This window comes from Anabrus simplex, chromosome 1 (assembly GCF_040414725.1).
Source record: "Anabrus simplex isolate iqAnaSimp1 chromosome 1, ASM4041472v1, whole genome shotgun sequence".
Taxonomy (NCBI): domain Eukaryota; kingdom Metazoa; phylum Arthropoda; class Insecta; order Orthoptera; family Tettigoniidae; genus Anabrus; species Anabrus simplex.
Window position 1 is genome coordinate 22,825,483 of NC_090265.1, and position 269,131 is coordinate 23,094,613.

Here is a 269,131-nt window from a genome sequence, read left to right on the forward strand (position 1 = left end):
TACAGTAGACGGAACTGTCTACTCATACACGGGGTGAAAGCAGAACCGGTTGAGAATGTCTATGCCAAAGTGATAGAGACAGTAAAATCTTACCTACAAGTGGAATTATCGATGGATGACATCGATCGCTGTCATAGATTGGGACCTCTACGCAGATCAGATGCGGAAGTTGTGACCTCGGGAAACAGGCCGATTATAGTCAAATTCGTCCGGTTTCATGTTCGCGATCTGTCTGGCGCGCTAAGAAGCTCTTCAAAGGCACCAAACTATTGGTTATGGAGTCATTGACTGCTTCTAGAAAAGATCTGTTAAATCGAGCCCGAGACCAGCTCGTAGTGCGTAACGTTTGGACCCAGGAAGGAAGAATCGTAGTCCTAGGCAAAAACAAAAACAAATTCACTGTGACCACTAAAGCGGAACTAAATGCTGTTATTTCAGGGCTAGGTGATTAGTAGAGTACATGACTCATGGATTTACGTTTTAATTATAAGTGGTTTTATTATAAGTTTAGTGTAAGTGAATGTTTAAATGATTCAAGTGGCTTACGTAGGCAAGAGGAAACCATGGTAAGTTGCCCTCTGTTTATTTTTGATTATGACTAACACAGGTAATAACGTAGCTTTCTCCCTGGGCAGGGTAAACAACCTTCACCTTGATACTGAACCCTCCCACCCTTTTCTTTCCCTGACCCCCTCTCACCCCGCCCGCAGTCACCTAGAGAGAGAATTCTCGTCCTTTCCCCGCTCATTACTGTGTGCCCATGTCAATGCTCAGTCTATAATTGCCCATCACACTGAGCTGAAAGCTATTTTTGAAGGAAGCATGGTAAATGTTGTAGCAATTAGTGAGAGTTGGATGAAGGACTCGGTCCCTCTCAACTCGGTAAATATAGAAGGATTTAATGCAGTTTTTCACAATAGACCGAACCGCCGTGGAGGAAGAGTAGCTCTATACTACAAAAACAATTTAACGGGGAAGATTATGCAAACTTCGACATTATCTACTGACACCTTAACTGAATATATGTTTGTAGAACTATCTGTTGATAAGACTAAAGTACTGATTGGAGTTGTTTACAAACCACCAAAAGCAGGAAACTTCACCGACTTCGAAGAAAAGTTACTAAGACTCGTACCTACTTACGAACATGTACTCATATTTGGCGACTTTAACACAAACCTGTTAATAGATTCCGTTGAAGCAAATCGTTTACAGAACATATTTACCTCTTGTAACATGTCAGTGTTGCCACTTAACCCCACTCACCACGTGCACACGGCTAACGGATCCTCACACACTCTAATTGATTTACTTATCACAAACAATCCTCAGAAAATACTGAAACACGGACAAACTTCTGTACCTGGTATATCATGCCACGATCTCATATATTTAGCTTATTCTTTGAAAGTTCTCAAAACAAAGCCGAAGTGGATAACCTATAGAGACATGAAAAAGTTAAATCCTCAACAATTGATACAAGATGCTAATCTCTGCCCGTGGGACGAAATACTGCACTTGACTGACAATGACGAAAAAGTAAAGAGGTTTAACACATTATTGTTGGGATTGTATAACAAACACGTACCTAAACGTACTGCTAGGGTGACTCGCAAAGCTGCTCCATGGTTATCTAATGACATTAAGTCCGCAATGGCTGAACGAGATGCACTACACAGATGTTACAAGCAGACATTATCAACTGAAGATTTTGAAAAGTACCGTGTGCTTAGTACAAATAATCAGAAACAAAAAATATGCGTACTTCCAACAATTAGCCAGTAACTTGAACACAAAATGTACCTAGAAACAACTCAGATCCGTAGGTACTGGGAGGCAAACTACAAACTCCAATACGCATGACATAAATCCAGACGAATTAAATGCCCACTTTACTAGAGAAATAGTTAATACCCACCCTCATATTATACAAACAACAATAAATTCTCTCCAGTCTACTCCGTTGCCACAACGGCCTTTGTTCGAATTTCGTAAAGTAAATGAAAACGATGTAAGAAGAAAACCAACATCAATCAAATCGCGAGCAATCGGAGTGGACGGCATCCCGATATCCTTCGTCGTTACCTTGATAGATGTAGTACTGCCAGTTTTAACCCACATATGTAACTCATGTCTTTCGGAAGGCTACTTCCCAACTGTTTGGAAGGATGCCTTAATTTTCCCAGTACCAAAAAAATCTCTAGCAAATTGTCCATCTGACTATCGACCTGTCTGTATACCTTCTTCACTTTCGAAAGTCTTAGAAAAACTCATGCATGAACAACTGCTCCAATATTTGATGCACGATTCGTTACTTGATCACCTGCAATCTGGATTTAAAAAAGGACATAGTACATCTACTGCTCTTCTAAAAATTACGGATGACGTAAGAAAAGCAATGGACGAACGTAAAGTGACCGTGCTCATTCTCCTAGACTTCAGCAGTGCTTTTGACACTATCAGTACGGACATATTAATAGCTAAATTGCATTCCCTCCATCTTAGCCACGCTGCTCTCAAATTGTTCGCTTCCTACCTCCATAACCGACGACAGTGTGTTGTCATGAATGATAAGAGAACGGAGTGGAAGTACAAAGTTAATGGTGTGCCACAAGGTTCTACACTCGGCCCCCTGTTATTTATTTTATATTTGAATGACATCTCTTCTAAGTTGAAAAACTGCAACTACCATCTCTATGCCGACGACCTTCAAATTTACTGCCACACAAAAGTGAATGACATAAATGCAGCTATTGAAAATATGAACCGAAACTTAGAGCAGATCAGCTGTTATGCAGCTGAGAATTCTCTCTCCATCAACCCAACGAAAACACAAGCTATCATACTAGGGCAGAGAAAACTGCTTGCCCATCTACACAGTCTACAAATTCCAGTCATTCAACTAAATGGCGTTGCTATCCCACTCTGTAAATCAGTAAAAAGCCTTGGAGTCACTATAAATGAAACTTTAAACTGGGATGAGCATGTCACTAACGTATGCAGGAAAGTTCACTCATCACTTCATCCCCTTAAGATTCACCAGACCGTATTACCTCTCAACTTAAAAATAAAACTGGTTCAAACATTGATACTTCCAATTTTTAACTATTGTGATGTTGTGTTGCTGGATGCTACCAGTGAACAAAATAGGAAATTGCAGAGAGCTTTAAACTCCTGCATTAGATTTATCTTTTCATTGAATTTTGCCTCGCATGTATTCCCTTTTTATGCACGACTTTCTTGGTTAAAAGTAGAGCAGCAGAGGAATCACCATGTATCAACCCTTATCTATCGACTCTTGACTGAAAATATACCTGAATATCTCTCCAGTAATTTCCGTTTTCTATCCTCCTTTCATGACCGTGACACGCGATCTGGGTCAACAATTGCAATACCTCCACATCATACATCTCCCTTCAGTAATTCTTTCCTTGTGTCGGGCGCTAGAATATGGAATGCTTTACCCCACGAAATTAGAAATTGTTCCTCATGAATTACCTTCAAAAGACAGTCTAAAGATTTCCTCTTGAATACGTAGGCTATATCATGTAGTTATGTGTGAATGTGTGAGTGAATGTCTGGAGTAAATAGTTCCCAAAAGTTTACAAAAATTACTGTTATTTTTTATGAATTCCACCTAGAGTAGTTAATATTGAATTTATTTATGATTTTTCTAATTTTAGACTTAGGATGTAATCTTTTAGTATTAGACTATATTAAGTTATATTATATTATATACACTGTGTTAAGTTAGAATATTAAGTTTGGATTCAGTATTAAGCCGCATAATGTGGTTAAGTGTAAGAGAGGGCCAAGAGCCCTAACTTCGCCACAAATAAAGACAACAATAAATAAATAAATAAATAAAATAAACTGTAGGGGGCGGGGCTGTGTCATTCATGAAAGGTCTCGAATCTTCCACAACGGTATAAAACTGCTGATTTTCATGGCTCGTCGCCACTTCATCGACAACTTGCTTAGTATGTGAATATGTAGCAGGGGGCGGGAAGCGCCTCTTTCTTCGGGCAGCAGTTCGTCAACAAGGTAATGGCCGTTTAACATCTTTATTTGCTTGCTAGCTCAGCAGTTTTAACCCGCGGGGAAGGTTCGAATCCTTTTCAATGTAACCCTTACCATCTTCATGTAATATTTTCATGTAAATTAACCGCAAATTGGGATAGAGAGTGCTTAACCCTCTCGAGCTTCCAGTCATATTGTTTTGAGGTGACTACGTTTTCATTACCGATTTTCTTCTCTTCTTAATGTAATAAAGTTTTCTTCTGCGAGTCACCTCCCGAGTATGGGATTAGCCCCTGTGTAACCGGCCGAGTGCCACCTAGGTTTTAAGAAGTTTCATTCGGGAGTGCAAGTATTCGCCCCCATTCAATGGTATTTTGGGCCATTTAACTTAACTTATAATTGTTCTATTCAGGCCCCAGTAGGTTGGGTACAAGATACCCCTGTTTCTTTGGAAATGTGCCTCGAAAGGCAGTTCATGTGAAAGTATGTGGTAGCCTTTTGATAGGCTGGAAAAATCGAGAGCGGGTCAGCTCTTTCTTGTAATTTTGGTGTGCGCCTCTAGGAGGCCTGACTAGGTAGTTGTGAGCAAGTGCTCCTTGTATGAAGGGGATTTCTGCCCCAGAAATTAAGTGTATGTGGGTAAAGTGGAGCTTGGAGCTCAGGATGTATGCCTGAGAGTTTTTTTTGTAAAATGTAGGGCTGATAGCCCAGGAGGGTAAAAACCCCTAAAATTGGGATCCCACTAGTCTTGCTGTTAACTTGTCATTGTACCTGATTTTTGGCTTTAATCATTTCTTGTTGCACTTGTTAATATTCCAAATTCTATGTAAATCTAGTTATGTTTAGAAAATATAACCTTTGTTAAAGTGTTAAAGTAACTTTAATTTTGTAGTTAGACCCATTCAAGCCCGCACCTTCTTTTCACCTCTGCAAATCTACAAATACCTCGGAACAGTGACAAACATGAAATTCTAGGTGTAAGGTTCATTTCTAAAGATAACAGGCAACTTGATGTCTTTGGAGGGTACAGACCGGGAAAGGGTAGCACTGACGGTGATTCAGAATTATTTGATAAGATAATCAGCTATGTGGGAAACGACATGGAAAGGAATGTGATTGTAGCGGGAGATCTGAATTTATCAAATATCAACTGGGAAGGTAATGCGAACGACAGGAAGCATGACCAACAAATGGCAAATAAGTTAATATGGGAAGGACAGCTGATTCAGAAAGTGATGGACCAACTTTTTTTTTTTTTTTTTCTATTTGAACGGGCTGCGGTCTGGGGTCGGTCGATCTAAGAACAATATGAAGAAGTGGGGTCTATCTGAAGAGTCAACCCTCTGTGCAACTCCTGCCCTCTCGTTTGCACCATGCAAGATTTAGTGAAGGCCACACCAAATGGTCGAGATCTTGCCAAATTCTGGTCCGATATGGTATAATTGTTATTTTGAATGTACCTCTAGCATGTTTTTTTTACCAGTTAGGCCTATTTAATTTTTTCTCTTTTAACTAACAATTTATATGATGTATTGCTTCTGATACGAATAAACAAATAAAGGCAGTAACACGTTCAAAGAAGGACATTCCAGGAATCATTAATGAACAAAGGGAGTGTGTATGTGAGGACCTTCTAAAGACAGAAGTATTCAGTGAGCAGTGTGTAAAGATTGTTGGTTACAAAGATAATATCCAGATAGAGGAGGTGACTAATGCTAAAGAAGTATTAAAATGTATATATGATAACAATGACATTTACAATAAAAAATTTGAAAGCTAGAAAAATGACTGGAATTGATAAGATTTCTGAGGGTATACTAAAGGCAATGGGTTGGAATATAGAACCATATCTGAAAGTTATTTGATTATTGTTTGGTTGAAGGAACTATACCACATGAATGGAGAGTTGCTATAGTAGCCACTATACAGGGTGAAGCGTAATTCGCGCACTCGGGCGTCGCAGCGCGACTCCTCACATGCCAGCAATAAAAAAATGTCTCTCACAAAAGTTCGTCCTGCGAGTATATCCGGCAGAAAAGGGGCGTTGAAGAGTGGCAGTCTGGCAACACTGTAACCACATGTAGGGTAACTACCTCTGTCAGCACATGTCAGTCGTGCTGTACAGTTGGTGCAGTGGCTGGAGTTTTCGGTTAGCATGCAGGAGGTCGAGGGGTCGATCTTTGGTTGAAGCGTATGTTTTTTATTTCGTAAATTTAGTCCAGATGGTATGGTATCTGGCATCTTAATCTTCAACAACGATCGCAGAGGGTCCTCTAGAAACGATTTGCACTTACATACTACGATCCTAGAAATGGACGAACAATCGTTTTCATTGGTCAACTTCGAAAGACACCTTTTCCACGTCGTGGGCGTGAATTTCTTCGCACCACTTCATCTACTAGATGCGAAAACTGGTTTTTTTGTACCCTCCTCCAGTGGTCCCATAGATTCGTACCAACTATTATTCTGCATCCGGGAGATAGGGGGTTCGAATCCCACTGTCGGCAGCCCTGAAGATGGTTTTCCGTGGTTTCCCATTTTCACACCAGGCAAATGCTGGGGCTGTAACTTAGTTAAGGCCACGGCCGCTTCCTTCCAACTCCTAAGCCTATCCTATTCCATCGTCGCCATAAGACCTATCTGTGTCGGTGCGACGTAAAGCCCCTAGCAAAAATAACTATTATTCTTGCCTCCTTCAGGTCCACTACATTTCTTTAGGGCCTTACGTTACCAGTAGGCCTAGCAATGTGCTTTGCGAATAATGTTCAAACTCGGTTACAATTTGTATGTGTTATCACTATGGTCCCACTAATTATGCCTTTCAACATTGCGTCTGGTAACCGCATGCTATTTAGTACGTATCTCAATGCATTATTATTATTATTATTATTATTATTATTATTATTATTATTATTATTATTATTATTATTGAAGAGCCTCCGTGGCTCAGACGGCAGCGCGCCGCGTGCCGGCCTTTCTCCGCTGGGTTCCGTGATTCAAATCCCGGTCACTCCATGTGAGATTAGTGCTGGACAAAGCGGAGGGGGAACAGGTTTTTCTCCGGGTTACAAAATGTTGTAAATGTAGGATACATGTGACCTAAGAAACGGTGTCTTACTGTATTACAGTATGTAACGTCCGATGGAAATTAGCAAATTAAAAAATGCGCCTCAACCCAGGATCGAAACCTCGATCTCCTGCATGTTAAACCAAAACTCTATCCACTGCACCAACTGCACAACACGGCTGACTTGTAATGACAGAGCTAGTTACCCAACATGTGGTTACACTGTTGCCAGATTGCCTCTCTTCAACGTCCTTTTTCTGTCGGATATACTCGCAGGACGAAATTTTGTGAGAGACATTTTTTTATTGCTGGCATTTGAGGAGTCGCGCTGGGACGCCCGAGTGCGCGAATTACGCTTCACTCTGTATATAAAGGAAAGGGTAATAGACATAAAGCTGAAAATTACAAGTCAGTAAATTTGACATGCATTGCATGTAAGCTTTGGGAAGGCATTCCTTCTGTTTATAATAGACATGTTTGCGAATGAATAACTGGTTCGATAGATGGCAGTTCGGGTTTAGGAAAGATTATTCCACTGAAGCTCAACTTGTAGGATTCCAGCAAGATATAGCAGATATCTTGGATTCAGCAGGTCAAATGGACTGTATCGTGATTGACCTGTCTAAAGCATTTGAGGGTGGATCATGGGAGAATATTGGAAAAAATGAATGCAATTGGACTAGACAAAACAGTGACTGAATGGGTTGCTATATTTCTAGAAAATAGATCTCAGAGAATTAGAGTAGGCGAAGCTTTATCTGAGAGAATACCTCAGGGCAGTATTATTGGACCTTTAATTTTTCTTATATACAAATGATATGAGTAAAGAAGTGGAATCAGAGATAAGGCTTTTTGCAGATGATGTTATTCTGTATAGAGTAATAAATAAGTTACAAGATTGCGAGCAACTGCAAAATGACCTCCATAATGTTGTGAGGTGGACAGCAGGCAATGGTATGATGGTAAACGGGGTTAAAAGTCAGGTTGAGTTTCACAAATAGGCAAAGTCCTCGAAGTTTTAGTTACTGCGTTGATGGGGTGAAAGTTCCTTGTGGGGATCACTGTAAGTACCTAGGTGTTAATATAAGGAAGTATCTTGATTGGGGTAATCACATAAATGGGATTGTAAATAAAGGGTACAGATCTCTGCACGGTTATGAGGGTGTTTAGGTGTTGTAGTAAGGATGTAAAGGAGAGGGCATATAAGTCTCTGGTAAGACCCCAACTAGAGTATGGTTCCAGTGTATGGGACCCTCACCAGGATTGCTTGATTCAAGAACTGGAAAAAATCCAAAGAAAAGCAGCTCGATTTGTTCTGGGTGATTTCCGACAAAAGAGTAGCGTTGCAAAAATGTTGCAAATTTTGGGCTGAGAAGATTTGGGCTGAAGTGGACGAGCTGCTCAACTAAGTGGTTCCGAGCTGTGAGTGGAGAGATAGCGTGGAACGACATTAGTAGACAAATAAGTTTGAGTGGTGTCTTTAAAAGTATAAAAGATCACCTCTATATATATAAAATAAGAGTTTTATCTGTACATTGCTCAGAATTTAAAAAGGATGGTATTTCTGTATCAGTCGTGCCCACAGTAACAAGGAAATGCACTTTTTACTTTTCCGTAATTTCTGTCTGTCTGTCTGTCTATATGTATGTATGTACACGCATCACGGGAAAACGGCTGAAGAGAATTTAATGGAAATTGGTATACGAAGTCGGGTAATAAGTCACTACAATCTAGGCCATGAATAAATTTATTCACGCAGACTGAAATGGTAGTTTAGGGGAAGGCCTTAAATTTAATTCTCAGATATTTATGTTATTAGTGGTCATATCTTAATGAAAATCGGTATACAAAGTTGGGGAATAAGTTGCTATAATCTAGGCCATAACTTACTAATGCTGAGTGAAATGGTAGTTTAGTGGAAGGCCTAAACTTTAATTCTCAAATATTTTTATTAATGGTCGTATCTTAACGAAAATCAGTACGGGAAGTCGAGGAATAAGTCGCTACAATCTAGGCCATAATTAATTGTATTCACGCTGAGAAAATGGTAGTTTAGGGGAAGGCCTACAATGGAATTCTCAAATATTTATGTTATTAGTGGTCCTATGTCCGACTCGTTGGCAGAATGGTCAGCATACTGGCCATCAGTTCAGGGGGTCCTGGGTTCGATTCCCGGCCGGGACGGGGATTTTAACCTTCATTGGTTAATTCCAATGTCCCGGGGGCTGGGTATTTGTGCTGTCCCCAACATCCCTGCAACTCACACACCACACATAACACTGTCCTCCACCACAATAACACGCAGTTACCTACACATGGCAGATGGCACCCACCCTCATCGGAGGGTCTGCCTTACAAGGGCTGCATCCGGCTAGAAATAGCCACACGAAATTATTATTAGTGGTCCTATCTTAATGAAAATCGGTATGTAAAGTCGGGGAATAAGTCGATATAATCTAGGTCGTAAATAATTTTATTCACGCTGAACGAAATGGTAGTTTACGGCTAGGCCTAAAATTTACTTCCCAAATAATTATGTTATTAGAGGTCGTATCGATAAATACTATATAACTTCAGTTATACAGTGTTATAGTTCCGATCATTTATGTCTTATACATTGTTACCATACCGGATGTGGTGCTGGTAAAACCAGATGAGCTCTATAGGGAAACTGAAGTAAGAGATGGTATTAGTGATCATGAAGCTGTTTTTGTGGTAGTTAAAAATAAATGCGATAGAAAGGAAGGTCTTAAAAGTAGGACTGTTAGGCAGTACCATATGGCTCATAAAGCAGGTATGAGGCAGTTTCTAAAAAGTAACTATGATCGGTAGAAAACGGTAAATAAAAATGTAAACAGACTCTGGGATGGGTTTAAAGAAATTGTTGAAGAATGCGAAAACAGGTTTGTACCTTTAAGGGTGGTAAGGAACCCACCTTATTATAATATAGAAATAAAGAGACTAAGAAGGAGGTGCAGACTGGAAAGAAATAGAGTTAGAAATGGCTGTGGAAGTAAGGAGAAATTGAAGGAACTTACTAGAAAATTGAATCTAGCAAAGAAGGCAGCTAAGGATAACATGATGGTAAGCATAATTGGCAGTCATACAAATTTTAGTGAAAAATGGAAGGGTATGTATAGGTATTTTAAGGCAGAAACAGGTTCCAAGAAGGACATTCCAGGAATAATAATGAACAAGGGGAGTGTGTATGTGAGGATCTTCAAAAGGCAGAAGTATTCAGTCAGCAGTATGTAAAGATTGTTGTTTACAAGGATAATGTCGAGATAGAGGAAGAGACTAAGGCCAAAGAAGTAATAAAATTTACATATGATAACAATGACATTTACAATAAGATACAAAAGTTGAAAACTAGAAAAGCGGCTGGAATTGATCAGATTTCTGGGGATATACTAAAGACAATGGGTTAGGATATAGTACCATATCTGAAGTACTTATTTGATTATTGTTTGGCCGAAGGAGCTATACCAGATGAATGGAGAGTTGCTATAGTAGCCCCTGTGTATAAAGGAAAGGGTGATAGACATCAAGCTGAAAACTACAGGCCAGTAAGTTTGACATGCATTGTATGTAAGCTTTGGGAAGGCATTCTTTCTGATTATATTAGACATGTTTGTGAAATTAATAACTGGTTCGATAGAAGGCAATTCGGTTTTAGGAAAGGTTATTCCACTGAAGCTCAACTTGTAAGATTCCAGCAAGATATAGCAGATATCTTGGATTATGGAGGTCAAATGGACTGTATCGCGATTGACATGTCTAAAGCATTTGATAGGGTGGATCATGGGAGACTACTGGCAAAAATGAGTGCAATTGGACTAGACAAAAGAGCGACTGAATGGGTTGCTATATTTCTAGAAAATAGATCTCAGAGAGTTAGAGTAGGTGAAGCTTTGTCTGACCCTGTAATAGTTGAGAGGGGAGTTCCTCAGGGCAGTGTTATCGGACCTTTATGTTTTATTATATATATAAATGATATGAGTAAAGGAGTGGAATCGGAGGTAAGGCTTTTTGTGGACGATGTTATTCTCTATAGAGTGATAAATAAGTTACAAGATTGTGAGCAACTGCAACGTGACCTCGAAAATATTGTGAGATGGACAGCAGGCAATGGTATGTTGATAAACGGGGCTAAAAGTCAGGTTGTGAGTTTCACAAATAGGAAAAGTCCTCTAAGTTTTAATTACTGCGTTGATAGGGTGAAAGTTCCTTTTGGGGATCATTGTAAGTACACTGACTGACAGTGACAATGCAACACCAAGGAGGAGTGGTTCGAAAGGGATGAAAGTTGGGGAAAAAACAGAGACGGCACGGATGAATAATTGATGTTTATTTCAAACCGATATGCAGGTTACACAATGCGCACGGTATCGACTCAGTAGGATGTAGGACCACCGCGAGCGGCGATGCACGCAGAAACACGTCGAGGTACAGGGTCAATAAGAGTGCGGATGGTGTCCTGAGGGATGGTTCTCCATTCTCTGTCAACCATTTGCCACAGTTGGTCGTCCGTACGAGGCTGGAGCAGAGTTTGCAAACGGCGTCCAATGAGATCCCACACGTGTTCGATTGGTGAGAGATCCGGAGAGTACGCTGGCCACGGAAGCATCCGTACACCTCGTAGAGCCTGTTGGGAGATGCGAGCAGTGTGTGGGCGGGCATTATCCTGCTGAAACAGAGCATTGGGCAGCCCCTGAAGGTACGGGAGTGCCACCGGCCGCATCACATGCTGCACGTAGCGGTGGGCATTTAACGTGCCTTGAATACGCACTAGAGGTGACGTGGAATCATACGCAATAGCGCCCCAAACCATGATGCCGCGTTGTCTAGCGGTAGGGCGCTCCACAGTTACTGCCGGATTTGACCTTCCTCCACGCCGACGCCACACTCGTCTGCGGTGACTATCACTGACAGAACAGAAGCGTGACTCATCGGAGAACACGACGTTCCGCCATTCCCTCATCCAAGTCGCTCTAGCCCGGCACCATGCCAGGCGTGCACGTCTATGCTGTGGAGTCAATGGTAGTCTTCTGAGCGGACGCCGGGAGTGCAGGCCTCCTTCAACCAATCGACGGGAAATTGTTCTGGTCGATATTGGAACAGCCAGGGTGTCTTGCACATGCTGAGGAATGGCGGTTGACGTGGCGTGCGGGGCTGCCACCGCTTGGCGGCGGATGCGCCGATCCTCGCGTGCTGACGTCACTCGGGCTGCGCCTGGACCCCTCGCACGTGCCACATGTCCCTGCGCCAACCATCTTCGCCACAGGCGCTACACCGTGGACACATCCCTATGGGTATCGGCTGCGATTTGACGAAGCGACCAGCCTGCCCTTCTCAGCCCGATCACCATACCCCTCGTAAAGTCGCCTGTCTGCTGGAAATGCCTCCGTTGACGGCGGCCTGGCATTCTTAGCTATACACGTGTCCTGTGGCACACGACAACACGTTCTACAATGACTGTCGGCTGAGAAATCACGGTACGAAGTGGGCCATTCGCCAACGCCGTGTCCCATTTATCGTTCGCTACGTGCGCAGCACAGCGGCGCATTTCACATCATGAGCATACCTCAGTGACGTCAGTCTACCCTGCAATTGGCATAAAGTTCTGACCACTCCTTCTTGGTGTTGCATTTGCTCTGTCAGTCAGTATATCTAGGTGTTAATATCAGGAAAGATCTTCACTGGGGTAATCACATAAATGGGATTGTAAATAAAGGGTACCGATCTCTGCACATGGTTATGAGGGTGTTTAGGGGTTGTAGTAAGGTTGTAAAGGAGAGTGCATATAAGTCTCTGGTAAGACCCCAACTAGAGTATGGTTCCAGTGTATGGGACCCTCTCCAGGATTACCTGATTCAAGAACTGGAAAAAATCCAAAGAAAAGCAGCTCGATTTGTTCTGGGTGATTTCCGACAAAAGAGTATCGTTACAAAAATGTTGCAATGTTTGGGTTGGGAAGAATTGATAGAAAGAAGAAGAGCTGCTCGACTAAGTGGTATGTTCCGAGCTATCAGTGGAGAGATGGCGTGGAATGACATTAGTAGACGAATAGGTTTGAATGGCGTCTATAAAAGTAGGAAAGATCACAATATGAAGATAAAGTTGGAATTCAAGAGGACAAACTGGGGCAAATATTCATTTATAGGAAGGGGAGATAGGGATTGGAATAACTTACCAAGGGAGATGTTCAATAAATTTCCAATTTCTTTGAAATCATTTCGGAAAAGGCTAGGAAAGCAACAGATAGGGAATCTGCCATCTGGGCGACTGCCCTAAATGCAGATCAGTATTGATTGAGAAATTGAGGCTATGATCAGAGATATTCATGAATTTGAATTTTTGTTACTAAGTCCTTATCAGTGCCGAGTCACGAGAAAATGGGTAGACAGGATTGAATGAAAATCGGTACCAAAGTCGGAGAATAAGGAACTACAATCCACGCTATAAATAATTTTATAAGACGCCCTAAGATCACAGAGTTTAAAGAAAACTAAATGTGAAGGCCTACAATATAGAAAGCTCATAAAATTGATCAACAATAACATTACATTGACCATTGTTTGTTGTGATGTGCTTTGTCTTCTGTTGCCACTCATCTCCGATAGATAGGATTACTGCTGCGTACCGAGTATTTTTTAAAATTTACCTTACTTCGCACCGACACAGTTAGGTCTTACGGCGACGATGGGATAGGAAAGGGCTCTGAGTGTGAAGGAAGCGGCCTTGGCCTTAATTAAGGTATAGCTCCAGCTTTGCCTGGTGTGAAAATGGGAATCCACGGAGTAACATCTTCTAGGCTGCCGACAGTGGGGTTCGAATCCTCTATCTCTCGGATGCAAGCTCACAGCTGCGCGCCCCTAACCACACGGCCAACTCACCCAGTCGTACGAGTGTAACAGTCTGCCTAAATATTGACGGGAAGTAGCTGGGGAGTTAGGTAACTTTCTTCTTTAGCGTGCCATTTCTCTGTTTCATAAATTTTCCGATACTACTGGTACGTAACACACTGGTTCGTCATGGCATTCGAACTATTCAATCCCTACTCTGAGGCACTGATTGGAATGAGAAGTGTGCATATTTAACGGAATAATCGCAGAGAAGTGTTCATGGCTGTCTGCGGTGTGGTCATTCCAGCTCTGGAACTTTGGACTGTTAGATCGGCTCCGTAGTACTGTTCGTTAAAAGTGAGAAAATGTGCAGTTTTTCATTTGATCGAGTATTTTATATGATAACATTACTTTTAATTGCTATGTTCCTACTGACGTTTTTGTAATGACCTATGTTGACTTCAGTTAGGAAAACCACAAAGTCAGTCTTTCTGAGAATCCCGTAGCGAAGCACGGGTACATCAGCTAGTTATGAAGATAAAGTTGGAATTCAAGAAGACAAAATGGGGCAAATATTCGCTTATAGGAAGGGGAGTTAGGGATTGGAATAACATACCAAGGGAGATGGTCAATAAATATCCAATTTCTTAGAAATCATTTAAAAGAAGGCTATGAAAACAACAGATAGGGAATCTGCCACCTGGGCGACTGTCCTAAGTGCACATCTTTAGTGACTGATTGATTGGACAGAACAAGTTAATTAGCAAAACTAACACACTTAGGCGCAATAGTAAGAGAACTGAGGCTTATTCTCCCTCATCTACGGATTATAATAATCCGGCCCATTCAACCATCCCCGTATTTCAGAAGCCTGTTATCAATATTTCAAAGACCCATTTTGATAAGTTGGAAATAAGAGTTATGGAGAAAGGTCCCAAATTCAATTGGCCCATTCAATTCAAACTCAAGGATGCAATCACGATCACGGCGGTAGCTGAAAATGCAGTACAGAAGTTACCGATCAAGAACCAAACAGAGACTAGATTTTATATTACGAAAAAACTTTCTAATTTAATAAGTAACAACAAAGTTGGAGTTCCTTTACATCATAACCAAATAATAGGTTCATTGAAACAGAAAATTAAGGATAATTATTTGATTTTGACTAAGACGCACAAGGGGAATGCTATGTCATTATAAGTTAGGAATCATACATACAGAAAACCAAAACATTTTTTTTACAGAGAAATCATTCAAAATTTAAAAAAAATTACCCAACCTGTATTGTTCAGAGAAACTTAAAGCAACTTCTTAAATGGCCTTCTTTCATCCTTAATGAAAGGGAGTCTCAAAAACTTATTAATATGAATCCGTGTATCCCAACAGCTGGGGCACTACCGAATGTGCATAAAGAGAATGTACCTATAAGACTTATCATCAATTTCAAAAATAGCCCTATGTACAAGACGTCTAGATCTATACACATTTTTAAAATTTAAAACGTTATAGTATTGAGGGTAATAAGTCTACTGAGAATTCCAAAGAATTTAAAGGTTTAAACATGCAATCGGACCAGAAGATGTATTCATTTGATGTCAAAAACATGTTACCAAATATTCTGGTATCAAAAACGATAAATCTTGTAAAGAGTAATCTACACAAATTCATTTAAAGTTAAAAATTTCATGAATGTTCCGTATTGAATAGAGAAATATACAATATTAAAAAGAAGGAAGGATCTACCTTTCAATACTCCGTTGTTAAGTTGAACCAAATAAAAGTTACAACCTGTTCATTTGGGACCGGTTTCAACACATTTGAAGTGTCCTCATCAGTCAATTAGCAAAGCAGTGTAAAAATTAAATCATAAAGATCTAAAAACAACTAGCACAATGATCACAGGCAAAAAAAATTAACACTATTTTGTGCCGAAACAAATCCAGTTGAAGTTCGTAAGCAGGTCTAGTACAATCCTGTTATGCTGCATTCACATATGAAGACGTAAGAAGATGTTGTATTTGAGATTGATAACGAGTTAAAGGACTTGTACTAATATGCAAACTTGAAGGATAACTCGTTATGAAATTAAACTTGTGATATGCAGTTATGTATAGTTGTTGCTAGGCAGGTCTTGTAGGCATTTGTTTCTCCGGCCGATGAGTAAAAGGTGACGTAATTGAAATCGTAGGAAAACAGTGTAGGACTTAATTTCGACAATTTGAAGCGGATATATAAATTTAAAAATAATTTAAATCATTGAAAAGAATAAAACCAAATGAAAATATATTTAAAAAATAGGAAGAATTTTTAAAATAAATTACAATATTTCGAGTTGAGCCTCACAGGTTTTTCTCCGGGTGCTCCGGTTTCCCCTGTCATATTTTCATTCCAGCAACACTCTCGAATATCATTTCATTTCATCTACCATTCATTAATCATCGCCCCAGAGGAGTGCGACAGGCTTCGACAGCTGGCACAATTCCTATCCTCTCCGCTAGATGGGGGTTCCATTCATTGCATTCCTGACCCGGTCGAATGACTGGAAACAGGCTGTGGATTATCATATACACTATTAATAACGTCAATAACAAATTTCAGAAATCAGGAGTTTACAAATTAAAGAGCCAGCAACATTCTGCCAGTTACATCAGACAGACAGGAACATGTTAATGCGTCGAAATACGGCAGATTCTCGGCAGTGGGTCCTCATGTGGTTGATACTAATCATACATTCACAGACATAAAACAAGATCTTCAAATTCTCCAATTAAGAAAGGGAATCTATTGAATACTTTTGAAAATATTTTTATAAATATTGATCAAAAATGCAACCCGATTTATAATCTGAATGAAATATCGGAAGAAAACAATATACTTTTCGAGGAGATAATCACGAAGATGCATAAGTAATGCATTATCTCACACCTCTCCCCTCCAAGTCGGTCCTCTATAGCCTTCGAGGACTGCAGTCGGTTAGCTTCAACACGGGACGGGCAAGGAGGTGAGTGACCAGATGGGCACACGGTTTACATTTCACATTGAATATTTCATTAGTTCATTAATACTGTTTTCCTTTTTAGGCCGATATGGTCAACAACACAACCAAGTTTAACTTGCATCATTCAACATAAGTCCACCTTTGTTCAACTCATCACAAGAGGCTGTTTTAACATGGCATCATACATACATACATACATACATACATACATACATACATACATACATACATACATACATACATACATACATACGTACATACATTATCATTATAGACTGTTATGCCTTTCAGCGTTCAGTCTGCAAGCCTCTGTGAATTTACTAAACGTCGCCACAATCCTCTACTTGCAGCTAGTGCTGTGGCCTCATTTATTTCCATACCTCTTATCTTTAAATCGTTAGAAACCGAGTCTAACCATCGTCGTCTTGGTCTACCTCTACTTCACTTACCCTCCATAACAGAGTCCATTATTCTCCTAGGTAACCTATCCTCCTCCATTCGCCTCACATGACCCCACCACCAAAGCCGGTTTATGCGTACAGCTTCATCCATCGAGTTCATTCCTAAATTAGCCTTTATCTCCTCATTCCGAGTACCCTCCTGTCATTGTTCCCACCCGTTTGTACCAGCAACCATTCTCGCTACTTTCATGTCTGTTACTTCTAACTTATGAATTAAGATATCCTGAGTCCACCCAGCTTTCGCTCCCGTAAAGCAAAGTTGGCCTGGAAACAGACCGATGTAAAGATAGTTTCGTCTGGGAGCTGACTTCCTTCTTACAGAATACTGTTGACCGCAACTGCGAGCTCACTGCATTAGCTTTACTACATCTTGATTCAATCTCACTTGCTATATTACCATCTTGGGAGAACACACACCCTAAATACTTGAAATTATCCACCTGTTCCAGCTTTGTATCTCCAATTTGACATTCAATTCTGTTCAGTTTCTTACCTACTGACATCAATTTAGTCTTCGACAGGCTAATTTTCATACCATACTCATTGCACCTATTATCCAGTTCCAAGATATTAGACTGCAGGCTTTGGGCACAATCTGCCATTAAGACCAAGTCATCAGCATAGGCCAGACTGTTTACTAAATTTCCACCTAACTGAATCCCTCCCTGCCATTTTATACCTTTCAGCAGATGACCCATGTATACTACGAACAGCAAAGGTGAAAGATTACAGCCTTGTCTAACCCCTGTAAGTACCCTGAACCAAGAACTCATTCTACCATCAATTCTCACTGAAGCCCAATTGTCAACATAAATGCCTTTGATTGATTCTAATAATCTACCTTTAATTCCGTAGTCCCCCAGTATGGCGAACATCTTTTCCTTCGGTACCCTGTCATATGCTTTCTCTAGATCTACGAAACATAAACACAACTGCCTATTCCTCTCGTAGCATTTTTCAATTACCTGGTGCATACTGAAAATCTGATCCTGACAGCCCCTCTGTGGTCTGAAACCACACTGGTTTTCATCCAACTTCCTCTCAACAACTGATCGCACCCTCCCTTCCAAGATGCCAGAGAATACTTTGCCTGCTATACTAATCAATGAGATACCTCGATAGTTGTTGCAATCCTTCCTGTTCCCTTGCTTATAGATAGGTACAATTACTGCTTTTGTCCAATCTGAAGGTACTTTACCAACACTCCATGCTAATCTTACTACTCTATGAAGCCATTTCATCCCTGCCTTCCCACTATACTTCACCATTTCAGGTCTAATTTCATCTATTCCTGCTGCTTTATAACAATGGAGTTTATTTACCATCCTTTCCACTTCCTCAAGCGTAATTTCACCAAAATCATTTTCCTCCTCCCCATGAGCTTGGCTGTTCGCAACACCACAAGGAAGATTTCCTTTTACGTTGAGAAGATGTTCAAAATATTCCCTCCACTTCTCCAGTGATTCCCTGGGATCTATTATGAGTTCACCTGAATTACTCAAAACACTGTTCATTTCCTTTTTCCCTCCTTTCCTAAGATTCTTTATTACTGTCCAAAAAGGTTTCCCTGCTGCTTGACCTAGCCTTTCCAGGTTAGTACCAAAATCTTCCCAAGACTTCTTTTCGGATTCAACAACTATTTGTTTCGCTCTGTTTCTTTCATCTGCGTACAAATCCCTGTTTGGCTCGGCCCTTGTTTGGAGCCATTTCTGATAAGCCTTCTTTTTACGTTTACAAGCTGCTCTCACTTCATCATTCCACCAAGATGTTCGCCTTTTCCCATCTTTACACACAGTTGTTCCCAGGCATTCTCTTGCTGTTTCTACTACAGCATCCCTGTATGCCACCCATTCTCTTTCTATATCTTCAACCTGCTTGCTGTCTACTGTTCGAAACTTTTCACTGATCATATCCATGTACTTATGTCTAATTTCGAGATACTTAATTCACTACAGATCAGATAGTGGTCTGTACCATCGAAAAATCCCCGGAAAACTCGTACATTCCTAACAGATTTCCTGAATTCGAAGTCGGTTAAGATGTAGTCTATTAGGTATCTAGTACCCCTAGCCTCCCATGTGTAGCGGTGAATAACCTTATGCTTGAAGAATGTATTCGTAAGTGCTAAACCCATACTAGCACAGAAGTCCAGCAAACGCTTCCCATTCCTATTAGCCTCCATACCTTCCCCACATTTACCAATCACCCTTTCGTATCCTTCAGTTCTATTTCCAACTCTCGCATTGAAATCGCCCATTAGCACTATTCTATCCTTGCTGTTGACCCTGACCACGATGTCACTCAATGCTTCATAAAACTTGTCAACTTCATCCTCATCTTCACCCTCACATGGTGAATACACTGAGACAATTCTCGTCCTAAATCCTCCAACTGCCAAATCTACCCACATCATTCGCTCATTTACGTGCCTAACAGAAACTATGTTGCGTGCAATGGTATTCCTGATAAACAGCCCTACCCCATTTTCTGCCCTTCCCTTTCTAACACCCGTCAAGTACACTTTATAATCTCCTACCTCTTCCTCATTATCTCCCCTTACCCGAATATCACTTACTCCTAGCACATCCCGATGCATCCTCTTTGCTGACTCAGCCAGTTCTACTTTCTTTCTTCCATATGCCCCATTAATATTAATAGCTCCTCATCGAATTCCATTTCGTTCGCCAAGTTGTTTCCATGGAGTCCCTCGCCTGTCAAATGGGAGTGGGACTCCGTTACTTCCATAGGTCCGAGGCTTGCTTAAAAAGTTCTGAGCTCGGTAAATTCATGAAGCAAGATGCTACCCTACTTACACATAGTCCAAGTGAGGATCTCTCCTCTAACGGGTTATGGACCACCGGTGGATTGTATAGTCCTAGCCGCCTGAGCACAAGGAGGGCCATGACTTAGAATATGTCCGAGATGCCCACTCCCATTCCATATCAACTGGTATCCCGACTCTCAGGACCACTTACTAGGGCACTCAGCCGTTGCCCATGGTTCACGAACTAGGACGTGACTACAGTAACCCACGATCAATATTATAACAATATAAATATTACACTATTTTATGTACACATTCAAGAATATGCACATTATGTTCACAATGTCAGGATAATTTTATGGTTAATTTAATTCGCACAGGCACTCATGTTTTATATTATATTTGTGTAATTCCGCGCATGTAAGGACATTTTAACGAATGCAATAACTGGACTTCATGGTTTACATCATGTTCATGTTGTGCTATTTTAAGATTCCAGACACTAATACGCCATGCCACAAGATTCACAGACTTGTTATTCACTAATTTTAATGTGTCCTTACCATATTTTCAATGATTTTATGTGCAACCTCACCAAGACATAAATGAATAGAACACAAAACCGAAACACAAACAACAAACACAATACTTACCGTGAGGGCAGTAGCATCAATTACCAAGCGTGGAGGGCAAAAAGAAGGAGAAAAGGCCAGGATCTTATAATTAACGGTTGACAGGTTGTCAGGTCAATATTACTAACGAGCAAATAAGAATCCTGATTAAATTTAAATGAAGAAATTTTACTAATAAATATGAAAATGATGGCAAAAGGCAAATGATAGCGTCCCCACAGCAAAGATATTCAAAGTCATGAAACAGAAAGGATTTGGAAAATGAATAATCGAAAAAGTGCAAGCAACGTACAATTGTTGCAGCAATGTACAGACCTATATTGGTAGGCAGAATAGTTTTTATATGTAATTGAACTAAGACAGGGAAGTGTGCTGTCGCCATTGTTGTTCATAATGGTAATGGATGAAACTGTGGAGGAGACAAGGAAACATATGGGGACAGAGAACTGAAGGCGGTAATGTTTGTGGTAATGATGGGCAGTCTAAGACGTGTCTTGAGATTTCTGCAGACTACAGCAAGCACTGTTTCTCGCGAGAAATTTCAAGAGATCTCTCGAGAGCGTTGTCCTCGCATTGTGTGACGAGAAGCATGTCATAGGCTTATAGGTAGACGGAGCTCAATGTTGTTTGTGCCAAATATACGAATATCCAATCATGCGCGTTCTTCATTCCGCAAATCCGTGTCAGGAAGAGACTAGGGCATTAATTTCTACCGAGGTCTATTTTGACGCAGTACCGGTATAACATAATTGTAAAGGATACGCATTGTATGCAGCGGTAAGTACACGAATGAGTAGGCCAAGTACAGAAAATGACGGCTACTGTAGATGTACATCAACATCCACTTGACCAGTGCTTATGTTTATGGACATTATGGTGACAGAGTAAATAATTCCTTACAATGGTATAGAGTCTTCGCGTCATAATCAGGTTCTTCAGTATATGATGGTGCAATCTGTGATTATGTCTAAATGTACGCAACAACTTTAAGACGATGTCCAAAATGCAATGCTGTGTTTTTTATTCAAAATAAGTAAAACATGTCAGTAGAAATATTTCTGAGATTATCCGGCACTTAAAAATACATAATATCAACGAAGAGGAATCGTCACAGAGAACACCTCCGGCCTGGTCTGCATCACAAGAAGCTGTTCTGTCGACAACAAACGCCAGGTATCCAGGTAGGAGTACATCCTATGTCTATCTACAGTTATTCACAAATTATCAGACGTCCACTACAAATAACTCGTGAACCGTTTAAAGATACTAAAATTACTTTCTCACTTTTGACAAAAAAAATTGGCGCATACGTTTCTATATAACTGCTAATGATATAATATCAAGCTTACGCTCGTAGTTACTGGGACATCGCACAGATCGTACCACATGATAATCGGTCTCGAGATTGTTGAGGTCTGTGATGTCAGTCTGGCCCTTTTCTAGTTTGTGGTGTCTGATTAGCACAAGGACAAGAGGACATGTTGAGTGAGTATGTTGTAATTGAGGAATGAAAATAAGTAAGACAGTGGAGTTGACTAGTGGAGAAAGAGAAGGGAAAGATCGCAAGACCTAGGATCTGTGGAAAGTGAACTGACGCATCACTGGACATGGAGTTGAGTTTTGTTTATTTAGCACACAATACAATAAGAAATTATACAATTTACAGCATTAGGACCATACTGAAAGGTTTGTAATCCCTGAGATACTGAGTGGAGTTCAACCGACGCATTGGGGTACGAGTGTAGAAGGCAGTCCTTCACAATGTGTTTGATAAGTCACTTCAAGGAGAGTCTATCCAGCTCCACCAGTTAGAACAGTGTTACACCAGACTGTCCGAGACAAATTGAAATCAGCTAGTCTATTGATAGATTCACAGATTTGATTAAGGCGACAAGGTGTTTGTATCCCATTTTCTTACTCTGATTTTGTCATTTGGTGGTCGTCAGTCAGTAATAGTGAGGGACCTTCTACAGACTGGCTTTTACGTAGTGATTTCTTCAAATGGTGGTAATTTGGTAACACTCTGGTCAGGAAGTACAGTTGAAGAGCCTGCGGCTGAAATAAGAACACACATCTCTAAGTTCACTTTCATAGAACAAAACTTATACATGTTTCTTAATATACAATACGTTTACACAGAGGACACACAGACAGCACCATCGTGGTCATAGTTACCATAAACCATTGTCAAGTATTACATGTTCTGTTTATCCTATTTGTGCATTTTGAACACCGTCAGAGCACATAACAATTGTCTATTAGATCAAGATAGTAATGGTAGTTGTAACAGCGGTCCACAGTGTGTGGGGATGTTTGTTTATTTAGCACACAATACAATAAGAAATTATACAATTTACAGCATTAGGACCATACTGGAAGGTTTGTAATCCCTGAGATACTGAGTGGAGTTCAACCGACGCACTGGGGTACTATATTTCTGGGTTGCTATATTTCTAGAAAATAGATCTCAGAGAATTAGAGTAGGTGAAGCTTTATCTGACCCTGTAATAATTAAGAGGGGAATGCCTCAAGGCAGTATTATCGGACCTTTATGTTTTCTTATATATATAAATGATATGAGTAAAGGAGTGGAATCAGAGGTAAGGCTTTTTGCGGATGATGTTATTCTCTATAGAGTAATAAATAAGTTACAAGATTGTGAGCAACTGCAACATGTCCTCGAAGATATTGTGAGATGGACAGCAGGCAATGGTATGTTGATAAACGGGGTTAAAAGTCAGGTTGTGAGTTTCACAAATAGGAAATGTCCTCTCAGTTTTAATTACTGCGTTGATGGGGTGAAAGTTCCTTTTGGGGATCATTGTAAGTATCTAGGTGTTAATATAAGGAAAGATTTTCATTGGGGTAGTCACATAAATGGGATTGTAAATAAAGGGTACAGATCTCTGCACATGGTTATGAGAGTGTTTAGGGGTTGTAGTAAGGATGTAAAGGAGAGGGCATATAAGTCTCTGGTAAGACCCCAACTAGAGTATGGTTCCAGTGTATGGGATCCTTACCAGGATTACCTGATTCAAGAACTGGAAAAAATCCAAAGAAAAGCAGCTCGATTTGTTCTGAGTGATTTCCGACAAAAGAGTAGCGTTACAAAAATGTTGCAAGGTTTGGGCTGGGAAGAACTGAGAGAAAGAAGAAGAGCTGCTGGACTAAGTGGTATGTTCCGAGCTGTCAGAGGAGAGGTGGCGTGGAATGACATTAGTAGACGAATAAGTTTGATTGGCGTTTATAAAAGTAGGAAAGATCACAATATGAAGATAAAGTTGGAATTCAAGAGGACCAAGTGGGGCAAATATTCATTTATAGGAAGGGGAGTTAGGGATTGGAATAACTCACCAAGGGAGATGTTCAATAAATTTCCAATTTCTTTGAAATCATTTAGGAAAAAGCTAGGGAAACAACAGATAGAGAATTTGCCACCTGGGCGACTGCCCTAAATGCAGATCAGTACTGACTGATTGATTGATTGACCACATAAATGGTAAACACTAATTTATTTCCTATCTCACTCTTATCTCTTTAACAAGAAACCACAAGAAGTTAGTTAACAATGGTGATCAATCACACTTAACAACAGTCTGGTAATCATTTAAGTAACTTTATTTATAACAAGGTGACAGCTCTCAAGCTTCATAAATAATACGAGAGAACTGAGCTCCCCAAGGGAAACCATGAAAATGCACATAAGGACTGATCAGGAGCTAAAACTCATGCTACCAATATTTGCCAAGAATACGTTTAATTTAAAAAAAAGTCCAAAAAGGGATATTTGGAAAATGAGAAAGGGCATGCTGAAAACAACTGAGCGATCCCACAGAACTGCATAACAATAAAAGCTAATTGGGCACAAGGCCCAGAGAAACAAAGAAACTACATTGTAACTAGGAGGAAGGAAAAATAATGGCCAAAAAGGGAAGGATACAATTAAAGTTCAAAAATCCTAGTCACAAGAAATAAAAGTTGAGGAAAGGGAAACGAGGGTCCACACATGTACTTTCTTTTAACCTTTCCCAAGCGGAACATGGATATATCCAGGTATAGCTCTTATTCAAAACCGACGCCGATTTTCACTGTAATAGTTAATGCTAGGCTCAGAAGATGGCAGCACCAAGCAGACACAGGTTCGATAGTTAACATATCACCGCTTGAGACCTCTGTGACTTCACAAATATCTGCAGCCAGCTGTTGATTCAGATGCGCGCACATGATAATTCGTCGTGTGTTAGTTTTTCTGGTAGTCGTTTGTTGCTTTTCACTACGGACTGGTGAGGAAATAGTATCTGCTTTGGATGTGAGTGATGATCGTATTCCATATATTAGTTTTTCTGACAGTGATAGTGAAATACGAGAAACTGACTAGTGTGAGAGTAAGAACAGCACAAGTGACAGTGTGGCGTCTGAAGGCGGCAGTGACTCAGAGTGAAGAGATGTGTCCGATGGGGATCTGGGGCCTAGTCATAGGGTTCCTTTGTTAGGTATAAACCCTTGTCCAGTTCTTCCGTCTGGTTTTGATAGGAATACAGAGCCTGTAGAGTATTTTGAACAATTATTCGACGATGACCTTGTTAAATATAATTCGTGAAGAAACCTGTCTCTACGGTGACATAAAAACACAAAATAACACCCCCCTCAAACAGAAGGCTAAATGAACGTAAACATCCCTTAAACTCAGCACTCTTAGGAGTTGTGATAAACATGGCGCTTCACCCCCTCACTGATATTACTGAGTATTTGTGTAAGGCATGAGCTAGTAAGGTACCATTCTTTACGAATGTATTTACCCACGATGAATTCTTACTCCTGTTTTGGAATCTACATTTCGCACTGTTAGTTCATCAGCCCCGAGGCTGGTTGGATCCTCAAATAGCACCACCCAAGGCTATGTAGTTATAGGGAAACTGCAAAAACCAATGGCAGAGCGCAAATGAGGCGTACTAGGCAAGACGAAGAGTGAGGTAGTTTGCCATTGCTTTCTTCACTGGACCAGAAGGTGCTACTGCTGCACGACTAATCCTATGAGCAACACCTTTCATAACACTCAGACACTGGATGTGCTCCAAATATCATTACTCAGCACCACTCATACCCCAGCAACTTCCATACTGTCACAGCCATGGATGAGACTGGGACTTCGGTAGAAGCTACATTATACTCTGGCCTGTGCCAAGTGACGGATATAAAAATACTGCATCCATCAAGAAACAGCAACAGGCGGACATTTCGCACACCCTCCCCAAAATCAAGATCGTCTCAGAAAAATTCAGTACCGGGCGAGTTGGCAATGCGGTCAGGGACACGCGGCTGTGAGCTTGCATCCGGGAGATAGTGGGTTCGAATCCCACTGTCGGCAGCCCTGAAGATAGTTTTCCTTGGTTTCCCATTTTAACACCAGGCAAATGCTGGGGCTGTACCTTAATTAAGGCCACGGCCGCTTCCTTCCAACTCCTAGGTCTTTCCTATCCCATGGTCGCCATAAGACCTATCTGTGTCGGTGCGACGTAAAGCAACAAGCAAGGAATATTCGTATGTAGAGCCTGTCATTAATTAAAGCAGAGAAAAGTGTATGCCTCATTACACCCCTGGTGAAAAGATTTCTGTTGACGAGAGTACGACCCAATGAAGCAGACAAAGTGTTTGTTCTGACTGACCAGTAGTAACGGGTATGTGTACTATTTCAAACCTTACACTGGTATAGGGGAACTAGTTCAGAGCTTCTAAAAACCACTCAAATTGTTACTGCTGCTGGTGGTGGTGGTGATTATTGTTTTAAGAGGAAGTACAACTAGGCAACCATCCTCTATATGTCACTAATCAGAAAGAAAAAAATGGAAGGGGTTCGACACTTCGAAAAATGAAGCTATCGGCCAAAAGGAAGACAAGGGCCACGAAGGGCGTGAAACTGAAAGACTCCCTAGGCCTGCATACGTAATACCGTCGGGGTCGGAAAAGAACAAGAGTTGACCAACGGAGTTCGGATAGGATAGATGAAAGTGAAGAGCCTGGCACAAGTAAGTGGGAGCAATTCAGGACTCAATTGAGGGCCCCGTGGTCGCCAATCCATGATCCAAAGTTTAGAGCCCCTGAGGCCCCTTTTAGTCGCCTCGTACGACAGGCAGGGAATACCGTGGGTGGTATTCTACCGCCCCCACCCACAGGGGGAATAGTTGTTACTGCTCTCGCTGCTTCTCTCACCAAAGGTCCCCAAAACCCTCCTTTTGACTATCACGTATACACTGAGAGGTACACAATTAGCTGATCAACTCCTATCCATGAATATACTATTTTGTTGCTAGTAGCTTTACGTTGCACTGACACAGATAGGTCTTATGGCGACGATGGGATAGGAAAGGCCCAGGAGTTGGAAAGAAGCGGCCGTGATCTTAATTAAGGTACAGTTCCAGCATTTGCCTGGTATGAAAATGGGAAACCACGGAAAACCATCTTCAGGGCTGCCGACAGTGGGATTCGAACCCACTATCTCCCGGATGCAAGCTCAGAGACGCGCGCCCAACTCACCCGGTCATGAATATACTAACAACATGCACAATCATGCCATCCCGTAAGGACATGCCACATCAGCTCGAAAAGAAAAATCTAAATAAAATGAAACAAGCGGACATAACTTGCTCTGGCATGGAAAGATAAAATGTCACTTTTCATGTTGACAAAGGGTCAAAGAAAGATGTTGCATCAGTCCGCTCCAAATACCCAAAGAAGCCCCCGATAGAGAAAACCACTATGACGGTAGACTACACGAGACACATGGGTGGTGTGGATCGTAGTGATCACTTACCACTTCATGCGTAGGACAATAAAGTGGTATAGAAAAATGTTCTTCTGGCTCCTTGAGATAAGCATTGTCATCTCCTGTATGTCATGGTCCAGAGAAACTGTAACTCCAAACCATTTACACATAGAAAGTTCAGGCAACGACTTATTGAGTCACTGGTCCTCGAACGGGTGACCTCCAAGCAAAACGAGAGGTGTTTCAAAAGGGGAAGGCCCTCTCTTGATCCCCCAGAAGAACGCCTGAATGAACTACGTCACTTTATGGCTAGGAGGGAGAAAGGTTCCATAACTTGCGACGAGTGTAAAAAAAAGGGGGGGGGAGGAGGGAATAAGCAATGAAACAATTTATAATTTATTACTGCAAAACCTGCAGCTAGAAGCTTTTCCTGCATCCCGATAGATGCTTTGAGGTGTACCACACTTCAGGACATTTCTAAAAAGCCGTGAAAGTGTTGTGTGTTTTGTAGAATAATTGTATAGTGTATATATGTAAATTGCAGTGACTTGTGCCGTTAATGCACTAAATGTAAGGATATAAAATAAGAAAAGTCAACATTACAACCAACAAATGTTGTTCAACCTTCCAGTACCAAGAGGTAAGCGTAATACAGCTTTCGTAAAATTAAATTTAGTGCATAAAAGTATATTCTACATATTTTATAATTCGGAAAAATATATTCTGCTCAGAGCTAAAAAAAAACATCTGCTTGGGAAGTGTTAAGACATTTCACCCCTTAGGACGGTTACATTCACTGCTTGAAAAACTTACAGAAACCTATGTGATGCAAAACTAAACTAAGTTAATATAACCCCAACATTAAAACTCTTGCAGGTATGACACAACATTACCTTCGAAAGCAACACTGTTATCTTCCCGATAACACTAGAATCTTCTAGAGTCACGTCGTTTAGCCTCGTTGTTCCAGCACACCAGCTGCCTTGCGTGAGCCGGTGATGCCACTGGGCTTGGATATGACCAGCAAACCTTAACTACTACATTTCTCACTAAATGAAAGTTCTAAAGTAGGTTCCGAGGTGGCAACCCCTAACAGGAAACTGCTATCTATATTAAGGCAGAGTTCAGTGTATCTCCACTACAGGTAGTTGTTTAAAATGCTGCCTAACTCAAGGGAGAGGCCCTCTTCATGTCAGAACAGTAATAATTGATAATAATCATACTGTTAAAAGAAGAATATATTTGTAATGTAGAAAAAGTTAAACATTTGATATTATGAAATTCTAGGTGTAATACTTTTTTTCTGAAGATAATAGGCAACTTCATGTTTTGGGGTGTATAGACCTGGCAAGGGTGGTGCTGGCACTGATGTGGAATTATTTCCTAAGACAATCGGCTACAGTATGTAGAGCAGGGGCGGCTTTTCAGGTGAAGTAGGTGAAGTGCCACTTCACCATTTTTTTTACCAGAATGAATTTAAAAAATAATATTTTTCTTATGACATTTGTTCGTTTTACGGAAAAATTTTTTTTTTTGTACAGCGTTGGAAGCACTAAGAGCTCGCATCACTTGATGAGAACCAGGGGAACTCACGAAAGCGCCGGCTGTCGGCCGCCCACAGTACGGCGCGTGAGTTTGAGTGAAGACGAGAGATTCAGCAGCTGGCTCTACCGCCCAAGTACCGCTTGGCCTTGGCGGTTGCCATGACAACCATGACGTCACCCGCGCACTTTCCTCACAGCGGAATGAGCAAGTGAAGTTGCCGAGAGATCAGAATGTTTCGTCTTCCCTGCGTCATCCTGTGTGAAGTACGAGTACTTACGCATAGTGGTTCATTCGTAGTGTTGTGCTGTTTTATTCAAACATGTATCCTATTTATGACTTAGTGTGTATTTTATTAGAAACACCATTTTCACGTTGGAGAAATGATCAGAATTAAGTTCTACGTTTTGGTCGCCCTACTGAATCACTGCAAATTTGTGCTACAAAAGAAGTGAAAAATTTAGCTAAATCGTACAGTCTTAGTTTCAAACGATCGTGGTTGAAGGAATTCCCATGGTTGTGCTCCTCTCCACCTCTACACAAGCTGTTTTGTTGGCCCTGCTTGCTTTTTAGCAATAAAAATAACGTTTGGAATTAAGAAGGATTTTCCGCCCTTTTGAACATAACACGTTCTTTACATAAGCACTCAGACTCTGCAGAACATATAAAATGCCAGCTAGATTTGAAGACTTTGGAAAGAAACCGAAACACGATATTTTTCAGTATTATTAATTGATCAAATTAAATTACCACACACTTTAATTCCGAATTAAAAACGACATCCCGTCATTAAATGATTCCCGATAAACTCAACACCTTATCACTTAAATTTTATTATTACGCACTGCTCACGTAAAATTACAATATCTCTTGAATTATTATTATTATTAGTATCGCTTCTCACAAATTTAACAACTTCACTTTGAAAATATGAACACACTGATCAACAACAAAACACAGCTGGCATGACAAGGCTGAACTTTCCTTCAACGCCATTATATAACTCGTCAAACGACTGAGAGAAAAGCACACATCGGGTCTATTAGACTATTATAACCAATTCAAATGTAAAAATATTCTTGACTACAAAGAAATATGAATGCATGCATGACTTAACGTACTACCCTATATCTACAAAATTTACATCTACAACAAGATGAATACACAAGAAAACCCGATTATTTACTTTATTATTACTTAATCCTGTCCGTGCTACAAATTTAGGATGGGATCGTTAAGCGACCCATCTTGTTTCAGAAGGTAACCAAGTCTAATCAAATTATTCCCATTTTCCCAATCACGCTAACATTTCCCAAATATTATTTACATGTAGGCACTCATCTTAGTTATGGGTTATCCATTGCAGCTTGGCAGATGAGGTACCATCACTGCCCCATTCTGCCGTTCTACTCGCCCATTCTTGCTGGCGTTATTCCATATCTGATTTCCTGGCACATCACCATTTTTATACTAATACTTTAAATAGCACACTACTTCACCATTGACGATGTTAACACTGAAAAGTTGACTTATACAAAACAAATTAACATCCTAGACCCAAGAGTTATTATATTACACTGTTTTAAGCTTCGTCCATTTACCGCACAAAGGACATGGACACGATTTACGTTGTCCGACGCGATACGCCCGATTCACGTTGCACTCTTGAAGTGTTCATGATAGCGGTTCGGTTTTCCTAAGCACAGGCTATTATTTCCCCAAGGTACTGTTCGTCACACAGTATTCTATTCTTGCACTTAGTGCTGTGCAGTTGAATTTTATATTACTCACTCTTACAATGCAATTAATTAACTTTACTACGATATTTGTAACTGGCACACACTGTCCTAAGTTAACTACTTTCAGTTCACGGTTTTCAAGCGCGGTCACATTTTATAAGTACCGGCGGATGCTCGCACCAATACCTGTTGAATTACTGTAAGCACGACGGGTTTGAAATCAGCTGCGGACGGTCGTTCAGCTTCGAAGTACAATTTCAAGTCGAGCGCGGACGGTAGTTCCGCTCCGAAGTTTAGTTTCAAGACAAATAAGACTAGTAAGACTGGTCGTGAGTGTCCCATGCGCTCATATATATTGATGAAGCCTTCCCTAGCGCATTAACTGACGTCATATCCATGATGGAGGGGGTGGATTTTTAATATCGGCACTTGCATTCCGAATTGAACATTATAATTTATACCAAATTAATCCACTCCTCTGGCATATTCGCTGGATTAAATATGAACTCCCGACGTTCATAGATTTCGGAGATACGGGTTGATTTAGCTCCTCACATTTCGCGCCCTTGGAAGCGTCCATTACAACGTGGTTTTCGTCCAGCCAATGACATTCAAGCTGTCTGGTTTCCACGAAATCCAGCCTTCAATTTATTTAATTTGCCAATCATTATCGATTATTTTTCCATGCGTGACATCTAATAAGTTCATTACATTGATCCGTGTACTCACAATCATTTATTACTGATTACTTTCGAAGTTACATTAGTGTCTCATCCACCATCTCTCAAGATGGTATCCCTGAGTCTCCCAACAACTTTTTGTGACTGGCCTACAAGTGGTCACGTGATTTAAGTTTCCACCTGCAAGAACCTAGGCTAGCGAATGTCATTGAAACCACTGTACTTTTCCATTCAACCTTTCCTGGAATTTGTGACGTCGTGGAAGTTTCCGTCCGCCCAAAATATCCCAGCGCACTGCTCGTGTTGCAAGCTTCCATTGTGTCAAACTACCCCCTTCTCTTTCTGACCAAGACTTATTTGTGGACTTGTATTTTCCTGGTCGCCAAACTAATGGGCTCCCCTGCTGTGAAGCAGCTAAATTCTGTTGTGACAGACTAAGCTCCACGGCTCCAGTCTGTCGTGTAACCAACTTATATTTCAACACAGCTCGTATGGAATAAACTTTCTGTACTTCAATAAATGTGCCACATATTATTTCATAAATCAAATCATGACTGACCTTGGAACTAAGTCACTCGGGTTCAATACGAAGCTGCATCTGTGAGCAGTACAAGCACTTTACAACAATTATTCTCATTTTCAGATGGCCACAATAGTCGCAGAGAATCATTTACAAAATTTGCTATTGTGCTATGGTTGGTTTTCTTTAGTAGCCTACTTTACAAGCAAGAAGATGCGGCTTACCGGGTTCGTCTGGATGTAATTTACCAACCAGGAAATTTGCTATGTAACGGCCACATGAATCCGTTGTCTCATCCACCGATATCCAGACACAGTTCCTTCCGATATCAGAACGGATCAATTCCAGAGTAGATTCATATAGAGGAGGTAGGTAATTTTCTTAAGAGTTGATTCATCTGGTATTTTTTTATTTACACAATATTTCTCGAGAAATGATCGCAGAACTGGATTGTTTAATTTATTCCATGGAATGTTGCTGCATGCGAAAGCCCTACAAAGATCATTTAAAAATGTATTAAGAATACAGGACTTGGGCTTTACCTGCGTAAGAAGTAGTTGTTGCGGTGTGCTGTTCTTCTCATCCTCTGCTTTAATATGTGCACTTGTTTTTGAATGCTATTCAAGCTGAATTTTTTTTCACATTTCACTTCCTTTGAGCAAACTTGACAATACACGATGACACCATCTGTTAAATAGTCCCTATTACCCGACACCCACTGATTTAGTAAATCTCTTCTGCTGCTCTTTTCCTTAGGCATTTTTAGAAACTAACACTTTTAAAAATGAGATGCAGGGCATTAAAATGGAACGTACCTACTGAACTGAAGATACTTCTGTCCTGACTAAATGCCCAGCCCCCTGAGATTATTATCTGCTGTGGTAGAGAAAGGAATTCAGGGAAGTCCAGACTGCCTACCCACACCTAAGCTATCTGTTGCCATTTTCAGTTGTGAAACTAAAGTGCCGTTGCACAGAGAGTCGAAAATACAAACTAGTGAGGGATGCATATAAAATAGGCAACTAGCTAGGGATGTACAAAACAGATTTATTTTAGTAGTTCTTGTAATTGTCCTTAAATTCAGACATTATGTACCGGAATATGATGTTACGTCTAGAATATGCACTAACCCTCAAAATATGTCAAAATATGCAATTGTATATGCGCATATGCATTTTTTTAAATCCGGGCCCTAGTAATCACTCATCAGACGATTAATACCATCTCAGCATTTACGAGAAAACCACTATATGCGCTGAGTATTTCCACATGAAGTAGACTGAACATTGTACTTACAGGGGGACGATCTGTCTACTGCCTCTACGTACACTGATGACCACACACGACCGAGTTTGGGGAAATCAACTCTGGGCACGTCATCACGCAGCTTGGGCCTACAATACAATTGTGGGTCAGCTCCACTTCACGTCCAACAAAGCCTGTAACAGAAAACAAATGTTAGGAGCTGTTTACGTTGAAGAGCTATACTAAATGATATTCTGATCTGAAAATTGGTGGGGAAAACATTGATAAATGAGGGATTCTGAGGATCCAAGAATTTTTTGATAGACTGCATGCAAAGAGTAAAAGTGGGAAGGAAACACCCTGACCTAGTTTCTATAATGACGGAAGTAGTGTTATTGGGCCATTTGTTATGGCATTTATCAATGACCTGCAGTAAAACTGCCAGGTTCTTCAATCTGTCAAAACAAATTTGTGATTAAATAAAATTTAAAAAATACCTGAGAAAGAAAGCATACAACAACAGATTATAACTGAAAAAGGAACAATTTAATTAAAAATACAATTATATGTTTCGTTCTATCAAACTGCACTTTTATTTTTATGAATTGATTAATATTGTTAGGAAATGTAAATAATTCTAATATGAAATGTTATAACAGTTTATATTAACAATTAACAAGCAGCTAATTGTTCGTTACCTCCCGTGACTACATTTGGACTGAAGCCAGTTCCCTTGGTCCGGACGAGGTTCCTATGTAGCGGGGTGAGAGAATTTAATGTATCCACAAAGACACGCACAAAATGCTGTCAGTTGCGTACACTAATTTATTTACAAACTGTTATACATTTGTCACACGTCAATAAACCACCATATTGAACAACTGCCTATCACGAAGTATAAGAAGAAGACTGCACCAGAGGTATGTCAACTACCAACTCAACAAAACCAATTCACATACTTCAAGCAGTCGCTAGCACGACTTCTACACAAGTCACACCAATAAAACTCCTGTTATATTCATTTATAGGAAGGGGAGTTAGGGATTGGAATAACTTACCAAGGGAGATGTTCAATAAATTTCCAGTTTCTTTGAAATCATTTAGGAAAAGGCTAGGAAAGCAACAGATAGGGAATCTGCCACCTGGGCGACTGCCCTAAATGCAGATCAGTATTGATTGATTGATTGATTGATTGATTGATTGATTGTATTGATTGATTGATTGATTGAAACAATAACTCAACTTCATCATCGAGACTGTCTCTTTATATATGTTGCCTGGCCAGGCTTCTAGAAGGATATCACATAACACTTTTTCTCGTAAATTCTAGAGTGCTTAATAGCCCAGGTATAATGTAAAGGACTTTCTACAAATATCAAGTGTCAAAGATACGTTATTCTGGATGTTACAGTGTGTTGCACAATATTGTACTGGATTATACATCATATATATAGGTAATATTAAATTATATACTATTAATTACGTGTTCTTACATTAGCTAAACTCATATATATACAGCACATGTTTCATGACATAACCTCACAAATAATACGATCGTCCGTAAATAATAATAATAATAATAATAATAATAATAATAATGAATGGATGTAAACACTTCAAATCCATACCTTACAAGTAAGAATAATAATAATAATAATAATAATAATAATAATAATAATAATAATTTGAGCTCGATACTTGTATTATTTGCCCATGGGTTAAATAATATTGTTTTCAAGTTACTGTATATCAGTTTATTACACTTGCGTCAAATTCTGTAGGCAATAACTCTGTTCGGTGGAGAGGGGAGGGGAAGTGCTTCACACTCATATTTTAAAGTATTTTTGCATATTAGGGAGTAAATGCAAGCTAATGATTTTGATGGAATTAAATTAAATTAAAGAGTATGTTATGAGACATATCCTACAATAATGTCTCAAGTGGCGAGAGCACTGCCTGTACAAAAAGTATTCATTAATCCAAGTGAATCACTTACTTTTAGGACCCAAGATGTTGTTGTTCCCAATCTTCAGAGCCTCTGAATGACTGTCCACATTAAAAATATTGTTATTTCCAATGATAACTCGTGCGGAGGAAGGCGTCCCTCCACGAGGCATCCTGCAACAAAAACGATCAAAGCAAGTTGAATAATAATTTAAAGGTTTGAATTTTTTTTAAATCATCCTCATTAGGTAAACAATTCTTACTATTAACCAGTGGCGGCTGATGGTATCCGAAGCTGGGTGTTGCACCAACATTTTCAGTATCACATTTTTATAGCTTACAGTACAGAAATAACAAGAAACTCTATTATCGTTAAGTTATGAACTACATTCCTACTAAAATTGTAATATACCTGGCAATTACAACCCAGGAAATAAGAGGCTATTATACACTGTAACTACTGTTACTCTTAATAATAACGTTATTGGCTTTATGTCCCACTAACGACTTTTTAAGGTTTTCGGAGAAGCCGAGATGCCGGAGTTCTTTTACGTGCCAGTAAATCTACCGACACGTGGCTGACGTATTTGAGCACCTTTAAATACTACCGGACTGAGCCAGGATCGAACCAGCCACATTGGGGTCAGAAGGCCAACGCCTCAACCGTCTGAGCCACTCAGCCTGGTACAGTTACTTTTGCCTCACTTGAATTGAAAATTTGCCGTCCTTTTCTCACTGAAGCAAGATGTTGGTAATATTGTGGGTGGTCTGGTATGGCGTGGAAAAGAAATTACCCAGCAAGTTGGCCGCGCGGTTAGGGTCGCGTAGCTGTGAGCTTGCATTCGGGGTCTAGTGGGTTCGAACACTCTGAAGATGGTTTTCCGCGGTGTCCAATTTTCATACCAGGCAAATGCTGTGACTGTGCCTTAATTAAAGCCACGGTCGCGTCCTTCAAACTCCTAGCCCTTTCCCATCCCGTCGTTGCCGTAAGACCTATACTGTATCTACCGCTGACCGTTGTAGGTCCTCATGGAGGCCATCAATCCACCTCTTCCTTCGTCTATCCACAGGTCTCCTTCCAGTAGGAGATTCTGTAACCATCTGTGGTCTTCCATCCTAGCCTCATGTTGGCATCTTGATACAGTTTTTCCAGATCATGATTGAGTCTGATCCTCCATTCAGCCATGTTTGCATACAATACTGGACCGAAGATCGTTTGCAAAGTCCTGCTTTCGGATACCCCACGTCTCACAGACATATAGTGCAACGGGCTGGATCAGGGTATTGTACAACCGAATCTTAATCAATTAGTTGATCTAAAATGGTAAAACAATTCTTGTGAAATATGATATCAGCTAACTATCATGTGTATTTGCATGTAAATGCCATAAGGATTAGAATAATTACAATCTGTTCTCCCTGTTTTCACTGACCAGCACCACGATACTTTTAGATGAATAATAATAATAATAATAATAATAATAATAATAATAATAATAATAATAATAATAATAATAATAAAACTAATAGAAAGCAGCAGAATAGTGTCTGTATTAGCAGAATTATTGATGATAATGGCAGATGTTTACATCGGCAGGTTGGCAACAATGCCTGACGGTTACAATGCTAAATAGGAAAGCTAACAGTGCTAACAGCTCCAGGATATTCAAGAATTACTAGAGCAATCCCTGGGGGAATCTTACCCAACAAATATTGTAAATATTTGTACATATATGTACCTGTAGTTTCATAATCAAGAGGGTGACTCCTTGCTTTGGCCGAGTCAGCCCATTATGTTACCGGCACAAGCCGAGTCTTCCTAAATTGATACAAATAATAATAATAATAATAATAATAATAATAATAATAATAATAATAATAATAATAATAATAATAATAATAATAATAATAATAATAATAATATACCTCTGTTCCGCTATGTACACCAGAATTCTACTGCAGTACATGAAAGATTTGCAGTCATTCCTCCATTAATAATAATATTATATTTTCTACTCGTGTAGTATAAGGATCAAAAATATTGAAAGTAAAATCAAACTGAAATTGAATCTGAACAAACTGTGCACAAACTTTTGAACAACCTTTAACACTTGATACATTTAATGCACTCACGGGATCAAGAGACACACTGTAGAAAATATTTTGCTTGCTTTTAAGTTACCCGACAGGAACATGAATCAAGGGCTAGGGATCAAGAGAACACACATTACATTGTCTGGAAGCAAGTACGGTGTAGGGTGTATCTCCACCAAGCTGAGCGAGGGAATCCCAGAATAAAAAGAGGGATGGGGTTATCCCGACCACAAGTCGTCTGTGAAAGGGAGAGATAAAACTCTTCACAATCGTAATCTCGAACTCACCTGGCCAACTTTAGGTGTAAAAGTTGATGCTTCTCCAGGCCGACTAAACCAGACAAGTTTTTGATATACCGACCCGCCCTATTTTATGGTCAATATTCAGAAATCTGTGGGGCCAGCCATAGATTTATACCCATTGTAATTGAAAGAAATAATATCAACTCATTTATTAAATGAATTAATGATATTATATTAATTCTCCCAGGATTTGGGATGGTTTCACATATTATTAGTCAAGAAAGAGGAAATTAATGATTTTAATAATATTGCATTGTTCGAATTTATTAGGGTTTAAATTTTGTGAAATTCGATTATGTATTCGCCAAATATAAATTTGCATCATTTTTCGTCACCATCAGGAATCTAAGAAACCTTTTTCATTTATAAATTTTAAATAATGTTCTCATTCGTTTTTAGTTAGATGACACCCGTATTCTCCTACCCTTTAAGCCGTTAAGTTATATGCCCAATAGATTAAAACCCAGTTTACAATCCTGTAGATATATCGCCGGTGACCCATATGGGTAGGGGACGGGTGCATTGTATAGGATGAGAGGAAATAATCATCTGTTACTTGCTGTCAATCTGTTGTGTGTTAATCAGTACTTGGAATACTCTTCCTCTCTTATAAGCACAGTGGGTACAGTACAGATCCTTTCCCTTAACCCTGCCTCACTAACCATTCACCTGATGGTCTACACGCAGAGAGATGAATGCGCTTTCCTCACCTTTCCAAGAACAATTTAGCTTTTCCTTTTCAATACTTTCCCAATATACATCCTAACCTGGAAAAGCGAGGAACTTCTGCTGTTCCTTGTATCATTGTGGTGCTACGGAGCTGCTGTCGTCTACGGAATGAATGGTTAGTAATAACGTGACAGCACGGAATGTGGAAGAAAGAACCCACATTGGCTTCTATGTACAATTTTTCTCCACATAATCAACATGTTCTTTGTCAATGATTGCATATTACATTGCCAAAATATTCTGGGGAAGAGAGAACAACCAGTCTCATGAAGGGGCGATGCACAGCAGCTGAGTGACCTGATTACACTTGACCTTTGGCATGTAACATTTTGCTGAAATTGAAAATACGAAATGCATAAATGGTAACTAGAATAAATTATAAATAACAAAATTCGGCGCCACCTGCAAAAGATTTACAGGAATAATTGACTCTGTAGAGCATGAAAGAACTCCTAAGGTGACGGTCATCGGGTTGACGAGGCTCCAAACTTGCTTCATTACCTTACTTCTTACTATTTAACCCTGAAAAAATTTGGGTAGCATGCCAGGTTCTTCCTTACTCCACCAATAAAATATTTACCAAAGTTTCATTATACGAATTTACCCCGAAACAAAATTTAAACAAAACAAACAAACAAACACCAAAAATAATCATCACATGATGAGTCCAATGTAAACACCCACAAGCAACATCTACAAGCTATGCACCACACATAGTTCTGAAGGCCACGCTTCTTATACATGGTATCCTACGGATAAGACGACTGTCCATCATTAACCTTATACACATAAACAGAATAGCATCATCACCGTGGAATCTATTTATCTCGGGTTATAACTGTACATAAAACAAACCCACTCACCTCACTATGCACTGTTAATCAAACAACTTCTCCCTGTTAAACAAACTTCTGTGAACTAGGTGCAAGACAAATGCCACGTCCGATCAATAAAAAACAACCGAGCGCTGAACACTTCTAGCAATAGTCTGTTCTGTGCTCAACAACACATTATGTCAGATTACCAACAAAACACTACCTACAGTGTGCATTTCCTCGGAGAGGAATAATATAGTCTTTCTTACAAAAGAACACTACATAGCGTCTTCCACAGACTGCTCACCGGAACCTGTAATTACCGAGTTATGCACTCATCATGACTCCGTAATGGTACAATAATGTACCCGTAAAGAACTCGTACAGAACAGACTTTGTTCTGGTAATCGTCATGAATAGCAACAGTAAACATCTCATTGCACAAGCGCACAATATGCTTCCTCCACTATACGACTTTACTCCCGAAACAAAATTAAAACAAAACAAACAAACACCAAAAATAATAATCACATGATGAGACCAATATAAACATCCACGAACAAATTCTATGAGACCTCCGTCGCATGCGCACACATGTATATATAAGCTCACTCCGTGTGGTGTAGCGTCTGCCAAAGTCTACTGGAAGCAACGCTCCAACTGGCACATCTTCAAGCATTTCTAGGTCAACAAAATCTCATTCAAAACTGGAGCTTTCACATTGGTTACTGGGCTGCCAATCCGCCAATAGTGATCTTGCACGTTCATTCACACTGATGAATTGCCATCTTAAGCATACACTTCCCGGTCATACCCCAGGTTTGTAAACCATTTGTTGCAACACTTTCAACCGACTGCAATCATCTTTCCCGATAAAGTCACTGATTCCCAGGTTGCACAATCTTCACTGCTAGGCCATGGACAGTAATAACCTGTTGTAATTAGGCTACTTCTGAACGTAGTTTAAAATTATTATAGTGTATTGTAGTATATTATCAGAAATGAGCGTGCTTATTCTGTTTGTCCAACCCTTGTCCCGTTTCCCTACGGGATCGGGTATGAGGTGAAATGAATCTGCCGTAGCGAGTTTTTATGACCGGATGCCCTTCCTGACGTCAAACTCATCAGAGGAGTTAATGAGATGAAATGAATGACGTGATATATATGATAGTAGGAGAGGGTGGAACCCAGTGCCGGCACATAGCCTGCTCCTGCCGAAGAGCACCAAGGGGGTCTGCTCAAGGCTTAACGTAACCGTCCGACGCACGAATCAGCATCAAACCGCGTCGTATGCCCTCACTCCATATGAGCACTGCGGAGAGGTTTGGAATTTAATCCAGGCTTTTGGCACGCAATCTAGTGATTAGAAATTCTATACCACCATCTCCCCTACCCTGCCGGCCAACATTCTGATGGTGCAATTTTTTCGACCTACGGGACTCGAACCGGCTAACCTCGGTGTCAGACCATTTAGACTTCAGCGCCGTAACGATCACGGCCACCAGGCGGGCTAGCGTGCTTATTCTATTATTGTAAAATATTTGTGTAGTATAGTAGAAATATCTTTAGAAACTCTTTTACAAAAATTCTGCTGTTTTAATTAGGATAGGCTTAACTACAGTTTAGAATTGTGTAATTCTTGTGTATTCCTTTCGATATTCAGTATTTAACAGCAGTTGCTATACTGTTAGGGTGTTGTAGGATCAAAACATGGTACGACTAAGTAGTATTGCAGTGTAGTAGTATATTTATTACCTTACTGTCGTGTGATCTTTGCGTACTATTTATTCTAGACAATATTTATTTCCTTTGATTTTTTGCACAGGATAAGTTTTTTTTATTTTTCCTTTTCTTTCAATTTTCCATAAAGAATGGCTAAGGAGTGCAAGTGTAGGAACTGTGAATGTACCCAGGCATTAAAGAGTATGAGGGAGGAGTTGGGGAGTTTGACGGAGATAATAAGGATTCCCTCAGAAGAGAGGAAGGAAGGTAGGCCTCTCTCAAACAATGTACAGGATACAGCTGGTATAAAAGAGTGATGGGAAGGAAATAGGGGATTGTAGAAGACAGATGGTCTAATACATAAGAGGAAGGAGGTTGCAGGCTAAGGGCTCTGTTCAGGATCAGAATTCAGAACATGTGTCTGTGAGAAATCGGTACGAGTCACTGCAGGTAGAACAACAGAGGGAAGATGAGGAACAGGGAACTGTTGTTGAGAAGTGTGGAAGTAGGAGGAAGGGAAAAAGTAGGAAAAGGAAATATAGAGTAGAGGATAGGAAAAGACAGGTGGAATAGGGGCATGGGAGGGAGAAAAGGGAGGAGGAAGTAGCTTCTCCCGCCGTCAGGGAAGATAGGCCTGACCTGAAGGGGAGAGGATCAAATGGGGTGGGTAGGGTTGAGGCTCTGGTCATGGGGGATTCCATTGTTAGACATGTGGGGAAACTATGTGGAGGAAAGGGAACCAGGGTAGAGTTGTTATACAGGAATTAGATTGAGGCAGATGTCACGGAAAGTGGAAGAGAAGGAAGACGGAAAGGAGAAGATGGTAGTGTTTCATGTTGGTACCAACAACGTAAGGCAAGCTGCTATAAGTACCAGCATAGGTGGGGATGTATGGTATCTGGTAAATGCGGCACGGGTGAAGTTTAAGGAAGCGGAGATTGGTATCAGTGGAATATTGTGTAGGAGGGATACTGACTGGAAGGTGATTGGGGATTTAAATGAGACTACAGAGTGGGTATATGGGAAACTGAGAGTGAGATTTCTAGATCCTAATGGGTCGGTGGAAGATAGGGATCCGTGCTCAGACGGCCTTCGCTTAAACCGCAATGGTACGAATAAGTTAGGAAATTTGTTTAGAAGGGTTATAGGGAAGTACATTCAAGGGAAAGGGGATGGCCTAGGGAGCGGTGATAAGGGTACAGGGATCTGGAAGTCAAGTAGGGATGACATAAAAATGTTAGTGTTGTTAAGTACGAGTACTGTAAATATAGGAATAATATTAAGTAATTTAATAGATATATACTTACCAGATATTGTAATAGGAGTTGAATCATGGCTAAGAAAGATATGATGGATGCAGAAATTTTCTCACGGAACTGGAGTGTGTATCATAGAGATAGGGTAGGAATGGTAGGAGGGGGAGTATTCATTCTGGTGAAAGAAGATTTTGTAAGCTACGAAAATGTTAAAGATGACAAACATGAAATTCTAGGTGTAAGGCTCATTTCTAAAGATAATATTCAACTTGATGTCTTTGGAGTGTACAGACTGGGCAAGGGTAGCACTGATGGTGATTCATAATTATTTGATAGAAACGATAAGGAAAGGAACATGATTGTAGCAGGAGATCTCAATATACCAAATGTCAATTGGGAAGGTAATGCAAACGACAGGAAGCATGAACAACAAATGGCAAATAACATTAATATGCGAAGGAGAGCTGATTCAGAAAGTGATGGAACCAACTAGAAGCAAGAATATTCTGGACGTGGTGCTGGTAAAACCAGATGAGCTCTATAGAGAAACCGAAGTAATACACGGTATTAGCGATTACGAAGCTGTTTTTGTTGTAGTTAAAAATAAATGTGAAGGAAAGGAAGAGATTAAAATTAGGATTATTAGGCAGTACCATATGGCTGATTAAACAGGCTTGAGGGAGTTTTTAAAAAGTAACGGAAAACGATCAATAAAAATGTATACAATCTCTGGGATGGGTTTAAAGCAATTGTTGAGGAATACGAAAATAGGATTGTACCTTTAAAGCTTGTAAGGAATGTAAAGGACCCACTTTCTTATAACAGAGAAATGAAGAGACTAAGAAGGAGGTGCAGACTGGAAAGAAATAGTGTGAGAAATGGCTGTGGAAGTAAAGAGAAATTGAAGGAACTTACTAGGGAATTGAATCTATCAAAGAAGTCAGCTATGGATAACATGATGGCAAGCATAACTGGCAGTCATACCAATTTTAGTGAAAAATGGAAGGGTATTCATAGGTACTTAGAGGCAGAAACTGGTTCCAAGGAGAATATTCCAGGAATCATGAATAATTATTTAATCTATGACTTGAAAGGACGATTTCCAGACACATTCAAGATTGCTATTATAGTCCCAATCCACAAAACAGGCGATAAGAGAGAGTTAAACAATGTTCGCCCCTTTTCTCTCACAACCCACCTGTCAAATTTACTAGAGAGATGCGTTAAAACCAGATTACTTAATTACCTGAACAAGTGTAACATATTGTCGCCAAGTCAGTTTGGTTTTAGACCAAAAATTAGCGCTCAAGACGCAATATTCTGCTTAACTGATCATTTGTATAAAACCATTGAAAGCTCCAAAGGGACTATTTCTATATTTTTGAATTTAACTAAAGGCATTTGATACCGTACAGCACAATATACTCCTTAGAAAACTGGAAAAGGTAGGCATTCGTGGAATTCCTCAAAATTTAATTAAAAGCTTTCTTTCTAACAGAATACAAAAGGTAAGTGTTACGGAAATATCCGTGGTAGGTAGAGGTGTAAGAAGGTGCGGGCTGGAATAGGTCTCAACTACAAAATTAAAGTTAATTTAAAACTTTAACAAAGGTTATATTTTCTTTTCAAAATCAACAAATAACAGAAGCAGAAGTAGCAGATCAACAACTAGCAAATTACAGCTCGTTACAAAATTTGGGCTTCGAGCCCCAAATTTACTTTCTGAGCTCACAGCTCACAATCACAATGCCGAAGGGCAGAAAACCCCTAAGTACAAGGAGCACTTGCTCCTAATTACAATGTAAGGAAAAGAAAGTACCCGCTCTCAATTTGACACGCCTCTCAAAGGCCACAACAACTTTCGATTCAGGCTGCCCTCAAGGCACACAAAGAAACAGGGGTATTAGATACCCAACCTACAGGGCATTTACATGAGGAAAACAAACATCAGGTTATGTTATTGGCCCATAATGCAAAATAGAATGGAGGCGATAACTTGCACTCCTACACAACGTTTTGTTTAAAACCCTATGTGGCGCTAGGCTGATAATACAGGGGCTAATCCCAATCTATGGAGGTGACTAGTCGGCACAATATATTTAAGACATTAAGAAGGAAGAGAAAAACGGTTACGAAAACATAGGCACCTCAAATTCAAAATGAAGGGGAGTTCGAGAGTGTGAAGCACTCTCTATCCCCGCTTTATAGTAAAAGAGATATGAAGTTTTTACATACACAGACAGGAAATTTACATTTTAAAGGAATAGGTTACATGTTAAAGGCTTCGAACCCTCCCCGAGAGTTAAACTGCTGAGCTAGCGAGAAATAAAGATGTTAATAGGCCATTACCTTATTGAACAACTTCTGCTTGAAGAAAGAGGCGCTTCTCGCCCCCTGCTACATATTCACGCACTAAGAGAGATGTTACTGAAGTGGCGCCGAGACAAGAAAATCAGCAGTTTTTATACCCTCGTGGAGAATTCGAGGCCTTTCAGAAATAATTAGACACATCCACACGATTTTATTGGGTAGCTAATAGCAGCATATCCATATCGAAAAAGACATACATGATTGGCTGAAAATTAATTAAAGAATTTCGGGATTGGCTGAGTTCAAAACTGGCGGACAGAAGGATTAATATTGCCAACCCAAACAATAAAAGAAAGAAATTTAACAAAGAACAAACTTATGAATATAAAGTTTCCTCAAGAACAGTCACTTCACTTCGCACCAGAGTGCGCCATAGTACTCTTTTCTCTGTAGAGACATCTAGAAGAGAATGTCCACACTTCTTGATCCGGAGCAAACAAACACAAATCGAAATAGACACAGTTCAGAACACATCAAAATTACCAAATTTACAATAGTGACATCTTCCGAGAAACCGTTGAGTTAATACAGTTTGTTAAAGTTCAGGCTTTCTCCTGAATAGGAGTTTTCAACCGGCGCAGTATTTAAATTTGCGGGGTCGGGGTGTACCAACCGGTACAGACCTCCCTCCCCAAAAGTCCTTCCCAGGGGTGACACCGAAGAAAACAAAATTTTGTTTTAAAACAAAGTCCACGTTTTTTGCAGATAGGATGGAGAAAATTTTAGTTGAGAAAATACCAATTTTTCAGTAGTCAGAGATCTCTTAAGGGGTTTGATAAAATGCAGTTTTACAATTTTAGTAGTAGCTTTTGATGAAAGGTCTCTATGCTTGTAGTAGTTGAATTCAAAAAACACTTTAATTCTTGAACAAAAAACTTTTCTAAGTCTACCAAAGGTTGATTTGAAGAAAAAATTATTAATCGTAGAAATAAAGTCTCCATGTAGCTGAAGAAGAACCTCAGCTGTTGATTAAGTTTGACGGCCAGACCAGCCGCCGCTGCTAGTGTCCAGAGGAGGTCGCTCGGACCCCTCAAGTACTCTGAGATACACCCCTCTCGCTACTATGAGAGGGGTAGTGGTGGTGAAGCACGCCGCACACGCGACGATTGTTTACCGTCCGCGGGCAGTATGAAGGTGGTGCGCCGCACATCAGCCTTGCCCGGAAGGAGGACTCCAGCTCGCCGTACACAGGTTGACCTCACTGGAGTGGAGTGGGCCCGTACCCCACCTCAGTGGCGGTACGGCGACGCACGGCTGCGGGGGCACTGAAACATTAAGATCTCGGCGGCAGAATTTTGTTGGACCATACTGGTTTTAGGGTACAGTCTTTGTGGTGAGGTTGAGGGGCCAGCGCCGTGGAAGATTTATTTCATTTTAATTAGCCACTGGTGTGGTTTAGCAGGAGACGGGAGCGTGGTAATGGCCAACCGAAGAGGACAGCAGAGTAACCTCAAAGAAGGTTTCACAATATTTATACCAGGCAGATTCAACCACATGTAAAAATATAAGGGGCAGAAGGCCTTAAAATGTAATTAAAAATATAACCCTCAGGATTCTTACAAAATTATAAAGACCAACTTAGCACGGAAATTACACAGGTTTCACCTGCGACAGGTGAACCCTAAATATCCTCTCGGTGGCTGGATTGCTTAGTAACAACGTCACCGGGGTAAGGAAATCTAAAATGATGCACGGCCCATGAAATCTGGGGGCAAGCTTGCCCGCGGGAACAAAATTCTTGACCATAACCTGGTCGCCTACCTTCAAACGGGTGGGTCTCCGTCCACGATCATATCTTTCCCTAACCTTTTCATGAGAAACTTTAAGATTGGCCTTAGCCTTCTTCCAAAGGTCTCTAATATTATCTGGATCTATTGTCTCCGGCAGAATGTCACTACGAGGCCAAAGGTTAGAGAGCGGCGTGTTGGGTACAAACTTAAACATCAAAGAAGCTGGAGTAAACTTATGAGATTCATGAACCGCCGAATTCAAGGCGAAAGCTAACCAATGCAGGGACGTGTCCCACCTAGAATGATCGTCGTGATGATAGGCAATAAGAGCCGACCTCAGGTTACGATTGACCCGTTCAGCCAACGATGGTTGAGGATAGTATGCAGAAATTGTTACATGTGAGATGGCTAGATCAAAACAGAATTTATGGAAAAGATTGGAAGTGAAAGCTTTAGCATTGTCGGACACAATATATTGACAAGGACCAAAAGAAGCAAATATGGAATTTAAACAAGAAATGGTGGACTGAGCGGTAGCCAGCTTAGTCGGAAATAACCATGAAAATCTAGTGAAACCATGCACACACACAAGGATGAATTTATTGGCATTCCCCTTTGACTGGGGGAAGGGTCCAACGTAGTCAATATAGAGGCGTTCCATTGGGCGCGACGCTTGATGAGAAGACAATAAGCCTACTTTAGTGGACATGGTGGGTTTACTAAGCAAGCAAGATTTACAAGCCTTAACTAGTTCCCGAATTTCACCGTCCATACCTTACCAGATGAACATTTCACGGATCTTTTCACGAGTTTTGAAGATGCCTAAATGCCCCCCGAATGGGGTCTCATGATTGTACATGAAGATCATGGGCACAAGAATGGCTGGAACCACCACTTTCATTCTATTATCATGCCTCGACGGGCAACATAAAACACCATTCCTCAGTGCATAAGGGACGACATGTTCCTCAGAAGAAAGGGTTTCCATAATAGGAGCCAGCGTCGGATCTTCACGTTGATATTTTTCCAGATCCCTAAACAACATGGGAGCATCAATTAGAATGGCATTAACCTCAGGTAGTATGGACTCGGGGGGTGAAGAATTATCAACCAGTTCATGGGTCTCTACATCCTTGGAAAACATACGGCTTAGTCCGTCTACCACAACATTTTCAGTACCTCTGATATGCCTAACGTCAAATTGGAGGGCAGAAATTCTAATGGCCCAGCGGGCTATAGGACCATTACGACGCGCCCTAGCTAAGACCCAGCTTAAGGCTTGGTTATCGGTCTCCAAGTCGAATTTGACGTGTTCCAGATAGTGACGGAACTTTTCTAAAGCAAATAAGACTGCCAAACCTTCAAGTTCATAGATGGAATACTTGGCTTCTTGAGCCGATAGAGTCCTAGATGCATAGGCAATGGGTCGCCTCGCTAGTTCAGTCTCTTGAAGAAGGACTGCGGCCAGAGCCGACGACGACGCGTCGGTTTGGACGATGAATTTCTTAGAGAAATCAGGCATAGCAAGAACGGGGGCATTACAGAGAGCTAATTTGAGGTCTTCAAAAGCGGCTTGTTGAGAAGGCCCCCACTCAAATTTGACGCCTTTCCTACGAAGAAGGTTCAAGGGCGCCGCTCTGTTAGCGAAGTTAGGAATAAATTTCCTGAAGAAATTCACCATGCCAATGAATCTGGCAATACCTTTGATGTCCTTAGGAGGTTTGAAATCACGGATGGCCTGTGTTCTAGAATGATCCACAGTGACAACATCGGGCGATACAATGTGCCCTAGAAATGACATGGAAGGCTTAGCAAAGGCGACCTTGGACAACTTCACAGTTAACCCAGCTTTACGAAGGCGATTGAGAACTTCTTTCAGATGATCTAGGTGTTCCTCGAAGGTCTCCGAAAATACGACGACATCATCGAGATAGTGGTACAAGTACTCAAACTTGATGTCGGAGAAGACCCTATCTAGCAGTCTCGTGAGCACGCCTGCCCCCATGGGGAGCCCGAAAGGCACACGGTTGTACTCATACAAGTTCCAATCCGTGGCAAAAGCTGTCAGGTGTTTGCATTCTTCAGCTAGAGGGATCTGATTATACGCCTGATTGAGGTCCAAGATGGTGAAGAACGTAGCTTTACGAAACCAGGAAAAACTAGAATGAAGGTCGGGAAGGGGCACAGATTGCAACACCACCTTCCCATTGAGAGCCCTACAATCAATCACAGGCCTGAAGCCACCTTGGGGTTTCGGGACTAGAAAAATAGGCGAAGAATACGCCGACTTAGAGGGCCGAATAATACCATCCTTCAACATCTGATCTATGATTTCCTTCAAAGCTTTCATTTCGGGTGGAGATAGCCTATAAGGTGGAAAACGGACTGGAATCGAATCCGTAACCTCAATCTTGTATTCGATAAGGTCAGTAACACAAAGAGTCTCAGAGAAAACCTCTGGGAACGACTGACACAACTTACGAATCCTCTCTGCCTGCTCCTCAGGGAGATGTCTAAGGTCTAACATCATCTCATCCTGGGTAGGCGAAACAGATGAACACGACACAGAATTACATTTTAATAAGGGAATTTTACAACTTGAAGCAAATTTGAACGTGCACGACTTGCTCTGAAGATCGAGCACTAGACCAGTATGGGACATGAAGTCTGCTCCCAATATAATGGGGCAAGACAAGTGCTTTGCCACAAACAGTTTAACCTTCCAAGTAAATTTAGAAATACGAATTTTGGCATTTAAGGAACCTAAAATTTATAATGAAGAAGAATTAGCCGAAACATATTGAACCGAAGACGAGTAATAGTCAGGAAGTTTACAAACAGATTTCAATTTCGAATACCATTCATCCGAAATAATGGAACACATACTACCAGAGTCTAATAGGGCGTTACTGGTTCGTTATTCAATTCAATCTTAAGAAATGGAACAGGTGCGGGGGTATCCGCCGCAATCCTAAGACATTCTTTGGGGCCTTCAAAAGATGAATTCCAAAACTGAGTTTTCCTTGGGAATTCGGCAGTTCTACTTGGGGCTGAGCCTCGGAAGGAAGAGTTAGTCGACTCAGCCGAAGCCATTAGTCACTTGTTATTATTGGCATTGGTGGAAGTTGCACCAGAAGTTGAGCAGGAGGGGGTGCTTTACGAATTTGGGCAATTCTTGGCGATATGGGACACCGCGCCGCATTTAAAACAGCCTTGAGATGACCCTGCTCCATTCCTTGTCTCACTAGATTTGATCAATGGACATTTATTGCGAAGATGGTCAGGCGAGCCGCAGGCATAACATTTACGGGGAGTGATTGGTCGGCGAGGTTGAGGCCGAAAACTACTAGAGGATGGAGGGGGTTCTTTCGCGACACGCAAGGTATCGGCGTATCTAACTCCTTCCGCTGATACAGCCATAACCTCTACCTCGGCAAAAGTTTGCGGACGTGACGCAAAACACAAGTATGACCTATAGGATGGTGAAATCCCTTCCACAATAGCCTGAACAATCTGATCTTCAGGGAAGTGAAGAGCAAACACCCTGGTATAGAATTTGGTGTCTTGGATGAAATCGGCAAGATTTTCATCCAGACGCTGTACCCGGTAATAGTACTTTTGAATGAGCGATGACCTAGCCAACAGATGGGCATGGAAGTCTTCTATAGATGATTGTTCGGCAATGGCTCTTACTATTTTGTCCGAGAGGACACCAATGGAATAAGGGTAAATTATCTGAAAGATTTGACACGGAGAAAGAGAAAAAACGAGAGCATGGTCTTGGAATTCAACTAGAAACCTTAAGAATGAAATAACGTCACTGGTAGTGTTAACAGAAAACTTATAAATACCCCTGAGCAGCATTGCTAATGGATGAGGCAAACTGCTGAACCCAGGTGACATAGTAGGTAGAGGCCTAAGTGGCGAAGAAGCTAATTCAGAACGAGCATTATTCAAAGAGGTACGGCGTTCAGACACATTGTCTAATGGGGAAGAGGTTTGTTGAACTCCTACTGATTTCCTATTTTCTTCTTCTTTAGAAGAGTCTTACTTGCTGACTAAGTTTATCGTAGCGGGTTGGTCGGTTTTGGGAGGGACTTCCCCAGTTAACAATAGGGTAACCTTACTGGACAATTCTGGAAGATTTTCGAGAACAACACTAGCTTCCTTCCTTTGAATGTCATTCAACTTCAGAGACAGCAGACCGTTAACTCTATTAGAAAAATGAAATAACCTGGCTTGCACACGTTTAATTTGATTAGGAGAAGGGTCATTAACTTCAAAAAAAGTAACTACGGATTCCAGCTCAGTAGTATTGTCAGTGATCGTGGAGAGGGAGTCGTCAATCTCTTTCTCACACAAAGTGGGGATGGAAATGGGCAAATCAAGGGACTCTTTAAGCTTGTTTGTGTCTACCGCAACCGTGCCTCCAGATTGCACATTTCTAATTGTTAATTCATAGATTAATTCCTCCTTGCGCAAATAGCCGGGATGGAGGACGTCGCGAGGGCCGGACATGATGACAGAACTTTTACAAATTTAGAAAAAAATCAAAAAAACCAGCGACTGAGAAAATCGTTAGAGTTTGATACCAAAGCAATGTCTAGCCGTCAAAAGGGGCTAATTTGAGACCCATTCAACCACGCTCTGCTACCACTTGTTACGGAAATATCCGTGGTAGGTAGAGGTGGAAGAAGGTGCGGGCTGGAATAGGTCTCAACTACAAAATTAAAGTTAATTTAAAACTTTAACTAAGGTTATATTTTCTTTTCAAAATCAACAAATAACAGAAGCAGAAGTAGCAGATCAACAACTAGCAAATTACAGCTCGTTACAAAATTTGGGCTTCGAGCCCCAAATTTACTTTCTGAGCTCACAGCTCACAATCACAATGCCGAAGGGCAGAAAACCCCTAAGTACAAGGAGCACTTGCTCCTAATTACAATGTAAGGAAAAGAAAGTACCCGCTCTCAATTTGACACGCCTCTCAAAGGCCACAACAACTTTCGATTCAGACTGCCCTCAAGGCACACAAAGAAACAGGGGTATTAGATACCCAACGTACAGGGCCTTTACATGAGGAAAACAAACATCAGGTTAAGTTACTGGCCCATAATGCAAAATAGAATGGAGGCGATAACTTGCACTCCTACACAACGTTTTGTTTAAAATCCTATGTGGCGCTAGGCTGATAATACAGGGGCTAATCCCAATCTATGGAGGTGACTAGTCGGCACAATAAATTTAAGACATTAAGAAGGAAGAGAAAAACGGTTACGAAAACATAGGCACCTCAAATTCAAAATGAAGGAGAGTTCGAGAGGGTGAAGCACTCTCTATCCCCGCTTTATAGTAAAAGAGATATGAAGTTTTTACATACACAGAAAGGAAATTTACATTTTAAAGGAATAGGTTACATATTAAAGGCTTCGAACCGTCCTCGAGAGTTAAACTGCTGAGCTAGCGAGAAATAAAGATGTTAATAGGCCATTACCTTATTGAACAACTTCTGCTTGAAGAAAGAGGCGCTTCCCGCCCCCTGATACATATTCACACACTAAGAGAGGTGTTACTGAAGTGGCGCTGAGACAAGAAAATCAGCAGTTTTTATACCCTCGTGGAGAATTCGAGGCCTTTCAGAAATAATTAGACACATCCACACGATTTTATTGGGTAGCTAATAGCAGCATATCCATATCGAAGAAGACATACATGATTGGCTGAAAATTAATTAAAGAATTTCGGGATTGGCTGAGTTCAAAACTGGCGGACAGAAGGATTAATATTGCCAACCCAAACAATAAAAGAAAGAAATTTAACAAAGAACAAACTTATGAATATAAAGTTTCCTCAAGAACAGTCCCTTCACTTCGCACCAGAATGCGCCATAGTACTCTTTTCTCTGTAGAGACATCTAGAAGAGAATGTCCACACTTCTTGTTCCGGAGCAAACAAACACAAATCGAAATAGACACAGTTCAGAACACATCAAAATTACCAAATTTACAATAGTGACATCTTCCGAGAAACCGTTGAGTTAATACAGTTTGTTAAAGTTCAGGCTTTCTCCTGAATAGGAGTTTTCAACCGCCGCAGTATTTAAATTTGTGGGGTCGGGGTATACCAACCGGTACAGTAAGAATCAAGGATACCCTAACTAAAAGTGCCGAAGTACAATTCGGAGCACCGCAAGAAACAGTGTTAGGACCAATTCTTTTTCTGTCATATATCAATGATATGTGAGAGCTAAACTTTAATGCAAAAATTAACTCATATGCTGATGACACGGTAGTCACAGTCACGGGTGAAACTTGGGAAGACACCTTCAACAGAGCTCAAGAAACCCTAGTCATTATTCAGAAATGGCTAAACAACCACTACTTACTTTAAATGAAAATAAAACAAAATTCATCTGCTTCTCGCATAATAAAACAATGCCACCCTCAAACAACCTAACACTAAGATTCAACACACCAGCTTGCAAAAATACTGAATGCTGCAACTGTTATACTTTACAGAAATCCGTACCTAGTGATAATTATAGATAGTTATCTGAAATGGAATATTCATGTATCAAATTTGATCATTAAACTTCAGAAAGTTATTTATATATTTTACAGAATTAGAAATGTTATATCAACCAAAGCCTTGAAGTCTATATACTTTGCCTTAGTTCAATCGCAACTGCAATATGGAATTAACAGTTGGGGTGGAATACTTGATTCACACTTGGCTCAACTACATACTGACAGTAATGTACAAAAAGCCACTGATGTTTCCAACATATGAACTGTTCCAGCAAAGCAGGGTACTTAACATACGGTAGCTATTTGTGCAGTCAGTGACCCTATACATGCAAAAAAATTTAAAGCTCTTCTGCAAAGGACACAAGTCAAAAATTTGCACTGGGCTTCAAGACAGAACTGGAATAAGTATACCACGCCGGAACACTTTACTTGGACAAAAAATGTAAGTTGTCTACGGCCACGGGTATGCAATGTATTACCTGTGGACGTGTTCAGTGGCAACCAGAATACCTTGAAGAAAAGGCTCTCCACATGGCCCATTAACAATTATTACAAAGTAAATCAACTTATAAATGTCCATTATAATATTTAAATCAACTGGCACACTATTCCTCTCTACAAAGAAACCAACCTTCTCCTTAACCAATGTCCCTCCTTTCCAGCTTCCTGTTAATTACACCAAATGCAGAAAAACAGTTCATAAAATTACTGTAGTACAATATCACCAAAATTCTAATGGAGTGTATGCTATACACTAGATGCCATAATTTAGCTATTATATTCTTGAAGCCCACAAAAAAGTTTACATTATGTGGGATTCACACACTGTATATTTACTACCTCCGTATGTATATGTATGATATTGATCGTAAATAAAAATGTTTAAAATGTAATGTAATAAGGGGAGTGTGTATGCAAGGATCTTCAAAAGGCAGAAAAGTATGCAGTCAGCAGTATGTAAAGATTGTTGGTTACAAGGATAATGTCCAGTTAGAGGAGGTGACTAATATTAAAGAAGTATTAAAATGTATCTATGATAACGACATTTACAATAAGATACAAAAGTTGAAAACTAGAAAAGCGGCTAGAATTGATAAGATTCCTGGGGATATACTAAAGGCAATGGGTTGGGATATAGTACCATATCTGAAGTACTTACAGTATTTGATTTTGTTTGCATGAAGGAGCTATACCAAATGAATGGAGAGTTGCTATAGTAGCCCCTGTGTATAAAGGAAAAGGTGATAGACATAAAGCTGAAAATTCCAGGCCAGACAGCTTAACATGCATTGCATGTAAGCTTTGAGAAAACATTCTATCTGATTATATCAGACATGTTTGCGAAATTAATAACTGGTTCGATAGAAGGCAGTTTGGGTTTAGGAAAGGTTATTCCACTGAAGCTCACCTTGTAGGATTCCTTCAAGATATTGCAGATATCTTGGATTCAGGAGGTCGTGATTGTCCTGTCTAAGGCATTTGATAGGGTGAATCATGGAAGACTACTGGCAAAAATTAGTGCAACTTGACTAGACAAAAGAGTGAATGAATGGGTTGTTATACTTCTAGAAAATATAGAATTAGAGTTGGCGAAGCTTTACCTGACCCTGTAATAATCAAGAAGGCAATTCCTCAAGGCAGTATTATTGGACCTTTATATTTTCTTGTATACCGGTATACGGAGTCTCTTTAGCTCGTTGTGTGTGTCAGGGGAACAGGCACGGAAGGCGATAGCGCGGGTGACTCATTTGCCGAGAGATATATTGCCTCATGACCGGCTAAGATGATATAATGCAGTACGCTAGCGATAATCATCGGTTCACAGCAATAGTTTATTTTAACTTCTGTGGTACTGGTAGCGTGCTCAATGTGTTCGCTTTAAAATAGCGTCATTTCTGTAGGAATATTAAAGTAATCGTTTGTTTAACGAATGATGTATACAGCAGGACAGCGTGTATTCATTGTGTTGTGCTATGCGAAACATTCTCCTTATACAGAGTGCCGCTTTCGATTCATTCGCAAATTTCCATTTCCTAGCATTCTCCCTCGCCATAGGAGTACGGTACGTAAATTAGTAAAGAAGTTCCGCATCACCGGGTCCATTCTTTACAAGAAATCAGACAGGAGACGAACCGCTTTAACAGAGGAAAAGCTTGACGAAATATGAGCTCTCTTGGAAAGAACTCCAACAATCCCTGTCGCGTCTCGCCGTACAAGCTAATGTGTCATTATCGTCTGCCCACAAAACAACAAAACTGTTAAAAGCAAAACCGTACAAACCCACCCCTGCCCAATATTTAAGAAGACCTGACAGTTTCGCTAGGGCTCGGTATTTTACCTGGTTGCTTCAGTCAGTTCACGATGGGTTTGTTGACCCAGAACTTTTATTTTATAGTGATGAAGCATGACTACACTTAAGTGGCTATGTAAACAGTCAAAACTATCGCTACTGGTGTGCAGAAAATCCCCACCAGCTGCATGTCCGTCCACTTCATGATTTAAAGATAGGAGTTTGGTGCGCAATAAGTGCTCGCAGAATTTTAGGGCCTATATTTTTCCGTGAAACATTAAATGCTGATCGATATATAAACCTCATTCTCAGATCATTCTTTCAAGAGCTGACGGAAGAAGAAAGGACTAATGGTTACTTTATGCAAGATAATGCGACGGCACACACTGCTATTCGATCTCTGGAGGTAATACAGGAAGTTTTCGAAGATCGTGTGGTTAATTATCCACCTAGATCTCCTCATTTAAATCCTAGTGATTATTACCTGAGGAGATTTCTGAAGGAAAAAGTGTATGTGAACAACCCTCACACAAGAGAAGAACTACAAGAGAACATTACAGAAGTTATTTCGAACATCACACGGGTTGAGGTTCGCTGAGTGCCTGCAAACCTATTTACGAGGTATCACGCGTCTTAGACAACTGAGGGACAACATTTTGAACATGAAATGTAATGGCAGGTGGGTTTTAGACTAATAGTTTCACTAGAAATGGATTTCTATAAGTGTGAATTGCCGTGAGTGGTGGAGAGGAACACCGGCTAGCGACGGGGTGCTCTGAGTAAAGAAGTGGAATCTGAGATAAGACGTTTTGCGGATGATGTTATTCTGTACAGAGTAATAAATAAGTTACAAGATTGTGAGCAACTGCAAAATGACCTCGATAATGTTGTAAGATGAACAGTAGGCAATGATATGATGATAAACTGTTGTGAGTTTCACAAATAGGAAAAGTCCTCTCAGTTTTAATTACTGCATTAATGAGTTGAAAGTTCCTGGTGGGGATCACTGTAGGTACCTAGGTGTGAATAAAAGGAAGTTCTTCATTGGAGTAATCATATAAATGGGATGGCAAATAAGGGGTACATTTCTCTGCACATGGTTATGAGGGAGTTTAAGGGTTGCAGTAAGGATGTGAAGGCGAGGGCATATAACTCTCTGGTAAGAACCCAACTAGAGTATGGTTCCAGTGTATGGGATACTCACCAGGATTACTTGATTCCAGAACCGGAAAAAATCCAAAGAAAAGCAGCTCGATTTGTTCTGGGTGATTTCCGACAAAAGAGTAGCGTTAAATAATGTTGCAAAGTTTGGGCTGGGAAGACTTGGGAAAAAGAAGAAGAGCTGCTCAACTAAGTGGTATGTTCCAAACTGTCATAGTTCGTGGCGTGGAATAGACGAATACATTTGTGTGGTGTCTTTAAAAGTAAGAAATATCGCAAAATGAAGATAAAGTTGGAATTCAAGAGGAAAAACTTGGGCGGCAAATATTCATTTATAGGAAGGGGAGTTAGCGATTGGAATAACTTACCAAGGGAGATGTTGAATAAATTTCCAGTTTCCTTGATATCATTTAAGAAAAGGCTAGGAAAACAACAGATAGGGAATCTGCCATCTGGACGACTGCCCTAAATGCAGATCAGTATTGATTGATGATAGACTCTTACCCAAACAGAAATTCATGCAAAATATAATGATGCACATATGCAATATTCCCTAACTACAAATTCTTCTTACAACATTATGATCTTACATCGTAATTTAACAAGCTCGCATAATATTCACTTCCTTCAGAACTAATCCAGAAACTGAAGGAAAAATAGAGGACGAGAAGTAAATACAGGCCAAGAGTGCGACTATGTGCTATATACAGGGACTATGTGCTATATACATGGACTATGTGCTATATACAGGGACTATGTTCGGTCGGTAGAAGATGACGTCATTTCACGCCCTAAACCCTTTTAGAATTTCATTATTAATAATAAAAGAAAATTTTCTCATCTGTCTCCCCTTAGGCTAATAAACGGAATATAAATCCAAGAAAAAGATAAAATTATTAACACATTTGCGTAAACTTTCGCGAAGTACCATTCTCTTTCTGAACCCTGCAATGCAACTTTTTTCTCCCCCAGTTTCAATAAATCTAGTGTCTGTTCAAACTTCTGAGGCAGAAGTGATAGGGATCCTGTCATCGGTAGATATCAACAATTCATATGGGCCTGAAGAGATACCTGGCATCGTCCTCCGTGAATGTGCTTTCCCTATTGGCAATTCCGCTATGTGAAATTATAAATAAATCATTTAAATGTGGGTAATTTCCAGCTGAGTGGAAAAGGGGTTACATAATCCCTATTTTTAAGAAAGATGATAATGTGCTATTCGATAATTATAGACCAATAGCGCTGCTTTCACTTTTATTAAAGGTGTAAGTAAGTAAGTAATTCGTCTTTATTCGTGGCGAATTCAGGGCTGAGAAAGTCATGTATGACTCTTTTAGGCAGTACATCGACCCATCACAGCATGGATTCATTAAAAGCAGGTCAGCTGTTACCAATCTGGAAGTTTATCTATCTTCAGTTTCAGATGGACTGGACAAAGGTGAACAGGTTGACGTGATATTTATACCGATTTCTCCAAAGCCTTCGACTCGTTAACAACACCAGGCCTTGTTGAAGAAGCTGTCAGCGTTTGGAGTGTCCGGGAGTATTTTCGAGTGGCTGAAGAGTTACTTGACAAAACGAACATGTTTTGTCAATTCTGAGGGTTTGATCTCCAACCCCTATCAGCCTTCATCTGGCGCCCCACAGGGATCACTGTTAGGGCCTCTTCTATTTGTTTTGAACTTATTACAGCTGTTCATAGCAGTAAGTGTCTCTTGTGTGCTGACGACTTGAAACTATACAGAGTCACAGAAGAAGACAGTGATGGCGATTATCTGCAAGACGATTTGAAGCAAATATACGGGTGGTGCGATAAGGGGTCCCTCAGAGTGTGGTGTTTGTCATGCCATTTACTCGAAAATTAAGACCTGTTTTTGCAGATATAAAATCAGTGGAGAATGTTTAAATTGCGTGGAGGAGTTCAGTAACCTATGAGTAATTCTTAGTAGGTAACAGGAAACACATCGATAATATTATAAAGAAATCTTTCAGTCTACTCGGGTTTGTCAAAAGAAATTGTAAAGATTTCAGTAATATCGCATGTGCCAAAACACTGTTTTGTTCCCTGGTGAGACCTCTCCTCGAGTATGGTTGCGAGGTGTGGCTCCCGTATCAAAAAGGCACATGTACCAACTCAAGAGAGTTCAGATAAAGGCTCATAAGTGGATTAGTTTTGGATTCCTGGGCATGCCGCTCTCTTCAAGTAGGTATGGAGAACTTGTAAAAACTCTTTCAATGTATACGCTGGCAACGCGCCGAAAATGTTCGATCGCAAAGTTAGCAACTAAATGCTTGAGAAATAAAGTGGATTGTCTGGCTATACTGGGGTTGATTCCACTTCATGTTCCAAGCAGGCGAACAAGGTAGAAATGTACATTCCACCTGCCCAAATGTAGGACGGTTGCACAAGAAAATTCTTGGTTCATAAATCAGCTGGAAGGGTCACTTGACATTTTTCACCGCCCTTCCATTGCAATTCGGAAAGCTCTTCTCAGGGGCGGAACGTAATAATTTTCTATGTTATATTAATTATTATGTCAATAGTCTGTAGAAAACATGTGAAGATGTTTATTTGTATGTTTGTACATATATGTATATTTGATTATATATATGTTATTATATTTTCTATTACATCATCTGTAATTGGCACACCTGTAGATGATAAATAAATATATTTTATACAAATTATTTTACGAAAATTTCCTGAACTAAAATCGGAAGATGGTCGTATACAAGCATTTCTTAACCTAAAATTAGCGATCGTACCCCTGAGATAATTTCAATGCTGACAATAGAGAAAATCACAAATATAACAGGAATGACTGACAAAATGAAAATACAATAGAACCCCTTTTTAACGAATCTCAGGGGGATTTGAAATATCTTCCTTAAAATGGGGTTTTCCGTAAGAGGGGTTTCAAAGAAAATCAAAAGAAATAATAATACATTTCTGTCTTTAACTAATATAATGTGAAGAAATAATAAATGAACATATTAATACTAAAAACTCAAATTAACGCAAAAATAACAGAAAATATTTACAAAACAGCAGACGGACTACATCACTTAGTGGATCATTGGGAGCACAACCTGCAGCAAGGAAAAGAGGAATAGGTATTGCTGACTTGCAATGTTAAATGATTTTAAAGAGATCTGTGAAAAATAGACCATAAAAACTGTGAGAATAAGTGCGAAAGCAGATCAGAAAATAAGTTGCACTTCCCAGTTATGGCCATTTAATACACCACCTACACGACTATAACGACATATACTGTAACGTCACTTTTCCACATAGTTTCCAAGAGACTCCAAACATTTCTGCGAGCGCACAACCAACTTCTCGATGCCGGATGCATAGAAATTTCCTCCAGCGTTCTGCAACCACTCGGAGACAGCGGCCTTCACCTCCTCATCGGTCTGGAAACTTCGAACACCGAGCTCCGCTTTGAGCTTACCGAACAGATGAAAGTCACATGGCGCTAGGTCGGGACTGTAGGGTGGATGTTGCCAGACCTCCCACTTGAAACGCTGCAGTAGTTTTCTCGTTTGGCGGGCCTTGTGAGGTGTTGCATTATCGTGCAACAAAATCACACCGGCGCTCAATTTCCCCCGGCGCTTCTCTTTAATCGCTTTACGCAACCGGTGCAACGTTTGACAATACGACGCCGCGTTGATCGTCGTTCCATTCGGCATGAATTCTACGTGCAGAAAACCCTCCATGTCAAAGAACATTGTCGCCATAACCTTACCGGCTGAAGGTTGAACCTTGGCCTTCTTTTGTTGTGGTGATGAGGGGTGCACCCATTCCATTGATGTTCGCTTCGTTTCGGGGGTGAAATGGTGGACCCACGTTTCGTCGCCTGTGACGATTCGCGCAGAAACCCGTTGCCATCTGCGGCATAGCGTTACAAAAATGCCAGGGAAGATTGGAAACGTTGTCCCTTGTGCTCATCGGTGAGAAGACGTGGGACCCATCTTTGACGCAGCTTACGATATCTAAGGTCCTCGTGACAATGGCGAACACACTGCCATACGACATGTTCAGCTGCGTCGCGATTTCTCTCAGTTTAATGCGCCGGTTCTGTCTAATGATCGCATTCACACTGTTGACCTTTGCACGGGTGCTGGACGTTGCGGGCCTGCCTTCGCGATGGTTGTCCGTGATATCCGTGCATCCGGCTTCGAATAGCTGACACCACTTTACGATACCTTGCCGGGAAATGGCCCGCTCCCCATACACAGCACTCATTTCACAATGAATGCCCGTGCAATTCTTCCTTTTGGCCCATAGGAAGCGGACTGTCGCACGCACCTCATATTTGGAGCGAACGTCCTGTTGACGCGCCATAGCATTTGGCTGCTATTCACACAATACTAGACGAGACACCACAGCGACCTGCCTAACAGACGTGTGGGCAGTGCCTGTCCCTTTCTCCACGTTTGCGACACACAGCGCGCTGCTGCGGCGCGTTAGTGTAACTAACATTTTGATCCACCTACCTTCACTTTCAGAAATAGTCCAATACAGTAGTTTGCTTCCTCTTGCCCAGATACCTCACGGAAAGAAGTTTTCTCTCAATTTGGTTGAGACTGTTGATGATATCTTCATCAACTTTGAAGGAGGAGAAGTACCGGCGGACAATATCCAATCCCTCCACTGCTGCCCCAAAAGTTGGTTCTGCTGGATCCTCTCCTTCCTCTTCAATACTTTGCCTTTTTGCATCGTCACAAAGGTCCCCAACATCCATCTGTGGTCCTGAGGTTAGGATGTCATAATCACAACTAACAAATTCTTCAAATATTGTGGCACTCGAGTACTTTGATACAAGCCCCCAATCTTCCCTAATGTCATCAGTAGTGTCGTCTTCGTTAAAAACTTCTGAAAAGGCACCCAAACCTCCATGGCCAAAGCAGTTTTGAATAGCGTCTGTTGTGACTAGTTGGCATGCTGCTACAAGCATATGCTTGGCTTGGAGTATATTTAATTTCCACACTTCTTTCAAGGAAGGAAATAGCTCTTTGAACCAGGGCCTTCCTGTACTTCACTTTCTCAAAATGAATAACGCCTAGGTCCAAAGACTGCAGGTGACTGGTATAGTTAGGAGGAAAGACGACAACTATGATATTCCGCAGGAAAGATGTATCTGAAGAATGAGCTGGACATCTGTACATCACCAGCACTATCTCCCTTCCTGCCGATCCCATCTTAGCATCCAAGCTTCGTAAAATTTTAGAAATATCTCCGATGTCATCCACGCAGTTTTGTTAAAATCATATTTACATGGGAGTGTGCGGGTGTTCTTAGATTTTTAAATTTTCCAATTATTAGTGGGGGTAATTTTTCACTCCCTTGCTGTTAACACATAACAACGCTGTCAGCCTTTCTTTACTTTTTCTGCCTCCGTGGCATTATTCTCTGCGAACAGCATATGTCTTGGACGGGAGCAAATTTTAAAACACTCACGTTTCATCGGTGTTAAAAATATCGTTAGCACCAGATCCTTCAAGAAGTCGAGGTAACGTATCCTTTTCCCAGTACACAACCGCATCGTCGTAAATTCCACACTCTCGCCGCATGTGTTTTGGAACGAATGATTGTGCCGTCTTTCAAAATGATCAAACCAGCCATTAGAAGCATGTAAATAGACCAAACCCAGTTTGAATGCTATTTCTAGAGCTGTTTGTTTAAGTAATAAATATAAATATAAATATGATAAACATAAATATGATTGTAAATAAAGGGTACAGATCTCTGCACATGGTTATGAGAGTATTTAGGGGTTGTAGTAAGGATGTAAAGGAGAGTGCATATAAGTCTCTGGTAAAACCCCAACTAGAGTATGGTTCTAGTGTATGGGACCCTTACCAGGATTACTTGATACAGGAACTGGAAAAAATCCAAAGAAAAGCAGCTCGATTTGTTCTGGGCGATTTACGACAAAAGAGTAGCGTTACAAAAATGTTGCAATGTTTGGGTTGGGAAGAATTGAGAGAAAGAAGAAGAGCTGCTCGACTAAGTGGTATGTTCCGAACTGTCAGCGGAGAGATGGCGTGGAATGACATTAGTAGACGAATAAGTTTGAATGGCGTTTATAAAAGTAGGAAAGATCACAATATGAAGATTAAGTTGGAATTCAAGAGGACAAATTGGGGTAAATATTCGTTTATAGGAAGGGGAGTTAGGGATTGGAATAACTTACCAAGGGAGATGTTCAATAAATTTCCAATTTCTTTGCAATCATTTAAGAAAAGGCTAGGGAAACAACAGATAGGGAATCTGCCACCTGGGCGACTGCCCTAAATGCAGATCAGTAGTGATTGATTGATTGATGTTACCGTCAATTGGAGTATTCTCACTCCTTTTTTCTCTTGAAGCAATTCATTAAAATGTTTTTAAGTTCCTCGTACGGCGAAGAACAAACATTCTTCCGTATTTTTGCCCCAGAACCACACTCCACTTCCGCGGTCAAAATTGCTTCCTCTGGTGAACTAAATGCAATGGCCTTCGCTGATGATGTGTATGATCTAGGGAGAAACCGAGGAACAAGTACAGTCGAGACTCAATGATTGGAAGCTTAAGTTCCAGGAGATTACTCTGAAGATAAGTGAACTCAAAATGGTAGTGATGTCAATAAACAGATGGGGATGACAAGCGAACATCATGCTAGGGAACCATTCACTAGAAATTGTGGAAAGCTTTACATACCGGTACATCGGCAGTGTAACATCTTGAGATACACTAGCCACAAAGGCGGTGGCAAATGGAGTGCAGGCGAGCTCTCAGTTTATAATATCAATGTACACTGACTGAAAAATGTTATGGGATAGCGGAGCACTGATGCGCAGGTGTGTTGTCTGCGCACCACACGCCCCCTGTGCCAGCGGCAGTTGTATAGGATACCTTGTGAGCAGTGGCTGCGCATGTGACAGATGTAACATGGAACGTCATCGTGAGCTGACACCGTTCGAACGGGTATGGTGGTCGGTGCCCGACGGATGGGAAGTGCGAATTCGGAAGTGGTGCGAGAATTCGGCTTCACACGATCAACCGTGTCCGGGGTGTATCGTGAATGGTTGAATGCGGGTGTCACCGTCCACAACAGACGAACGACCGGCCGACCATCCACCCTCAATGACCGTGACCGGCGACATCTGAGACGGGTTGTCATTAGTGACAGACGGGCAACCGTGCAACAAATCACGGCTCAATTCAACACAGGCCAAGCTAAACACGTCTCCCAGTGGACAATCCGTAGGAACATGGGTTCTATGGGATATAGGAGCCGGCACCACACACGGTTGCCACTGTTAACCCTACGTCATCGGGCACACCGACACGCATTTGTCGCCAGTCACCAGGGATGGACACTAGATCAACGGCGTAACATGATATGGTCGGACGAATCATGATTTCAACTGCACCATGCCGATGGGAGGCACCGTGTATGGCGCAGACCACATGAAGCGGTGGATCCCGCCTGCCTCAAAGGTGTGGTCCAGGGCGCTGGTGTCTCTGTTATGGTCTGGGGTGCCTTTTCCTGGTATGGAATGGGCCCCCAAGTTGTTCTGGAAGAGACTTTGAATGGTACGCGGTATGTTGAGCTGCTCGGAGACCATCTCCACCCATTTTTGGCCTTCCAGCGCCCAGACGGTTCTGCGGTGTTTGAAGATGATAACGCGCCGCCACATCGCTCCCACGTCGTCCGGGAATGGTTCCAGGAACATGCAGTGGATGTCCAACGACTTCCATGGCCACCCAGGAGCCCCGATCTGGACCCTATCGATCATATCTGGAAAGTCCTGGAACGCAGGCTCCGTGCCATGGATCCTGCACCCACGAACAGACCAGCATTGGCGGCCGCTCTGCAAACGATTTGGTGTCAGCTGCGTCCAGAGGACTACCAGGGACTTGTCGACTCACTTCCATGACGTCTCACTGCAGTTCGCAGGGCCAGAGGAGGCCCCACACGCTATTAGGTGACTATCCCATGACATTTGCTAAGTCAGTGTAGTTGGTCCGTTATCGTTCCATATGGGAATCAACATCTATGTCATCAGCTCTCAGTTTTACCAGCAAGTACGAACACTCCTTTGGGATCCCAAAGTACCAACAAAATCAAAGCTGGTGATGTTCAATCAGTACTTCATACCAATCTTAACCTATGGTATTGAAACCTGCAACCTCATTAAGAAATACTCATCAAGGTTGCAAGCCTCCGAGATGAAGTTCCTTAGGTCCGCAATTCAAAAAACCAAACTGGACAAGTTAAGGTATGATGTGGTTAAGAAGGAAGCTGGGATTGTTACATCATTGTTAGATCGGGTCAGCATGTCCACACTGAGGTAGTTTGGGCATGTAATGAGGATGGAGCCAACAAGGACAGCATATCGTCGTTGCCGGGACAAAACCTCCTATGTGATAATATTTTTGGAGATATACTGACCCGCAGCACATACATTATGAAGAGCGAGAATGCCTTGACCATAATCACACAATATTGCACCTTAGATGACAGAACCTTACCGGCAAAAGTTCTAAGCTAAAATATTTCACAAGGAGGTTTTGTCACGGCAGCAATGATATGTTAACTTGGAGAGACATGTGGCAAGGAAACGGATCGTGGAAAGACCAAGAACCCACTGGATGGACATCATAACGATGGACATTGCAGGTCGGGGAAGGACACTGGAGGCCCTGGGACATCTTCCCGACTGTAGCTCGGCTTCATCGGCCATCATGGCTTCCCTTCCGTCCAGCTGCTTCGAGGAAGATGTCAGCTCGACGATTCCAGCTATGAGTTTATCGGCTATGGCAGCCGCCCTGGCCGTCAGAACTGCCCCTTAGGACAGCTATATTGCTCCACCGAGTACAACACCCCGCCCGGTACCTAAGTTATCTACAGACGATTCCCCTAAGATAAGGCTGAGTCTCACCAGATCGCAGCGTGGTAACTGCTCTACCGAGTACAACACCCCGCCCGGTACCTAAGTCATCTACATACGATTCCCCCAAGATAAGGCTGAGTCTCACCAGATGGCAGCGTGGTAACTGCTCTACCGAGTACAACACCCCGCCCGGTACCTAAGTCATCTCAGACGATTCCCCTAAGATAAGGCTGAGTCTCACCAGATCGCAGCGTGATAACTGCTCTACCGAGTACAACACCCCCCCCCCGGTACCTAAGTCTTCTCAGACGATTCCCCTAAGATAAGGCTGAGTCTCACCAGATCGCAGCGTGGTAACTGATCTACCGAGTACAACACCCCGCCCGGTACCTAAGTCATCTACATACGATTCCCCCAAGGTAAGGCTGAGTCTCACCAGATGGCAGCGTGGTAACTGCTCTACCGAGTACAACGCCCAGCCCGGTACCTAAATAATCTACAGACGATTCTCCCAAGCCAGGGCTGAGTCTCACCAGATCGCAGAACGCTAACTGCTCTACCGAGTACAACACCCCACCCGGTACCTAAGTCATCTACATACGATTCCCCTAAGATAAGGCTGAGTCTCACCAGATCGCAGCGTGATAACTGATCTACCGAGTACAACACCCCACCCGGTACCTAAGTCATCTACAGACGATTCTCCCAAGCCAGGGCTGAGTCTCACCAGATGGCAGCGTGCTAACTGCTCTACCGAGTACGACACCCCGGCCGGTACCTAAGTCATCTACAGACGATTCCGAGTCCCGACATCCAACAGTTGTATACCCATGATCAAACGCTAGGAGCAGGCGGGCGGAAGAGATAAAACCCGACATGACCACCCAAGCTGCTCCATTCATCAAAGTCACAGGGTCTGTATGGTGTGCCCCACTGACGAGACACGCCTAGTAATGTCACACTGCTTGAGCGTTTTGACCCACGGGACTCCTGAGAAATATCGTTGCCATTGCCCAGAAGGGATTCGGCCTTAGAGGCGTTCAGGCTTAATCCCACGGATGGTTGCTTTGCACCACCGCCGTTCGACCCAGTGCGTGAACCAAATGTCCGAACCTGCGGTTCCTCCCGTATTTAGCAGGATTATAATCGCAATGACCAGTCATCAGTAGGCCGCCACAAGCCAGTTATCCCTGGGGTAAGTCTTCTAACACCTCTTGCTGGAAACTCAAGAACACCGCGACGCCAGGGCTGAAAGAGGTGACGTACATGCTCCGCCCAACCGAGTAAGTAAAGAAACGATGAAAGTAGTGGTATTTCATCGGCGATGTTGCCATTTCCCACTTATGCTACACCTCTCATGTCTCCTTACAATGCCAGACTAGAGTCAAGCTCAACAGAGTCTTCTTTCCCCGCTAATTCTTCCAAGCCCGTTCCCCTGGCAGTGGTTTCGCTCGATAGTAGAAAGGGACAGTGGAAATCTCGTTAATCCATTCATGCGCGTCACTAATTAGATGATGAGACATTCAGCTATGCTCTACCACCAGGGGTATGCAACAGATTTTCGGCTTATCCCAGTTTCGCCAGCAAGTCTTCAGCATAAGTGCAGATAAACGGGACCCCCGAACCTGAGCGGCCGACCTTCACATACCAAGGAGGGATGAGTACCGCAATCTTGGGAGAATTAGGAAGCGATATCCTTGGGGACAGTGGGCATTAGCGTCGCCCAGGGGAAACCTCGCGGGGGTACCCACCTGACCGCTCCCAAGGGTCACTCGCCGCCCGCAAGGTGTATAAATCCCTGCGGACTCGCACGACACTCCCTGTCCGCGTAAGTCATAAGTAGGTGAGAACCATTTTCTAGAGATTGCCGGCTGGGCTGACTTGCGGGAAGAAGTGAGAAGCTTGGGAAACATGGGGGAGGAATGTATGGAAAACCATGATCCCAAAATATCGCTTTCATCAAAGCCGTAAGCCCTGGAAAGCTGTCAGATACCCTCCGGGGCGACTTGACCCAACGGAATGGTCCTCTTCCCCATCCGGAGTCAAGCACGGCACAGCCTCACACTAGTACTCCCCCACATGGGGAGCTCCCCGCTCAGCAGCAGACTATTTATTTTAGTCAATATCCATACCAGAAGGAAAGGAAGGACCCTCCATCGCCACGGCGGAGTGGGTGAGCACAGAAACTGTGACCTCGACCGCAGGGACCACTTTCCAGTTTGCCAGACCAGGTTGAGTTGGGAGCCACCCAATCCCCCGGGATAGGCGCGGACTAGTCACCTGCTTGAATCAAACCCTCCTATTTAGTTCATCACAAGCATAAAATGGGATTTTATCCGCGCCCGGGAGGGCTATTTAAGGGCTGGACCAACAGGTAGGTACATGGGGCTGATACGCGTAGGGCTTGGGCGGATGACAGGGTCCATTCTACCCGCACGGTATCCTGCTCCTTTGGGCAAAGGTAGGGACGTAACCACCTGGGGAGGGAGCAAACGGGAAAGACGGTCCCGATGGCCCAAAAGCTCCGTTTCGAATACCAAGACTTACATACCTGACACCTCCAGCGATGAGCAATTGGAGGATGCTTCTTCTCCGATACTAGGACTTACACGTTTGACATCTCCAACGACGAACTTAACGAAGCACTACAACCTAAGGAAGAGAGGCATAGTTACTCCCGACTTTCACCCCCGCTTGCTTTAACTTCTTCACGTTGACATTCAGAGCACATTGCGTCAACACCCGTTTGGGCCATCGCAATGCTTTGTTTTAATTAGACAGTCGGATTCCCCTGGTCCGTGCCAGTTCTGAGCCCACCATTGAATGGTGTCCGAAGAGAACCACGTGCGTGCGGCTGCAACCTCCGGAAGGGCAGCCCCTTCACGAGGCACACCGCAGCCACTCAGAAAGGAAGATCCCCGGGAGGCTAAGGCATCGTACCGAGCTCCGATCCAGCGTCGAGGTTACGACGGACGCCCACCCCAGCGCTCTCACCTCACCCAGGCCCGGCACGTTAGCGCAAAACCACTTCCCAACCAAGCCCGACACGCCCCTGTCCTCAGAGCCAATCCTTATCCCGGAGTTACGGATTCAATTTGCCGACTTGCCTTACCTACATTAGGCTATCGACTAGAGGCTCTTCACGTTGGAGACCTGCTGCGGATATGGGTACGGGCCAGCGTGGCACCTCCACGTCGACCTCTCCCGGGTTTTCAATGTCCGAGGGGAAGATCAGGACACCGCCGCAACTGCGGTGTTCTTCGCGTTCCAAACCCTATCTCCTGGCTAGAGGATTCCAGGGAACTCGAACTCTCATGAAGAAAAGAAAACTTTTCCCCGATCTCAAGATGGCGTCTCCGAGTCCTTTTGGGTTATCTCGACGAGCTGCTCATTAGAGGGGACCGACTTGTTACGGTTCCGCTCCCAACGGATTCCCTTTCGCCGCATGGGGTCCTAACACTGTAGTCATGGACTCCGTCGATATCGTATTTCTCCTAGGGCTTAGGATCGACTGACTGGTGTGCAACGGCTGATCACATGAAACCGTTCTCCGCATCTGACCTACAGGCCCTCGCTGGAGTACATGCTACTACCACCAAGATCTGCACCGATGGTGGCTCCAGGCAGACCCTCGCCCAGACCCTTCTGCATTCACCACCTCGACCCTCCTACTCGCCAGGGCTTCACGGGGCGGGCCGCCGAAGAGATACCGCGCACCCGTCATTGCCGAGCTGATGGCAGAATATAGGCAAGACGCTTCAGAGCCATCCATTTTCAGAGCTAGTTGCTTCGGCAGGTGAGTTGTTACACACTCCTTTGCGGATTCCGACTTCCATGGCCACCGTTCTGCCACTCCTTTGCGGATTCCGACTTCCATGGCCACCGTTCTGCTGTCTGCAACGAACTCCTTTCATTGTTTCCCATGAGCGGGCGCTTTAACTCTGCGTTTGTTCATCCCACAGTGCCAGTTCTGCCTATCAAAAGTGGCCTACTTGACACTCCGAACCAAGAAATAAATCTCACGCCTTAAAAATGTTTCCCGCGCGGTTAGAGTCGTGTAGCTGTGAGCTTGCATCCAGGAGATAGTGGGTTCGAATCCCACTGTCGGCAGCCCTGAAGATGGTTTTGCGTGGTATCCGATTTTCACACCAAGCAAATGCTGGTGCTGCCACGGCCGCTTCCTTACCACTTGTAGGCCTTTCCTATCCCATTATCTCTTTAAGACCTATCTTTGTCAGTGCGACGTAAAGCAAAAACTAAAAAAATGTTTAAGTAAGCTGAAGATCTCGCTCATTTAAAGTTGGAGAATAGGTTGAGGTCGTTTCGGCACCTAGGCATCTAATCAATCGCTTGATCAGATGAGACTCATGTTCGAGCACCAGTTATCCTGAGGGAAACTTGCGCCCTGGGTGCGCCTCAACTCGCAAATAAAACGAGACACCCCTGGAATGCGGAGCCGCACAACAGCGTAGCCCATCTTCCCTCGGTCCGCACAATGCGGGACTTTCACTTTCATTGCGCCATTAGGTTTATTGTTCAAACAAATGACTTGCGTATATGTTAGACTCCTTCTTTTCAGCAGCCGCGGCAGCGGCCATAGCCGCACGGACCGTGATGCTTCCATCGATCGAACGCAACATTTCAATCTTTTAGCAACCAACCCTCAGTCAGACGTGGTCCAGAAACGGAAACCATGGACCTCAATGTGTGTTCGAACTGTCAATGTTCAGTTGCCCTACACTTCACATATCGTCGCGCAATTTCCTGCGTTCTTCATTCATCCATGAGCCAAGTGATCCACTAATCTAGGTTGTATTCTGTCTTTTTTCAATCGTTCTCTCCACGGCGAGCGGAGAAAAACAATCATTTTTATGGGTTTCTCATCACAGAGCTAAGAGGTGTTTCGAGCATGGGCGACAGAAGTTCATTTAAAACCTGCCCGCCGGGCCGACGTCACTACAGGTCCACTCGTGTTTTCTCCGCTCCACTGAGCGCTTACGGAGTTTGGGACTCGCCTGAGCTTGCAACGGCTCACTTCACTTCGCCTGTTCTGAGATCGTGCATGATTTATTTCATCACACAAACATTGAACTTCCACGGAAAGGGCGGTGTACGGGCGCTTACAAATCAATGTCGCTGCTCGGGACCACCTTTCCGTCTTCTCCAACTCTAAGTGGTGATTGTTGACAGTTTAGTCAGTTTCCAGTTCCACCAGGGTGGAAACCTTTTCAGGAGATGCTGCAGCGGACAAAGCTGCACGATCCGCGATGCTCCCGCCCTTTAAACGCAATGTCACGTTCGGTTTCAGCAACGGTTCCCCAGGAAGACGTGGTCCGGGACCTAAAATCATTGTACCGTAGTGCGTTCAACAGCGACTCATAGCTCGCAAGAGTGGATGCGACAGGAATCTCGTTTCGAACAAGGGGTGGTATTACTAGTCATTTAACACCTGCCCGCCGGGCCGAAGCCGCAACGTGTCCACTTTCCCCGCTCCACTGAGCGAGGGAGGTAGGTTCCCAATCCCGAACTTTTGCATCGAACAGATGCGGCCACGAACACCGCGACACTCCTGGTGTCGGCGGCGGACAGACCCTCGCCGCGCGGGGCGGTGGCTGACTCCTCTTCCTCGAAATGCCTTCTAATAAAACAATTTCGATAATCCTTCCGCAGGTTCACCTACGGAAATCTTGTTACGACTTTTACTTCCTCTAAATAATCAAATTTGAGATCTTTCCAGACACATCGGAAACTGCGCGAAGCAGATCCCGTGCACCGGTCAGAAGACCTCACTAAGTCATTCAATCGGTATTAGCGACGGGTGATGTGTACAAAGGGCAGGGACGTAATCAACGCGAACTTATAACCCGCGCTTACTGGTAATTACTCGTTCATGGGGAACAATTGCAAGCCCCGATCCCTAGCACAAAGGGGGTTCAACGTGTTGCCCAATCCTTTCGGACGAGGACAAGCTGATTCCTTCAATGTAGCGCGCGTGTGGCCCAGAACATCTGAGGTCATCACAGTCCTGTCATTGCTCAATATCGTGCAGCTAGAAGCTGCCTGTCCATCTAGGCAGCTGTGTTGTTGCTGGTAGCACAGACGGATACCGGATGCGACTTGTTAGCAGGCTAGAGTCTCGTTCGTTATCGGAATTAACCAGACAACTTGCTCCACCAACTAAGAACGGCCATGCACTACCACCCTCCGAATCAAGAATGAACACTCAGTCTGTTGAGGTTTCCCGTGAGCTGCCCGCCGAGTCATTGGATAAACATCGGCGGATTGCTAGTTGGCATCCTTTATGGGTAGAACTAGCGTGGCATCTGATCACCTTCCAATCTCTAACATTTGTTCTTGATTAATGAAAACATAATTGTCAAATGCTTTCTCTTCAGTACGTCTTGAGACGATCCAAGAATTTCGCCTCCAGCGTCGCAATACGAATTACTCCGGCTGTCCCTATTAATCATTACCTCGGGTTCCGAACACCAACAAAATAGAACCGAGGTCCTGTTCCATTATTTCATGCACACAGTATTCAGGCACAGCCAGCTTGCTTTAAATTAATTTTTTTCAAAGGAAATGCACCGGCCCACCTCGACATTCGATGAAGAGCACCGCGGTAGGATTTCATTAGGGTCCGCCCACGGCGCGCAGGAACCGCACGCGGGTTAACCGCGGCGGCTGCGCGCTTTCGACTCGCCACCACCGGCAGGACGTCCCGCGTACCATGCTAGTTAGACACCGACAAGCGATGAAACGACAGCATGGGACACAAATCGAACTACAAACTTTTAAACTGAATTACCACGCAATTACCACGGCTGTTTGCACCACAATTGCCCTCCAGAGGATACCCGTTAAAGAATTTAAAGTGTAATCATTCCGATTACGGGACCTCAGATGAGTCCCGTATCGTTATTTTTCATCGCTACCTCCCCTTGCCGGGAGTGGGTAATTTGCGCGCATGCTGCCTTCCTTGGATGTGACAGCCGTTTCTCAGGTTCCCTCTCCGGACTCGAACCCTGATTCCCCGTTACCGCAGAACCTACCATCGACAGTTGATAAGGCAGACATTTGAAGGATCGCCGCCGGTACGAGGACCGTGCGATCAGCCCAAAGTTATTCAGAGTCACCAAGGCAAACGGACCGGACGAGCCGACCGATTGATTTTGATCTAATAAAAGCGTCCCATCCACTTCTGGTCGGGACTCTGTTTGCATGTATTAGCTTTAGAATTATCACAGTTATCCAAGTAAATTAGTACGATCTAAGCAATCATAACTGATTTATTGAGCCATTCGCAATTTCATGTTAATTTGGGTTGCACTGAGGCATGCATGGCTTAATCTTTGAGACAAGCATATGACTACTGGCAGGATTAACCAGGGAGCTGGCTGACTCGAGAGCCGCCGCCAATGCGTGTGGCCTATGGGACACAGACTAGCATTTTCTCGGCAGGTCGAGTGGGGCTTCCAACTGAAGTTTCTTAGGCCGCCGAACAGGGGTTCTCACCCAGCTCGTGGGCCTTCCATAGGGAACGCGTCCCATCACCACTCATCGTCACATCTCCACTGTGTCCGCTGCCGAGGCCGACAGGACCGTACGAGAGGCGTACGGCATAATATTCTCACGCCTGACTAAGGGCGAGCATTTACAAACATTACTGGTCGCCGCCATGAGCGTGCACAAACCTGGCCCGGGCGCGCCGCAAGAACGGAGAGCACAGAGGCTCGCAGCATTGCAGTCGTGGGCACGGAACCTGCCTCGTTCACTGTACCTGTAGGGGGCGGGGGGGGGGGTACCGGTACTGTTGTTATTGCTATTTTGCTTTACGTCGCACTGGCACACATATGTCTTATGGCGACGATGGGATGGGGAAGGCCTAGGAATGGGAAGGAAGTGGCCGTGGCCTTAATTAAGGTACAGCCCCAACATTTGCCTGGTGTGAAAATGGGAAACCACGGAATACCATCTTCAGGGCTGCCGACAGTGGGATTCGAACCCACAATCTCCGGGATGCTGCGCGCTCCTAACCCGCACGGCCAACTCGCCCGGTCCTCAAGGTACTAGGTGGGTTCGGCTGTTCGCAAAATGACCTCCATACCTCCAGCGCCGGCCGCCGTTTCGACCAACCTCCGCAGCCCATGTGTTGGTGCGACCTAGGTGGCGATTGTAAGCAGTATCATAAATTAAGATAAGCACCCCAGGGTGACGTAACCCACACGGGTGCATTATGTGATGACGGTTTTAACACCAAAGAGAAAGTAAGTAAGAAGAGATTACGGAAACAAGTTGTGACCGAGCGCTTTCTTCGCTTACGCTCCCTGAACCGTCAACAACAGGCCCAAAGTGTAAGTGTACGAATTGTAAAGCATAAAAAGCATATATTTGTCTCCAACCCTTTGCCCTCTAAAAGCTATTTTTTGCGGGAAATATTAACACCTTAAAATTAAAAGATATTTTGAGATTGTTCACGATTTTTTCCAAACAAAATAAATTAATCAGCTTCCTTTACAATTTTATAAGGATGAAAACTACCTTTAAAGTAGCGATGTGACGAGTCGGATACTTCATCAACTCGAGTCACTCGTTTTCGACCGGGTAGGACAGGGAGAGCGAGACAATCGCAATGATTCGTGAAAGAAGCGAATGAGGGATCTCGAGTTGACGAGTCGGGCAGGGAGGACGAGACGAGACGCCGGGGATATCGCTATGTCTCGTAAAGGAGGACAGTGATGGAACTCGAGCGCTGACTGAACATGCAGGTTGCACATTTCGGGTATAAAAACGAAGACGATTGTATTCGAAGTAGTACAGTAATGCATTTTCCACCAGAAATAACATACTTATTGAATTAACACTGTCTGGCAGCTGAAGAAAACAATGTTTAATAAATAAGGAAACAGAAATACTGAGTTCTTCTCAACCATTTGTGAAGAAAACTAATTTTATAACATGTTATACCAAAGCTAAAGGAAAAAGGCTTAATAATTTGTAAAAATTAAGGTTAATACTGTAACTGGTTTCTTGCTTAGGAATCGATCAAAGAACAGAAAGCACTCGGCCGAACTCGGCGCTCTTCGGGACATGTCGTATTTTTGACCTCATGTTGCAAATGACCAGTTGAATACTCCATAAAATCAAGTAACTCCTATTCGGAAACACTGCCGGCGACAGTGGCTATGTCTTGTGGTTCATTACGATTTGTTGGTATTTTTCACAATTTTCGGTACCTCTCCTACTTGTTTGAATTTATGTTATATGGTGTTCTTACCTTAATTGTTTTCGGTTTGGTAGCCTTCGTTGGTTTAATATAAGTTCCCTTCGACGTGCAATCATGTCATACCTTAGATGAATACTGCTTGCCTATTTTATTTCTATTCTCCGTTGACTTACGTCATTTTTTCTTGCTTGTTGATTGGTTGCATCACCTTGTCATGACTGTTTGCGTCTCCAGAAACTTAATTTCTAATTGGTAGCGAGAATGTATTCTTCCGCGCATTTCTACTTTTTTATTGGCCATTTCTCGTTTTTGCCTTTGCCTTTGTTATATTATTAATTAATTGGAAATTATTAATATTCTGTCCGGACTACCTTTCTCCCGCTATTTTGTATTTTTTCTTAAGATTTTATGTACTTTTGAGTAATTACTGCCGTTAGTCTTACAGCATTACTTTATGTCTTCTCAGCGGCAGTTTTTATGCTGCACTGTCGTCCAGGCAGATACTTCGCCGCACGCACTAGAGAAGGCGGCTTTTCGCTGACATGTATCTTTCTACACCTTGCTGGAGGCCGCTGACCTCGGCTTCGCTCGCTAGTTAGAACTGCAGTATGACACGCCAAGCGCAATTTCGACACTATTGCAGCTGTCTGGGTCAGCATTTCTATTTTATTTCGGATTTGTACTATTGGTAGCCTGAACTTTGTATTCTGCACCAAGTTGTGCACCTAGCCTATGAATAATTCATGCAACTTTAGCCAGAACTTCTTTATTCGGCTGGTTTACCTTCGAAAATTCTTCAATCGCACTGCAGTGCTGGACTATTTAGTGCTGGACTTTTCAGTTGCTGGTCTAACATTTGGCAACCTCCTTTTTCAATTTATTATCTCCCTGGTGGAGAATTTCGTGCTGTTTCGATTCAAGCCTTGTAATCAAATTTATAATCTTGTGAATCTATTGGTCATGGAGGAACTCTTTAATATCAACTTTGTAAATTTTGATAGCTTTTATGTTCATTTATCTAGTAATGTTATTCAATTTTAATATCGGTCTGGCTTGGGCCAGCCGTTCAAAGTTAATGTAACTATTTCAGATATTCTGAACTTTTTCAGGCTTCATAAGACAACAGTCTTATTTATACGTAGTTGGATCAAAATGTTAGTTGCACAAAGGCGCCGCAGCAGCGCGCTGTGTGTTGCAAACGTGGAGAAAGGGACAGACACTGCCCTAGAGCTGGGAACGGTAGGAGCGGAGCGGAGCAGTTGTTTTCGCTCGTCCTCCGGAGACCTCCGGTAGTCCTCCGATTGAATTCACGGGCGGAAAATTCAAATGCTTTAATGTGGGCAATGTTGTAACGGTGATCTTAGGAGGAATTACAATTTAAATTTCATTACTAATTCTACAGATGCATATGTTCCCTCACGTTTGTCATTCAAATGCTGTAGTCGTTTCAAGATCGCCGCATTATTTGTTACGCTATGAACAACAGATTTTGATCTGCTGACATTCAGTTTACAATAGGTGCAGGTGGATAGAATACTGTAGATTGAATATTGGCACATATAATACCAATGCAAATGCATTTACAATATTATTAATAGTAAAACAGTTTAAGCAATAAGTATATTCCAGTGCATGTAAACATGTATTATATACGATGTTCTTACATTGTGTTATACGTGTAGCTCATTTATGACGGAAGAGTACGTCCGGCTCCATGACGAAATGGTTACCGCGCTGGCCTTTGGTCACAGGGTCCCAGGTTCGATTCCCGGCAGGATCAGGAATTTTAATTTTAATTGGTTAATTTCGCTGGTACTGCAGCTGGCTGTATGTGTCGTCTTTATAATCATTTCATCCTCATCATGACGCTAGGTCGCCCAAGGGTGTCAAATCGAAAGACCTGCATCTGGTGAGCCGAGCTTGTCCTCGGACACTCCCGGCACTAAAAGCCATACGCCATTTCATTTTTTAATAAAGAGTACGAACTGATTGGTATTGGTTATATGCTGTACCCGGCTGAGTAGTTCAGACGGTAGAGCTCTGGCGTTCTGAGCTCAAGTCTGCGCTTTCAACTCCGACTTTGCTCGGCGGTACTTGAAGATGCTGACATACGAAAGTCGCATGTCGGCAGGTGTACCGGCACATGAAAGAACTCCTGTGGGACAAAATACCGGCACCTTAACGTCACAGAAAACCGCAGAAGTGGTTATGGGAGTACAATAATAATAATAATAATAATAATAATAATAATAATAATAATAATAATAATAATAATAATAATAATAATAATAATTGTACCGGGTGGTACACCTCCACGCCGCTAATTTAAATGCGCGCCAGTTAAAACTCCTCTGCTGGAGGAAGTCTGAACTTTATTGACGGTATTAATTTTCTACCTTCTCAGAAGATGTCACTACCTGTAAATTTGGGAGTTTTAGAACTGTGTCACTTTTGATGTGTTTTTGTTTCGCTTGAAGTAAGAAGTGTGAACTTTCTCTTCTAGAGGACACTACTGAAGATCTACAATAGTGCAACCTAGTGCGGAGTCAAAGAACTATTTTTTTTTGGAGAAAATTTAATTTCAAGAGTTTGTTCTTTGTTAAATTTCTTTCTGTCATTGTTTAAGTTGGCAATATTTACCCCTTTCTTCCCCTTGTTATGAATGTATCCAATCCCGAATTTCTTCTATTAATTTCTGACCAATCTGGTGTATCTTCCCCCAACTTGAATCTGTTGCGGGGTCCTACCCAATAAAGAGTTTGTGGGAGGGTGTTTTCTTTCCCCTAACGCCTAGAACCTTCCGCGAGAGGATATAAACTGCTGATTTTCGGGTCTCCGGGCCACTTGTGTTCCATCTTTCAGTGTGTTAAGTACATAGCAGGGGGCGGGAAGCGCCTCTTTCTTCGGCAGCGGTCAACAACAAGGTAATGGCCGATTAATAACTTCTTTCTTTGCTAGCTCAGCAGTTTAACTTTCGGGGCGGGTTCTAAGCGTTCAACCATGTAACCTTTTCCTAAAATGTAACTACTCTTTTCATATATTCTCTTTTAAAACGACATATCGGGATAGAGAGTGCTTAACCCTCTCGAGCTCCCACTCACATCGTCCTGAGGTGAACTTATTTTTCTCAACCAATTCTTCCGTAATCTAATGTAAATTGCTATTAAGTCACCTCTGTAGTATGGGATTAGCCCTTGTATTAACGGCCTAGTGCCAAGTAGGTCTTAAGCAAAGTGTATTAGGAGTGCAAGTTCGCCTCCTCTCAAATTGTATTTTAGAGGTCATGTATTAACCTTCTTGTCATTTAACAGACCTCAGTAGGTTGGGTATTTTGCCCCTGTGTATATGTCCTTTGAGGACGGCTTAAAGGTGGAGTTCGGAGTGGCCTATGATAGGCTTGTATTTTAGGGGGAAGTTGCCCTTTTTGAAAATTGTGTTTCTGCCTCAAGGAGGCTTTTGGATGTAATTGGAAGCAGATGTTTCTGGCATGTTTGGGGGTTTTCGGCCCCTTTGTTGTATGGTGTTCATTGTAAGGTTGGGCTCATTGCTCAAGAATTATGTTTCTGACTTTTCAAGCCCCAAATGGGGTACCTATGTAAATGTATTTGTCAATCGTGTTTCGGCTACTAAGTACCTGTTCTATTTGTTGTTACCTAATTTTGAAAAGAAAATATAACCTTGTTAAATTTTAAAATTAATTTCACTTTAGTAGCTTGAGACCCATTCACCACCCAGCACCTTCTTTCATGCATAACTACCACCAAAACACGGTAACAAGTGGTAGCAGAGCGTGGTTGAATGGGTCTCAATTTAGCCCCTTTTGACGGCTAAATATTGTTTGTTCCGAACTCTAACCATTTTCTCAGTTGCTGGAATTTTTTGACCTTTTCAAAATTGGTCTGTCATCATGACCGGCCCTCGCGATGTTCTCCTTCTTAACTATTTGCGCAAGGAGGAGTTGATCTATGAATTAACTATCAGAAATGTGCAATCTGGAGGCACGGTTGCAATAGACACTAACAAGCTTAGAGAGTCCCTGGATTTGCCCATTTCCATCCCCAATTTGGGAGAGAAAGAAATTGACGATTCTCTTTCCACGATCACGGAGAATGTTACTGGGCTAGCTTCTGTAGTTAGTTTTTTTGATGAAAATGATCCGTCTCCGAATCAAATTAAGCGTGTGCAAGGCAGGCTATATCATTTTTCGAATAGGGTTAACGATCTGTTGTCTCTAAAACTGAATGACGTTCAGAGGAAGGAAGCTAGTAAGCTCCTGGAAAATATTTCCGAATTATCTAGTAAGGTCACTCAATTGTTAACTGGGGAAGTTCCTCCCAAATCTGATCAGCCCACCATAGTGAATGTAGGTAGGGAGGAAGAACCTGTTAAGGGAGAAGTAAATAGGAAAACCATCGCTGCTCAAACTATCTCTGCCCCATTGGACAACGAGTCTGAACGCCGTGCATCGCTGAGTAACATCCGTTCTGAATTAACTTCCTTGCCATTGAAACCTTTACCTACTATGTCACCCGGGTTTAGTAGCTTGCCTCATCCATTGGCAATGTTGCTCAGAGGTATATCTAAGTTTTCCGTTAATACCACCAGTGACGTAATTTCATTTTTAAGATTTCTAGTGGAATTCCAGGATCATGCCCTTGTTTTTTCTCTTTCTCCATGTCAAATCTTGCAAATTATCTATCCGTATGCTATTGGTATTCTCTCTGATAAAATCGTAAGAGCCATTGCCGAGCAATCATCTATTGAGGATTTCCATGCCCATTTGCTAGCTAACTTCATCCCTGCTAGGGCCAGGTCCTCCCTTATTCAGAAGTACTATTATCGTGTACAGCGCTTGGATGAAAACTTGGCTGATTTCATACAGGACATTAAGTTTTATACTAGGGTGTTTGCCCTTCACTTTCCTGAAGATCAGATTGTACAGGCTATTGTAGAGGGAATTTCACCTCCCTATAGGTCATATTTGTGTTTCGCGGCGTGCCCGCAAACTTTCTCGGAACTTGAAGCATTGGCCGTCACAGCGGAAGGAGTTAGATACGCCGATTCTTTGCGTGTCGCGAAAGAACCCCCGCCTTCCTTTAGTAATACTCGGCCTCCACCTCGCCGATCAGTCACCCCCCGTAAATGTTATGCTTGCGGGTCGCCTGACCATCTGCGCAATAAGTGTCCTCTGATCAAAACTAGTAGGGCAAATAATGGAGCTGGTTCATCACAAGGCTGTTTTAAATGTGGGGCTTTCTCACATATCGCCAAGAATTGTCCCAACTCAAATAGCACCCCCTCCTGCTCAACTTCTGGTGCAAATTCCACCTATGCCAATAATAAAAAGTGACTAGTGGCTCCGGCTGAGTCGACTAATCCATCTTCCCGAGACTCAGCCCCTAGTAAACAGGTTGTAAATGCAGAGAACGATCAGCCTTCAAATTCATCTTTTGAATGCCCTAAAGAATGTCTTAGGATTGCGGCGGATACCCCCGCACCTGTTCCTTTTCTTAAGATTGAGTTAAATAACGAGCCTATAACAGCTCTCTTAGATTCAGGGAGTGTTTGTTCGATTATTTCGGCTGAATGGTATTCTAAATTGAAATCGGTTTGTAAACTTCCTGACTATGTCTCTTCTCCTGTTCAATACATTTCGGCTAATTCATCTTCATTAGAAATTCTAGGTTCCTTACTGGTCAAGATTCGTATTTTTAAGTTTACATGGAAAATTAAATTGTTTGTGGCCAAGCAATTGTCTTGCCCCATTATATTGGGAGCTGACTTTATTTCTCACACTGGTCTTGTGCTCGATCTCCAGTCTAGGTCGTGCACATTCAAATTTGCTTCTAGTTGTAAAATACCACTATTAAAGTGTAATTCTGTGTCATGTTCATCTATTTCGCCTACCCAGGATGAGATGTTGTTAGACCTTAGACATCTACCTGAGGAGCAGGCTGATAGTATTCGTAAATTATGTCAGTCATTTCCAGAGGTGTTCTCTGATACTCTTGGTGTTACTGACCTTATTGAATACAAAATTGAGGTCACGGATTCGATTCCTGTCCGTTTTCCACCTTATAGGCTATCTCCACCTAAAATGAAGGCTCTGAAAGAAATTATCGATCAGATGTTGAAGGATGGTATTATTAGGCCCTCTAAGTCGGCGTATTCATCGCCTATTTTTCTAGTCCCGAAACCCCAAGGAGGCTTCAGGCCTGTCATTGATTACAGGGCTCTCAATTGGAAGGTGGTGTTGCAATCTGTGCCCCTTCCTGACCTTCATTCTTGTTTTTCATGGTTTCGTAAGGCCAAGTTCTTCACCATCTTGGACTTAAATCAGGCCTATAATCAAATTCCCCTTGCCGAAGAGTCTAAACACCTTACAGCGTTTGCCACGGACTGGAATTTATATGAATACAACCGCGTGCCTTTCGGGCTCCCTACGGGAGCAGCTGTGCTCACTAGGCTACTAGATAGGGTTTTCTCCGACATCAAATTCGAGTACTTATATCACTACTTAGATGATGTCGTCGTATTTTCAGAGACTTTTGAAGAACATCTTGATCATCTGCGAGAAGTTCTCGATCGCCTTCGTAAGGCTGGGTTAACCGTTAAGTTGTCCAAGGTCGCCTTTGCTAAGCCCTCTATGTCATTCCTAGGGCATATTGTGTCACCCGATGGTGTAGCAGTCGATCATTCTAGAACACAGGCCATCCGTGATTTTAAACCTCCCAAGGACATTAAAGGTATCGCCAGGTTCATTGGTATGGTGAATTTCTTCAGAAAGTTCATTCCTAACCTTGCTAATAGAGCGGCGCCCTTAAACCTTCTTCGTAGGAAAGGCATCAAATTCGAGTGGGGACCTTCTCAACAAGCCGCTTTTGAAGATCTGAAATTAGCTCTCTGTAATGCCCCTGTCCTTGCTATGCCTGATTACTCAAAGAAATTCATCGTCCAAACGGACGCGTCAGCGTCAGCTGTAGCTGCAGTCCTTCTTCAAGAGACTGAACTAGGGAGGCGACCCATCGCCTATGCGTCTAGGACATTGTCGGCTCAAGAAGCCAAGTATTCCATCTATGAGCTCGAAGGGTTGGCAGTATTATTTGCCTTAGAAAAGTTCCGTCTCTATCTGGAACATGTCAAATTCGACCTGGAAACAGATAATCAAGCCCTAAGCTGGGTCTTAGGTAGGCCGCGTCGTACTGTTCGTATAGCCCGCTGGGCTATTCGTATTTCCGCCTTCCAGTTTGATGTTAGACATATCAGAGGTACCGAAAATGTTGTTGCTGATGGACTCAGCCGTATGTTTCATAACGACGTCGAGACCCACGAACCGGTCGATAGTTCATCACCTTCCGAGTCCATACTATCTGGTGTTAATGCCATCTTAACAGATGCTCCCATGCTTTTTAGGGATATTGAGAAATACCAACGTGAAGATCCGACGCTGGCTCCGATAATGGAAACCCTTTCTTCTGGGGAACATGCTGTCCCTTACGTTCTGAGGAATGGTGTTCTATGTTGCCCTTCGAGGCATGATAAGTTGATGAAAGTTGTTGTTCCAGCGGTTCTTGTACCTATGATCTTCAAGTATTATCATGAGACCCCATTAGGAGGGCATCTTGGAATCTTTAAAACCCGTGAAAAGATTCGTGAAATGTTCATCTGGAAAGGTATGGACGGCGAAATTCGTGAACTTGTAAAAGCTTGTAAATCTTGTTTGCTCAGTAAACCAACCATGTCCACCAAGGTAGGCCTCTTGTCTTCGCATCAAGCATCGCGCCTCATGGAACGCCTGTATATTGATTATGTAGGACCCTTCCCCCAGTCAAAGGGAAATGCCAACAAATTCATCTTTGTATGTGTAGATGGTTTTACAAGATTTTCGTGGTTATTTCCGACTAAGCTGGCTACCGCTCAGTCTACAATTACTTGCTTAAATTCTATTTTTGCTTCTTTTGGTCCGTGCCAATATATTGTATCTGATAATGCGAAGGCTTTTACATCTAATTTATTTCGTAAATTCTGTTTTGACTTATCCATCTCTCATGTAACTACTTCTGCTTATTACCCTCAACCATCTCTGGCTGAACGGGTTAATCGTAATCTCAGGTCCGCACTGATTGCCTATCATCATGAAGATCATTCCAGGTGGGACACGTCCCTGCATTGGATAGCTTTTGCTTTGAATTCGGCGGTTCATGAATCTCACAAGTTTACTCCAGCTTCTTTGATGTTCAAGTTTGTTCCCAACTCGCCGCTCTCTAACCTCTGGTCTCTGAATGACATTCTACCCGAGACAATAGATCCGGATAACATTAAAGATCTTTGGAAGAAGGCTAAAGCAAATCTTAAAGTGTCTCATGAAAAGGTTAGGGAAAAGTATGATCGTGGACGGAGACCCACCACTTTGAAGGTAGGTGACCAGGTGATGGTCAAGAATTTTGTTCCCGCGGGCAAGCTTGCCCCCAGATTTCATGGGCCTTGTATAATTCTCGATTTTCTTATACCGGTTACATTGTTAGTAAGCAATCCAGCCACCGAGAGGATATTTAGGGTTCACCTGTCACAGGTGAAACCAGTGTAAATTTTGTGTCAACTTGCTTCATATAATTTGAAAGGAATATGAAGGTTATATTTTTTTTTTTTGAGTTCAACTTTTAAGGCATTCTGCTCCTTCTATTTTATTTTATATGTAAGCATTTCTTGTAAACCTCCCCGATTGTTAAACTGCCATCCTGTCCTTACCTCGGCCATTACCACGCTCCCGTCTCCTGCTTCAACACACACAGTGGCTTAACTTATGCCATGGATATTTGCACGCCGCTGGCCCCTCAACCTCTCCACAAGCCTGTACCCTCAAAGAAGATGATAGTCCAACACAATTCTGCCGCCAAGCTTTAATGTTTCAGTGCCCCCGCAGCCGCGCGACGCCGTGCAGCTACTGGAGCGGCCCCAGCGAGGACGACGTGTGCACGGCGAGCCGGAGCTCTCCTCCCGGCCAAGGCTGATGTGCGGCGCACGACCTGCTACTTGCCCGCGGCCTGTATATGTTCACCGCGGGCGCGGCGTGCTTCAACACCTCTGCTCCCCGCATAGTGCGGGCGAGCGGTATCTCAGGGTACTTGAGGGGTCCGAGCGGCCTCCTTTGGACGCAAGCTGCAACGGCCGGTCTGGCCATCCAACTTAGCCTACATCAACTACATGGACAGTCACTATAAGAGATGACTACACTTGGGAATTCAACAACAAATTTGGTGGACATTGCAAAATTTTTCATCACCTTTTAAAAGATTATCTTCAGAAATTCGCCTTCTACAAACATAAAAACCTTACGTTACCAATTACAACAAAAATTTTGGAACTGAATTAAGAAATTTCTCAAATACTTCTGCAATTTATTTTAATATCAACATCAAAACTTGGACCTTACAAAAGTTTATGTTCTTCTGTGTTACCCCTTGGAGGAACTTTTGGGGGGGGAGGTCTGTACCGGGTGGTACACCTCCACGCCGCTAATTTAAATGCGCGCCAGTTAAAACTCCTTCGCTGGAGGAAGTCTGAACTTTATTGACGGTATTAATTTTCTACCTTCTCAGAAGATGTCACTACCTGTAAATTTGGGAGTTTTAGAACTGTGTCACTTTTGATGTGTTTTTGTTTCGCTTGAAGTAAGAAGTGTGAACTTTCTCTTCTAGAGGACACTACTGAAGATCTACAATAGTGCAACCTAGTGCGGAGTCAAAGAACTATTTTTTTTGGAGAAAATTTAATTTCAAGAGTTTGTTCTTTGTTAAATTTCTTTCTGTCATTGTTTAAGTTGGCAATATTTACTCCTTTCTTCCCCTTGTTATGAATGTATCCAATCCCGAATTTCTTCTATTAATTTCTGACCAATCTGGTGTATCTTCCCCCAACTTGAATCTGTTGCGGGGTCCTACCCAATAAAGAGTTTGTGGGAGGGTGTTTTCTTTCCCCTAACGCCTAGAACCTTCCGCGAGAGGATATAAACTGCTGATTTTCGGGTCTCCGGGCCACTTGTGTTCCATCTTTCAGTGTGTTAAGTACATAGCAGGGGGCGGGAAGCGCCTCTTTCTTCGGCAGCGGTCAACAACAAGGTAATGGCCGATTAATAACTTCTTTCTTTGCTAGCTCAGCAGTTTAACTTTCGGGGCGGGTTCTAAGCGTTCAACCATGTAACCTTTTCCTAAAATGTAACTACTCTTTTCATATATTCTCTTTTAAAACGACATATCGGGATAGAGAGTGCTTAACCCTCTCGAGCTCCCACTCACATCGTCCTGAGGTGAACTTATTTTTCTCAACCAATTCTTCCGTAATCTAATGTAAATTTCTATTAAGTCACCTCTGTAGTATGGGATTAGCCCTTGTATTAACGGCCTAGTGCCAAGTAGGTCTTAAGCAAAGTGTATTAGGAGTGCAAGTTCGCCTCCTCTCAAATTGTATTTTAGAGGTCATGTATTAACCTTCTTGTCATTTAACAGACCTCAGTAGGTTGGGTATTTTGCCCCTGTGTATATGTCCTTTGAGGACGGCTTAAAGGTGGAGTTCGGAGTGGCCTATGATAGGCTTGTATTTTAGGGGGAAGTTGCCCTTTTTGAAAATTGTGTTTCTGCCTCAAGGAGGCTTTTGGATGTAATTGGAAGCAGATGTTTCTGGCATGTTTGGGGGTTTTCGGCCCCTTTGTTGTATGGTGTTCATTGTAAGGTTGGGCTCATTGCTCAAGAATTATGTTTCTGACTTTTCAAGCCCCAAATGGGGTACCTATGTAAATGTATTTGTCAATCGTGTTTCGGCTACTAAGTACCTGTTCTATTTGTTGTTACCTAATTTTGAAAAGAAAATATAACCTTGTTAAATTTTAAAATTAATTTCACTTTAGTAGCTTGAGACCCATTCACCACCCAGCACCTTCTTTCATGCATAACTACCACCAAAACACGGTAACAATAATAATAATAATAATCTTTCTATCAATTTACCCTCCACGGTTGGGTGTTCCCTCGTTCGCAGAGAGGATCCCACCTATACCGCCTCAAGGACAGTGTCCTGGAGCGTGAGACTTTCGGTCGGTGATACTTTTTTGTTTTATTTTACGACGCACCGACACACATAGGTCTTATGGCGACGATGGGATAGGGAAGGTCTGGGAATGGGAAGGAAGCGCCCGTGGCCTTAACTAAGGTACATCCCCAGCATATGCCTGGTGTGAAATTGGGAAAGCACGGAAAACCAACTTCAGGGCTGCCGACAGTGGGATTCGAACCCACTATCTCCCGGTTGAAAGTGGATTCGGACCCCACTGTCGGCAGCCCTGAAGATGGTTTTACGTCGTTTTCCATTTTCACGTCTAGAAATTGCTCTCCTCAGCCGTTCCTAACACATCGTCGCCATAAGACGGCATGACGTAAAGCAAATTGTTACAAAAGTAATCGACAAATGAAACACGAACGATAAATGAGAATGTATATATTTCATATATTCGCCTTCGTCATACGTATAAAGCAGTATTTACCATGTCGCTACCACATCCGTTGCGCACCACGGATGGAACGGCAAGGAAGCACGCATTCAATACTGTTCCTCCGTCCTCCGCTCGCCGACCGAACCAGCGATTGGTTTCCAAGCAACAGTTTACTACCAAAGAATACCGGAGGGAGCGCTGCACTCGCACTACCGATTGCAATCATAGGAGTAACTGCTCCGTTCCCAGCTCTACGTCCAATGACGAACCGATGCAATCTCAGATGAAACTGTGGAACATGACGCTAAGACGAAGACAGACTGCCTAGAGCTGAGAACGGTAGGAGCGGAGCGGAGCAATAGTTTTCGCTCTTCCTCTGGAGACCTCCGATAGTCCTCCGATTGAATTCACTGGCGGAAAATTCAAATACTTTAATGTGGGCAATGTAGTAATGGTGATCTTGGGTGGAATTACAATTTAGGCTTCAGTATCAATTCCACAGATGCATGTGTCTTTCTACGTTTGTCATTCAAATGCTGCAGTCGTTTCAAGATTGCCTCATTATTTTGTTACGCTGTGAATAACAGATTTTGATCTGTTGAAATTCAGTTTGCGTCCGCCTCTGTGGTGTAGTGCTTAGTGTGATTAGCTGCCACCCCCGGAGGCCCGGGTTCGATTCCCGGGTCTGCCACGAAATGTGAAAAGTGGTACGAGGGCTGGAACGGGGTCCGCTCAGCCTCGGGAGGTCAACTGAGTAGAGATGGGTTCGATTCCCACCTCGGCCATCCTGGACGTGGTTTTCTGTGGTTTCCCAGTTCGCCTCCAGGCAAATGCCAGGATGACACCTAAGTTAAGGCCACGGCCGCTTCCTTCCCTCTTCCTTGTCTATCCCTTCCGATCTTCCCATCCCCCCGTAAGGCCCCTGTTCAGCATAGCAGGTGAGGCCGCCTGGCGAGGTACTGGTCATCCTCCCCAGTTGTATCCCACGACCCAGAGTCTGAAGCTCCAGGACACTGCCCTTGAGGCGGTAGAGGTGGGATCCCTCGATGAGTCCGAGGGTAAAACCAACCCTGGAGGATAAGCAGATTAAGAAAGAAAGAAAGATCATTTATTACTGAAGAGAATGAAGTGATTGGAATTGTTTATATGCTGTACCGGGCTGAGTAGTTCAGACGGTAGAGCGCTGGCTAGTGGCTGGGACGGAGCGGTGCAGTTGTTGTGACGTCATCATCCGGTTATACCGAGTAAACTACCGAGTGAATGTACTGTAGCGGCATGACAACGTAAAGGTATTTCACCCGTATATTCAATGCACTTTTCTCACAACATAACTGTTTCGCTTAATACAGCAATGTTGTTTTCTTCTGCTGAAGCAGACTACCACCCGTCGCGTAAATGCGGCCGCAAAATGTGCATTTTGCTGATGTTTATCATCGGTAATTTCAAAGAAATGCCATGCATCAGACGGCCTTCGTGGTACAAATTTCTGTACAAATGTATTAAATGCCTTTAAATATTCTAAAACACGAATACCATCTAAAAACGGGATGAAATATCAAACCAATACCACAATTATTTTCTAATATACTTTGCATTACCTACACAACACAACAAGCAGAGGAAATATAGACGCAAATTTAATAAGCACAGACTGAATACAGGTACAATACACTTACAAGGGGAGGCCATGACGTTCGGATCACGGACTACCTTCCAACTTTGTACACATTAAGTAGTCCATTAGGACAACATAATGTGCAAGTAGTACGGCGTACTACTAAGGCGTTCTCGAGAAAATCGCAAGATAACCTTTCGCGTGGAATATGTACCGGCGCTTTGGGTTCACGAGCACGAAACGGCGGCGGTCGAGTGGTTAGCTCGAAAGCGCTGGTTCACTGGATCGAGTCCCGCTTCTCGCGTTGTTTTTCAACACTGGTTATTTTCTTCAAAATGCTATTTGTTCGGGGCGTCGACCCATGTGGATCTTTTGCCCCTACAGGCACCATATTGTATGAACTCCTGCGTGTAATTGGAATGGCGGTAGTGTGGAATGTTGTATGTGAGGAAAGGAAGATTAAGGACGTCACAAACACCCAGTCCCCAGGACTGGGATAGTATTCATTACAATTAAAAAAACACCGACCCGGCTGGGAATCGAACCCGGGGCCGCCGGGCGACAAGCGGGGGCGTTGGCCCCAACACCGCGTGGACGCACGAGAGAACTTACAGTCTATCACATATATGAAACTTCAAAGGTAATATAATGAAAAAAGTCTATTCTATTTGCATGGACTTTTATCGGAAATATATATATTATTAAACGTTAACGATAAATGCGAATGTATATATTTCATATATTCGCCTTCTTCATACTTATAAAGCAGTATTTACTACGTCGCTACCACACCCGTTGCGCTCCACTACTGGAAGTGCAAGCGAGCACACATTCAGTACTGTTGCTCCGTCCTCCGCTCGCCCTCCGCTCGCCCTCCGAAACCTCCGATTGGTTTCCAAGCAACAGTTGACTACCGGAGAATACCGGAGGGAGCGCTGCACTCGCACTACCGATTGCAATCATAGGAGCAACAGCTCCGTTCCCAGCTCTACACTGCCCACACGTCTGTTAGGCAGGTCGCTGTGGTGTCTCGTCTAGTACTGTGTGAATAGCGGCCAAAGGCAATGGCGTGTCAACTGGACGTTCACTCCAAATATGAGGTGCGTGCGACTATCCTATTCCTATGGGCCAAAAGGAAGAATTGCCGGACATTCATCGTGAAATTAGTGCTGTGTATGGGGAGCGGGCCGTTTCCCGGCAAGGTATCGTAAAGTGGTGTCAGCTATTGGAAGCCGGACGCATGGATATCACGGACAACCATCGCGAAGGCAGGCCCGCAACGTCCAGGACCCGTGCAAAGGTCAACAGTGTGAATGCGATCATTAGACAAAACCGGCGCATTAAACTGAGAGAAATCGCGACGCAGCTGAACATGTCGTATGGCAGTGTGTTCGCCATTGTTCACGAGGACCTTGGATATCGTAAGCTGTGTCAAAGATGGGTCCCACGTCTTCTCACCGATGAGCACAAGGGACAACGTTTCCAATCCTCCCTGGCATTTTTGCAACGCTATGCCGGAGACGGCAACGGGTTACTGCGGCGAATCGTCACAGGCGACGAAACGTGGGTCCATCACTTCATCCCCGAAACGAAGCGAACATCAATGGAATGGGTGCACCCCTCATCACCACAACGAAAGAAGGCCAAGGTTCAACCTTCAGCCGGTAAGGTTATGGCAACAGTGTTCTTTGACATGGAGGGTTTTCTGCACGTGGAATTCAGGGGCGTATTCTCCTTGAATGCAAGGCATTCACTGCATGCGTTATGATAACACAAAGAACTGTCTGATGTACGATTTTAGGTTGTTTTAAGTCAAATATTAACGATTTCATCTCTCAGAAGTTCAAAAGGTCCGCGCAACTGTACTAGTTCCGTTGTTTGACTACGTGTGATGCTGGTGTAGTCTCGCCGTCTACTCCTCTCTAGGAAGAAAGAGACAGCATGGCGGAGTTAAGGATGCAAGGCATTCAATCTTAAAATTGCATTCGGTGGCAGACGTAGTTCTGAAACCCTCCGAATGATGTCGCTGCAATCGAAACTTGGTCAGAATTTGTCACCCCATACCCGTGCTACCCTCTGCCATCTGTTAGCAACTTGGAGAAAGTCGACATGTTTACAGCGAACGGGACCCACAGATTATCCCCCAGCGAGAACCCAACGTGACGAAACTGACCAATGCCACTGAGGTGACTTTTCTCCAGTGCTTCAGTTGTGGTTAACTAGTGAGTTAATTCATTGTGTGTTTTGCTGATTAATGAGTTCATTCTGTGTGTGCTGTTCCTGTGCTATTCGTCGTTTTCGGTCTTTTATTATATTTTGCGCTTATTGTGGTATTAACGATGGATGAGTCTAAAACGGATATAATTGTAAATCAGTTTACTGGCCGTTCGTTTGATGAAAAGATTCAAATAGTTCAAGCCGGGAGACCTCTACCTTCCCTCGTATATTTCTTCTTTACCGGGCGAGTTGGCCGTGCGTGTAGAGGCGCGCGGCTGTGAGCTTGCATCCGGGAGATAGTAGGTTCGAATCCCACTATCGGCAGCCCTGAAGATGGTTTTCCGTGCTTTCCCATTTTCACACCAGGCAAATGCTGGGGCTGTACCTTAATTAAGGCCACGGCCGCTTCCTTCCAACTCCTAGGCCTTTCCTATCCCATCGTCGCCATAAGACCTATCTGTGTCGGTGCGACGTAAAGCCCGTAGCAAAAAAAATTATTCTCCTTCTTAATCTGCTTACCCTCCAGGGTTGGCTTTTCCTTCGGCTTTTCGGACTCAGCGAGGGATCCCACCTGTATCGCCTCAAGGGCAGTGTCCTGGAGCTTCAGACTCTGCGTCGGGGACAAACCTGGGGAGGATGACCAGTATCTCGCCCAGGCGGCCTCACCTGCTATACTGAACAGGGGCCTTGCGGGGGATGGGAATATTGGAAGGGATAGACAAGGAAGAGGGAAGGAAGCGGCCGTGGCCTGAAGTTAGGTACCATCCCGGCATTTGCCTGGAGAAGTGGGAAACCACGGAAAACCACTTCCAGAATGGCTGAGGTGGGAATCGAACCCACCTCTACTCAGTTGACCTCCCGAGGCTGAGTGAACCCCGTTCCAGCCCTCGTACCACTTTTCAAATTTCGTGGCAGAGCCGGGAATCGAACCCGGACCTCCGGGGGTGGCAGCTAATCACACTAACCACTACACCACAGAGGACCGGGCGAGTTGGCCGTGCGCGTAGAGGCGCGCGGCTGTGAGCTTGCATCCGGGAGATAGTAGGTTCGAATCCCACTATCGGCAGCCCTGAAGATGGTTTTCCGTGGTTTCCCATTTTCACACCAGGCAAATGCTGGGGCTGTACCTTAATTAAGGCCACGGCAGGTTCGAATCCCACTATCGGCAGCCCTGAAGATGGTTTTCCGTGGTTTCCGATTTTCACACCAGGCAAATGCTGGGGCTGTACCTTAATTAAGGCCACGGCCGCTTCCTTCCAACTCCTAGGCCTTTCCTATCCCATCGTCGCCATAAGACCTATCTGTGTCGGTGTGACGTAAAGCCCCTAGCAAAAAAAAAAAAAAAAAAACACCACAGAGGCGGACTCTCGTAAATTTAAAAATAGAAAACAAGAATTGTGTACGCACGTTCAATCCAGGAACTTACAGTAAAACTGTTTGGCTCGAGTTCACTTACATGTAATTAGGGTGAGTAGAATTGAAATTTACTTAATACATTGTGTTAACTGCATGGTTACTAGTTGCATGCCTCAGTGGAGATTCCATGCCGAAAGGAACGACGATCAACGCGGCATCGTATTGTCAAACGTTGCACCGGTTGCGTAAAGCGATTAAAGAGAAGCGCCGGGGGAAATTGAGCGCCGGTGTGATTTTGTTGCACGATAACGCAACACCTCACAAGGCCCGCCAAACGAGAGAACTGCTGCAGCGTTTCAAGTGGGAGGTCTGGCAACATCCACCCTACAGACCCGACCTAGCGCCATGTGACTTTCATCTGTTCGGTAAGCTCAAAACGGAGCTCGGTGGTCGAAGTTTCCAGACCGATGAGGAGGTGAAGGCCAATGTCTCCGAGTGGTTGCAGAACGCTGGAGAAAATTTCTATATATCCGGCATCGACAAGTTGGTTGTGCGTTCGCAGAAATGTTTGGAGTCTCTTGTAAACTATGTGGAAAAGTGACGTTACAGTGTTTGTCGTTATAGTCGTGTTGCTGTTGTATAGGTGGTGTAATAAATGGCCTTAACTGGGAAGTGCAACTTATTTTCTGATCTGCCCTCGTATATTATATATACCATCAGGGCCGGATTTAGGGGGGCTAAAGGGGCTGTAGCCCCGGGCCCCGCGTGAAAGGGGCCCCGGCCCTTGGCCGAAAATAAAATTGTATAAAAAGGCCTGCTGCTCCCCCTCCGTGCATGTATATGAATATTTACGCTCGCAAAATACAGAACACGCACTCTCCTTCCTTCTTATCAGCTATCCGCGTTAGTATTTCATCACTGCTAGAATCAATTACCGTCCGGAGACACGAATCCTCGCTACTTACGCACTGTTATTATTGTAAAGGTTATTGTTGACGAAAATTTAAATATGGCAGCTTGTGAGTACGGGCAGAGGGCGAAGGGGGAAGAGGTCTAGGAAGTGAGCGGGAGGGGACAGGGGAAGCACGGTGGAATGCGCATGCTCTACTATATCTTTGCATCAGGAAGAGGATTTTCAGTTCACCTCTGATTATTGAACCATTCGTAAGTTCCAAATGTAATGTTCTTGTAAAATGGATAGAAAATATCCTACTGGTGCCAGAAAACGTAAGTTCTGTTTTGTATGTCGATTTGATAGTGATGATGAGACAAATGTAAAATATGTTTTGGCATTATGAAATATTAACATGAAAAATAGAGAAAAATTGTAGTCTATTTCAACACTTCCCTACTTGTCAATTTATGTGGAAGTAGTTCTATAACGACTTCGTCCGACTTGTTGGCTGAATGGTCAGCGTACTGGCCTTCGGTTCAGAGGGCCCGGGTTCGATTCCCGGCCGGGTCGGGGATTTTAATCGCTTCTGATTAATTCTCCTGGCTCGGGGACTGGGTGTTTGTGTCCGTCCCAACACTCTCCTCTTCATATTCACACAACACACTACACTACCAACCACCACAGAAACACGCAATAGTGATTCCATCCCTCCATATAGGGTTGGCGGCAGGAAGGGTATCCGGACGTAAAACAGGGCCAAATACACATGTGCTACGCAGTTCGCACCCGCGACTCCAAACGTGTGAGAAAAGCTGTAGTAAAAGAAGAGAAGAAGAAGAGTTCTATAATGACTTCGGTTTGCTAGTCTTACGTGATGTAAAGAAGAAGGGGCCCCACATTTTTAAATAGCCAAGGGTCCCCAAACACCTTAATTCGGCACTGTATACCATGCGCATGGCTCAAGGGTACGTGCACAGTATTTGATCTTAAAACCTAGTGATTGTTCACTTTCAAAACTATTTCAACTATTTATTGTTATTTCTACAAATATTATAATAAATGTTGTGACTGCTGATTTCTCATTCCCCGTAAAACTCAGAAATCCTATTCTGGCCTTTCCTAGTTTTCTCCATCTTGTGAATGAGACGGGATGCGCTATAGGCACGGAGTGTAAGAAGACACGAGTACATGTTATGACTGTGGATGCTCAATTGAGGTACGAAAAATTAAAGTAGTCATACTCGTAGTAACTTATTCAAATAGCGGGCGAGTTGGCCGTGCGCTTGCATCCGAGAGATAGTGGGTTCGAACCCCATAGCCCTGCAGATGGTTTTCCATGGTTTCCCATTTTCACACCAGGCAAATGCTGGGTCTGTACCTTAATTAAGGCCACGGACGCTTACTTCCCACTCTTAGGCCTTTCCTATCCCATCGTCACCATAATAACGTATTTTATACCAGAGGTTCACATACATGTTAGACTAACGCTGTTTAGTAGTGGGCCGATGACGTTAGATGTTAGGCCCCTTAAACAACAAGCATCATCATCAGGTTAGTAGTTGAAGAAAAATCATTTGATAATCAAGGAGAAAAGCTATGAATTCTTCTTAAATGTAGACAAAATATAGTCTCAACCCTTTGATTTAAAAACTAACTGAGTGGATAGCATATATATTGAACCCATGACCTTTATACCCTAAGAATTGTAAGTATGAAAGTTACTACATGAGGCCCATGTCAGTTGTGATGAGGAGCTTGACACGTGGCAAGGAGGCGGCTACGCTATGGTACGTGACGTCATCCGCACGTGTCGAACGTGGAAGGATACAGAAGAAAGTTTAGGTTGAATAAATATATTTAAATGAAAGAATTTGTGGTGAACGCAGTATAATGAGGGTCCAGTATTGATCTATAAGACAATTGGTCTTCAGTAAGACGGATTTGAGACTGCTAAGCCATTTCTGTGGATTTTTTCAGAAGGACGCGCGTGTCTAGTTTACCCACGCTAAGTCGACAGAAAATAGTGCCTATCAAATGAGGTCATCTAACCGGTTAATTTAATAAGAACAAATTTTAAATGTTCATGAACACTACCGCTAACGAGGTAACAAGTATGTGGTTACATCAAAAACTCTTTTAAATACAGTTCATTTAAGTCGGAAAAGTTACGCAAATTTTCTTGGCGGAAAAGGGAAAATGCCTGGAGAGAGGGGGTAACGTCTATAAATAAGGAGGGACGCCATGTTGAAACCACTGCATTTGTATCATTGAGGCTTGAGAGAGAGGGTTGAACTGTTCTGTAAATCGATCGACAAGAAGTAGACTAAGTCCAACAAACAGATTTTTAGCCGATGTGGCTGGGGTCTTGAATCCATGTGGAGATAGTTTTTTGAGCATAAATAATTTTATGAAAAGGACGGTCAAGATACCGAAGAAGTATTTATAAAGTTGTAAAAATTTTGTGTGGTAAAGAAAGTAATTCGTGTGCGGGTAATAAATACAGTCAGTCGAGTGCGATCAACGGAAACGCCGAGTAAAGGGGACTTCTTCTTTATGCTTTATTTCCAGGAAACATGAAGGAAATTTTATGTACGGCCAGAAATGTAAAAAATGGCTAAATAAATTACAGAGGGTCAGAGGTGAGCCCAAAGGTGGAATCTGAGGTAACATAAGGTAGGTGACATACCATCTTACTGCCTATTACGGTATATCTTGTTTTATGATGTCAAACTTATGTGTATTTGAAATGGGTATTTATGACGCAGTTGGTCACCCATATGTTTTTTGTGAATGTCAGAAATATGACGAAAGGTCATTTGTTTTATTTTCTGCTTGGATACATTTTTAAAGTATTGCGAGTGCCGTGTAAAAATGTTGTAAAAAGTTATTAGTGAGTGTTTCGAAGTGATATCACGTCTAAAGTAGATCGTTATTTCCGTGAATTTACTACCTATATTTTGTGATGTCAAATTAAGATATTTTATTCGACGTAAAATTTTTCTGTTTGAATTTTGATGGAATTGGTGCAAAAAGGATCCGTGGTTACCCATTTTCAATCGGTGGAAGCGCTGTATGTAGTGTTGAGTAATGCAGATCGGTGATTTTGTCACGAAGTGTAACGTGATTCTATGTCCGTTTAAACTGGGTCTATGTGACAATAAAAAACAGTAAAAATTTGTCAGTCATTTTTGTGAAAATCCAAGTTTTAAAATACGAGATCATTTTATGCGAAGTAGTTCATTATTACAGTATTTGTGCGTAATTGTGCGTCGTGGATTCTAAGGATTTTTATTCCAGTTCTTTTGTCAGTGAGAGTCGTCGAGTTTGAGACAAGAGGTCAGATGTGCCGTATGAGTTGAGATAGGATTTGTGAATCAGGTGATTGCAAGCCTGTAATGGTGCCGGGATTTGTGTGAGCCCGAGGAAGATTTGTATAATGTTTGAGATGGAAAGTAGAGCGAGAGAATCCACGCAGGTATTAATTTGCGACGTGTACAATTATTGTAGGACATTTAAAAGTAAAATCTATGTACATTATTTTTTGGTCAGAAATATCGTATTTTATTCTATTTTGCGAAGTCAAAGTTTTCATTCTTAGAGGCCAGTCAAGCCTGACGAAAAGACACGTGTTTCATGTCGAAACTGACAGCAGGAGGGTCGTTTGTTTCAATGCCGCCAGCTGATCGAGAGGGGTTAGAATAATGGGAGTTGTGTGATGTTTAACGTGTTGAATTGAGATTGCATTTCTTGGCAATGGAGATCATTATTTGCGAGAACTAGTTGAAAATATCATCCGGGAATAACGTGTAGGTTATTAGATACTGTGAATTTATTTAATTGAGATCGTAATGTATATTTAAAACCACGATATTAGAGTATAATGAGCGAGGTTAGCCAATTTCAGGGTTGTCCAAAATATAGAGTGATGGTAATGATGATTGATTTGTTTGTGAGGGGTGAACAAAGCTTTATGGAATGTTATGACAAGTTATGACATCGTAATCGGCTTACATTGTACGGCAAGTTACTTATGGTTTTGTACTTAATTATTAGGGTTGTCCAAGTATTAATAATGGTTAGTTAGATTAGATTAAAGTGTGATGTCATGAAACAAGATATAATACTGGAAATAAATGATGTAAATTTTCTTCAGTTGCACGATAACAACAGAAGATAAAAATTAAATGTAATTAAATTTAATTACATCCAAATTTGAGTAGGGACTGGTGAAAGAAACCATTCATCCGTGGAGATAGAATTTGTTGTTCATTAAGATTTCATTAAATCATTTAAATTTATTTAATTATTAAATTCAGTGGAAACCGTACTTGTGAAATAACTTTAAACCAAGCGAATAACTTGAAGATGCATTCTGGAAATCTTAGTTTATTTTCTGGGAATATTTAAATGTTAACGTAACGATTAAGGGAACAGATCCGAAGGTAATTGATTTTACCGCCACAAAGTATTGTGAGCGTTGTTGTTGCATTATTTGACTTTGATTGATTGAGCAGTAAATGTGCTGGGGTTAGTAAAGTGGGAACTTTGGTCATCAACTGATATAACTTAATTGTGTTTAGCCTTCAGCTTAGAAACTTGGATGGACATGGGGTCATCAACCTCAGTGAATTAGATTAGGGCCATATGCCACTGTAGCATCATTTTCCTTGCGGTCATCATCCACAATGACTTTAAAGTAACTTAGAAGTTTAGAGGTCGGTCCATGACATAGTCGCAGGTCACATGGAATCAATTAAGGGTCCATGTCGCAAACCACTGTGTGGCACACACCGATTGGACTGCCTTAATTATACCCAGAGTCCGGAGTTCGTGTTACGAGGGCTGGACCATCAAGAATCATTATGATGGAACATGTAGTCTCACATGGAAGCCGAATTTAAGGCTTTTCAGCCTTTCCTTTCTTTATTTAATAATTGGCAGTTAAGTTAAAGGCTCAAACCAGCGTTCGGCCCATATGTGTAAAGTGATTGTGGTGTCATGTGGACAAGGTTGAGTCCGAATTATAGTGATTATAAATTATTATTCCTTCAGAAATTACATGAATAAATAGGAATATTTTTAAATAGACCTTTCATTTGAGTAGATGGATTAGGATTACTGAACCCTACCTTTTACCTCAGTAAGTGACGAAGAACCCGAAACGACCCAAGAGACCGATCTGATTAAATTTTGCTGATAGGTAAGGAAGGTAAGTATCCTTCAAGACGGACCAAGAGTTTAATATTAAAACTGAAAGAAAACTCTTAAATAATTAAGCAAAACATGAAGAAACGTAATACCATTACACACACTTCCTAACAAAAATCAAGCGTGATATTTTTGTTGTAATCACAATATGTTCTCCTACTTATGATTTGTAGGCTGCAGCACACCAACTATTGAGAAATAATTTTTGTCCAAATTCCTTGGTGACAATCTGTTTCGTCGCTCATTTGGGACCATACCAGCCTTGGAAAATAATCTTTCGGATGGGACCGAAGGAAAAATGTTTTTTCTATCCTTCCAAAATTGTAAAGTATTATCTTTCCCGTCTAAATATGGTAATTCCAGGTATCTTTTCACCATTACTGAGGCTAAAGAAGCCGGAGTTTGTTGAGTTTTTATTTCCTTAATTTTTTTGTCCAATGTTTCCCAAAGGTAACCTTTGTCGTTTTCTGTTCATATAGATTGCACCTGCTGTGTGTGCGTGACTATGAGTTGATTATCTTCGATCACCCTCTTCTGAGAATTATCTGCGTTCGACTCCAAGCCAAAGCCTTTGCGAGGATCAAAGAAGGTTGATTTCGACGCCATTCTCTTGTTTTCGTAGACATTTAGCCGTTTATCGAGCACCTCAACTAACGATTTTTGTAAACGTCTTCCTGCATCTGGTCGAAGTTTCTTTCCGTTTATTGTGTTTTGCAGTCCCCTTATTAGTGGAATCACACAAGATAAAGTCGAATAAGGTTCTCCACATAGGATTACAGTCATCTTTTCCACAGGACTTAAGAGAGCAGTTACGTCTTCGAGTATAAGCCATTCGGAAAAATCTAAGTTAGACATTGGTGACCGTATGAGTGGTAATGTTGCTGACAAAGGAACCTTTACTTTTAGCAATCTTTCCTACGTGTATAAAGCTGCGTTCAATCTTGCGGGCACGTCCTGTTTCAGTTTAAGTTCTTCAAGGTCCATTTGCTTTTGAATCTCTTTTAATGTGTAAGATGATTTACTGCTGTGCTTGAAATGTGAAACTATACATCGACATTTGGTGATAAGTTCAATCAACTGATCATTTTTAAATTATTACTTTCGTCACTGTATTTTGCTATGCAATCTTTAACATAGAGATTCAACGTATGGGCAACATAATAGTGGTTACGTTTGCGCAAGTAGTCATTTACTGTTTTCTTTTCATGCTGCTGGCATTATCAGTAACAGTAGCTGCAATTTTACTGTACATATGCCACTCGCCTGCAATTGTACGTATAGCGTTGGCTATGTTAAGAGACGTGTGTTTTGAAGGCAATTCCGTAGCAGGGACGGTTATTCAATGGAATGAAGGAAATGAGTCATTCCCTTAAAATTATTACACAAAGAAAATATATATATTTAAGCATGTTATTGCAGCCAGTGTTTATTATAAATTTCGTGTCGTTTTATATAATGTATAATTAACTTAATTTTAACGTGGCAGTGATGCATGGGCAGTTGAGAGTTGCAAACATGTGTCTGTCTCCAAGAGCTACCCAAGGATGTGCTATCAAAGCCGTTCGTCAGACAAGTGGCTTGTCAGACGGCTTGCCCAGCTTGCCAGGATCGACCATGGCTTCAGTCTGCTCCCTTCATAATTATTAGCTTGATTTCGGGAATCTCCGCCCTAGGGGAGTGCATCTGACTACTCATTCCATTCGAGACTATTTGTATGTGATAAAACTTGTGAGAAAAAGGTTTAATTGTGCTTGTACCTTCAACTGAAGTGAAATATCGTACAGTGAGTTGTACCATTTAATTTACTTTGTATTATTTGTGAAAATTACACAAAATATACGTGCACACATATAAATTCAAGGAACTACTGCGATTCTGCAAGCTTAGCAGGGAATGCATTGACTGTCCTCATTTCCCGCTTTGAGTCACTAAAGCATGGCAACTGTCGGCGTGTTTGAGGAGAGCGGAGGGGAGTGTCGATGCGTATTAGAATCTCTCTTAATCCAGGGCATGAGTTCGAGGGCTTTCCAAGAGAAGAGCAATATAATTGTGGTGGCAGACCAATGCCTGATTTACCGGGTGTAAAAACTAAAACGAAACGTTGTGTTCGACACTTTAATACAGAACAGTAGGGAAAAATAGGCGGGTTATGTGGTTGTCAAATACATGAAAACTCTACTGTTGGTCTTGCGTTCTATTTTAAAATGAAAAGGGGGTGTGGAAAGGTGTAGGCTTCGATGACATGAATAACTTGCTTAAAGCATCCCAGCGTCATCAGCAATCACAAACACATATCCGAGCTGAAATTCTGTTAACAACTTTCGGATCGACCAGAATAGATTTGCAACTCGATCAGCAGCGCAAACTGGAGACAATAAAATATATCGAGTTGGTAAAACAGAATAGAAAGGTGATCCAACGACTGATTGACGTTGTAATATATCTTGCAAGACAAGAACTTCCTTTCAGAGCGCATGCAGAAGATAAAAGTACCTTAAATCGTGGAAATTACATAGAACTCATAACGCTGCTGAGCAAGTACGACGGCGCACTGGCAAATCATTTACAGAAAGCAACAGTGTTCACAAGTATTTCACATCAAATACAAAATGATTTAATTGACCGAGTAGCCAGTGTGTTATTGACCGAAATATAGAAAGAAATATCACAGTCACCATTCGTGGCGATTATTATCGATGAAACTACTGATATTTCTGCCCATTCCCAACTTCCATCTGTTGTTAGGTATACGTCTGCTGATGGAGAAGTACAGGAGCGATTTCTTGGATTTACCGACGTAAGCGCCGATCGCAGTGCTCCTGCTCTTGCAGATCACGTGTTTCACATAATGGACGAGTTCAACGGTGGTTCTAAACTAGTCCCTCAATGTTACGATGGAGCCGCAGTGACGTCAGGAGACCTCAGTGGTTTACAGAAAAGAGTGAAGGATAAATATCCCGACGCTATATTCATACATTGGTTTGCTCACAGACTGAACCTTGTCCTTGCACAGACAACTTCTAATATAGAGGAATGTAAAATATTTTCATGACTCTGAAAATCTTGGCCTCTTTCTTTTCTAATTCGACGAAGAGAACTGCTGCATTAGATAAAGAAGTCAAGAGCCGATTTCCTCAAGTGTGTCCAACACGATGGAATTACAAGGGAAGACTTGTTGAAACAGTTCGTGAACGAAAATAAGAATTAGTTCAGTTGTTCGAGAATATCCTTGATAATCCAGAGCAATGGGATAGTCAAACGTATCACGAAGCTCGAGGTTTTAACAATGTTCTCTCAGAATTTCAATTCAATTTCATTTTATTAGTTTTCAGCGAGATATTTTGCTTAACCGATACTCTCTTTGAAATTCCTCAAACGAAAGCACTGGATGTAAATTTCTGTTTTACCAAGGTAGAGGAAACAAAAAGAATCATTCAAGGAAAAAGAAATGAATTTGAAAGAGTATGGAACAAATGTCGAGAGAGCTATGAGCTGCCAAAGAAGAGGCAACGTCAAAATGAAACCTGCGACATAAATTCACACTACAGTCACATATATTGCGAGATATGACCATATACATACTGAGACCGTACAGTGTCCTGTACAGCTCATCGGAATCATAGGTGCATTTCTACCGCCTTTTAATCACTCCTAAAGGTCGCGTCATTGGTAAGATTATGGGCGATGGGGATCGAGCAGCGTCCGGCCAGGACGGAACACGCGAAGAAGCGCTTGGAAAACAAAGAAAGGTTGGGCTGGAGCCGAGCCCTCGCGGAAAGTCCTTCTCACTTTGCAGAGAGAGTTGGAAGATGAGGCGACGCTTTCATAGTCAAACACGCCCCGAGGTGAAGCTTAGTTCCCCAGGCTTCCAAACTAACAGGAGAAACTTCCGGTTTTTATGCACGTTTCACGGGTGCCAACGTCGCGTAAAATGATAGGATATTTCGATCCAGACGTAGGAAAATTATGTGAGGTACACCACTGAATAGAGCGGAATTTTCTGCGTTTCCCAGACTAAAAGTATGTAATAATTTATTCAGGGGAAGAAAGGAGGTCACCAGATATCCAGATTTAACATATTGCTAACACATGTGAACGCGAGAGCGTCATCCACGCCAAGAGTCGCGCTCAAAGATGACTCCACCCCCCAAGGGACGCTAATGAATTAATCAAAGGCGGGAAGCAAATTGCATAAAAACTGCCGATCGTAGGTCCAGCACGCCTTGCTCAAATGAAAGAGGAGATAGAGGGCTACAAGATGCACTATTTAAATGTCTTCAATTCTTGGTATGAAAGGAGCTCTTGTCCTTAATGAACCGTGAACCTTACGCCCCCAGGCTTCCGGCGGGGAAAATAATATACTGTAGGCCGGGCTGGCCATCGCAGAAGACAGTTCTTTGCGGGTTGTTGAGAAGGGACAGTGTGTCCCGTGGTGCTCCAGTTTTACAGTCCGAACCCATTGACCGCTTACTAAGAGTGTTATTGTGTCCGTCGCGGCCGTGAAGTACAAAGCCTTTGTGAAGTGTAAACGGGAGGCCAAACGAGCTTAGGTGTATTGTCTCTGTGCCGCGTGTCAAACTAATTAATCCGCGAGCATAATTTAAAAACGAGTAACGGAGGTCGGCTGGGACAATGCCGGCTTAAATGAGTCAGTGATATTAATAAATTGTTATCACCCAAAGTGTTACTCTGAATCAGGGTGCTCGAGTCTCATGAGCCACCCGATCCCTGCTGTGAACGCGCCCGCCGTGATTTGAAAGATTTGCTTATTCGTGGTGTAAACTCTGGAAATAGAGGCCGTGTGACGAGTGGTGAAGTGTTACCCATTTTGGATTACTGTAAGATTTCAGCTGTGAACGAGTTCCCCAGGATGTCGGACTTGTATGGACCAGGGATGAAGGACTGCCCGCCCGCTTCCAGCCCCGGGGTCATGCAGCACTAAACTCCACCATGGGTCTCCCGTGGAAGGAAAAGCAACGGCCACAAAACAGATGAGTGATGTCCAAATCTAATTTCTTAAGCATGATAATGTAACCAGGGATAGGATTAGCTTTCTTTTGTAAATATCAAAATGTTGTAAGATAATGCATGTCCTAACATGGAAATTTTATCGATCTTTATAATGTTAAAGTAAATTCAAGGAGCTGAATTCCCGGACGACCCATTTTTTCTTAATGATTAGCTTATCGTGAGGGTTATTTTTAGTAATATGTAGAATCTCCTAGCAAATATGGGAACAAGGTTAGGAGTATATTTGAGTTCCCCTTAGGGGTGGCTGGAACAATAATGCTGGCGAGCAGGGAAAACCATGTCAAAATGTTGTTAGTTACTGTCCCATGTGGCTATCGTATATTCTGGGGAAACTCATGGGTTAGTCAGACAATGCATGCCTAGCTTACACATATAATCAGTGCATGTACAGCAAGAGAGAAGAAATCCCGGCCGGGAGAGGTATATGCTGTGTTATTTTGGTAGTTGTGAGGGACCATGTGCGAGTCTCCGTTGATTTTTTATTAATTGGCCAGAATTTTTATCTATATCCGGGGTGAGACACAGAGGCAGGAGTCTCTAATCTTTGGTCAAAAGATTTAAATATATATATATATATATATTTCCTGTGCGAGGAGCGAGGAGTATGGGAAAGGTTGACTGAGGAGTCATGAGAGCCCTATGCCCAAGGAAAGAAGATACGCGATATGAGACGTAATGAGAGGGCCGAATGCCCGAGGTGTTTACGATGAGATGAGTTAGAAGTGATCGTGCCCACAGTCGGCGTTCAGCGGTAATAATGAGAAGGGAGAGAATAAAAGTGTATTTCTTGGGAACTCAGCGGTAAGATGATATAAACAAATGAAATGGGCCAGGAATATGTGCCCCGGCTGGCCATTGTAATTGAGAGGGGTCAAGAATCTGCCGTGGCTAATGAATGAGTGATGGATGTAGTAGCGAATGACCTTCCCTTCTTTTTTTGTGAGAGTTTGCTCCTCGCCCTTCACGACAGAGCTGGTCCCGCTGTGCTATTATAGTTAAGGTTTGAGGCTATGGGCCTCCCCCGTAAATTACTGTTGTTTAAATGGTTCAACTAAAACACTGCCGTCAATGATAATATCACGGTGATTTAGAAGGTAATTAATAAATGAGTAGGGATCTCCTCCAAATATCCGGTAATATGAGACTGTAGCTAGTCTAGGGATTTTCAGGAATCCACAGTACCTCTCGGTCGGGAGTCGGCCAGTTCGACCCCGGATCAGGATGGCCCCCTTGAGCGAGCTGCCCCTAAGCTTGCGCCTTGGGCCGGAGACAGTGATAACCATGCTGTTTCCTTCCAGGAATGGCTCTCCTTTATGCATGAAGTGTATATATATATATATATATATATATATATATGTTTAGTATTTAATGTGCATATATTTTTGAGTTCAAACAGAACCTTTGTAGAACGTTGTGTGGTCTTGGTGATAGATGAGGAAGTCCGGGGTTTAGCTAAATGGTATGTGTGTTTGTCTGTGTATTATGCAAATGTTTCTTTTAATATGGTAATTATGTAGCGTAAGCCCCGGTTATTTTCGTGCTAAGAACAGGAAGTAATATGTGAGTAGGGACATCAGATCATCTCTCGGTGTGATCGACAGAATAATATAAAAATGTCATGAACAGTATGAACTAATGAGGAAAGATGAACGATAGCAATCGCAAAACCTCAATTACACCGTTATGCAGACGACGCCCATGGGCGATTCATATTTTAAAGTGATCATTATTTTCTTTTCCTCCCATATGCGGAGAGTTCATTGTATAGAGTTGTATCAATTTCTTTAATATGTCATATTTGAATAAATTACTATTCGTAACCCCTATTTTATGATTCTTGTCATTTGTAGCAGTGCTAAGCAGTATCCAGTAGGCATTTGAACCCAGAGATCCTACTTTCATACTATATACATAAGGCTCCATCCTAAGTATTTGTTTCTTTGTTTTTCTTTCTTTCGAACGTGCCACTCCCCAAGTGCTCATGCTGCCGGGCCAGCACAGAAAGTAGGAAGGGAAGCGGTTCGAAGCTCGTTAAGCAATTCGACCCGCTCTTCAATCCAATCTCATCCGTAGGTGTTTACCCCGTTACGTGGAGGCATTCTTATGCGTGGGTCATCCATTCGAGGCCCGGAAGGGTGTATACTTGGCGCCCAGACGTGACCGGCATTATTCATATTTTACGGTGGATACGTGGGGTCCACCGTGGCAGGCATTGTTTATATTTTTCGCTGGAGCATTTTCAGTAATAGATAGGCTGCCCACGGGAAGGATAGTGTGCGATGATGGAGTCAAACTGCCAGGTTCGTGCCATTATCTGTTTACATTTGGTATCGTACGGGTTGGCAGTCATTCGAATGGGAGTACCCGCCACGTAACCGAACGGATGGAGCCGTTAAGCACATGTCCGAAGTGCTAAGATTCTTGATTATAGATTGGATACTGCAGTAGTTGTTCAGATTGTGTGATACTTAGCATGACTGTCAAGGTTATCGTACGGGTGTGCGGAAGTCACGACTCGTGATGATAATTCACACGAGATGAACCATGAAAGGGAGCGACGTGAATAATAAATAGGATAGGAAAATGACAAGAACAACAAAGTCATGTGTCCAGTTTAAGTGGAGATTCACATGAGTCGCTCATAAATTAAAAATGGATACCCGGGACAGACTATGAAGCTGTCGGTTCGTTGGGAGACAATGTTATGATTCTCTCAGTGCGAGGTTAAAACGGCCGGTAAAATTCTTCAAATTTCGCCAGCTACGGGTATCAGCCAAAGATTGTGCGCTGAGGTATCAAAATTTGGCAGGAGTAAATAGTACTTCGACAGGACTTTAGATGCCGCGGACGAGAGATGGTTAATTCAACCCATGGTCTAATTTTTGCGCAGTGACAGATGCGATGTTGCCAGTTTGAGACGGGTAATTGCCTGCTAGTGTTATCTTATCAATCTCAAGGTGATAACATCCATTTGTGACTTGATTCTGCCATGTTTCCGGCATGCATAAGATAGAGCCCACGGTAGGTCGCGCGCGAGACCAGTGAATTTATTCCAGGTTAAGGGCTACCGTAGAATTATTATTATTATTATTATTATTATTATTATTATTATTATTATTATTATTATTATTGTCGGGTGATATGATGAATTTCCCTATACAATGGATTGTGTCGTTTAGGTGACGGTAGGCGTGACATAAGCCGTTTGTAGGCTCGGTTTTGATTGATTTGTTGGAATTTCGAGTAAGAATAGGTCACGCTGAAATTTAAATTAATATTTGAATGTATTTATGCTTCCTGTCGATCACCGGTGGTCAAATTTCTGCCCACGGGGGATCCGCTTTCTCCAAGATTGAATTTAATATGGACGAGGAAGTCATGAAAGAGATGATGCGCCAATTGTTGGCGGAACAGTAGAAAACTTTAAAGGAACATTTCGAAAACAATTAGGCAAGCAGGCAGCAGGCTTTAAGGCGCAGTTTGACAGCAGTCAGAGCTTTGCCAGGCTCAGGTGGCTACGAATAAGGCTTCGTTAGACGAGCTCGCAGAGGATATGAGATTAGGTCGTGAACGTAGCGACGAGAACGCCGCGAGGCTGGAGGCAAAGATGACCGAGGCGTTAGAGGGGAAGTTAGAGGACGTCATCCAGCAATTATGGAAGGTGGAAATTAGGGTGACAAATAGGATCGACGTGACGGACGCCAGGGTAAGCACGTGCGAGGAAGAGATGGAGAAGGTGAGCACCCGTGTAAAGGATGTTGCGAGAGACGTGTAGGATGCCAAGGCGGAAGTCCGAGAACTCAGGACACAGACGACGGAGTCCCTCGACAAAATGGCGAATGAGTTCAGTGACCGCCTGACCCAAGTGCAGGATATTGCGACCGCCAAGCTCAAGGAAGTCCAGACTCAGGCCCATGGGGAAGTCATGGAGCTTCGGAAGGAGGTGACCGAAGAGATGGAAGCGGAACAAGAAGAAATCCAAGGGAAGATCCAAGGCCTGAACCGGCAAGTTGAAGAGTGGGCCAACAAGACCCACAAGGCTGTCGTCCAAGTAGAAGTCCACACGGAGCTTATCAAAGAGATCCGAGAGGAGGTCGAGTTGTTAAAGTTCCAAGAGCCGAGAGGGGAGATCGTGATGCGATCGATCCTCAAGAAGCAGGAGAGCGTTGACCGCGTGAGTCCGCCCAGCAGTATTGGCCACGAGGCGAACGCTGACATTTCGCAGGGAAATGAAAACGGACCATTACAAAATGCACCTCGGGGAAGGTCGACTCCGCAAGATAGTGGAGCAATTCCCGTATATAATCTCATTCGGATGTCGAATGACGAGCCGAAGAAGTTCGGGTTAAACACCCATCTCACCCCGAAAGGTTTCCTTGCGGAGGTAGACCAGTACTTTATTGATCACCGAGTTCCAGCGGACCGGAAACTCAGAGTAGTCGAACGGTACCTAACGGATCAGCCTTTGGTCTGGTACCGGGCGTTCAAATATTGTTTCGATGGGTATGAGGAGTTCCGGCGACGTTTCCTCGAGAAGTATTGGGGGATCGAGACGCAACAAAATTTGAGACTGGAATTGTATTCGCGAAGGTACTCTGGCGCAGGGCAGACCAGTTTCTGTGAGTACTTCGTAGGCCAGCTGTTAAAGTTTAAGGAATTGGACAGTCCCCCATCAGAGTTAGAATTGATTTCCGCCATCGGCAAACAGCCCCCACCGGAAGTGTAGAAGGTGCTCATAGCGGCGAATGTCCGAAATGCGGTCGATGCTGAACAAATATTGAGGCAGCTCGATCAAACGAGTGGATTACAGTCCCGACAATGCCATAGCGAGGCGGTCCACGTTGTCGACGTAGCCCAAGATGAAAGCCCACCTAAAAGGAAGAGTCAGGGGACCAGTACGAACGAAGTTCGGGAGATGTATCCCTCGAGAATCAGGAATGATTGGGGACCTCAGACATGGAATGGGCCGAAACGGGAATACCAGGATGGATGGACGCCCGCGATCCAGGACCCCGGGAGAGGATGTATCAGGGGCCAAGAATCCGGTATCGCCAGTACGGACAGCGGAGGAGACCGTACCAGAACTGGGGACCGAGCGGACAACGGTCGACAGGGCAGCGACCATGAAGGAGAGAAGAGTACATACGGGATCGCAGGAATGAGTCACGACAGTATGTAGAACAACTGCGAAATACACCGCCCGGGATTGACAAGTGGCAGAGACCCATACAGGATATGGCCGCCACGGGACTATGTGAAGGGGCAGAAAGCCTGCAATTGCAAGCCCACAGGAAAGAAGGGCGTGGAAGAGAATTAAACACCCAGGCTCCGGAGTATGCCAGTAGCTCCGGGGCGCAAAAAAAAATTCGCTTAACCAGTGAGGAGATAGCCTGCGGTTCGGGAAGCAACCATTCATTCGAGTCGCAGTGGACGTCAGTTACCATAGCTGCGTGGGTGATCCAACCCGAGGATTTGATCGAAGACACACACCGACAGAATAAGAGGATTATCAGGGAATTACCAGTTGTGTACATCAGAGCTCAGGGATTGCGCGTGCGCTGACTTGTAGACACAGGAGCTAGCGTAAGCGTCGTATCTCGAACGCTCATACGGGAAATACAATCGAAGGAGCAGATCCCATTATTACCGGTCTCTAACATGAAGGTACGAGGAATCATCCCAGAACGCACTACAGTGTGCAAGGCTCAGGTTTATTTAGATTTGCAGATCGGAGAGGCCGTAACTTCACATCCATTTATCATCCTCGAGAAGATGGAATACAACATTATATTAGGCGCCGACTTCTGGAGGGACTATAAGGCAGTTATCGATATGCACCGCAATGAGATCAGACTAGAGATCAACATGCATTCAGAAGGAGTGAAGCTAAATGAAAGTGGAGACTGCGTAGTTGATGAGAGGATCTGGACTACTCAAGTGACCTACGACGAGGATGTTCGTCCTGAGCAAAATCTAAATGGGAAACGTCAGGAAGAAGAGATAATAAATGGATTCGAGAGAATGGTTGCAAACTTGGAACAGGAAGAGGAAGAACCGACATTTGAGGAGGCGGTGCTATCAAAAATTAATAAAGCAATGATAAATGCAGAGGGAAGAGCGAGACTGAAAGAAATCTTGGAACGCCACCGCGATGCATTTGGATCACAACCGGGAAAAATTTCGAATTTCAAATACAATTTTGTCGTCACCAGTTGGGAACCATTTCGGCGGAATCCATACCCGATTCCCGAGAAACATTATGCCAAGGTCAGACCTATCATCAAGGATATGGAAGAAAACCAGTTAATTTCAAAAGCTCCGACGCCATTTCTAAATCCTTTAGTCATCGTGGAGAAGACGAACGGTTCGCTGAGGGTGTGCTTAGACGCACGTGCCAAAAACGAGCGTTTGGTACCAGAATACTATAGAGCACCAAACATTAAGGATATTTTGAAGAAATTTAGTCACAAAAAATATTTCTCTGGGGTAGACTTGAGATCGTCCTACCACCACAATGAGTTGTCGGGGGAATCCAAGGTACTGACAGGATTCATTTTTGACGGACAGACGTATGTCTACAAGCGTATGCCGTTTGGGATCAAGAACGCAGGATCCGCTTTGACAAGGGCACTTGATAGGAATCTGAGCGAGCAGGTGAAGGATATTACGGTGCGTTATGTGGACGACATTCTGATTGCGAGCGAGACTCTGGAGGAGCATTTGGAACACTTGAGCCTGTTATTAGCAGAATTTAATTAAAACAACTTCAAAATTAATTTGGATAAGTCGAACTTTTGCCAGAAAAGCATTCTGTTCCTGGGACACGTCATAGATTCGGAGGGTATCGCTCCGAACCCCGTTAAGATTCAAGCTATTCAAAATTTTCCCAAACCCACACGAGTCAAACACATTAGGCAGTTTTTGGGAATCTGCGGGTTCACCGCCGATCATTGCCCCGGTTACACCGAGGCGGTAGCTCCTCTTCAGGACCTCCTGAAGAAGAATAGATGGAAATGGGATTCGACCTGTGAAGAAGCTTTCCAAAGGACAAAGCAATTACTTGCCAACAGCATCAAGCTTGGGTACCCCGACTTTTCGAGCAGATTCGTGGTCCAAACCGACGCATCTATGATAGGCGTAGGCGCGGTTTGTACCAGGAGACGCCGGGTCAGGAAAAACGCAGAAACTACATCGCGTTCATGAGTCGCAGAATTCGGGCTCACGAATACCAGTATACCGTCACGGAATTGGAGATGTTGGCGATTGTTACAGCCCTCAGCCACTGGAGGAAGTATATATACGGATTCCCAGTCGTGCTGCGAACAGACCATAAAGTTTGACGTTCACTTTGAAATCGACGATGGCATCCGGGAGAGTAAATCGCTGGACGTTATTCATTCAACAATTCGACTTGGAGATCGAGCATTGTGCAGGGAAGGACAACGTGATTGCTGACGCGTTAAGCCGAAACCCCGAACCGGAAGCCCAAGTTATTCATCACATCGAGTTGAGCGAAGGTGACCATGAGACATTGGACAGGCTGCAACGCATCGGCGAGGAGCAAGACAACTGGCCCGTGACCAGACGATTGATCGACTTCTTCAAGAAGAGGATACCAGCAGGAACACCTGAGTACCAGGAGATTGAGAGACAGGCATCCAAATATAACTATTTCAACGGCATCCTTCGCCAGTTCATAGATGAAGACCATACGAAATACCGTATTGTTGTTCCGCCCGTGCTGCAAGTGGAACTGATTTGGCTCGCGCATCATTCCATCGGTCCTGCGGGAATCGATAAAGTTACCTCGACGCTACAGGAGACCTTTGTCTAGTCTAGAATGAGGCGGATGATTAGGACCGTGTTGACATGTTGTGACGTACCCACTTTGCCCACAGATGTATGACAAATTTATAACGTGGCGGGTCACTTTAATATTAAAATAAATAAATGATATGTCATTGTTTCTCCAGAAACAGTATCCCAAGGGCGCCAGTCTTCAAGCTTATGGCTTGAAAACAAAAGTAGATAATTAATAATAATAATAATAATAATAAATAAAAATACGTAATGAGACTCAAAAATTCACAGGGGTGGGGTGAACGGAACACAAATCATTAAGTAAACTAACTTGGAATTTAAGGATCATTAATAATCATTTCATAAAATACAAATTAAAACCGCTATTTATTAAGATGAAAACGTGACGTAACGGCGTATTAACGAAATCTGAACTTACGGAAGCAAAAGAAAAAGTGAATGAAATTAACTTTAAGAAAATGAACTGTTGCGCGAAGACTTGCAGTAACTTATGCCATAAGCTCACCAAATGTAGACTCTGTTGTCTTGAAGCTGAAGATGGGTGGATCTCTCGTACAGGCTGCCTCATCTGTTGTTGGATTCCAGTCCTACATCCACATTTCCTGTCTTTAACACTTCTTATTGTACTCCTTACATAAAGTCGTAATGAATCCTAATTTTAAGTGCAAAACCACCATGGGTTATGTTCATGGAGAGAATACATTCGTATTCTTCCGTATTACGGAACAGTAGCGTAGCTAAATTCATAATAAAAGCTCTCCTCCCCTATACTAGTCAAAGCCGTTCTCCCGTTGACTACCTCTCGTCATTGAGATAACAAGTCCCAATGAGAGTAACTTTTGAGTAGAATATACTCAGATGCGAAGTGAACTAAGTTAAAATCTTCTCCGATGTGTAGACGTAGAATCGTAGTAAGAGTATCTTCCAAGCGTGAGAATCAGAATCAGAATGTCCGAATCTCCGAATGTCCGAATGAGAATCTCAATGTGAGTGTCCTCTCCAGCCCTTGTCGGTGGTATATATTGGTTCAAAAGTCTCCTTCCATCATCCATATCACATGGTCCAGTAAGATTCGAGGTCTCATCCCTTCTCCGATGTACAGCTGTGAATCCATCACGTTGCTTCATTACGTTCATTCACATAGGCTGAACTTTCCCGCTGAAATAAAGCGTCCCGAAGCTGAGTTTGAAAAGTGGGTGTTAATAATGTATCAACTGTCTCATCATGAGGTGGAGAGGGTAAGGTCTATCGTAACCTCGATGACGTACTTTTCCTGGAACTGGGCTGATATTAGCCTGCTGACTCTGGTCACCTCACAACGGCTATTGGAAAATTTACTGCAAGTTATAAATATGCGTGATGTTGAAATACTTTACCCAATAATTTGTTCGTTCAGAATACGTTATAGCCGCGATACAAAGAAATGAAATGATGATTGAAATGGATGATAAAAACCCTATATATATATATATACATATTAATTTTAAAATGACCTATCAGTGATTAAATATATACATCTTATCAATTAAATATATAGTTCAATAATTAAAAATATACAGTGATGTCCCAAACATCACATTCGCCCCTCTGAGCCTGAAACAAGTAGTACTTCCGTTGAGGGCTCACACCCACACTTTGCCACTTACGTTACACTTGTTTCCAAAACAACTGTACATTCATTCATTACTGTATACAACATAACACTATTTTACAAAAAACAACTTGATGATTCCACCTACAACTTAATAACAAATAATATAACACTTCAAAATTTCCATTAAAACACAATATTACAACTTAGCGGGTTTCTGATGTCTCACTTTCTCAAATGTTCGTCATCTCTTGCTGATTTTATGAATCCAGTGTATGCAATACTTGACAATTCAATTTAGATCTGTACAAAATTTACACAAACAAAATGCATAGTATTACTCTTTCAAGTGTTTATACGTTCTTGCTGTATGACTATCACTTCACACACGCTAACACATTCACGTGGTTTTAGCCTAGGGTAAAATTATTGCAAGTCTTTATGATGACTTCTTATTGTCTACGGGGAATTTACAAATTTTAAACTGCAATATTAATGATCCTCGTTATATAAAATCAAATACTATATTACCCATACATGGCGTTACGTAAAGAAAACAGACGTAATCTTTTTAATGAACTCGTGTCAATCGTATACACACACATCGTGTAGCAAGCAAAACAAAACTTGGGAAACTCCACCTACCAGAGAGCAGTCACTCCACGCTGCGACAGGTGTATATTATATAAGAGATAAGCGTGGCCTGGCACACTGACCTATATTCCAGCACTATAGAAAATCCACCGAACTCGTAACATATTTACGTAAACTTCTAATGTTGTACGTACCCATTAAAATGCAATCACCGTCAGATAATTGATAAGCACGAGGTCCTAGTTTCTTATGTATACGATAAGGTCCTTGATAAAAAGGAAAAACTTTTTTGTGACTTTATCTTCACTGTTAGATAACATGGGAACTCTCAAAAGAACAAGGTCACCTACCTCAAATTCATCCAGTACCTTCCGTTTTTGCTGCTTCTTTCGAAGGTTGCCAGCTTTTACTAGGTTTTCTCTGGCCAATCTAACATAAAATTCAGCATTACGCTGCGGCACCTCAGTAATACCCAATACTCTCACCAATTCATTTTGTGGCTTAGTACCGAAATGAACTTGCAAAGGTGTCAATCTAGTACTTTCGTGCTGAACGGCATTGATCTATGTCTCAATAAGGGATAATTTCGCTACCCAAGCGGAATGCCTCTCGTGAACTAGTGACCTAAACATGCGCGCTAGTTCCTTCATCACCCGTTCACACATGTTCCCCTGAGGATTTCTGATGGATGAATGGACCTGAGTAATACCTAATTCACTAATTACGGCTTTCCACTTCTTCGATGTAAACTGTGGTCCACTGTCTGACAATATTCTTTGAGGAGTACCTAATTCAGGGACATACTTCTCATGGATTATACGACTACAGGATTTTCCTGTTGCTTTCCTCATAGGGTATAATCTGACCAGTTTAGAAAAAGCGTCTATCAAAACGAAAATATATTGAAAGCCGTATTGTCCTTTTACAATAGGACCGAAAAGGTCGATACACACCAAGTCACCAGATTTTTCTGCAATTACTGCCTGACGAGGTCCCTCTAAATAACGGTTCGGTATCTTACTTCTCTGACATAGATCACAAGTGGCAAGAACCTTTCTGATTTCTCTTCCCATCTTGTCCCAGATAAAATTCTGTTGGATTTCATACAGAACCTTATTAGCGCCATAATGCCCTAATTCCCTGTGGATGAACCAAATTAACTCCACACGTAGCGATTTGGGTACACATATAGCCCATTTATGTTCGCTACATTTTCTAGCTAGAAATCCGTCTAACAATTTAAAAACGTGTCTACCGCGAGTCACAGTAACCTGCTCACCTCCCTGAAGTACAGACAAAGGTTCCCTACATTCTTCGTCCACAGAATGTTCCACCAACATGTTGCGTAATCTGTTTAGAGCAGGCTTATTGTCCTTACTAAGGCATGCACAAATTAAAATGCCTTCCTGTGTTTTCAGGAAACTTCCTTCATCACACAATTTCTGATCTCTGGACAACAGATCACCAAGGACATTGTCTTTTCCTTTTATATGCACAACAGAAAAATCGTACTCCTGTAAGGCCAGTATGCACCTACTAACCCTATTGGATGATAGCTTACATGTAGGTATAAATGAAAGAGCATGGTGATCAGTCCTAATCTCAAATTTAACACCTAGAACATACATCCTAAATTTACTTAAGGAATACACAATAGCTAAGAATTCAAGCTCCGTAATGGAATACCGTTTCTCCGGTCCACTTAAACCTCTAGACGCTAATGACACAATTCCTAAGTCTCCGTTGTCATCCTCTTGACATAATACGCCAGCCAGACCATAGTGAGATGCGTCAGTGAGTAACACATACTTCTTATTTGCCACGGGGTACTTAAGAACAACTGCTTGCCTGAAACCTTCCTTTAAATCATTAAAAGCTTTGTGGTGACCTTCTGTCCATTTCCACTTACTGCCGGCTTTTAACAAGTCTCTAAACGGCTCAAGTAAGTTTGCAAATCTTAGTACAAAGCGTCTAAAGAAATTGCATACTCCAATATACGACCTTAATTCCTTGATATTTCTAGGTGTACTGGTATTCAATATCTTCTCAATCCTTGTACTCTCAGGCGTAACCCCTATCGCAGATACACGGTGTCCCAAAAATGTAACCTCCTGTCTACCAAAAACACACTTATCTGACTTTAAAGTAAAACTTGCACGCTCTAACTTAGTAAACACCTTCTCTAAGTGACACAAATGCTCTTCAAAGGTCCTAGACGCAATCACCAGATCATCAATATAAACCGTGGCGAAATCACCTGTATCATCACCTAATGCAATATTTAATGCTCTAATTAAGGCTGCAGAACTAGTCTTCGTACCGTACGGAACGCGCTGAAACTGATACAAGCTGTACTTATGACTAAATGCTGTCAGAGGCCTATCCTCTACTCTAAAAGGAATCTGCCAAAAACTACTTCTTAAATCAACAGATGAAAACCATTTTTTACCCTCAAAGCCCTGAATTAACTCTTCAATAGTCTGTGATTTTAACTGGTCAGTACAAATACGTCTATTCATATCCCTCCCATCAATGCAAAGTCTAACGCTCCCATCACTCTTAGGCACAACGATTAAAGAATTTACATACTGGCTATTAGACACTTCAATTATCCCATCAGCTAACATAGCTTGTATCTGATCGTCAACTGCCTTGGCATATTTGTGTGGGATAGCATACCGTGGCCCGCTGAAAGGACTGTCATCCAGCACTGAAAAAGAATGTTCATAAACATGTGTTTTACCAGGTTTCTTAGAAAAATCTCAGCGTGTTCACATAACACTGCCAACAATTCGTCCCTCTGAACTTCCTCTAATTTACTGTTACTCGCAGCTTCAAATAAGGCATCCTTCTGATCCTCTTTTAACCACAACTGGCATAAATTAAACCCCTCACAGGGTTTCTCCTCATATCTAGAAACCTCAATAACACTCCACATAGCACAAACATTCGTTTTCCTCTGAATTTCATTTTTCAGTTCGAGTTTGACATACTTATTATCCCACTTCAGATTTACCGTTGCATCATCGTAATCTAGCTGAGCCGATTTTAAAGTCAGCCAGTCACATCCCAAGATGAGATCAAATACAAGGTGAGGAATAACCAAACATACCTGTACTGAAATAAAACCCTCTATACAAATCGGCACCGCAACCTGCTTGCATATTTGTTTCGACTTTTTACCAACAGCTGTAATAATGAATGTAGACTTAACAGGCATCTCTTCTATCATAATACCCTGTTTAACTAAAGAGTCATACCATTCTGAACTTATACATGATTTCTGACTTCCAGTATCAATTAACGCGTGAACATACGCCCCCCAAACTTCTAACTGAACCACAGGATTAATCACTTCATCACCCGAATCTACATAATTATTATCTGGTTCACACATAAGATCTTCCTTAACATCTAGGTCATATGGCAATAGTTTCATAACACAATTCCTAACTACTTCCTGGTAAGGCTGGAATTCTGACCCATCATTACAGCCTGCATTTAGTTTAAAGGTTGCGATCGTGTACCTACACTTGGCTCGTTAGTATCTTGTCCTCTGACTTGTTGGGTATTTCCCGTTCTATTTTCAGGTGCGCCACCCCTACCGTTATGCCTTGGCTGAAACTGATTATGATTCTCGTAGTTTGGCTGTCTCCTATTGTCCCTTGGTTCACTATGAGGAACAAAATTATGTGAGTTTCCTGTTATATGCCCAATGTTTCCTAGTGCATCAAAACTCCCTAATAACTGCTCCATTTCCTGAATAGTTTTAATACTTTGCATACACGCTGCTTCGCGTACCCTGTCTGGAAAATGTCGTAACAGTAATCTGACTACATCTGAATCAGCCGTGATTCCGTCTAAATTCTGGCAAATCATAACATGTGACAAAAATACTCAGTCATAGAGACACATTCATTTTGTTTGAATTTCCCGAATACTACCCTTTCTCTTTCACGGCTTTGAACGGTTTCGTTCCAGTATTTGTCTGTGAACTTCGTCTTAAATTCCTTCAGACTTTTCATGTTACTTTTATAGACTGAAAACCAGGAACGCGTCTCTCCCACAAAAGCATGATCAATAATGTCGATCGCCTCTTCCCAGTCCATAAACCCTTCCTCAATCCGTTTCCCAAACCGTTTTTCTACTATTTTCAGAAATTCTAGTGGGTTAGTTTGTTTCCCATTGAACTTCGGTAATTCGATTTCCTTACTGTAAATCCCTCCATGACTTTGCCTCTCAGTGTTACCTTGCCTTTCTCTTACTTCTCGTCGTATGCGTGCTTCTGCCATCGCTATGCGGTTATCTACATCTTTATCTCTTCTTTCAATTTCATTCACTACAGTGTTCTGTTTTTCTTTCAAAGTCTTAATTTCCACTGCATTGCCTTCTACTATCGCAAACTTTTCTCTTTGTTCCCTAGTGTTGTCTTCTGTTATACACTTAACCGTATCGATCTTGTTTTGTACCTGATCTTTAAATTCTTTTATTTCTTCCTTTTGGATCTCAACTTTACTATTAATACTTGTCACCTGTGTCTCTAACTCTTTTCTGGTGTTGTTGCTTTCCTTTTCCATTAATCCCAACAACTCACTCCTCTGCTCTACAAATTTCTTTTCTACCTCCTGTTTGTTTTGCTTAGTTGTCTCTTTCTGTTCCTCTATCTGCTTGTTAAATCTTTCATTTTGCTTAAATAATTCTTGTAACTGTTTGCTATGTTCGTCCATCCTTTTATTAGCTTCGACCTTGTGTTCATTCAATGCCTTACTTAATTCTCGTTTAGTTTGTTCTACTTCATTTTTAATTTCTGATTTAGTTTGTTCTACTTCATTTTTAATTTCTGATTTAGTTTGTTCTACATCTGTTTTAATTTGTTCCAATTCCTTTTTTATTTCGGATTTATTTTGTTCCATTTCATTTTTTATTTCAGATTTACTATCCTCTATCTTACTTAACATCGCTGCAATTACCGAAGTTCAATGGGAAACTGTTGTGTATCCACAGTATATTTTTCTTGTGTGTTTGATTTTGGGGGTAACATGGCTGAGCAAGAGGAGAAACATCATTTCAAGTAACTGATTATTATTACTCTCACTGTTAGGACTAACCTCCGCCTCGCACCCCATCGTACTATCGTCTGAATCTAACGTAACTTCGTCATTCCTACTCTTATTCCCTTCGCTATCTTCGCTCCTAATATCAGTTTCTTCCTCTACACATTTATCTAACTCTTCCTTAGAATTACTTAAAGTACTACCCTTCAGCACGTGTCCACTACGCAGCGTCATGTCTTTCTCCTCTTGCTCAGCCATGTTACCCCCAAAATCAAACACACAAGAAAAATATACTGTGGATACACAACAGTTACCCCCAAACTACTGAATTTATCCTTCTATACCAGTACTCAATGATTTACGAGCCCCTCAGTTGTGGCGACAATATGTGACGTACCCACTTTGCCCACAGATGTATGACAAATTTATAACGTGGCGGGTCACTTTAATATTAAAATAAATAAATGATATGTCATTGTTTCTCCAGAAACAGTATCCCAAGGGCGCCAGTCTTCAAGCTTATGGCTTGAAAACAAAAGTAGATAATTAATAATAATAATAATAAATAAAAATACGTAATGAGACTCAAAAAACTCCCAGGGGTGGGGTGAACGGAACACAAATCATTAAGTACACTAACTTGGAATTTAAGGATCATTAATAATCATTTCATAAAATACAAATTAAAACAGCTATTTATTAAGATGAAAACGTGACGTAACGGCGTATTAACGAAATCTGAACTTACGGAAGCAAAAGAAAAAGTGAATGAAATTAACTTTAAGAAAATGAACAGTTGCGCGAAGACTTGCAGTAACTTACGCCATAAGCTCACCAAATGTAGACTCTGTTGTCTTGAAGCTGAAGATGGGTGGATCTCTCGTACAGGCTGCCTCATCTGTTGTTGGATTCCAGTCCTACATCCACATTTCCTGTCTTTAACACTTCTTATTGTACTCCTTACATAAAGTCGTAATGAGTCCTAATTTTAAGTGCAAAACCACCATGGGTTATGTTCATGGAGAGAATAAATTCGTATTCTTCCGTATTACGGAACAGTAGCGTAGCTAAATTCATAATAAAAGCTCTCCTCCCCTATACTAGTCAAAGCCGTTCTCCCGTTGACTACCTCTCGTCATTGAGATAACAAGTCCCAATGAGAGTAACTTTTGAGTAGAATATACTCAGATGCGAAGTGAACTAAGTTAAAATCTTCTCCGATGTGTAGACGTAGAATCGTAGTAAGAGTATCTTCCAAGCGTGAGAATCAGAATCAGAATGTCCGAATCTCCGAATGTCCGAATGAGAATCTCAATGTGAGTGTCCTCTCCAGCCCTTGTCGGTGGTATATATTGGTTCAAAAGTCTCCTTCCATCATCCATATCACATGGTCCAGTAAGATTCGAGGTCTCATCCCTTCTCCGATGTACAGCTGTGAATCCATCACGTTGCTTCATTACGTTCATTCACATAGGCTGAACTTTCCCGCTGAAATAAAGCGTCCCGAAGCTGAGTTTGAAAAGTGGGTGTTAATAATGTATCAACTGTCTCATCATGAGGTGGAGAGGGTAAGGTCTATCGTAACCTCGATGACGTACTTTTTCTGGAACTGGGCTGAAATTAGCCTGCTGACTCTGGTCACCTCACAACGGCTATTGGAAAATTTACTGCAAGTTATAAATATGCGTGATGTTGAAATACTTTACCCAATAATTTGTTCGTTCAGAATACGTTATAGCCGCGATACAAAGAAATGAAATGATGATTGAAATGGATGATAAAAACCCTATATATATATACATATTAATTTTAAAATGACCTATCAGTGATTAAATATATACATCTTATCAATTAAATATATAGTTCAATAATTAAAAATATACAGTGATGTCCCAAACATCACAATGTGACACTTGTCAACGAATCAAACCAAATACTTATCTCCTGCGGCGACCACCTAAACCGCTGTTGCCAGAGAAGCCACGAGAGCTATTTGCGATAGACTTTTATGGGCCGTTGCGCAAATCAATTAGAGGGTTACAATTCATTTTGGTCTGCGTAGATGTTTTCTCGAAGTATGTGATGCTGTGCCCAGTGCAGAAGGCGAACTCCAGGTCGGTACTGACACAGATCCGAAATATGATTATTCCATCAATGGGGAAGCCAGACAAGATATTGAGTGACCATGGGTCCCAATTTACGTCCGCCATGTTCAAACGCGAGATCGAGCAACTCCAATTCCAGCATACCTTCAGTTCCATTAGGCATCCCGAGTCCAATTCTTCAGAAAGGATCATGCGTGAAATAGCAAACTTTTGCACAGTTTACTGCGCCAGACAGTATTGGCGATAGGTTGATGTTCTTCCAATCATAATGGAGTGCATCAACAGTACGATTCATGAATCTACGGGGCAGATCCCGATAGTAGTCCTTTTCGATCGGAAACCAGAGAGACCGTGGCACCGTGTGCTGTAGAACCCGGAAGATCCCAGGTTTCGACTGAACTTCGTGTTAGGATAGCTTTGGACCATCTCAAAGACCAGGCAGAGAAGAGGCTCAGACGTCATCGAAACCGGAGATTTCATCGGCCACTCCGTGTGGGAGAATTAGTCCTAGTCAAACGACCAGCTATGTCCGACCCTCCAAGGAAGTACTACCACAAGTTTGCAGAACTCTACATCGGGCCTTACAGGATAATCCAGAACCTAGAGAATAACTCCTACAAAGTACAGTCAATGGACGGGAGAACAGAGACCACTTACAACGCTGCGAATCTCAAACTTTATCACGCCCAGGACAACTTCCTGAAGAAGGTCCGGAGGAAGAAGAGCCCGGAGACGCCGAGGATGATGAGGGCAACCCGGATCCGATGGAAGAAATGGAGGCAGATGAAGAAGATGACGCCGTGAATCAAATTGACATGGAAGAAGGAAGCGCGTCTGAGGCACCAGCCTGTGAAGATTGTCCAGAGTGCTCTGAGAGGGCCGATCTTAGGAATGATTTAATTAATCTGTGTTACCAGATGCAGCTCGAGAACACAGAGTTGACTGAGAAGGTCAGCAAGTTACGCGAACATCGCCAGCAATTACTTTCCGAGACAGTTGAAACGGAAAGAAAAATCCAGAGTTCGTGATTTTTCTTGATGAAGCAGAGGCAGAATGAGTGTACAGTGTCCTGTACAGCTCATTGTAATCATAGGTGCATTTCTACCGCCTTTTAATCACTCCTAAAGGTCGCGTCATTGGTATGATTATGGGCGATGGGGATCGAGCAGCGTCCGGCCAGGACGGAACCCGCGAAGAAGCGCTTGGAAAACAAAGAAAGGTTGGGCTGGAGCCAAGCCCTCGCGGAAAGTCCTTCTCAATTTGCAGAGAGACTTGGAAGATGAGGCGACGCTTTCATAGTCAAACACGCCCCGAGGTGGAGCTTAGTTTCCCAGGCTTCCAAACTAACAGGAGGAACTTCCGGTTTTTATGCACGTTTCACGGGTGCCAACGTCGCGTAAAATGATAGGATATTTCGATCCAGACGTAGGAAAATTATGTGAGGCACACCACTGAATAGAGCGGAATTTTCTGCGTTTCCCAGACTAAACATATGTAATAATTTATTCAGGGGAAGAAAGGAGGTCACCAGATGTCCAGATTTAACATATTGCTAACACATTTGACGCGAGAGCGTCATCCACGCCAAAAGTCGCGCTCAAAGATGACTCCACCCCCCAAGGGACGCTAATGAATTAATCAAAGGCGGGAAGCAAATTGCATAAAAACTGCCGATCGTAGGTCCAGCACGCCTTGCTCAAATGAAAGAGGAGATAGAGGGCTACAAGATGCACTATTTAAATATCTTCAACTCTTGGTATGAAAGGAACTCTTGTCCTTAATGAACCGTGAACCTTACGCCCCCAGGCTTCCGGCGGGGAAAATAATATACTGTAGGCCGGCCTGGCCATCGTAGAAGACAGTTCTTTGCGGGTCGTTGAGAAGGGACAGTGTGTCCCGTGGTGCTCCAGTTTTACAGTCCGAACCCATTGACCGCTTACTAAGAGTGTTATTGTGTCCGTCGCGGCCGTGAAGTACAAAGCCTTTGTGAAGTGTAAACGGGAGGCCAAACGAGCCTAGGTGAATTGTCTCTGTGCCGCGTGTCAAACTAGTTAATCCGCGAGCATAATTTACAAACGAGTAGCGGAAGTCGGCTGGGATAATGCCGGCTTAAATGAGTCTGTGATATTAATAAATTGTTATCACCCAAAGTGTTACTCTGAATCAGGGTGCTCGAGTCTCGTGAGCCACCCGATCCCTGCTGTGAACGCGCCCGCCGTGATTTGAAAGACCTGCTTATTCGTGGTGTAACTCTGGAAATAGAGGCCGTGTGACGAGTGGTGAAGTGTTACCCATTTTGGATTACTGTAAGATTTCAGCTGTGAACGAGTTCCCCAGGATGTCGGACTTGTATGGACCAGGGATGAAGGACTGCACGCCCGCCTCCAGCCCCGGGGTCATGCAGCACTAAACTCCACCATGGGTCTCCCGTGGAAGGAAAAGCAACGGCCACAAAACAGATGAGTGATGTCCAAATCTAATTTCTTAAGCATGATAATGTAACCGGGGATAGGATTAGCTTTCTTTTGTAAATATCAAAATGTTGTAAGATAATGCATGTCCTAATATGGAAATTTTATTGATCTTTATAATGTTAAAGTAAATTCAAGGGAGCTGAATTCCCGGACGACCCATTTTTTTAATGATTAGCTTATCGTGAGGGTTATTTTTAGTAATATGTAGAATCTCCTAGCAAATATGGGAACAAGGTTAGGAGAATATTTGAGTTCCCCTTAGGGGTGGCTGGAACAATAATGCTGGCGAGCAGGGAAAACCATGTCAAAATGTTGTTAGTTACTGTCCCATGTGGCTATCGTATATGCTGGGGAAACTCAAGGGTCAGTCAGACAATCCATGCCTAGCTTACACATATAATCAGTGCATGTACAGCAAGAGAGAAGAAATCCCGGCCGGGAGAGGTATATGCTGTGTTATTTAGGTAGTTGTGAGGGACCATGTGCGAGTCTCCCTTGATTTTTGATTAATTGGCCAGAATTGTCTGGGGTGTATTTTTTTATCTATAGCCGGGGTGAGACACAGAGGCAGGAGTCTCTAATCTTTGGTCAAAAGATTTAAATATATATATATATATATTTCCTGTGCGAGGAGCGAGGAGTATGGGAACGGTTGACTGAGGAGTCATGAGAGCCCTATGCCCAAGGAAAGAAGATACGCGATATGAGACGTAATGAGAGGGCCGAATGCCCGAGGAGTTTACGATGAGATGAGTTAGAAGTGATCGTACCCACAGTCGGCGTTCAGCGGTAATAATGAGAAGGGAGAGAATAAAAGTGTATTTCTTGGGAACTCAGCGGTAAGATGATATAAACAAATGAAATGGGCCAGGGATATGTGCCCCGGGTAGCCATTGTAATTGAGAGGGGTCAAGAATCTGCCGTGGCTAATGAATGAGTGATGGATGTAGTAGCGAATGACCTTCCCTTCTTTTTTGTGAGAGTTTGCTCCTCGCCCTTCACGACAGAGCTGGTCCCGCTGTGCTATTATAGTTAGGGTTTGAGGCTATGGGCCTCCCCGTAAATTACTGTTGTTTAAATGGTTCAACTAAAACACTGCCGTCAATGATAATATCACGGTGATTTAGAAGGTAATTAATAAATGAGTAGGGATCTCCTCCAAATATCCGGTAATATGAGACTGTAGCTAGTCTAGGGATTTTCAGGAATCCACAGTACCTCTCGGTCGGGAGTCGGCCAGTTCGACCCCGGATCAGGATGGCCCCCTTGAGCGAGCTGCCCCTAAGCTTGCGCCTTGGGCCGGAGACAGTGATAACCATGCTGTTTCCTTCCAGGAATGGCTCTCCTTTATGCATGAAGTGTATATATATATATATATATATATATATATATATATATATATATATATATATATGTTTAGTATTTAATGTGCATATATTTTTGAGTTCAAACAGAACCTTTGTAGAACGTTGTGTGGTCTTGGTGATAGATGAGGAAGTCCGGGGTTTAGCTAAATGGTATGTGTGTTTGTCTGTGTATTATGCAAATGTTTCTTTTAATATGGTAATTATGTAGCGTAAGCCCCGGTTATTTTCGTGCTAAGAACAGGAAGTAATATGTGAGTAGGGACATCAGATCATCTCTCGGTGTGATCGACAGAATAATATAAAAATGTCATGAACGGTATGAACTAATGAGGAAAGATGAACGATAGCAATCGCAAAACCTCAATTACACCGTTATGCAGACGACGCCCATGGGCGATTCATATTTTAAAGTGATCATTATTTTCTTTTCCTCCCATATGCGGAGAGTTCATTGTATAGAGTTGTATCAATTTCTTTAATATGTCATATTTGAATAAATTACTATTCGTAACCCCTATTTTATGATTCTTGTCATTTGTAGCAGTGCTAAGCAGTATCCAGTAGGCATTTGAACCCAGAGATCCTACTTTCATATTTTATACATAAGGCTCCATCCTAAGTATTTGTTTCTTTGTTTTTCTTTCTTTCGAACGTACCACTCCCCAAATGCTCATGCTGCCGGGCCAGCACAGAAAGTAGGAAGGGAAGAGGTTCGAAGCTCGTTAAGCAATTCGACCCGCTCTTCAATCCAATCTCATCCGTAGGTGTTTACCCCGTTACGTGGAGGCATTCTTATGCGTGGGTCATCCATCACACTACCGTCGCATGTATTGCGAGATATGACAATATACATACCCAACTAGAAGTTTGGTTCCAAGCACTCGAGAAAATAACATTTTTACAGTTAGTTGATCAGAAGAACAAGACAATGTGAGTTCCGTAGCGGACAAAACCGACGAGTTCAATTTACTGTCGTGGATGAAATGAGCTGTTAGGGATATATAGCATTCGTTGCTATCAGACATCCAAATATCAGCTGTTACTGCTACGCTTTCCACCATTTGTAAATGAAATGGCGTATGGCTTTTTAGTGCCGGGATTGTCCGAGGACATGTTCGGCTTGCCAGGTGCAGGTCTTTCGATTTGACTCCCGTAGGCGACCTGCGCGTCATGATGATGGTGAAATCATGATAAAGACGACACATACACCCAGCCCTCATGCCAGAGAAATTAACCAATGGTGGTTAAAATTCCCGACCCTGCAGGGAATCGAACCCGGGACCTCTGTGACCGAAGACCAGCACGTTAACCATTTAGCGATGGAGCCGGACTTCCGCCATTTGTAGTTTTTGCTTGAGAGCTTCTGAACATATATTGTATCTATTATCGAGCATTATCTGACAATACTTTTCGAGTGGGTAGCGTATAGTCAGGGGTGAGTTTCTGAGTGTTCCTTTTGAAACCCACATTTTCTACAATTTCTAGGGGCTGATAATCTAATAAAGCTTCGTCAGTAACTTTTTGGCTCTCTTTCGCAGGAGGAATTAATCGCATTTGTCTCTGAAGTTTTGGACGACGTTCTGCATTATCTTAGCGTGATGTATTTTCCTCTTGCGATGGAGAAAAGAAGTCTTTATTTACTTGAATCCGAGTTGTAGTGCAAGAACTAGTAGGCCTACTTACTCCAATTCCGGATTGTTCGTCTAGTTCAGGCTGCACTGCTTTATTTGTACTGTTAGTATTAGACACTACAGGACCTGAGCTTTCTAAAAACTGGATGGGATGTTAAGTTAGTTGTGTTACCGAAATGCTTATAGGAACACAAACACAAGTCACACTGCACTCTATTATCCCAGTCTTTTTGTAAAAATCCCACACAACATACTTCTTATTTTCTAGGGGCATTACGTAAAAACATTCAACTATAAAAACACCAACACATCAACAAGTAAAAGTAAAAAACTATTACTTTTATTATGGAATGAATACTCGAAACTATACGAGTTCTCTTCCCGGCACATATTAAAAATTGATCAGTCAGCTCGATCTGAAAGCACTCGATCTCACTCGGGATAATTCGGGCGAGTTTGTGTCTCTGACTCGGGCGACTCGGGTGTGCGTCAGCAAGTGAGGTCTTATCGCAGTCGGCCATCATTCATCTGGACCAAGACCAACTACAATTACATCAGACTGTAATCCAGAATAATCATGGCGGACATCGGTGGGCGATATGAGACGTTGAGGGGAAGGTTATGCATGTTTATTCCGAGTAACCTAAAGAAAAGATCACAAGTCGAACGCCATTAAATGCAACTCACTAACTCAAAATATGAATAATTAAACACCAAAAGTAGCGTTATCGCGTATTGTAAGTCTAATTGATAAGTCTAATTGTAATTTCAGTGGGAAAATAACTAAGGGAGAATTATTTTATCAACGTCAGGTTGAAACAGACACAGAGTAAAATATATTTCACATATGAAACTCCGGTCAGCAAATAAGATATATAGATGTCAAGAAAAACATTATTAACCTTACATGAAATACTCTGCAACACCACCATTAACCACGCCCATTATGTATTATGTAAAACACGGAAACAAATTTCTCCAACAAAATTTCAACCCTCCAAAATCCACCTGGATTGTTGAGTAGGTACAAGTGATATTTGTATGATAAATTTGACCAGCTAAAGCACTCGTAACCTTAAAACTCACCAGAATTGATGGCACGATTCTATTTTATAAAAAAAGGACGTAATCCTCATGTTCACTCACGGGAATTGGGGTTAGGTTTAGTTTACGCACGTTCATTGTAAAACGTTGAAAATCAATTACATCATTCTTGCACCACCGTTTAAGATTATTTTAGTTTTTAATTCATCTCTCAATCGTGCCTCTTGCTTACGAATTTCCGGATCTTTCCGGGACTGGCTTACTTTTGTAGTCAGGTATGTTGGCTGATTGGGGAAAATGCTAAGATAGGCATCAGTAATTAACTCCAACTCGAACTGGATCACCGCCTTCTATGGATATAGTGTCTTCCCTAACAATACATTTAGGATCAAAATGATTAATACACACAACACTATTATCATTTCGTTCGAAGTTTTCCCTGTGAATGCACCTAACCCATTTTTGCCTTAATACTGGGTCTTTCGGAAATCTGAACACTAATAATAATAATAATAATAATAATAATAATAATAATAATAATAATAATAATAATAATCGTATGGCCTCAGCTACAGTGTGCAGACATTTCAATTTGACGCCATCTGGCTGTCTGCTCGTCAATTTCGACGTTCCGTTTTACTCTAGGCCCCCACTAGGTGGCAGACCGAGTAAACCGAAACTCTCTTGGGCGTCTATGGCTGAGATTTAATTAATTTTGTCGGGTAAACACCAAATGTGTCACCAGAGATCTTTTACATGCCGACATCGTACGACATGGAGTGTCGAATGGACTTTTTTCCGCCCTTCAAAAATCCGACTACCTCTACCGGATTTGAACCCGCTATCTTGGGATCCGGAGGCCGACACTCTACCGCTGATCCACAGAGGCAGCTATCTGAACACTGAAACTTGTACACTACCCCTATTATTGGACTTACATGCAGGCACACAGCACATACGGCCTATCGTATTAAACTATACACATACTGCACAGTTAACTGAAAATATAGAAAAAAACAGTTTTAGTGAAGAACACTAGAACAATAACCTAATCACCACGTAAAATGCTCAAATAAATAAGCTTTTTAAAAATAAACAGCTTCTTACGGCACAGAAAGAGGCTCTATAGCTTCTTTAAGGCTATAAATATATAAAATTTACGATTAGTAATATTGAAATTCCGCGTAATTATTGAGCAACAACACAACTTCCACAATCAAAACAAACTCATGCTAGCACACCGATATCAAGACCGACTCCAATCCTCAGACCTTAATGCTACTCTCGATCGTTCAAAGATGGCGAATCGAGTAGCAGGAATTGTTGGAAATGTGGGTTTCTTTTGGTTTGTTGTTATCGTATGTAGTCGGTGTAATTTTATGAAAGTTGACAATAAATGTTAGCTTCTTTGTAGAATATAAGTGTGCGAGTGTATTTATATGAGTCCGTGGACACATAGGACCTGTAATTATGCACAGTAATGTGAGAATGTGCTCGTTTTGATCGTGTTTTTACCCATTAAAGAACATGAGTGCACTAGGAGGACCAGGTTTTAGTCTAACTATGGCAATGTCTCTCATACAAGTATTCTTAAGTTTTCTACGGAATAGAACATTAAGAGAGAAATGGATTAGGAATATACATCGTGATTATTTTGAAGTCCATGAGAAAACTGTAGCGTGCATACATCATTTTGAGAATAAATCTGAGGTTAGGGGAGCCATTTCTCTACTTCCAAACTATTCGTGTTTCTAGAAAAATATTAATTTTGATAGAATATAACTGATATTCTGTTATTCCGTCAGTGTATATGTGCTTCAAAATGTCGAGTGATTTAGATGCAAGTGTATTTTACAATAATCTGTGCTTTGCCTGCAGAAATGTTTGGCTGGATCTTGGAGTATAACAAAACTTGTAAGTGTGACAGATGGAGCAATCTGTATACTGTTACTCAGAAGAAATAGTGACTTGAGGGATTAGCTGGGTTTGTAACGTAGGGTTTTACACTACCAACACCTTCAGATTCATGCTGTGGTTATCTGTTATCAAGCAGACAGCGCCGAACTGAAGCTCGTCCATGTGGTTAAATATCAATGTTTAGTCAATAGAGTTTTTGCACTCATGTTCTTTAATAGTTAAAAAAAACTATTATATATTTAGTGTCTGAACGTTTCATTACTAAGTTTACTATCATTTGTGAAGTGCTGCTATGCCATACGTCAACATTGTTAGCATTACCAGGGCCGTTCATTGGGTTAACATAATCATTTCGGGTGTACTTGGGCTGAGTGACTTAGACGGTTAAGGCGCTGGCATTCTGACCCCAAGTTGGCAGATTCGATCCTGGCTCAGTCCGGTGGTATTTGAAGGTGCTAAAATACGAACTTCAGTCTTGTGTCCGTAGATTTACTGGCACGTAAAAGAACTACTACTGCTGGACTAAATTTCGGCACTTCGACGTCTCCGAAAACCGTAAAAAATGTAGTTAGTGGGACATAAAGCCAATAACATTATTATTTCGGGTGTACTTCCCATTCTTCGAGATGATTTAGGTAGAGGATGGTGTTGTTGTAAGGTATTTCTGCCGCACGTTTTGAGTATCTGATGAATGAGCCATTTATTTAGCATTGATTGAATGCTTGTGAAGAGAGTCATTAAGCGTATGAACTGACATGAGTTAGGTTCTGTAATTACAAGTAGTGGAATATTTAAACGGACGTATGAGTAGGGTCTTCGAAATGCGACTCAAATAGTGTTGGAATTTGAGGTCAGTGTCACCTTGTAGTGAATGTTTAAACATGTAGCAATGCTTGAAGTAGGAATTTTACGCTGTAGCAGCGTTTTCCAGCATGACGGAGAAAGGCAGATTGCAACGCAGATCTTCTGGCATCAGACCTTTATTTCTTATATGTCAGTAGTTAGTATTTTATTTCAGGTGCAGCCATGCAGTTCCTTTGGATGGATGATAACATGCAATTACCCAATTGTGAAACGATATTTTGTTATACTGTTTTTGCATACTGTTGCCTTTAGGCAACAAATAACTTTTCACCTGTATAAATGGATAAATATTGTAGACAAAGGTAGTTTTACGGCACACATTCAACTGTACAATCAATTAAACACATATCCCAGTGATGCCTTGTTTTTTTTATACATAACATAAGACAAAATACCCCGTCAACATCCACGTGAACCAACCACCGTTTATTTTACGTGGGCCCTCCCCATCACATTACCACAGGCTTCAGGAGTACCTCTGGCTCAACCTCAAAGACATTACCGACCTACGGTTCTGCAAGTTGTACTTGCGCCTTGCAGTACGTACCCATGGCCAATAGGTAGTAATGTTCGGTCTTTGAATGTTAAAAGCTTAGCGTAAAATCGTGAGAAGTCGTATATATATTCAACTATGGCAATCCACATCACATATGAGTGTTAAGCTATTAGCCCCAATTAAGAATTGCTGGTACATCTAAAACACTGAACGTATGTTGAACATTGAAGTTTGAAATTTTCTTCACCAAACGAAAACGAAAAATAATTCATGCAGTAGAGGGTTAAATTCAGCAGCCAATGAATGGGAAGTACATCCGAAATAATAATGTTATAATGTTATAATATAAAGAACTACTGCTGTTGAATGTGTGCCGTAAAACTACCTTTGTCTACAATATTTATCCATGTATACAGGTGAAAAGTTATTTGTTGCCTAAAGGCAACAGTATGCAGTAGAGGGTTAAGAAATTGTCCACCACTTCAAAACTAAGGTAACAAACTATGTTTCACAGTTCTCATGACAGCGAATAAATCGAGGAATTCCGCACCTTAATTTATTTTGAAACATTAAAAATGATGTTAGAAATATCATTTTAACAGTTTTATCATGTATTTTGATCTATCCATCGAAGTGAAATCTAAGAGGAAACGTTATTTGACGAATTGAAATTTCTAAATAATCACCTTGTTGAGCTCTTTTCTAGTAGAATATATGTGATTCTAGTTCATTATATGTGATGCGTACTTGTTGGCAAAGCGTTTTCATACGTGCAAAAGTGATTTTCCCTATGATGTTACATTTATCATGTTAAATTACCGCAGTGTAGTGGGCAGCTCCCTGTATTCTTTACTCCCTGGTCTTGCCGATATCCGCCATACTGGACAGTTTCGATAAGTCGGTTAAGGTCTGAGATATTAGAGTTGGTCTTGTCTGAACATCCGTCGATTTCTTTACTCGAGTTACAACAGAAAGCCACTCGAGTTGACTCTAATCAAGACCGACTACAATATATCAGACCGTAATATCAAAACCAAGATGGTGGACGTCGTGGGCGCAGTAGCTGCCGACTGATGAAGGTTAGGGTAACACGCAATAACTTCATTTCGACGATAAACCAACACGATTTTCGGAGATGTCGGAATTTAGTGCCGCAAGGGTTGTTTTACCTGCCAGTAAATTTACCGACACGAGGCTGACGTTTTTGAGCACCTTCAAATACTACCGGAATCAAACCCTCCAAGTTGGGGTCAGAAGGCCAGAGCTTCAATCGTCTGAGCCACTCAGCCCGGCGTCACATTAAATTATTGTGTTGATACCACTGAAAGAGCAACGCAATATCTGGTTCAATCAGCCAGAAATTACGAAAAGATCGCGCACATATTTTGCAAACGGTGGTAGGTAATTTAACATGATAAATGTAACATCATAGGGAAAATCACTGTTGCACCGATGAAAACGCTTCGCGAACAAGTACTCATCACATATAAACAACTAGAATCACACATGTTGTGCTAGAATAGATGGACAACCCCACAGCAGAAGAGAACAACAAGCTGATTATTTCGAAATTTCACTTTGTCAACTAACGTTTTCTCTTAGATTACACTTCGCTGGATAGATGGAAATACATTATAAAACTGTTAAAATGATATTTATAACATAATTTGGAATGTTTAAAAATAATTTAAGGTTCGAAATTCCTCAATTTATTCACTCTCATAAGAACTATGAAACATAACGTGTTGCCTTAGTTTCGAAGTGGTGGACAATTTCGAATGTTCAGCACTCGATGAAAATGAAGTACACCCGAAATGATTACGCCAACTCAATGAAAAGCCCCGGTGATGTTAAGCCTTCCTTACTGGAAACTCTTAAATCGTATGTTGACATATGATATAGTAGCACTTTCAACCATGATGGTAAACTTAGAAATGAAGCGTTCACACACTAAAGATATAATAGGATTTTCCCCATTGAAGAACATGAGTAAAACAACTCTATTGACTCTAAACAATGATGTCTTTAACCTACATGGACGAGCTACAATTTGGTGTAGACTGCTTGATAGCAGATATCCACAGCATGAATCGGAAGGTATTGGTACAATAAAACCCCTGAGTTACAAACAAAGCTAATCCCTGCAAATCCCCCCTGTGGGTGGGGGCAGTAGAATAACATCCACGGTATTCCCTGCCTGTTGAAAGAGGCGACTAAAAGGGGACCCAGCTGAGTCCTGGCATTGCTTCCACTTGTGCCAGGCTCCTCACTTTCATCTATCCTATCCGACCTCCCTTAGTCAACACTTGTTCTTTTCAGACCCCAACGGTATTACGTATGGATCCTAGGGAGTCTTTCATTTTCGTGCCCCTTGTCTTCCTTCGGCCGATACCTTCATTTTTTGAAGTGTCGGACCCCTTCCAATCTTTCTCTGTGATTAGTGTTATATAAACTGATGGTTGGCTAGTTGTACTTCCTCTTAAAACAATAATCACCACCACCACCACCACCACCACCACCACCACCACCACCACCATCATCCCTGCAAGTCACTATTTCTTCTGTGTAACAGTGTACAGATTGCTCCATCTGTCACACTATAAGTTTTGTTATACACCAAGATCTAGCCAAATGTTCCCGCAGGCAAGCACAGATTATTTCAAAATACAATTGCATCTAAATCACACGACACTTTGAAGCACATAGACACCATATCAATTATCACTATCTAAATGATTTTTTTAGAAGAATACGAATAGGTTCATCATTTAGAATTAGAAAAATAGTTTTCCCTAATCTCAGACTTAATGTCAGATATCATATGCACACTACTGTTTTGTAGAAATATTCACGATGTATGTTCCTGATCCACTTCTCTCTTAATGTTTCATTCCTTAGCGAACTTAAGAATAGATGTATGAGAGGCATTGCCATAGTTCGATTTAAATCCGGTTCACAACACGATCAAAACAAACATATTCTCACATGACTGCGTATAATTACAGATCTTAGTGACCACTGACCCATATAAATACATTCACACACTTATATTCTACATATAAACTAATACTTATCGTCAACTTACATGAAATTACTCCGACTGAATAAGAAAACAAAAACGAATAGGCTCACCATTATCGGTTGGAAAGAGATCTTCCCTAACCACAAATTTTGGTTACACACATAGCCTACGATAGTTTGGTCTTTGACTTCCAAATTTTCCCGGTGAATATTCCTTATCCATTTCTCCTGTAGAGATCTATCTTCAGTGAATTTAAAAGCTTCAGCAACGGTATAATTAGATCTACAACCACGAACGCAGCAGGAACGACCCATTTTGTGCTATGTTACAGCACGGCAATATAAACACTATTATACATTAAAAATACCATCAAATAAACTTCTAACAAAACACCATACTGATAAACCGTTATAGATTACTATTTTACCAAACATATACTTCAATAACTCGATCAAAATAACACTCTTTAACAGAATGTAAACACAGATATGAACCAACTACAAGTCTCAAAAGCTCGCCCACGAAGTCGCCATTTTCCTCCCAATCGATAGTAACATTAAGGTCTGATATATTGTAGTCGGTCTTGCTCTAATACATGTTTGACCAAGACCGACTACAATATATCAGACCTTAATGCTACTATCGATTGGGAGGAAAATGGCGCCTTCGTGGGCGAGCGTTTCAGACATGTGGTTGGTACATATCTGTGTTAACATTCTGTTAAAGAGTGTTATTTTGATCGAGTTATTGAAGTATAAAGTACATATTTGGTAAAATAGTAATCTACAGTATAACGGTTTATTAGTACGTTGTATTGTTAGGAGTGTATATGATGGTATTTTTAGTGTATAGTCGAAGACCAAACTGTCGTATGTGTGTAACCAAAATTTGTGGTTAGGGAAATCTCTTTCTTATTCAGTCGGTGTAATTTAATGAAATTTGACGATAAATATTAGCTTCTTTGTAGAATATAAGTGTGTGAGTGTATTCATATGGGTCAGTGGTCACTTAGAATCTGTAATTATGCGCAGTCATGTGAGAATGTGTTTGTTTTGATCGTGTTGTGAACCGAATTTAAATCGAACTATGGCAATGCCTTTCATACAACTATTCTTTAGTTTTCTAAGGAATAAAACATTAAGAGAGAAGTGGATTAACAACATATATCGTGAGTATTTTTACAAAGCAGTAGTGTGCATATGTCATCTGAGAGTAAGTATGAGGTTAGGAAAGACTTTATTTCTAATTCTAAATGGTGGACCTATTCGTATTCCTCGAAAAAATTTCATTTAGATAGATTATAATTGATACGGTGATGTTCCATCAGTGTCTTACGTGCTTCAAAGTGCTGCGTGATTTAGATGCAATTGTATTTTGCAAGAATCTGTGCTTGCCTACAGAAACATTTGGCTGGATGGAGCAATCTGTACACTTACACAGAAGAAATAGTGACTTGCACGGATTACCTTCGTTCGTAACGCAGGGGTTTTATTGTACCAATACCTTCCGATTCATGTTGTGGATATCTATCATCAAGCAGTCTACACCAAATTTATGCTCGTCCATGTAGGTTAAAGACATCATTGTTTAGAGTCAATAGAGTTTTTATACTCACGTTCTTCAATGGGGAAAATCCTTATTATATCTTTAGTGTCTTAAAGTTTCATTACTAAGTTTACCATCATTGTTGGAAGTTGTGCTATACCATATGTCAAAATATGTTTTAAGATTTTCCAGTAAGGAAGGCTTAACATCACGAGGGCTGTTCATTGGACTGGCATAATCATTTCGGGTGTACTTCCCTTTCATTGAGTGCTGAACTTTTGAAATTGTCCACCACTTTGAAACTAAGGCAACACATTATGTTTCATAGTTCACATGAGAGTGAAGAAATTGAGGAATATCGCTCCTTAAATTTTTTTAAACATTCAAAATGATGTTATAAATATCATTTTAACAGTTTTATAGTGTATTTCCATCTATCTAAGAGAAAACGTTATTTGACTAAGTGAGATTTATAAATAATCAGCGCGTTGTTCTCTTTTGCTGTGGGGTTGTTAATCTATTCCAGCAGAATATGTGTGATTTTAGTTGATTATATGTGATGAGTAGCTATTGACGAAGCGTTTTCATAAGTGCAACAGTGATTTTCCCTATGATGTTACATTTATCATGTTAAATTACCACCGTTGGCAAAACATGTACGTGTTCTTTTCGTAATTTCTGGCGGATTGAACCAGATATTGTGTAGCCCTTTCACCGGTATCAACACAAGTAATTTAATGTGACGCTGGACTGAGTGGCTCAGATGGTTGAAGCTCTGGCCTTCTGACCCCAAGTTGGCGGGTTTGATCCCGGCTCGGTCCGGTAGTATTTGAAGATGCCCAAATACGTCAGCCTCGTGTCGATAGATTTACTGGCAGGAAAAAGAACTCCTGTGGGAATAAATTCCGGCATCTCCGAAAACCGTGAGTCGGTTTGTCGTCGAAATTAAGTTATTGCGTGCTACCCTAACCTTCATTAGTCGGCAGCTACTGCGCCCACGACGTCCACCATTTTGCTTTTGATATTACGGTCTGATATACTGTAGTCGGTCTTGGTTTGAATCGAGTTAAACAAGTTAAAATATTCGACTCGTTACATCACTACTTTAAAGTAGGTACCGTACATAATTTGCACGAATAGTTCAGAAGTTATGGCCATTTCACTTGGGACAGGTCAGTAAACAATTACAAAATTACCACCAAAAATGCATTAAATTCCCATAATACTTCAAATATGCAATATTTCTAACCACATAGTAGGCCTACATTTCATTATAGCAATCTATATAAGCACAAGAAAATAATAATAATAATAATAATAATAATAATAATAATAATAATAATAATAATAATAATAATAATAATAATAATAATACTTGTTACGGAGATATCCGTGGAGCAGAAAGAGGTGAAAGAAGGTTTGGGCTTGAATGGGTCTAACTACGACATCAAAACTTTAAAAGGTTATATTTCTTTTCCAAAAACAAACTTAGCAATCTTTTTCACTGAGTGAACATAACAACATGACAGGTACAAATAGCAATCTTGAAACAAGACTAGAAAAATCCAAGATTAGTGAACTTCACAGATTCTGGGCTTCAAGCCCCTAATTTTACAATTTCTGAGTTACCAGGTCAAGTTTACAATTCAAAATGATGAATAATTTAGTCAAGGGCAGAAATCCCCTAATTCAGGAGTACTTGCTCCCCAAGTTACAATATCTAGCCTTCCAGAGGCACCCTTCACTATTACAAAACTTTGGAAAGAGTTTACAGGGTCTCTGTTTCTTCCAGCCTACTCAAGGCAACATCAACTTACAATCTCTGGCCTCTCAAGGCACAATTTACAAACTGAAATGGTTTTACACAGGGGTATCTGGTACCCAACCTACAGGGCTTTTGAGGAAAAAGAACAGGTTTAATAAATGGCCCGAACACAACCAGAATGGAGGCGTACTAAAACAGTTACTAAATTGTAGTCACCTCAAACCAAGATGAAGGGGAGCTCGACAGGGTAACTCACTCTCTATCTCCGATTTACAGTTAAAGACTTTATGAAATATTACATTAGCCGAAAGATTTACATTTTAGAAAAGTTTGTTACAAAGTCAAAGATTCGGACTTTCCCCTCGGATAAATTTGCGGAGACAGCAAGAAAGATAGAATTTACGTGGCCATTACGTGCCTGGTGTTCTGCCTGCCGAAGAAAGAGGCGCCCCGCCTCCTGCCTTAACACACACACTCAGAAAGACGACGATCAATAGGCAAGGAAACTCGAAAAGCCGCAACTTATATACCCTCAGGGAAGGTTCGAGAGAATTCAGGACTAATCCAGACACACCCTCTCAATTTTTATTGGTTGATGCAAAATGAACAAGGGATGCAGGATTGGTTGAAAATTAATTACAAAAATTCCTGATTGGCCAGATTCAAAACTGGTGGAAAGAAAAGAAGTGTTGCCAACCCAAAAATTAATGAACATAGATTCAGATATGAAAATCTAGAAATACTAAACTTCTTTAAGTTATAAGTTCTTCCACCTTGCACCAGAGTGCATTTGGTAGTGACATCTGTGGAAAAATGTCCAAACTTCTTGATGTATAGTAGGGTGGGACGAAAAAACTCGAATTCTTTTTTCCAAGTAGTAACATCGCGGAAAAGTTGCTAACTGGGGAGAATGAAACGGGGTAAGGAAAGAAACAAAATAGGTTCATTTCTTCCGGTCGTGCACGTGCTCTAAAGTTTGCCGAAATTCGGAAAAACGTATATTTTTACGGTAATTTTCTACCTTGCTTAACTTGAGGTACAGCCATAGTATACCACCGTTAAGTCACAAAGTTACACAAAAATGTCATAACACAAAACGAACATCGAAATACAGTAGATGCAAATGCCACCCTAGTAACTGGAAGAGCGAATGAAACACACATCAAACACGAGGGATAAGTGCAGATGGACACAACAACGGCACGGCGTGGTGGCGAGTGTGGTAGGTAGGCTGCGCGTCAGAGTCTTTGTCCCGAGCGAGTTACGACGACCGCGAGAATTTGTTAGATTTTTGACGGCTGTTGCGCGAGCGGAAAACCTTAACCGATTTGAATCATTCTTTTTTCTAAATCGTTATTGGTTCGAGTAATAATCGACTAGAGCTATTACATTTAAATATTGACAAGTTAAGCAAGGTAGAAAATTACCGTAAAAATATACGTTTCCGAATTTCGGCAAACTGTAGAGCACGTGCGCGACCGGAAGAAATGAACCTATTTTGTTTCTTTTTTTTTTACCCCGTTTCATTCTCCCCAATTCGCAACTTTTCCGCGGTATTACGACTTGGAAAAAAGAATTCGAGCTTTTTCGGCCCACCCTAATGTATAGCAAAACAAAACAAGAAGAAATTCAATCAGTTTAAGAAACTTCACAATAACACAATTACTTAATATTTCAGTAGTGACACCTTCCGTTTAAAGTTCCAAGTTCTTGTAGTATCAGTTTCACCTTTTGATCGATAGAGGAGTTTATTTAAGGCGCTTATTTTGAATGAGCGGAGTTGAGGTGTACCTCCCGGTACAATAATTCACTCAACAATTATCCACCAAGTCAGCGGCATCTACCCAGCAAATACTCCCGGCAAGCCACTTTAAACTTGCGATGAGAAGGATTGTCTCTAATGTTCGCAGGTAGCGAATTCCATGACCTAGACACAGAGATTATGAAGGAGCGGTTGTACACAGCAGTGCGGTTTACAGGTATGGCAAGAGAGGAGCCAGATCTTGTATTGTGTTCATGATAGGACGAGAGGTAAGAAAAAGATGAGAACAGATAGTCGGGAGTATTAAAGGAGAATACTTTGTGTAGAAGTGATAGTATGTGAAGTTCACGGCGCTGGTGCACTCGAAGCCACGACAGCTCCTTATAATAAGGTGATATATGAGCATCATATCGCAGATTAAAGATATATCTTATGCAGCTGTTCAGGCTCTGGTCCAGTTTCTTGTTACTGTCGCAGGTTATTTCAGTCAACACAGTGTCACAGTAGTCAAATATAGGTAGTATAAGAGAGCGAATTATTTGTACTTTAAGTCGAACAGAGAATACATTAGCGAACCGTTTCAGGGGATATAAGCATTTATGTACTTTATTACCTGTGCTTATCACTGTTAAGTCCAGTTTAGAGTCTCAGTCATGATAATTCCTAAGTTGGTCGCTGAAGAAGAGTAGGGTATGATTTTATTGTTTAAAATTATTGGGGAGATGTTCTGTTGCTTGAGGGAATAAAGGTTTTTACTGGTACCGATAATAATAACTTGAGTCTCACTTGGGTTCATTAATAAACTGTTTTTATTTGCATAGTCACTAAGATGTTGAAGGTCGGAATTTATTTTAGTAATTGCAGTATCAATATCACTCGGTTTTGAATTATAGTATATCTGTACATCATCCGCGTACACTTGCAATTTGCAGAATTTAAGAGCTTTTGATATATCATTAATTTGGATGATAAATAGCAGTGGTCCGAGAACCGACCCCTGAGGGACATCGAGGGTCTTACTTTGCCATCTTGAACTCAAATTTCCAACTGTTACACGTTGCCGGCGATTTTCAAGGTAAGATGAAAAGAAACGAAGTGATACACTATTAAAATTTAGCTCTCGAAATTTCTGCAGTAGTAACTGAGGATTGACAGTGTCGAAGGCACTACTGAGATCTAATAATGTCAAGTACAGTCACGTCCCGTTGGTCCATTGCACGTCTGATATCATCTGTCACTCGTAGTAAAGCTGTCGCAGTGCTATGTCCTTTCCTGAAGCCGGATTGAAAGGGATTACTTCTTCTTTAATACACCAGAGTGCGTAACGGAGGAGTTAATAGAAATGCTCATAATTGGTAATAATAATAATAATAATAATAATAATAATAATAATAATAATAATAATAATAATAATAATAATAATAATAATAATTGTACCGGGAGGTACACCTCTACGCCGCGCATTCAAAACTTGCGCCTAAATGACCTCCTCTTTTGGCAAAACTGTGAAACTGAAACTACACCAACATAGAACTTTACCCAGAAGTTGTCACCACCAAAAAAATTGAGTAATTGTGTTATTGTGAAGTTTCCTAAACGGACTGAATTTCTACTAGTTTTGTTTGCCATTCATCAAGAAGTTTGGACATTCTTCCACAGATGACTCTACAAAAACCTATGATCACGCACCCTGGTGCGAGTTGTAAGAAGTTATAATTTAAAGAAGTTTTGTATTTCTAGGTTTTTGTAACTGAATGATGTTCATTTATTTTAGGGTTGGCAATATTTCCTCTTTATTTCCGCCAGTTTTGAATCTAGCCAATCCCAAATTTCTGTAATTAATTTTCAGCCTATCACAGGCTTCTTCCTCGATTCTGAGTGTCACTTTTGTGTTCGACCAATAAAATTGAGAGGGTGTGGCTGGTTTAGTCGTGAAAGATCTCGAATCTTCCCTGAGGGTTTATAAACTGCAACTTTTCACGTTTCTTGGCCAATTGATCGTCATCTTACTGAGTGTGTGTGTCAAAGCAGGAGGCGGGCGGCCTCTTTCATCGGTCAGCAGTACATCTACAAGGTAATGGCCACATAACATCTTTCTTTCTTGCTAACTCCGCAGTTTAACCCGAGGGAAAGGTCCGAATCGTTATCTATGTAACCTACTTTTCTAAAAATATAACTTTCTGCCGACTAATGTAAACATTTCATAAATCTTTAACTGTAAATCGGGGATAGAGAGTGATGTACCCTCTCGAGCTCCCCTTCATCTTGGATTGAGGTGACTACGTTTCATAACTGTTTTTCATTCTGTAATGTGGTAATGTAAATTCTATACGAGTCACCTCAGTAGTTTGGGAATAGCCCCTGTTTCATCGGCCTAGAGCCCTTTAGGTTTTTAGTGTTTATTATCTTGGAGTGCAGGGTACGCCTCCATTCATTTTGTGTTTGGGCCAGTTATTTAACCTGTAAATACCCCTGTATAAATCAGTTTTCTTATCACAAGTAGTACCTTTAGAGGCCAGTGTTGTAAGTTGATGTTGCCTTAAGTAGGCAATAAGAAACTGAGAGCCTGTTAGCTTTTTTTTTCAAATTTTGTCATTGTAAAGAGTGCCTTTGGAAGGTTAGATGTTGTATTTTAGGAGCTAGTGCTCCATGAATTAGGGGGTTTCTGCCCTTGAGTAAATTTGTGCTCTTTGTAAATTTGAGCTGTGAGCTCAAGAATCATAAAGCAAGGGGCTTGAAGCCCAGGACTTGTAGAATTCACTATATTGTATTTTCCTTGCCTTGTTTCTAAATTGCTAATTGTACCTCTTACGTTGTCATTTGTTGATTTTTTTTAAATTCTAAAGAAATATAACCTTTGTTAAAGTTTTAAATTAATTTTGACATTGTAGATAGACCCATTCACCTCGGCACCTTCTTTCACCTCTTTCGGCTCCACGGTATACCCATAATAATAATAATAATAATAATAATAATAGGAAGAATTAGTACATGTAGAAAATAACAAAAATCGTTCTTCTACTTCTTATTCTTCTTCTTCTTCTTCTTCTTAAGGAAGTCTGCAGAACAAGAAGAGAAATATATACCGGAGGGTCTTAAAATGTTCCTTCCTCTTCTTCTCCTTCTTCTTCTTCTTCCGTTCAAGGAGAGGAAATGGCACTGAATCGGGCACACATTAAGGAAACTGGATGGAGCAGTTGAGAGGGCGGCTCTGTGCTGGAACCCTCAAGGCACCAGAAAGCGAGGTCGGCCCAGGAAGACCTGGAAGAGGACGATCGAAAAGGAAATGGCAGAGGTGAATAAGACCTGGAGTGAAGTTAAAAAGATGGCCAGGAAACGTACTGTATGTAGAAATTTTGCCAAGGCCCTATGATAAAGAGGGAGCAACAGGTAATAAGTCAAAGCAAAGAAGTCCTTCCATTTCCGTACACCAGAGTGCATATATAACAACTACGATAATAATAACAAGAAGAAGAAGTACAGGTAGAAAATGGGGAAATTATTCTTCTTCTTAAGAAAGATTGAAGAACAAGAAAAGATAAAGATACAGGAGGGTATAAAAATGTTCGTCACTCCTCTTCTTCTTGTTCTGCTTCATTATCTTCTTCTAGTTCTCCTTCTTAAGATTGAAGAAGAAAAGACAAATTTACAGGACAGTGCCCACCGTACTGAATTTCTCATTTTTATTTTTCTTATTATTATTCTTATTCCATTTCCGTACACCAGAGTTCCTAGCAACTACAATAATTATATTAAGAAGAAGAAGAAGAAATACAGGTAGAAACGGGGAAATTCTTCTTCTTCTTCTCCTTCTTCTTCTTCTTCTTCTTGTACATGTGCTCGGGTACCTTAAGAGAGTCCAGGCTACTTCCGTTAAATATACGCGTTCATATACCTTAAGATAATAATATAATGCAATCGCAACCAATTCCTAAACTATCAATGGTAGTCCAAAACTGTGATGGTAGAGCGCAAACGGCTCTACAAACAAACTGTGGTAAGGCATACTATTACCTCCAACAGCTGACCCTCTACAAGCAGTTTTCTCAGTAAGAAATTAGCACCTTGAAATTCAATAATTATTTTTAGCTCGTTCATGAATTCTCCAAACAAAATAATTTGTGTTACCTCCTCTACAATTTTATAAGGATGAAAACAACCTTTAAAGAACATCATTTGCACTAATAGTTCAGAAATTATGACCTATTTTAATCGAGCTGGATGCATCCTGGTCAATACCACATGGACTTCCCACTAAGATTTCCCGGACATGCCAGCACAAAGCATGTGCGCTTCGTGCATACGGAAAGGTCGTATCAGCTGGCCACCAATGTTCAGTGCCGGCTGCCGGTACTTGTTCATCTTCTTCTCCTTTTTGTGTTATAATAATAATAATGAGGAAAAAAGTACCGGTAGTATATTCTGATTCATGGAGTGGTGCCGTATCGCTGGTATAAAATTGGGTATCCAAAGTACAGTTTATCCAAAGCTTTGATTGATAATGTGAAGGATATGGTTGGAGTGTGATATGATTTTCAAACAGATCTAACCAGTCAAACACAAACGGACGTTGACACAGCCTATAACACTCGCTGTATGACCTCGCCAAACTCTAACCTATCGTGCGGACCATTAAGGTGTCATAACTAACAGTGATGTTCGCCCACAATGTGATTAGTGCATTATGCATTTGGTATGTTGGCAGCCACGTAAAACCATTGGCCATCAGCACTCCAAGTGGAGAACGGGAAAGTGAAGAGAGGGTGAGAAGAAGATTGTGAAATGTCAATGTTGTTACAAAAACAACCACAACCACCATTTACATATTTTCGTACCATTACTTAAGTCAATAGGGTTTTCTGACTGAGCACTCAGGGACTTCTACAACTGCCAGTTTTCGATAACCTCCTCCAAGTATGTAGCTGAATCTTTCAGAGTATGACCCTAGTTTCTTACCTGTTAATGATAACTGCCCGTTCTTCAATGATGTTGTTCGTGCCAATTGTGATCGGCCCGGCTTCAGCAATGATAGCTGCCCCTGTGTGAATTAAAGTATTGCTACCAATGATAATAGGATAATGTCCACTGCTCACCACAGCACCAGAAGCAGTCTTCAAACTAGTAACAAAATAAAATTCCATAAGTAACAGATATAATTATAAAATAATGTTCCTTTCATATATTGCTAAAATATACAAGGCAGATGAACCTTTAAATACATGTACAGTCACTAAAAAGAAAATAATGAGCACATGGTAACAAAACAGTTTCTCGTATACAGCGTAAGCAATGATAGGTATTCAAGATAAAAAGAACAATTGGGCGTACCCTGGGCAACCTCAGAGAATGATCTGAATTGATCTGGCACCTAACTTTTGCACAACGGACGCATTGAAGCAGTTCTCTTCAGGACCCCAGTTGACAATTATGTCCATAAATATTGAGAGAATGACTTTGGCAAAAGAAGGACTTTTGTAGAATCTTTGTAAAATATATGGTTGTGACATTCTCTGTGTTCAAGAAACATTCCGAGGTAGTAATCAGCGTCGCCCAAGAGTTACCAATGTACACTTAGTGGTAGAGATACCGGATCAGTGTTATGGTAGTGTCATTTTTGTTAAACCTGGTATCGCTGTCCTGTCTACTGACATTTTGTGGGGAGATGATGATGTAGAGATTCTTACAGTTGAGCTGAATCATTGTAATATTTCATCTGTGTAAAAACCACCCAGCAGTGTATTCCACTTCCAGAGGGCACTAAATTATGACTATCTGATGGTTCATATTGTGACTGGCTTATTTCAACGGCCACAGTTCTGTGTGGGGATACAAACATGACAATAAAGATGGAAAGACAGTGCTGGAGTGGGCAAGGGCTAAACAGTTATGTTTGATCCATGATGTCAAACCGCCTTCTTTTTTTAATAGTGAGAGCAGGGGTACAATTCAGACCTAAATTTTTTCAACGAAGAAATCGCTCAGCAGTGTGTGTGAAGAATATCGGCCTCTCTATACCACATTCACAGCACAGGCCAATCATGTCAGGTTATTGTGGCAGTGTGCCCCTTTCCGCAGAAAATTTAATTTCAAGAAAGCTCACTGGAACTTGTTCACTACATGTTTGGAAGATGCTGTATCTGAGATAAGTAACTCCACAAATGATTACAATCTGTTTGTGGAAGCTGTGAAGTAGAGCTAGAGACTATCAACTCATAGTGGATGTCATCCAAACTATGTTTCTGGACTCAACAGAGACACGTCGGTTCTGTTATTTGAATACTATACATATAATTATTTGATCGAGACCCATTTGCAGAAGAAACTGTTCGTAAAGGTTAGTGTTTGTCAACATCATTAACCACAAACCAAAGAGTGCGTTGGATCTCCACCCTCGAAGAACTGGATATGTCTAAGAGTTGCCAGAAAGTTAGGAGACTCTTCAAAAGGCTTAATAATTTCACTAAAGCCTCGGTGCATGTCAAATTGTCCCTGGATGCTATTGCTCATCAACTTTTACCCAGCAGTGAAATTGGAGGGCATATAAGCAGAGCGAAGTTGGAAAGACAACCTGATATGGGGATTAGTGACCTCACAGAAGACATCACCATTAATGAACTGGAAATAGCCATCAAGGAATCTAAGACAGGAAAAATGAGAGCGGAGCAGATTAAACAGTTCGGTACCAGGGTGGAGGAGTGGGTTGTTTCTTTCTTCAGTAACTGCCTAAGGAGTAAACAAATACCGAAGGTTTGGAGAAAGACCTGAGTGATTGCCATCTTGAAACAAGGTAAAGCTGCATCAGATGTCAATATCACTGTTGTGTCACGTCTATTTGAGAGGATGTGCTTGAGTGCATGATTTCTATGGTAGAGCAACATCTTATTCCTGAACAAGCAGGTTTCAGACTGGGTAGGAACTGTATCTCAGGTCCTAAATCTCACCCAGTACATTGAGGATGGATTCGAGAAACGCACGGTAACTAGCGTGACCTTCGTGGACTTCACTGCGGCATATGATACGGTGCACCACAAAACATTGTGCAAGCTTTACCACATAACAAAGGACTATGGTTTCACAAAGATCATTGAGATGCTGTTACAGAACTGCAGGCTTTTGTTCAGTTCCAAGGAAGGAATAGTACATGGATCCTATTTAGCATATATACGAATGAGGAACCGTGACCGCCTCTCACTCGGAGCTTCATTTATGATGATTATCTGGCTTTGCCTGTCCACTGTGATGATTTCCACACTATTGAAGTGACAATGGCTTCCTCACTTGAAGAAATGTCAACTTATTATAAGAAAAACCGGTTAGTTCAAAACCTGCTCAGACCCAGCGTTTGTTTACAGTTCGTCTTAGGAATTGGGAAGCTAAGAGGCAATTGATTGTGGAGTGAGAGAGGAGCATTGCGTTTTACCGAAGTACCTTGGAGTCACCCTGGACCGGGTCTTAACAAACAGGACACACTGTACAGGTATCAGCCCGGAACAATATCTTTCGTTAACTTTGCCCCACAAAGGGTTGAGCAAATCCAACCGTATTAAGGACGTGTGCTTTGGCTCTCAGTTTCTCTGCGACAGAATACACAAGCCCTGTGTGGTTCAGTTCGGCTCATACAAAGCTTTGAATGAAACCTGCAGAGTAGTTACAAGATGCCTGAAAGCAACCCCTACTGAGAAACTCTACTGCATGGCTGGGATCGCTCCGCCTGATATTCGGAGGGAAGTGGTGACAAGATATGAGAGGACAAAGGTGGAGAACAACACAAGTCACCCACTATTTGACTTCAACCGGCTCCTAAAAGATTAAAATCAAGAAAGAACTTCCTCAATATCTCTACCACTTTAAACAAATCACCAGCAACAACACGCCGACACCTGTGGTGAAGTAGGACACAACACCTTTCGGAGTGGATGTTACCTCATGAATCTGGGCTACTTGGAGGTCACTTAATTGTTTGAGGAGTGGTTCTGGAAGGTCTAGGGACAACCTCAAGAGGTGGGGGAGTTTAGAAAAACAGACAGAACTTTGTGATTGCAGGGAGAAACAAACTACCCCACACGTGTATAAATGTCAAATATGTCCTGTCCAATGTACACTTCAAGACCTCGATCAAGCGCCTGAATTGCTGTCGCTCATTATTGGATGGACTCAGTGTGACCGCACGAAATATATATGTATGCCTTTTGTGTAATTGTAACGTGTATATTTGTATTGTATCAATGCTTTGACACAAAATAATAATAACATTCTTGATACCAAATTCACTCTGCCAGTGCATTGCAATTGCACCAATTATCACGTAGCAACACGACACTGGTGACAAGAAGGTTTCTCGTACTTAGGGTGTTTTATATACTAGCATGATGTACAGATAAAAATCTATGACCTCACATGAAGGACAAGTGCGACACCGTATGGCATTTCACCACATAAAATACATACTATCAACATTAGTGCGGCTTATGGAAGAAAGCTAGGGGCTTTACGTCGCACCAACACAGATAGGTCTTATGGCGACGATGGGATAGGAAAGGACAAGGAGTTGGAAGGAAGCGGCCATGGCCTTAATTAAGGTACAGCCCCAGCATTTGCCTGGTGTGAAAATGGGAAACCACGGAAAACCATTTTCAGGGCTGCCGATAGTGGGATTCGAACCTACTATCTCCCGGATGCAAGCTCACAGCCGCGCGCCTCTACGCGCATGGCCAACTCGCCCGGTATATGGAAGAAAGATGAACAGCTGCATCAGCAAAGAGGATCCATCTGAATGTGGCAGGAGTTAATGATATTCAGGTAAGGTGAGATAACGAGGAAGAGATTATACATTCTTAACTGGTGTTAAAAGAGGCAGGACAGAGTGTGGGATAAGACCGTTCATCAGGAATACTACTGCATGCAACGCAGTTTCTGTTAGATACATAAGGCTTGTTGATGATGATGCTTGTTGTTTAAAGGTCATCGAAGGTCATCGGCCCATCACATAAAGGAGGAATGCTGTGGATAGATTTAACAGTTGGAGGAATTAGGACAAGAATTGCAAACAATGTGGGAATTAAAATGAGGATGAAGATGATAAATTTTTTATGAAGCACTGAGAGACATCTTAGGTCATAAACATCTGGGTCCTAAACATAACCAATTTTGAATTCTGGTAAGTGGATATTTTTCAATGATACAGACCACCATCTGATCTGTACTGCGCTAAGTATCTCTAGATCTAGGATAGAGAAAGTGGCATCTGTTTGCAGATAAATATGATTATAGAATCTCCAGGAAGAAAAAATTAGCCAGAAGTATATAGATATGATTAGTGAAAAGTTCCAAACAATAGACACTAAGCAGGTACAGGATATAGAAAGAGAATGGTTGGCATACAGGAATGCTGTAGTAGTAGTGATAATAATGTCATTGACTTTATGTCCCACTAACTACTTTTATGGTTTTCAGAGACGCCGAGGTGCCGGAATTTAGTCTCACAGGAGGTTTTTAAAATGCCAATAAATCTTCCGATACGAGGCTGACGTATTTACGCACCTTCAAATACCACAGGACTGAGCCAGGATCAAACCTGCCGAGTTGCACTCAAAAGGCCTGCGCCTCAACTGTCTGAGCCTCAGCACAGCTACTGTAGTAGAAACTGCAGGAGAATGCCTAGGAACAACTGTGTGTAAAGATGGCAAAATATGAACATCTTGGTGGAATCAATCAATCAATTAATCAATCAATCAATACTGATCTGCATTTAGGACAGTTGCCCAGGGGGCAGATTCCCTATCTGTTCTTTTCCTAGCCTTTTCTTAAATGATTTCAAAGAAATTCGAAATTTATTGAACATCTCTCTTGGTAAATTATTCCCTAACTCCCATTCCTATAAATGAATATTTGCCCCAATTTGTCCTCTTGAATTCCAACTTTATCCTCATATTGTGATCCTTCCTACTTTTAAAAACGCCACTCAAACTTATTTGTCTTAATGTCATTCCATGCCATCTCTCCACTGACAGCTCGGAACATACCACTTAACGGAAATTCTAAGTTCCCATGGAGGGAATTAGATATTTTTCCACCAATAGAGCATATCAAAATTCAGATCAACAATTGGATGTATGTTCACCTGCATACACCCCAGCATCAGTGGGTAGGGTCTGACACATCCCACTCTGAAGAGTCTAGTGTCAGACCTAAGACGAAACGCTGGTTAATAGAGCAAAACGCCTGAAAAAGCCATACATCTAATTTTTGATCTCACATACCACTTAGTCGAGCAGCTCGTCTTCTTTCTCTCAGTTCTTCCCAGCCCAAACTTTACAATATTTTTGTAACGCTCCTCTCTTGTCGGGAATCACCCAGAACAAATCGAGCTGCTTTTCTTTGGATTTTATCCAGTTTTTGAATCAGGTAATCCTGGTGAGGGTCCCATACACTGGAACCATACACTAGTTGGGGTCTTACCAGAGACTTATATGCCATCTCCTTTACATCCTTACTATAACCCCTAAACACACTCATAACGATGTGCAGAGATCTGTACCCTTTATTTACAATCCCATTTATGTGATTACCCCAATGAAGATCTTTCCTTATATTAACACCTAGATACTTACAATGATCCCCAAAAGGAACTTTCACCCCATCAATGCAGTAATTAAAACTGAGAGGACTTTTCCTATTTGTGAAACTCACAACCTGACTTTTAACCCCGTTTATCAACATACCATTGCGTACTGTCCATCTCACAATATTATCGAGGTCATGCTACAATTGCTTACGATCTTGTGTATTTATCACTCTATAGAGAGTAACATCATCCCCAAAAAGCCTTACCTCTGATTCCACTTCTTTACTCAAATCATTTATATATATATATATATACGGAAACATAAAGGTCCAAAAGTTCTGCCTTGAGGAATTCCCCTCTTAATTATGACAGGGTCAGATAAAGCTTCGCCTATTCTAATTCTCTGAGATCTATTTTCTAGAAATATAGCGACCCATTCTGTCACTCTTTTGTCTATTCCAATTGCCCTCATTTTTGCCAGTAGTCTCCCATGATCCACCCAATCAAGTGCTTTAGACAGGTCAATCACGATAGATTCCATTTGACCTCCTGAATCCAAGATATCTGCTATATCTTGCTGCAATCCTACAAGTTGAACTTCAGTGGAATAACCTTTCCTAAAACTGAACTGATCTTCTATCGAACCAGTTATTAATTTCACAAACATGTCTAATACAATCAGAAAGAATGCCTTACCAAAGCTCACATGCAATGCATGTCAAACTTACTGGCCTGCAATTTTCAGCTTTATGTCTATCACCCTTTCCTTTATACACAGGGGCCACTATAGCAACTCTCTGTTAATTTGGTATAGCTCCTTCAAGCAAACAATAATCAAATAAGTACTTCAGATGTAGTACTATATCCCAACCCATTGTCTTTAGTATATCCCAAGAAATCTTATCAATTCCAGCCGCTTTTCTATTTTTCAACTTTTGTATCGTATTGTAAATGCCATTGTTATCATATGTAAATTTTAATAGTTCTTTAGCATTAGTCCCCTCCTCTATCTGGACATTATCCTTGTAATCAACAATCTTTACATACTGCTGACTGAATACTTCTGCCTTTTGAAGATCCTTACATACACACTCCCCTTGTTCATTAATTATTTCTGGAATGTCCTTCTTGGAACCTGTTTCTGCCTTAAAATACCTATACATACCCTTCCATTTTTCACTAATATTTGTATGACTGCCAATTATGCTTGCCATCATGGTATCCTTAGCTGACTACTTTGCTAGAGTCTATTTCCTAGTAAGTTCCTTCAATTTCTCCTTACTTCCACAGCCATTTCTAACTCTATTTCTTTCCAACCTGCACCTCCTTCTTAGTCTCTTCATTTCTCTGTTATAATAAGGTGGGTCTTTTACCATTCCTTATCACCTTTAAAGGTACAAACCTGTTTTCACATTCCTCAACAATTACTTTAAACCCATCCCAGAGTCTCTTTACATTTTTATTTACCATTTTCCACCGATCATAGTTACTTTTAAGAAACTGCCTCATACCTGCTTTATCAGCCATATGGTACTGCATAATAGTCCTACTTTTAAGACCTTCCTTTCTATCACATTTATTTTTAACTACAACAAAAACAGCTTCATGATCACTAATGCCATCTATTACTTCAGTTTCTCTATAAAGCTCATATGGTTTTACCAGCACCACATCCAGGATATTTGTCCTTCTAGTTGGTTCCATCACTTTCTGAATCAGCTGTCCTTACCACATTAGCTTATTTGAAATTTGTTGGTCATGCTTCCTGTCATTCGCATTTCCTTCCCAATTGACATTTGGTAAATTCAGATCTCCCGCTACAATCACATTCCTTTCCATGTTGTTTCGTTTCCCACATAGCTGATTATCTTATCAAATAATTCTGAATCCATGTCAGCGCTACCCTTTCCCGGTCTGTACATTCCAAAGACATCAACTTGCCTATTATCTTTAGAAATGAGCCTTACACCTAGAATTTCATGTTTCTCATATTTAACTTTTTCGTAGCTTACAAATTCCTCTTTTACCAGAATGAATACTCCCCCTCCCACCATGAAGTAATGAAGTGAGGACAGCTTGTAAATATAAAATGAGAGCATATCAGAAATGGCTGCAAATAAGGACTGATCTGGATACGGAAGTATACGTAGATGAAAGAAATCAAGCAAAAACGAATAAGTGCTGAATCTAAGAGCAACAAATCGTAGGAAGATTTTGATAACAATCTGGAAAGACTTGGCCAAGCGACAGGGAAACCTTTCTGGAGAATAATAAAGAAACTTAAAAAAGGGGAGGAAATGGAAATGAATGGTGTTTTGTATAAATCAGGTGAACTCATAGTAGATCCCAGAGAATCACTGGACAGGTGGAAGGAATATTTTGAAAATCATCTTAAGATAAGAGCAAATATTTATATCGACATCATCAACAACCAAGCTCATCGGAAGGAGGACAGTTATGTTGGTGAAATTACACTTGAGGAAGTGGAAAGGATGGTAAATAAACCATATTGTCATGAACAAGAAGGAATAGATGAAATTACATCTCAATTGTGAAATATTGTTGAAAGTCAGAGATGAAATTGTTTTACAGAATAATAAGATTAGCATGGAATGTTAGTAAGGTACTTTCTGACTAGACGTAAGCAGTAATTGCCACTATCTATAAGCAAGGGAACACGAAAGATTACAACAACTATTGAGGTACTTCATTAATATGTATACCAGACAAGGTGTCCCTAGCATTTTGAAAGGGAAAGTGTGAACAATTATTGGAAGCTGAAGATAAATGAGTGTGGTTTCAGGCCTCAGAGGGGCTGTCAGGATCAGATTTTCAGTATGCACTAGATAAAAAATGCTACAGGAGGAATAAACAGTTATGTTTAAATGTATAGAGGGAAAAGATGTTAGCCGTACTGAGGTATTGTGGAATTGAAGGTAGATTATTGAAAGCAATGAAATGGGCTACGGTGAGAATTAATGGTAGAATGAGTTTTTGGTTCAAGGAACTTACACGGGTTAGACATGTCTGTAACCCTTCATCTTTGTTGTTCATAGTTTACATGGATCATCTACTGAAGTGGTATCCACAATTATTCACAGCGTGCAGAGGTCCACAGTGTGAGACTCTTCACATGGTGGGGAAGTCTCTTTGCCCATCAAACGTTTTAGAGGACAGGTGTCATTAATTTTTGTAGTCCATAAAATATTAAGCTTATTAATAAAATTATCAATCAAATTGCTAAATAAAATAGATAATTGTAAGTTTCTACATTGGCAAACACACATCTACTTTTACACAAACTAGCACGTCTTTGCTAATGTACAAAATACAAATGGCTGTTTTCCTTTCAATTAGTTCTACTTTCATGAGTAAACAATCATCAGGTGCAAATGAACATGTTACAGACAAGTGTAAACAACTGTTCGCAACCCTGGTTCATGTAGTTTTAATACTGAAAAGAACTGTTCACATACAAAGGTAGCCATAATTTATTTCAGACCAACTTTGTTGCATGGGAGAGAATGTTCAATCAATCAATCAATCAATCAATCAATCAATCAATCAATCAATCAATCAATCAATCAATCAATCAATCAATCAATCAATCAATCAATCAATCAATCAATACTGATCTGCATTTAGGGCAGTTGCCCAAGTGGCAGATTCCCTATCTGTTGTTTTCCTAGCCTTTTCTTAAATGATTTCAAAGAAATTGGAAATTTATTGAATATCTCCCTTCATAAGTTATTCCAATCCCTAACTCCCCTTTCTATAAATTATATTTGCCCCAATTTGTCCTCTTGAATTCCAACTTTATCTTCATATTGTGATCTTTCCTACTTTTAAAAACGCCACTCAAACTTATTTGTCTACTAATGTCAATCCACGCCATCTCTCCGCTGACAGCTCGGAACATACCACTTATAATACCAATATAAATGGTCCATTATTGGACATTATAAATTTTCCAGCTAACTCATTCCTGGTTGCCAGCGTTTCACCCCCACATGCTACTCTGGGCTCATCAGTTGGTACCTAGCACACCTACCAAGGCGCATGGCTAGTGCATACTGTGGAGACCACTGCGTAGGCTAATTGTAGCCACCAGCAGTGCCAATGCACTATGAGAGACTTTGTCTCACTACCAAAAATTGATGCCTGCTTGGCCATCAGATGATACAGATGCTGATTCCCATAGGGAATCAGAAATATTTGTTCCGAATTAGTAAATTTTGAATACCAATATAAATGGTCCATTATTGGACATTATAAATTTTCCAGCTAACTCATACCTGGTTGCCAGCGTTTCGCCCCCATGTGCTAGGCTGGGCTCATCAGTTGGTACCTAGCACACCTACCAAGACACATGGCCAGTGCGTACCGTGGAGGCCACTGCGTAGCCTAACTGTAGCCACCAGCAGTGCCAATGCACTATGAGAGACTTTGTCTCACTACCAAAAATTGATGCCTGCTTGGCCATCAGATGATATAGATGTTGATTCCCATAGGGAATCAGAAAAATTTGTTCCGAATGAGTAAATTTATAATACCAATATATGCACTAGCCATGCGTCTTGGTAGGTGTGCTAGGTACCAACTGATGAGCCCAGCCTAGCTGGCAACCAGGAATGAGTTAGCTGGAAAATTTATAATGTCCAATAATGGACCATTTATATTGGTATTATAAATTTACTCATCCGGAACAAAATATTTCTGATTCCCTACAGGAATCAATATCTATATCATCCGATGGCCAAGCAGGCATCAATTTTTGGTAGTGAGACAGTCTCTCATAGTACATTGGCACTGCCGGTGGCTACAATTAGTATACGCAGTGGCATCCACGGTATGCACTGGCCATGTGTCTTGGTAGGTGTGCAGGGTACCAACTGATGAGCCCAGCCTAACATATGTGGGCAAAACGCTGGCAACCAGGAATGAGTTAGCTGGAAAATTTATAATGTCCAATAATAGACCATTTATATTGGTATTATAAATTTACTCATTCAGAACAAATTCCCATAGGGAATCAACATCTATAACATACCACTTAGTCGAGCAGCTCGTCTTCTTTCTCCCAATTCTTCCCAGCCCAAACTTCGCAACATTTTTGTAACGCTACTCTTTTGTTGGAAATCACCCAGAACAAATCGAGCTGCTTTTCTTTGGATTTTTTCCAGTTCTTGAATCAGGTAATCCTGGTGAGGGTCCCATACACTGGAACCATACTCTAGTTGGGGTCTTACCAAAGACTTATATACCCTCTCCTTTACATCCTTACTATAACCCCTAAACACCCTCATAACCATGTGCAGAGATCTGTACCCTTTATTTACAATCCCATTTATGCAATTACCCCAATGAAGATCTTTCCTTATATTAACACCTAGATACTTACAATGATCCCCCAAAGGAACTTTCACCCCATCAATGCAGTAATTAAAACTGAGAGGACTTTTCCTATTGGTGAAACTCACAACCTGACTTTTAACCCCGTTTATCTACAAGTTTCTCACAATCTTGCAACTTATTTATTACTCTATACAGAATAACATCCTCTGCAAAAAGCCTTACCTCTGATTCCACTTCTTTACTCATATCATTTATATTTATGAGAAAACATAAAGGTCCAATAATACTGCCCTGAGGAATTCCTCTCTTAATTATTACAGGGTCAGATAAAGCTTTGCCTAGTGAGATCTATTTTCTAGAAATATAGCAACCCATTCAGTCACTCTTTTGTCTATTCCAATTGCACTCATTTTTGCTAGTAGTCTCCCATGATCCACCCTATCAAATGCTTTAGACACGTCAATCGCGATACAGTCCATTTGACCTCCTGAATCCAAGATATCTGCTATATCTTGCTGGAACCCTACAAGTTGAGCTTCAATGGAATAACCTTTCCTAAAACTGAACTGCCTTCTATCGAACCAGTTATTAATTCCGCAAACATGTCTAATATAATCAGAAAGAATGCCTTCCCAAAGCTTACATGCAATGCATGTCAAACTTACTGGCCTGTAAATTTCAGCTTTATGTCTATCACCCTTTCCTTTATACACAGGGGCTACTATAGCAACTCGCCATTCATTTGGTATAGCTCCTTCAAGCAAACAATAATCAAATAAGTACTTCAGATATGGTACTATATCCCAACCCATTGTCTTTAGTATATCCCCAGAAATCTTATCAATTCCAGCCACTTTTCTAGTTTTCAACTTTTGTACCGTATCTTACTGTAAATGTCATTGTTATCATATGTAAATTTTAATACTTCTCAGCAGACTAAGGATATCTTATTCATAAGTTAGAAGTAACAGACATGAAAATAGTGAGAATGATTGCTGGTACAAACATGTGGGAACAATGGCAGGATGGTACTTGGAATGACTAGATAAAGGCTAAGTTAGGAATGATCTTGAAAAATGATGAAACTGTATGCATGAACTAGCTTCAATGGTGGGGTCATGCGAGTCGAACAGATGAGGATAGATTACATAGGTGAGCAACGGACTCGGTCGTGGAGGGAGACCAAGACGATGATGGCTAGTCCCAGTTTCTGTGCTGGTTGCGTTGTCTGAATATGAAGAGGAAATTGTTGGAACAAACACAAACACGCGGGCCCTAAGCCAGAAGAATTAATCAGACGCGATTAAAATCTCTGACCCGGCCGGGAATCGAACCCGGGACTCTCCGAACCGAAGGCCTCAACGGTTACCATTCAGCCAAGTAGTTGTACCTTAACTGAACTAATAACCTTAATGAATAAGGAAAGAAAATATTTTGTGATAAATAAACTAAATATAATTTCTTCACATCCTAATATTCCTTTCCAGAATGAATCAAATCTATGAGAGGAATAACCAGCATGAAATGAAAAATGGTGAAAGCAATTCCACTGAGTGGCTATCATTGTTTTAAGAGCAGTATAACTGAGTGATAATTCCCAAGACAAATCTGGTCATCTCTACAGAATCCGAGATTGAAATGAATAACAAACACAAGAGGAACACAGATGAAGTCCGGAAAGTGCACTCATATCAAAAGTACAATATTGGTTCAAGCATTTAAAAGAATCTAAACAACCTAATGAACAATTCCCTGGCAAATCAGTCTTCCTTGCAGCAATATCCTATAGTCCTGCTGCTACAAAAACAAACGCTATCATGCCGTACAATACATGCAAGGAAATTTATTCTTACATATGTAGGTTTTTTGTAGACAAGTTTTTATCCAGGTACGATAATTTTCCCTCTCATCAATCAATCAATCAATACTGATCTGCATTTAGGGCAGTCGCCCAAGTGCCAGGTTCCCTAACTGTTGTTTTCCTAGCCTTTTCATTAAAGATTTCAAGGAAATTGGAAATTTATTGAACATCTCCCTTGGTAAGTTATTACAATCCCTAACTCCCCTTCCTATAAACAAATATTTGCCCCAATTTCTCCTCTTGAATTCCAACTTTATCTTCATATTGTGATCTTTCCTACTTTTAAAGACACCACTCAAACTTATTCGTCTACTAATGTAAATCCACGCCATCTCTCCACTGACAGCTCGGAACATACCGCTAATGATATAGATGTTGATTCCCATAGGGAACCTGAAATATTTGTCCTGAATGAGTAAATTTAGAATACCAATATAAATTGTCCGTTATTGGACCTTATAAATTTTCCAGCTAACTCATTCCTGGTAGCCAGCGTTTTGCCCCAGTGTATTGAAAAGGTGGACCCTTTAAGTTACCTATCTTACGTTAGGCAGTTCCCTGTTTATATATTCTTACAAATATTATGCATGTGAAAGATAATCTTTCTGAATTCAAAGGAAGATATACAGTTCACATGCACGACACAAGATACAAGAATGATCTGGATACTCCTCACTCCAGGCTTAGTAAAAGCACAAACAGCCACTGTTATCAACAGCTTAAGATGTACAATAAGCTTCCACTACCTATTCGAACATTAAACAATAGTGCATTTAACAGGTACTGTCACAATTTTTAAGGAGAAAGGCATTTTATAGTGTAGAAGAGTATCTAGAATGTGGTATTTCAAAAACTGACCTAATATAGGTAGCTAAAATAATTTTTCTAATGACTCAGGCATTATGACTGAGATATTGTCTATAGATTATTTTTATTAATACTGACAATACCTAGTGTACACTTCCTGTACTTGATGGTGGAAGCAATAAACTATCTAAACTATTTAAACAGGCATCAATTTTTTATAAGGAGACAAAGCCTCTCATAGTGCGTTGGCACTGCTGGTGGCTCCAAATAGCCTACACAGTGGCCTCCATGGGACATCGCTTCTCGTCACATGCATCGACCTCTCTAAAATGGACTCCTCCGTACTCAACACCACATCTTCTTTTTGATCGGCCGGGTGATGCCGCACCTTTACTTCTGCACCCACCCGCATTAAAAAAGCATATCGACTGACACCAAGTAGGAAGTCAGCCCTCCCATCAACATCATGCCCAACTGCATTCTTCACGATGTCAAACTCGCCTATTTTGATGAAGAACTGCTCCAATACTTCCACAATAACTGCTACCCGATTACCATAGTATCTCGGATACAGGACAATTTTCTTCCCACTCGTCAGATCCTGGTTCCAGTTCCAACAGAAGATGTCATACAACAACTGCTCCAAGACCTCTCTACACTTCGTGTGGAACGTTGCCCTCCATGTTTTGACGACACCGTTGAGCCCCTCGCCACACCCAACCTACCTCAAGGACTTCCGCCTCCCCTGACATCGCTCTCTTCCTACAAAGCTTCAGTCACCGCCAACATCACCACTACCACACAAGTATGAAGGATGAGAGATTATAGTATCACGCTTCCTCTAATACTCCTATAACACAACCGTTACGTCCCATTCCACCCCCCTTATGACGTTTCTTCTCCCCATCCCACCCTCACTTACTCAACGACATGCAACAAACCAGCCGCCTCCTGAGGAAAATACAACCGCTCAAGATACCGCGTGCCCACCATCACCACCGACAGACCATCATACCATCTACAGCTGTGTTGTATGGGGCATGGATCCCAATCTCCCAACTGACGTCATCGTATACGAACTTCGCCTGGCAGGGATCCCCGTGCGGAGAGTGCACAGGATCTACAATGCTGATGGACCCACATATCTCATGCGCCTCCAACTTCCGACATCTGCAGACAGTCAACGCATCACCGCATCATCACTCATGGAATCCAACTATACGGCCGCCACCATCGAGTAGAACCCTCCTGTTCACCTACCCAACCTTTGACCCGACCTACCTCGCCTCGTTGGCGTCCCTGGGCTGCCCCTCCTCCCCCACCACCTACTCCTAATATCTGTTTGCATCCACCCCCGACCAATTATTCCCCCCCAGCCCTGCCCCCATCAGACCTTCTTCGCCTTCTGCTCACATCCCTTATCAACTTCTCCCCCTTCTATCACATCTTTGCACTTCACCTCTTCCCCTGCCCACCCTCACACTCTCCTCTGAATTTTTAATCCTTGCACACATCCCCGGTACTTAAATAATATGAACTCACACCTCCTAAATCCATACTTCAAATTACCCTCCTCCTTACACCATTGCTCCTTCCCCAAAAAGCCTCGATGGTATGCACTAGCCATGCGTCTTGGTGGGTGTGTTATTTACCAACTGATAAGCCCAACTTAGCACACTGGGGCGAAACGCTGGCAACCAGGAATTAGCTGGAAAATTATAATATCCAATAATGGACAATTTATATTGGTATTATAAATTTACTCATTCGGGACAAATGTTTCAGGTTCCCTATAGGAATCCACATCTATATCATCTGATGGCCAGGCAGGCATCAATTTTTGATAAAGAGACAAAGTCTCTCATAGTGTATTGGCACTGCCGCTGGCTCCAAGTAGCCTACGCAGTGGCCTCCAAGGGGGACATAGGACCTCTCTAAACAAAGGACCTCTCTGAGGCAGACATCTACTCTCTGTCGCAGAATCTCCAAATATTTTTTTTTGGCTGGGTGGCCTCCATCTTTACTTTGCTACCTCGCTGACCTCAATTAAGCAAATAGGCTGACCCCGAGTTGGAAGTCAGCCTCCCCGACACCATGTTTACCTGCGTCATTAACGATGTTGATCCCACTATATCTGATGACGACATCTACAGCCACCTCCACTCCGCCAGCGTCCCAGTTCACAATGCCTACTGACTGTTAGATGGCTCCAATTTATCACCATCATCAAAGATTCTTCTATATCTACCCACGTTAGCCGACATGAAGGGCCTCCACGACAGCGGAGTAACTATTCACCAACGCTACTACTTAGTGGATCCAACTCCTCAATCTATAATCGATCAGCTCACCGCAAACCCAACTGCCCTGCCAGTCGCAACCGCACCTCAACCTAGGACATCGCAACAGCAGTCATCGTCCCTTTATTCACTCACCCCACAACTACAACTACCACTACCACCTCCACGACCACTACAACATCAGCTCATACTCCTTGCTATGTTCCCGTCACTTGTGTTACGACATGCCATCCTTCGCCCATAATGACCTCAACCATCCCAATTTGTTCAACCCCCGTACAACCTCGTCCCCAGCAACTCCCTGACAACACCTTGGACTCGCCCGCAGCAATGCCGCCAACGCCACCAACACCTTCGCAAGACGACACCGCAGCAGCCGCTGCAACATCCTCCTCACCAGCGCAGCCACCAAAAACTTTCCACGCTATGTCTAGCTGCGTCATCCGCGGCATAGACCCTACCATCTCTGAATGGGACATCCTCCGGGAACTTCAAGCCGCAGTCCCCGCCTGTCGTGTGTTCAGGATTCGGAACGCCGATGGCCTGATGTATATGGTGCGACTACATCTTCCAACTGCAGATGACATACAACACCTTCTTAACACCGGCGCCCATATCTACCAACATCGCTACAAAGTGGAGCCTTCTCGTTCCCCACCCCAACAAATTCACCATCCCTCCACACATACCTATCGCCGACCCCGGCCAGCCCCCCCTCCTTTTCAACCTCGTCAACCCGTTTGCCCACCCCTTCCTCCAACTAATTTCTTCCCCCCACCCTTTACGACACTAGATATCTTTCGACTCCTCACCACTTCCCTCTGTAATCTTGCCACCACCCTCAACCTCCTAACCTTTCATCTCCACCCTGGAACTCTCATCTAACCTTCCCTCTTCGCACACATTTCCTATCATTTTTCACTTCATCTACCCACCTTCCTTCTCCTTCAGATCTCCACGACCAGCTCGCATCTCTTGGCCAGAGAGAGGGCGTAAACTTCTAGGTGGCCCGCCCCACCCCTTTAGGGTGGGGAATGAAAACTTGAAGAAAGAAAAAAAAAACCTCCATGGTATGCACTAGCCATGTGTATTGGTGGGTGTGCTATTTACCAACTGATGAGCCCAACTTAGCACACTGGGGCAAAACGCTGGCAACAAGGAATAAGTTAGCTGGAAAATTTATAATGTCCAATAACGGACCATTTATATAGGTATTACATACCACTAAGTCGAGCAGGTCATCTCCTTTCTCCCAAGTCTTTCCAGCCCAAACTTTGCAACATTTTTGTAATGCTACTCTTTAGTCGGAAATCCCACAGAACAAATCGAGCTGCTTTCCTTTGGATTTTTCCAATTCTTGAATCAAATAATCCTGGTGCAGGTCCCATACACTGGAATCATACTCTAGTTGGGGTCTATAACCCTTCAACACCCTCATAACCATAACCCTTTATTTACAATCCCATTTATGTGATTACCACAATGAAGATCTTTCCTAGATACTTACAATGATCCCCAAAAGTAACTTTCACCACATCAATGCAGTAATTAAAACTGAGAGGATTTTTCCTATTTGTGAAACTCACAACCTGACTTTTAACCCCGTTCATCTACAAGTTACTCACAATCTTGTAACTTATTTATTACTCTATACAGAATAACATCATCCGCAAAAAGCCTCATCTCTGATTTCACTTCTTTACTCATATAATTTATATTTATAAGAAAACATAAAGGTCCAATAATACTGCCCTGAGGAATTCCTCTCTTAATTATTACAGGGACTGGTAAAGCTTCACCTACTCTAATTCTCTGAGTTCTATTTCCTAGAAACTTAACCACCCATTCAGTCACTCTTTTGTCTAATCCAATTGTACTCATTTTTGCCAGTAATTCCCCATGATCCACCCTATCAAATATTTTAGACAGGTCTCTTAGCCAGGTTTTTCTCAGGGTACTCCTGAATCCAGGATATCTGCTATACTTTGCTTGCTGGAATCCTACAAGTTGAGCTTCAGTGAATAACCTTTCCTAAACCCAAACTGCCTTCTATCAAACCTGTTATTAATTTCACAAACATCTCTAATATAATCAGAAAGAATGCCTTCCCAAAGAGTATTTATCATGCACTAATTGAAAGCCACCTGAATTACATGATTCATATCTGGGTACCGGTATGTTGCAATAAAGAACAATTTGGAAATCAATCAATCAATCAATCAATCAATCAATCAATCAATCAATCAATCAATCAATCAATCAATCAATCAATCAATCAATCAATCAATCAATCAGTCACTACTGATCTGCATTTAGGGCAGTTGCCCAGGTGGCAGATTCAGTATCTGTGTTTTCCTAGCCTTTTCTTAAATGATTGCAAAGAAATTGGAAATTTATTGAATGTCTCCTTTGGTAAGTTATTCCAATCCCTAACTCCCCTTCCTATAAACGAATATTTGCCCCAATTTGTCCTCTTCAATTCCAACTTTATCTTCATATTGTGATCATTCCTACTTTTAAAGACACAATCCAAACTTATTCGTCTACTGATGTCTTCCCACGCCATCTCTCCACTGACAGCTCGGAACATGCCACTTAAACGAGCAGCTTGTCTCCTTTCTCCTAAGTCTTCCCAGCCCAAACTTTGCAACATTTTTGTAACGCTACTCTTTTGTCGGAAATCGCCCAGAACAAATCGAGCTGCTTTTCTTTGGATTTTTTCCAGTTCTTGAATCAAGTAATCCTGGTAAGGGTCCCATACACTGGAACCATACTCTAGTTGGGACCTCACCAGAGACAAATATGCTCTCTCCTTTACATCCTTACTACAACCCCTAAATACTCTCATAACCATGTGCAGAGATCTGTACCCTTTATTTACAATTCCATTTATGTGATTACCCCAATGAAGATCTTTCCTTATATTAATGCCTAGGTATTTATAATGATCCCCAAAGGAAACTTTCACCCCATCAATGCAGTAATTAAAACTGAGAGGACTTTTCCTATTTGTGAAACTCACAACCTGACTTTTATCCCCGTTTATCATCATACCATTGTCTACTGTCCATCCCACAACATTATCGAGGTCATTTTGCATTTGTTCACAATCTTGTAACTTATTTATAACTCTGTACAGAATAACATGATCTGCGAAAAGCCTTATCTCTGATTCAACTTCTTGGCACATATCATTGCTATATATAAGAAAACACAAAGGTCCAATAATGCTGCCTTGAGGAATCACCCTCTTAATATTTACAGGGACAGATAAAGCTTCAACTACTCTAATTCTCTGAGTTCTATTTTCTAGAAACAGAGCCACCCATTCAGTCACTCTTTTGTCAAGTCCAATTGCACTCATTTTTTGCCAGTAGTCTCTCATGATCTACCCTATCAAATGCCTTAGACAGGTCAATCACGATACAGTCCAATTGACCTCCTGAATCCAGGATATCTACTATATCTTGCTGGAATCCTACAAGTTGAGCTTCAGTGGAATAACTTTTCCTAAACCCAAACTGCCTTCTATCAAACCAGTTATTAATTTTGCAAACATGTCTAATGTAATCAGATAGAATGCTCTCCCAAAGCTTACATACAATGCATGTCAAACTGACTAGCCTGTAATTTTTAGCTTTATGTCTATCACCCTTTCCTTTATAGACAGGGGCTACGATAGCAACTCTCCATTCATTTGGTAAAGTTCCTTCATGCAAACAATAATCAAATAAGTACTTCAGATATGGTACTATATCCCAACCCATTGTCTTTAGTATATCTCCCGAAACCTTATCAGTTCCAGCTGTTTTTCTAGTTTTCAACTTTTGTATCTTACTGTAAATGTCATTGCTGTCATAGGTAAATTTTAATACTTCTTTAGCATTAGTCACCTCCTCCATCTGGACATTATCCTTGTAACCAACAATCTTTACATACTGCTGGCTGAATACTTCTGCCTTTTGAAGATCCTGACATACACACTCCCCTTGTTCATTAATGATTCCTGGAATGTCCTTCTTGGAACTTGTTTCTGCCTTAAAGTGCTTATACATACTCTTCCATTTTTTACTAAAATTAGTGTGGCCACCAATTATGCTTGCCATCATGTTATCCTTAGCTGACTTCTTTGCTAGATTCAATTTCCTAGTAAGTTCCTTCAATTTCTCCTTACTTCCACAGCCATTTCTAACTCTATTTCTTTCCAACCTGCACCTCCTTCTTAGTCTCTTTACTTCCCTGTTATAATATAGTGGATCTTTACCATTCCTTACCACCTTTAAAGGTACAAACCTATTTTCACACTCCTCAACAATTGCTTTAAACCCATCCCAGAGACTGTTTACATTTTTATTTATCATTTTCCACCGATCATAGTTACTTATTAAAAACTCCCTCATGCCTGTTTTATCAGCCATATGGTACTGCCTAACAGTCCTAATTTTAATCTCTTCCTTTCTTCCACATTTATTTTTAATTACCACAAATACAGCTTCATGATCACTAATGCCATCTATTACTTCGGTTTCTCTATAGAGCTCATCTGGTTTGACCAGCACCACATCCAGAATATTCTTCCCTCTAGTTGGTTCCATCACTTTCTGAATCAGGTGCCCTTCCCATATTAACTTATTTGCCATTTGTTGGTCATGCTTCCTGTCGTTCGCATTACCTTCCCAATTGACATCTGGCAAATTCAGATCTCCCGCTACAATCACATTTCTTTCCATGTCGTTTCCCACATAGCTGACTATCCTATCAAATAATTCCGAATCCGCATCAGTGCTACCCTTTCCCAATCTGTACACTCCAAATATATCAAGTTGCCTATTATCTTTAGAGATGAGCCTTACACCCAGAATTTCATGTTTTTCTTCCTTAACTTTTTCGTAGCTTACAAATTCTTCTTTCACGAGAATGAATACTCCCCCTCCTACCATTCCTATCCTATCTCTACGATACACCCTCCAGTTCTGTGAGAAAATTTCTGCATCCATTATATCATTTCTCAGCCATGATTCAACTCCTATTACAATATCCGGTAAGTATATATCTATTAAATTACTTAATTCTATTCCTTTCTTTACAATACTTCTACAGTTGAGCACTAACAGTTTTATGTCATCCCTACTTGATTTGCCTTAACACCGCTCCCTAGGCCACCCTGTTTCCCTGAATGTACCTCTCTTTAACCCTTCTAAAAAATTTCCTAACTTATATGTACCACTGCGGTTTAAGTGAAGGCCATCTGAGCGCAGATCCCTGTCTCCTACCCACCCATTAGGATCTAGAAATTTCACTCCCAGTTTCCCACATACCCACTCCATAGTCTCATTTGAATCCCCAATCACCTTCCAATCAGTATCCCTCCTACATAGTTATTCCAGTGATAACAAGCTCCGCTTCCTTAAACTCCACCCACGCTGCATTTACCAGATCCCACACATCCCTAACTATGTTAGTACTTATACCTGCTTGTCTTACATTGTTAGTACCAATGTGAAACACTACCACCTTCTCCTTCTCCTTTCCCTCCTCCTTCTCTTCTACTTTCCTCAACATCTGCCTTAACCTAATTCCTGGGTAACACTCCACCCTGGTACCCTTTCCTCCACACACTTTCCCGACATGTCTAACAATAGAATCCCCCATGACCATAGCCTCAACCCTACCCACCTCACTTGATCCGCTCCCCTCCTGGTCAGTCCTATCTTTCCTGACAGCTGCAGAAGCTACTTCCTCCTCCCTTTTGTCCATCCCATGACCCTGTTCCACCTGTCTTTTCCTATCCACTACTCCACATTTCCCTTTCCTACCTCTTCCCTTTCTCCTACTTCCACACTTCTCGGCAACAGTTCCCTGTTCCTCATCTTCCCTCGGTTGTTCTACCTGCAGTGACTCATACCGATTTCTCACAGACACTTGTCCTGAATTTTGATCCTGAATAGAGCCCTTAGCCTGCAATCTCCTTCCCCTTAAAACATTAGACCACCTGTCTTCCACAATTTCCCCCTTTCCTTCCCAACCCTCTATTACACCTACTGTATCCTGTACATTGTTTGGAGGCCTCAGTATCTTACAGAAAAGAGCACTGAAAATACTCTTCAACTTACCCACCTTAACACCGACAATACAGGTCTACCAGTATTGTAATGGGCTGTCACTAGGTGGTCTTCATAAAAATGCTTCAGCTATTATGTTGTACAAATTAAAAAATGGACAAGCTCATTCGAACACACTTTGCAACTTAAATTCTGATATACATTCATACAGTACAAGAGGATCTACTAAAATTAACTGTAATCATCAAAGTCTACTAAGTATGGCACTAATTCTTTATGGCATTACTCTGTAAAGTTTTCAATAGCCTTCCTGAGCATATTCGAGACGTAACTAAATTACCCATCTTTAAAACCCAGCTTGTTAATTTCTAAAAGTAAAAATATCAAGCCTATAGAGTACTGATTTATTATTATTATTATTATTATTATTATTATTATTATTATTATTATTATTATTATTATTATTATTATTCATTGTACAGTGTATTATATTTTTGTCCTAGAAGCTGATATTCTCAAATCTCATCTCTGTTGCTAAATGTAATTAATTTTACTGCATCATTATGAGCCTTGGCTTTGCCTCTTTTGAAATAAATAAAAAAAATGCAATGCATGTCAAGCAGACAGGCCTATAATTTTCAGGTTTATGTCAATCACCCTTTCCTTTATGCACAGGGGCTACTATAATAACTCTCCATTCATCTGGTATAGCTCCTCCGACCAAACAATAATCAAATAAGTACTTCAGATATGGTACTATACCCCAACCCATTGCCTTTAGTATATCCCCAGAAATCTTATCAATTCCAGCCGCTTTTCTAGTTTTCAACTTTTGTATCTTATTGTAAATGTCATTATCATAGATAAATTTTAATACCTCCTCAGTATTAGTCACCTCCTCTATCTGGACATTATCCTTGTAACCAAGAATCCGTACATACTGCTGACTGAATACTTCTGCTTTTTGAAGATCCTCACACACATACTCCCCTTGTTCATTAATTATTATTAAGCGTATGGAATTTACAGAATGGACAAGTATATACAATATTATACAAAAGAAAAACCTGCAAAGAATACATGGTAAGTAGGGAAGAATTACACATGAATATCTAAATTGTTTATCCACTGCACTAGGGATACTGAGACATCAGCAAAGTCTTTTCGGTCTCCACCATAAGCACGCAGAGGGCATTCATCCATTATATGATGCATGGTCTGGACTAAAGCACCACAATCACATGCTGGAGAGTCCCTGAAGCCCCACTGGTGAAGGGAGAATACAGATCTTCCACAATTTGTGCGGAACCTGTTTAGTGATGCCCACGTTCTTCTTGGCAAGCTGAAACCCGCTGGGGCGTGGTTTGGATTAAAGAGGCTTGGCCACTCCGGAGTTGTATGAATCCATTGCTCTTTCCATTCCTCTTTTAAACTGAAACCAGCATCCATTAGATTCTTAGCTGTTTTCATCGGTGGCTTACGGGATTTCAGCCTTTGTCTCCAGAGATCTACAACATCTCTATGGATAGGTAGAGTTGGATTGGACATGATCTTATCATATTCTTGAACAAGGGCTCTTGAACGTCTCAGGCTTGGTGGAGCAATGTGGGACAGGACTGGCAGCCAGTGCGTTGCAGTAGGCTTCAGAGTACCAGAGATGATACGCATGGTGGTGTTAAGTTGTACATCGACTTTCTTCACGTGGCAACTGTTAAGCCATACTGAAGAGCAGTATTCAGCTGCAGAATACACAAGGCCAAGTGCAGTAAGTCATAATATGTCCGCTGAAGCACCCCATGAAGTTCCACACAATTTAAACAGAATATTATTACGTGATGTCAACTTAGATCCGAGGTTTTCAAGATGCTTTCTATAAGATAGGGTTCGGTCAAGCGTTACCCCGAGGTACTTTGGATTAGGATTGTGCTTTAGCACTGAGCCATTGAAGCATACTTGGAGTTTTGTATTAGCCAACTTGTTGTGGAGATGGAAGCAAGCAGATTCTGTCTTATTCATACTGGGTTGTAGTCTCCAGTTTCGGAAGTAAGAGCTAAGTGTATCCAGGTCAGACGTCAGGATGGCCTCGGCATGGCTGAGATCTGGATGTTGAATGGCAATGGCTAGGTCGTCTGCATAAGAGAATTTTACTGATTTTGTCTCAGGAATATCCGATATGTAGAGATTTGTTCATTAATGATTCCTAGAATGTCCTTGGTACCTGTTTCTGCCTTGAAGTACCAATACATACCCTTCCATTTTTCCCCCAAATTTGTATGACTGCCAATTACGCTTGCCATCATGTTACCCTTAGCTGACTTCTTTGCTAGATTCAATATGCTAGTAAGTTCCTTCAATTTCTCCTTACATCCACAGCCATTTCTAACTCTATTTCTTTCCAGTCTGCACCTCCTTCTTAGTCTCTTTACTTCTCTGTTATAATATAGTGGGTCTGTACCATTCCCTACTACCTTTAAGGGTACGAACCTAATTTCACATTCCTCAACAATTGCTTTAAACCCATCCCAGAGTCTGTTTACATTTTTATTTACCATTTTCCACTGATCATAGTTACTTATTAAAAACTCCCTCATGCCTGTTTTATCAGCCATATGGTACTGCCTAATAACTTAGTCCTACTTTTAAAACCTTCCTTTATATCACATCTTTCATTCCAGCAACACTCTCCAATATCATTTCATTTCATTTCATTTCATTTCATTTCATTTCATTTCATTTCATTTCATTTCATTTCATTTCATCTGTCAGTGATTAATCCTTGCCCCAGAGGCATGTGACAGGGTTTGGCAGCCAGCACAATTCCTATCCTCACTGCAAGGTGGGGGTTTCATTCATTCCATTTCTGACCCCGTTGAATGACTGGAAACTGGCTGTGGATTATTGTTGTTTAGGTACTTCGTAGTCCAATGTGAAAGTGCTGAATATGGACAATCTCTCTGTAACCACTGAAGATAATATTGTAAATGGCAAGCAAAAACTCTTCCAGGCCTTCACCGAGGAAGTAGTAAGAAATTCCATACATGAGAAGAAATTAAATAAGTAAGCTGTAGGAATTGATGGCATTTTCAACTAAACTTGAGGGTATCACTCTTCAGTAAATATGTGACACGTGGAGACACTCAATAATGAAGATCATTTTTAATTATTTTTTCACAAGTTGCTTTACATTGCACCATCACAGATAGGTCTTATGGCGACGACAGGACAGGAAAGGGCTAGGAGTGGGTAGGAAGCATCCATGGCCTTAATTAAGGTACAGCCCCAGCATTTGCCTGGTGTGAAAATGGGAAACCACGGAAAACCATCTTCAGGGCACGAAACCACTATCTCCCGAATGCTGCGTAGATTCATATCATGGGACTGCCTTGGAAATCAATGTCTTTAAACTTTTCACAAGGTTGTTAAGAACGAGATTGATAGAAGAGGTTGACCAAGCATTACCAGAAGAGCAATTTGGCTTTAGACGAGGATGATACATAACGAATGTGATAACAAATTTAATTGACGACATAGATGATGCCCAAAGACACCCAAAGGGAAAACTTTACAAGACTTTCTTACACTACAAAAAAGAGTTTGACCTCATAGATAGGAAAAATTGGGAACATTATTAGGACATATGAATCCTTTAACGAACATCATCAAGAACATTCTTGCTTATAATTAAATCACTGTAAGCAATAACCTCTCTCTCGAATCTGATAACGCAGATGGAGTGCTAAACGGGTGACTCACTGAGTCCCACGCTGTTCAATATAGCAGTCTCAGACTTAATTTACAAAATAAAGGAGGAAGGTAACGAGGTAAATATTTACATGTATGCAGATGACAATGTACTTGTATCGAAAACACTCGAGAAACTATAGACTTCTTTCAACTAGCTGAATATTTGGGCAGAGGCAAATAAATTCAGAATTAATTGACAGAAGATGGTACAGATGATTTTCCACAAGGAGGCAGACCAGCATTAAGCGAGAAAATTTGCTACGAGAATGGAGGAGGAACTTTGCAAATCACAAGCAACTTTTAATATATGGACATTACAATACAGAAATTGGGGACTACTTATACCAGACACATCAAGGATAGAATGGCTGCAGCAGTAATAACAATGAATGACATCTTGATTTTATGCAAGCTCTAAGTTGAAGTAGCAATGAAGCTGTTCCATGCAAAAATATCACCAATAATCACAAACAGAATAGAACTGATATGGGAATATCTAACCAAAAGAAATATTCTCAAGACATTGAAAATGTGAAAGCAAAATACATGAAAAAAGCTACTATGCCTATCTAAATTTACTTCATCAAGATTATGTTACGAGCCCACAAGACAACTTTTCTACACAGAAGAACTCTGATACAAACTAATATTGCCAACTACGGCTGCATTCAAACAATTACTGGCAGAGCTTCAAGCCAAACAGAAAGAAATATGGGAAAATTTTTATATACCGCAGAGGCCATGATTAGTACTGATTGGATGAAGGCAGACTTATGAACTCAAGACACATAACTAGGCGACTAGATGAGCAACACATGGTTTTCATCAAGTCTGTACCAACAAAACTTTTCACACTCCAAACAAGGAATATATTTGTGTATTATGCAAGGAGACTTGCAACATATATTTTGTTGTGACGTGCCTTGTGGCCGTGACCGTTAAGACGTTCAAGTCTGACACCGAGGTTAGCTGGTTCGATTCCCGTTGGTCGAAAAAATGTTCACCATCAGAATGTTGACTGGCAAGGTAGGGGAGGTTGTGGTATACAATTTCTAATCACTAGATTGCGTGCCAAAAGCCCGGATTAAATTTCAAACCTCTCCGCAGTGCTCATATGGAGTGAGGGCTTATGACGTTGTTGATGGTGATTCGTCGTCGGACGAAGACGTTAAACCTTGAGCAAACCCCTTGGTGCTATTCGACAGGAGTAGGCTATGTGCCGGCACCGGGTTTCACCCTCTTCCTTCTTACTATCATATATCACATCATTCATTTCATCTCATTAACTCCTCTCATGAGGTTGACGTCAGGAAGGGCATGGAAAAAGAAAACCTACAACCTTTTCCCAGTCAATGACTGGGTCAGGGATGAATGAAGCCCCCATCTAGCGGCGAGGATAGGAACTGTGCCGGCTGCCGACGGCTGTCGCACTGCTCTGGAGCAATGATTAATGACTGACACTTGAAATGAAATGATAATGGAGAGTGTTACTGGAATGAAAGTTGATAGGGAAAACTGGAGTACTGTCCCGCCTCCACTTTGTCCAGCACAAATCTCACATGGAGTGACCGGGATTTGCACCACGGTATGAGGCCGGCGCGCTGCCGCCTGAGCCACGGAGACTCAAGTCCGATCAGGAAAACCCGCGACGACAGATTTATCTCACCTCATACTCGACCCCGCAGAGAAACGGGACAAACACTGTACTAAAAGGCAGATTGGACTAACAAAATTCTGTTTAAATTGTGTAATTTAAGTGTAATTTAATGTTCTGGCTGAAATAAATTCTTTATTTGTTTAGTCCACCGGGATGTATTGAAATTGTGATGACTTTACTGTAAGTTCGCCCTATACTACCCCAACCTGAAGACATACCAGTAATCAATTTTAACGCTTTTACATGTGTGACAGCGTGTTACATTTATGGAATCAGTCTACTTCACTTTAATCCTTCATTGTCAAATGCATCGAATTAATTTATTTTAAAAATATGCTCTACGTTCTCACAAATTTGTAATAAAATTCTAAAATCATACTTACCCTAACCTGTTAGCGGTGGTTGAACTCGTAGCTGTGACTGAAAGCTTATTGTAAAGCTGTAAACGAGACATAAGTAATGTTGCATTAAGTATCGTTACTACGAACAAAACAACAGCTGTCACTACGCTAGCCATGGTGAGACTAAGAGTACTTCTTCCCGTATTCAAGAACAAGATTTCGAGCAAAAGTCGACTTTGTACCCACCAAAGTCACTATTTTCCTACTGATAGTCGAGACTACGTAAAGTAGACCTTGGCCGAGACTCTGCTTCAAAGTCACCAATGGTCCATTAAATTGCTCAGGTTTCTTTCCATTTTAAGAGCTACAGCTAATAAGCTAAAGCACTGTAGCCTTTGTGAGCTACCGGCACTATGGCCTGACTAGAGATGGGACAGAAACTCGAGCTCGATATCGACTTCCTATTGTTATCGGTCAACCACACAAGCATTTTAAAATAGGTACTGTAACGATCTACTAACTTGAAGAGCAGACGAAAGGAGGGGGAGGGGCAGTCCTCGGGAAGCGTCGTGACACTTGTGGAACATAACAGGTGTTGTGAGGTCTTGATTACCTTTCCACGCGTATAACTAGTGTTTCTTTAATATGTATGATATGTTACATTATGCTTATGTGAGTTTGTTCGTGGCTCAGGCGGCAGCGCGCCGGCCTCTTACCGCTGGGGTTCCGTGGTTGAAATTCCGGTCACTCCATGTGAGATTTGTGCTGGACAAAGCGGAGGCGGGACAGGTTTTTCTCCGGGTACTCCGGTTTTGTCTGTCATATTTCATTCCAGCAACACGCTCCAACATCATTTCCTTTCGTCTATCATTCATTAATCATTGCCCCAGAGGAGTGCGACAGGCTTCGGCAGCCGGCACATTTCCTATCCTTGCCGCTAGATGGGGGCTTCATTCTATTCCTGACCCGGTCGATTGACTGGAAACAGGCTGTAGATTTTCATTTTTTCATTTGTCAAGGAAATCTCGTATCGCAATGACTAGTCCTGGTGTAGGCTGACGTATTAAGCAAGAAACATTAGTGAGGAAGTCAATTTTATGCAGTGATAATTGCGTTATATTCTGTACAATAACAAATCATTCGCTTTAACATAATCACAATTTTTTCATACAACTCAACACATCTTCAAGACTACAACCTAGGAATCTCCATAACAACACAGAACAAAACACTATCTTTCCTCTGCTGGAAATCGATTATTCGCACAAGATACAAAGCCCCATTCGCAAATCCAAACGTAACATTAAGGTGGTGTTCACAATGGAGGAACGTAACATTAACGTAAAGAACACACAGCACCCAATCAAAACACTGCCATGTTATTAGCACGGAAGTCGGGTTTTATGCTGTCTCACAGTTTTATGTAGTACCTCTATAGAATCAAACAACGTGGTAGCGGAATTCATGTGGAGTGGAATCTGAGGTAAGGCTTTTTGCGGATGATGTTATTCTCTATAGAGTAATAAACAAGTTACAAGATTGTGAGCAACTGCAGCGTGACCTCGAAAATGTTGTGAGATGGACAGCAGGCTATGGTACGTTGATAAACGAGGTTAAAAGTCAGGTTGTGAGTTTCACAAATAGGAAAAGTCCTCTCAGTTTTAATTACTGCGTTGATGGCTTGAAAGTTCCTTTTGGGGATCATTGCAAGTATCTGGGTGTTAATATAAGGAAAGATCTTCATTGGGGTAATCACATAAATGGGATTGTAAATAAAGGGTACCGATCTCTGCACATGGTTATGAGGGTGTTTAGGGGTTGTAGTAAGGATGTAAAGGAGAGGGCATATAAGTCCCTGGTAAGACTCCAACTAGAGTAGGCCTATGGTTCGAGTGTATGGGACCCTCACCAGGATTACTTGATTCAAGAACTGGAAAAAATCCTAAGAAAAGCAGCTCGATTTGTTATGGGTGATTTCCGACAAAAGAGTAGCGTTACAAAAATGTTGCAAAGTCTGGGCTGGGAAGAAATGAGAGAAAGAAGGAGAGCTGCTCGACTAAGTGGTATGTTCCGAGCTGTCAGCGGAGAGATGGCGTGGAGTGACATTAGTAAACGAATAAGTTTGAGTGGCGTTTATAAAAGTAGGAAAGATCACAATATGAAGATAAATTTGGAATTCAAGAGGACAAATTGGGACAAATATTCATTTATAGGAAGGGGAGTTAGTGATTGGAATAACTTACCAAGGGAGATGTTCAATAAATTTCCAATTTCTTTGAAATCATTTAGGAAAAGGCTAGGAAAACAACAGATAGGGAATCTGCCACCTGGGCGACTGCCCTAAATGCAGATCAGTATTGACTGATTTCTCTTCTTCTAACAACCAATGGAGCGCTAAGTTTTTAGACTCTTCGTGCGACGATGTATGCTCTGAAGCTTGTTTAAGTTTCCGACTGTGGTGGAACTACTGACAGGAAAACCGTAAGTTAATATGGGTCTCACCATAGCGATTAGGCTGTTCGTATGGCCCTCGACCGAAGCCTGTTATATTCCTGCCTATAGTTCCGTTTTTATGAGTTTCGACTTGACAGTTAACCGGAAGTCAGCCTGCGGTGCCGAATTGCTGTGAACACAAACAGCTGATTTACGATACACTACACGAATAGAAATGTAAATACTGGAATATAAGTCGATAATCAGTTATTCTTTGTAGCAACATACATGATTCACATAAGATCAATAATACACAACACATTTAGGATAAGGCTACAAGAAAAAAATATGTCAATGCTCGAACAGATAAAACGTGAGAAAATTAAATTAAATTTCTACTCACCATGTAGAAGATCTCGCGTTGCTGTTAGATTCAGTTTCCCGCAACGAAGGAAATAATCCTACAAAGCGAATATACTGCTCATTTCTGAGCCACTATCGGCATTGTCATCGTCTGTTGAGGTTTCACTCTCGCTTGATCCTACAGAGATAATAAAGTCTTCAACATAATTGTCTGTGAGACTTTCTTTCTCCCAAGCTGTAATCATATCGGATTTCGTGTGTCTCACAACGACGCTCCAGTCCTCCGCACTTATACGGTCTACGGCTTCGAAAATAAGTGTTTCAACTTCCGAAACTCTGAAGAGTCTGTTATTCTCAGCTACTTAATCCTTCACGTGAGCCCAAATCAGTTCTATGGAGTAAAAATGGCAATGGTATAGTGGAAGGTGAACTACTTTATGCCCGTTCCTTCTGGCTATCCACCACATAAACTGGGTACTGGGGCTTGTTTTGTTTCAAGAGATGCATAAGATCCCCCTTCCCCATCTAATCGCGAACCGAAATATTGTGCTCCTTCAACCACTTAATCAACTCATTCTTTCTAACCGCCATTGTTGGTGCTTTGTCAAGAATGAGTCCCTAACATTACAAACAATTTCCCGGGCCTGACTCCTTAGTGGAGCACCACGTCCGAAGGGCTTTCTTCTCTTGGGAGCTTCATCCTTAGACGTAGGCGTCGACATGACAGAATATCAAATTCACACACGGGCCTAAAATCAACCTACTATATAACTACCGAACGAAATATTAAACTAAGCTACTATATAAAATAGATCACCTGTTACACACTATTCACTACAATATAACGCGCTGTACTATTAAAAACACTAAACAATACATTTATAAACTCTGCACTATGAAATATAAACGAACAACAACCTAGCACAAAGACCGCGAAAAGAACTGAGCACAATACAACACACAGCTGATAGCACGTGGTTACAGTAAACAACAGATCGACAACACTGCTAACCGGAACTGGAGTCTAACGCGCCCTATCGGAGCGATCGGATGCCTATGATTGGCTGTTGATTAATTCACTTACCCTCTGCCAAAAGGCAGCGCTCAAACGTCAAGTCGAAACTCATAATAACTGAACTATAATAATCCCATTAATTTTACTGTCTTTCTCTTGTCTCCTCCACCTGCAGGCTCCACTTCAAATCACTAGAAAATGATTCCTAACAGTTTAATATTTGAGCGCTGCAGAATTACGTTCTCATTTGTTCTCTAGGCAGTTACATGATCCACTGTACTTATGCTAATATATTTACATTTATGTTTACGCCAATCACCGAATACCACACAGATAAATTTTGCAAGTCTGATCGTAGTATTCGACTATCTGCCATGTTTCTTTATGGTTTTATATAGGATGCTGTCATCTGCATATTGCACCATGTGTATGGTTACACAACCGGGAAGATCGAGGAACATCATGGGACCAATCAAGAACCCTGAAGTACTCCTGATGTCACTGTGATAAGGTCACCGACCCCTGGAGAAATCATTACAAGCGTCATGTAATACCGTGTCATTCAGCATCTGGACTTATTAACCGCCTGGATTCGGTTAGGAAGGTTGTGCATTTACGTCACGTCCATGTTAAGCCATTCACTGAGGATTTGATCGCGCAATTCTACCAAATCGCGGGGGTGCTGATGTCGGCGTTTTACCCACTGTTCCAACATGTCCCACAGGGTTCAAGTCAGGTGAATGTTCAGGCCAATGGAGGTGTAATAGGGTGGGGGAGTGTTCATAAAACCTGCCACATATTCGTCCAGTCCGATTAACTTTGCTGTTGTCACCCTTAAAACTCGGGGTGTCAATAGCATACTCATCATGCAGATGTTGTCTGAAAGGCAAAACCTGATCATCATCATGTTAGTGTTCACCTCAGTAAGCGGCCCCCTAAACATCAATGTTGCAAAGTTTGGGCTAGGAAAACTTGGAAGAAAGGAGACGAGCTGCTCGACTTAGCGGTATGTTGCGAGCCGTCAGTGGAGAGATGGCGTGGAACGACATTAATAGACGAATAAGTTTGAGTGGTGTCTTTAAAAGTAGGAAAGATCGCAATATGAAAATAACGTTGGAATTCAAGAGGACAAATTGGGGCAAATATTCATTTATAGGAAGGGGAGTTAGGGATTGGAATGACTTACCAAAGGAGATATTCAATAAATTTCCAATCTCTTTGAAATCGTTTAAGAAAAGCCTAGGAAAGCAACAGATAGGGAACCTGGCACTTGGGCGACTGCCCTAAATGCAGATCAGTAGTGACTGATATTATTTGTTTGATATCACAGACCCACCTCCGTCTTGAACCTGACCTTGTACACATCCAGGATGATATGCTTCATTTGGTCTTCAGTGCACTCGACGACGTGCGTCACTGGAATATTCATCAGAGCACATTACGTTCCGCCAGTCAGGTATTGTCAACGTCTATAGAAGACGCGCAGCTTATGAGCCTGTGTGAGGAGTGGCCTCTTGCAAGGTGACCGTCACCAAATGTTCATAGCTTGCAGTTCCCGTCGCAATGTTCTCTCGCTAACAGGTTCATTCACTGACTGCAGGTGAACAACGCGTCTTCGGTCCCTCTCAGTCAGGATGTTTTTCCGACTACAGTTCTGACGTCGTGTTTCGTGGCCATGTGTAGTACACCACTGCTTCTAGACACGTTGAACAGTCCACTGCGAAACACCAACAAATCCAGCAACTTCACGCACTGTATGGCCACTCTATCACACCCTAACATCTATCCATATTGACGTGCACTGTCCGTTTGAAACATGAATGTTCCACTGATCGCTACTGCCTTGTGCTCACCTAGAGACATTGCACGTGCGGTTGAGCACGGGACTCGTTCGCTGCGCCATCTGTACAGCCTTAACTATCCATCTATGCGTGCACACTGCTGTGACTAATGTTTTGTCCGGTGAGCTTAGGTTGTGACCAGGTCCCTCCGTACACTAAGGTTGGGCACTATGTCCCTGTTTCGGCACAATGTGCCGGTCCACAGTTATGTTCCGCTGTTCCAAAACACCGAGTGTCAATTGTTCCGAAACATTCTCAAGCGAGCCGGAGACACTGACTCGCTGTCCCATCAGAAGCGCCACTATGCACTGCCCTTCGCCTACTGGCTGAACTGTGCAGCGGGCGCACGGGACGCGGGACTGTAACTGCACAGTGTAGAGAGAACTTCGAGAGGCAACACTACTTGCTCCGCGCCAGTGGGAACTGGAAATGTGCCTGTACGGAACGTGCTGTGTGGTGTGTGCCTGTGTGTAGTTATGGCCATGGTCCAGCATAAAACTGCAGGGAACGTGAACGAACAGTCGGAACACTGAAATTCGCGCCCACTAATCACGTTTAAAGGCTGCTTTTAGGTTAAGATTTTTCCGGTCAATATAAAATACACATAACAAGGTTACAATGGCAGTGCAGGTGTTTAAAAGTAACCAATTCAAGAATATTTTCACCAGTTGAATGTATTGGCCTGTATTGTGAGTAATTAGTGAGTAATTAATATCTCGAAAATTTCCCTCAACACTTTCTCGGGGATTGACGTTAAACATTAATTTGGACTTTAAGGAAACTTTTAAGCCCAAGAAAAGTATGGGTCGTCGCTTTTGAATTAAAAATATAACTGGATGAATACATTGTTGTACTTTCGTGCTGTTAGGCCGGGCGCACATTGAGAAGCAGTTGGCCGCAGAGCAGGGAAGAGCAGAGCAGAACAGCGCGAAGCTTACGAAACTGCGAAGTGCACGTGAGCGCACATTGCCACGCAGGGTCTCGTCGGTTTTCATAAATAACATGTTTTCTTTAGACTCTGTGATACTGGGGCATCCAGTATAAAGAGACTCTTTTTTTCTTTTTCTTCAAGCATTCGCGATTTTTCTCATTTTGTTAGTCACCTTCACAATTTCCCTTGTGCTGATGGCAACGCGGTTTTTCAGCTTAAGACAATCGCAATAAAAACAACCACCTTCGCCAGTTTACAAAACAATATATCTATGTTACCGATGTTCGGCGTTCATTTGGACTAAGCAAAGAATTTAATTCATGATTATTTTTTATATTTTTTACGTCGCACTGACACAGATAGGTCTCATGGCAACGATGGAATAGGAAAGGACTTGAAATAGGAAGGAAGCGACCGTGGCCTTAATTAAGGTACAGCCCCCCCAGCATTAGCCTGGTGTGAAAATGGGAAACCACGGTAAACTATCTTCACGGTTGCCGACAGTGGGGTTCGAACCCCCTATCTCCCGAATGCAAGCTCATAGCAAGGCGATCCTAACCGCACGAACAACTTGCATGGTAAATTCATTAATAGGATCACAGTTGGGGAGAGGGAAAAATATGTATTTACAAATGTACTGCTAGATTTTCATCTACTTGTCACAAGACACAAGATACTAAAATCAATCAACATTGACAATCTGTTGTGAACGCGTTTGCATTTATATTTGACAAGACATGATAAATGATTTTCCGTATTTATCTCTTCACATAAATGTGATGATGGATGACGGCGACGGAGTCGGCGATGATGCTCTCCATAATCAGCATTAGATCTTTTTCTTAAATTCTATATGTTGCGAGAACATGGGTCACGGATTGTTTCATAGATTACATTCATTTGTTTGCTGTTTGTTTAACGTCGCACTAACATATCGAAGGTTTTCGGCGACGAAAGGGTGGAAGATTGGGAAGGTAGCGGGCGTGGCCTTAATTAAGGTACAGCCCCAGCATTTTGCCTAGTGTGAAAATGGGAAACCACGGAAATCCATCTTCAGGGCTGCCGACAGTGGGGTCGAACCCACTATCTCCCGAATGCAAGCTCACAGATGCGCGACCCTAACCGCACGGCCACTTGCTCGGTGGATTACATTTTAGGCCTTTCTCTAAACTACCTTGTTACGCAGCGTGAATAAAATGATTTATAGCCTAGACTGTAGTGCCTTATTCCCCGAATTTACATACCGATTTTCATTAAATTCTGTTCAGCCATTTTCTCACGAACATACATACATACATACATACATACATACATACATACATACATACATACATACATATATATACGCACATACTGCATTGCAGTCCACATGATTCACATAGTACCTACAAAACATGGTGAGACTGAATGGCTGTGGTAATTTTCTCCTCCATTTCTTAACTAACTGCGTGACACGTGCTCAGGAAACTGTTTCGAAGACTGCGCATGGTAGGCGGAAGTAGGTGCAGAACCGGCCTGCTCTGCTCTGTCCTGCCCTGTCTGTCAACTTGCGACGGTGCAATGATTTGTGTGGATTACAAAAATCTGCTCTGCGCTGCATTGCTTTAGCTGCTTCGCCTGCGTCCCAATATGCGCCTTATGCTCTCTGCACTTCGAATTCCTTCCCTCTCAACTTCCATTTACTTTTTTCAATATCTCGAAACTTTCCCGCAACACTTTCTCGGGGATTGATGTTAAAAATTAATTTGGACTTTAAGGAAACTTTTAAGCCCAAGAAAAATATGGGTGATCGCTTTGGAATTAAAGATATAACTGGATGAAAAAATGTTGACACTCCAACACAGGGCGGCACACAGCCGGTATCGACAGGCGGACACAGCCAAGGCCAACTAATCTATCTAGTGCGGCCTTGGCACAACACGTTCGGTTCAGGCACATTCCAGCTGAAGCAGAGCATGTCCTGTTGCCTCTCGAAGTTCTCTCTAGGACACAGTTACAGTCCTGTGTCCTGTGTCCCGCGTCTCGGCACTCTGTACCGAAACACTCCGCCTCAAGCTCCTAATGTTGCGGAACAAGTGAATGTTCCGGTCTGCCCAACCCTACCGTGCACTACAAACTGAGTTCGACACTTCAGGAAGGACCTCACCCAGGACTGACCGACGGACTAACTGAGCAGTCATAGATTTAGCGTGCTTCGGTACCTCGTGACAGAGCATAGTTCCTGCAATCACGTAATATGTTATCATTCCTGTCGCCAATCTTATGTGACCATGAAGGAGCAACTTCCACACTTCTAACACACTCAGATATATCCTCATCATCATCAAGGGCGGTGCGTGTTATTGTTGCACAACTCCCAATAATTTTACACTTCATTTCTTGTATTTTCTTCCATTTTTAGTTTAGCAAACCTAACATATACTGTAAATATGTTAAATCCGACGATCGTTGGTGGTTCGATGTACTAATACTTTGTAATGGACGAATAATCGCTGCTAGCTTTGAATCAAATTCAGAGGTTTTGCTTTCCTACGGCAACTCCCAGCTGGACAGCGCGGAGCAGTGTGGTTTCAGCAGGGACGAACCTATGCCTGTACGTAGCATCAGGTAGCACGCTCGCCAGTATCGGTCCTTGGGTGTTGCAAGAGACCAGTAACCCCCTATCGAGAAACAATTCCAGTATCCCCGTTAGATTGCACCATTCTGCGGAGATGTCTTCATCCCTGCATTCCCTCCTCTCGTTTTCCACGCCACTGCGGTACGCACAACCCACAATACTACCAACATTGGTATTTCATCGGCAATCATAATCATTTTTGAAAAGAATGAAAACATTCTTAAGGAGCTCTATGACTCAGAAAAGATTGTCGGCCTTGGCGATACTGTTTATTGAAACAGGTCTGGTGAGGGAGATTGCAGACTTCAATCAACGGATGACTGACAAGTTTTCATGAATGAAAAACAGGGGGGCAAATTTTCAATTCAAGTGAGGTAAGAATAACTGTAATTATACTGTATAATTTGCCTCTTATTTCCTGTGTTTGACTTGCTGGATTTGTTTCAGTTTTAATAGGAAAGCAGTTAATTAGTTAACGATAATAGAGTTTCTTGTTATTTATGTAAGCTTCCCATATAAAAATGCGGCATTGAAAATGTTGGTGCAGCACCCAGCTTCAGACACCACCAGCTGCCACTGGTTGTTACAATCTACTACTTTCTCCCACAGAAACCATTCTTTTTTGCCTAAGTGTCCTGCCCCCTCTAGGGACACCATGACCTTGAAGTCGGTGTGGGGGCTTGTGTGCTTGTTGATCCCGAGGGCTATGCCAGCTCAGGGTTACCCATGCTGGATAGGCCTCGGTGTAGGGCCAGACTAACAAGGTGTCCCCCGAGTTGCTTGAGAGGTGTCTGTGCTCTTTATTCTTCATCACTATTTCTACCCCTCTATTCTCACCCTCTTTAATTTCATTCCTCTTCCTGTCTGGCCACCCTCTTTGCCTCGGGTAGATTAGGTTAGACATTACAGAAAAATAAAAAATAAAATAAAAAATTTAAAAAAATTAAAAATTAAATTAAAAAATAATTAGGTTAGTACGGAGGTTTTATCCTCCCCCAATCACAAGTTTCGGATCGTGGCGAGGTGATGCATGACTACTGGGAGAGTAGTTCCAAGCGACCCCCTCCAGATACCGGGCACCCTCTGGAGTATATAGCCTTGCCTCCGGTAAATCTCCTTGGCTCTGCCGGAGGTCGACCTCTTATTTCCGTGAGTACTCGTGGGACAAAAGACGGAACCTCTTTCTCTTCCTTCTTTAACAAAGGGTGGCACCCTTCAAGAAACGGCGTCTAAAATTGGTAAAAAACGTAAGCGGTATACTCCAGTTCCTGTAGACTACATGAGTGACGAACGTCTTCCTCGATTCCTGGTTGCTTCCAGGGTCGATGGTAAAAGTTTCCTTGACGAATGTCCTTTTATGATAAGCAATTCAATTGAAAAAAATGTTGCTGGTGAAGTCGACGAGATGCGCAAGCTCCGAGATGGATCCGTACTTATCAAGACATCTACGGCTGAACAGTCCAGACGGCTACTTAAAGCCAAGTTATTCGGAAAGGTAGAGGTGAAAATCGAGAAGCACCAAACCCTTAACTCCTTCAAGGGAGTTATATTACACAGGGATTTGGTTAAGTCTTCCGATGATACAATGATCCGGTACCTAGCACGTCGGGGCGTAACCGACGTGAAGAGGTTGAAGAGGCGTGTGGGTGATAAGCTACTCGATACGGGTGCTTTCATCCTTACCTTCGACGCTGAGACCATACCTGAACGAATAAAGGTAGCAATGTATCGCCTGACTGTTCGTCCGTACATTCCGGCACCAATGAGGTGTTATAACTGTCAAAAGTTTGGCCACACCTCATTGCGATGTACAGGTTCGACGACCTGCAAAATGTGTGAGAAGTGCGAGCATGCTGGGGTTGAATGCACACCACCACCTGTGTGCGTCAACTGTCCGGGTACGCATGCTCCAATCTCCAAGGAGTGCCCCACATTCAAGCGGGAGAAGAAGATCCAGGAGATAAAAACGCTGGATAAGCTATCTTATCCAGACGCCAGGAGGAAGTTCAAGTCCATGGCTGCTCCGGAGTTCTCCATCTCATTCGCGGAAAAGGTCGCAAACGTACGGATCACTCCACAGAGTTTTGTACAGAACACCGGTACTGAAAATGCATTGAAAAGTCAAGGCCAGCAACAAAATTCAGTAACTAAAGAAACTGGAGATTCAGCATGTGAAGCACCGAAAAGAGCGTTACTGTCGACGTTGCCTGGGAAAGGCCCTTCCCAGGAACGTTCGGCTGGGAAGTCCTCTCCCAACAGGGCGGGGGGAAAGACTTCCCAAAATAGGGCTGGAAAGTCCAGCCCTCCTTCCAATGCCCAGATCATAAAGGAGGAGAAGGTGAAGCCACAGAGCTCCCTTAAAACATTGGAGAAGAAGCCTTCTCCAGCTCAGTCGGGGTCCACAGGATCACCGAAGAAATCCGGCAAGCCATCTGCCGGCTCTCCTCCTAAAAAGAGAGAAACGGTGGGCAAGAGCGAGAGGCCCCGACGCCCTCTTGTTCGATCACTTTCTGGAGAACCTAGTTCTCCCAGGAAGAAGGCCCACTGTTCCAGACCAATGAGATCACCGTCCGCGGATGGTCCAGTCACCGCGCCTCCTTCTTCTGAGGAGACAATGGAGACTGAACCACTCATTGTCGTGGATGGTGACGACAATACCGACAACAACGGCGGAAAATGGCAGGTAGTTGACAAAAAGAAGGGCAAGCAATTGTCCTAATTTCGCAACACTACCAATCCACACAATGGCACTATTGCAGTGGAACTGCAGTAGTTACCACTGTCGCCTAGCTGAATTACGTCAACTGACATCCGTCTATGCGGCCTCCATAGACTGTCTACAGGAATCTCGTTTGAGACCTGGACACGACACGACTATGAGAGGATATCGTCTTTATTCCAAAGACAGAGTAGCTGTGGATGGCGCAGCAACTGGGGGCGTTTGTACCCTAGTTCGCTCCGACATCTTCAGCGAAGAAGTACCGCTCCGTACTCAGCTAGATGCAGTTGCAGTTCGCACTCCGTTGCCAGTAATGACAACGGTTTGCAACGTGTACTTTCCACCGGATTATAACCTTGATATGCATGCACTACAAGATTTGATCGCTCAGTTGCTTCCTCCTTTCCTCATGCTGGGGGTTGTGAACGCCCGTAACACACTATGGGGCTCTCCGTCTTCCTGTTCTAGGGGGAGGATGCTCGAGCGAATGATCAACCTATTTGATCTTTGTGTGCTCAATACAGGGGAACCGACACATTTCAGTAGCGCGCATGGCACATTCTCACACCTTGATGTCACTTTGTGTAGCCGTGCGCTAGTTCCCCTGCTACGGTGGCAAGTTCACGACGACCTCTGTGATAGTGACCACTTCCCGATAATTCTGTCTCTCTTGAATCAAAGACAGTCCGAAGTGCCCAAGCGCTGGTTACTTCGGCGGGCAAATTGGCCAGAATTTACAAAACGCGCAGTGATGGCTGATGATATGCTGGAGTCTGTTGACGACCACGTCTCTTCCATTACTACTGGAATTTTGGCTGCTGCAGAGGAAACAATTCCTTCCTCGTCCGGTATTCGTCGCCGGAAACAGGTCCCATGGTGGACGGACGAAATTGCAGCAGCCATACGTGATCGCCGACGGGCTTTTAGGCATTATCGTCGGAATCCTACGATGGCCAATCATATCACATTTAAGCGTCTGCGCGCGAAGGCCCGTTTTTTGATTCGAGAAAGTAAGAAAGCTACGTGGGAAAAGTATGTGTCATCCATCACGGCACATACTCCGTCATCACAAGTGTGGACAAAACTCCGCCGTATTGTCGGAGTACAGAATGTGCCCTCAGTACCCGGAATCTCCATTAATGGAGATATAGTTACGATTCCTTCAGTCACTGCAGACCACATCGCGTCACATTTCGCAGATACGTCCAGCTCTAGGAAATACGACCCTGCATTTCTTCCTATCAAGCGCGAAGCAGAGGCACACCATCTCTCTTTTGCCTCTAGTGCTTCGCATCCCTACAACGTGCCCTTCACGGAGTGGGAGTTGCGAAGTGCACTTGCGCTATGCAGAGATACGGCTCCTGGACCGGACAAAATCCATAATCAAGACAAATGTCTCAAGGATATCCTCACCCTATTCAACAGAATATGGAGTGAGAGAGTGTTTCCATCTCAATGGCATGAGGGAATTGTAATACCAATTCCCAAGCCAGGTAAAGATCCAAAACTTCTGGATAGTTATAGGCCAATATGCCTTACAAATGGCCTCTGTAAGCAATTTGAAAGGATGGTTAACCGGCGTCTTGTGTGGGCCATGGAAAAGGAGGGTCTCTTGTCTAACTATCAGTGTGGTTTTCGCTCTCATCGGTCTGCCACTGATCACCTGGTCAGATTGGAGAGCGCCATTCAGGAGGCCTTTCTCCGGAAGGAACACCTAGTCGCCGTGTTTTTTGACCTGGAGAAAGCTTACGACACTACCTGGCGATATGGAATTCTCTCCACACTACACCAGTGGGGATTTCGGGGAAATTTGCCAACGTTTATTGAGAACTTCATGTCCCTCCGTCTCTTTCGAGTCCGTGTAGGGAATGCTTTTTCTCAATATTACGTTCAGGAAAATGGAGTACCTCAGGGATCGGTACTGAGTGTCACGCTGTTCGCAATCGCCATCAACGGCATAGTTGCCGCTGCTGGGCCCGCAGTCGTTCCTTCGCTGTATGTAGACGACTTAGATCTACATTACAGCTCCGGAAGGGTGGCGTTTGCTGAGAGACAGCTACAGCAAGCTATTAACCGAGTCGACAGATGGGCCCTGCAACACGGTTTTCGATTTTCAGCAGCGAAAACCTCTGTTGTACACTTCTGTCGACGTCGGCCTGTGCATCCCGAACCAGAACTCCGCTTGCGAAACAGTGTCTTACCAGTGGTTGACACCTGCAGATTCCTGGGTCTTCATTTTGATAAGAGACTTACGTGGCAGCCCCACATCCGTCAGTTGAAGGTTGCCTGCATGAAGAGACTTAACATGCTTAAGTTTCTCAGCGGCACTTCGTGGGGGGCTGACCGTGCGGTACTGCTGCGATTTTACACGGCTACGGTCCTCTCCCGAATTGACTATGGAAGTGCGGCTTATGGCTCAGCATCAAAATCTACGCTGAGCCTTTTAGACAGTATTCACCATAGTGGAGTAAGGCTGGCAACGGGGTGCTTTCCGTACTAGCCCCATTCCCAGCCTACTCGCTGAAGCGGGAGTTCCACCTTTACGGATAATGAGGCAGCAGTTACTTCTCACGTACGCTGCCAAAATTCGTGAAATGCCGCTACATCCAAGCTATCAATGCATCTATCGTACTCAATACCACCAGCGGTACCAAGACCGGCCGAATGCCACACGGCCGGTTGGGTTTCGGATTGATAGCTTGTGTCATGATTTGAATGTTGATATCGGTGGTTGTCTTGAAAGATCTCTTAGCGAGGTACCTCCGTGGTTGGTTCCGCGACCGGATATACGTCTAGATCTGCTGCGTAGACCCAAGGTGAACACGGATTCCTCCGTTTATCGGAGGTATTTCCAGGACTTCGTTCACCAATATCCGGCTGCGAGACTTATCTTCACCGATGGTTCAAAAATCAGAGATAATGTTGGTTGCTCTTTCGTCATTGATGATATGAGTACGATGATCTCGCTCCCTAAGGTATGTAGCGTGTATACTGCAGAGCTTTACGCCATCTTAGAGGCTCTGCAGTTTGCACTGCGTGACGAAAGAAGCCACTTTCTGTTGTGTACTGATTCGTTAAGCTCTCTGCAGTCCATTGAAACCTGTTTCTCGCAACACCCACTGGTGCGGCAGATACATGACCTTCTAGCCAGGTTATGGGATGCTGGCACCAGAATCACTTTCACATGGCTTCCAAGCCACGTTGGGATTGCGGGAAACGAACTTGCGGATGAAGCTGCAAAGGAAGCTGTACTTTTACTTCCAAGACCAGTCAATGTACCTGCTAAGGATATTTGTTCTCAGCTACGTCGAACCATCTTGGCGTCCTGGGAATCGGAGTGGCTAGATATCCGAACTCCCAACAAGCTGAGAGCAATTAAGAAGACAACTACCGTGTGGCGGTCCTCTTTCCGACCTTCACGGAGAGAGGCCATAGTACTATGCAGGCTGGGGATAGGTCATTTACGATCCACGCACTCTTATCTCCTAAAGAGGGAAGACCCCCCAGTGTGTTCTTGTGGTGCCGACTTCACCGTGGCCCACATCCTCACAGAGTGCGCCGATCTCTCTGGCTTAAGACGGAGCCTCGGCCTGCAGGAAACACTCGAACGCATACTAGCCGATGACGCGACTACTGCTGATCTCGTCATCCGCTTTATGTGCGACAGTGGACTTATCAAGGGTATATAAATTACAAGTGTACTGTTACTCAGGGAACGTACGTTCCCTTTTGATACGTTAGTAATCCTTTCGGTCTAATCCTATAATTGCTTTTTGTTTTATTTTGTACTGCGTTTCCAAATTACTTGCTGAATAAATTATTTCTTTTTTATGTTTTAAAGTTCTCTTCCACCTATTTGTTCAGAGAGGATGATTACCTCGTTGTACTTCCTCTTAAAACAAAAATCACCACCACCACCTAAGTGTCCTGCTGTCTGGGCAGTCCTTATCAGAATCTGTTTCCTACGACCTCGTGAATCTTTGGTCTTGGTTTTGGGCTCCTCTTTACCTCGTGTGCTTTTGGTACTAGTTTTTGTTTTACATGATCATAAGTAGATTTGACACTTTCTTCTTATTCGGCCTTCCTTATTTTACTCACTGACCATTGGCGTATGCTAGCTACCACTAGACTTAGATTATCCCTTTTCGATAGATGGTTTAGTGAACCTGCTGTGTTGTCAGTGCTGTTTCACAAGCTACTGCCCTCGCCTCTGCTACTGTCAATAATCAACACCTGATCACTGGAGATGGTAGTCTAAGCTTTAGCAACTTATAATCCGGCTTTGTGGCTAAATGGATAGAATCTTTGCGTTTTGCTCCGATGGCCCCGGTTCAATTCTCAGAATCAACCCCCTCGTACTCTTAATTACACTGGCTTGGGGACTGGGTGCTTATGACGTCTTCGCCATTAATATCATCCTCATTAGGTCACCACCATTCCTATACAGATGCCATGCATCGTTACTATTATTATTATTATTATTATTATTATTATTATTATTATTATTATTATTGAAAATGAAAACCTACAACCTGTTTTCTAGTCATTGACCGGGTCAGGGATGTAATGAATGAAGCAGATATAGGCTGTTAGTACGATGGGGTCGCCAGTCCCAAAGTGATTTTATTAATGAATGATAGATGCTATGAAATGAGAATGGAGAGTGTTGCTGGAATGAAAGATGACAGGGAAAACCGGAGTACCCGGAGAAAAACCTGTCCCGCCTCCGCTTTGTCCAGCACAAATCTCACATGGAGTGACCGGGATTTGAACCACGGTATCCAGCGGTGAGAGGCTGACGCGCTGCCGTCTGAGCCACGGAGGCTCTTATTATTATTATTATTATTATTATTATTATTATTATTATTATTATTATTATTATTATTATTATTAAATTAAAACTGCGACTTTTACAGCATTACCAGCGGTCGTACCCATCGTTCACTGGTTTATTAGCCTCCTCGGGAGATCAGTGGTGGTGTCCGACACATGATCACGGGTTCTATTCCAACCAACAAGAGAGAACACTAAACCTGAAAGATTGCATTTCATTTTGGCAGATCTACCTATAAAAGGAAAACTGTTTTACTCGCAGTGTCTTTCTACAAGGATGTAGAAGTAAACAGGAGTGAAATACCAGCCTCCGCCTCTGTGGTGTAGTGGTTAGCGTGATTAGCTGCCACCCCCGGAGGTCCGGGTTCGATTCCCGGCTCTGCCACGAAATTTGAAAAGTGGTACGAGGGCTGGAACGGGGTCCACTCAGCCTCGGGAGGCCAACTGAGTAGAGGTGGGTTCGATTCCCACCTCAGCCATCCTGGAAGTTGTTTTCCGTGGTTTCCCACTTCTCCTCCAGGCAAATGCCGGGATGGTACCTAACTTAAGGCCACGGCCGCTTCCTTCCCCCTTCCTTCTCCCTCCCATCCAATCTTCCCATCCCTCCACAAGGCCCCTGTTCAGCATAGCAGGTGAGGCCTCCTGGGCGAGGTACTGGTCATTCTCCCCTGTTGTATCCCCGACCCAAAGTCTGAAGCTCCAGGACACTGCCTTTGAGGCGGTAGAGGTGGGATCCCAAGCTGAGTCCGAGGGAAAAACCGAACCTGGAGGGTAACCAGATTAAGAAGAAGAAGAAGAAGAAGAAGAAGAAATACCAGAACTCTGTTATCTACGAGTATGAGGTGAGGAAGTATATACGATGACTAATGCATGGTTGGTCCTTAGCAGTGGCGATCTGACGGAGCGAAGCCTAGCACACTTCCCCCCGGTCCCCGCACCTAGCAGCGCTTGGATTACTCTCCGATGCCTTGTTCTCACAAGTACGTGCGACGTTTTTTCTCATCGCGTTCAAGTTTTGTAAATGGAACAATGTGCCAGATGCTTGCATTATAATGTGTTTTAGATTTACAGCGTTCTCATTTCACCGATAGCCTCGGTAGCCCTCGATGTACGCCACTGTCACTGACATAAAATAACTATTTATTTTACTCATTTTAACAACGTTTGCAATCATTTCAGTTAACAGCAGATTTATTCAAAACTCAGGTGAACCCCTACATATTGCAGAGCAGATGTAGAACTGATAGCCTGATACTGGAAACAGTCGGGAAGTGAACATAACTCCCTGTTTTCGGCTGCGTTACCAACCTATGAAGCATGATGCAAGCAAGGTACCAACTTGCGAGCATAACACCTGAAAATTCGATTATAAACACAGAACCATCGGCTAGAATATTTATAATAAACAATTCTGTCAATTAATCGCCGGCACTGTCTACCATTGCATACCTGGGCAAAAGCACCGGCTATATAAAATTACGCTGGCTTTTTAGGGAAGCAGCCAGCCCCGTGGTGTAGGGGTAGCGTGCGTGCCTCTTACCCGGAGGCCCCGGGTTCGATTCCCGGCCAGGTCAGGGATTTTTACCTGGACCTGAGGGCTGGTTCGAGGTCCACTCAGCCTACGTGATTAGAATTGAGAAGCTATCTGACGGTGAGATAGCGGCCCCGGTCTAGAAAGCCAAGAATAACGGCCGAGAGGATCCGTCGTGTTGACCACACGACACCTCGTAATCTGCAGGCCTGCGTGCTGAGCAGCGGTCGCTTGGTAGGCCAAGGTCCTTCAAGGGCTGTAGTGCCATGGGGTTGGTTGGTTGGTTTTTAGGGAAGCAGGTTATTTTTTTAAAACTGTTGAACAAATCAGAAAAATTGTGAGTCTTTAGTCCCTAAAAGCAGAAGCACTGCCTGAGCAGAATGGAACTCACTAATTGAGCTTTGAATTCAAAGTTCTACGAAGAACGTTCTAATGCATTCTCTTCCTCACTCTAGCAATTTTCCAGGAGAGAGCTTTTCTTTGTTTTGGCACATGTTTTATCGGTAAAATCCAAAATAACCTGTAAACTGTTAGCCTCACAAACAAAAGTGGTCTACGTGCACGATTTATAATTAGTTTTACTATTGACATACAGTATCTATATGTGGGTTTAATTTTGTAACCCTACGGTTGTTGCGAAACCTAATTCGCAACGCGTCCTTCCGCATAAGAAGAAAGAACGATCCGAGACCTCCAGGGTAAAGATCTCAAGAGTTCAACTTTACTACGCCTAACATATCAAAAGTGAACGCAAGACTCCAGTGCAGTGATACACAGTGATTACAGTGTCGGTGGCAACAGGGACGGATACAGATTACCTAGTGGGGGGAGGGGGTAAACATACTATACCCTAAAGCAAAAACAACGAGTTCATATTTTGTAGTAAAGCGAGGAGAGTGGCTACACATCCCCCTCAACAAATCAAACCTTTATTTTTCCACATATTTTCACTAATATTAAAGCGTTTCGAGTTCTCATCAAATATGCACTAAGCGTTCAGTATGAAACATTTTCATACATAAATACAATATGAAGGGAAATTCTTCAAAGAATTGAGCGAGTTCTAATATATATTATAGATTACTGTGAACACGAAAGATGTACAAAACATGCAAAATCACGCAAGCCACCAATACCAACGACATTATTCACCTGTTTTGTCATTTGTGCAGTTTATTATGAATTAATGATAATAATGGCGTGTGACCTCCGGAGAGGCCTGAGGCAGATCTTTCGGGTTGACGCCATATGGGCGACCTGCGCGTCTGTGAGTATGAATTCTAATGATGAAGAAGAAAATTACACTCAGCCCCCGAGCCATCGAAATTAACCAATGAAGGACCTCGCCGGGAATCGTACCCGGGACCCCCTGGACCAAAGATCAGCATCAATCAATCAATCAATCAATCAATCAATCAATCAATCAATGATTGGAGGAAAATTAATTACAGAAATGAGTGATTGGTTAAATTCAAAACAGGCGGAAAGAAAGGATTAATGTTGCCAACCCACAAACCACAGAACAAAATTTAGTAAAACAAAACTTAGGAATACAAAATTTCTTCAGGAGAGTGCATTCCATTACACCAGAGTGTATTACCATAGTTTTTGGTAGAGACATCTGTTAGAGAATGTCCACACTTCTTGATCAGGAACAAACACAAATCGAAATAGACACAGTTCAGAACACTTCAAGATTACCAAATTTAGAGTAGTGACATCTTCCGAGAAACCGTTGAGTTAATTCAGTTTGTTAAAGTTCAGGCTTTCTCCTGTAGAGGAATTTCAACTGGCGCGATATTTGAATTCGCGGCGTGGAGGTGTACCGATCGGTACAATAATAATAATAATAATAATAATAATAATAATAATAATAATAATAATAATAATAAGTGTTTCATAAATTCATTTGAGTGTATTAAGGATGAAAGCTCCAGAGAAGGACCTTTAGCAGAGATAGGTTCCAGCGGTGAAGCAAGTTAGCTCAGTGTGTGTGTTTACTACCAATAAACAGATAAGAATGCATGTTATTGCTTGGCTCCAGTTGGTGAGAAGTCACAGGAATACGCTTGACTCTTGACACGTAGGCCAAAATATCTAGAATCTGGGCAATCTGGTACATGTTTACCGCACGAGTGTCGCAGTTGTGCACATATTTTTCAGTCCTCGGGGTAACAAGCAAGTGGCTGTTTGTATAGGTGCGTTCATCAGCTTCTACTGATAAAGGAGATACCTATCTAAATGAGGAAAGAGGAAACGATCAAACTGCGATGGCCTACAATAATATGTGGCTTACGACATTCAGTCACAGTTTTCTTCATCATGAAAGCAATGACAACCATCAACAGGACGCTGTACAATACCTGATGCTTGATGTTGCTGAATATCTCCAATAGCACGGCTCGTTCCCTTCTAAAGGATTCCGACTCCGTGTCAGCGTCGAGCACTTCGGTCCACAAGGTCCCGGGTTCAGATCGGGCATTTTAACCGTATCTCTGACGCGGAGACTCACAAAACAGCTAGAATGGCTGAATGGTCGCCTTTGGTTCACAGGGCCCCGGGTTTGATTTCCGGCCGGATCGAGACTCGGGGGCTAAGTGTTTGTACTACAACTCACACACCACACCTAACGCTACCATCGACTACCGCCCACCCTCAGCGGAGGGTCTGCCTTCTTACAAGGCCTGCACAACACGAAGTGATTATATTAGCGGAATGTGGAACTTAATTCCCTAAAATGTACGACTTCGAGATATTATAAAATGAAAGTAAAAATATGTGAACGTAAGCAATATTTAATGAAGCCTTGTGGCTCAGGCGGTAGCGCGCCGGCCTCTCACCACATTGTTCCGTGGTTCAAATTCCGGTCATTCCATGTGAGATTTGTGCTGGATAAAGCGGAAACGGGACATGTTTTTCTCCGGTTACTAGTGTTTTCCTTGTCATCTATCATACCCGCAACACTCTCCAAGAACGTTTCATTATTCTGCCAGAGGAGTGGGACAGGCTTCGGCAGCCGGCACAATTCCTATCCTCGCCGCTAGATGGGGGCTTCATTCATTCCATTCCTGGTGATATTGTGGATTTTGATTTTTCAGTGTTTTGTTGCAAACACATAACACTCAGAGCAGTTCAAGTGTATGAAGTTATATCTATCTAAACGAACCTTCACAGATTCTATTTTTCTAATATGTTCATATGGCGGAAACCCGCAGCAACAGCGAGTTACTAGAACTAAAATAGCTCGCCCGCTTATCGTTAGAACGGGTCACGTAGCTATCAACTTGCATTCGGCAGCCTTGAAGATGGTTTTCCGTGGTTTCCCATTTTCACACCAGACCAATGCTGGTGTGGTAAATTAACCAAGGCCACGGTCGCTTCCTTCCACCTCCTAGCCCTTTCCTATCCCATCGTCACCGTAAGACCTCTCTGTGTCGGTGCGACGAAAAGCAAATTTAAAAAAAAAATGTATTTCTCCTTGTCCATGCGGTCAAGTTTATTCTTTACATTTTTAAACCACTCAGTGTTTTGAATTTCTAAGAAAAGGGAACTTATTTAGAAATATTAAGAAATTCTTCCGTGTCGCCGGACAGAAGGCATGTCGGGAATGTTCTGGATCAACAGATGGCAAATACGAATTTATACCAACGGTTACAGTTAAGATAATATTTGAATCACAACAACTGCCCAAGACTATTGCAATTTTTCACGTAATTTTTGAGCTACATGCATTTCCTGCCATCTGCATGCCCCTTTAACATGTGGCTTTCACTAGCAATACCACCAGCAAATCTTCCCCTATACATGATCCTCATGACTGCACTTCATCATCATCATCATCATCATCATCATCATCATCTGCCAGCTTCAACGTAATTACCAGTCCGACTCGTTGGTTGAATGGTCAGCTTACTGGCCTTCGGTTCAGAGGGTCCCGGGTTCGATTCCCGGCCGGGTTGGGGATTTTAACCTTAATTGGTTAATTCCAATTCCAATGACCCGGGGGCTGGGTGTTTGTGCTGTCCCCAACATCCCTGCAACTCACACACCACACATAACACTATCCTCCACCACAATAACACGCAGTTACCTACACATGGCAGATGCCGCCCACCCTCATCGGACAGTCTGCCTTACAAGGGCTGCACTCGGCTAGAAATAGCCACACGAAATTAAATTAACGTAATTACCCAGCTTTCTACATTGGCTTAACTACCAACACTCTAAGCAAATTAATATGTGGCCTTTGTGGTACATACAAAGCCCATACTGCGGATCTTCCCATCCCCATTCACCCCAGTTCCATCTAACAATGTTCAATTGATGTTTTACATGTTAAAAGTTGTTGAGATTTGCCATCTGGAATAAAGAGGTTTCCACCTTCTTGCACTTGAGATATTCTGAAGTTGGACAACAATTGGTGCTCAGGTCTAGTGAAGCACCCTGCCGTACCATAAAATCACCACTCCTTTCTTCCATTCTCTTATATCTCCAGCCTCTTTCTTTACATTGTGATAGCATAAATTTTTGACAATGACCACCACTATTCTTACTTATCTTCTACTGACAACGGCTGCAAAATATATATTTTTAAATGTGTTTCTTGTATGTATATTATATCTAGATATGCTTACTTGGGTGTATAAGGGCACAAATGGCCTGGCTGGTAGTTTATACTGATATGGCAACCAATAAATTCCACTTTCAGAATAAAAATGTATCTATTTCAAATTAATAATTACAGCCATGTAGGCTATATTATAATTAAGGGAGTCATAAACTTATGTTAATAATATAAAAGCCAATATACATATGTCTCTTTTTCTCAGAAATTGTTGAATATAGGAACATTTTTTCTTAACTAGATGTTTATTCTCAACACACTGATCCTGGATCACTAAAAAAATTCTAATTGCAGGGCGTGGGAGGACATCAGTAGACGAATAAATTTGACTTGTGTCTTTAAAAGTAGGAAAGATCACAATATGAAGATAAAGTTGGAATTCAAGAGGACAAATTGGGGCAAATATTCGTTTATAGGAAGGGGAGTTAGGGATTGGAATAACTTACCACGGGAAATGTTCAATAATTTTCCAATTTCTTTGCAATCATTTAAGAAAAGGCTACGAAAACAATAGATAGGGAATCTGCCAGCTGGGCGACTGCCCTAAATGCAGATCAGCAGTGATTGATTGATTGATTGATTGATTGATTGATTGATTGATTGATTGATTGATTGATTGATTGATTGATTGATTGATTGATTGATTGATTGATTGATTTACTTATGAATAGAGCCCGGATTTCCATGCAAATGCATGTTTATAAATAAGCTGGTTACACTTCTCAAACTTTGCAAATATTCTTTTTATGACTTAACGATTCCAAATAATCGTTCTTTTTCCGTGCATGTTTCGGTCATTTTAGGAGAAAATGCATGCATAATGCATATATTGAAGATTTTAGATTTAATAGTGAATATTTGGACGTTTATATTGCATGATAGTGTCTTTTATGAATGTTGGTTTTCAGAATTGGGACCGTCTATTATTGAGATAGGCAGAGGACTAGAACGTATTCATGGCATCCTAACTGATAAACAAAGTTAGTACAGATCCTACAATCCAATTAGCCAAGCACTTTCTTATAGTATGTTGCTTGAATAAACATTGTCTACCGCTGTATCCCAGTGTAAATTGCTATAAAATGAACCGTAAATTTGGCATTACTAAATTACGGCTCATTTTTTTTCTTCTATGTTAGACGAACAAAACAAATCTTGTATCACACTTCTGTGACGCTGCTTTACCTTGGTTTTGCACTGGAACCACTTCCGTCGTTACCCGGAACTCTCACTCATCACACGTCTCAGGCCAAAATGATTGAAAGAAAAAGGCAATTGGGAAGTAGCACGCATGCACGCTGCATATTTCAGTTTTGTGTTGTGAAGTGTTGTTGTCATGCCGCCTGTTAAAAGTGTAACAAGAGACTTCGTGTCTAAATGGATTGAAGGAAAGGAATTCCTAAGAACGGATAGCGAGGTAGTTTATTGTGATTGTTTTAATAAAGATGTAAGTACCGGTGCTTTCTTTTACTTATCTTTGCTAGTTTATTATCTTTTAAATACCGTATTTATAATAGCACCTTATACTAGTCAGTGACCCACTTTACTTAAATGTTACTATTTCTGAAAAATGCACACGTAAAAAGAACGGCACTTGTTTCGTTTGCAGACTAAATGTTCAAGAAAGTTTCAAGTTGATCAACATACAAGTTCCGTTTTACACACTGCAAATATGAAACAACGAAAGGAAACCAAAACGGAATGTATCCGAACATTTATTACCACAACATCAGCTAAGCCAGGCCAGAAGCCATTTTTCGTGGATTTATATGATGATGTAGTGGGGGCAAAAATACCGGTTGAAAAACTGGAAAATCGCGTATTGAAATCATTTTTAGAGAAATATACGAAACATGATATCCCGGATCCAACAATCTTAAGAAAAAAATAGCTTCTAGCATCATATGCATATGTACAGAAAAGCAGATATTTATTTATTTATTTACGCTACTTTGTAAATGTTCAATTAATATTATTTGGAAATGTGGAATTCATTTTTTTGAAATGAGGTAACTTCAAACTTACTTTGTTTACATGAATAGTATTTCATGACTTCGCTAAGTAGGTTTTAGAAGAAATTCGAAACGACTTGGGAGATTCAAACATACGGGCTTCTGTGGACGAAACTACGGACTCAGCAGGTCGATATGTTGCCAATTTGATAGTTGTTAAGTTAAGTGAAAATGGACCTGGTCAAGCTCACCTTGTGTGCTGCAAAGTTCTATATATATAAAAATAAAAAAAACATTCTTCAATTGCGAACTTCTTCGATGAAGGAATGCGTGAGTAGTCGCATTAATGATGTACATCGTGTTTTAAAATGTAAATTAATTCTAATACTTCGTATCGTAATCTGTTTACCCTCCAGGGTCGGTTTTTCCCTCGGACTCAGCGAGGGATCCCACCTCTACCACCTCAAGGGCAGTGTCCTGGAGCTTCAGACTCTGGGTCTGGGGATACAACTGGGGAGGATGACCAGTACCTCGCCCAGGCGGCCTCACCTGCTATGCTGAACAGGAGCCTTGTGGGGGGGGGGGGGATGGGAAGATTGGAAGGGATAGACAAGGAAGTGGGAAGGAAGCGGCCGTGGCCTTAAGTTAGGTACCATCCCGGCATTTGCCTGGAGGAGAAGTGGGAAACCACGGAAAACCACTTCGAGGATCGCTGAGGTGGGAATCGAACCCACCTCTACTCAGTTGACCTCCCGAGGCTGAGTGGACCCCGTTCCAGCCTTCGTACCACTTTTCAAATTTCGTGGCCGAGCCGGGAATCGAACCCGAGACTCCGGGGGTGGCAGCTAATCACGCTAACCACTACACCACAGAGGCGGACAATTCTAATACTTTCACTGATAATTCAGGAATTTTGTGGCCAAATCATTCAGATAAGGAACGGGTTGAGTGATGCTACGCCATACATGGTGATAGCCCATGCGCCACATCACGTCTTATATGCATGAAATGTCCGGCTCCATGGCTGAATGGTTAGTGTGCTGGCCTTTGGTCACAGGGGTCCCGGGTTCGATTCCCGGCGGGGTCGGGAATTTTAAGCATCATTGGTTAATTTTGCTGGCACGGGGGCTGCGGGGTGTATGTGTCGTCCTCATCATCGCCTTCCCAATTGACATCTGGTAAATTCAGATTTTTGTAATACATAATTTGTTGTTCTTTCTTACGTATAAAGCAAATAAATATCCAGTAATTACATTTAATTATGTTTTCAAATTCCTGTGTGTCTGAGGAGGTTAATTCGGAATTTTCGTTCAAATAAATTATTTTAAGCGGTCTATTCATTATTGTGGGGTTTCGGGACTGTACATTCTGTTTACTGACGGATAACCGTTATTATGTGCGATTTGAGATTGATGAAAATTGAATCGGCATTTTTGAAACTCCTTCAGTCACGAAATGTAAACTTGTGAGAAAACAGAAAAAACTGACTGGCGAATAAATCAGAAACATTTTGTAAACATTTTTGTCTCTGAGGATATATGAGTACTTATAGAAATACATCGTGGAAGTCGGATGAAAAGCTATAAACATTTACGGTACCAATAAATTCCGCCCAAATTGTACAAGAAAATATATCATTTTATAAATATGTTCAAACATGCTTCATAACTGAAAATGAAACTTTCCCATTTACCCCTTGTTATTGGTGCTCCAGTTGTATACAGTATTCCAGAAGACAATTTAGGACGGTTGGAGAAGTTATTTTCTATTAAACTATGCTTCATTAGTGAGCAAACATTAAGTTAAATATCAAACTACCTGCTGGGTACATTAGTATTTCGTGGATGCACTCCTTTGTTATTGTAGCCTACATAGGTATGAAGTTTGTTTCACTCTTGTTGTTTGTATTTTGTTACACTTAATTCCTTTTTTTCTTTTGACACTAGCATCATTATCGTCTGAAGAAGACATGCGTGCCCAACAACCGGGAACGCTTCTATAACAAACGCAAAACAATACGCTTCTTGCGATTAATGAAATTCGTGTTACCAACAGGTGATGCTGACAGCACACTCATGAGAGCCCCCGCAAGTTAGTGACTTACGGAGTTATAAAACCAAACCAAATGTTAACGATCTCCTCACGGCCATTGTATACAGCAGACTTACGGGAGTTCAGATATATCTACACTTCAACATTAAATTTGTCACATAAAACTAAATTGTCAATGAATGTGACTTACGGGGCTTTAAAACTAACCGATTCAATTCAGATATAGGCAGCGCGCGTTAGAAGGAGAAATGCACTGCCGCGCTGCGAGTGGCGAAAATGGTAAGTTATTGCGTTATACCGCGAACGCACAAACATCAGCTGCCATCTCACCACGTGTTGCCATGGCAGACTTGATAATAACAGTGGGATTTCAGAGTATTTTATCTGACAGTAATCGGCACATTTCTTCGAAGAAAAGCCGTTTACTTGCAGAAAGTGGACATGTAATAAATTTATTAGAAAAACAGTTTTCAGGATATACCAACAGTGTGATAAGAGAGACATCGGTTCGCCAGAAACCTTACCATGTCATGTTAGAGGTAACGTACCTAATCAATTATGTACCAGTTGAGGTGATAATGGGATTAATGATCATGTACACATTAAGCAATGTTGACTTAAGAAAACTATGTTAGGCTTATTTCTAATAGGATATCATGTTCTCATTGGTTAGAGAGACGATTAACTGTTCCTGTGAATGCCCTGCGAGACCGTCAGAGAAGTGCAAGCATATTTCGTCTGTTATTCATGCAGTGAACTCAGAAAATGTAACTTCGCGAACCGATCAACCATGTGAATGGTCTCGACCTCGTATCTCAAACGCGGGGAAAGAGAAATATAATAAGGGGAAGAGGTTAGAAGAACTTTTCCCCACAAAAAGGCACAGGCTTGATGTTAATGCAGCTCAAATTCCTGATTTTAAAACCCCATGTATACTTTCCAAAGTCTTAAGTGAGGAGAAAAAATCGGAATCAGTAAAAGTTGCCAATAAATTCCTAAGATATTTAATAGCAGATGTCACAGTTACTGTTCAGAATAATGCATGTAAACATGTAATCACAACATTATTAATGAAACAGGAGACTACATCTGTAATTAATGTGTGTAGTGTCAACAATTATGCACTAGCGAATAATTTTTATAAAAATCATGTTGTAATTAATAAGACTCAAGCAACTGAAATTTGTGTCAAAACCTTACATCAATCGAAGTCTGACTCTGGTTTACAGAAAGAAAGAAAGAAAGAAAGAAAGAAAGAAAAGGATCTCTGCAAGTAGGGCACATTCAGTTGAAAGTAGGAGAAAATATCACAAGAAACTGGTAAATAAACTTTTTAATCCTAAATGTCTTTATGGTAGGGGCCTTAGAAATGTCACATTTGGAAATAAATTAGAAAAACCTGCTCTTTCCAAATACACAAATTTATATGACAGAACAGTTGATGAATGTGGTCTTGTAATTCATCTCACCCATCCTTGGTTATGTGCTAGTCCTGATGGTATAGTAATGGTGGATGGGAAGCCAGAAAGGGTACTAGAAATTAAATGCCCTATTTCATGTAAAGACAAACCAATTGTAGGTAATAATGAAGAAATCAATGTATCCTATTTTATAAAAAATTCACAAAGAAATTTGGAACTAAAACAAAATCATACATATTTCACTCAATGTCAGCTATTGATGTACTATTGTGGGCTAGATGTTTGTGACTTTTTCATCTATACAGAGAACCATAGTACCATTCTTTTAGAAATTCAAAGAAATGATATGTTCTTGAAGGGCTGTATTGAAAAGTTGCAACAGTTTAATTTTACACATTATTTAAAGAGACTATCATGCAAATTTAATAATGAGCTTCAGAAATCAAGGCAGGTTGTACATTTGTCATTACACAACACATATGCACAATGCCATCAACACAACATAACAGCTCACTTGGAATTTTTTGAAGTACGTTATATACTGTCACTCTCTGAATGCAGCGTTCAACATGGATTCGCACACTAGCAATATTGTAAGTAACATCTACTTCTTCAGGTGTCAAGTGATCTTCATGCATGAAGGGAGGCATTACTAATATTGCATTGCTGTTCTCCAATACAGTTTTTTTATGCCAGGGAAACCTTTATCAGTCATTGTTTGATCTTCTCGTTCTATCAATTTCAAAATTCCACAGTCATTTGTGATAAAACTGTCACTATCTCTACCACCATAACATTTGGAAATAAATGGCACCATACCACAAGGTGCAAATGCAATAAGGACCTTTGCAGTAGGCTATATGTAGACTTATAATTAGAGTATTATCGGCACACTTTATCTTGGTGCATTTACACCCTAGTGCTGAATCGGTCGACCTCGACAATCTTCGAGATTCGTACTGACAACCTTTGAAACACAAACTATGAATCGTTTAAGCATCGTTGTGCGACATCTAGCGTACACTTTAAGTACTAGTACTGTTGTTTACACAGCAAAGCAAAACTATAGAATTCATGCTAGGAACAAGATTCGCATCGAAAAATGTTATATAATGTGTATGTGACACAGTTGTTGGCTTAAGATGATAACGGTTTAGAAACTTCATATCGATCGATCATAGTCTCGATTCAATCCCAGATTTCATTTTCATTCAGCTGGCAGCACTACCGGAACAGGGAGAGCTCCCTCCTTACTCCTCACCCCCGTACACAAATGCACCAAGATAAAGTGTGCGGATAATACATATACATACGCTGGCTGATTTCAGGAGGCTGTTCTGTTTTAATTTCAGTGCAGTCTATAACAGATCTACAATTTGGATAGTAATCTTTCAAAACAGAAGGCAATGTAGCATTAACAGTATCCTTTCTAGGTCAGAAAACCCACTTTTTTGTTCCTTGTGCCAGTACAGGTAAAACCGATTGAAATATCCTAGAAATAGTACTATGGTGAATATTGAAAATAACAGCAAGGGCAGCAAAAGGCAAGGCTAACTTCATTTTCATTAAGAATACCAAGAGTCTATTTTCTTTACTAATTTTGCGTGTAGTAGAGTCTGGCAGTTAGTTTAAAAATATATTTAAAATTTCTTTGTTTACACCAGTGAGAACCTTTAATTGTGATTCATCAGAAACTGAACTATAACCAAAAAGTCCTCTTTCTCCATGTGAGGTGTCAGGCCCAGGCAGTTTACTAACATGTCGAGGTTTAGCATGTAATGTGTGAATGGCTTTTGTACTGACACTATTTCCATCCAAAACACAACTGAATTCAAAATTACTTTCTACACCACTATTTCTATTTGAGTTTGGGCATCAGCTTTAATGGTCACTAGAACAGGCTCACTATCTTGCAGATCTGATATATGAGATGTTGAAAGGACTACATTTATATTACACTTCTCTTCTTCAAAGTTACAAATCTGCTGAGTGAGCCTGTTCCTGTTGACTTTTCCTGTAACATTCTGGAAAGATACTTGGTACATATGCTGGACTAGAATGATGTTGAGATTTACACCCTCCTATTAAGTGTTTGCTGCAGATTTTAGATGATTTTGAAGGTGTCCACAAAGTACCATCTGCCCTACAGAATGAATTGTGTGCATGTGGTGATAAAGTTTGAGCAATCTGTAGGCATAAATGGAATTATTATTCTGAACACATATTGTAAAATATAATTTTTATCTGTATTACACTTTTTTAATTTCAGTTGTAATGAATTCAAATTATTTTGTGACTATCTGGTTTCATAATATTACTTTGATAGGACTATTTAAAATACTGTAATGCTTCTTTATTTAATGTTTATATATAATTACACATTTGGGAAATATTTCTGTAGGCTATTAAGATGGTGTTCCTATTTCTTGCCATGTAGGCCTATTTCTGTAAATATATTTATCCAATAATTTAATAAAACTACCAAATTTCACACTTTGCTTAGTATTAAGGTATTTATTCTTATCATCCTGGCTTTCATTAAGAATATTGTGAAATATAATATCTCTACGATTATGATTGCGTGTGCTTTAAAAATAAGGCGTACGGAGCTTACTTTTCATGTATAGCGTTACTATAATTATTTGGTTGCAGCTCTTAACTTTTTGTAAAATTCATGGCTAATATAGTAGGATTTGTACAGTATATAATTTAGTATTAATTAAAATATGTAAACCCCCAATTACTTCTTGCGATTTACTGCTAAGATCCACTGTTTTTTCAAATCTATTTCGTGAGGTCGTGATGGAAAACTATAAAATTTCACACTTTGTTCTGTATTGCAGTATCTATTTTTAAAGCCAACAACACAGCACACAGTATTTCCGGAACGTTTTGACATTTTAAAAATAGTAATGCCAAGATAACACTATAAAAGGATTGAATAAATACATGTAAACACACGTACTCCAACGTCTTACGATCAGCTGTTTATAAACATCAACCTCTGAGTAGTTCTCATAATAACCCCCCCCCCCCCGCAGCAGCACAGTGCTATACGCACGGAGCCTACAGTGTTTCTTGTTTTGAAAGAACTCTGTCAAAAATGACTAGGAAAAATTTTACAGTTATTTATGACATAAGGACATTAATTCAGACATTGATTCGTCAGGAACATAATGTCTCAAACGTTTATTCGCGTACTTGCACCAAGCGTTCTTTCAGCGATTCACCACGAAAATAAAATCAGTTACAGATAACAGTTATAACCATAAAAAACACAAGATCTCATCTGTTTAGCGTACATGCTACATAATATAAAATATTATGTCTCTTTGAATCATTGAATCATTTATTTGGCATTAAACAAGTGCAATAGCCTTGGTCATAATGCATTAATATATGCAGATACCGACATTCTCCATCTAAACGAGCTTACTGCAATAATAAAACTATATACACCTCAAAGTATCTTACATGCCAATAGATACGTTGCTATATCGATATAAATATATGCTCTGTAAAAACTAAATAATTATGGTAAAGTAAATTGGCAGATATGCGAGTAACAACAAAATAATTATTGTAGGTAATATGGACAGTTCAGCGGCCGCCGCCACCGCAGTGCTCCCAGAGGCCCGCTCCACCGCAGTCAGAGGCCTCCTAGTGCTGCCAACTTCTGCAGCCAGAGGCCTCTTCCAGTGCTGCCAACTTAACCATACTAGCGCGAAATTTGAATTGGTAAACAAAGCCACGTGCTTTTTTGACAGCCACGTGCTTTTTGACAGACAACAACGCATCGCTAACCTCACTGCTGGTATCCTGACGGGCCTAAACCTCAGTGCTACCAACTTAACCTTACTAGCGCGAGATTTGAATTGGTAAACAAACCCACGTGCTTTTTGACAGCCACGTGCTTTTTGACAGACAACAACACATCGCTAACCTCACTGCTGGTATCTTGACGGGCGTAAACCTCACCACCTTAACCGTAGTAGCTCGAGATTTGAATCGGTAAACAAATCCACGTGCTTTTTTGACAGCCACGTGCTTTTTGACAGTCAACAACGCATCGCTGACAGCAGCCATCTTTAATCAAGAGAACAACGTGCTGCCCTCTTTAGCTAAAATGTGGTGGCGGCAATTTGAAAAAATTCTGCATGCTCTTGTTTGGAAACAAACTTACGTGCTAGCTGTCATCCGCTATCTTGCATCACAAACCTTAGTGCTGCTCTCTTTAGCTAGATACCTGTGAAATGTGGTGGCGGATAATTTGAAAAATGTTTTTTTTCTGACAGCAACTATCTTTAATCGACAGAGCACCGTGCTGCACTCTTTAGCTAGATACCTGCGGTGGCAGGCAATCCCACGTGACAGCAGCCATCTTTAATCAAGAGAGCACCGTGCTGCCCTCTTTAGTTGAAATGTGGTGGCGGCAAATTCCACGTCCTCTTGTTTTGTAAACAAAGCCGCGTGCTAGCTGTTATCCACCATCTTGCAACACACAAACCTCACTGCTGCACTCTTTAGTTGAAATGTGGTGGTGGCACGTTGAATTGGTAAACAAAGCCACGTGCTAGCTGTCATCCGCCATATTTAATGAACAGAGCGCCGTGCTGCCCTCTTTAGCTACTTACCTTTGGAATATGGTGAGGGCCACATCCGCTATCTTGCATCGCAAACCTCAGTGCTGCCCTCTTTAATCCACGTGCTAGTTGTCATCCGCCATCTTGCACCACAAACCTCAATGCTGCACTCTTTAGGTGAAATGTGGTGGTGGCGGACAATTTAACAGCAGCCATCTTTAATCAAGAGAGAATCGTGCTGCCCTCTTTAGCTATTTACCTGTGGTGGTGGGAAATTTAAAAACTCTACATGCTTCTTGTTAGCTGTTATCCGTCATCTTACATAGCAAACCTCAGAGCTGCACTCTTTAATCCACATGCTAGCTGTTATCCGCTATCTTGCACTACAAACCTCAGTGCTGCTCTCTTTATTTGAAATGTGGTGGCGGCGGACAATTACAGCTGCTACTAGCGCGAGATTTGAATCGGTAAACAAAGCCACGTGCTAGCCATCTTTAATCAACAGAGCACAGTGCTGCTATTATGCGGGCAATTTCGTCGGCTGTTATCCGCCATCTTTAATCTACTGAGCACCGTGCTGCCCTCTTGCAAGCAATTTCGTCAGCTGTTATCTGCTATCTTTAATCAACAGAGCACCGTGCTCCTCTCTTGCGGGCAATTTCGTTAGCTGTCATCCGCCATCTTTAATCAAGAGAGCACCGTGCTTTGCACCCTTTAGTTGAAATGTGGTCGCGGTAAATTCTACAAACCCACGTGCTAGCTGTTATCCGCCATCTTTAATCAACAGAGCACCGTGCTGTGCACTCTTTAGTTGAAATTGGTGGCGGTAAATTTTTATCTTTAATCAAGAAACCACCGTGCTGTCCCCTCTTTAGCTAAAATGTGGTAGCGGATAATTTAACTAGCTGCAGAGCATCGTGCTGCTACCTTTGTAACACTAAACTTTATTCTTTGACATGCGGTAGTAAGTAATGTACAGCTGTTATCCGTTATCTTTAATACCTTTAGCATGTAGTAGTGGGTAATTGTACAGCGACAGGAAATTTGTTGACGGTCCCTATCCAACGGATCTGTTTTTAGGATTTGAGTTAAAGCTAATGCTGCTTAGCGTGACTTGCATCTAACATGCTTTTAAAAAATAAATCCTGCTACGACAGGAAGGGCGAGCAGCTAAATCCCAGTCTTTTAGCGTCAAAAAGGGTATTCAGCTGTAAAGCAATGGCTAATGTTGTAAGACACTACATACTATAAGCGTATTCGTCCGTAAAACATATTCTTGTTATGCGTCGGGAAGGGCATCCAACCGTAAAACAGATCCTTGTGTCAGGTAGGGCATCCGACAGGACTAGAAGTAAGGGAGCAGCAGCTAGCTGCTTTCTAGTGTAGTTCAGGTGTTATGCCTTCCGAGTAGGTATGTACTAGCACCGGGTTTCGAATAAGCAGACTCTAGAGTTCCCGAACGAGAAAAAATATCAGGGATGTGTTTTTACTAAAACGTAAATCACGCTCGCACACACAAGCTGCTTCAGGCTGGCGAGCTGTTGTTGGAATGTGATTGTTCAGCGAAGTACGAAGTTCACCGCATGCGTACAGTCCGCAACGAAAGTGTAGACGTTCGCAAAATTACACATCCGCTTGGCGACAAGCCGCAAGGTGCAGCCTGTGTGTGAAGCGCTTACAGTTCTCTGTGTGTGTTAATTGTGTACGCATGTTCTTCTTCACTGAGTACCGTCAATTACCGTCTGCTGTGAATATTATTCTTCAGTTTGCAGCCTTCAACTTAAAGTAAGCCTAAACTGTTCGAAAGCAACTTTTACGCTAGCTAATAAATTAACTTACCCCTTTCCTATCCCATTATCACAACTGCTTAGGCAATAAAATCTTTGAGTTGCATGCTTGTAAAGTTAGCATTCTAGGATAGGAGATAGAAGAGGTTGATCTTCTAATTTCAAACTCACAACCATGTCTGACCTCTATAGGTTGAAACTTGGTTTCTTCCGAACATCGCAACTCTAAGCTAGCTAACTTGCCCTTTTATATCCTATTATTACAAGCGCTTAGGCAATAAAAATTTTGAGTTGCATGTTTGTAAAGTTAGCATTCTAGGATAGGAGATAGAAGAGGTTAATTTTGTAACTTCAAACACACAGCCATGTCTGACCTCTATAGGTTAAAACTTGGTTTCTTCCGGACATCGTAACTCTAGGCTGGTTGACTTACCCTTTTATATTTTATTATTACAAGTGCTTAGGCAATAAACATCTTTGAGTTGCATGTTTGTAAAGTTAGCATTCTAGGATAGGAGATAGAAGAGGTTAATTTTGTAACTTCAAACACACAGCCATGTCTGACCTCTATAGGTTAAAACTTGGTTTCTTCTGAACATCGCAACTCTAGGCTAGCTGACTTACCCTTTTATATCCTATTATTACAAGTGCTTAGGCAATAAACATCTTTGAGTTGCATGTTTGTAAAGATAGCCAGGCTAGGATAGGAAATGAAAGAGGTTAATTTCGTAACTTCAAACACACAACCATGTCCGACCTCTATAGGTTAAAACTTGGTTCTTCCGAACATTGCAACTCTAGGCTAGCTGACTTACCCTTTTATAGGTTAATCTTGTAACTTCAAACACACAACCATGTCCGACCTCTATAGGTTAAAACTTGGTTTCTCCCGAATATTGCAACTCTAGGCTAGCTGACTCACCCTTTTTATATCCTATTATTACAAGTGCTTAGGCAATAAAAATTTTGAGTTGCATGTTTGTAAAGTTAGCATTCTAGGATAGGAGGTAGAAAAGGTTAATTTGTAACTTCAAACACACGACCATGTTTGACCTCTATAGGTTAAAACTTGGTTTTTCCCGAACATCGCAACTCTAGGCTAGCTAACTTACCCTTTTATATCCCTGTTCTTTTCTTTTTAGGTACAACAAGAATATTATTGTTCGAGTTACAAGCTTGAACGTGTACATCCGAGTAACGGTTTGCAGCGTGTACATTTTAAAGGTATGTTTTCGAACTTCTTTTTTCGATTTTATAGCCTATGTTACATTGTTTTTAATCAAAAATAGTATTCCTCTTTTTTATAGAAAAACCATGGAGAAGATTAACCAGATAGGTCATATTTCAACTCCAACTACCAAGCCGCTGACGAGTCTACCGCTAAATCAGCAGTTTAAAGTAATTTCGCAACGAAAATTAAAAATGAAATTTGGAGAAAAATTTTATGCGTTTGTGAGGACTTTCAAGTTTTTTACCTAATAGATTTAGTGTGCTAACTGATTTAGAAATAGAAGAACTAAATCAACGTTCTATTTGCATTATATACCATGGAATAGAAAACAAATCATGTGTTTATAGTTTTGTTGATGCGTAATTACGAAACTACGCATACATGCTTTTTATTGCGTATTATACAAACATTTGCATAGAGATCCTGTTTTGTAAAAGTAGTCTTACACTGCATGCAGAAAAGGGGGGCGTAGTGTTATTGTGTTTAGCATGATTATGTTGAACAAGGTTGTTACGCCTTGCAAAGCTCTTAATGCATAAATTACACTAAGCACATCGAAGTATTTCTACATATTAGTTATATGCACATACAATTTTAATACAAACATACATCTATACCCCTAACGCTGTTAAAATGCGACGACTTGAGCTAACTTACGCTCTTTAGTTATATTACTAGCACTTCTACACGCATTATTTTTATGTGCATTACTCCGTAAGTGTCCCTGAAAATGTGTAGATGGTACATTAGTGTTACAGTGCTCACAGTAAATAGTTTGAAGTTCTTGATTTTTTCTTGGTTTTTTACTACAACTTTGTACATCAGTATTTATACGCTTTCTTCCTACTACCTAAGGGCAAGTAGATACCTGATGTACTTCCACTAAGTAAGCCTGGTATTGCTCTACTTTAACCAAATACACCCTACAAATTCTACATAAAGCGGATGTTATGCTAGGGTGTGTTGCTTTTATATGTCGTTTGAGGGCATCTTCTCGCGTAAATGTTAAGTTACACTTCTCGCGAGGTAACATAGCAGATACCTCTTCATGTTTTATTTTTAAATGACGTTAGAGGTTATCCCGTCTTCCGAACGTTTATTCACACTGCGAGCAGGTAAACATCGTATCTTCAAGTTATGAAAAGAGAACAACTATTTATGAATAGAAATTATAACGCGTAAGGTTATTGCGTCTTGCAAACGTTGTGTTACACTGCGAGCATGGGAACATAGTATCTCCAAGTTTTAAAAAGATGCGATGTTCGGAAGAAACCAAGTTTTAACGTATAGAGGTCAGACATAGTTACGAGTTTGGAGGAAACCAATACCGAAATTTTATCCTGCAAGCGTTGTTTTTAATATTAGCTATAAAACATTCTTCAGCTCTAGTTAACTGTGACATTAACAGATAGATATTGCAGCAGTACAACTTTTGGATAACAGTCAGACGTAGTTACGAGTTTGGAGAAAACAGTACAACCTTTAGCTAACGGTCAGACATAGTTACGAGTTTAGAAAACAACCATGTGCAGATAACTTTTGATAAGGGTGTTACTTAATGTTTTTTCTTTAAGCCGCGAAGAAAACATTGTAGGGTTATAGTCGCAAGCAGATAGCTGTTGATGTTTAGTTTTTAAGTGACGCGTTAGACTATTTTAGCTTGTAAACTGTAAAGAGTGTACTGTAGTACAAGTAAAATAAACGTAGACATTGCAACAGTAGTGGTGGTGATTATTGTTTTAAGTAGAAGTCCAACTAGGCAACCATCCTTTATCTGACACTAAACACTAATTACTAGTTAACTGCAGCATTAACAGATAGATATTGCAACAGTACAACCTTTAGCTAACGGTCACGCATAGTTACGAGTTTGGAAAAACAACTATGTGCGGATAACGTTTGATAAGGGTGTTACTTAAATTGTAAGATAAAGCATGTACATACAAGAATTGTGTTGTGAAAAGAAAAGTACGCATACATTACTACGGTAAAATAATTCTACATAAAACTTGTACATACGAGATGTAAATAAAATAATGTAGAATTGGCATATTGTTTTATTTTAGATTAGGTATTACCTTTTCCTTCTACTACTCCTTTCTCTTAAATGTTTTTGTTTATTGCTTGAAGAAGAAGAGTAAGAAAGGTGTTTAGCAGATTCGTAATTATGTTATTGTCTAGTCTTGCAATGCAGTGTTCTACAACATCAAACTATCGTATGTATATGTTTTGAACGGTAGTATGTGTTCAAGTCTAAACTTGTACACTCTTGCTTTTGCAATGAATGCTCGATAGAGATGTACCTTAACAGAAGAGCAGCTCAGTATGTATGTTAAGAAGATTTTTTTTAAACAGTGTTTGATTCTAGTCTTGCAATGCAGTGTTCTACAACATCGAACTATAGTATGCGATTCTAGTTGTAATAAGTTTTTAACAGCAGTATGTGTTCAAGTCTAAACATGCATCACTACAGGTACGCGATAAGTACGCTGCCTTATACATAAAATCGCGTCGTATGTTCGATAAAGCTATGCCTTGGCGGGGTAAAGGAAGTTATAAAAGTTACTATCTCGCGTAAGCTGTTCAAAATTCTAGCCTTATTTTTTTCTTAGAACAAAAGAATGCCCCCAGATATGTTCTAAACACATCAACCGATGTTCTAATCATACGTTGTATCGAGTACAGTGTTCGATTATATTCTTAATTATTTCTTTTTTAATATCTCCTTAGAACAAACGTATTAAAGATAGCTGCTAAGCACATTACCTACTACTACATGACAAAGAATAAAGTTTAGTTTTATAAAGATTGCAGCATGATGCTCTCTTGATTAAATATTAGAATTTACCGCCACTACATTTCAAATAAAGAGTGCACAGCACGGTGCTCTGTTGATTAAAGAGAGCGGATGACCGCTAGCACGTAGGTTTGTAGAATTTACCGCCACCACATTTCAACTAAAGAGTGCACAGCACGGTGCTCTCTTGATTAAAGATGGCGGATAACAGCTAGCACGTGGGTTTGTAGAATTTACCGCCACCACATTTCAACTAAAAGTGCACAGCACGGTGCTCTCTTGATTAAAGGTGGCGGATGACAGCTAACAAAATTGCCCGCAAGAGAGGAGCACGGTGCTCTGTTGATTAAAGATAGCGGATAACAGCTGACGAAATTGCTTGCAAGAGGGCAGCACGGTGCTCTGTAGATTAAAGATGGCGGATAACAGCTGACGAAATTGCCCGCATAATAGCACCACTGTGCTCTGTTGATTAAAGATGGCTAGCACGTGGCTTTGTTTACCGATTCAAATCTCGCGCTAGTAACAGCTGTAATTGTCCGCCACCACCACATTTCAACTAAAGAGAGCAGCACTGAGATTTGTAGTGCAAGAAAGCGGATAACAGCTAGCATGTGGATTAAAGAGTGCAGCTCTGAGGTTTGCTATGTAAGATGGCGGATAACAGCTAACAAAAAGCATGTAGATTTTTTAAATTTCCCACCACCTCAGGTAAGTAGCTAAAGAGGGCAGCACGATACTCTCTTGATTAAAGATGGCTGCTGTTAAATTGTCCGCCACCACCACATTTCAACTAAAGAGTGCAGCACTGAGGTTTGTGGTGCAAGATGGCGGATGACAACTAGCACGTGGATTAAAGAGGGCAGCACTGAGGTTTGCGATGCAAGATAGCGGATGTGGCCCTCACCATATTCCAAAGGTAAGTAGCTAAAGAGGGCAGCACGGCGCTCTGTTCATTAAATATGGCGGATGACAGCTAGCATGTGGCTTTGTTTACCAATTCAATTTGCCACCACCACATTTCAACTAAAGAGTGCAGCAGTGAGGTTTGTGTGTTGCAAGATGGTGGATAACAGCTAGCACGCGGCTTTGTTTCCAAAACAAGAGGACGTGGAATTTGCCGCCACCACATTTCAACTAAAGAGGGCAGCACGGTGCTCTGTCGATTAAAGATTGTTGCTGTCAGAAAAAAGCATTTTTAAAATTATCCGCCACCACATTTCAAAGGTATCTAGCTAAAGAGAGCAGCACTAAGGTTTGTGATGCAAGATAGCGGATGACAGCTAGCACGTAAGTTTGTTTCTAAACAAGAGCATGTAGATTTTTTTCAAATTACCGCCACCACATTTTAGCTAAAGAGGGCAGCACGGTGCTCTCTTGATTAAAGATGGCTGCTGTCAGCGATGCGTTGTTGTCTGTCAAAAAGGACGTGGCTGTCAAAAAGCACGTGGATTTGTTTACCAATTCAAATCTCGCGCTAGTAATGTTAAGTTGGTAGAACTGAGGTTTAGGCCCGTCAGGATACCAGCAGTGAGGTTAGCGATGCGTTGTTGTCTGTCAAAAAGCATGTGGCTGTCAAAAAAAGCACGTGGATTTGTTTACCAATTCAAATTTCGCGCTAGTAAGGTTAAGTTAGCAGCACTGGGGGGCCTCTGACTGCGGTGGAGCGGGGTACACTTTCTCCGTCCCGTTGAACTGCGCGCCTTCTAGGGAATAAAGAGTTTTCACCCTCTGTTAATTCCCACTCAACTTTGATGTGGGGGTGACTAAATTTTCTAAACCTCTAAATTCTTCAGTCTACCTTGGTACTTAATATTTCGCATCTAGGCACCCATTTGTAGTACAGGCTCTGCCTCTGCAATTTCGGGCCATAAGCCCATTTAGGATTTTAAAGTGTTTTTCAACAAGTGTTTCACCTCCCAGCCTTTCGTTCACGGCCGATCGTCTTAAACCCTTTATTTTGTACACCAAGTATGATTGTGTAAGAAACTGGTGTCTCTAAGAGGCTGGGGTGTATTAACGTTTGAAGCTCCATGTAAGTGAGTGGAGCAAATATGTTCTTGTAAAATTGTGTACTTTCAGAGCTATTTTGCTCTCTTGTACCTGATTGTTATTGTGGGAGCTGACGAGCTCATTTTATATTAGTGTTGCTCTTCCAGATTTTCTAACACCAAATTTGAAAATCAGAAAAAGAGGAAAGAAATAAAATGTCAAAATGTAGTGTTTTAACTGATGCTCTGATCATTTCGCTGTCCACCCCAGCACCTTCTTACACCTCTGTAAACCATGGAAATTCCGGAAAAAGAATAATGAGATAAAAAGTCAATCGGCGGTGCAGTAATTTTGTTGTCCATCCACACGCTCTCAGTCAGTTCATCTCGGCTTTGAATCCTGGTAAGTAAGTAAACTCGTGTCCTCATCCCGAGGTAGTGCAGCTCTTTTCAGGCACACCCCCATTGGAGGTGAGCTGCATGTACCATTTCAACCACATACCAGCCCTCCTGCCATTATTAAATTTCTGGCAGTGCCGGGAATCGAACCCGGACCCCCAAGGACGGCAGCTAATAACACTACCCGTTACGCTACGGAGGCGGACTGAATCCTGGTAGCATCTGGCAAAGGACTCTCATCCAGTATAATGCGTAGTGACCAATCAAAATATCCTCATGTGCGTGGGGGCAATAGAAACACCCACGGTATCCCCGACCCCGACGGTGTTAGAGCACTCGAGGCCTAGGGGTCTTTCATTTTCACGACCTTCGTCTCCCTTGTCTTTCTTTGGCCGATACCTTCATTGTTTGAAGTGACAGATCCCTTCCATTTTTCTCTATGAATATTGTTATATAGAGGATGGTTGTCTATTTGTACTTCCTCTTAAAACAATACTCACCACCACCACCAATCAAAATAAATCAGGACAACAACAACATTGTCAAAGAAATCATTTATGAATCCAATTATTCATAGCACATTTAGATAACTAGATATACATTATATTTAAGCAAAAACAGTGGAAGACATCAGCCCTTCCGAAGATATAGAAACATACGAATTAAAACTCGAACTTAGTGTAGACCGTTCCAGGCCTCTTCAATTCACTCGGCAATGGAGTAGCATCGTTTTACTAACATCCACTCTTTTGTCTAGTTCAATTGCCAGTATTTTCGTCAGTATTCTCCCATGATATATCCTATCAAAAGCCTTGGGTACGTCAATGGCGACACAATCCTTTTGACCTCCTGAAACTAAAATATCTGCTATACCTTGCTGGAATCCTACAAGTTGAGCTTCACTGAAATAACATTTTTTTTAACCCGAACAATCTTCTATCAAACCAGTTAGTAATTTCTCAAACGTGTCTAATATAATCAGAAGTAATGCTTTCCCAGAGCTTACAAACTGCACATGTCAAGCTGACTGGCCTGTAATTTCCCGTTTTATGTTTGTCACACTTTCCCCCGTACAGGAGGTTATTATTGCAACTCTCAGTTCATGTGGTACAGCTCCTTCATGTAAACAGTAATCAAATAATTATTTCAGGTATTGCACAATATCCCAACCCACACCTTTTAATATATCCAAAGAAAAATTATCAACACCAGCTTCCTAATTTCGTGTGTGATGTCTTTGCTCATTGAAGTTGTTTGAATTAATTAGCTGTTGTTTTCTTCATGTTCCTCATTCTTTTGTGCCCTAACTCATTCATTAAGTGATATATTTATTGGACCAGGGATGGTGCTATTTTCGTTACAACAAGAAAGTAATATATTTATTGGTACAGAGATCATGCTTTTTTTGCTGTTTGAATTGCCCGCGCTAGTCATATCGACAAAGATCATGAGAATTCACCGACATAGCACTCCAATTCGTCGGTGCTATCCGTGGATCTCAAAAAAGAAACAAAAGACTGCACGAGGAGCGGAATGCAACATAAGAGTGTCATGTCTACAGCTCGTAAGTACTGTAACCATAATTATTGATCTGCTTGGCTAGCTGAGTATGAGACTGACACAAGGTGTCTCTGATTCTTAACTGAAGCGTAACAGAGAAGGAGAGGAATGCATGAAATAAGTATAGTGGATTTTTAAAAATTGCTGATGAATTTATTAACAACATAAATGTTAAATTTCATTCACCTTTGTACAGAAGATTTTGTGACTGCCCATTCCTTGGTCTTGGCTGGTAATATCCACTATAATATCCACTGCGGTCTTGCTATCGACTTCTGATGGAGGTCTAGACGGTTTGGGAGGTCTGTAAGTTCTCGAAATTCTAGGAGGTCTAGAAGTTCATGTAGACGTTGAGATAGAACACGGCAATGTACTTGTGCCCGAGATGCTTTTGGTTATGCAAATGGCTTCTGCATAGGCAAAAGCATGAATAGCAACGGCTTCCGAAACGAATCACTACATCGTTAGATTGTACACTCTAATAATTAGTTAAAGAATACCACGCGACAGAATGTCAATGAAATCTGATCGGATTTGCAAATCAATCACTTGAGAGAAATTAAATCAGGTTGAAAGTTACTAGAGTTGAACACGCAACTGAGTTATACAGTTGAAAATGTTATTAGACCAAGTCAAATATAAAATGAAACTAAACTCGTAATGTAAAACAGCCACTTAGGAAATTTCAAAATTATGTCACTTATCACTGTCGAATGTTAATAAAATCGACCTAAGAATAGCGTGATATTCGGAAAAAATAAAGTACATCACACGTTGACAGTCATAAGTGCACATAGTTTTCAATTAACTTGAAATAAATCTCTTCAATAAATTATCAATGAAGATTTCTATCTCGTGAATTTAGTTCCGTTCACTTCACTTAACTTCAAGCAAAAATGTCGTAACACAAATATAATCTGTTCGAGGTCAGTCCTTGGTTCGACTTATACGAAAGGTAACTGTTATTTACAGACACAAGTTCTATCAAGAATCTTAAGAATGTTGATGAAATACGCGAGAAATATCCCCCACTCGCAAAACACAGGTTTAATGAAGTAATCAGAAAGTCGTGACAGTTCATAAAGTACTACTTGGAATGTAATTCACTCGGAAAGTCCTAAGTCCAATTGTAATGTTATACTTAGTCGAATATTTTAATCACTTGATGAAACTAAACGCACAGCTCGAAGTTTATTATCGAAGAAATATTCCTATCACCTTAGAATGTGAATATTGAGTTATTAAAAATATTTCAGTCACTTGAAGAAATGTTGTACTCGTGAGGAAATAAGACAGTTTCTAATGGCACTTGAGTTAGTCTCAGAAATAGTTAGTTACTTGAAATACAAGCTAAATTGAACTGTTTAAATTCGCGTTGGAAATCTTCTATCACTCGCGAACGGTGTCCGACACAGATTATCGCAGAGTTAAGGTTTTCTTTAACAGAGCACGTTGAATTTGTCAAACACTTGACGCGAACCGAACCTGTACTTCACATTACGACGATAGTCTATAGGACCACCAGTTGACCGTCCGGCCTCGACTGTGGTACTTAGTTGACTGACCTGGACATGCAAATTTGCCTTCCTTTTATACCAGATTCTTGAAAAATTAAGGCTTTTACATCTTACTGAATATCTCCCTTAACCTTGGTTGAATTTTCTTCAAACTTGGGAACTACGAAGGTCATCCGGAATGTGATACCCGTTTGCGCAATAAAGACACAGGAGCAAATATTAACAAATATACACATTTTTATTGGAAACAGCATACTTTACACTACTTCTCCACATAATCTCCAAGCAAATTTAGGCATTTGTCATAACGTGTGACAAGTTTTTGTATTCCAGCGTCATAGCTCTCCGCCACCAGCGTATTGAGATACGTACTCACGGCTCGTTTAAGGCCTTCATCTCTGTCAAATCTTTTTCCAGCCAGAAAGTCTTTAAACTTCGTAAAGAGATGAAAATCCGAAGGAGCCAAGTCGGGGTTATACGGAGGATGGTCGAAGGTTTCCCACTTGAATTGCTGCAAAATTTGTTGTGTTATCGCAGCTGCATGAGGCCTGGCATTGTCATGAAGTAGAATGACGCCTGTGGATAATAGACCTCGCCGTCGATTTTGTATTGCCCGCCGTAATTTATTTAATGTTTCACAATACGCATTAGCATTAATTGTGTCTCCACGGGACATAAAATCAATTAGCAGTACACCTCGGCGATCCCAGAAAACGGTTGCCATGAGTTTCCTGATGGACAGAACTGTCTTGAATTTTTTTGGTTTGGTTGGTGAATGAGCATGATGCCACTCCATTGACTGTCGTTTACTCTCAGGTGATGCATAACGAATCCATGTTTCGTCCCCAGTAATGATACGAGTCAGGAAAGAGTCTCCTTAAATTGAATAACGTCCCAGAAACGTCAGTGCTGCAGCCATACGCTTGGTTTTGTGCTCCTCTGTAAGCATGCGAGGGACCCACCTTGCACAGATTTTTGAATAATGCAGATGGTCTTCGACAATTTCATGAACAATTGTTCGAGACACATTAGAAAATGTTCACAGAGTTCATTAATGGTGACGCGCCGATCGTTCCTCACGCATTCGTCTACTGCGCTCAGCAGTTGGTCTGTAATGACAGATGGTCTCCCTGAACGCTCCTCGTCGTGTGTATTCCCCCTCCCCAGGTTGAAGGTGCAACACCAGCGCCGAACAGACGACTCGTCCATACACCTCCGTTAATTGGCGATGAATGTCCCAAGGTCGAACGTTTCGTGCATTAAGAAATTTAATCACGGCCCTCACTTCACAACTGGCGGGGTTCTCAATTTGTTTAAACATTTTAAACGATCACAGACACAACACAGGCAATGCTAGCGTTACGCAACCTCGCACAGAGCAGGCAGACAAGCCACTGACGCGGTCTGACCTTGCCCAGCGGCTACCCGAGTCGTCAGCGCTTAATGCGGCGCTAACGGGTACTACTTTGCGGATGGCCATCGTATGATGATAGAAAATCAGTTAACACGATGACGCTGTGCTTTTGATTGTACTCTGAGCCAAACAAGTCATTAGTAATAGGACATTTAGAATGTTCTCTCTCGGCTGACGTAATCTAGCCTTGGCAAAGATATGCAGGACGTGACGTCACATGTTCCACGTCGCTCTCAGCTGACCTTCTGTAGCCGGCTGGGTGCTAGCGCACGGCGCGTGGTTCGACTTCAAACATCGGGAACTCTGTCTTGGACCAGCATTTCTGGTACATTTCCCCCTCTCCTCGAGAGAAAGAAAATCCGATCAGGGTTTTCTTTGATTTTATGTTCCCATCTGTAGTACTTCTTCAGGTTATCATTTGGCATTCAAGCGGTACTGGAAATTTTCAATTACGCGAAGCTTATCACTGAGGCGTCTGAAAACCCTTTAAATAACATCTGGGTCGCCTCTGCCACCTGAGAATTAAACTCTGGGCTTTCAGTTACTCTAGTAGAATATATGAAGTCATTACGATCCAAATCAAATTCATCTTCGATGATGGGCGCTTCCGGCCCTCGACTGGTCCCTTTTCATCGGGTCTACCCTCTTCATCGATAGGCGGAGCATCGCTTATTTTGCCTTCGGTATTAATTATAGGGGCATCTAGACCCTGGTACTTCATATCCTCACAATTGAGCAGCTGTAACTCTACAGAGTTAATATTGAAAAATTTCAAAATGTTGGCAGGGTAGTCAATGATACCACCGTACTTGACAAGGAAATCAGACCCCATCAAAATATTAAATCTCATTTGTGTTATTACAAGAAATACAGTCCGACTCGTTGGCTGAACGGTCAGCGTACTGGCCTTCGGTTCAGAGGGTCCCGGGTTCGATTCCCGGCCGGGTCGGGGATTTTAACCTTAATTGGTTAATTCCAACGGCACGGGGGCTGGGTATATGTTTTGTCTTCATCATCATGTCATCCTCATCACGGCGCGCAGGTCGCCTACGGGATATCCCGACACTAAAAGCCATACGACATTTCATTTCACGAGAAATACATGTTCAAAGTGGACGCCGTCAATTTCGAATGTCAAGAAAGCTTGGGTTTTACACTTAATAAATTTGTCAGGTACAATCCCTTTGACCTTGAGTTGAGCGAATGGCATTAAAAGTACATCCTCTGTTTTCTTCAAACCATCAATTAATCTGTCGGAGACTAGCGAAGCTTGAGCTCCAGAATTGACTAGGGCAGTTATAGTGATAAGGCCTACCGCAACATTAATAACTGGGAGACTGCGTTGTATCCTAGGATTTGCACTTGTAGGATCCTCATGCAATAATTCGGTGTCATCCAAGTGCCAATAATTAATACTAGTGATGCAAAGTATTTCTTCTCCACTTCGGTTTTCAGACAATCTTATCGCACCCTTTGACTCAGGATTTGGCTCGGACGTCTCATTCCGTCTACCAATGTACTCCAGTGAAGCAGCGCCTGGTAATCCTTCCTCTTGATTTCTACGCTGGATATAATCACGAGTATACCTCCACCTTCTTTCAATTTCGGCCCTTTGTGCACCTCGGTCTGGGTCAGGTGATTTAGTGGGTTTTTTCCAAGTCTGGTTACGCTCATAGGGTGTTTTATTCTCATATGGGCGTGTTCTAAATCTTCGGAAGCGAGAGGGTGGATCTCTTCTTTGCCCCCCTTCCTTGCGAGGTCGGGGTTTTCGACCTCAGCTGCAATTTACCTTCCACATGATTTGCTATGACGTCTTTCGGTTTATTAGCCTTCGTTGGATTCTGCGTGTGGGCAGTGTCCAATCTCCTCAGAACTTCGTCAAGCTGCTCCAAGTCTTGAACATTGGCTGCCACGAGAATCTCTTGGACATGTGCAGGAAATTGAAGCGTCACTGGCCGAATTAGCTCCTGTTCAGGTAGGGGCGGATCGAAGAACTGCATTTTCTTTAATTTAGAAATTAAGAAATCTGAGTACTACATCAATTAATTGTTGCGAAGTTGGGAAGGCAGCCTTTAAATCTTCAACTACTTGCCGTTTTATGTCGTCTTTTACTGCGTCTAAATCGCGAGTAAAGCGGTCATTTTTTTCGGAAAACTGATAATTTATTTCAGCATTGGTTTCGGAAAAACCTCTTCTCGATCTCCGAACCAGCTTTAGCAAGTCTACGCTCGAGATTATTATTTACCTCAGAAACCTTAGTGTTTATATTTTCTGGCATACGGGTGATACGGGTTTCAAGATGGGTAGTGGTTGCAGCATTTATTTATTTATTTATTTATTTATTTATTTATTTATTTATTTATTTATTTATTTATTTATTTATTTATTTATTTATTTATTTATTCGTGTTTTATTAAGTGGCGAAGTTAGTGCTCTTGGCCCTCTCTTACAATTAACCACATACATTTTTTATTTTTAGAGTATTAATCTAAAATATCATTGTAATCAATTACTGTTATTGAGATATGTAAGTCAGATAAGGAATTACAATAATACAATTAATTAAGATTACTACTGATGGAAAATTATAGGATAAATAGAGAGTGGACAATAACAAAAAATATCATCTTATAACCTAAAGAATTTATCTACAATTAGCCTAAAGAAAAACTTATTCAAATATAAGGCTAAAATAAATTAACTGAGTATTAGTATGTTACAATCTGAGTATACTAAAATCGATGTTACTATGTAGTCTATTTCTACTAACAGTCTATAGCCTTAAATGAGAGTAGTAAAAAAGTAAATGGGATATCTAGTACGTAATTTTTTGTGTCATTCACTCTTACATTCATTCGAGTCAACTGTATGTACTCTGGAGGAATTCACGGTAGGCTGTTTTAAATGTCCTAGACGAGCAAGACTTGTAAAAATCTTCCGGGATCGTATTCCATAACCTCGCAGCAGAGACCAGGAATGAATGGCTGTAGGTATTTGTTCGATGCGGTGCTATTTCAAGGATCCGGAACGAGTGTTAATTTCGTGGAACGAAGAAAGAAGCCTAAAATTGGACGATAGATAGGTGGGGCTGTTTGAAGAAAGCAACTGATAGACGAGGGTCATTTGGTGCGTTTTTCTACGGTCATTTAAACGTAGCCATCCCAACTTTTTGTAGTATGGTGTTATATGAGCATCATGTCGGAGCTGGAAGGCATATCGAATGCAAGAGTTCTGTACACGTTGTAGCTTTGTTGCTTGTTCACAGGTTAGGTCAGTCAATAAACTGTCACTGTCACAGTAGTCAAGGATTGGAAATAGAAGTGTTTGTATGAGTTTTAATTTAAGGTCCAGTGGGAGAAAATTTTATGGCGCTTTAAAGGATAAATGGATGCATGTACTTTTCTGCACACATTAGTTGTATGCTCATTCCAGGTCAGAGTCTCATTTAAGATGACCCCAAGGTTTGTAACAATCTTGGAGTATGGCACTTCGGTATCATCAAAGGTAATTGGAGGAGGATTGTGATTACTATTTAGAGCACATAGTAATTTTTTGTGGTCAATGATTATGCTTTGGGTCTTTCGTGGGTTGATGAGTAAGGCATTGTTTCTGGTATACGTTGTGAGTCGTTGTAGGTCTGTATTCATATGCTGGATCGCTTCACATATACTATTTACACTGGTATGGTAATATACATGTAGGTCGTCAGCATACAGATGGTATTTACAGTGGACAAGTGGGGATGAAATATCATTGATATGTAGGCTGAATAATAAAGGTCCCAGCACAGATCCTTGAGGCGCGCCAGATAATCTGATAGCCCATTTGGACGTAACATCGTTTACTGAGACACACTGACGACGATTTGTGAGGTAGGATATAAAGAAATTGAGCGCATTCCGGTCAACGCCAAGGGAGCGCAATTTTGAAATGAGTAGTTGTACGTTGACTGCATCAAATGCACCGCTAAAATCAAGGAGCGTGAGTACCGTCACCTGTCGTTTATCCATAGCAAGCCTGATATCATCTGTTACCCGAAGGAGTGCTGTCGTCGTACTGTGGCCCTTCCTGAAGCCAGATTGCTACGGGTCTTGTAGTGAATGATTTGTGAGATATTCAGTTAGTTGCTCGTGAATTAGTCGTTCAAGGGCTTTCGCAAGCAGAGGGAGTATTGATACAGGGCGGTAGTCTCATGGATAATTTGATGTGGTGTTCTTTAATACTGGAATCATTAGAGTATCCTTCCAAATGTCTGGAAAAGTTCCTGAATATATACAGTAATTGAAGATATGAGTAATGATCGGTAATACTGCGCCGATGACATTTTTTATGAAGCCTATTGGAATATGATCTGCTCTTTTCGCTTGAGATTTAATGGAATTTAAGACTCGTTTTACTTCGTTTATATTGACAGTTCGCAATGAGAATGTTGGTTCAATATTCAAGTAATTGCCATCTTCTTGTAACGGGATTCCGGATTGGGGTCGAGTTTCTTTGATTTGTTTACCAGTGAAATTAGAGTTAAGTATGTCCAGTGATATTGTTGGAATATGAGGTTCTTTAATTTTTTCTATTCCTATTGAGCGTAACTGATTCCACGCATTAACTGTATTGAGATATTTGGTTTGATTTCTGATATATTTAAATTTACTGTTTCTAATTAATTGTTTCGTTTTGTTCCGTAGACGGCAGTATTGTTCGAAATCCGCTTGCTCTTTTGTTGCTCTGTACCGGCGAAATAAAACATCAGGGCGGGCCATTGTTGCTTTTATCTCAGTGTTTAACCACGGAGCAGGAGAGTGAGAAACCCTTGCCTGCAGAACGGGAGCATGCTTGTCACAGAGTCCTAACAGTAAGGAGGTAAATTGATGTACTTTCAAGTTCACGTCGTGCAATTGTCGTATGTCGTCCCAAGGCAAATTATATGCTTCATATTGTAGTAGAGTTAAGTCTATATTTTTCATGTCTCTGTAGTTTATATGCTTAGCTTTACACTTTGGCACCCGCAGTGAGTAGCAGAGATAGATAAGATCGTGTGTAGAGATACCAGGGACAGACATTTGTCCGTGCTTGACAGCCTTATGGGGATTATTTGCCTACGTTATAATACAAAGCCTGGAAATAGAGCCCGTAAAACGCTATGGAAGTGGTTACACTGAAGTTCAATGCCGGGCCGCTAGGATCGCTATCTTGCCCCCTAACTACCAGGCTCGCGCCTTTAAACGTGTTCATTAACTGAGTTGGTTGTGAATGTATTATGTATTCGTCTGATGTTGAGTATTCGCAGTTCCAGTCATGGTTTATTCACGAGAAATTTAAGGGTAGTGGAATTTCGTTTCACAAGTTTCCAGTGAATGTTCAATGTTCGAAACATTATACAGAGGAAGTATTACGCATGAAATACGACTTCAAGCTGATCGAAGCAGGCCTCTGTTCCTAAGTTTTGATCCGAGTTACGTCATAAGAATCTGGCGATCCCAAAATTTGTCACTGGATTTTTTTAAAACTATGCTACCGTGACCGGCAATCATTTGAGAGGCATCTTCAAACTCAGAAATCTTAAATTAGGAAACCAACGAGGAAAATAATTTGCCCAACAAATTTCACGAAAATGAATGTAGTAAGAGCTAAAAATATTGTATTTTACCCTGAAACAATCTCAGGTTTGTAAAGTATGGAGGTGGTTTTGTCCCGAGAGCATAACATATAGTTTAAAATAAGCCATTAGTTTTATGGAGCATTTTATTAAATTGTTCAATGCGCATAACGTCTGCAACACCTCACATGGGACATATTCAGGAACGAGAACAAACGAGCATCTTTTAACCGGGGGAGTTGGTCGTACGGTTAGGGATGCACGGCTGTGAGCTTGCATCCGGGAGATAGTGGGTTCGAATCCCTCTGTCGGCAGCCCTGAAGGTGGTTTTCCGAGGTTTCCCATTTTGACACCAGGAAAATGCTGGGGCTGTACCTTAATTAAGGCCACGGCCGCTTCCTTCCAACTACTAGGCCTTTCCTATCCCATCGTCGCCATAATACCTATCTGTGTTGGTGCGATGTAAAGTCACTAGCAAAAAAAAAAGCATCTTTTAGTACTGAAGATTGAACTCCTCAGTTGGTTAATTAATGATTTCTTGTCATATATTAAGAAACTTAAAATGCATTCAGAGAAAGTAAAAAAGAATCATGAGAGAAATGTATCAGGCATAGATCTTGACTACCCAGTCCACTGTGGCCTGCGTAAAATACCTCATAAGTATACATTTGCATTATGCATTGATGAGGAACCTAACGAAATGTGATATCGAGCACTTCTTCAGCTACCTAAGACGCCAAACGGAATACAATGACATGGTTCGTGTGGCAAAAGAAAAAACAGACTGTAAAGGCTGTTTAGAACATATCTGTTCTCCAGCTACTCAAAGTCCAACATTGTGTCTTATTCGTTTTCAAGATCAAGGAGCCCTCGAATACCGAAAATTGTCTGTGGCACTTCTGCAGTGAACGACGGAATTTGTCACTTCCGCTACGCAGTACCTGTCCCGAAGAGAGTTACTAAAAGGTGTACGTTTATTTTTTTCGAAAGACATGTTCAACAGTGCAATTAAGTGTGGAAAGTGTAAAGGCGACAAACCACCTCTTTCTCTACTATGAAAATTTCTGAGACCTCTGTTAGACAACATTGCTTTGAGCCACTCAAGTAGAAGAGAGAAATTTTTGAAACTTGATAAGAAGCCCCTCAGACGGAAAGTTTTGAAACTTCAATGACATATCCAAGCCAATGCAGCACCGCTCTATAAATAAAGTACTGTCAATACTCGCAAAAACATTCAGTTCTTTTTATTTAGGATATACTTTACTTTTTGACATATACGGCCAAGCGAATACAAGGGAGCAAGACCGCGATCCTATCGGCTGAATGGTGAACTAGGAAGCAACCCGTTTCCACCAGTGCATTTCAAGGCCTTGTATTATAGCGTAGGCAACGATACAAACTTAACTGTTATCTCGGTTTACGTAGCTTTTAACCAAGATAAAAGCTTTTACTCGTGTTGGTGAATACGGGCCTAAGTAGTCAATTAGAGTGTGGGTTGAGCCGTTACATGTGTGTACGTGATTAGTTGCGTCTAATGGTAAGATGGCCATGTCCATTGAAATGAACAGTCTGCGAATTCGGTCCGAGTCGCTAGTCTGGGTCAGGAGATTTATGTTAAAATCACCGAGGATTATGATGTGTTCGTAACCTGGTATAAGTTTCAGCAGATCCGCTTCAAGTGCGTCTATATTACAGTACTTACCTTGGGTGGCTTATATACTACTACTATTAACACTTTCTGGGGGTTGACAACCGCTTCAAGGAACGTATATTCAGTATGCGGGGTGTCATTGAGGGAAGATTTGCAGATTATTTTGCTCTTAATGTCGTCTCTACAGTACACTGAAACACGCCGCCTCGTTTACCTGCGTGGTCATTCCTGTTTAAAGTATACCCATCAATTTTTACAAGCGCGGAACTGATACTGTTAGTCAACCAACTTTCACTCAGACCGATTAAATGCATATTTGTATCAGTAATTATAGAACGGACTTCGTCAAAGTGACTTAAAAGTGATAAACAGTTAATGTGGCAACATTGCAGGTTTCTAGAAAACTGCGACGAGGCACGTTTCAATAGGATTCCTGTGGGCTCGGGTTGGGGTAGGGGAGCTACTGGTGATTGTGAAAGAGGGTTGTCATTGTCTTGCAATACGTCCGTGTCAATGGCATGCAGGTATTCCTCATCTGCTACAAGCACAGGCTCATTAGTTTTAGCCAATATCATACATAGCCTAACTAAAGAAATACTTACCGATAATTTCCCAGGTACGTTCGCTGACTCAATTCGCACACACTCAGACACACACACAAATATATACACATGAAAACTACCTACTGGACATTTTAAGACTTAAACCTTAATTCACTGTTATACCTGCTGAGTTTAGAGTTCTGTTCAAGTCACCTACAGTACTATAGTAACACTACTATGCGTCCTTCGACTGTCCATACCCGCTTATGCCCTAGGATATCCCTAGCTCCGCTTAGGATCTCGTTTCCGGATACTCGTAAGCGATTCAGTCATTAGAAATTTAGATCCTTTGAGAAGTTCTTTAACTCTCCAAACCCGATTACGATCTTGAAACCTAAGTAATTTCACGATAATCGGTCGTCTTCCCGTCACCACGGCTTCAGCTGTTGTACGTTTCCGCTCACCAAGCCTGTGGCAGCGGCCAATGTCTCCTAGTGAGATGCCCAGTTGTAGCTTATCCCTGATGAAGCCCGTAACGTTTTTATACACGTCTTCATCAGGTTCCTCGGCAACACCGTGCAGTAGGAGGCAGTTACGACGGCTATACTGAGCCAAATCGTCAATAATTTCTTCATGACGGGTTAGAGTCTCGTCCATTGTCGATATATTAGTCCTTAGTTCGGCAATTTCAGTGGTCACTTGGTCCTTGAAGGTTTCAAAGTCGGCAGCCAGGCTCTGAATTTCTTGTCGTGGGTTGGTAGTAGTGTCGCCAGCACTGGTGGTCGCTGCTGTTAGGCGAACTTGGAAGTCACTCAGTTGACTTTCAAAGACAGTTATTCTTTGATTAACTTCTTTAAGTGTCATGTTTTAGTGTTATATTTCAACTAGAACACTGTACAAATGTTTTCCGTGACAGAGTTCGTACCTAGTGCGGTTGTTCTTGCTGTTTTCGCAGGATGTAACAGAGAGCACTTAACACTCACACTGCACCGGCCGCCATTAGTTGTTTTATACTAGCTTCTAAAATGGTGTTGGACTCATTAATACGCGCATTTATAGCATCCCTTAGCGCCTCAAAATTAACGCCGAGTTGATTAGTGGCAGCATTGGACTCATTAATACGTACCTCCTAATTAATATTAGATTCCTGAATACGTCGTCCTAAGTTGGTATTAGATTCTGCCATTTTTTTTAATTTAAGTTAATTTTTAGAGCTTATATCGCGGCTAATATGTTTTCCATTTTGAAAGAATTATATTTGACCAAGAATAAGGCAAATAATAAATTATCAATCACTTAGAAACTTGTGCGTTTCACCATGAATGTTCAATGGTAGACAGTTTGTTAGAAATTTCACTGAAACATCGGCAAATAATTTAACACAAGATTCCAAAGTTCAGTATAGTCTAATTGTATCACATCTTAGAAAATTGTTTCTATAGTTCAATGTTCTTTAAATTATACCACATAAATCACGCTTAAAATAAATTTAACTACGTTCAAAATGTATCTGTGGCTTTTCAATTTAAAAGTTACTTTGATTAAATGGCACACGATCGGTGTTGCTATATTGATCACTGCACTTCACTTCTATACTTCTTTTACCTCAGTTCCAAACCTATTATGTCCGTGGTGCAATTTATACTCTCTGTAAACGTAATTATTGATCTGCCTGGCTAGCTGAGTATGAGACTGACACAAGGTGTATCTGGTTCTTCACTGAAGCGTTACAGAGAAGGAGAGGTATGCATGAAAAAAGTATAATGGATAATTTAAAATTGCTGATTAATTTATTAATAACATAAATGTTAAATTTCATATCATCTCTATACAGAAGATTTTGTGACTGCCCATTCCTTGGCCTTGGCTGGTAATATCCACTGCGGTCCTGCTATTAAACTCGTTCACCCGAAGATCGACTTCTGATGGAGGTCTAGAAGTTCTTGTAGACGTTGAGATAGAAAACGGCAATGTATTTGTGCCCGAGATGTATTTGGTTATCAAAATGGCTTCTGCATAGGCAAAAGCATGAATAGCAACGGCTTCCAAAATGAATCACTACATCGACAGATTGTACATTCTAATAATTAGTTAATGAATGCCACATGACAGAATGTCAATGAAATCTGATATGCGTTTGCAAACCAATCACCTGAGAGAAATCAAATCAGGTTGAAAGTTACTAGAGTTGAACACGCAACTGAGTTATACAGTTGAAAATGTTATTAGACCAAGTCAAATGTAAAATGAATCTGAACTCGTAATGTAAAACAGCCACTTAGGATATTGCAAAATTATGTCACTTATCACTGTCGAATGTTAATAAAATCGACCTAAGAATAGCGTGATATTCGGAAAAAAATAAAGTACTTCACCCGTTGACAGCCATAAGTTCACATAGTTTTCAATTAACTTGAAATAAATCTTTTCAATAAATTATCAATGAAGATTTCTATCTCGTGAATTTAATTCCGTTCACTTCACTTAACTTCAAGCAAAAATGTCGTAACACAAATATAATCTGTTCGAGGACAGTCCTTGGTTCGACTTATACGAAAGGTAACTGTTATTTACAGACACAAGTTCTATCAAGAATCTTAAGAAGATTGATGAAATACGCGAGAAATGTCCCCCACTCGCAAAACACAGGTTTAATGAAGTAATCACAAAGTCGTGACAGTTCATAAAGTACTACTTGGAATGTAATTCACTCGGAAAGTTCTAAGTCCAAATGTAATGTTATACTTAGTAGAATATTTTAATCACTTCATGAAACTAAACGCACAGCTCGAAGTTTATTATCGGAGAAATATTCCTATCACCTTAGACTGTGAATATTGAGTTATTAAAAATATTTCAGTCACTTGAAGAAATGTTGTACTTGTGATGAAATAAGACAATTTCTAATGACACTTGAGTTGGTCTCAGAAATAGTTAGTTACTTGAAATACAAGCTAAATTGAACTGTTTAAATTCGCGTTGGAAATATATCACTCGCGAATGGTGTTGAGAATTTCTAAGTCCGACAGAGATTATCGCAGAGTTAAGGTTTTCTTTAGCAGAGCACGTTGAATTTCTCAAACACTTGACGCGAACCGAACCTGTACTTCACATTACGACGATATATGACCACCAGTTGACCGTCCGGCATCGACTGTGGTACTTAGTTGACTGACCTGGACATGCAAATTTGCCTTCCTTTTATACCAGATTATTGAAAAATTAAGGCTCTTACATCTTACTGAATATCTCCCTTAACCTTGGATGAATTTTCTTCAAACTTGGGAACTATGATGATAAAAAGTCAGTTAACACGATGACGCTGTGCTTTTGATTGTACTCTGAGCCAAAAAAGTCATTAGTAATAGGACATTTAGAATGTTCTCTCTCGTCTGACGTAATCTAGCCTTGGCAAAGATATGCAGGACGTGACGTCACATGTTCCACGTCGCTCTCAGCTGACCTGCTATAGCCGGCTGGGTGCTAGCGCACGGCGCGTGGTTCGACTTCAAACATCGGGAACTCTGTCTTGGACCAGCGTTTCTGGTTCAGTGTGTATGCATATTTATCAAGATATTGCTCTAGTAACGACGGTATTTCTTAATTTACCGCAGATGTTACATGTTACTTGAGTGAAAGCAATTATTATCTTCCATTTGGGACAAATATTACAGTGACATTTCGTGAATCGGAATCTTACTTTAGTCTATCCATCTTCAGATTCTCTAACCTACCACAACGATTCAAACTTCCAACGGTCCACGCTCCGTCTCGCAGAATGTCAGTATCCATCTTCCTGATGATTGCCCCCTCTTGTGTAGTCCCCACCCAGAGGTCCGAATGGGGGACTATATTTGCTCCGGAATAGTTTACCCGGGAGTAATCCATCATCAGTACATCATTCAAACAGAGAGAGCTGCATGACCTCGGAAGTTAGTTAGTGCTTACTTTCCCTTTAACCCCACAACCTGGGCCCAATGTTTGGGAAGTCATGCTCTCCCTGTCACAAGTCAAGACAAAGGGTGAGTGAGAGACGAGTGAACCTCTTTAAAAATCCTTGGTACAGCTGACCCGGCTGGTAGTCCCATGGAAGGGTCCCTTGCCAGGGTTACGGTGAAAACCTCAACGGCAGTGAAGGCGGAGAAGAGGGACTTCGGAACGGTGGAACTGACGGAAGAGGCAACCCTCCTATTCGGGGGAAATAGAACAGGAACTGCTGCCTTGTAGTTAGAAGCGGGAACTTCAAAGGCTAAGGGAAGAAACGCCAACATAAATTCAGTAGGCCTGGCTACTTAGAAGGCTGCCCCTGCACCAGGCTTTGTGTGCTGAAGGCCAATAACCTGCACACCCGAGATCATCTCACTACAGAAACATCAATGAATAGAAGCCGGATGGATAAAATGGATTTGACCTTTAGCATGAAATCTGACACGAGAATTGGAATGTGGAATGTACAGACAATGTGGCAGGCAGAAAGATTGGCTGAAGTGTCTAGGGAGATGAAGCGATACAGGTTGGACATACTAGTCGTCAGTGAGACGAGATGGCCTAGGTTCGGTGAGATAAAGACCTAGGAAGGGGACACGCTGCTGTACTCGGGAAGAGAAGAAGAACATAGAGGGGGCGTTGGATTACTCTCTCTCTCTCTATCTCTCTCTCTCTTTCTTAGCATTAATCCCGACTTGCAGGGTCTGCTGCTTTGCTACATCTCCTCCATTTCTGTCTGTCGTTGACATCTTCTGGTGTTAAGCCAACACTGTGCATGTCTGCCCTGATGTTGTCAGTCCATCTCTTTGCCGGTCTTCCTCGTGGTCTTGTTCCCTCTGGGTTGATGTGGAGCGCTGTTTTGGCAACTGAGTCGTCCTGTTTTCTCATGACGTGGCCGTACCAGCGGAGACGGGCTTCCATCACTTTGTCTATGATGGGCGCGACACCAAACCTTTGCCGGACGTCCGTGTTTCTTATGTGGTCACATCGGGTCAGCCCCATGGACCATCGAAGCATCTTCATCTCCATGGTTGTCAACATTTGCTCCTGTTGTTTCGTCATGGGGCGACATTCAGTCCCTGCTGGCCGTACCACACTCTTATAAACTTTTGCCTTTAGATATTGAGGCATCTTTTTATCACAGAGGACTCCAGTGACCTGTCTCCACTTGAGCCAAGCTGCATTTACCCTCATCCGAGTATCAGGAGTGGTGTCACAGTTTGAGGTGACGACGGATCCCAAGTACTTAAATTGCATGGTCTTCTGCAGGTCTTCTTCACTGATACTTATGGTACCTCTGGTTTGGGGACCACATTCCAGGTATTCTGTCTTCTGGATATTGAGGTGCAGTCCATTTTCAGCCAGTCTGTCCTTCCACGTTTGAACCTGATGCTGGAGTTCAGGACGGGTTTCTTGTGCAAGTACCGCATCATCGGCATAAAGAAAGGTCCAGGGATGTGAAGTCTGTATGTCAGCTGTTGCCGTATCCATGCAGAGGATGAATATCAATGGTGAAAGGGCAGAACCTTGATGAACACCCACAGTGATATCGAAAGGCGGAGAGATTCCAGCAGGACTCCGGACGACACTAGTGGAATTGCGATACAGAAGTTGCACCCAGCTTACATACTCTTCAGGGACGCCATGACAGCGAAGAGCTCGCTAAATAAGTTCGTGTGCGATACGGTCAAAAGCCTTTTCTAGGTGGGTGTTGGATTACTGATCACTCAAAAGACAAGGAAGAGTTTGATAGAATGGTACCCAGTCTCAGAAAGGATTGTAGTAGCTCGATTTGCATCAAGAGTTAGACCAATTACCGTGGTGCAGTGTTATGAACCGACAGAGGCAGGAGAAGAGAAGAAAAAGAGCAATTCTATGGTCAGATACATCGAACTCTGTTAAAGGCAAATAAAAGGGATATTCCGGTCGTGATTGGAGACCTGAATGCGAAAGTTGGCAATGATAACCAAGGAGTAGAAAATATAATGGAAAGGCATGGTATAGGAAATAGAAATGAGAATGGTTAAAGACTTATTGAATTTTGTAGTAACCGCAGGCCGGTGATAGGGGGCCATATCTTCCCACATAGGAATTGCCATAAAGTGACATGAATTTCCCCTGACCATAGAACGGAGGATCAGATCGACCATTTCAGTATTAGCAAGACATGGCGAACCTCCCTGTTGGATATGAGGAACAAGAGGGGTAGATGGTGGAAGTGATCATCACTTATTAGTAGCTACGCTCCGACTGAAGATTGCAAGTACTAGGCAAATACATCAGAAGAGTAGGATAAAGTATAACTGTGAAAAACTGTAAGATATGGAGGTGCAACAATATTTTTCACTAGAATTGAGTAACCCATTCCAACAGCTAAGAGAAGAAGAAGGACAGTATATTGAACATAATTGGAAGAGCATAGAGAGTACCTACATTAATACCAGTGAAATGTCCTAGGCAAAAGGGAGAGAGGAGAGAGGAATGGATTACTTCTGAGACATGGGAAGCCGTGAATCAAAGGACGGAATGCAAGAAAAGACTCAATACCGCAAGAACACAAGAAGAGATTATACAAGCTAGAACTGGCTTTAATGAACTTAACAAAATAGTGAAGAAGAGATTTCGACGTGACAAACGCGCACTTATCAATAATGTTGCAACACAAGCTGAGACGGCAGCAAAAAACAATGATAGTACGACCCTTTACTACATTACCAAGAGACTAACAGGAGAGTTTTCTAGATCTGACAAACCAGTGAAAGCCAAAGATGAGAGATTATTGTCCACACAAAAGAACAGTTAGAAAGATGGAGAGAACACTTTCTGCAGATCTTGAATCGTGAACTAATCGAGGAATGGGAGACAGAGGTGAGGACAGAAGAAGAGCAGAAAGATGTTGCTATCAGTTCAGAACCACCATCAATAACAGAGATCCAAAGGGCCATTAAACAAATAAAGAATGGCGAAGCGGCAGGTATGGACAATATCCCGCCGGAGGTCTTGAAAGTGGATGTGGGTAAGTTTTGGAAAGAAGAGAAGATTCCCACAGATTGGAAGAAAGGACTGTTGATTAAGCTTCCGAAGAAAGAAGATCTATTAGAATGTGATAACTGGAGAGGGATTACCCTCATTTCGATACCAAGTAAGGTATTCTCACGAGTAATTCTAGAAAGGATGAAAAAGCGAGTTAACTCAAGGCTGAGGAAAGTATAAGCAGGATTTAGAGAAAGTTATTCCTGCACAGACCAGATCAATACATTGCGTATAATTATATAACAATCCACAGAGCTGCAATCGTCATTGTATATGCTATTTGTAGACTTTGAAAAGGTCTTTGATAGTGTAATGAGGAGGAAGATGTGGAAAGCCATGAAAGACTTGGGGATTCCAAAGAAAATTATAAATATAACCCAAGAAATGTCAAGTTTTACATCAAGGGATGTTGTCTGAGCCCATCCCAGTAAACACAGAGGTTAAGCAAGGATGTTTGCTGTCACCTATACTATTTCTGATGGTGCTGCATCTTATGATGAAGAAGGCAATGAATCGCCGAAGAGGAATTCAACGGGGACTGACAGGCAGGTTGGAGGACTTGGACTTTACGGATGACTTGTGTTTGCTCGCCAGCAGTTTTAAGGATATGGAAGCAAAGCTGAATGATTTAAAAACCGAAGCATCAGAGGTGGGAGTGAAGACAAATCGAAATAAAACCAAGGAGATGCGCTATGATAACCAAAATAAGGCACGATTATTTTTAGGAAACCAAGAGATTGAGCAAGTTAAGCAGTTTTGCTACCTGGAAAGTATAGTCACCTCTGAGAGAGAAACTATGGAGGATATAGGAAATATAATAAATAAGGCTAAAGGAGCTTTTGCAATGCTGACACCAATCTGAAAATCAAGGGAACCTAACAGATATACCAAACTACGCATCTTCAATACAAATGTCAAGTCAGTACTACTCTATAGGTGTGAAACATGGAAGACTAACAAACGATTGATTAGCAAACTTCGAACATTTGTGAACAGAAGTTTGAGGAATATCTTGAGGATATGGTGGCCACAAGTAATCTCCAATGAAGAGCTGTGGAGAAGAACCCATCAAACACGCAATGACATTGAGATGCTTTGGAGGAACTGGAAGTGGATCGGGCATACATTACGGCGAGATAAAGACGACATTGCAAGACAAGCCCTGGAATGGAACCCACAAGGTAGCAGGAGAAGACGCAGACTAAGGAGCACATAGGAGGGGTGTAATAGCGGAAGGGATGGAGAAAGGAGGCAAGACCTGGATCGAAATCAGGACGATGGCGGAGAACAGAGTCCGCTGGCGGAAGTTCATTGATGCTTTCTGCTCCACTTAGGAGATATAGGATATAAAGGTAAAGGTTAATTTCCCGTTGCTTTCAACCGTGTAGCAGCATCAACACTGCTAAGCCATGTTAAGTATTATTGCAAAGCCATATCAGTCAATCATCCAGACTGCCACCCTTGGAACTTCCGAAGGGCTGCCAACCCCACTCGTTAGCGTGGTCTGTCGACAGATACCCATGCGGCTCGGCCATCTCCCTACCGCGGCAAGGTCACATGGTTCGCAGGGGGAGGGATGCGATACAATATAAAATAATTAACCAGCAGTTTTCCTGACACGGAGTCGATGATGAGGTGAGATGTATTTATATTGCATGTTTTACGGTCAGATGTCCTTCCTGACACCAACCTCAGTTGAGCTAATGAGTGATGAGGAATGAATTTGGGTGATGGGTTTGAAGGAAACTGTATCGGCTGTGCCCTATGAATATGGACTGTCCCGGTATTTGCCTGCAAACCTCAGCAACTCATTTTCAGCACAGCCGACGGTGAGTTTCGAACCCACGCGACTCTCGCCTGCCTCCACAGCCGTAGCATGTTAACACGTACGGCCAGTCCCCTCGGTGTTAACAACCGGCACTTATCCGTTATGCAAATAGCCTATGGATAATTCAAATTTATTCATCAAATTTTAAACATGAAAACTGCGTTGTGAACATTTTGCAGTAGAGACTTCCAGGCTTTGCAACAAAGAGATGTAAGGAGCCAGAGTAAATCCTCTCTATTTGCTTTTAGACACGAACGGAATGGACCCATAGCCATAAAGCAGTCAAACAAATCGTATTTCGCCGCCTGGTGAAATTTCTGCGAAGACCTTCTCCCAGATAGCGGAAACGTAGGACAATAGGCGACCGCGCCTTTATTTTGAAAGACAAGGACCGCCGAACATGTGAAGGAGTATGACAGACACCCCTTCAGAGAAGTGGTTACTATAGCCTCAGAAAATATTCAGCCAATCACAGAATTTAGGAGAAATAACCGCAATGACCAGTTGAAACATTCAGTTGAAATGAATTATCGTGTAATTAATTAATAATCAGCAACCAGTCTGGACAGCACACCCACATGGCGGTAAATTTGTGTACATCCGACTATCAACATAACGCCAATGACGCTTACGAAATTCGCCTAAACTGTGTGATCGTTTTCCATAATATAGTGAAGGAATGGAATCGTAACAGTTTATGAAGTCACCACAGATGATTTAATAGGGAAATAAGTGACGGATATTTTGAAATAATGCTCCGAGAATGTGGTAGAAATATTAGTCCGCCTCCCCTTCTCCAGGATAGCTAGGGGCGTGGCGAAGGAAATGCCCAAATAGGGGCCGTAGGTGCTGTGAAAGAGTCAGTTTCCTGTCAGTATTTCGCGCCGGTAATCACTCTGTTTTGTTGAGACGTGAAGTTGAAGGGGAGTTACGGATTGGAATAACTTACCAAGGGAGATGTTCAATAAATTTCCAATTTCTTTGAAATCATTTAGGAAAAGGCTAGGAAAGCAACAGATAGGGAATCTGCCACCTGGGCGACTGCCCTAAATGCAGATCAGTATTGATTGATTGATTGATTGATTGATTGATTGATTGATTGATTGATTGATTGATTGATTGATTGATTTGCCGGTGAACGTCAGTGAAAATAAATGTGGTCGAGGGGTGTTAGCTTCTGACCCAAACAATTTTCTATATTTAATCAATCTCAATAGGAACTAGACGAACATTCGCACAAAATATATTTCAGTGTGCAGTATTATTTTGGAAGAAGAAGTTAATTATAGTAGATAGCACAATATGATTGGAACAGGCTATGTCAATCGTCATGGACATTTACATAAACTAATACGAGAATGTTGCTTTGTGGCCTTTGTACAGTCAATCTTGGGATAATTCATGATATTTTAAGTTGAACGTGCTAAGCAGAACTCGCAAACATTGGAGACAATAACAGTTCTGCTCGTTGTGAGTTAGGAAGCCGAGACAATTGTGTTATTAACGGTACACGTCAGGCTGGGAGCACATCATATTGGAATGCCACAGTGAAACAAAGGAATGGCTAACATTTTTACGAAGACACTGCAAATAAGACTGAAAGAACTACTACAGGGGCTAGAGACGAAAGGGGTAGCCGTTTCCAGGTAGGAGAGGACGAGGACTGTAGACCAAGGACGAGTCGCCGCCAGGGGAAAGAAATAGGTGAACGACAAGAGAGGTTGTTGACAAGCATTTTCCATAGGACGAAAGTAGACGTAACAAGAGGCGCCGCACAGCTGATCGAATTGTAGCTAATAGCATAGGTAGGAAATTTCAGTATGCAAGCGTTAATTTTGTTTTCATGTGTGTATGGATGTTAGTGGATAAGATATATTATAAATTAACACGTCAAGAAATGGTAAGCAAGAAATAATGAGAGTGATACCTACTATCATAATGTATACAAGTGTTGTGTGTTACGTTGATTACGACGCAATGGTGGATTCCGCCATGAAATAAGTACCATGTAACGGGAGCCTGTGAAAGGCAGTGTGCAGCTGACATGATGTAAGTAAAGAAATGTTGAACTTATTACCTATGTAAATGTAAGACTGTAGTTTAGATCTTAGTAATGTAGTTGTTAGATTGATTTCACGCACCTAAATAATTCCGATTATAAATGAGAGGCGTTGGTGGTAAAAATATTACCCTATTGACGAGATCAGGAGAGTCGGGTCTGCGATCGGAACCTGAATTGCTGTAAGCTCGGACTTTAATATTATTAATAGTCTTGATTTTCATTGTATGTTACCCTAGTAGTAGTAATAATAATAAATGATTGTTCTATAATAATAATAAAAGGGAGTAAGTGTCAGTAAAACATTATGATAACCTAATTAATCCTCCGTAATTTGAGTATGGACGCGGTGATAGTTTGGAAATAACGATCAGTAGCCGACTTGAGACTATGATAATAATTGTACCGGTTGGTACACCTATACGCCGCACATTTGAAACTTTGCGCCAATAAATCCCCCTGCAGGAGAAACTCTGAACTTTAAAAACTGTATCAACTCAAAAGTTTCTCAGAAGATGTCACTACGGCAAATTTTGTGATTACGAAGTTGTCAATACTGTGTGGATTTCAACTTGTTTTGTTTTCTATTGATCAAGAAGTGTGGACATTCTCTTCTAGATGTCACTGCCTAAAAACCATGTTTATGCACCTGGTGCGAAGTGAAAGAACTTTTTTGAGGAAATTTCGTATTCATAAGTTGTTGTCTTTACTAAGTTTCGTTTTTTCATTTGTGGGTTGGCAATATAAATCTTTTCTTTCCGCCAGTTTTGAATTTAACCAATCATAAATTTAGCTCATTAATTTTCCTCCAAACAGGTGTTTCTTCTTCAATTTGTGTGTAACTTTGATGTTAGCCAATAAAGTGGTGTAGGCGTGTCTGTATTATTCATGAAAGGTCTCGAAACTTCCTCGAGGGTATAAAACTGCTGATTTTCATGGCTCTTCGCCACTTCATCAACATCTAGCTTAGTGTGTGAACATGTAGCAGGAGGCGGGAAGTGCCTCTTTTCTTCTGTCAACTACTCTTCAACAAGGTAATGGCCGTTTAACATCTTTATTTCTTGCTAGCTCAGCAGTTTAACCCGCGGGGTAGGTCCGAAACCTTTAATATGTAACCTATATCTTAAATAATGTAAACCTTTTCTGTCTTTGAAAGACTTCATATTTCTTTAACTGTAACTCGGGGATAGAGAGTGTCTTACCCTCTCGAGCTCCCCTTCCTTTTGACTTGAGGTGACTACGTTTGGTAACTGATTTTCTTATCTTACTTAGTGTATTAAATTATTCATGTATGAGTCACCTTCAGTAGCTTGGGAATAGCCCCTGTTTAATCGGCCTAGTGACTCTTAGGTTTTAAGAAGTTTCTTTCAGGAGTGCAAGTATTCGCCTCCATTCATTTTGGTATTTTGGGCCATTTTATTAACCTGTTCTTTTTCGGCTAAGGCCCAGTAGATTGGGTACAAGATACCCCGGTTTAATCTTTGTAAGTTGTGCCTTGATGGCAAGGGATTATAAAGTATGCTATTGCCTTGAATAGGCTCGAGAATATTGAGAGCGGATCAGCTCTTTCTGGTATGTTGAAAGGTGCTTGACATTACTGGTGGGAGCAAGTGCTCCTTGTAACTAGGAGTTTTCTGCCCTTGGAACAAATGTGTAATGTTGGGCTAATAGCTCAAGGATTGTGAAATTGGGGCTCGAAGCCCAGAACTTGTAAACACCCGAACCTCGGGTTTTGTTTGTAAAAGTATACCTTGTACCTGATTAGTGGATAATTGTTGAGTGGTGGATACTGGTTGAGTTTTCAAATTCTATGTAAATCTTGTTATGTTCCGAAAATATAACCTTTATTTAAATTTTAATTTATCTTTTCGGCCTTGTAGTTAGACCCATTCCAGCCCGCACCTTCTTTCACCTCTGCTTTCCACGGGAATCCCCGTAACAATAATAATAATAATGATAAATATTATTATAGCAATGAAAAGTCATGCCTGATTTAATTGTATAAATGTACTAGTATTGTATGCAAGTTTGAATCAAAGAGGGGAGAAACTAGTGACAAAGTGTTAATGACAAATAGAGATGAGGCATTTGGTCATAAGCAAGCTCGTCGTTAATCCGCAGATGGCAATAAGTTCCGAATTGAGAGCCTAGAATGGGTGATCACGAATATAAAGTTATCCCAGAGAATAATTGAATAATGAATTTCGTCTCATATGATAGGAGACGACTGATGAGATATAGATATAAGGCAGTTAAGAGTAGAGCCCGATGGAGGCCATACACGTGAGTGGCGGCTTCTGGTATAGCGCAATGGAGCAATGAACCTCCAGTTTATATCACATTCTACTAAACTACTTAATTTTCACAACTGCCTTGTCAAACTCGAAGCCTTTGCTAAGCTCGTCAATCCGTAATATACTCGTACTGACTTTCAATTCAAGCGATCCGCGCGAAGTGCTGGCTGGATACTCGTCTGGAATGCACCCCCTATGCAAGGCCACATCTCCGTCCGTACCTGGGCGAAGGGTGTGGTGAGGTGCGGGGAGATGCCGACAACACGTAGACAAGACCAGGGGTGCTAATCCGTACATGCCAACCGACATTGTTCGATATCGGTTCAGTTCGTCAGTACCTGCGGTGCAGCGAGCATCGTTCCTCAGCTGACGTGTGCTTCAGTGTAGTATAGTTAGTAGGGAGTGCGTGTGTTAAATGGAGAAAGCAGTTGGAGGCGGTGGCACCAACCCCCCCCCCCCCCCCCGAATCTGGACATGGATTTGGAGGTCGATCGCGAAGAAGAAATTCCCGCAAAGAATGAACAGGTAGCAGTGAACTCTAACGATGAAAGGCCTCCGGCTGACAAAACTCTCTCTAAAAGCGACAATAGCTCATCACCTACAGAACTGTATCCACGTACTCATAGGGGTCCTTATTTGATTAATGTTGAACCTGTGGGTAATAATAATACAGGCAATTTGCATCCTATGGCCTTAGGTCGACTTTTTTATGACAATAAAATCAGTGGCATAAAAACTGTTAGTCGCAAAGGTGCTCACCGGATTCAAATTGCATTTAAGTCTGGTCAACACGCCAATAGTTTTTTGCACCATTCAATCTTACCAGAAAAGAATCTAAAAGCCTACATTCCATCATCCAGTATTTATCGTATCGGAATTATTCGTGGTGTGGATAAAAATTTATCCAACGAAGACATAATGCAATTCATTGAATCTACCGAACCCATTAAACAAGTGCAGCGAATGAACAGAAGGATTAGTGTTGGTGATAAAATAGATTACGTGCCTACTGGTTCCGTGAAAGTAACCTTCCGATCTCAAAACCTACCGGATCATGTATCTATTTTTAATGTGCTCTTAGAGGTTGAAGTATTTATGTATAATCCTATTATATGTCAAAATTGTCAGCGATATGGACACATTGCTAAAAATTGTAGGGCCAGCAATTCTCGTTGTGGGAGATGCTCTCTATCCCATTCAACACGGGAATGTCAGCAAACAATGTTAAAATGTCTACACTGCAATCTTAATCATTCAGTGGGATCACATTTATGCGAAGTTCATAACAAAAAAATACTATTAAAAAATTATGTGCATTCAAAATATATCTTTCGAAGAGGCACAAAATCAAGTACAGCCAAAGGCATATAACCCACTTTCAGTAAAGCAGCAATTTCCCCCATTACACTCTTCCTAATCAAACCAAACAGTCGAGCTTCCTAAAAAAAAGAAAATTTACGGAAGTTATCTATCGTGAACCTCGGATCACACCTCCCCCTGGTTATGATAGGGACGGTTACCTTCAAATACTTGGACCCACAAGAACAGAACATCGTTTATCTCTCATAACTAATACTACCCACGCGCCGAGTGGTTCAGGGATTCGGTCTACAGTGTCATCCTCTGATAATGAACCAGGAAGTAGTTTCCAGAAGGATAATTCATTATCCTTTAACCCAAGTAAACTACAATCGGCACTACGTGCTGAGTTTTTAATACTCATGGAATTATTATGGGGTAACCCACAATGGAGTCACTTGGTTAAGAGTATAAATGACAATAGTCTCATTGAACATGGCAATTTCGATTCTCCAGTGGAATTGTAAAACCATACTAGGTAAGAGACATGACTTAGTTAAACTTATTAATGAATATCATCCCCATATAATATGAATTCAAGAATCCTGGTTGAAACCCATTTATACTTTTCGATTTGCGGGTTATAGAACGGAACGAATGGATGGTGGTGGATATGGCGGCGTACTAACGCTTATTGCCACTGGAATAACATATCAACGGTTGGAGGTTGCCCATCATATAACAGGCACATTTTTGTAGCAGTGAAAATTAAGGAACTGGTCATTGTGAATCTTTATTGTCCCCCTCGTATACAGGGTACAGCTACACAGTGGTATAATTTTTTCTCTCAGTTTACTCCTTATCCTCATTTTATAATTGTCGGAGATATGAATGCCCATCACACCGCATGGGGATCTCAGCACATTTCTGCTAAGGGTAGGAAAATTCTTAATGTAACGCAGACCCTAGACCTACTAATATTAAATGATGGATCTCCTACACGACTCACAGCACCGGGGCAAGCTAAAAGCGCTGTCGATCTTTCTATTTGTAGTATCTCATTGGGTCACCGTAGTTTTTGGCAAACAATTAAAGATACCCATCTCAGTGACCATTTCCCCACATTTCTTTCACTTAGTGGGAATATTGGCACTATAAATTTCGATTCTTCTACAAATAACCAACACCGGCTCGACAGGTCAGTCCATGATTTTGATTTTGATATGTTTCACTGCTATTTACATGCCAAGCTCAAAGTCAGTTCTTCCCCTATAATGCAATATTCATAATTTCTTAGTGCAATTACCGAATATCTCAATATGTATCATCCAATTCACCCCAAAACATTCACGTCTAAGCCTGAACAAATTGTAATAAGATGGTGGGATAAACAATGTGATGCAATGGTCAAACGCCGCAAAATTCTTTTTCGACAACATCGAACTAACTTCACATTTTATCACTATAGGCTATCCTTCACCAGAAGTATACTGCACTTATGAAACGCACCTTTAATCATAAACGAAAGGAATCCTGGAAAAAAAATTCATCTGTACTATTCATAGAAATACTAAGCCACAAATTATGTGGTCTGCTATTCGATCCCTAGGTCGGATTCAACGACGACACAATACTGTTACCATTCATCCTGATAATCTACAAACATTTTATAACGAACTCACTCCAGATTTCGTGATACCCCAATTTCCGCTGTCTTCGTCCGTACATAATGTTCAATTTGACACACTTATGCAACCCATTGACCTAATAGAATTCCTCACCGCTGTTGAAGGTAAGACTTCCACTTCCCCGGGTCAGGATTGCATTACCTACAAAATGATACAACATCTTCCACACTGAGCTCAAAAAATTTTAATCACGTACTTCAATTCGGTTTTAACGTCCGCCACAACTCCACAGGATTGGAATCAATTTCTCCTTGTGCCATTAGAAAAACCACCAACTGAAGGACATGTATATCCACAGTACCGAGGCATAACCTTGGGATCCTGTATTAGGAAGGTTTTCTACGTATACTGCTCAATCGCCTACTACGGTGCTTGGAATATTATAATTTATTGCCAAAATACCAATTTGCTTTTATCAAGGGAAGAAGTACTTTTGACGCTATAAACATTTTCTTAACGGATCTTACTTTAGCTAGATTTCGAAAACAGGTACTCTTGCCATTTTCATAGACATCAAACAGGCATATTGTAACAGTAAATTTGGTACTTTGGTAGAGATGAGACGCAGGGCGTGTACCAGTCGCTGAAGTGCACACAGAGGGAGAGGGTTTGTTAACAGAAATCTTAAAAACTTGTGTTTCAGAGTTTATTAAAAAATTTGAATTAATATCACCTCTGTACAGCATATATAGTCGAAAACGTTCCTTGACCTATGGCTGGCGATGTCCTTGTATTCGGCAGCTCCACATTCCATAGCAACGAACCACCATTCGTCCCCCGATGGAAGTTCTAGAAGATCTATTCGGTGCTTTGAAGATCCATGGCGTCGAGGTAGTCCTTGTAAATGGTGAACATAAATGAACATCGTTCAGCTCTGGGGCGAGTTAGTGCAACGGCTGCTTCTGCACAGATGATAGAGTGTTTATAAATGCTTTTGACAAAGTCCAAACACAAAATGTCTCGGTGAAATGTCACTTAACTTTATCACATGTCAAGTGAAAGAAACATTCACAAAGTAAAGTCCACTCGGAACTGATTGTCCAGTTTAAAGTTATTTAAAGTTCGTTGCACCTATTACAACGCGAAGTAATGTCACATTACTTAGTTCATTGAAGCACTGTTCAATTTAAATGAAATAAAGACGTTCCGCTCGTGAATCAAACTCGTTCACGTGTTGAAACCAAAAGACGAAATTAACTGTGTACTGACAGTCCTTGGTTTGACTGTTCATAAACTAAATGTGCCCAGAATTGAAATACACTGTTCATTAGAGTAGAAATGCACTGTTCATTAAAATAGAGATGCGCTGTTCACACCTGCACAGTTTAAAAATGTCGACACAATTTACGGATTGGTAATTTAAATTTGGATTAAATACAGTTTATAACTTGAAGTATCGAGTCCTCGGCAAGGAGCAATCAGTTTTAAGTCCATCAAATTTCAATTTCGAACACTCGAAGATATTTGCGGGTCTTGGACACTCGTATAGAGTAACAGTCAATAAATAATGTCCAGACGATACACAATTCACCTCACGTCCTATCGGAGTAAAAGGTTGTCACAATATAAGGAAATCTGAATAAGTCCACATTCAGCGTGACTATATTAAAGTCCACGAACTTGAAACTTAGCAGCGGCTTCACGTTCGGTTACCACACCCGCGAACTGACTGCGCGAATACGACAGTCTAGTGTGCTTATAGAAATCCCGGCCGCAAACTGGTATCACATTCTGCAGCGCACTGCTGCTCACTATAACAAGCTGTAACACACCCTGACACACTGACACACTCTGATCTGCTGAGCGAAGCAGCACGTATTTATATTTGATCCGAAACTTGTAGAACATTCTGCATCAATCCAGGCTGTGGAGTGCAGCGAGGCAGGCTGTGACGTCACCCGCTCACTACGTCACACGCGCGCAGCTGGTGCTCGCTGCCCGGTCAGTTCTTCGTAAGCGGACCGGAGCATAACACGTAAGTTTAAGATTTTCATAACGGGGCTTAGTCTGTACCGCCGTTACCGGTACATCTCCCCCTCCTCCTGGGGAAAAGAAAATTCAATAGGATTTTCTTTTAATGATATTCTCTCCTGAAATATTTCTTTAGGTTGGCTGCATTGTAAATACCCTCGATGCTTCCATCCAGTTTATTAATTTTGTATGCCCCGTTCTCGAGAACCTCTGCAATCCTATATGGTCCTACATAAAGCGGGCAAAACTTTGCATAAATGCGAAGTTCGGGATGTGAAACAGCTGGTTTTCTTATCAAAACATAATCATTGACCCTAAGTGGTTGTCGAAACGCGCGGTTTCGGTATCGGTTCTCTCTGATTCTAGCAGCGTGTCTGAGCTTCTCCCTTGTTGCGTCCACGCGAGTCTGATGAGTAATTGCTGGATCTTGAGGTGATGGTAATACTTGGTCCCATGGCCTGTCAGGCATGACATCTCTATGTACAGTCATGGGGATGTCCTGCGTAGACTCATGAACAGTTGAATTTACACATTGCTGCATCACGGGTAAGACTTCGATCCATTTCCAGTGTTGAGTTCTGCAATACAAACGGCAAAACCTTGCAATCTCGCGCATGATTCTCTCAGCGGGATTAGCCTCGGTAATACGAGCTTGTAAATCAGCACCTACTTGAGCAGTTGCGGCATTAGCCTCGGTAATACGAGCTTGTAAATCAGCACCTACTTGAGCATGCGATTTGGCGATACGTTCATTTAAGCTAATCTTAAGAGCTTCAATAGCAGCTAAAATATTTTCCATTTTGATGGTAATGCATTTAAATCAAGTAACAAGAAAATCATAAATCACTTGAAAAAAATTCAGATATCACCATTATTGTCCAATGGTTAAAAGTTCATGTTCAAAGTCATTCAAAGAGAAAAATTTCCAAGACATTTAACACACAAAAATGATCCCATATCATTGATAACACTTCTTATTATGGAGAAGTTAAATCTTGTTAGAAAGTTCACTGTAATATTAATAGTTATTCCACATAAAGCACTGGAAATGTATCTGAATTAAATTACTAAGTCACACGATTTAGTGCGATTTTGTCTATCACTGCACTTCTTAATTATTACTAGTACTTCAACATTGAGCCTAGAATGGTTAAGTGTCAATTTAATGTCTACTGCACTCATAATTAAGTTCTGATATTGCTGAAGCGCTAATTTCTAATTTTACTGCACTCCAAATCGGCCCCGATACGACTGGGGCGCCAATTTCTACCCCTCTCCTCTGTAACAGTAAATTTGGTACTTTGGTAGAGATGAGACGCAGGGCGTGTACCAGTCGCTGAAGTGCACACAGAGGGAGAGGGTTTGTTAACAGAAATCTTAAAAACTTGTGTTTCAGAGTTTATTAAAAAATTTAAATTAATATCACCTCTGTACAGCATATATAGTCGAAAACGTTCCTTGACCTATGGCTGGCGATGTCCTTGTATTCGGCAGCTCCACATTCCATAGCAACGAACCACCATTCGTCCTCCGATGGAAGTTCTAGAAGATCTATTCGGTGCTTTGAAGATCCATGGCGTCGAGGTAGTCCTTGTAAATGGTGAACATAAATGAACATCGTTCAGCTCTGGGGCGAGTTAGTGCAACGGCTGCTTCTGCACAGATGATAGAGTGTTTATAAATGCTTTTGACAAAGTCCAAACACAAAATGTCTCGGTGAAATGTCACTTAACTTTATCACATGTCAAGTGAAAGAAACATTCACAAAGTAAAGTCCACTCGGAACTGATTGTCCAGTTTAAAGTTATTTAAAGTTCGTTGCACCTATTACAACGCGAAGTAATGTCACATTACTTAGTTCATTGAAGCACTGTTCAATTTAAATGAAATAAAGACGTTCCGCTCGTGAATCAAACTCGTTCACGTGTTGAAACCAAAAGACGAAATTAACTGTGTACTGACAGTCCTTGGTTTGACTGTTCATAAACTAAATGTGCCCAGAATTGAAATACACTGTTCATTAGAGTAGAAATGCACTGTTCATTAAAATAGAGATGCGCTGTTCACACCTGCACAGTTTAAAAATGTCGACACAATTTACGGATTGGTAATTTAAATTTGGATTAAATACAGTTTATAACTTAAAGTATCGAGTCCTCGGCAAGGAGCAATCAGTTTTAAGTCCATCAAATTTCAATTTCGAACACTCGAAGATATTTGCGGGTCTTGGACACTCGTATAGAGTAACAGTCAATAAATAATGTCCAGACGATACACAATTCACCTCACGTCCTATCGGAGTAAAAGGTTGTCACAATATAAGGAAATCTGAATAAGTCCACATTCAGCGTGACTATATTAAAGTCCACGAACTTGAAACTTAGCAGCGGCTTCACGTTCGGTTACCACACCCGCGAACTGACTGCGCGAATACGACAGTCTAGTGTGCTTATAGAAATCCCGGCCGCAAACTGGTATCACATTCTGCAGCGCACTGCTGCTCACTATAACAAGCTGTAACACACCCTGACACACTGACACACTCTGATCTGCTGAGCGAAGCAGCACGTATTTATATTTGATCCGAAACTTGTAGAACATTCTGCATCAATCCAGGCTGTGGAGTGCAGCGAGGCAGGCTGTGACGTCACCCGCTCACTACGTCACACGCGCGCAGCTGGTGCTCGCTGCCCGGTCAGTTCTTCGTAAGCGGACCGGAGCATAACACGTAAGTTTAAGATTTTCATAACGGGGCTTAGTCTGTACCGCCGTTACCGGTACAATATGATAATGTTAATATTCATGTATTACTCCAAAAATTAACGAACATGCACTTCCCTCCCAATTTTATAACTATCATAGGGCAACTTTTGTACTATCGATGCCTACACGTTAAATCATCATGGCAGCCTGCTAACATTCGTTATAGTTCCAAGGGCTTACCCCAAGGTGACGTACTAAGTGGTATATTATTTGCATTATACCTCAAGGATCTAGAAACACTCATTACTCGTGATGCTCGCATAATTACGTACGCGGATGATGTCCTAATATACGTTACTAAAAGTACCGTATTGGAAGCCAGACAAACCATCTCGCAAGCACTAGACAACGCAAATAATTGGTTCAATGACCATGGATTCGAAGTTTCGCAGAACAAGTGTGCTGCCATGGTATTCACCAATAAACGAAGTTATGATCAATCACCAATACAAAGTAGTACTTTAATCATTCCGATTCGTACAACCTATAAATATTTAGGTATATATTTAGATAACAAGTTAACCTGGAAATACCATTTTGAACCCTACACTATAAAACAAATAACTTTTCAAATATTCTCAGAGCTATCGTAAGGAGGAACTGGGGGGCGGACCCAGTCATGGCGTTGACAATCTATAAGAATACCATACGATCAAGGTTAGATTATTTTTTTTGCTAGGGGCTTTACGTCGCACCGACACAGATAGGTCTTATGGCTACGATGGGATAGGAAAGGACTAGGAGCTGGAAGGAAGCGGCCGTGGCCTTAAGTAAGGTACAGCCCCAGCATTTGCCTGGTGTGAAAATGGGAAACCACGGAAAACCATTTTCAGGGCTGCCGATAGTGGGATTCGAACCTACTATCTCCCGGATGCAAGCTCACAGCCGCGCGCCTCTACGCGCACGGCCAACTCGCCCGGTAAGGTTAGATTACGGATGCTTCTTTTTAACATGGCATCTGCCACCCTTGTCCATAAATTAGACGTTATTCAATACAAAGTGATACGACTATGCATTGGTGCATTGAAACCAACCCCCACTAATGCGTTGCTGGTTGAAACTGGAGAAATGCCGTTGTTCTTACGGAGAAAGTTTCTAGCAAACAAGTTCTTACTAAGAAAAATCTCGCTTACCTCCTATTTGTTATTTCCTAAATTACAACTTCTCTCGGAATATTTTCAAAAATACCCTAATACTAAATTAAAACCGCCTGACCTCTTAACAGCCTTTGAAAACATTAGAGATTATAACAATCAAGTCATTAAATGTCCCTCTCTACCTCATTATTCCTTCCCATACTCTGTATCATTGTATAAACCACAACTTATTATATCCCAATTCGAATTCAGTACCAAACAAAGCATACAATCTTCTCATATTATTTCTTTTCAATTCCCAGTATGCCTATCTCCTCATCAGGATACATTAAGTATTTACACGGATGGTTCTCGAAATGACCAAGGTGTCGGAGCAGCCTACTATATACCTTCATCTAAAACCTCCGGTAAATTCACACTACCAAAACATGCTTCTATCTTCACTGCTGAAGCATTCGCCATTCGGCAGGCCCTATTATATGTCAAACTTCATGCTATACCAAAAGCCATCATATTTTCTGATTCACAGAGTGTTCTAAAATGCATACAATCAACTCAAAGTCCAAGTTCGTGGTATGGCCTCAATATTAAAAAACTATTATTTAACCTAGACCAAAACCATCAGGATATAACGTTAGTCTGGATTCCAGGCCATTCTAATATTAATGGCAATCTTAAAGCTGATTTACTTGCCAAAGACGCTGCTTTAGGAAATGGGTTCAACTGTAACATCGCTATTCCAACTACCGATATTCAACCTCTCATAAAACATGCACTTTGTCAGGAATGGCAGGACGATTGGAAAGGATCTGCGACTTTAAAGGGTGGTTTTTATGTTAATGTGCAACCTTCTATCTGTTTACGGCCATGGTTTGCTAAAGGGAAATACACACGCCGGCATGTTACCACTATCATTCGCCTTCGTTTTAACCATGCACTCACACCAGCCTATAAATTTCGATTTCAGTTAAATGACTCACCGCTATGTAATTGTGGTAACGCTATCGGGGATGCTAATCGCATTATTCTACAATGTAAAACATTTAACTCACAACGAAACATTATCTTTCAACGATTATTAGAACAACAGGTTGCCTTTCCCACATGTGTCTCTTGCCTAGTATCCAATCTCACACCGGAAAGTGTGCTGGCCATCACGGACTACTTAAATCAATGTAACATTTGTCTTTGAATACTCTCACACAATTTAAATTACTCAATGTGATGTATCTAGTTCTTCGTAATTTCAACATGCATTCTTCTGATAATAATGACCAATCGTTCTATACGCATACATGTAACATTCATATAATAAAAAATAGAGACTACAGTGTTCAAGCGAGTGTACATTTGGTGACTGGGTAAATTGCGTGTGTGCAGCGCCCAACAACACAAAAGAAGAAGAAGAAGAAGAAGAATATATCGGTTACTCGACCTTCCGACTATGTTCGGCGAGCTCTATTGTACTCTTTCTTTACCGATAATAGTAGATGAAAGCTGTTGCTTGGACCGAATATCCTCGATTGGTGACCGTCGGCTTGTTGACCAATCGTTTGTGTGTTAACGACGGCTGTGTATACGTAATTACGCCTAAAGTCACATCACACAAAGTCCCTGTGCTCTGCATTTCAGCAAGATCTTGTAAAAGATGTATTGGAAGAATGTGATCACTGTATTTATAATTTTACACATAATGAATTTTAAACAAATGACCTTACTATGTGGTTTGTCTTGTCACTCAATTTGCCATATTAGCGTTTGTGAGTGTAGATGAACGAAATTATTGTTTACAAAGATATTTCGTCGTTTAATAACGAGTTGTGCTTTATGCTAAGTGTACCGGGCGGTACACCTCCACGCCGCTTATTTAAAATTTGCGCCAGTCGAAACTCCTCTGCTGGAGGAAGTCTGAACTTTATTGACCGTATTAATTTTCTACTTTCTCAGAAGATGTCACTACCTGGAAATTTTGGAGTTTTTGAACTGTGTCATTTTCGACGTATTTTGTTTTGCTTGTAGTAAGAAGTGTGAACTTTCTCTTCTAGAGGACACTACTGAAGATCAACAATAGTGCACCCTAGTGCGGAGTGAAAGAACTGTTTTTTGGAGAAAATTTAATTTCAAAAGTTTGTTCCTTGCTAAATTTCTTTCAGTCATTGTTTAAGTTGGCAATATTAACCCTTCCTTTCCCCTTGTTTTGAATGTAGCCAATCCCGAATTTCTTCAATTAATTTTCCACCAATAATGTGTTTCTTCTTCATATTGTGTAGGGGTTTTATTTATCCACCAATAAAGTGATTGTGGGAGGGTGTTTTCTTTCCCCTAACGCCTCGAACCTTCCGCGAGAGCATATAAACTGCCGATTTTTGGGTCTCTGCGCCACTTCTGTTCCATCTTTCAGTGTGTAAAGTACCTAGCAGGGGGCGGGAAGCGCCTCTTTCTTCGGCGGCGGTCAACAACCAGGTAATGGCCGATTAATTACTTCTTTTCTTGCTTGCTCAGCAGTTTAACTCTCGGGGCGGGTCCGAAGTTTTTCCATTATGTAACCTTCCTTAAAATGTAAAGAAACTTGTATCTATTCCATCTTTTAAACTGCATATCGGGATAGAGAGTGCTTAACCCTCTCGAGCTCCCAATCATATTGTTTTGAGGTGAACTTATTTTTCTTAACCTATTCTTCGTTAATGTAATGTAAATTGGTCTTCTCTAAGTCACCTCTGTAGTATGGGATTAGCCCTTGCATTAGCGGCCTAGAGCCCGATCAGGTTTTAAACGAATGTATTAGGAGAGCAGATCGCCTCCTCCCAAATTGTTATTTTAGAGGCCATGTAATTTTCCTTTTTTTAATTAATAGGCCTCAGTAGGTTGGGTATTTGACCCCTGTGTCTAGGTCCGTAGAGGACAACTTGAAGGTGGAGTTTGGTGTGGCCTTTGATAGGCTTAAAGTTGAGAGCGAGTGGCTCTTTTCGAAAACTGAGTGTTGTATGCCTCGAGGAGGCTTTACTGTGTAATTTGGAGCAAGTGCTCCTGGACATGATTGGGGTCTTCTGCCCCGTTGTTGAAATTTGTATATCGTAAAGTTGGGCTAGTTGCTCAAGAATTGTATTTTCAGGGCTCGAAGCCCAAATCCTGTAAATACTGTAATTGTACTTTGTTGCCTTGCTACTCCGTACCTGCCATTCTTGTTATTTCTGAATTTTGAAAAGAGAATATAACCTTGTTAAATTTTCAAACAATTTTACTGTAGTAGCTTGAGACCTGTTCACCACCCCGCACCTTATTTCACCTCTGACTACCGCTAAAACACGGTAACACTAAGATTAAGGACCTTGTAGTGGTATTTTATATTTTGTAGTTGGGTTAAACGAATTAGGTTAGGTAATTGTACGAACGTTAGAACTTGTAGGTTAGGAAATTATACTTTGAGTTAGAACTTGTAAATGTAGGTATATTCTGAGGTTAGGTTAATTACTGAGGGCCTTGTAAATAAATATTGTCCTCTAACTCAAGCATATGGCCAATGCTTACCTTGCTTTGGATCTCATGCATCTCGAGCATCGAGTACAAAGACTCCAACGGCAAGTAGAAAGAAGAGAGTGGCGAAATAGCCGTGACCCATTTTCATTGCACGACGATGAATTCATTGATCTTTTTAGATTAAGTCCAGATGCTGCCAGAGATCTTGTAGATTCACTTACATTATCTCTGGAACGCCAACGACCATATGGACTGTCTGCTGAAACCCAGGTAGGTCTACTATCTTTTCCTGTATTCTTATTTATTTAATTTTTTGTTACCTCTATGAATGAATGAAAATAATTTTCTTTAGCTTACCAGTACTGCCCTTTCATTCAGAGACTTTTGGAGCTCAGTGATGAATGATTGATTATCTTTATAGGTCCTTACTGCCTTGAGGTTTTATGCCACAGTCTCATATCAGGGTGCTGTTGGTGAAGAATGGGAGCTTGGAGTTAGTCAGCCCTCTGTGAGCAGATGTGTCCGTGCTGTTACAAGAAGCATAAATGAATTGCTTCTGAGACAATGGGTATATTTTCCAATGACTGCAGAAGAACGCTATTCTGCGGTTCAGAAGTTCCGAGATGCTCGGCAGCCATTTCCAGGCACTCTTGGTGGTATAGACTGCACATATTTGAAAATCATAGCACCTAAAGAGCATGAAGAAGCCTATGTAAATCATTGGGGTGACCATACACTGAATGTGCAAGCCGTAAGTACGATTGTAATTCCATTTCATACTATTATCATTATCAATCTGTTATTCATATATAGTAATGTAATTGTTGGTTTGCTTCTAGATATGCGATCCAGATTTGAAAATTTTGAATATTAATGCCAGATATCCTGGGGCTCGGCATGATGCTTACGTTTGGTCTAATTCGGCTGCAAGAAGAGCGATGAAAAGGAACATCACCTATGGTGAACGCAACACGTGGCTTATAGGTAACTGTGCACTTCTGTGTTCAATAGGTACAGGAGAGCTTAAAGGACAACATGTAATGCAAATAATAATGTATGGGGCTGATAATCTTTCCATTTTGACTCTTACAAATCACAAGTAATAAAATGCATTATTATATTGCAGGTGATGATGGTTATGCCCTGGAGCCATGGCTTATGACCCCTTTGAAAAATGAAATACGTGGAACACCACGATTCCAGTACAACGAAGAATTTGTGCTGCAAGATCTGTTGTTGAACGGCTCTTTGGGGTATTGAAGGGAGAGTTCCGGTGCCTTTCTCAGCAACGACAGCTAATGTATGACCCTATCATGTCTGGGATGATAGCTAACGCATGTGCTGTACTCCATAACATGAGAATTGCTCATCGTTTGGACAATGCTGAAATTGATGCTGAGGAAGAACAGGGTCGTCTTCATAGAGTAAACGAAGAGACTCTGCTTGGTGCAGAAGAAAATGCAAATCAAAGGCGTGCTGTAGCTCAGAGGATCCAGCAAAGCCTTATTTCTAGACACTATGGAAGACATTAAGTAAAGTACACAATTGCTTGCCTAACTATCAGTGAGAAGTTAAACTGTATTTTATTGTTGTTTTTAGTGTATCGAGACATCATCAGCAGCCCATATTTTTTGTAAGTTTGTACCCATGTTCATATGTTTTTGTGTAACTGGGGCTATGATTGGGAAGGGGCCAGGAGTAGTATGACAGATACCACCCTGGCATACTCTTGTGAAATGAATTAATTATTTAACCATTAAATCTATCTTTCTCCTAATCGCGACTTTTCATTTCAAAAATTCCATTTGCATTGGCCGCAAGTCGAACTGCGGCTGCTACTTTGGTATGAAACGAATGACTTTGTCACTCAGCTGTCATATCTGACACATTTTAGTTTCTGAAGTACTACTATATGTAAAGAGCCCTGTTGATTATGTAATATTTAATTGCTATGTATCCTTGAAATGATGTATGAAAATGATAAAATGACGAGGCAAATTATGCTGTTGACAAACAGCATGTAGGCCTAAGTTTTAACGTTCTGTCCATTTCCTAGTCCTAGTTGAATGAGTTGCGTTTGATCACAAGCTTTCTTCAGTGAAGTAAAATTTTACTTCAGTTGTCTTTTCATGCCCTGAAACGCTTGATACAATAGCCTGCCTGTATTGGCTGTCAGAAATCAAAGTAATGACCTAGCGCATACTTTCTTCTTAGATTCATATTATGTGTTTCATATCCTGATAAACAAAAAGAGCGATATTCAAATTGCGGAAGAATGTGTAAGAGAGAGCTGTATATTATCATTTTGGCAGATGTTGCTAATCCCACATCTTAGATTTTATATACTGTACTTTGGTTTTAATTTTCTGACAATGTTTGTGACAACAAGCTATACTTTGTAACTAGGCAAAAATCACTATTCTTAACAAGTTCTGCCCTAGTAATAAATTCAATTTATGGCACATGAATGAATTTCTTCACCAAACTATTATAGTTTTATATGCCAAATTAAATGCCCTATCAACTGTATAGCAGTGTCTCAAATCAGTCATTTTTGGTATTGTAGACTTCACCCAGAATGATGATGATTTTGAATTAGCATTTTCCTGTCATAATTAGGAAATAATCTTCAACTTCTCATCGAAGCCTTAATCAATGCAAAGTGAACAATTTATAACAATCTATAATTCTTGCTCATACAACTAGTCATGAAAATTACAATTTGTTGTAATGATAAATATTGACATTTCTGTTTTAACACATTGCTGACCGGATGCTTGAGCTTGTCACATACCTTGTGGACCGGACATTTTTCTACTAAGCATACTAGGGTGCACTTGATTATAAAAACGTAAATAAATATTAAACCAGTCAATATTTTATCTTTAAAGTTGGTGTGGGTACTCTCCAATGCCCCTAGTAATAGTGGATCTGCCTTTACAAAACCATATTCAGCGTCAATTCCTAACACATCATTAATGTTTACATCGTTGTCGTCGTCAGAATCACTTGAAAAAAGTACACTAGGTAAATTACGGCCTGTAGAGGCTTGAATATCACTTCCGCTATCACTCTCACATTCAGTTTCCACTAATTCATTACACTATTTCCAATTGAACGATCATTGCCATATAATTCTTCTAAAATATCGTCGTCAGCTAACACCGTATTCCGCGGGCGCTCCATCTTGTCATTGACTGAACCGGCAGAAAGAAAGTCGACGTTTCGAAACTAAATCAAAGAATAAAAGAGGCCGTAAATAGAAGAAAAGTGGCAGATATACATCGACGATTTATTGTACTCAATGTGCATGTCCAAAATAGTTCAAGATACGGTCACCAGTAAGACCGAAAACAATGTCGTGAATAAAACCGAGATTTCTCGGGGCCCATCACCTACCGCTGGCGAGCGTACTACGAGATTTCTCGGGGCCCGTCACCCATGTGTTAAAAGAATGTAGGAATATCAGTGACAATGTAATTGACCAATATTCCAATGGTGTACAGTAGTAGCTGCTATTTAATTTGTTTGTGAAATGCTTTTCTTATTGAAATGTATTTGATCGAGACATCTTTTTGCAATGATTAACATTTCATCTATTAAATAGGAAACAGGTATCTCTAGGAATAAAGTAGACTGTGAACAAAAATATAAACAGTATCTGAGATATTGTAAAGTGTGGAGTGTTTTCTGAAGATGTCAACTGTGTTCATTATACAATGTTGGCTCATGAGTCATGGCAACTATTTTTTTCCTGCATTAATGCAGGATCTTCCACACAAATGGAATGTGTGATTAATGCCAAGTATGCAGTGGTTCTTTCACTTTGGTTATGAGGTCAGAATCACACAGAGACAGGCCCGGTGATTATGGTGTGTGTTCCAGTATTTCCCACCCGCAACGCTGAAGTTGTCTCCGTTCAGCATCTGCTGCATGTAGTCCGGCGTTGTCATGGAGAAAGATGACATTGTTGAGAAGATCGAGGCGTTTGTTCCTAATGGCTCGACTTAACCATCTCTGAAGGAGGCTTCAGTAGTACGTTGCTGTCACCGATGTGGCAGGTGGAACAAGTGACACACAATCACGCCTCTGACATTGTGAGCCACAGTTAACCACCTGCTTCACAGGGGAAAGATTTTGCCAGAACATCTGTTTTCGTGGTGATCCTACATGTCGCCATTCTGCAGACTAGCATTTAAGCTCAGATTCATCCACGATCACCATTCCCTCCAACATTTGCTCGCCCTCCTGCTGGTAGCTTACCAAGTGTTCACAGTATATGGCATACCATGTTCACTTTTGCATATCGGTGAGTGCACGTGGCACCCACTGTGTTGCAGTTTTATGCAGATGAATATCTCCCATTAAATTCTTACGGATGGTTCATTTTTCAATGCCTGGTTTGGCTTGTAAGTGAAGTAGTATCCATTTTCTGTCCACATCCATGCACTGTGTAATTACTGCATGTAACTCATCAACCCAGACACTAACAGGTCTTCTGGACAATTGTACGTTGCTACTTGTTTCATGTCCATGCTGAAATGTCGCTGCCCATCTTGCAATGGTTTGTTATGGAAGGACAAAATTCCCCACAGCTTACTCAAGCGTTCTTGCATTCTTTGGCATTGTGGCCCTGATGAATGGCTAGTTTGGTGTTTGCACATTGTTCTTGCCTCGTTACATCCATCCTGCACAGAGCCTGACTCTACTGCAGCCCCATCACTCTGCGTGGTAATGTCCAATGCACTGCAATCTCGTGCTTTGTCCATGTAAGGGGTCTCTCATATAAATCCACGCCAAATTCACGGCATTTGTACTCTGCGCTACGGTTCCTGCAGTATGGGAGGAGCATGCATAGTCCTTGACCTAGCAAGCAGCCTGCACGTGTTCGACCTGGCAAGCGTAAGTTGCCAGTCTGAATCTCAGATGTTAACACGGTGAGGCAGTTATCATTGCAACACCGCATTTTCGTATGTAAAAGTTCCGGTTTCATCTTAATGGTCGTGTGAACAATTATAACTCTTTCGCTATTGGTGTGCAGAAAATCCTAATGGTGTTTATGAAGTCCCTCATTGTGATAGGAAGATTGGTGTTTGGTGTGCTGTTAGTGCAAGATGAATAATTTACCTTAGGTTGTTTTTTGAGACAATGGTAAATGCAGAGAGGTACCAAGATGACTTTTAGAAGCCATTCTTCCATCAGTTAATGGAAGAAGAAAATTTGCATGGGTGGTTTACACCAGATTCAGCCCTTGCTCATACAATCTCGGAAGTGTTTGCAGACAGTGAGATCAGTGCTGGTCTATTATCCCCTCGTTCTCCAGATCTAACTGTGTGTGATGTTTATTTGTGGGGTAAACTGAAAGAAAAAGTGTATTGAACAAATCCTCATACATTGGAGGAAATGAAATCACAAACATTACAGTGCCAGAACTCACTTGTGTAAGCCAGAATGTGGTTATCAGACACAATGTCTGTATAACCCAGGAAGGACAACACTTCCAGCATCTTTTGTAAGGTAAGATTTCATATAAGATGGTATACACACTTAAAGCAGGGCGGCCACGCGTGACACGAGTTCGGCTGAAGCAGCTGCTGTAGCGCAGAGCACGACCACCATGTGTTTGGTCTGAGTTTATATGCGAGAGCCTGTATTGTGAGTGTCATACTTTCCCAGACATGATCTTTGTATGGTAGCCCTGTGGAAATGCGAGGAAACACAGTTGCCATGATTTATGACCCAACCCTCATATTACCTGGTTTTCAAATTAAATAAAAAATACTATAACACAAATGACATTTTATTTTTACTTACTTCCTTGACATTATCCTTCTCTTGACAACTATGCTATAACCTAATATATATTTCAATGAATGTGTTGTAATCTCATTTTCCAAGAATTACTGATAGGCTTAGGGCATTGAAGTTTAAGATGGAAGTCTTGGACATTTTGCTCCCATTTTTCTGTAATTTCCATATTGTGTGGTAATATTGCAAGCCAAGTGTATCTTTAGTACAGAACTTGCGTTCTCTATGTATTAATGAAGTAATCAGCTTCAAATTATTTTTCAAATAGTAAAAAACACAGTTTAAAAAAATTAAATACTTAGGAAATATATCCTACATCTTATACAGTAATTGAAAAACTCCAAACATTTTAGACTAGTTTGACGTTTCCTCAGTAGCGACATAGAAGGGCCAAACTGATATTGAGATATTTAAGTAATAACGAATAAGACTGTAGATAATCTAGAAGATATATCTTTGGGAAGTTCATGAATGATGCACCTCCGACAGCTTCTAGCTAAAGATTGGATCAAAAGATAAATAATTATAACTTCGGGTGACTATTTCTAGCCAAGTGCAGCCCTTGTAAGGCAGACCCTCCGTTGAGGGTGGGCGGCATCTGCCATGTGTAGGTAACTGCGTGTTATTGTGGTGGAGGATAGTGTTATGTGTGGTGTGTGAGTTGCAGGAATGTTGGGGACAGCACAAACACCCAGCTCCCGGGCCATTGGAATTAACCAATGAAGGTTAAAATCCCCGACCCGGCCGGGAATCGAACCCGGGACCCTCTGAACAGAAGGCCAGTACGCTGACCATTCAGCCAACGAGTCGGACGGATCAAAAGATTAAACCAAGAGACGGGATTGTCCTATTCAACATATATGAGGATGGGTTCGATTAAATCAAAGCTGGAAGGATGAGTCATCTACGAAAACATAAGATATATGTACATTTTGATTTACGTCGCACTGACACAGATAGGTCTTGCGGCAACAGTGGGATAGGAAAGGGCCTAGGCGTGGGAAGGAATTGGCCGTGGCCTTAATTAAGGTGCAGCCCCAGCATTTGCCTGGTGTGAAAATGGGAAACCACGGAAAACCATCCTCAAGGCTGCCGACAGTGGGATTCGAACCCACTATCTCCCGCATGCAAGCTCACAGTTGCACGGCCAACTCGCCCGGTACATTGAATCGTGCAAAGAAACCAAAGGGTTTTGATCTCCGAAGAAAGAATTGGTACCGAGCGCGTGGCTGCGCAATTTGGGCCACATAGCTGTCAGCTTGCATTCCGGAGATAGTGAGTTTATAAACCCTGTTGTAGACAGCCCTGAAGATTGTTTTCCGTGGTTTCCCATTTTTACACCAGGCAAATGCTGGGGCTTAAGGCCACGGTTGCTTCATTCCCACTCCTATCCCATCGTTGCCATAAGACATATGTGTATTTGCGCGCGCAACGTAAAACAAATTGTAATTTTAAAAACAAATCTTTGGTGCTCCCTCAACATGATTTGGCGTAGACACGGCTGCTGCAACTATTTCCAGCACAAGATCGGCTCAGCAGTGAGAGACTGGTGTAGAGAAGCAGAGTATCGGACAACTTGTTCAGTGCTGTCATCGGCGTTCTTACTTTGGAAGCCCTAAACAACCTGTTCAGTCTCACTTCTGATGCTATCAGATGTTGACCTAGTGTAGTTTCGTACTTTTATCCATTCTTTGTGATTACTATACAAATAAACGAATCTTCATAAATTTACTCAGTTTCTTAAACAGTAGGGTATTCACGAAAGGACACAGGCTAGGTTAGGATAAATACACAGGATGAAACTGTCCTTGGAACTACTTTCAGTAGAGATATTGCAAAGGGATAGGTAATTACTACCTTCAGTTTATATATTTCTTCTCCAATTAGGGTTAGAGATAAACTATAATAAACTTCTTTTGTCCAACTATAATAAGGTATATTATACACAAACTTATAATAATGGTTTTTTGTTTATGTCCCACCAACTACTTTCGGAGTTGCTGGAATTTTGTCCGATAGATGTTCTTTTATGTGCCAATACGTAACAATGTGACACTGGCACATTCGAAAACCTTCAAATACCACTGGACTGATTCAGGATCAATCCTGCCAACTTGAGTTCAAAAGGCCAGTGCTCTACCACCTGACCTGCTCAGACAGATGTAAATCATTTTAAAAAAATTAATAGATACCTATCACCACATTTTTACATGCTTTGTCATTTGGTAACCTTTGATGACAAGAAGTTATGTAAGATCTCTCTCTGCTCGATTTCAAGCTTGGAAGATGAAACCTCAATCCTAATTATAAACAGAGGTGCCTACTTCATTTGCATGCTTTTACCAACTCAGTACTCAAAGACACACGAGTCTGAAATGCTATGCTTTTTACATTGCATCGACACAGATGGCAATGATGATGGGATAGACAGGACTAGGTCTGGGAAGGAAGCAACCGTGGCCTTAAATAAGATACAGATACAGTTGCCTGGTGTGGCTTATGAGAAAATCTTTAGGGTTGCCGACAGTAGGTTTTGAACCTGTTATCTCCCGAATGCAAGTTCACAGAGAGTCTGAAATTAAGCAGTGCGAAAACTTGGGTAGTCTGACAGACATACCACATATCGTAATCCTTAGAAAGTTCTGATTAGAGACTAGGAGTTGCCACTTCCTACTGAATGAGGGTACAAAAATAATGGAGAAAGTAATAATCACTTTAGTCAAGATATTTATTAATTTTTTCAACTACAGTCAGGAATCGCTCCATAACTATAGACTGATTTTCAATCACTCCAATCAGCCTCTCTGCTGTTTCATTTTCAGCCTGCTGCTTTGCTGCTTCACCAATCATCTGCAAAGAAAGAGAACAGTGTAAGATTAATATTTTAATGTTAAAAATCTTTCTTGTTACTGGTTTTATGTCGCACAGACTCAATCAATACTGATCTGCATTTACGGACCGAGCTTAATAGCTGCAATCGCTTAAGTGCGGCCAGTATCCAGTATTCGGGAGATAGTATGTTCGAACCCCACTGTCGGCAGCCCTGAAGATGGTTTTCCGTGGTTTCCCATTTTCACACCAGACAAATGCTGGGGCTGTACCTTAATTAAGGCCACGGCCGCTTCCTTCCCACTCCCAGCCCTTACCTGTCCCATCGTCGCCATAAGACCTATCTGTGTCGGTGCGACGTAAAGCAACTAGCATTTAGGGCAGTCGCCCAAGTGGCAGATTCCCTATCTGTTGTTTTCATAGCCTTTTCTTAAATGATTGCAAAGAAATTGGAAATTTATTGAACATCCCCCTTGGTAAGTTATTCCAATCCCTAACTCCCCTTCCATAAATGAATATTTGCCCCGTTTTGTCCTCTTGAATTCTAACTTAATTTTCATATTGTGATCTTTCCTAGTTTTAAACATGCCACTCAAACTTATTCGTCTACTAATGTAATTCCACGCCATCTCTCCGCTAACAGCTTGGAACACACCACTTACATGTAACTAATCTCATGATTAGACCCGTATTGAATTTGCTTACAATGCTTACAATGCTTACAATATTGTGATTTTTTATTCCACCTTTTCAATACAATTGGTGGAATAAAGATCACAATATTGTAAGCATAACATACCGGTACCACTTAGTCGAGCAGCTCGTCTTCTTTCTGCCAGTTCTTCCCAACTCAAACTTTGCAACATTTTTGTAACGCTACTCTTTTGTCGCAAATCACACAGAACTAATCGAGCTGCTTTTCTTTGAATTTTCCCAGTTCTTGAATCAAGTAATCCTGGTGAGGGTCCCATACACTGGAACCATACTCTAGTTGGGGTCTTACCAGAGACTTATATGCCCTCTCCTTTACATCCTTACTACAACCCCTAAACACCCTCATAACCATGTGCAGAGATCTGCACCTTATCCCATTGTTACCGTAAGACCTGCCTGTGTCAGTATAAAGTGAAACAAATAACAAAAAATACCCACATGCCATTGCTTACTTGTCAGTAAACTTAAAAGATGAAATATATTAAGCATTTGCCAAGGAAATCCAATTGGTAAAGAAAAGGATGAAGTGTGCCATACAATTCATGCATACTGCAGGTTTGTGGGCAGCTGGAGTAATAGGCATTGGTCACAATATTTAAATAGGAGAAATCCGCTGTAGACATTAATGGTTATTTATAAATTCATCTCGTTTTGCAGATATAGCCAGTTATTTCCTTTTGAAATATAGCCAATCGCATCAGATGTGCAGACAATAAGTATTTCAGTATGTATGCTTTGCAGGTATATTTGTAACCAAAGCAAAAAGAAACATTACTTGAATTCTTTAGTCAAACTACTCTTTATAAAATATTTATATTTATAATGAACTGTCGTGCCAAGAGTGAATGGCATATGTAATGAGCACGAGCCAACTCTTTATCATATTACATCATTAATAAGTACGTAGCATAAGCAATTACTTGAAATCAAAGTGTAAACAAGCAGCAAATTTGGTAAGGACATAGTGAAAGCATATTTTTCCCTCTTATTGATGGTCATTTTAGATGGGCCACAACCCAACATGTCACCTATTCCCAAACAGGAAAGTTCTCTTTATTTTGGCACTCTTGTAAATATAATTTAAAGGCTTTTCCAGGCTGTTGAACACTAACTGTAACACCTACATACCTGAAAAAAAACACCCAATGGTTTTACATGTATATTAGGTGTTGTAATTTGTATATAACAAAGTGAAAACTTTTAAGTTACATTAACTGAGTCAACATTGAAAAGCATGGTTTCATTCTTTAAAAAACTCTTGTAAATGGAACTTACCATCTGAGTTTTATTACTATCTTCCTGTAAGACTGTAAATTTCTCACGTGCCTCCAACAACTGAACTCCAATTCTCTCCCTACTAGGAGTCTTGCATTTCTTCACAGCTGAAACATAAGACTAATTAAATCCAAGTAAACAAAAGTTAATGTTTCTAACAAGTATTCTGAACAGAAGCAACCGATGACTGTGTTTGTAGGCCTACCTGTGCAATCGCTATCACCTCCGAAAGTGTAAAAGCAGACAGAAGTCACTGATTGAATATAGCAGAGTGAATTTTCAATAAAACTTCATTGTCATTTGAGTGCTCATTATTATCAAACTAAAGCATACTGGTACTTACAATATTGCCGTGACCCTGAGCTTTGAGTAGGAGTTCGTGGTGAAGGTATTTCTGAAAATACCCTTCCTTCAATTGAATTTTCCGATTCAGGAGGCACCTCTAAATTCTTTTCATGATTACCTATAAATAAATCACTTATTATTATTATTATTATTATTATTATTATTATTATTATTATTATTATTATTATTATTATTATTGCAAGTTTCAAATAATGCCCAGAATAAGAACAATGTTGCAGTTTGTGAAATACTTGCCAATCTCAGTATCTACCACTTCCAGTGATAGCACTGTAGGAGTCGTCACATCTTTCAAGATATGTGTTTGAGGAAGAGCCTGTAGGACTGACACATCCCCTGCCTCGAGTTGAATCTGTAGGCTCTGAAATACAATCTATATTTTAAATCTTTTAAGAAGACTATACAAAAATGGTTATTACGTCTACTGTAAATAGTTACCTCTTCTTCTGGCAAGCTATCAGGGCATGCAGATCCCTCCACATACACAAAGCCAATCACTTCCAACACCCTTAGCTCAATAGCTGTAAGAGGTGTGGCAGTGATGGGCTTATTTCCTGTTGCATTTCTTTGGCGCCTGATATTGGCTGCTTTCTTAGAAGCAGAGAACTTAAGATCCCTGCAAACCTGTACATGAAAACAGTATTAGATAATGATTACACACAAATACACAAAGATTACGTATAAATACAATTAAACGTACAACTTGCCACTGTTTACTGTCCTTGACATTTCCTCTGGGAACGCTGTTGAGTATGTCTGTTAAAGCCTTCCACCTTTCACTTAGGCCTCGTTTCCCATCTTTCCCTATAAATTTTTCACGAGCGAAAAGATTGTGGTTCTCCATGTAAGTCACCAGTTCTTCTATCTGGCTTTCCGTAGCTCTTCCAGCTCTTGGAGTTTTAAAGCTGAAAGTGATATTCTACATTGTTTATTCATCATAGTTTATACTGCAATATTTATTAATATCTCATTCTTGTCAACAAAGACATATTGTAGAGAAATTCTACACTTCTTTCCAGTAAGCATATTACTGTGGCCTGAAAATTACACACATTTTCATTATATTGTCGACTGTCATGACAGTGTTCAATTTGCAAACCTCTATGAATTAACTAAGCACCTCCATACTCCTTAGTTTGCAACTAGCTCTGTAGCGTCGTTTTGTTCCTGTAAAAAACTGAACCTAACCGTCCTCGCTTCAGTCCCCCTCTACTCTTAAACAACCAAGTCTATTATTTTTCTAGGCAAGCTATCCTTGTTCGTTTACCTGAAGAATAAAATAATAATTACATGATCTAGGAAGGAGCATAAATATATTACTGGTACCAGAAATTTTAATAAATTTAACAGCAATAAAAGACAAATCTACATCAAAACAGACTTTCAAAATCCCCTCTCATCAGCTATAGATACCAGTACCCAAAACCTATTACAATTACAATTTATAATATCTACATACTGGTACTGTTACTATCCCACAGTGGAGTAAGAAATAGTGTATCGGTATAATGACATAAAAATGAATGGAAGAATATTTAAGGTACCACTCACAAATAACACTAATTCATTCGCCAGGATGTAGTAATATAGAAAGGAAATGAAACTGGTAGGGTGGCATGGAAAGCAGCATCGAACCAGTCTATGGACTTATGACACAACAACAATAAATTCGGTACCGGTCGACAGCATCGTACATGCATTAATTTAACACATGATTTTGAGTGCTTAACCTTACGCGTCTGTATAAACTAAGAGCGACGCTTTGTTGTGTGATAGTAAAGATAGAATTATTCACTGTTTCAATTCAATGTGCATATCGGTTTCGCTGTTTTAAACCAATAAAATACGGATATTCTTCTATTCTGCCTCATATAACACAAATAAATACCAAAATCAAGCACTAGATTACCACATCTAACACTCTACAATTAAAACAAAGATATTGTAAGCCACGTGGTGTTTGAGCGAGTCTGTTTCATTTGAATGTTCAAATCGGTAAGTTAAAATTTCGCTCTGTTTTAAATCAATAAAATTCTTTAATTGTAGTTTTGGATGTTTTATTCTAGTGCTTGATTTTGGTATTTATATGTGTTATATGAGACAGAATAGAAGTATTTTATTGATTTAAAACAGAGCGAAATTTTAACTTACCGATTTGAACATTCAAATGAAACACATATAAATACCAAAATCAAGCACTAGAATAAAACATCCAAAACTACAATTAAAAAAAAAAGAATATTGTACGCCACGTGGTCCTATAGACCTAAAATGGGAATTCGATACTCTTGTTAATCCTAACATTCTAGTAATTCCTATAATATTATGCTGTTCATAAAACTATTAACACTTACCTCGAATAGTTTCTTGAAGACGTATCAATTTCAATAGCAAAAACCTTTAAAGAACAATGTATAAGCCTACGGCTCTAGTACGGTACGTTCAAGTGAGCGCTGAATTGGTTTTGAACGAAGAGGTTTTGAAGACCACCGCGCTTAAAGCGTTTCATTAACAGCTCTACTCACTCTCCTGTAAGAGATCATCACTTCTTATTGGTGTCCGGCTCCATGGCCAAATGGTTAGTCAAAAATTCTAGCCTTCGACCGTGGTGTTCCAAAGAAACTATTTTTACCGACCGAGTTGAGTGACGCCACACAGCTCTCGCTTGCACCGATTCGACAGAGTACAGAATAGCTCAGCGTCAGAACTATCGGCCCTGCAACCTATAATACTCGGTGACATGCCGATCCGAACGTCGTCGGTTGGCATGTACGGAATAGCACCCCAGGATAACGCAGAAACCGATATCCGTGATTTACGCATGCGCAATATGCCACTCTCTCTCACCCGTCTTCGTAATCGCAAGTCGTGTTGTTGGGGTTAGAAAACTAGTACATGCCTGCCATCTGTTGCCCTTACAGGAATTTAACTACGGCAGCAAAGAATAGTACATATAGTTAACACTAGTGTTGGAAAGCATCATTACTACCAAAAGTCACGTTAAACTGCCAAATTCCGATTGATATTTTGTCCCAAATATATTACTAATACTTACTGAACATCTATTCATTTACCTTATTTGGAGTAATTACTTCTTGGAGAGAAACTTGACTTAAAAATCATTGAGGCAAAAAATAGCGAGAAGATGATACCAAATACAGTAGAGACAATACACGACACTTACGGATATCGCCTTGCTAAAATGGGAGACAATTCGATGGTGGCGCTCCTAGTGACTTGACCTGAACAAATCGCGCTAAATTCAAATATCAATGGAAATGTATATACGGAAATGGATAAATAAATTACGTACAGAAAGAAAGTGGTATTGAGATATTAACTTCGAAGTTGCTAAAGCAATTCTGGATAAATGAATGAAGAATTATTTAAATTATTAAATTATTTAAATTAGACATATAAACAAGGTGTGAAATGGACTGCTGTGAAATGGCTTGATCTTTCATTTATGCATTACTTTTTCAGCTTTAGCATACCTGCCTGAAATCTTACGGTTGGATTTGTCTTTTTTCCTCATTTAAAAACAATGTATCATCACATTAAGACATTTGTCAATTAAAAATATCGGCACATTCCTTACACATTATGATGCAATGAATTAACATTTAATAGCTGGACAATTTTCCTCTTAACATGAAGCCTACTAACAGAAAGAAAATCTATAAAATCCCGGCTTTAATCTGAGAAGAGGGATAAAAGAAAGAAAAGTTTGAAAATGTTGTCGATAGTGATGCTTTGAGGAATATTTACGTACAATTAGAGTTAAAATGTAACATACCCTTGGCTGTATAGTCGAGGATTTTTAAAGTCGCTGGCCTGGAAATGATCTGAACAGATCTTATAATTCTTATACAAGCGTAACGTCCCTTCTTTCTTGTACACTTTATCCAAATCGCTTCTGTGACATTTCAAAACCCACAGATCACACCTACAACAACACATCGGTATTGAAGGTTAACTGCTGCACTATACAATAAAATATGCGTATTATATTTTAAGCCCGTTAAAACATGGGTCGAGCAGGTCAGAAGATTATGAAGTACTATAAAAATCTCTGTCACTGGAAGAATATATATGCAAACACAATATTACTTACATGTTCTTGTCACGAGGGAACCTGAAGAACGAGCGCGCATTTTTCTCTACTTCGTAGTTACTGCAGCCAAACACAGCACATACCTTTCCCCTCATGTTGAGAGGAGATATCAAGGAATGACACACGCTACTATTTAATTATGTCAACTCACTGAAAACGCATAAATAACACAAAAAACTTCACACAAAAATACACGTGCTCTTATGACAGAATCAGTACCGTTCAGGTCTATCCGCTAGAGTGAGCTCCAATAGCTGTCCCTCGATATCTCGCTCAGTGTCGTGTATTGTCTCTACTGTATTTGATGATACCAATGAAGATGCTAACTGCCTAGCCCACACGAGTTCGTAAAATTAAGTTACCAACGTTGTCAACAGTGCGAACACACATCCCTAAAGTTTCCTTCTGTTTTTCAAATGTGATACTAGTGTTTATAAAACATTGCAGTATTTATCATAATTCGTTATATTATTGTACGCTGTGCAAGCGTGTCAGTGTACTATTGTGTCGTACAGAAACTTAATTTTTAGAACATAAAGAAGTTACAATCTTATGTCCGTGTGTGTGTTTTTGTGCATTGTGGTTGCGTCCACAATCTTTGTACTCGGGAAAGGTAAGGAGCTACAAAATGAGTATGAACAGTGTCCAGATACCTAGAAAGACAAAAGACAAAAGTTTCCTCTCTCTCTCTTGAGCGCAAACTTGAGATTAAGAATGCCGGCCGCCCACTGCCTGATCTTGATATAACGATGCAGATTGAAAGTAAAGAAATCGTGCGTAAATTCAGAATGGATATAGGCCCTATGCAAAAGAATCGAGTGGATGTTTGGGTGCGAAATTACCTACAGGATGTTTTGTTTCCCCTGTTTATTTTTTGTGAGTGATGAAAGCGAAGGGACTTGGACCAAAGTTAGAGTGGTAGTATGTGGGGACGAAGGGGGGGGGGGGCGGCACAAGAATTCTTCCTTCTGTTGAACCCCCCAGTGACGAAAGTCACGCGCCGCCACTGATACACGTGTATAAGAATCGCGAGGAATATGGTAGTAGTCCAGAGACTTGGACCAAATAAATAATGGGAATCTACGATAAAATAGAGATGTTACAGAGGAAAATAATGAATCGGGATAATAAAGAAATATTTGATATAACGCACTCATGGAAGAATAATGAATAACAGCGGAACAGTATGAAATGTGAAATGCGAAGTAACGATGAGAAGGATTAGGATTTGCTGTTGAGATATAAACTAATTAAATGTGGTAATTTGGTTTAAATGTGACAAGTAGGGGAAGTGATTGCCGACAATAATAACTCTACAGTTCTGGTAAGGACAATAATATTTGTGTCACCGCATGCGTATACTGCAAATATGATGAGGATAAATTTGTATTTTGAATTAACTAGGGTAACCCGTGTTGTTTGAAAGTAAATATAAGGTGGATAATGAATTTTGTGGACCTAAACATATAATGAACTATTCCCCTTTTATTAAAATAGTGTAACGTAACGTAAATTTCGCGCAGGTAAATTTTGTGCCACTTAGATTTGGTCTAGAATTTTATTGGATTTGATTAATAAAGTCAGGTACGAAGGTCGTGAATTTCAAGTTTTGTAAATAAAGTTTCATTGCATATATTTTATTTTTTTTTTGTTTTGCTTGTTGGGTCTTGGTTGCTCTGTTTGGCGAACACTATTCTGAGTGTTATGTAAATATTTGTAAATACCATTTTTGAAGTGCGTCGTATTCTGATAGATATTAGGGTAGATAAAGGACAACCTCGTGTTCACAGTCTAATAAATGTCAGCATTTTCTTTTACGGTAGGCTTAGGCCATGGCAACGCAGAACATAAGATATTAAATTGGTTTGAATTTAGACGTCACAGTCAAACATTTGTAACGTGAATGTAAATCATGTCAACTGATCGATTCTGTATTGTGTTATGTTAATAGTGTAAGTAAACGCTACAAATATAACCAGAGAGTGTGAGAGGTAATACCAGTGTGATTGACACTAAATGTGGCAGAGGCAATCAGGAATATTTAATTTAATTTTCATGTATAGATAATTTTCAGTTGACCTCTGACAATAAATGTATTTTCTTTTCGATAAAATTTAAGTCCAGTGAGATCACAGTGTATTTCAATTAGACTTTTATCATGGCAGATAATTTGGTCTATAACATTATTGTGTTGTTAAAATAGAGACGGCCATGATAGGCGACTTACAATCATTTAAATTTTGAGTGTATTTATACGCAGAGAAATGAAACGATATTTATTTCGCAGTGTGTGTTCATGGTAATTTACAAATTAAGGTCACACATTTATTTCATGTTTTTAATTACAAATCTCCCTGAGGAAAAATATTGGAGTCCTGCGTTCATGCTAACTCGCATTTGTATCCCACTTCATTTGGGTTTTCATCATTTGCTTTGTTGTTTCATCGGTGTTTGGAGCTCGCTGAGATGTAAATGTAATTTTAATGTTCAGTTTTATAAGTTAGATTTTATGAGTGTAGTTATATTTGAGTTTCACATTTTTTTATCAGTATCATAGTCCTGTACTGTTTTATTTTCAATTTAAATTTTTGGATTTTTAATTATTCAAAATTCAATTTCATTTTATTTAATAAATTCTTTGTTCAAATTTCATTCAGCATGGGTTACTGTTTTTTTTATTAGCTAGCTTGATCCTTAGTTGGTTGTTTGCACCCCTATATGCCTGTTGTACGAGGAACTGCCGGACGGTCCATCCTGAGAAGAGAGTCTACGTGTGGTAAGTTATTTCCTTTTCAGTTGCCGGAGCCCAAGTCAACGAGTGAATCTTCCACACGTGCTCATGTGAAAAGGGCACAATATAAAATAAGACTTTTGTCTGAACATTGCCCAGAATTTAAAAAGGATGGTATTTCTGTATCGGTCGTGTCCACAGTAACAAGGAAATGCACTTTTTAATTTTCCGTAATTTCTGTATGTATGTATGTATGTATGTATGTATGTATGTATGTATGTATGTATGTATGTATGTATGTATTGTACCAGGAAAAGTTGTGGGCAAAGGGCATGAGTAGGACCTCAGGGAGTGGAACTGGGTTTTGGAGCCGATACAGAGAAGGATAGTCTCGCAGAGCGAATAATAGATGGTAAATAATTTTTTTTCTTAAAACAATTTATTAATTTTTCACCCTGCGGTATGATTATTGACTCAAATTTTGCATAGAAATTAAATGTCGAAAATAATCTCCTTAAAAAAATGGCATAAATATCATTGGTTTCAAAGTCTTTCATATGGGGAATTTCCACCTAAAGTCTTTTTAAACCTAAGCACACTTTTATAATTGTAAATGAGAAAATTATCGAAGTGTTCAGTTCTCAGTTCGTCAATCTCGATATATAGCACACTTGAAAGCCTACAGTCTTTCTATGAGAAATGAAACTGAAATTAAATTTATCACTTTTGAGAAATTATGAAAATTGTTCACACGCGACACTGAAGTTTCACTGTTCAAAATAAATGAAAAAGTTTAGTCAGTTTGTTACTCACTTATGACAAGAACTGTTGCTACCAAATGTCGAAAGATGGACGTCTGGAATGTTCCATGTAGAATCAGGATTGGCGATGTTGACGTTCCCAATGAGGTGATGACAGCTGGAACTGGATCACGTTGAGTTGTAGCTTGTTCGGGTGATTTTCGCACACGAAAATTTACTTAGTGTGAGTAGTTTATCACTGACACTGTTGAACACTATTTATGGCGTATGAAGAATCACAGTCCTTTCTGTACGAAATGCTATTTACAGTCGTTATTGAAACGTTCATAATCACACAGTTCACATAAAAGAAAAAAGAAAGTAAGTCGATAAGCACAGTCTTTGAACACAGTCTGAAGTTGCTAGGGATTATTTTCTGCTAATCCTGTTACTATAATGTTATATTAACACAGAAAAGTTCTCACTTTTTCACTCAAATTACTACTGTGAGTCTTATGTTGATGTGACGTGAATATGAGTTCTGGTAATTCTAAGTATTAGGCTCAGTAGAAGTTCAATGTTACTTGAAGTTACCTAAGTCCACACGTAATGAAATAGTTAATATTTGTACTCCAATAAGTTCACTCGCGTTACAGTCTTAAGTGTCTTTAGGATTATATTGTAATCGCGACGCGGTATACTAACTGCAGTGCGACGTCCTTTAATAATTCTATCGGTGATAGAATTTCGTGTTCCGGAGATACGACGGAAAGTACTTCTACCGTGACTGCGCGAACATACTGTACGCGGGCCGGTCTCTTCGCTATCTCACTCACACAGCTGTTTGCTTGTCCTTGTACTAGTTTGCGGGCTGTCTGGCCTTGACATATATAGATACCAGCGCAGGGAGGGGTGGCGGCTCTCTCGGCCATGTGACCGTGATTACGTAATTTCGTTGAGACTTTAAATTATTATAACTCAACAACCGTTTGATGAATTAATTTGAAATTTACAGGGATTAACTTTTATGATGTTTGCTATAATTCAGCGTTTGTCCCGTTGAAACTGGTTAAGGCGTTAAAAAGCTGTTAAAAGAAAATTTCTTTCGAGAAATATCTCTAGGGGAGGTGAGCTTCAAGCGACAGGTGACGTCACTTGACTCCGCCTAGCGCACTCGTAGGGTCTGGTACATACTGGAACATTCTTTACATGGATGTTCGTACGTCGGTCGGATTTTTAATGCTGGAAATAACATTTCTTTCAATTAACATGGACCAGGACCTAGGCCTTCCTGGTACAGTATGTATGTATGTATGTATGTATGTATGTATGTATGTATGTATGTGTCCGGCTCCATGGCTAAATGGTTAGCGTGCTGGCCTTTGGTCACAGGGGTCCCGGGTTCGATTCCCGGTAGGGTCGGGAATTTTAACCAACATTGGTTAATTTCGCTGGCACGGGAGCTGGGTGTATGTGTTGTCTTCATCATCACTTCATCCTCATCACGATGCGCAGATCGCCTACGGGCGTAAAATCGAAAGACCTGCACCTAGCGAGTCGAACTTGTCCTCAGACACTCCCGGGACTAAAAGCTATATGCCATTTCAGTTTTTATGTATGTATGTATGTATGTAGGTACACGCATCACAAGAAAACGGCTGAAGAGAATTTAACGAAAATCGGTATGCAAAGTCGCTACAATCTAGGCCATAAATAATTTTATTCACGCTGAATGAAATTGTGGTTTAGGGGAAGGCCTAAAATTTAATTCTCAAATTTTTAT

At 41.3% G+C, this 269,131-nt stretch overlaps 1 protein-coding gene and 1 pseudogene across 3 annotated transcripts; both read right to left on the minus strand.

The window, feature by feature from the left end:
* Positions 1–22,395: 22,395 nt before the first annotated feature.
* On the minus strand, positions 22,396–201,162 carry LOC136859749 (dynactin subunit 6). 3 transcript variants are annotated; one of them, XM_068225330.1, is made up of 5 exons: positions 200,955–201,162; positions 142,144–142,305; positions 35,273–35,394; positions 33,328–33,470; positions 22,396–22,842 (listed from the first exon to the last, which is right to left on the minus strand). In XM_068225330.1, the coding sequence occupies exons 1-4, from the start codon at positions 201,107–201,109 to the stop codon at positions 33,352–33,354; spliced, it is 558 nt and encodes a 185-aa protein (XP_068081431.1). In that variant the 5' UTR covers positions 201,110–201,162; the 3' UTR covers positions 22,396–22,842; positions 33,328–33,351. The 3 variants fall into 3 exon arrangements, 2 of the variants coding, with proteins under 2 accessions (XP_068081431.1, XP_066994815.2); XM_067138714.2 differs by lacking the exon at positions 200,955–201,162 and adding an exon at positions 169,921–170,243; XR_011017580.1 differs by lacking the exons at positions 142,144–142,305; positions 200,955–201,162 and adding an exon at positions 39,209–39,757.
* On the minus strand, positions 69,760–69,914 carry LOC136858937 (5.8S ribosomal RNA; annotated as a pseudogene).
* Positions 201,163–269,131: the final 67,969 nt, after the last annotated feature.

Excerpts from the sequence above, each read along its gene's own strand:
- LOC136859749 (XM_068225330.1), bottom strand. The coding sequence starts at position 201,109 with ATGTCAAAACGTTCCGGAAATACTGTGTGCTGTGTTGTTGGCTTTAAA. Across the intron at positions 35,395-142,143 it reads CGGGCAGTTATCATTAACAG|GATGCCTCGTGGAGGGACGC; the intron begins GTAAGAAACTAG and ends TTTTTGTTGCAG. Across the intron at positions 33,471-35,272 it reads CAACATCTTGGGTCCTAAAA|GCTTTGTTGGACGTGAAGTG; the intron begins GTAAGTGATTCA and ends TTTCTGTTACAG.